This window comes from Cnephaeus nilssonii (assembly GCF_951640355.1).
Source record: "Cnephaeus nilssonii genome assembly, chromosome: 14".
In the NCBI taxonomy this organism is placed as follows: Eukaryota; Metazoa; Chordata; class Mammalia; order Chiroptera; family Vespertilionidae; genus Cnephaeus; species Cnephaeus nilssonii.
Genome location: NC_137085.1, coordinates 46,301,475 through 46,589,832, shown reverse-complemented (window position 1 = coordinate 46,589,832; position 288,358 = coordinate 46,301,475). Strand labels below are relative to the sequence as shown.

At 45.0% G+C, this 288,358-nt stretch overlaps 1 protein-coding gene across 7 annotated transcripts; it reads right to left on the bottom strand.

Annotated features, from left to right (window-relative positions):
* Positions 1-76,521: 76,521 nt before the first annotated feature.
* Positions 76,522-244,326, bottom strand: SMARCA2 (SWI/SNF related BAF chromatin remodeling complex subunit ATPase 2). Of its 7 annotated transcripts, none has more exons than XM_079791124.1 (34): positions 244,174-244,326; positions 228,977-229,239; positions 225,536-225,665; positions 218,847-219,242; positions 212,340-212,595; positions 205,153-205,279; positions 202,840-203,013; positions 201,454-201,627; positions 199,181-199,351; positions 189,506-189,559; positions 186,444-186,574; positions 186,160-186,217; positions 183,986-184,086; positions 182,065-182,212; positions 178,236-178,399; positions 176,618-176,684; positions 175,852-175,962; positions 172,510-172,752; positions 170,725-170,838; positions 163,555-163,662; positions 162,894-162,980; positions 159,052-159,098; positions 156,297-156,463; positions 149,828-149,991; positions 144,049-144,276; positions 141,465-141,542; positions 136,791-137,009; positions 104,636-104,853; positions 96,169-96,222; positions 87,168-87,273; positions 86,598-86,699; positions 83,610-83,742; positions 79,007-79,149; positions 76,525-77,449 (listed from the first exon to the last, which is right to left on the bottom strand). In XM_079791124.1, exons 2-34 carry the CDS (start codon positions 229,199-229,201, stop codon positions 77,414-77,416), a joined length of 4,734 nt encoding a protein of 1,577 aa, XP_079647250.1. In that variant the 5' UTR covers positions 229,202-229,239; positions 244,174-244,326; the 3' UTR covers positions 76,525-77,413. The 7 variants fall into 7 exon arrangements, with proteins under 7 accessions (XP_079647256.1, XP_079647250.1, XP_079647253.1 ...); XM_079791127.1 differs by lacking the exon at positions 244,174-244,326 and adding an exon at positions 243,458-243,702; XM_079791126.1 differs by lacking the exon at positions 244,174-244,326 and adding an exon at positions 242,418-242,688.
* Positions 244,327-288,358: the final 44,032 nt, after the last annotated feature.

Here is a 288,358-nt window from a genome sequence, read left to right as displayed (position 1 = left end):
CTACTAGAAATACACTTATAAGAACCGAAAATGTGACAAGCAATAATGATTATGCTGAAAAGCAAATGAATCAGTCTGTAGTGAGTTTCTTTCTGGGCCAACAGTTCTTTTGAGACCCAATTTCAATGTCAAATAGTTCCTTATGTGCACATGTCAGCAATGACATTTCAGTTCTGGATGGTGGACAGATGGTGGTAATGCAGGTCCGACCCTCTCTGGTTTGGTCCTGGGCAACCTGCAGTGACTCACAGCTGCTGACTGCTAGTATGGCAAGGCGACGTCAGTGTCTTCCATCTCTGGACTGCTTCTCTTCTGTCTTCATGGCTGGAGTAGTCCTGTCGATTCCTCTCTATTGCCAGAATCTACATGGTCTCAGAGTTGTTTTCTGAAAATATACAAATATATTCTCTACCAAAAGTTAATAAAGGAATATTTCCTATAAATTTGACTTGGGATCCTTTTTAATTTTTTGCCCAAATGATTTTCCTCTGGCTTGTTTTGACACCATGTGTGTTTTTCATGGGTGTCTTGCTTTTAGCATTACAATTAATTTTCTAAAGTACAAATTTTCTAGATGTAATTTACTTACAGGATATTCTTCTAATATCCCCCCTTTTTTGGATTTAAATATTAGGAGGCTTTTGAAAAAATTTTAATGTAGTCTTGATAGCTTTTAAATTTTAATTTTTTGCACTTTAATATGACTGCTTTAGGTTCATTACATGCTATGCAATTTTATCATGAAATGAACTACCAATAAAAATTTTAGTTAACACTTTAGGAACTGCTTTTTCTCCAGTACTATTAATTTTTCTAGAATATTCGCTTGTTTCAATAAGCCAATTTAAATTAGGCTGAAAACTTGACTACTATTTTACTGTCAAATTTATTACTCTAACAACAATCTTATTTTACTCTGTAAATATTAGTGGAAAGGATTATTTGCCTTCTTGAGTAGGGGCTGAGCATTCCTGGTGGTAGGCTGAATTTAGATAGCAAAATCCCACTCCTCCACACCATGGGTACAAGACAACTCAAACAATTCTTGTTGCAGTGAGAGGGCAGCTGCTGTTGGCCAAGTCTCTGACTGTTACCCGGGTCCCGATTTGAGCTGGGCATGGGACGTTAAGCAGCCATGGGAGCAGGAGACTTCCTTCAGAAGGGGTGAGGGTTCAGGCCCCTGCAAAGTTAGGGGGGTGAGGGTCTATGCCCCACCTCTATTGATACCCAAGTTCTCTCGTGATGGCCCCTCTGCGACTGTGCCTGTCTTAGGTTGTTCCTTCCCTGAGGAATCTTACCCATCTCTGCCTAACCAGCCATCCTCCGGGGCCAAGCAGGGTGATGTGAGGTTCAGTTCTGTCTCCTTGGTACCCTATGTCCCCATGGCCTCCACACCCAGCACCTGCCTTGGGATCCCCTCGCCTGCTGGCGGGGCCCCAGCACTGATCACATATCTTGAGGAACCCGGGTTTCTTCTCCAGAGAGGGCCCAGCTTGCCCCACTGGGTGAGAGACAGATCCATGGTACCAGTCATCACGAGGCTTCAACCTCGACATGAACAGAAAACTAGGCAACAGCTGTGTGCAATTGGATTGTGAGAAGAGGGTCCCTCTTGGCCAAAATGGCAAGAGGGACCAATATAGAATGCTCAGGTGCCTTCCCAGGAAGCCCTCTACACAATGGAAGGGATTAAATCCTTACATGTCCTTTTTAAATTGCTGCCAGACATTCAAAGAATTTGTTTGTAAGTTTGCTTGGGGTAATTATGTATTATGCTGTTGTAATTCTAAAATATCAAGAGATGTGTTACCTTTGTCTCCAAGCACCATAAAGATGATTTTTTTATTGATCCCCAAGGGTGTGAGGTACTATTATAGGTAATGGGGGTAATCCAAATCTGAGGAGAATTTTAATGACATTGTAGAATAATATCATGTAAGGATATTCTTTGCTCTAGGCCATGGCAATTCCCTTTCAAACTGGCTGTCCATTTCTTTTTGTATTGACAAGGTCTTAGTTACATTTTCTGCACCTCTCCAGGGGGCAGGTAGTGATAGTAGTGACACCCTTTCTTTGGTGTCCACACAAGCCAGAAACCTCTCTTTAATTTTACACACAAAGAGGCAGTGTTTTGATTTTTGTGTCATACAAAAGGGAAGCTGGGTGGAGAACCCTGTGTAATTATACTTTATTGCCCCCCCCCCCATGATCCTCCTGGATGACTAAGGTTTTTGGTATTATTGGTGACTACATTAGTCAGGGGATCAGTCCACGTAAGGGGTCTTACCCATGAAGGGTCAGGAGCATAAGTCCAAAATACTTCCCCATTTTCCCCAGGTAATATTACTGTACATCTGATGATTGCTAGCATGGTTAGAAAGGCGTTCTCAGGCATTCTTGGGTTTCTGGTTACCTCCCAATTTCTTCCCTGAGGTTTGACGTTCTGATTGATGTTTCTCTGTCTCTGGATCTATTTTTTTTCTACCAGTTTATGTTGTTCACTATATTCCACAAATGAGTGAGATCATGTGATATTTATCTTTCTCTGCCTGGCTTATTTCACTAAGCATAATGTTCTCCATCTCCATCCATGTTGTTGCAAATGGTAAGAGCTCCTTCCTTTTAACTGCAGTGTAGTATTCCATTGTGTAGATGTACCACAGTTTTCTAATCCACTCATCAGCTGATGGGCACTTGGGCTGTTTCCAAATCTTAGCTATTGTAAATTGTGCTGCTATGAACATAGCGGTGCATATGTCCTTTCTGATTGGTGTTTCTGGTTTCTTGGGATATATTCCTAGAAGTGGGATATTGGGTCAAATGGGAGTTCCATTTTTAATTTTTTGAGGAAACTCCATACTGTTTTCCACAGTGGCTGCACCAATCCGCGTTCCCACCAGCAGTGCATGAGTGTTCCTTTTTCTCCACATCCTCACCAGCACTTGTAGTTTGTTGATTTGTTGATGATAGCCATTCTGACAGGTATGAGATGGTACCTCAATGTTGTTTTGATTTGCATCTCTTGGATGATTAGTGACTTTGAATATGTTTTCAGATGTCTCTTGGCCTTCTGTATGTCCTCTTTCAAAAAGTATCTATTTAGGTCCTTTGCCCATTTTTTGATTGGCTTGTTTATCTTCCTTTTGTTAAGTTAATGAGTTCCCTGTAAATGTTGGAGATTATACTCTTATCAGAAATAACATTGGCAAATATGTTCTCCCATGCAGTGGGCTTTCTTGTTATTTTGTTGATGATTTCTTTTGCTGTGCAGAAGCTTTTTATTTTGAAATTTTGATAGAGATTGCATTCAATTTGTAGATTGCTTTGGGTAGTGTAGACATTTTAACAATATTATTTCAATCCATGAGCACAGAATATTGTTCCATTTCTTTTCTTCAATATCTTTCATTAATTTCATTAATGAATTGTAATCTTTAGGATACAGGTCTTTCACCCCCTTGGTTGAAGTTATTCCTAGGTATATCTTTTTGATGCATTTATAAATGGGATTCTCTTAAGTTCATTCTGATAATTTCTTATTATTGTATAGAAATTCAACAGATTTTTGGTGTTTGTTTTGTTTTCAAATTATAAGAGAAAATATAGAAAAAGAGATAGAAAAGGTGAGCCAGCTGGGCTGCATGGGCTCAGGCAACCAGCTATAGAGGCCAAAGAAAGGCAGAGAGAATAGGCCTGGGGGAAGGCGTGGGCATGCTCAAAAGAGAGAAAGAGTGCTTCAACAGGATTTTTTGTATATTGATCTTTGTATCCTGCAACTGCACTGAATTTATTACTTTTAACAGATGACAATATATATCATTGTCCTGTTCCTAATCATAGGGGCAACACTTGCAACTTTTTACCATTGGATATGATGGTAGCTGAGGGCTTGGCATACCTACTTTAAGAGTTTTTATGATAAATGGATGTTGAAATTCGCCAAATGCTCTTTCTGCATGTAATGAGATAAGTATGTGGTTTTGATCCTTCATTTTGTTAATGTGGTATATCACTGATTGATTTGTGGATGTTGAACCATCCTGGCACAAGACAAGATGACTACTCTCACCACTTTTATTCAACATGGCAATGGAAGTCCTAGTAAGAGCAATTAGGCAACATAAAGAAATTACCATCCTGGCATCCCTGGAATGAATCCCACTTGATCCTGGTGTATGATCCTATTAATGTATTATTAAATTTGGTTTGTTAATATTTTATTGAGGATTTTTGTATCTTTGTTGGCCTGTAATTTCCTTGTGGCATCTTCTCTGGTTTTGGTATCTGGTTAATGTTGGCCTCATAAAATGAGTTTGGAAGTCTTTCTCTTGAGACAATTTCAAACATAGAGAAAGGTTGCAAATACAGTACAAAGAACTGTTTTTCCTAAACCATTTGAGAATATGTTACTGGCATGATGCCCCATCAACTCTGAATACTTTAGTGTATGTTTTCTACAAACAAGAAATACTAGGTTATCAAAATATAACTATCAATACCAGAAAATAAATGATAGTAATGTATCATCTAATTTTTAGACCCTATTCAAGTTCTGCCAAAAATCCCAGCCATATCCCAATAACATCTAGTTTTTGTTGTTGTTGTTGTTTTTAAATATATTTTCATTGATTTCCGAGAGGCAGGGAAAGGGAGAGAGAGATAGAAACATCAATGATGAGAGAGAAACATTGATCGGCTGCCTCCTGCTCGCCCCTACCGGAGATCAAGCTCGCAACTCGGGCATGTGCCTTTGACTGGAATTGAACCTGGGACCCTTCAGTCCACAGGCTGACATTCTATCCACTGAGCCAAACCAGCTAGGGCAACATCTAGTTTTTTAATCACATGCTGTCCATTAAAAAAATTATACACAAATGTTGATAGGATTATCATAATCTCAAATGTGTATTAACTGATGAATAGGTAAATGAAATATGGTATATCTATACAATGAAATATTATTCAGCCTACAAAAAGAATGAAGTATTAATACATCTTAAAACATGGATGAACCTTGAAAACATTATGCTAAGTGAACTAAGCCAGTCACAAAAGATCATATATTGTATGAGTCTATTTATAGGAAAGCTCCAGAATAGGCAAATTCATAGATCAAAAGATTAGTGTTACCTAGGGATTGTGGTTTTTGGTAGAGGGAATGGAGAGTGACTTTATTGGGTATGTTTCTTTATGGGGTTATGAAAAAAATTGTGTGTGTGTGAATCTAGTTTTTTTTTTTTTTTTTTTTTACCCCTCTTATGCCTCCTCCTTTGATTGTAATGTGTAAAATAAGGTGCAAAACTGCCCTTCTCTGGAGCATTCTCTCAATCTGTTGAGATTTTGCTTCCCAGCAATTGTCATCGGTTTGACCCAAATAAACTCACAAAAATTCTTACAGGTTTGGCCCTAGCTGGTTTGGCTCAATGGATAGAGCATTGGCCTTCAGACTGAAGGGTTCTATGTTCAATTCTGGTCAAGGGTCCCGGGTTTGATCCTGGTCAAGGGCATATGCCCAGGTTGCGGGCTCAATCCTCAGTATGGGGCATGCAGGAGGCAGCCGATCAATGATTCTCTCTCATCCTTGATGTTTCTCTCTCTATCTCCCTCTCCCTTCCTCTCTGAAATCAATAAAAATAGAGGTTAAAAAAAAAAATTCTTACAGGTTTGGATGTTTCCTACATTGACAAAGGGAGGCCGAGTCACTGGATGCTCAGGCTGAGGCCTCAATCCGTGCAGCAGCTGTGGGAGTCTACTGAACCGTGAGCAGCCCAGCACAGCCACACAGAGGTGCTTGGAGTCTGCTCTGCTCTGAGAGGTGAAGCCAGGGCCCCCCCACAGGGATGGGAGGCAGTGGCCACTAGGGCCCAGCCTGCCTCCTCCTGCTTCTGCAGATGCCCCATGAGGTGGGGGAGGGGGTGTTGCTGGAGGGAGAAGGAGGGGAAAGACCCAGGAGGGAGAAGACTGAAGTCATCTTTTGATTGCACTAAGAGACAGCCCTTTCCATAGCTCAGAATTAAGGGTGTTGGATGGTTTCTACCCTTCTCCTTCATCCCTTCTAACCCCGGGCAGGGTGATCTCTCTGGGCTGAACCAAGCTCCAAACCCCTCACACCACTGAGTCACAGAGCCAGGTGGGACCTCACAAAATGATCCTAGCCACTCCCAGCTCGGAAGGAAGCAAGCAGGCCCTAGAAAAAAAATAATCACAATATACATAGAATATTTTTTTCTTCTCTGGCAATCAAAATGTTTCTTTTTTTCCCCCGTTAGGAGTCTAAGTTCTTACTTATTTCCTAAAAATTTCCCAGAATGGGATTCTACCACCCTGCTTGGTCTCCAACCATCCTTTCATCCATCCACCCATCATCTATCTATCCATCCATCCAATCACATTTATGTAGCACCAAATGCATGCCAGTACTACAGGGCAGCTGATTTCAAAGATGGAGAGTTTCAAAGGCTTTGAGAAAGTAACTGGAAGAAAGAGTAGAATGAGTAGGGATTCTCCAGGCAAACATCTTGGGGTCAGCGAAGGTGGAGACTAGGATGACAGGGGAACTGAGCTTGCACACTCCAGGCTAAAGGAAAACACGGACTGCACCGTATTTTAGCAACTCAAACTCTTCTGTACTCAGAGGGAAAAGGACAGGGAAGGTGCTGTCACTGGAAGTGCAGTTCTTGGGGTGCTTCGAGGAAAATAATTTCCTGAGGTCCCCCATGGGAGGATGGGGTTTCATGAAAAGCTTTATTGATGATGTAAAATTAAGGAGGTCCCCCCCCCCCCCCCCCCCCCGCAAGGTCCCTTCTCTGTTCGGCTCGCCAGGGACGAAGTCCAAACTGGTCTTCAGCAGGGCCAGAATTAAGACCACTGCCCCAAATCCCTGCTCCATATTAAAGTCCAGTCCAGCATCCTGTGTGTGGAGTTCCCACTGCCACGGCCATGCGGCTGCTTAAGGCCACTTGGTTATGGAGGTAGAATAGGCAAAGGCACGGGAGAGTTCAGGTTGGGGGGGGGGGGGGGAAAGAGAGAGAACTCGTTGGGGATTTTAACCTTCTAAGATTTTGTGCGAGTGCCGAGGCTCCACCCTCTTAACCAATGACCTTTTCCCCAGGCTGGACTGACAGGCAAGAACCCTCCCTAAATCACCCTGCTTTTCACTGCGCATGTGCTCATCTTCCCTGTGGTTGAAGCCTTTCCCCAAGGATCTGCAGGGAAGGGGCCAGTGGTTTCCTAGAGAATGGGAAGTTATAGCTGCCCGGATGACCATGCTTATAATGTCTGGCCTCCCCTTTGCTCTCTTCTTCTTATCAATATTAATAAACTATCTAATTATGATAATAACAAAGGAAGCAACTCTAAGCTTGGTGATAAGAAAGTGAATTAGAGTGCCTGGAGGACGCTGGATGAGATTTTACAAATCACAGGAGCCTCATTCTCAAGGATTTTTATGGTTGCTAATGAAATACCAATAAAAGCTATGGAGGCAGAAATGCAGTCAAGTGATTCAAGATGGAAACCCAATTCCTGGCAAAGGGAAGCTTGATTACGAGGGTGCTGGTGTTTTTCATGTCCAAACCGTGGGCAGCTAGACAAACCTGACATGCTCAGAGGAGACTCAGCCAGGCTGAAAGTCAGGAACTAGGTTCTCCCAAACCAGGTTGCTGGAACACTCGACCATCCGGGCCAACCTTTGCAATTTTAATGCAAAGATCAGTTCCAGTGACTCCCCCAAAGCTCAATAAAAAGCAATTGCAGACTCTAACTTTCTTTCAAATGCCTTGCCACTTTTATTCCAGACGGGGTCAACATAAAAACCCAGAGATAAATTAAATTGCCTGTCAGAACTTAGGCAGGCTGGGACTGCTGGGAAAATAAAATTAGCCTGCTGTGGACTTCAATGGCTCTAGCCTTGGTGAGAGTCTGAGAGTCCGTGAAATGATTCCTGAAGGGCCCAGGTGGGTACTCGGCAGGTAGCATCCTGCCCTAGTTCCTGGTCAAGTTTGCAAGTGGTTTGCTCATAAAACCTTTGCCGGCACTACTCCAAAAGGGCGTAAACTACTAAGTAAACTATTAACCAGCCACACAACAAAAGCTCATTGAGTAGGGACTGTGGGTCTTCAGGGTTAGAACCCAAGGAAGGAATGGGAAAGAGGGACATGCAGGAACTGGGCTAGAAAGGATTCTAGACCCATCGGCTGTGGGCGGGAGGCATTGTGGTGTGGGGGGTGGGATGATGCCCGGAGTCCCATGGGCTGGGTTTGAATCCACCCTATCACTCACCAACTGGAGGATGTTGGTCCCTGTACTTCAGTTTCCTCTTCTACAAAATGGGGTAAATACTACCTCCTAGATCCGTGGTTGGCAAACTGCGGCTCGCGAGCCGCGGTTTGCCGCTCTGTGGACTAATGAGTTTGCCGACCACTGGGGCTTAATCACAAGGAACAAGAACAGCCTGTAATTATTGGAATCGAGAGTCTAGATGATTGGAAGTTAATATTAAACGAGAAAGAATGAAAAAGAGATACGTTTGAAGTACTTAGCTCAAAAAAATTACCCATTATTACACAGGCACAGAGTGAGACTGCCGGGCACCTTTTTAGAACAGACCGGGGAAACGGGCCTTTGGAGAACAAGGGCCATGCCTCCCCAGCAAATGCCTTTGGGGCTCCTTTAATTCTATAGTGGCTCAATTCTACAAGGGGTGGAACTTGAATTTTTCTGGCCTTTAAGTTATGGAAATCATCCATCCAGAAAGTAAAAATTAAAAAGAAAAAAGAAAAAAAACCCACCTGAAACACAGATGCATTCTATTTGGGATGTAAATTAAACCTTTTAAAAGGCTTTTTAAGAGGTAGCATTTATGGGATAACTGCATTACCAGGACTCCAGGCCAGTCACTCTTTAACCCAAATGTCACCTCGCTGAGGATACAAATGGCATCACATCTGAATTGACACCATAATTACAGTGCCTCTGAATCCCATAGACGCTTGTTAACGTAAGAAACAAGAAACGTTCAAACCTGTAGAGAATTGTTATGAGTTTATTTGAGCCAAACTGACAATTGCCTGGAAGCAAAATCTCAACCCGGGTTTGAGAAAATGCTCCAGAGAATGGCAGTTTTGCAATTATAATCAAAGGAGGAGCATGAATAGACACATACTTCTTTTACATAGGGGGGTATAGGATAGTTAACAGTTAACAATGAACATGATAACAATAACAGGGGCTCTGTGGTCTCCTGTTCTGGTGGGAGATTGTGCCCTTGAGGGGTCTAGAAAAAAAAATGAAATTTCCCTGATATTCCAAAGGAATGTTATCCTAGATGCAAAAAGACAATAGACCGGCTCAGTTAAGGTAAAGATTGACCTTTGTCTAGAAAGATACAGGCTCAGGACAAGACTACCTGCCATGAATTGCTTTTAATTCGAACATTTTAATTACAGACATCTGATGTGGTCACTTTAGGTCTCTGAGTTTGTGAGGCCACCATGCAGGCCTCCCCTGAGCTTGTCAGGTTTAGCATGTGGTTCCTTTTTCATCCTGTCCACACACTCACACAGAGCTCCAGAGCCCCTTGCCCGGTTATTGCTGGCAGGTTCCAGGGGTGGCTCCCGGTGTCTGTCGATAGGGACTGGGAACGAGAACTGGCACACATCCCACTCCCTGTTTCTCTCTCCCGCCCCACCCCGCTTGCCCGGTTTGGGTGTCCAGAAAGGAAGCTCATGGGTGCCCCTGCTATTTCTGCTGCCCATCATGGGATGCCAGCGTCCATATCCCAAGGTTTCTTCTCTATGACCCCAAAGTCTTTAGCTCTTGGGAAGCCAAAGTGGCTGTGATGATATGAGCCAGCCCCCCACCCTGGTCATGAGACCAGTCCTAGCACCTTCTGGCCTTGGCTGGCAAGACTACTGAGGAACTGGGCTGACCAGACAGGAAGTAGAGCCCGGCCATCCCCTGCAAGGTCCTCCTCTCCCTTCTCGGAGGTGCCTGCTCCAAACACTCTTTTCTCTGCCCCACATTCTGAAAAGAGCCCCAGGGCATCAGCAAACAGATTGGAGATGGAGGGAAGCTCCTGGCCAGCAGGGAACACTCGGCGGCTTCACCAGGGTGGTCCTGGGGTGCTGCTACCCCGGCAGCTGAAGTCACTTGCTTGGCCTTAGTGGTTCATCAAAGGAAAATGAGATTTTCATTAACATGTAAAAAAGAAAGAACTCAAATAAAACTCTGCTTTTGTTCCAAGTGTGAATCACAGTTGTTCTTGTTCCTCCCTATAGGACCTGGTTAATGTAATTGAGGCATAAAGATATAAAGGCAATGAAAGACATAAATATACTAAATGGGAAATTCAGAAGATGATTTACTACAGATAAATTAATATTATAAATATTCATTACAAGCTGATACAAGATAGCAAGTTATCATAGTAATAGTTCCTTCAAAGGACTGGTTGGTGAGGGCTATGATGCAATGGTTAAAAAATGTTTGTTACTGGCCTGGCTGGTGTGACTCAGTGGTTGAGCGTTGACCCATGAACCAAGAGGTCCCTGGTTCAATTTCTAGGCAGGGCACATGCCTGGAGGCAGCCAGTCAATGTGTCTCTCTCATCGGTGTTTCTATCTATCTCTTTTCCTTCCTCTCTTTCTAAAATCAATAAAAATATATATTTTTAAAAATGTTGTTACCTAAAGACCATGTTTAACTTGTAAAATTTTCTGCCTGAAAATAAGCTCTTCCACTTCAATAATTCATGACAGAGAATTTGTTTATTCATTCACCACATATTACTGAATTTCTATTGTGTTCCAGGCACTATGTTAGGGCTATCATACATGACTGACTAAGGAACAGCCCTGACATCATGGATTTTCTTTTTATAGTTGGGGAACAGACAAAAACCAAACAAACCAAAAGGAACTATATAAAATAATGTCAGGTAGTGGGGAAAGTTGTGAAGATAAAGTAAGGGATTAGAGGGCATTAGGAAGACTTTAGATAGGGTCAAGACAGTCTCTCTATGGAGGTGACATTTGAATAGATGTATGCCGTGTGGTTATCCACAGAGAAGCTTGGTCCAGACAGGAGGAACAGCAAGTGCAAAGGTCCTGAGGTGCCTGACATGCTTACAAGAGCAGAAAGTGGGGGGTGGAGGAGAGTTTGGAAGGTGATGCTAAAAAGTGGTGTCACATGTGAGATAGGTAGACAGGTTAGGGTGAGGACTTGTATTTTATTCAGTGTCTCTGATTAGAGATATTTCTGACACTAGAATCTAAATATTCTTATCATTTCTATCCTGAAGCACCCAGACACCCTGATGGCCCTTCAGGGCCTATGTACTCATTCCCCCAGCAATGGGGAATGTTGGCAGCTGAAGACTCAGGCCAGTCCTCTCCGGGAATTGCCCATTTAAGGGAGCCGCCTCACCCAAGCTTACACTTCCCCAGGCCAACAGCAGCCAATGACTGGTCAGCGTGGGAGTACGGAGGCTCAGCCCCCCTTGCCTCAATTGGGATAACACCAAGCATCGGACTAGCTTCTGAGCACCCTGGAGGTTGGCTGGGTCCCCTGCTGCAGCAGTACCGCGGTCCAATATCTCTCTTTGTCCCATCTCGGTGTCTCACGCCACACAGGTGTTGACCCTGAGAATATTACCCAATCTCTCCGCGGGGGAACTCAATCCAAGATGATTCTGAACAACAGACTTCCTTATACAAATCTGTAGCTGGAGGTGGAGAAGTAAAAGATGACAACAAATCTCCTCTGACCAGTTGACCTACCGGTGAGTACATGTTTTAATGAGATTCCTGATTATGCTGGCCGCCTTTTGTCCTGGCTCTGTTCTCTAAAGGTAGAGTTCTGATAAGAAAGAGGGAGGAGGTGGAGAGTGTTCTGATGAGTTGGAATCTGGTTTTACTCTAGTTTGGTTATCTTTTGTTCTCAGGAGTCGATCAATTGCTTTATTCAAGGACATGAAAAGCAATGAACATTGTTTAATTAAGTGTGACTAGATGCCCCAGAGTAACTTTTAGATGTTCTTATCAGGTTGGCTCCCCACTTTTGAAAAATCTAAAAGGATTCAAAATAAGGGAAATGCTGCTAAACTTTAAAAATAATTCCTATTATTAATAAATTGTCTTGTGCGTATACCCACTCAGCTGGACTGAATGTTGTAGATAACCTATACGGAGGTGTTTGGACCGAAGTTGTTGTAGATAATCTATACAGGTGTTGGATATTATTACTGTGGTACGAAGTCGCAAGTGGAAAACAGATCATCATTTTCCCCCTGAAACAACTGTTTGACCCACAACGTGCCTGGCTCAGAACAATAATCAAAATGTGCCCAGCCCTCTGCTTTACTGATACTATTCTCCCACAGGCTACTTATTTGGTATCTATGATCCCTTTCTAATGGAATCTTCTTGCGGTTGGGGGTGGCAGTGTAGTCAGCCAAAACCTACATTTCCCAGTGTTTCAGTGCAGGTGCGAAGGAGGGGTGGGGGCGTGGGGAGGTTAGAAGGTGCGGGGACGGGGGGGGGGGGGGGGGGGGGAGGGAACAGCCAGAAGTCATTTGGTGGGGCTTCTGGGAAGCCTCCTGAGGTGGACCCCCTTGTGCCTCCCCCCTTGTCTTCTTTCTTGCTTCCTGGATCTGTGGGTCTCCAACTTGAGGGTGTATCAGGATCACCTGGAGGGCTTGTTAAAACGCCAGTCGCTGGACCCCACCCTCGAAGTTTCTGATGCAGCTGGGCTGGGCTGGGTTCAGGGATTTACGTTTCTAACAGGCTCCCAGGTGACACGGATGCTGCGCCTCTAGAGATCACGGTTTGAGAAACGTTGGCCTGTAGCTGCAGTAGCAATGTCCGGTCTGTGAACTAAAGATGACCTTGAGGATAGAAGCCAAGTCCTGAGGATTGTGATACATAAAGATAGGAGTCTGGATTTCTGACATTACTGTGTGATACCGTGATTTATAGAAAATAATTTGTTCTCCATCTGTGTTTCAAAACCCTTGCAATTTCCTAAGTGGAGAAAGGTTTCCTTTGTTATGTTAATGAGGTGACTTTTGGAAAGCCCCAAGGCCGCCAAAGAGGGGGCTGGTTGCCAAGGAAACGTAATTAGAGGATTGGAACTGTCAGTCCCACCCCTCAAACTCTGGGGAGGGGAGAAGGGCTGGAGGTAGAATCGATAATCAATGGGAGGGGGTTGGAGGCTGGGTGGGAAGGGTGGAGGGATCAAACAAAGAGAAAAAAAAGATGCCGGAGCACAGACAGCTTGGATGGTGATAGCCAGAAGGAAAAGGGGTTCTGGGGGGAGGTAAAAGAGGATAAAGGGGGGATTGATCGTGATGGAAGGAGACTTGACTTTAGGTGGTGAACACACAAAACCATCTACAGATGATGTATTGTAGAACTGTGTACCTGAAACCCTATGTAATTTTATTAACCAATGTCATCCCAACAAATTCAATTAAAAAAAAAAAGTCAATGACCAGTGATTGAATCAATCACACCTATGTAATGATGCCTCCATAAAAACCCAAAAGGATGGGGTTCTGGGAGTGTCTGGGTTGGTGAACACGAGGTACTGGGTCGGGGGGTGCGGGGTGCAGAGAAGCTCCATGCCTTCTTCCCATACCTTACCTCTTGCATCTCTTCCTCTGACTATCGATTTGTATCCTTTACTATTCTTTGTAATAATCCGGGGATCTAGTGAGTGAAATGTTTCTCTAGCAAGTCAATTGAACCCTAGGAAGGGATTGCTGGAACCTCCGGTTGATAGCCAGCAGGCCAGAGGCACAGGTGACAACCTGGACTGAGTGCATCTGAAATGGGGTGGGGGAGGGCAGCCTTGTAGGAGGGACCCCTTGTCCTGTGGATCTGATGCTCCCTCCCAGTAGACAGTGTCAGAATAGAGTTGAATTGTAGGACAGCCAGCCGGTGTCTGAGGATTTGTTGTGGGGGAAACGGGCCCGCTCACATGGTAAAATTGGGTACAGAACCCTTTGAACTTGGAACCATCCTAACCTGCCCAGGTTTGTTTTTCCTGAGAGAAAATAAGACCCTTATGTCAACCTGCTAATTTTTAGGTTTTCTACTGTGTGCTGCTGAACCTACTCATAGTTAATAGAAAGGCCTCAGGCCATATCTAATATTTCTTTCACTTTTTAGAAAATCACATGGTCTCATTGTTTTCCCCCCTCCCAGTGAACAGAAAATTGGAATGTGACTTTAACATCGAACTCTGACAATGAAAGCCTCGAATCCTTACATGAAATTGACCTGTGTGGGTTCAGACTACCTGTGGATCAGTGTGCATCCTGTCATGTTATAAGAGCTGGTGCCCCTGAAGCCTGCGGGCGGAGGTGGCGGTGCAGAGGGCTCCTCGAGCACCAGCTGAGCTGTCCCCGGGATGGGAGGTAGAGGAAGTCCTAGTCCTAGGCTCCTGACATGCCATGGAAGAATTCTCCTCTCCCAGTGGAAGCAGTTGGGATCAACAGAGAGTGATTCTGACTCTTATTCATAAGCAAAAAATTGACAAGGTTATGAGCTCTCTCCCAGTATCGCCCGGTCTATCTGACTAAGAAAGGAAACCCATGCTGTGCTTCAAGTTCCTATGATGAAAGATGTTTTTTTTTTTTTTTTTGGGGGGGGGATAATTATACTCTTTCTCAAGGCTCTTGGTTAAAACTCTGAGAATTTTATATGCTTGCTCTTTGAAATATATTTTTATTAAAGATTGAGGAAAAAGCATGACCAAGAGTCCCAAATATAACAGATGCTTATGATTGGCTGTTGCTATGTGTCCTTAATTTCTGCTCCAGTTGATATAATTAAAAGGGTCAAAGCAGTTATCGTTCACCCACACATTCTCAGTTGCCTGGTAATGCTTGCGGGGGCTTAGGTGCGGGAAGGAGGCAGACCCCGCTTTGTGACTCCACCACCACAGAAGGTGCCCCAGGGCATGTGACTGGGTAATTGACCATCCACCTGTCGGCTGAGAGCTGAAAGTGGTGTGTGCGGTAACCTCGGGCATTGGAAATTCATTTTTGTCTCAGCCTACATTCAGGGAAAGGCTGCCTCTGTGGATAAGAGTATACCCCAGGTACTATTTAAAAACAGAGTATGTAGGAGGAAATTTAAAAATTTCATGAACCCTAATCTTATACACCGAAACCTAAAAACGATGGGCAAATCTCGCTATAACCAAAGCACTTTGCTGATTTCTTTATTTCTTGCCTCTTTCCCCACTTTCAAATGAACCTGCAGAATAGCATTAGTCCTATAACTTTCTAAGCTGCTATAAGCCAGCTGGGGATCTCAGCCACTGAGTCTCCCCCACAGCACACATTTCACTCTGGTTTTCATGCTCTCGCACCAGCCCCCGTGACTCCTTGGGTCTGACCTCCTGCCAGGAGGATGAAGCTTAAGGTGAAAGTGACTCATGAATCCATACAAGATGGTGAGCTGACCACGGGTCAAGGAACATGCAGGCTGTGTGGTTGTCACTAGTTTTAATTCAAGCAGAATTATATCCCTCCTGAATAGAAGGGGCAGCTAGAGCGAGTCACAGGCTGACAATCTTGGGGTTGCTTTGTTCTTGTCCTCGTTGTTGTTCTATCAGGGTAACAGCACTTCCCCCAGCTCACCCCCCCCCCCCCCACGCGCAGACCTCTGATACTTAGGACCCTCTCCTTTTCTTGGCTTTGTACATAAGGTGTGGAGGGTGGATAATGCCCACGGGATGTGTTAGGAGGGGGTCCGTCATGAGTCCCAGGCACAGGCAGGCCAGCACTGCTGTGCAATCTCAGGTGGGACCCGGGATGTTAGCGGAATGAAGTCTTTCATTACAGAGTTCCTGGGCACAGACAGTGGGGGGAACTTGGCGTATTTGTTCTTGCAGAAGTGAAGTGAAGAGAGTAAGGATTCAGCACCAGGTAGCCTCCGAGGCTCCAACAGTTCCCCTTCAGCAGGCCCAGTGAGGGTCCACCCCTCTGCCCACTTTTTAAGGACATCTCCAGTTTCCCCAGACACGTCCTCCTTTGACCAAATCCCTCCTCCTTGTTACCCCATCTTCAAGATCCCTCCTTTTTTCACAGAACATGTTGATGGCCCAATAGATATGGAACCCCAGAGAATCCCTCCTTTTTTCACAGTACGTGTTGTGTTGATGGCCCAATAGATATGGACCCCCAGAGAATGGGAACTAGTGCCCTTACCTTGAAGACCAGGAGGCCTTACATCTTTCTAGGGCCGCACAGAAAAGAAGGAAAAGGAAAGACAAGTCCCTCCCCACGTTAGCATGTGCGGATTCCCTACCCCAGTGGTCGGCAAACTGCGGCTCGCGAGCCACATGCGGCTCTTTGGCCCCTTGAGTGTGGCTCTTCCACAAAATACCACGTGCGGGCGCGCACGTACAGTGCAATTGAAACTTCGTGGCCCAGGCGCAGAAGTCGGTTTTCGGCTCTCAAAAGAAATGTCCATCGTTGTACTGTTGATATTTGGCTCTGTTGACTAATGAGTTTGCCGACCACTGCCCTGCCCTTTTGTTACTTTGGGTGCCCTGAGGACTGAGGACTGCAGACATGGCCCTTTAAGAGAGCCCCGCAGCCCCACTGCACAGTGAGGACTGTAAATATTGAGTAACAAGAGGACAATTAAGTTTCTGGGATGTGCTCAGTGGGTGCTTATTCCTGACGACCGATATCAGCATCTGAAGTCCTGGGTGGAGGAATTAGAATCCACAGTGTTTGGAGGTTATTTTTATTTCAATTTTAACAGCACAGTAGGAGTATATTTTTTTCCCCTTCTGTTTGCTTTGAATTATAGGCAAAAGCTCACAAGTGTGCATCTAGCCAAGGTGCTCACGTTGCAGTCTCCTCGCTGGGGGTGCTCAGGTTCAGGAACTGACAAAGCGGTTCATTCTGGCACCGTTTGACCCTGGCAGCAGATCCATCCTGGCTGGTGAAAGCTGCAGTTGCGAGGGGGCAGGATGAAGGGCCCGGGTCAGGACAAGCTATTTCAAAAGGATGCACAATGCTGCCTGGACAATAACTGCGGCCTCTTTCCGTCAATTAATGTTTTCCCAACGGTCTCCGAGTGCAATGACTCCAGATATTGATGGTTCAATAGAATAAATCAGGAAAAGCTTCCTCCTATTTCTGTTATTATAAGGATCTGACTTTTGAACTAACCACACACATCATTTTTGTTTTATCCCCTCTAGAAAGGGCTTGGACCAAACATCCCTAACGCTCAGCTCTAAATGCCAATTATTTTCAGCTTACTCACCTGCAGAGTTGATTTTCTTTTTCCTGACAGCCTTCATCCCTTGATTAAATCCTAGATCTTCATTTAATACCTTAAGTCAGAACCAGCATCCCTGGAAACAAACCAAATTAATAATGCAATTCATTATCTAGGAGGCTGTTTCTTCCACTGTTTTTGTTTGCTGAAAAAAGAGAATGAAAAATAAGAGTCAGACCAAAACAAAAAATAATAATGATAGTTATTATAACAATAGAAGACTAGAAGAAGTGGGTGAAAGGAAAAAGGGAGGTGACAAATATGGTAAATAGGTTTGAAAACAGATGTGGGTCAAGTGAAAGGCTTTCCAATTCTTTTTGCAATTATAGAGTCTTGTCCGTGATTTCTTCATTAGGTTCTTATCTATATTTATTTTTTTTCTCTTCTCTGTCTTGCACAGTGAGTAATGCATGCACAACTCAGCAGTAGTGTTATTTGATCAGAAATTAGACCGCTTCCCATCATGCAGTGAAAAATTGAAAAAATTTTTGACAAATGTTGGTGGTTTTTGAAATGATAGTAAAACCTAAGAAGTTGTAATATAGACAAGCTTTCGGCATCATGATCATCTTTGTTGTCGTAGCTACCATTATCATTATTGTCATCTATATTGTTGACATTAGCAAACCTGATATACACTGAATTTAATCCCAAAGGCAAGTAAGAGTTTGCATTAGGGTGAAATTATGATCTTGGTTTTGGGTTGTTTTGTTTTTTTCTGGATGCATAGAAAGAACTTTGGCGGCCTTTAGCAAATGAGTTAACTTCCTTGCTTTAAAGATGATTGATTAGCAAACATCAGTAGGCAGCTTTCACAGAGAGGCCAGGGACTTAAAAATTGTGGAGTTCTCAGCACTGAACAGATTATAAAAAAAATTATTTTCCTAATTTGGCCTTGTTAAACGTAGTATTGTTACAAGACAGCCCCCTAAGTCTGAGGTGGGGGAGAGGGCTTGTCCCCTTTGCAGCTCTTGTCAATCTCATAAGAAAGATTTCAGACGAGTGACGGCAGCACTGAAGCAAAGCGGTCACATTTATTAAGAATACACTTGGCATAAAGCACAAGGGGGCAACTCAGCTAGTCTGAGCGTGTGCCCAGTGGAGGTTCAAGGGGTTTTTTACCCTCCCCCCTATAGTTTTCATAGCTCCGCTAGTCTTGGGTAGCAGACTAGGTTTCAAAGTCCCAGTCTATATTATTGTGGCTTATCTTGGAATGTTTGTACATACACCTGGTCTTCTTGTTTGGCAAGTCCTAAGTGGCTGACTTCTTTGTTTAGTGGGTGAGATAAACTCCCCAATTCTCCCCCTTTCTCCTTTTCCTGTATTGGCAGCTATCTTTCCTGCCTAACACCCCGCAAGCAATATCCAAATGTTTTGGGGGTTTTGTTATTTATCCCCCAAACTTTTTCTGTCCTTGGTTTTAGCTGGCACAAATGACATTAATTGGGTCTTTGTTCTCCATCTTCCCAGGCCAGGGTGATTTAAACTATGCATTCTCTGGTTAGAGGGGAGAGGTATAAACCACTTGCTCTCAGTGTCCTTGGTTGGGGAAGATAAGGTCTTGCGATTCACAAGCTGCTGAAAGCTGCCCAAACTGTTTAGCTTTGTTTACTTTTCTTGTCTCAGTTTCTCCACTCCACTTGCCCAGGGATTTTCCTACTTCTTGTATCCTGCCACAGTATGAACTAACCAGTTTTATACTTTCAAATGACTAACTTTATTCTCAGATCTTGATTATATTAGGGAAAGATGAGCAACATGGGGTTTGGTCCTAATTAAAGGCTTGATAAAAATGAGCTGAATCGCTCGGCCAGAGTTGCTCAGTGGTCGAGCATCAACCTATGAACCAGGAGGGCAGGGTTCGATTCCCAGTCAGGGCACATGTTGCAGGCTCAGTCCCAAGTAGGGGGTGTGCAGGAGGCAGATGATCAATGATTCTTTCTCATCATTGATGTTTCTATCTCTCTCTTCCCTCTCCCTTCCTCTCTCAGAAATCAATAAAAATATATTTTTAAAAAAATTAAAAGAGTGACTGAAGCCCAAACTTAGAGAGTCAGAGAGACCTAGATTTTAATTCTAGATCTGCCCCTTGCTAGCTGTGTGACCTTTGGCAAAAGACTTAACTTCTCTGAATATAAATGGCCTCATTTTAAAAATAGGCAAAATAATCCTACTCTCCAGGATTATTTGGGGAATCAAATGAGATCACAATATATGTATCAGACCTAAGATATGCAGACAAAACAGGATATGCAGAATAGTAGTTATTGCCTAACTATATGGCGTGCCTTGCTAATTCCTCAGATGTGACAATGACCTCCGGTTTACAGTACCGCCCAAGATCTGCTGCAAGCCTAAGGGCCCATGTGGAACCTTAAGGGAATTGTGTGCTAAAGAGACCACCTTTTACGTGGGCACAGATGCCCTGCTATGGGCAAGATGGAAACTCCTAAATCTAAGTCTTTAGCTTCAAAATAAATAAATAAAAAGCTTTCTCTTTCAACTAACAGGTAATAACGCTGTGCCCATGCCCCCTTGGCTGCCACTTTCTGAACTCATCATTTATTCTGGTCACTGGCTGCTCCTGTCAGCAGCCATGCCTCTGGTATTTCTCCCCACACGCTCCTCAAGCATTAATGTGTCATGAGGGACAGTCGGGTAGGACCATACACCAGCCCTGGAAAAGAATAAAGCGCGGAAAAGAATTAAATAAAAGGGCCTGAACACTTGGAGGGAAATGTGATAAACCTAGAGCCAGTTTCCTCCGCGGTGTTTTACCGAGAAGGATTTATTGCACAACAATGAGCTTTTATTTATTCTTCTTGCAGTAAGCATTTCTGCATTATTATTCATCCGGCAATTCAGCTGGGTATTCAGAAGTGACAGCTTGCCAATTTTTTTTCACAAACATTTCTGACTTTAACATCTTAATCTGAAGTCATTGCAGTAATTACAAGGGGGTAATGGGTAAAAGGAGGAGGTGGGAAAGATAGCAACGTTTCCAGGATGCTCATACCAGGAGGGATTGTGCTAAATATGTCGCTCTGACAGCTGAGGTGCAACGTTTGAATGTTTGCTCACCGTGTGAAGAGCAGGAACAGGGTTTAGGATGTCAAAGCATTGCCTACTCGGAGGTGTTCTCACGTTTTAGAAAATGATCACACCTGCGCAAGCCAGGCTAGCGCTTCCTCTTGTTATATTATATTCTCTTTGAAGGCAGCAGAGTCGCTGAAGCAATCTCAAGGCCATATTCAATCAATAATCAATATTTATTAGGGGTTTGCTTTGCCTAGTCTACTCTGTAATCCTTTATCCAGCTTTATTTTATTCATAGCACTTGCTATTAATATTGTTGTGTTTCAGTTTATTTATTTGGTTGGGTATCTGTTTACTCAATTAGAATGTAAGTCCCAGGAGAAGAGGAACCTTACTGGTTTTGTTCACTGCTGCATCCCCAGCACCAGGAACAGCTCCTGGCACATAGTAGGGGGATAATACATTTTTATTGGAATAAATGAATGAATAAGGGGATGCTGAAAGCTGAGGCAAATTAAGAATGTAAGATATTTCCTCCAGTCTTGCTTTAAAATGCAGCTGGAAAGCAGAGAATGTGAATGCTCAGAGAGCCTGCAAAGCAAGCAGTGCCTCAGAACTCCGGTGTTTCTTTGACGTGATGACAATGTGCTTCCTGAGCAGAAGGAACCATCCTCTTTATACATTAACCAGGCCCTGGCCCGAGTGGCTCAGCTGGTTGAGCATCGTCCTGTGCACCAAAAGGTTACCGGTTCAATTCTTGGTCAGGGCACATGCCCAGGTTGCGGGAGTCAGTCCCCAGAGTCAGGGTGTGTGCAGGAGGCAACTGATCAATATCTCTGTCTCTCTCTCTCTCTCTCTCTCTCTCTTTCTCTCTCTCTCTCTCTCCCCCCTCCCCCTCTCTCCCTCTCTCCCTCTCCCTCTCCCTTTCCCTCTCCCTTCCTCTCTCTAAAGTCAATAAAAACATATTTCAAAACAAAACATTAACCAGGAAGAATAAACTCTCATCACCTGCTTTCCCAAGTCCTGCCTTGCACACTCTGCCTTGCTCTATTCCTGGCTCCCTTCCTTTTGCTCTCATGACTCCCAAGCCTGCCAATGTTACCAACTAATTTGCCCCCTTCCCATTCCTATTAAACATGTGTAGAGAATGGCTTGGTACAAATGTGTCCCTGAAAGAGATATCTTCAACCATAATTCTCAACTTGTGTTGTAAAAATTAAATAAATCCTGGCTGTTAGAAATTTTATGTTTCTCTAGTCAAATAGGTGGAGGGAATATAGAATTAATCAAAGCCATTCCCATAGGTTATCTCTAAGCCTTCAGTGTAGTGGTGTGCATTTACATATCTGAGAAAGAGCCACAGTACATACTGGGTATTTCCCCAAATTTATTTGACCATGGAACATTCCTCTCTCTCTTTTTTTAAAAATCTTTATTGTTCAGATTATTACAGATGTTCCTCTTTCCCCCCCCCCCCCATAGCTCCCCTCCACCCGGTTCCCACCCCACCCCAGGCCTTCACCACCCCCCCCCACTGTCCTCGTCCATAGGTGTAAGCTCTTTGTCCCATCTCTTCCTGCACCCCCCACCCTTTTTCCCCCCTGCAGAGAATTATTGGTCCGCTCCCTTTCAATACCCCTGATTCTATTACATTCACCAGTTTGTTCTGTTCATCAGATTTTTTATTAATTTGATTTTTAGATTCACTTGTTGATAAATATGTATTTGTTGTTCATAATTTTTATCTTTACCTTTTTCTTCTTCTTCCTCTTCTTAAAGAATACCCTTTAGCATTTCATGTAATTTGGTGGCGATGAACTCCTTTAGCTTTTTCTTATCTGTGAAACTCTTTATCTGACCTTCAATTCTAAATGATTGTTTTGCTGGATAGAGTAATCTTGGTTGTAGGTTCTTGCTATTCATAACTCTGAATATTTCTTGCCACTCCCTTCTGGCCTGCATAGTTTCTGTTGAGATATCGGACAGTTGTATGGGTACTCCCTTATAGGTAATTAACTGTTTTTCTCTTGCTGCTTTTAATATTCTCTCTTTGTCTTTTGCTCTTGGCATTTTAATTACGATGTGTCTTGGTGTGGTCTTCTTTGGATTTCTTTTGTTTGGGGTTCTCTGTGCTTCCTGGACTTTTAAATCTATTTCTTTCTCCAGGTAGGGGAAGTTTTCTGTCATTATTTCTTCAAATAGGTTTTCAATATCTTGCTCTCTCTCTTCTTCTGGCACCCCCACAATTCAGATGTTGGTACTCTTGAAGTTGTCCCAGAGGGTCCTTACACTATCTTCATATTTTTGGATTCTTTTTTCTTTTCCAGTAGGGTGTTTTTTGCTTCCTCGTATTTCAAATCTTTGACTTGATTCTTGGGATCCTCTAGTTTGCTTTTGAATCTCTGTATATATTCTTTATTTCAGTCAATATATGCTTAATTTCTGACTGGTCCTTTTCCACTTTTTTGGCATTCTCACTATGTTCCTCAGAGGTTTCTAGAAGATTCTTAAGTAACCTTATAACTGTGGTTTTGAACTCTATATCCAGTATTTTGCTTTCATCCATTTCTTTCATTTGTGACATGTTTCTTTGTCTCCACATTTTGGCTGCTTCCCTTTGTTTATTTCTATGTATTAGGTAGCTGCTAAGTCTCCTTGAGTTGATAGAGTGGCCTTGTGTCCTATAGGGCCCAGTGGCTCAGCCTCCCCAGTCACCTGAGGTGGACACTCTTGGTACACCCCTTTGTGAGCTGTGTGCACAGTCTTGTTGTAGTTAAGCCTTGATTGCTATTGGTATCACTGGGAGGAATTGACCTCCAGGTCAATTGGCTGTGAGGACCAGCTGTGTCTACACTGGAAGAGCTGCTGTACAGGAGACACCCTTATGGGGCAAGACTTGCTTCAGTGGGGCTTTGGTGCTCACTAAGTCTGCCCCTTGAGTGTGTCTCTTATGGTTGTGAAGAGTTGTAATCCGGTATGGTCTCACACTGACCACTGGGTACACTGGCTCTTGGGTCTCCAGGGAGGTGCAAAGTCAGCCACTGCCTGGGACTGCCCAGCAGGAGCTACAGAAGGATCTGAAGATTCCAGGTTTGGAAGTGCTCAGACAGGCCCAGTTGTATAGCAAGGCAGGTTGCTGCTGCTGCTGCTGTTTGTTTAACAGGTTTTAGGCTGAGAAAGGACAGGCCATCCATATGCAAAAGCCGCTGTGCACAGCTTGGATGGGGTTGTAAATTGGGTGGGGCTGGGGAACATTCCTCTCTTAAACTATATATTAGCTCTTGCTGTTGCTGAAACGTAATTTGGGGAACACTTGTCTACAAGCTTTGCAAGAGAAGTACATGTAGAGGTGGTTAAGTAGCCCTCTGGGGTTTAAGGATGGGCTGGTTGAGCTCTTGCCAGTGTGGCTCAGTAGTAGAGCACCAGCCTGGGGACTGAAGGGTTGCGGGTTTGATTCCTGGCCAAGGGCATGTACCTGGGTTGCAGGTTGAGAAATCAGGAATCCTGTGTCCAGGATTGAGAATTCTTAGGAATCCTGTGCCCAGTCAGGCAGGTGTAGGAGGCAACCGATCAATGTGTCTCACATCAGTGTTTCTCTCTCTCCCTCCCTCTCTCCCTCTTTCCCACTCTCTAAAATCGATGGAAAAATAACCTCAGGTGAGGAATAATAATAATAATGATGATGATGATGCACTGGTTGATCACCACAGTTGATTGAGGATTACCATGATGTGTAAATTCATAGAACCAAGACCATAAGAATCAGAAGAAAGAACCAAGAAGGTTCATGAAGGAGGTGTGATGGAGCTGGGCTTCAAGTGATAAACAGGATTTAGATAGAGGAGGAGAAAAGGATATTTCAAGTGTGGGCAAAAGTTAAAAACAGGGAGGTGCATGACAATGAGGGTTTTTTCCCTTCAAAATTTAATTTATTCTGATCCCTGAAAATTTGGTGGGACTTTAATTAATGGTTCTAATAGCCAATTCTGTTTTTCCAATTAATTCAGTGTGTTAGTTTGCATTCTCTGAAGCAGACACTAAAACAGGATTCAGTGTAGAAGGGTTTTATTAAGGGAAATGCCCCTGTGACAGAAGGTGGGGAGAAGCCAGGGAAAGCTGGGAAATCCATCAGACCGTTATTCAAGTCTGACCCCTAGTGAAGGTGGAAGCGATCCCCTGGTGGGTAGAAACATCCTCAACTGCCGTGAAGTCTAAGGAAGGTTCAGCGATACCATCAGGGGGTTCTTGCATCCAAGTGCATCAGGAAAGTGCTAAGTCTCCCAGGACCGGCTCTGCTCAGGTGTTCCTGCTGCACAGTTACCTGCTTGGAGCAGCCCGGGGAGCATGGCCTTGGTACAAATATGGCACCAAGTTTTGGAGTCAGCTGCTGGCCCCTAGGTCAGTGACGGTCCCTGCTGTTGGAATTCTGTGAGATGCAGTCTCATGACCACCACACTCTAGAAACAGATCAGTATAAAATATGCCCTAACATACATATGAGGAACAAACCGCCTTGAAACCCAAAGTGAGACATCTGAAATGAGGGATAGAAGTAGAACAATATCTGATGCAAATGCATATAGTGTCAGCCTGGTAATAAGAAAAAGAGTCTTGCTACTTCTCATTTTATAAATCTCCAGATAAGAATATTTTAGTTTCTCCAGGGCATAGATTCCGTTATTGTGGGACCTCACGCTTATAAAACAGCCTGGGGAAGACTATTATTAAGAAAAAAGAACATAAACTATAAGCACAAAGTTGCCAGGGCTCCTCCTGGGCCCTTGGAAGAGGCTCCTGCAAGTCAGAGGCCAGCTCCTGCCTCGTTTGCTTCATGATAAATTCACCGCTACCCATCTGCAAAGTGGGCAAGAAACTTGGAGTACGTGGCATGGGCATCTTCAAAATTAACTCACTGCTGATTGATTCATGAAAATGTAAAATGCCTCACAAGCGCTTAATTATCTGACCTGTGTGCTTCTGACTGTGAAGGAACAGCCGATGAGAGATGGGGAGCACGGGCCGCTGGGGTTAATGCACAGACAGCCACTCCGGCGTGCCCTCTGCGCTGAGCTGGCTGAGCTGCTGACTCGGATCCAGGAGGAGGTGCTCTCCAAAGCCCGCTCCAGTCACAGTCCTTGCGGGGATCACAGCGTGGCTTTGATTCTCAATTTTCTGCGTCTCCTTAGGGACACAAAATAAGGAAACCGGGGGAAACATGCAGCACAAAACATAATTGTTCTTCAGCCACACACCACAATGGGATGCAAAGGGCAGTACAATCACGAGGGCTGCACGCCGCACACCTGGGCTGGTGAGTGAAGATCTGGGGATTATTTTCAATAGTTGTATTCTGATAATCCAGAGGTCTCCATCCCTGTGGTTTTCTGGCTTGGTTGCCAGGCTTCTGAATACCCCACTGGGATAGTCTTCCTCACACACCCTGATGCTTGGACACTGCCCACATCACCATGGAGTGAAACTCGACTGCTTGCCATGCAAATCCAAACCTCTCCTCAAGCATAGTCCTCTATCATTTGTTTTTAACATCTTACCTCATTTTATTTCTCATTTTTTATATTGTTCTCTACCTAGATCCATTGCTCCAACCAAACAGGTCCTTGTTTTATGTACTTAATCTTAATACAGGGGAAAAAGTAGGCTAATGGTGTTTCATATGGAAAATAATACAGTAATTAATAATAATACAAGAATAAACTCATAGCTGTAAACCTACTTTGCCCCCACTCTTGTATATTGTTGTTTCCTGCTTATCTCTGCATTCCCATAGCCTCTAGCTCTAAGAGTTTTATTGTTTCATCAGGAGCACCTCTCCCATGGGATAGCATATAGCACCATGGTGATAAATACATGTTTGGGGAAAAAATGAATGAAAACATTTATTTATATGCATATACACTGAGTGGCCAGATGAATGCATAATAATCTGGCCACTCAGTGTACTTCTCTTGAGTACCTCATTTATTTAATATCAAAGATACTATAAATCGTGCACCTGATCAGTTTTCCCCTTTGCACTGGCTGATAGAAAGCTCAGGGCAAATAGGTGGTTGATCTCCAGCAAAAGTCTAGAATACTTTTGGTACCCATTTGAAATACAAATACACTGAGTGGCCAGATTATTATGTGTTCAGAGATCATAATAATCTGGCCACTCAGTGTATACTACCTTTACTTATGATTTCTATGACTTTTAATTATCTCCATTTCTTTAAAATCCAGCTTAAAGTTTCTTTCCCAGAAAAAAAATATTGAAATACTTATTTTTACTCACAAATACACACACACACACACACACACACACACACACACACTCACACTCACACTCACACACTTACATACTCTCTCTCCCCTGATTATTTATGTTGGAAGTATCTATGTACTATTTTACTTTTCTTTTGCTTTTCTACTATGAAGGAGCTTATAGTAGGCTAATGAATCAAGAAAGGCTGTATTTAAAAAATCCATCTGCTTCAAGATATCAGAGAGCAACTGAGAAAATCAGGACTTTAGGGGTTAAGATCCCAGAAAGAAGGGGAGTTCGTTAATGTGACCCCAACATTCTACTCTGTGCTTTTGTCCTCAAGTATATGCCAACTTGGGGGCATACTTTGAGTGCCTGAGAAGCTACACAAAGGGTGACATCTGAGAGATGGAGAGAAGCTGGCTGAGCTTTTGGCAATCTCTAGAACTAGGGAGAAAAGAAATTCAAGTTTGAGCCTGCCAATGCATCTAGGACTTGTGTAGTACAGAACTAGGAAGGAAGGAAGGATAAGCAGAGAAGTAAGCCCAATACTTTGAGGTTTTTCCTCTCAAGGTATTCAGTGATTGGACAAGAGGCTTAAGACCCAAGTTAATACAATCTAAAAATCAAGGTAGAGTTTGTAGCAGTCTCTTAGTCCTGAAAGACAAAAATAGAGTTCAGGAGAGGTAATATTAACACCCCAGGATCTCATCTGAGAACCCTGATTTTCAGGGAAAAATCAGAAGTAGACGGAGGCTCACTTGGTCCCTAATAGGATTGAGGTGAACTGCCCCTCATCTAGCTGCCTGCAGAGGATGGGGTAAATTCTCTCTGGGAGAAGATTACATCATTGTTCATACACAGTGTGTCTAGCAAGATACCAAAACTGGTTACAGAGACCCAAAAAAGGGACAAAGAGATGGAAATGGAAAAGAGAAGCAGATTCACAGGTAAATCAGACAATGGAATTACCTGTCATACATTGGCTTGACCGTGTTTAGGCAAATGTAACAAGATGGAGAATTTTGCCAAGACCTAGAATCTATTTTAAAATTTATTTTAGAGGGAGGAAGAGAGAGAGAGAGAGAGAGAGAGAGAGAGAGAGAGAGAGAGAGAGGCAGGCAGAGGCGTAAGATGCTGGAAAGAAACATCAATTGGTTGCCTCTCCCTGACTGGGGATCGAACCTGCAACGTGGGCACGTGCCCTGACCAGTAATCGAACCTGCCACCTTTTGGTGCACGGGACAGTGCTCAACAGACTGAGTCACACAGGCCAGGGCTGGAATCTATTTTTTAAGTAATTAAATGATAATTCTATGACTGATTTGAAGATATCAATAAGTGGATTTAACAGAGTATTGATCAACTAAAGGTTAGTTAACTGAAAATCAAATCAGCAGAAAATATCAAAGCTAAATCACAGACTGAAAAAGGGACATAGAATAAAGAAAAGAGCACAACACAGAGAGAAAGGTCTAACATTCTTGCAAACTGGAATCCCAGAGGAAGGTGAGGGAGTGGGAAAGAGCAATATTTGAAGAGACAATGTTTGATAGTTTTCTAAAACTTTTGAGAGAGATCAAGTCACAGATTCCAGAAGTTCTGTAAACTAAATACAAGTGGGTCCAATACAAGGAAAACAACACCCAGACGCATCATAATATGACCACCGAACTTTAAGGGCAAAGGGAAATCTTAAAAGCTGTCAGATCAAAAGACACATTACTTTCATAGGAGAGAAAATTAGACAGAAGACTCCCCAAAAGAAGCAATAGAAGCTAAAAGACAAAAGAATGACATCTTTAATGTTTGGAGACAGAGAAATCCTGCCACTCTGGAATTTATAACCAGGAAAAATAGCCTGCCAAAATAAAACTTTCCAGTCAAACAAAAATGAGAATTTCATCCCTTGCAGAGATGTACTTACAAAAGGGAGAAAGGGGGCGGGGCGGGGGGGAGGGGAGGGAGGTTTCTTCAGGGAGAGGAAAGAGCAGCTCAAAAGATAATGACAGAAATGCAGGCTGGGATGAAAATCAATGAGAAGAGAAGAGTTTGTGGATAATTTTACACTAATATAGACTGTACAAAACACAATGATGGTGGTGGGGTTTAAAACATATATGGAATCCAAGTGCAGGCCAACAGCTTTACACATTAACAAGTGCCTTCATTTCCTCTTGTCCACCTCTGTATCATCAGTGCCTGGCCCAGTGGAGGGCATACAATTGGTGCCATACCGGTGCTGGTTGGATGTTAACTCAAAAACCCTCCTTTTACAGCTGAGGGAGATAAAGGAAGACCCGAGGAGTACATTTACTGCCTAGCGCCCAGCTCTTTCTCATAGACCAGCACACTTCCGTTGCTGACTTCAGGGTCTCGCTTTGTGCTCAGCCCACTTCAAGACTGGCGACATCTTAGCCTTCTTTCCAGTCCGCATGTGAGCCTGTGAAAAATAACCTCACATCCATTGCAAGAGCCTGGCCACTCACCCACCTGGGGCCCAACTCTCATCCGAGTCTTGGCGTGTCAATGCTTTTCCATTCTCTCCCCTAAATATCCTTCTCTCAGTGGCCAAGCATGAGAAACTGGAGTAACCTCTGAGGCCTGGGTTTAGGTCGCCGTTGTTTATATTGGCTCGGGCCTCCGTTTCCTCCCACTGTCGAGGCTTTGTTCTGGAAGAGTGCACGGTAGATGGAGGAGAGCAGCGCAGCAGCCCGCTCCAGGAGTGTGTCTGTGGAGCTGTCAGGGTTCATTCCCCAAGCAATTCATCCAAAGGTCTTACGATGACAAACTGCTCTGCCTCCTAGATGATTTTGTTTTTAAAGGGAGAGCCCTGGAGGCTGCAAGGACTTGCTTAAGGGGGAGGGAATGAGATGCAAGCTTCAGCTTTCTCGCCCCTTTCCTCTCCTCGTCGAACAAAAGCAGAAAGAGCTGGCCTGGGATATGGAATACGGGCTTGATTTACAGACCGTACAGTGATTTTGTGATATGTCATATGTTAGCAACCCTTTCAATTTCCCAGACCCTTCACGGTCCAGTTTGAGTCAGTGTGCAGAACAGTCAAGTAGGTGGGCAGACGGAGAAGAAAGAGCTAGGGTTTGCAGTCATGTGGCTTCATCTCAGTCCTTACTATGGAGGCTGGTCATAGACGAATCACCTGGCCTCTCTGAGCCTCAGTTTCTCCATCTGTCCATGGGAAAGATAGTCATCCCTATCTAACCTACTTTATGTGATTTTGGGGGGGAGACCAAATGAAATGACACGTATAAGTGTGCTTTTTAAACAGACGAGTCCTGAAAACAATCCCAATTTTTATTTGCCTGCAGAACACTGCAAATATTGCAGACTGTGACAGCTGATGTATAATGCATGAAAAAAATAATGCTAAGAATGTTTAGAACTGGAAGGATGCTTAGGGACCTTTTGGCCCAGACCATTTATTTTTCAGATGAGAAAACGGAATAAAAGCCAAAGAAGTGAAGTTACTTCCCCAAAGTAATGAAATTAGAAAAAGAAGGAGAAAGAGCACCCTCCAAATCGGTTTTAAGTTCTGCATAGAGTCTCCTGGTGCATGAGTCAGGATTACCCGATCCCAGTGCTTGCGATTTCTTGTTTTTGATGGACACAGTCAGTCCTGAGCTGAGCAAGGAGCTTATTTAGTAGGTGATCAAAGAGAGATGTTATAAGCATCTACCTAACGTTTTCTTCGCAGCATAATATCAAGAATTACAAAATCGCCGAAACCGGTTTGGCTCAGTGGATAGAGCGTCGACCTGCAGACTGAAAGGTCCCAGGTTCGATTCCGGTCAAGGGCATGTACCTTGGTTGCGGGCACATCCCCAGTAGGGGGTGTGCAGGAGGCAGCTGGTCGATGTTTCTCTCTCATCGATGTTTCTAGCTCTCTGTCCCTCTCCTTTCCTCTCTGTAAAAAATCAATAAAATATATTAAAAAAAAAAAAAAGAATTACAAAATCACTAGGAGAGTTCTGTAAAGAATATAGGCAACTTATCTGAAGATGGTTATGTCAATTAAAATTGTCTTCCCGTGAAGGCCCTGACATACCTCTTCAGAATAAAAGGGCGTCCTGAACACCTCTACAGGGCCATGTCCAGGACGTCTGTGCTTCACCGGAGGCTGCTCAGAAGTCAGAGGAAAACATGGGCTCTCAGTGGGTCTTGCATCATCTCAAGAGCATCCGGAGGAGGAAATGAAGGCACCTGTATGTGAGCACGCATCTTTGATGCAGATGTCAGATCTTTGAACCCATGCTACCCATAGTCTCTACAAAGATGATCACTTCTGAGTCCAAAGACAAGTCTTTATAAACTGGGTTGGAGTTTCTCAAAAAGGACAATTTTCAGGGGGCGGGGAGGGGAGGATCTACACAAAGAAGACAGGCCCACTATCCACTGAGTACAAGACACTTAGAAAAAAGTTAGTTGAGCTCTTGATCAAATGACTATTAAAACAACACTCCCTACCCTAGTCTCCTTCAGTGCTTCCAGGCCTTGGGAGTCTTTGAAGAGGAAGTGGCCGTTTGATCTTGAACTTGCTACCACCACCACAGCGTGCATCAAGGCTTTCCAGCACGTCTTTTTTCACCCCTGTGCAAAGGTTAGGAATCAAAGAGCCCCAGCTCTCAGTGGATCCCAGAATGCTGCTGGGTTAACCCAGCCATGTATAGGCACTGGGTCAATGCCATTGTTTGGACTTGGGTGTTCTCAGATCACATTTATCCTTAATCGGTGTTTTCCTCTGAGGTGGTGAGCCCCAGAGCCTGTCCCTGATCTAGGGAGGCATTGATTTCATGTCATCAGGGACTGAATAGAACACCTCTAGTTCAATAGAAACAAGAAACTGCCTGTCCCCAAGGGGCAAAGTCACCAGGCAGGAGGGCCCTCCCTAACATATGGCATGGTCTTTGTTCTGTGCCAGTAAGTTACTGCCTTAAACTGTGCTGTCGTCTCTGATTCATCCCTTTCTTTCCAAGCAGGGTGACTCAGAGTGGGTAAAGGGCTGTGGGAAGCCCTGCTACATTTAACGGATGAAATACAGCCAGTTACTGCCAAGCCAAAGGGGTGAATGCATAGTCCAAGGATGCACTGAATTAGAACACTAAGCAACATGACAAGTGGCCGTGCTGCGGACAGCTGAGAAGGGAAAATAGTGGACTGGCGTAGCTGGCCTCGGCCATCTTCGAGCAAAAGCATCAGAAGCTCTAGGGGACAACAAGGCAGACCCACAAGCACTGACACGACCCAGGAATGCCAGTCAGGGGCACAAAACAGGCCACACACGTGCAGTGTGAGAAGAGCCACAGCAAATGACTGTAGTCATCTATTAAACAAATACTAACTAAATCCTGTCCTGTGTAGGAGGAGCCCTGGGGTAGGACATTAGGTTATACATAAAGGAGTAAGATACTCTTTGCACCCAGCAGGCTGGACCCCAATTAGGTGACAGAGAATGACATAAAACTTCACGTTTATTTTGAGCAATAACTAACAATGTATATATTTAATAAGTATACATACATGTACACACACATACATATGTGTGTCCACACACATACATACGCTATTTTTTTAAAATCTATTTGTTGCCTGCCCCATCTGCATACTGATTGGACCTACTTAAATGCATAAAAACCCTTGACCATAGGATTAAAAACTAAAATTTACTATTTAAAAACACCTTTTAATAAAAAGTATAAATACAACATGCAAATATAATTTGGTTCAGGTAGACAAAAACTCATAAAGAAAAGACAGGAAATTGAAAATATTTTAAAATATATTGAGTTCGAGTAGAAGTTTGTCTTGATTGACTTCATTGGAACTTGCACTCCCTGTTTCTGAATCCAAGGAAGCTGTGACTTCTTGCGGGCGGCCAGGAAAAGTCACTTCACCATTGAGAGGGCTGGACTGTCAGCGGGCACACGCAGGGACAGGGGTGAGGCATGAGCTGGCAGGCGGGCCACCATCCTGTGCAAATTATTTGCTGTCCTGGTTCTTGGGCTCCTGTTAGATGAGTGTAAATGTCTAGCATGTGTTTTCCATTACGGGTAATGTTTTACAAAGAGAATTCCAATAGTGGGGTAAAGAATGACGTAGAGGTAGGGGCAGATTGGGGAACAGTTAGGACGTTACACTGTGCACCTAACACCGCAGAGCAGGCTGGGAATGGAGACCCTGGAGAGGCAGAGTGGTGGAACCTGAGTACTGATGGCATTCTGAGACCGGGCTTCTATTCCAAAGAGAAGAAGAGGGTCTTCATTTCCATGCCCGCTTCTAGTGCTAATAGTCAGTTTAGTATCTAATGCGTGCTGTAGTAACAAACAGCTTCCAAATCTCAGTGGCTTCACAGAGTCCACGATCACCCAAAGACCAGAAGTCTCCATGGAGATGAGTGCATACAAATAGTTACAGGGAAAGAAAACTAGTTCCACTTGGCAGAAGTACTTCAGGCTGCCAAGGTAACAGATATGGAAATGAAGGTGTTTCACAGAAAAGACCAACTAATTTCAATTGCTAAAAACTGCATGGTGAAATAGTGAATTTACAGAAAGAGAGATTTTTTAAAAATCCCATTTACCATAGACCCCCCAAAATTAAGATACCTAGGAATAAACTTAACTAAGGCGGTAAAAGACCTGTACTCGGAAAACTACAGGACACTGAAAAAAGAGATAGAGGAAGACATAAACAGATGGAAGAACATACCGTGTCCATGGGTTGGTAGAATCAACATCATTAAAATGTCCATACTACCCAAAGCAATCAAGAGATTCAGTGTACTCCCCATCAAAATACCAATGGCATGTGCTGGCAGGTCTATAAAGAACTCTCCAAAAATTCATCTGGAATAAAAAGCAAGACCCCGAATAGCCACAGCAATCCTGAGAGAGAAGAACAAAGTTGGAGGGATCACAATACCAGATAACAAGCTATATTACAAAGCCACTGTTTACAAAACTGCCTGGTACTGGCACAAGAACAGACATATAGACCAATGGAACAGAACAGAGAACAGATATCGACCCAAACCACTATGGTCAATTACTATTTGGCAAAGGAGGCATTAATATACAATGGAGTCAAGACAGTCTCTTCAATAAATGGTGTTGGGAAAATAGGACAGATACATGCAAAAAAACGAAACTAGACCACCAACTTACACCATACACAAAAATAAACTCAAAATGGATAAAGGACTTAAACTTAAGATGGGAAACCATAAAAATCTTAGAGGAATCCTCAGGCAGCAAAATCTCAGACATATGCCGAAGCAATATCTTCAACGATATAGCTCCTAAGGCAATGGAAACTAAAGAGAAAATAAACAAATGGGACTACATCAAAATAAAAAACTTTCGCACAGCAAAAGAAACCATCAACAAAACAACAAGAAAGCCCACTGCATGGGAGAACATACTTGCCAATGTTATCACTGATAAGGGTTTAATCTCCAACATTTACAGGGAACTCATACAATTTAACAAAAGGAATATAAAAAAAATAAATAAATAAATAGGCAACGGACTTAAATAGACACTTATTGAAAGAAGACATACAGAAGGCCAAGAGACATATGAAAGCATACTCAAAGTCACTAATCATCCGAGAGATGCAAATCAAAACAGCAATGCAGTACCATCTCACACCTGTCAGAATGGCTATCATCAACAAATCAACAAATGACAAGTGCTGGAGAGGATGCAGAGAAAAAGGAACCCTCCTGCACTGCTGGTGGGAATGCAGACTGGTGCAGCCACTGTGGAGAACAGTATGGAGTTTCCTCAAAAAACTAAAAATGGAACTCCCATTTGACCCAATGATCCCACTTCTAAGAATATATCCCAAGAAAACAGAAACACCAATCAGAAAGAATATATGCACCCCTATGTTCATAGCAGCACAATTTACAATAGCTAAGATTTGGAAACAGCCTAAGTGCCCATCAGTAGATGAGTGGATTAAAAAGCTGTGGTACATCTACACAATGTAAGAAAGAAGGAACTCCTACCATTTACAACAGCATGGATGGAACTGGAGAACATTATGCTAAGTGAAATAAGTCAGTCAGAGAGAGATAAATATCACATAATCTCACTCATTTGTGGAATATAATGAACAACATAAACCAATGAACAAAAACAGATCCAGACACAGAGAAGCATCAATCAGACCATCAAACCTCAAAGGGAAGGTAGGGGAGGGTGAGGGAAAGGGCGAGAGATCAACCAAAGGACTTGTATACATGCATATAAGCATCACCAATGGACACAGACACCAGGGGGGTGAGGGCGTGAGTGAGGCGGTGGGGGGGAGGGTAATGGGGGGGATAAGAACACATGTAATACCTTAATAAAGAAAAAAACTGCATGGTAAGCAAGATGGCGTGTAAGGCAAGGCAGCCCAAAACCTAGTGCTTTGTTTTGTGCAGTGTTTTGCAGACGTGGGAGTCTACAGAGCCCAGGTTTAAGGCTTTTGCGGGTCACCCCTCGTTTTCATCTGTCACCTGGCAAGCCTCCATTGTTGGCCAGGTCACCACACTAGTGTAAAGATAGAATAACCCTGTGACAGAATATCAGAACGGAGTCAATGGATGCATGTAGTGTTTGTCTGAAAGCGGCAGCGGATTGCAGGATAGCTGTAGGTTCGTGCCATTGAAATGGGAAGGAGTCTCAAGTTTGTTTTCTTCCTGTACAGGGTGGGGCAGAGGTAAGTTTATAGCTATGAGTATGCAAAACACAGAGCTTATTCTTGTGTTATTATTTATTAATTATTGCATTTTTTTCATATGAGCAACTGTAAGCCTACTTTTTGCCCCACTCTGTATATATAGATCATCGGCTTATTGTTGCTACTCCTCTATTCTCAAAGAAGAATATAAAATGTGGATATTGAGAGAAGGTTTCAAGTTTACTTAGTCCCGCCTGTCCCATTTTATAGATAGGGAAAAGGTTAAAAACCACAAATGGCTTAAATAAATACCCCAAATTACAGAGCTGACAAAACCAGGACAGTAAAATATCCTGTTCTCTACACCCCTCCTGATCCACCGTAAAATCCTCTCTCCTCTCCTTTCCCTTTTCTCATTAAAATCATCTTGAGAGCCCAACTTATGTGGCTCAGTTGGTTGAGCGTCGGCCAGTAAGTACACCAGGAGATCAGGGTTTGATTCCCAGTCAAGGCACATGCCTGGGTTGCAAGCTCAATCCCCAGAAGGGGGCGTGTAGGAGGCAGCTCATCTATGTTTCTCTCTCATCAATGTTTCTTTCTCTTCCTCTTCCACTTCTCTGAAATCAATAAAAACATATCTTAAAAAATCATCTTGAGCCCTGGCTGGTTTTGTTCAGTGGTAGAGCATTGGCCTACGGACCAAAGGGTCACGGGTTTGATTCCAGGTCAAGGGCCAGTACCTCGGTTGCAGGTTTGATCCCTGACCCCAGTTGGTCGGGGCATGTATGGGAAGTAACCAATTGATCTCTTCTCTTCTCTTCTCTTCTCTTCTCTTCTCTTCTCTTCTCTTCTCTCCTTCTCTCCTTCTCTCCTTCTCTCCTTCTCTCTTCTCCCTTCTCTCTTCTCTCTTCTCTCTTCTCTCTTCTCTCTCTCCCTCTCTCCCTCTCTCCCTCTCTCCCTCTCTCCCTCTCTCCCTCTCTCCCTCCCTCTCTCTCTCTCTCTCCCTCTCTCCCTCCCTCTCTCCCTCCCTCTCTCCCTCCCTCTCTCCCTCCCTCTCTCCCTCCCTCTCTCCCTCTCTCTCTCCCTCTCTCTCTCCCTCCCTCTCTCCCTCTCTCTCTCTCCCTTTCCCTCTCTCCCTTTCCCTCTCTTCCTCTCCCTCTCTCCCTCTCTCCCTCTCTTCCTCTTCTTCTCCCTCTCCCTCTCCTTCTCTCCTCCTCCCTCTTTCCCCTTCACTCTCTCTCTAAAAAAAATCAATGGCAAAAAGTATCCTTGGGTGAGGATTTTTAAAAAATCATGTTGAGAAAAAGAATATGGGTAAAGTAAGTGATATACAAAGTCACTAGTCATGTCGCTGCACAGCTCACATAACAATGGGGCATTATTGGTGGATCTTAGTGTCCATCAACAGACAGGTGCTCCTGGGGGATTGCCTGCAAGTCTAGAAACGGAAGTGGCTGGCTGAAGGCGGAGCGTGCTCAGCCCAGTGCGTCCTCAGAGGAAACAGCTGTGGCAGCACGTGCTTCTTTGTTATTCATGATTGTGCTCTCAAACATGCAAGGAAAGCAGCGCGTGGGTCTGTGAGCCCCTCTATTAGCAGACATGCCGGGGAACCGAGAGGTAAGCGTCAAAAGGAAATCGACGTGGCCACGTGTTGCTTCGGCACACCTTCCTGTTGAGTGTGGTTCTTCCATCTCCCTCCAGAGCAGCTGCCCTCTTCCTGTGGGAGGCGGCATGGAGGCGCACCGACAGAGAAGGAGCTTTGAGGGTTTTTTCTCTCAACATGATGGGGGGTGCGACGATGTGGGGTTAAAAGCAGTCCTAGTTGTGACAAGGGGCTAGTCACGTAGCCTCTCTGACTTTCGGGATTTGGTTTTCAATTCACAGAATGGAGGAATTGAATTCGATGACCCCTACGACCCTTTCTAGCTCAGCTATTACAACTCTCTAAACACAAAGCCACCTGCCTCACATCAGGAGGAAGCTCATAATTTTGCCTCATTAGCAATCCTAACCAGCCCAGAGGAAAGGAGAGAACCGCGCTTGTAGTTGAGGCGTGGGCACCAGAACCGAGAAGTAACATGTGGGCTCTGTCTTCGGGAACGGATGCGGAAATTTGCAACAGAAATGTCGGGAGAGGGCTTGTGCGCTGCGGATTTGTTTGCCCCTCCCCGGTCTGTCCCATCCTTCTCGCCTCTGCCCTCTCCTGGGGGACGAAAGCAGCTGCCCTGGACAAACCATGTCCACAGTCTTTCTGTCTTTGGCTTTAAGTCGTGACCCGTCCTGAGCACCCTCCTCTCCGCCCGAGCTCCCTGCAGGAGCTCGGGCGGAGAGGAGGGTGCTCAGGGTATTTTATTCTCCTGGTTTCATGCCTGAGCACTTGCTCCAGGCTCGTTGTTTCTCCAAAGGTTTAACTGCTCCTCTCACGGTGGCCCCTACAGGACCGGCTCCTTTTCCCAAACACCAGGGTGGGAGAGGCATGTTCCCACCGTGTCTGGGCCAACGCTGATGCATTGGCCCTCGAGGCTCTCCTCCCTTGCACACACCCCCCCCCCCCCCGTTCCTGTGCATCCTCCCCCTCGTACAGCAGTGCCCTTGCACATCAGTCTGGGTGAGCAGTCTCTTCCAGCTGGGACCCCGCCTGGCACAGCATTCGGGGCTGAGTGTGCAGACTGAGCAAAGACGACTCTTCTCTCCTTGGAAGGAGTCGTGTAGCTCTGAGACGCTAGAATGTGAGGGGCGCTCTGGGGGAGGGGGCAGGAGAAGCACCAAAGGTGTGTAAACTGGGACAGTCGGACATGACAGGGGTGCATCTGAGCTGACCAAGATCAAGCTGGCAGCGGCGTGGACAGTGAACGGGGAAGAGGAGAGATTTCAGAGACGGTGGCCGCAGCTGTGTCCCAGGGGTGGCTAGGTGGCTGCAGCGACTGGCTCCTGGGGCACACCCCTTTCCTCGGCTCCCCAGCCTGCGGTGCGGGTGCTGGGTTACCTTGCCCTCCCATGTTCGGCTCCCGACCTCTCCATCACCTCAGCAACCAGTGCCCTGTAGTAAATCCCCCCTTTTATAAATATCTGAAGCGTTTTCTGTTCTTCTGGTTAGACCCAGATGGGTGCAAGCATCTTAATAAGCCAAGTCAATGAGACGGCAAGGAGTGACGGAGTCTAAGGGGAAAGCTTTCGGGCTAAGAGCCGCCGTCTCCCCTGGAGCCAGAAAGCTGCTCCTGTCTTTAGTGAGGGGCGGGACATGGCAGGGTTTTTCCTGGGTTCCAGAGCAGGCTGCCTGGGCTCCAAAGCCCGCCTGCGTGATCCCACCCACGTCTCTCGATCTGTGTGTCTGTGTCCTTGCATGTAGAATGAAGATAATAGTACATCCCTCTCCTACGGGATTGTTGCAAGCATTAGGTGAGCTGATACGATATACGCAAAATGCTTCTAAAAGTTCCTGGCAGATATTAATGCCACATAAATACTAGCTGTTACCCCTTGCCTAGGGCTCTGGGTTGGAGCAGGGAAGGCTGATGACTCCCTGGGCCTCTCAACGCCCAGTCATCCCCGGGGCTGGGCAGCAGAAGTTGGCTGCCATGTCCCGAGGATGGCAGCTTTGGAAGCCGGAAGAAGCCCGTGCTGATTGACAGGGATGCTGGAAGGAGAAATAATTTTCCAGGGGCAAGCAGTGGTTGCCATGGTTTCCAACTGGCAGAGCGCCAAGGTCAGTTCCTTGACGATATTTCACTGCGGGGTGATTCCTCTGCTCCTAATCATTCCTCGGCACCAGGGCAGATGGCTTCGAGCCCGAGCCCTGGTTTCGGGCGGGGCAGCCGGAGAAAGGCGTCTGAAGAGGCAGCAATCAGAAAACACAGCCTTCCAGCTGACCACTGACCAGGACGGCAAACCCAGCTCATTCCCCTGGGGAGCCAGAAGCGGGACGTGTCACTTGGAGAAATTAAATTTTAATACTACAGAGGGGATAAAGCATTTCATTATAAGACTCGGGTCTGCTTTGGTGAAGATCACTGAGGACAACGTTTACTATTTGAAATTTTAGTTCTGCTCCTGAGTGACTCGTTTTCACTTCCCTGGAAATGCAAGTCCCAGGGCGCCAGGGAAATCGCAGTGCACAGAGCTTTGGTAAAAGCCCCCAGCGCAGCTCACCGCCCAACTTAACCCCCGCCTGCCTCCGGGCCTGCGTGTGTTCCAGCCTCAAAATCAATGCTCCATCCTTTGGAACTAAGCTCGCCTGACAGCCCAGCCGCAATATCGATTAAACAGTTTCCTTTATAGAGCAGCTCACGTTGTTTCGGGAAGCCTCTCCCACCAGGCAGGCATTGCTTTCCCAGCCTGTTCTCCAGGGAAGCGGCCCCCCCACAGCCATCCGCATTGGGGGCAGCCTCAGGAGTCAGCCCGAGAGCGGGCACGTTCACTGTGGGCAGGCCGGGGAGCCACGGTACGGACTCCCTAAAAGGTGTAAGTTTCTCCAGTACGAAGGACTCTGCCTAATTGAGTAAAGCACAACAAATAGAAAAATCCTCTACCGATTATTACCAACTCAGAAAGTACCATTACACAGTGACCATCATTCACATGCTTTTGGAAAATGCTTTTAAACGGCATCCTAGAACAGTTAAGTCAATGTCGTCTTCTATTTTTGCAGCATAAAACTCTTCTTTCTCTAGGGAAGCTGAGACCTAGCCATCTATTTAGAACAGGGGTCCTCAAACTTTTTAAACAGGGGGCCAGTTCACTGTCCCTCAGACCGTTGGAGGGCCGGACTATAGTTTAAAAAAAAACTATGAACAAATTCCTATGCACACTGCACATGTCTTATTTTGAAGTAAAAAAAACAAAACGGCAAAAACACCTGCATGTGGCCTGCGGGCCGTAGTTTGAGGATGTCTGATTTAGAAAGTTGGATTAGATCTAAGGAGGGGGTGAGAGAAATTGTGATTAGGATTTGTGACATTTCTTAAATGGCCCCAAATTCTTTTTTTTAAAATATATTTTATTGATTTTTTTTACAGAGAGGAAGAGAGAGGGACAGAGAGTTAGAAACATCAATGAGAGAGAATCATCGATCAGCTGCCTCTTGCACACCCCCTACTGGGGATGTGCCCGCAACCAAGGTACATGCCCTTGACCGGAATCGAACCTGGGACCTTTCAGTCCACAGGCCGACGCTCTATCCACTGAGCCAAACCGGTTTTGGCTCCCCAAATTCTTTGCAGCTGCTCCCATCAAGAGAGGGCATGTGTCTTTCCTATTCTCTTGGATCTGGGCTGGGCTGGAGCGTTGCTTTGGCCAGTAGGATGCAGCGGGAAGGAAGGTGTGAGATAGCCTTGTCTGGACCTCGAGAGGCCTGTAGCCTCTGCTCTCATCCTTCTGGCTGTTGTCTGCATGTGAACACGTCTGAGCAGGTCTGTGGGGGAGGCCCCATGGAGGAGAACGCAGGCACCCTAACCCTAACCTGACGGACAGCCTGCCAACCCCAGGAATGTGAGACAGGCCACCTTAGACCGTCTACTCTGTTGGCCACCAGATGGCTGCAGCTGCACCGTGACCCCACGAACTCCCACCTGAGCCCAGCCCTACAGCTCTACAACCCTAATGGCTGACCTACAGCATCAGGAGCAAAAAAGACGGCTATTGGGTTAAGCCATTAAGTGTGGAGTGGTTTATTACACAGTAACACTAACAGCCACGGGATTCATTTCTGGTTAGTGCTTGATTTATCTGCAAAATCAAGAAAATCACATTCAATTACAGAAAATAACCAGTCAGTGGAGTATTCTTATGGACACGATTAAGAGAATTAAAGAAATATTTAGAAAATGTGAATAATCTGGATTATTCATGTTGAATAATCTCACTTCCCACCCACGCTTACCCTGAGTACACAACTCCATTTCTCAAAAGCAGATATTTTGATAAAAATTATCAGCAAAATGGACAAATTCCTACTTTTTCTGAAACAATATAGTCATAGACTTATTGACCATCCATTATTGGGTGATTTACTGTTGCTCTGACCATAGGTTTACCTGAATTCTTCCCTTCTGTGTTGTAAAGAATTTAGCCTTGCCCACAGAGAGCTCTGGTTTTTGCCCCCAGTTTATGGAAGGTGATCTCAGCCCTTGGGGTGTAGACCTGATGAGGGTGTTTCTGTTTGCTTGAGGGTCTTGGGTCAGCCGAATAGTAACAATTTGACTTAGAGTTCGGGCTTTGAGCCACACCAACAGTGTGACTTAGGGTGAGGGCTTTGGGTCCTGCGGTGTCAAGTGGAATTCCTGAGGGGCTGGCCACTGAGAGCAGCTGGGTGGGCAGTCGCCTGTGCCTAGGGCAGTGGTCGGCAAACTCATTAGTCAACAGAGCCAAATATCAACAGTACAACGATTGAAATTTCTTTTGAGAGCCAAATTTTTTAAACTTAAACTTCTTCTAACGCCACTTCTTCAAAATAGACTCGCCCAGGCCGTGGTATTTTGTGGAAGAGCCACACTCAAGGGGCCAAAGAGCCGCATGTGGCTTGCGAGCCTCAGTTTGCCGACCATGGGCCTAGGTGATGGAGCCCCCAGTAAAGACTGGACACCAAAGCTTGGGTGAGCTTCCCTGGTTGGCTGTACTCGGTGAGAATTGTCACACACCAATGCCAGGGAAATCGCACTTTCCTTCCTCCATGGCAAAAGGACAACTAAAAGCTCTGCATTTGGTACTTTTCCTAGACTCTACCCTATGTGCTTCTTCAAAAGACGAATATTGTAAGACTGATGTCAAAGAGTTCATTGCCTATGTTGTCTTTTAGTTTTATGGTTTCAGGTCTCTAATCCATTTTGAGTTTATTTTTATATATGGTATAAGAAAGTAGTCCTATTTAATTTTTTGCATGTATCTGCCCAGTTTTCCCAACACCATTATTGAAGAGATCATCATTACCCGTTGAATATTCTTGCCTCCTTTGTCATAGATTAATTGACCATGAGTTTATTTCTTGGCTCTCTATTCTGTTCCATCTATTTATGTGTCTTTTTTATGCCAGTACCATGCTCTTTTAAATACTATAGCCTTGCAGTATAGTTTGATAGATCAGGGAGTGTGATTCCGCCAACTTTGTTCTTTTTCCTCAAGATTGCTTTGGTTATTCGAAGTCTTTTGTGCTTCCGTATTCATTTTAGGATTATCGGTTCTAGTTCTGTGAAAAATACCATTGATGTTTGGATAGGGATCACACTGAATCTATAGATTGTATGGCATTTTAACAATGTTTGTTCTTCCTGTCCATGAGCACAATATAGTCTCTAGTTATTTGTCTCTTCTTCAAATTCTTTTTTTAATGTTTTATAGTTTTCTGAATGTAGGTCTTTTACCTTCTGGGTTAAATTTATTCCCAGGTATTTTATTCTTTTTGATGTAATTGTAAATGGCTTGTTTTCTTAATTTCTCATTCTGTTAGTTTTTAATATCCTTAGTTATAGGAATTTTGTTCACCTGGTCTTTAGGTGGTTCTCAATGATGGTTGTTTAATAATTTGTCTTTCTGATGTGATCGTGGGAGGAGGTGACTTCACAGTTTACCTACTTTGCCATTGTGACCAGAAGTCCTTTGTGAGGATATTATTTGTATTTTCCACATTTATAGACGAGGAAGAGAATTGGAAAGTTAAGATCACTTACCCAAGATCACACAGCTAGTTGGGAATAGAAGAGGACTTTCCCTTCTATTATAAAACATTTTTGTTTTATTGAGATATAACTAACATACAACACTGTATCTATTTTAGGTTTATAATATAATGATTTGATGTATGTGTTTACTGAGAAATGATTACCACAGTAAGATTAGTTAACAAACATCACCACACACAGTTATAATTTTTCTTCTTGTAACTAGAACTTTTAAGATCTACTCTCCTAGCAATTTTCAAATGTACAATAGTTAGCTATAGTCATTATGCTGTACATTACATCCAGAATTTATTTATTTTATAACTGAAAGTTTGTATCTTTTGATCACCTTCACCCATTTTGCCCACTTCTTACCCTCTACCTCTGGGTTGTCAATCTGTTGTGTGTGTGTGTGTGTGTGTGTGTGTGTGTGTGTATATATATATATATATATATATATATATATATCCTATATAATAAAGAGGTAATATGCACATTGACCATCACTCCAACACACAAGATGGCCACCCACATGTGGTCAAAGATGGCCGCCCCCATGTGGATACAAGATGGCCACCATAAGATGGCCAGCAGGGGAGGGCAGTTGTGGACGATCAGGCCTGCAGGGGAGAGAATCATTGATTGGCTGCTTCCTGCACACCCCCTACTGGAGATTGAGCCTGCAACCTGGGCATGTGCCCCTGGCTGGAATCAAACCTGGGACCCTTCAGTCCACAGGTTGATGCTCTCTATTCACTGAGCCAAACCAGCTAGGACGCCAATCTGTTTTAAGTATCTATGAGTTTAGGTTTTTTTTTAATATATATATTCCACATATAAGTGAGATCATACAGTATTTTTTTCTGTATAACTTTTTTCACTTAGCCTAGTGCCCGCAAAGCCCATCCATTTGTCACAAATGGCAGGATATCCTTTTTAGGGCTGAATAATATTCCACTGTCTGTATGCACCACAATTTCTTTATCTATTCATCTATCACTGAACACTTGGGTTATTTCCAGGTGTTGGCTATTGTAAATAATGCTCTAATAAACATGGGATTGCAGATATCTTGTCAAGATAGTGATTTTGTTCCCTTCAGATAAATACCCCAAAGTGGAATTGCAGGATCATGTTAGTTCTAGTTTTAATTTTTTGAAGAACCTGCATACTGTTTTCCCAAGTGGCAGTACCAATATATATTTGCACCAACAGTGCACAAGAGTACCTTTTCTCCACATCCTCGCCAACACTTATTTCTTATATTTTTATGATAGTCAATTCTAACAGGCGTGAGATGATATCATTGTGGTTTTCATTTGCATTTCCTGATGATTAGTGATGTTGAGTACCTCTTCATGTACCTATTGGCCATCTGTCTGTCTTCTTTGAAAAAATGTCTATTCAATTTCTTTGCCCATATCAATTGAATTTTTTTCTGTTGAGTTGTATGAGTTCCTTATATAATTTGTATATTAATCCTTTATCAGATATGATTTGCAAGTATTTTTTCCCATTCCATCAGTAGCCTTTTCATTTTGTTGATGGTTTTATTTGCTGTACAGAAAGAAGCTTTTTAGTTTGATGTAGTCCTACTCGTTTATTTTTGCTTTGTTGCCTTTGCTTTTGATGTCAACTTTAAAAAATCATCATCAAGGAACATACCCCCTATGTTTCCTTTCAGAAGTTTTGTGGACTTAGGTCTTCCATTCAAGTCCAGGGCTACACTTTGCTTTCTTAACAATATACTCTGGAAAACACTTGATATCATTGTATGTAATCTGCCTTATTCTTTTGTTACAGCTGCATAAAACTCCATTATATGTGTCTAACCATAATTTATGCAACCAATCTGTGTTTGGAGATTTAGGTAGTTTCCAATAATGCTGCAGGAGTAAACCCCTGCATCGGAATGTCCACATTTACAGAAGCCTAAAGTTTGAGAGAGAAGGCTTTATCCAACAGGGGCACCGGCCACCAGCGGTGTCTGTGCGTGGTGCTGCCATAAGCTCAGCAGTCATCTCCTCAGGGACCCAGCGGTTGGGAATCTCCCAAAGAGCATCAGGGGGTCCTTCCCCCAGGACAGGGATGCCTGTGAATCTTGGGATCTCCCTGCTGCCCAGGCTGAATTACTGTCAAGAAGGAACAATTTCCTTGAGCTGTGGAGACTTAGCAGGTGTCTATGAAGTCTCACATTCATCCAGCAAATACCAGTGTCTTCACAGAGAGCACATGCTGATCAGTGAGGCCTGTGTCCACAGTGAGCAGGCTCACAGTGAGGCCGTTTTCAGGTACACTCTGCGCCCAGCCCAGCCCAGCCGGCCTCTGGCTTCACATTCTTTGCTGTGCTTTACTGTCCCCCATGGTTTGGGCTTTGCCTGACCCTTGCAGGCCTCACCTCTATCCAGTACAGACATGTTGGCTAGTGTTTCCCTTCTAAGTCCTTCCCTTCTCCTCCCCTCTCAGCTTCTCTCTCCTCTCAGCTTCCCGCCCCCCCCCCCCTCTCTTTCTCTGTCACACACACACACACACACACACCCTGTGAAAAGGATGACTCTTTCCTTAAACCGTGGGGGGCTCCCAAGGCAAAAGGGTTGGAGTCTCCTGGCTCAGCGGTTTAAGGGGAGGTTCCAGAGGCTTCCCCCAAGGACCACAAGGACTTGGGGCGTTCAGTCCTCAGGGAGCCCACCCAGCTTTGTGCCTCTGCCCCACTCCCCGCACCTCAAGGCTCCAGTGCCACCTCCTCTGTGGCTGTCCATCTGTCTGTCCTGCTGCAGCACTGCCTCCAGGACCTGGGAGGGGTGCTGGCGGCTGGAAGGAGTCAGTCAGACTACAAAGGGAGTGACAGCCACGAGGGAGAAAGGAAAGCTCCAGCACGGGTTCCTCAAAGGGTTAACCGCCAGGCTACACAAAGGATGGGTGAGGGGGAGGCGAACAGAAACACGGCCCCAGAGAGGGGGGAAGAACAACACCTCCCACCCTTTCTTTTTGCATCAGGGGGCGCATTTACACTTCAGAGTAAACCCAGTACAAATGAGAGTAGCTGGGAGCGTGCCCCTCCTCGGGCAGCTGATGAAAAACCCTCCCCACGCCTTTGACGCGGGTGCACATGGGAGGGTGTTTCCAATGTGCCTCGGTGGTGAGTTCCGCTGGGGAACCCCAGCCGAGCAGCAGCGCAGCCTGGGCGAGAAGGAAAACCGTGCCTGACACTAGCAGGGCCCGGAATAGGCCGGGAGCGGCACCGAGGAAAACCCGGAGCAGATTTTAGGAAGCAAAGCGCGCCGCTCAGCTCTGCACCGGATCCCCTTTACAGGAGCCCCTCGCCGGCCTTGGGCTCCCAGAGGTCCATCCTTTGAGGGCACCGTCCCCGAGGGCGAGGGCTCGCGGTGGGAACCTGGGAGGGGCCGAACATGCTGTTGGGAATAATTTAGGAGGGGAAATATTCTTCCTGCTTGCTAGTGTGAAATCACTTATTTATGGCTTCTATTCAGGCCCCGGTTTGCAGATAATCCCCCTTTCTAAGCAGCCGAACTCATGAATGTTGATCTTGCAAATCAAGCTGACACTAGCAGCTTTTGTCCACTGGGGCATACATCAAGGCCTGCTTTCTCCCGGCGTTTCCCTCTCATCGGAATTCAAGTCCCAGCCTCCCGGGTTCCTGAAAGGCGCGCTCCGCCCCAGAGCGACCTGAGGTCTCCCACAACAATCGAGGGGCTTGTCTGCCAAGCTCTCCTGCTCCGAATGGAGATTCCCGTCAGGGCCCCAAGAGAAGCTCTCAAGAAAAATGGCCCCGGCAGGCGGAGGTCACCCGATGAGGGGCTCCAAAAAGCTTTAGACACTCACTGTGGGGGCTAGGCATTGGTCCTTAAACACAAAATCAAGCCAAGCGGGGACAAAACCCCATTCCCAGAAAGGAAGCAATGACACAGGGGTACTTACCTGGCAGGAGGACCAAAGCCAGACAGACGTATGGATCGGAAATGATGAGGTCAGGCGGGGGAGGGCAGATGTCAGCTGTGTGCACAGAAGCCATCCGTAAGGGAGGCTTGCTCCAAGCAAGGCCCATCGCTGGGTTTCAGAATGGACTCCGTGGTAACTCTGCAGCACGATGCGATAAGATGCTTTTTGGTTAATGCTAATGAGCTAATGATTATAAAGTACTCTAGGCTCCTGAAGACTAGGCACTAACTGCAGGCCAAATAGGTATTTGAGTGTTTCGTAATTAACGTGAGTGCTTAAGAAATAGGAATATAGGCACCACTCTCAGGAATCCAGACTCATGAATAAAGATGTTCATGCTTGGTTTAAATTGTCCTGCGATGCAGTCTCCACACTGGTCTCTGTGGCTGTGGCCCTGCATTCTGCTTCACCAATGGACAGTTCACCTATGTAACTTCTCACCATTGGGTCAAGAGCCTCTCGCGTGTTTATGCAGGGCTGTTAGAAAGGATATGTTAACACATAGGTGTGTGTTGTTGTTTTTGTTTAAATGCATCTTGGTTGCTTGATACAGAACGAGTCACAGGTGGTCAGGATTCCTGCTGGTGTGGTACTATTGTCTGCCTCCCTCCCCTCACCAGCGGCCCCCAATTCACAAGCCTCCCCCAGCAGTCTGTGAACGAGCCGAAGGCCTGTAAATGGCACATGAGTTCCTCAAGTCCCCAGCAAAGAGGAGCACCGATTCTTGGCATTGCCCCTTTCTGGTTACTCGGACTACGTGGAGCTCACTAGAGAGGAAACCGTAAAGGGTGGCTATGGTGGAGTTTTCTGAAGAGGAGGGGTGATCGGTGGCCATTTTGTTGACACAGATTTCTCAGAGAGATGGGTTAGGCTGCGTTAGGGCATTGTCTGTGGGAAGAATCTTATCTTATGCACCGTTCATCATGTTCACGTCAGTTATGCTCTCCAATTCCCTATGTTCTAATCGCTGACCTTAACCTCTGCCGCCCAAAGGTAAATAAGACTCTGCCCTCAAGGAGTTCACAGTGACAGCCCTCCTGCCCTCAAGTCTTACTGCTGGTGTTCACTACTGTGGATTCTTGTCCCCCAAAATAGAGGATATGGGAAGCCATCAGATGGGAATCAGTAAGAAATATTCAGGCCCTGGTGGTGTGGCCCAGTGGTTGGAGTGTCATCCTATACACCGAAAGGTGGCAGGCTTGATTCCCGGTCAGGGCACATACCTAGGTGGCAGGTTTGATCCCCAGTCAGGGTGCATACAAGATGCAACCAGTTGAAGTTTCTCTCACACATCAGTGTTTCTCTCTCTCTCAAATTGATGGATATCCCCTCGGGTGAGGATTAAAAAAATATTCAGGCACTCTGAGTATTGTACATAATAGAGGGATTGCAGTTTATTTTTAATATTTTTTTATTTTTCAATTCCAGTTGATATTCAATATTAGTTTCAGGTATACAACACAGTGATTAGACATTTGTATAACTTGTGAAGTGATCACCCTGATAAATCTAGTCCCTATCTGGCACCATACATAGTTATTACAATATCATTGACTATATTCCCTGTGCTGCACTGTACATCCTCGTGACTATTTTTACAACAGCCAATTTGTAATTCTTGATCCCTCCTCTTTTTTTACCCAGCCCCCTCCTCCCACTTAAAAACCAGGAGTTTGTTCTCTGTCTCTATTAGTTTGTTTCTGTTTTGTTTGTTAATTTATTTTGTTTTGCAGATTCCACATATAAGTGGAAAACATATGGTTTTTTTGTCTTATTTATTTCACTTAGCATAATACCCTCTAGAGCCATCCATGCTCTTGCAAATGGCAAGATTTCATCCTTTTTTTTATGGCCGAGTAATATTCCATTATGTATAGGGTATCCCCCCCAAATTGTATACACATACATTTTTTGATAGCTCAATTGATGTTTATTTATTTTCAGATTTAACCTATTGGAATTAATAATTATTCAAAGTGTGTATACATTTTGGGGGGACACCCTGTAGTATATGTGTTACCAAAGAGCCGTCCGAGTCAGAGGGGGCTCTCCCTTCCTCGGCTCTTGTCATGCTCTTGAGAAAGAATTCAGATGAGTGACAGAAAGCAGCACTGAGGCAAAGCAAGTGAATGTATTAAGGAAGCAAAGCAAGCAACTGTATTAAGAATACATGGCATAAAGACAAGTGGGAAACTCCGCTAGTCTGAGCACCCCATCTGGTGGGGGTTTAAGTTTATACCCCCCCCCCATAGTATTCCAAGTTCCCCTCACAGATATTTTGGGCAACAGACTAGATTTCAAGGTCCCCCTTTTACATTTTGTAGTTTTTCCCAGAATTTATGAGAACGATTTTATCTTGGTACGTCCCCAAACTACTGACTTCTTTGTTCAGTGGGTGAGACACATTCCCCTTTTCTTCCTCTTCCCTTCCCCCTGCCCATGCAGCTATCTGCCTACCTAACATAGGTACTACAGCTCTTTTATCCACTCGCCACTTGATGAACATTAGGTTGCTTCCATATATTAGCTATAGGGTGAGGCACAAGTAGGTTTACAGTTGTTTGCATGGAAAATAATACAGTAATAAAATAATAATACAAGAATAAACTGTATTTCACATACAACCCTAAGCCTCCTTTTGGCCCTCCCTGTATGTAACCACAGAGCAGCCGCATCGCCTCAGCTTGGTCACAGCTGGACTCTCCATTTGTCCAGTGACACCATGTTGGCCATTGCTGGGTTCTTTATTAGAAGGTAAGCCCATTGAGGGCAGGCACCTCTGGGCTCCTTAGAGGGCCCCGGAGTCCCTAGATCTCGGCCTCACATGCTGCTGGCGGAAAGAAATGCCCAGGGAGGGGTAGTGTAGTGAGGCGGAGGGCTCAGCAGACCCCGTGTCTAATTAATGCCAGTGTCATTCGTTAAGAACTGGATTCTCTTCAGCCCTCTGCTGAAATGTCCAGTTCCCAAGTTCCCCCTGGGTGGCCCCAAGCGAATCCCGCCATAATCCAGAGGAGCTGCGCTGGCCTTTGAGTTCTAACGTCCAGGTGTTTCTTCACTCTCCTGACCTTACCCCTTTCTTCTCTCAGAAGCTCTGTGGCAGTGGCCATAGGACTCCTGTTTAGTGACACACGGAAATTATATGAGAGTTCACTAGGCCGGATCTGCTGTCAGAACACACTGAGCTCAAGAGAACTGAAGATTTCCCAGCTGCCCGGGACAACCTGCCTCCCCCATCCAGTTCCCAGCAGCCCGAGTCCACTCAGTGCCCAGCCCCAGCTCAGCACTTAGTCTTTACTGGGCATCTGGGACCTGCGAGAAGAAAGCCAGAGGCAGGGAAGGCGAGGCAGCTGAAGGAGGGGCTTAATTAAGAGCCACACAAGTAACTCAGCCCCGGGGGAAATGGGGTTGGCTGGGGGAGGCTCTCTTGGGCAAGGACTCCTAAGAGACATGCCTGCTGCCTTAAAGACACTGTCCACTCTTTGCAACACATGTGTGTCCTCCACTCAAAAAGGCAGTCAGTGCATTTCAGAAACTGTAAGTGGCAGGACCCATACTCTTCAGGCCATCTGTGGTGGAGCTTTTCAAACTCCACGCTAATGGAGAGGTGACCCAGGCCAGCTGGCTGGAGCTGGAGCCCTGAGACGGGGGAGAGGCGGGGAGTCACAGCCTTGCTGCTGGCAGTCAGACCGCTGTTTGTTTTTTAATGATGAGCACTTAAACACAAGCAGCCTGTGTTCTACCCTCAAGGCCGCCTGCAAGCCCAGCTCTCCTTAATGGGTGAGACGGCCAGGCCCACGGAGCGGGGAACAAGAAGCTTATGTTGATATTGCCACTGTTGTTTTGGTTTCATCTACTTTATGTTTTCGAGCAAGTTCAGCAAATCACACACAAGCTTGGGAAGGTGCGCTGACAGGGCAGTGTCACTGAGCTCAACGACTCTTCGAATTAGAGTAACGGGCCCTAGTATCCTCCACACATTTCCTAATTCAGAGATCCCAGTTGCATTAGATGCTATTCTAAAAAGGGCAGCCACTTCTGGTTTAATCATCGCTATCATATTTTTATAACTTAGATAAAGCGGGTAGAATCCTTACTGCCCTTAAGGTTGGCTATTGACCTAGAACACCCTAGTAATTTTTTCAGGGAGAGAAATACCCTGGTGATGTTGCAGGTACTTACAACAGGTACCAGCCGTATAGGGTAGCTGCTGCCTCAGCCCGTGGGAGGCACTGTCACTGTCCCCCTACTCTCATGCATAGTGCACAGTGTCACCTGCTCCCACTCACTCCCTTCCGCATTCTCAGAACTGCTCTTCACCCTCTCCCCACACCGAGAGCGAGGGCATTCACACCAGAGCAGAGTCTGGAACGATAGCGCCTCCGCTTTGGAATGTTCATCTCCTCTGGTCAAAATGAATTGTTGCCAAAATATAACGTTGGTCCTCAAATCTGAACATACTGGAAACTGCGCAGCTAACCCTGACGCAGCGCTTACCCTGACCTTCCTGGTGCGGGCTCACAAAGACTCGCCTAGGGCATCTCCAGACACTGCTGTGTGTTGGGGTATAGAGCCTTTGGGGGCGAGCTTAGCTCCAGAGCAGTTTCCCAGCCTGACTCTGTCAGCTGGACCCCAGGTAGTCCAGGGACCTACCTAAACGGCACTCAGGGGACAGACACTGTTAACTAAGTGTTTCATGATGGCAGACTTGTTGATGGTGTGATTCCTCATTCTGGCTTGAGAATTATGTGGAATTGACTAAACATGATGACAATTCAGTGCTAAAAGCCAAAACACGGACTCGGATGGGAATCTTTCAATCCTTCCTACTGTGGAGGTAGTTATAATGGCTCTAATTTTTAACCAACATGGCCAAGGTGATAGTTCTGGTCTGGATTCCCCTGTTAAGTGGAAGAATGGTTGACTGATAATTACTGTGGAATTCCCTTAAACACACTCTAGAAAGGAAGCAATAGTCCTAGGCTTTTCTGCTGATCATCTATGTCCAATATTATATAAAACTAGAGGGCTGGTACATGAAAATTCATGCACTGGAGGGGGCATCCCTCAGCCTGACCTGCCCCCTCTCACAGTCTGGGAGCCCTCAGGGGCAGGAGGCAACTTGGCGATCAGGGGAAGGCGACGCCCCCATCACACCTCTGCTGCTGCCACTGCCAGCAGTGCAAGCCTCGGCTGGCCCTGGTTACCTGAGCCTTGGGCGGCCCTGGGCAGATGGGCAGCCACCATCCAAGGCTTGCCTGTGCCTCGCACAGGCCCTGGGGGGCTGAGGGGCTGAGGGGACTGGGGGACTCCAGAGGCAGGCGTGTGGAGCAGCCAGACCTGTGTGGGGGTGGGCCCGGCCGTGCTGCATGCCTGCCACCCTGGTGGCGCTGAGGGGACTGGGCGCTGCCATCTTGTGGCTGTGGATGCTGCCATCTTTGAAGGCGTGGCAATCAATTAGCATATTCCCTTCTTATTCCCTTCTTACCATCATCTTTGTGAGGGCATGATGGTCAATTAGCATATTCACTCTTTATTAGATAGGATACAAAAGTACTTCCAAATGCCAAAATGTCCTTACTTTGAAATAAAAATCTTCAGTACTATTTCTTCCCTGGTCAGTAAAAGGTCTGGACTCAAGAAAGCCATTCTCTCACCTTTCTTGTAAATCTGTGAGGACACCTTTACTGACCACCACGTGCCAGGTACTGTGCTCAGCCTTTGGCAGATACCATCTCACAGTCCTGGAAGGAGCTTTTTGAGGGACCTATCAGGTTGGCTGGCATCCTATAAGCACTCACTATACACCTGACGCTGTTTAAGCACTTGTCGCACATTAACTCATTTATTCTTCCAGCCTCTTACAAGAGTTACATAAGTAGTAAGCAGCAGAGAGGAGGTTCGAACCCTGGCAATCTCACACAGAGACTGTCCATGTAACCACAGCACCGTACTATCTCCGAGGTGCCAGCACAGGCAAACAGAACTGGCAGGAGGTAAGACAAATGATCAACCTCCTTTACCTCTCCTCTCCAGTTTAGTAAACTAAATATATTCTGGTTAAAATCCTCACCAGTAACATAGAGCTTAAATAAGTGATCTCCACCGTTTCTTCTGGTTCTATTTTAAATGATAGGATATAGATTTATTACTATTTTTTTACTGCCTCCAAAGCAGTGGGATCCCCCACAATATCTATGTAAGAGGGTTTCAGAATTGGCAGCCTGGTTGGAAGATGAAATTAGGAAACTTGAAACGCTATTTCCATGGCCAGCATGCTGTATTTATTTGGGTTGTATGCTTATTCAGAGTAGATTTCAGCGGCTAGAGGCCAATAGAAATCCTAACTCCCTCTCCCAGAAGCTACCCCGTGGTGTCTCCAGATATGAAGCATTGTTTCAAGGATGTGGGAAGGGAAGAAACTCCTATTAGAGGAAAACCTACTTTGGATTTGTTCTGATATTGAGGGATTTTGCTCTTTCTAAGTTTTGGAGGTCATCTCATCCTCCAGACAAGCCCAGCAGAGGCTGACAGTGAATCTGTACATGACAAAGGAAGTGGCTGTGCTGTAGCCCTGGATCTAAATCATTTAGCTTAAAGGCCTTTTCCACTCATAATTAGATTTTTGAACTTCATTTAATCAGCAAGTATTTCCTTTGTTCGGAATGTCTAGCCTCTCTCTTATGAAGGTCATACTGCCTTTGCCTCGCTAAGTCTTGGGAGAGAAAATAGAATTTTCTGGAAGAAGCAATCACTTAATAACCAACTGATTGACTATTGCTCTGGATTTGATTCACAAAGCCGAGCACCTTCTACATGAACTGCAGAGGGTGTGAGAACGCAAAGCACATGCGGTTTTCAAGTCTGGCTGTCTAAGCAAGATGGAGATGGTCTAGTAGGCAGCAGGGTTCTTCAACTCTGCTTTGTTGGGGTTAATGTTCATAAATGGCGGGACATGCAAAGACAGCAGTCACTAAACGCTTAATTTTTCTTTTTCTTTTTTCATTCCCATTCTTTATTTTATTTTATTGTTTAAAGTATTACAAATAGTACTACATATGTCTCCTAAACGCTTAATTTTTCTTGGGCAAATTGTTTTAGTACCTGCAGATATCATCATCTTCAGTATATCCTAGTGGCTCAAAAGAACACTGGTTATAACCTCAGTCCCTCATAGACTTTCCAGTTCTTCTTGCTGGCATGTCCCTAGTACCTGTGGTATTAGGACTCCTTGACCTAATCTCCGAAACTGTGAACTTTTCCAGGTAAATGATGGGAAAGAGGAGAACTGAGCAGGGGAATGGCAAATATCACTGAGGTCAATAAGGTTTGCAGGCTTTAGTGAGGAACATTGGCTCAGGAGTCACGACACCTGCTGTCATAGGGTCTTTGGAACACAGGAGAGTTACTCTCCCAGGTTTCTGTAAAACAGGAATTCAATTGGCCCTGTGTCCTATGGAGAGGTTGGAAGGATGAGTTACAACATACTGAGCTCCCTGAGATATTAATTTTCTCTTCAGAGACCTGTAGGAAAACTAAATCTTCATCTACAGCTACATCGCCTACTTGGGTTTGGTTTGTGTGCTTGCAAGTAACAGAGTCTCCCCAGAAAGTTCCAAAGGATTTTCCATTGAAAGGATTGGCCAAAAAGGGAGCTCAAATCTCCCTGGTAACCAAGAAGAGAGACCCTTCTCTGGCAGTCCCCTAAAGCTGTGACTGGCAACAATCTATTCTAGATCCACATCATTTTATCCTAAGGTCTTGGTGACTTAAGGAGTTACAGATCTTCACAGTAGCATTCTCATAAAAATGTAACTCAGCTACCTCTTCTTTTCTTTTCTTTTTTTAAAAAAAATATTTTATTGACTTTTTACAGGGAGGAAGAGAGAGGGATAGAGAGTTAGAAACATCGATGAGAGAGAAACATCGATGAGAGAGAAACATCAATCAGCCACCTCCTGCACACCCCCCACTGGGGATGTGCCCGCAACCAAGGTACATGCCCTTGACCAGAACCGAACCTGGGACCTTTCAGTCCGCAGGCCGACGCTCTATCCACTGAGCCAAACCAGTTTCGGCCCTCTTATTTTCTTACTGTGATCTCTCAATTCTTCTCTTGCTTCCATTATGCTTATGCTTTTTTTTATCTTCCTCTATCTCCATTAGAGCTTCCATTTATTAATGTTTCCAATTCCTTAAAACATTGGCTTCTTTAAAACACTAGCTTGTTCCTGATCCCCACTCTCTCTCTCATTACCTTTCAGCTTCTGTTCTTATCTGGTTCTTCCATATTTTTCCATTTAAATTCATGAAAGAGAAAAATTTTAACTGGGCTACCTGGTTCCTGTATGGGCAGAACTTTTAGGTCCAGGCTACCTAATACGCCATTGCCTACCTTGCACATCCAGTACCTTGATCTTGGATCAACTGCTGACGTCAGGTTCAAACAAATTCATTCCTGTAGGCGCCTGGGGTGGAGAGCTTGCTGGCTTCATCTGAAACAGAATCTGCTTTCTAAACATACCCTGTACCTAGAGCTTTAACGTGACCTTACCTTGGCAACCAGAGGCATCGATGTAGAGGAGATTGCAGAGCAGGGTGTCTGTTCCTGTGTCGGGCAGAAGGGACACATCTAGAGAACGCAGGGAGTTTCCTAAAAGCCTGGACCCTCCAGGCCACCCAATATGTGCCAGTTGCTGAGAATGAAAGAATAACAAGATTAAATCCTGTTCTAATAGAGTGAGCCATACTTCAGGAGTAAGAGGAGGAGGATGAGAAATTGAAGGTTGTGATTATTCTTTTCCAGAAGTTTGGTGACAACGAGAAAGGCAGCTCAGGGTGATTGCAGTGCTGGGGGAGTCCTTTGAGTGTGTATGTGAGGATAAAGGATGCCTGAGCATGTTAGTGGGTGACAGAACCACATTGGGGATGAGGGAAACCAATGGTGTTCTTCCAGGGGCTTCTCCCCATGAGAGTGGCTCATGGTTGATGCACTTACACGTTGATTTATTGGTGCACCCCACACTCTTTAATGTACTAGATTCTGGAATAAAATACTGTCGTTCCTCTGAACTACTTCCAGGTGTGCTTCTGCCTCATGTTCACCTTCACTCAAAGCCAGGTCTTTCCAACTTCATCAATTCCTTTGTTTGGAAAAGGGATCAGAGGAACTGCTTTTGCCAGGTGGTGCTTGCCTTGGGCAAAGCCCACAAGAGCCTGGTGATTTGGCGCCCCCAAGAGGTACCTACTCAGCCCCACTCTTGCTCAGTGATGGATAAGGGGCCCGGGGCTGAGAATGAAGTGGCAGTTACTCTACCCAGCCTAAATGACAGGCGTTAGCATGCGTCCTGGACTTTTCTCATAATCAGGGGCTCTCCTTGGTGTCACTAACATTGTGAGGTTCAGTGTCCTAAGACCTGAGTTAAAACCCAGTTCCACTCTGCCCTTGTCTTGTGAGATTGGGTGTCTCCAGTTTCCTTATCTGTAACACGGGGCCCAAAATATCTGAATCAAATGCTTCTGTTAAAATTAAATTAGTCAGTGACTAAAGATGGGTTTCTAAATGGCCCACAGAACTCATAAAGACCCATGTTCTCAGTTCCCAAAGCCTGGAGGGTCCCTGGAGGCCTCAGGAAGCAAGGAGAGTCCCAGGGAGTCGTTCCTCATCCTGAGAACAGGAGCAGCCCCAGACACACTGGGATGGCTCAGAAAAGGGGGGTGGGGAGACTTTCACGTTGCCTGGTGCCACGCAGCCTGAATATGAAATCTGGGATCCCTACGGTCTGTTGACCCCCAATATAAGCTGCTTTGCTAGGCTGGTCTCCAGACAGCAGGCTTAGTTCCCAGGGATCTCCATCCAGCCTGATTCAATCAGATAAGGATGTAAGGCTCTTATTGTTTTGCTTTTTTCTTAGTCTTTAATCATCAAGTGGGAGTCAAAAACACGCTGCCTTGGCAAGAAACCTCAGGCTTTGTAATCAGTCCGTCCCTGAAAATCAAGTCATGGTGTTTCAAAAGACCATTTTGTAAAGAAAGCGGTTTTTAAAAGAAAATGCCCAAACTTGCTGGCATTTTCACAAGGATATTATTGATCATCCATGTCAAACCGCCTGAGGAATTGTTTGCCTACCTTCTGCTATTACTATTTGCAGTGGATGGCTGGGGCGAGACTGACTAGTACAATGAAGAAACCCACAATAAAGACTTTAAAAAGAAAAAAGAAAACCAACAGCGCTTCAGAAATTTTCAGCCTCCCTTGTAGGAATTAAACTATTACTGGGACATAGGATCATCTGTGCAGAGGTGAGCTGTCTGCTCTTGGGCATAAGTACCTTCCATCTTAAATATTATAGAATACTAGAGGCCCAGTGCATGATTGAATCATGCACGTGTAGGGTCCCCTACACGCTTTCGCTTTTCGTGGTGGAGCTGGGTGCCTGTCCGCTGGTGCACCAGGCCTTTCAGAGCAGACAGACACCCAGCTCCCCCACTTTTGATGGTCCGTGGCCGCTGAGGGGGCCTGCCGCGGACACCTGGCTACCCTGCCGTTGAGAGGCGCAGCTGGGTGTCCGCCGCAGGCCCCCTCAGCGGCCGCGGATCTGGCCGTTGAGAGGCACAGGGGGCGGGAGTCCCACCCCCTGCACCTCTCAACAGCAGGGTAGCCTCCCTCAGTGGCAGCGGATCCGTGCCTCTCAATGGCCAGATAGGCCACCCCGAGTCCTGCCCCCCAGACTCCCGCCGCCCAATCGTGGGCATAGCAGAGTGATGGTAATTTACATGTTACTCTATTATTAGATAGGATTAGAGCAAAAAGGAACCCTAGAATTGTTATCAGTCCAACCCCCGCCTTTGACAGATATGGAAAGGTAGGCCCAGACTGGTGGAGTGATTTGCCTAGGGCCGGCCAGAAAGTCAAAGTGTTCAGACTTGAACCTATGTCTCCTGATTCCCAAGCAGGAAGCCCTTTCCATTACTTTTGTCTTACTAGCTTTAGGATAAAAGAGGAAGGAGACCCCAGCCAGGGGCATCCAGGCAGAGGGGCTGGATGGGGGCTGAGCCAGCGGCGGCGGAAGGAAGCCCGGGGAAGTCCAGCAGAGGCCCCTGTCTTCGCCCAGGATTGAGCTCTCGGAGGTGTGGGCCGTCTTAGGAGAGAGGATGGAGACGGCGCTTTAGGACTCACTTCTAAGAGGCGTTAGGCACATTTCTGATCAGTTACACTCTATAAAAGAGAAGTGAGTGGGGGCAGGGAACCTGTTTGTCTCGTTCAGTCCCGTGGCCCCAGCACCTGGATGGTCATTCATTTACTCACCACCTTCACGAGGGGCTGGGGCGAAGATGAGGAGCAGGTGCTACCACTGGTGTATTCCTTATGGAGGGAAGAGTGTAGTACAGAGACAGGAAATGAAATTGCCACGCAAAGAAATGAAGAATTACGATGTGATAATAAAACAAAACTACACATTTCCACATACACATCATTTATGTGTATGTACATGTATCCAAAAAAAAATGGAGTGGGGGGATAAGAGGATGCACGCCAAGACCATTGTGGGAAGGGGTCTAGGGCCTCACGCTTTAAGTAGGAATTTTTAAAAACAAAAATTCACTCATGTGTTAGAATTGAAAATAGTGGTCCTTTCCCTTAGGGGCAGGTGCAGTGACTGGAAAGGGGGCTTCTGGGACACTGGGAATGATCTCTTGACCTTGAACACAACATGGGTATGAGAAAGCATGAAGCTGAATTTTCAAGTATGGCTTTCTGCTGGTGTTAGGTTTGTCCAAACTATATTCATGTATGATTTTGATATGAATAAAACATTTTAAAGTGTCACCCTGTGAAATGCTACAAGAAGGTGGACATGCCTTGAGTCGGCAGGAAGGCCTCATCTCGTCAGGGAGGGCAGCTTTCTGAGGATGTGTTTGGAGGGGAGGTCTCAAGGTGAGCAGGAGGTTCTGCATGAGAGGGAGGAAACCATTGCAAACAGAGGGAGCAGTATATGCAAATGCCGTGTGAAATGGAAGCCCTGTGGGTTGACAGAAATGCAGACAATAGGAGGGAGAATAATGAGAAGAGACTGGAGAAATGGTGGGCCAGATCACGCGTAATTCTGTTATCTGTGGTAAGAATTCTGATGTTGGTCTTAAGAACTGTGGTTAGCCACTGAAGTGCTTTCAGGAGGAGCCATGATCAGGCTTGTATTTCAAAACCATCTTCTCTGGCTTCTCTCTGGAGGATGGGTTAGAGGGGCAAGTGTGGATGGGAGAGAGCTGTTAAGAGGCTAATGTGTACAGCCACATCTCATTTTATCGCACTTGATTGCACTTCACAATGGTTGTGTCTTCCACAAAATGAAGGCAAGACCCTCCACCAGCAAAAAGATATGAAGTCCCCTACCCAACACCTCCCCCCTTTTCTTGTGATGCTTGCTTTATTGTGATCTGGAACTGAACCCACAATATGTCAGGTATACCTGTAGTAGACCAAGGTGTTGGTGGATGAGGAAGTGAAGCAAATTCAAGTAAAGTGACTCAAGAGGTAATTGATAGTAATTAGGACTTATGATGGAGCATAAATGAGAGGTAAGGGAGACAGCTCTCCAGGATCATTCCTAGTGACATGACGGTGCTGGCATAGAGCGGGCAGGCAATTAGTGTGGACCACCGTTGCCGAAACTAGCAGGTGCTCCTGGCCTCCTTTGCTGCAATCCCTCCCACGTGATGCTTGGAGCTGGGAAGGTAGCTCTTCAATGTATTCATCAGCTCATCGGCTCATCACTTCACAAACACCTCCTTTGGGAAATCTGACATTGCTTTCACTCTGGAATGTTACAAACAGGGTTTTCAGCCAGCTGGTGTGGCTCAGTTGGTTGAACATTGTCTATGCACCAGGAGGTTGCCAGTTCGATTCCCAGTCAGGGCACATGCCCAGGTTGCAGGCTTGATCCCCCGTGGGGGGGTGTGCAGGAGGCAGCCAATCGATGTTTCTCTCTCATCATTGATGTTTCTCTCTCTCCCTCTCCCTTCCTTTCTCTGAAATTAATAAAAACATAGTTTTAAAAAAATAGGGATTTCCACAAAGACTAAGCATATTAAATTGGAATACCAAGCTGCAAATGAGACCATACCCCTGAATTGTATCTCTTTTCAGTTGGGCACTCTTAGCTCCCACTTTTACAACAAATTAGAAACCAAACAGGCTGTGGCTCATGGGATTCTCAGAATAAGAAAGAGGAGCCTGGTGAGAATTTGTCCAGGATCCCACTCAGAGAGCTCGGTGTCCTGCGGAGCTGGTCTGGGGGAAGGACCGGAGTGGGGCCCCAGCCTGCAGCAGTGTGCAGCAGGGGAGTGGATGAGAAGAGTGGGCGGTATAAACTAGATGTCCCCAACTTCTGCAGCCCTGGGAGCTCACATTTCCTCTCCTGAAATGCCCAAATGGCATGAGTCTGAGGCTTTATCCCATTTGACCTCTAGAATTCCAGTCCTCCCATCTCAGATTTTTTACCCAGAGTATTCCTGGAACTTTCTGATAATGCATCCAAATGCCATATATCTGTCCTGGTTGCCTGTCGCCTAAGCCCGTGACCTCTCGGGACCACTGCTGCAAGCTGAAGAGCTGCTGTCCATATAGAGGGGACGGGACTCGCACCCCTGCCCGAGGGCGAGCAGTGCGCAGATGCTCTGCCGTGTGCATGTCCTTTTCCCAAGCCGGGATGCAGGCTCGTTTCTGAATTCCCCAGAGCACAGAATAGAGTGGGCTGTAATGTCTATCCCAGATCAAAGCAAGAACCAGAAGCAACCTCATCTCAATAGTTGAGTAGTCAATGGTAAACTTTCAGCACTAGGGCCTTCTATATCTTGAGCATCACTATAATATATGGTGTCTGACTTCCAATCCAGAATGACGTAAAGGCTTGAACTGATGACATAAAGCTCAGCATAACAAGACTGGAAGGTTCAATAGAGTCTAGTTAGTACCATAGAGAGAGGAAGCGACACATCTAAGATTTCCCCTATGACTAGAGACAGAGTTTGTTCCAGCCCCTAAATTTCTACCCCACTGCACTATGAGGTCCTTTTCAATCATCAGATTTGTGAGGATTAGAAATAAGTGAATTAAAATCGTTTAACATAACCATAATTGGTTTTAAAAGATGTTATAGAAGAGGTATTATTAGCATTGTTTATTTTTGCTACAACTGAAATCCCCTAGGTCGGAAAGCTAGATGTTATTTATTCATCCAGTCGGTCAACAAACACATCATTGGTCCTTCAGTTCCAAACACTGGGCCACACCCTGGTAGTTCCCAGCCTTCCCCCTGGATGGTATAGGATTTTGTCATCATCTTATAGCTTATAAAATCTATCCCTTGATACAATGGTTGGGTTAACATCCTTCTAAAATAATACACAGCAGTGTGAAGCGAGGACTCGCATTCTAAGAGCAGGAGAAATGTAGAGGTAGGACCATAAATTATCTGTTTGAGCCTTGCCCTTTTGAGTCAGTTCCATTTTTCAGTACAGGAAAACAAACTTTTTCTCATTGACTTTGATCCCGCTCGCTATTTTTTAATAGCAAACATTAAAAGATTTTGTATCATGTGTCTAGTCATTTCTGCCTGGTTTTGCGACGCCGTTAATTTTTAGTGTGGAAGATGGATGGCCTGAGCAGCTCTCCTAATTCATGACACGGCACTGCCACTTGCCTATACATAATTAATAAAAGGAGACTGTGAGTGAAGGAAACTGTCAGGCCCATTAGATTGAGGTCTAATTTCAGTTCCCTTCCTGTAACTTTATTGAAATTTTTATAATGTAGAATCAACTTTTAGTAATTCAATAAAATGACTCGAATTCAGACCGTGGGGGCTTGAGAGAGGGGAGGTCAGTTAGAATGAATGGAAGTGAAGATTTATTTCCTTAAACTGTAAATTCTGTTACCAAAGGCTGTTCTAATGGAACTTGTTCTATTAAGAGACCGCTGGGTTGCAACAAAGAGGGACTCACTCAAGCTTAAGGGACGTGGCTGAGATGCTCCTGGTGCCCTTCTCACCGTCCCCAGCGCTCACCACCCTTACATGCCATGGATCTTTACTGCAAGGCCACCTGAGTGCTACCCCTGGCTGCAGGGACAGGAGGCCCCCGCTGGACAGGGTAGAGTTGCGGGAAATGAACCATCTCTGCAGAGGAGCCTCAAGCAATGGCGGGAGGAGTCGGTGGAGAAGTACCTCAGCTGCTCATCATTCTGGTGGGACAATTCAGGCATTTCTACGTAGTCTCCTAGAGTCCCAAGTGGGATTGCACCCCAGTGACCCACAGCTTTAACCATCTCAACACACATTGCCTTGGCTTTCTTCCCTTCCTTGGTTCAATTCTCCACGCCCCTGCCAGTGCTTCTTGGGGGTCACCTCCCAAACTACTTGCACTCACATCTTTGCCTTGGTCTACTTGTGGGAGAGCCCAGCCTAAGACGGCAGTGAAAGCAGTGAAAATCAGTAAGAGATGACCTTATTGAACACACAGGGCTAGTAAGCAAGGACAGCCAGGTCGATAACGAAATCAATCCATCCATACAAAGCCTGCACTCCATGTCTGTGGAGAAAGAAACTAAAATTCTTACACAGTGATTGGTCTATAGTATTTTAATGGCAAACATTGCAATCTTTTCTAATAGTCTTTTAAAAATGTGCTCACACACGTCCTCAAGGCCTGCCTTCCCCACTCAAGCAGTTACATATGTTCTCTCCTCTGCCTGAGACTAGGGACTTGTCCCTGCTGACCACAAAAGGATCTGCTCCCTGCTTTCTTTGGGCAAGGCAATGCACATCATTAGCCAAGTGTTATTTTAAAAATTATGAGTGTGGCCGAAACCGGTTTGGCTCCGTGGATAGAGCGTCGGCCTGCGGACTGAAAGGTCCCACGTTCGATTCCAGTCAAGGGCATGTACCTTGGTTGCGGGCACATCCCCGGTGGGGGTTGTGCAGGAGGCAGCTGATCGATGTTTCTCTGTCATCGATGTTTCTAACTCTCTATCCCTCTCTCTTCCTCTCTGTGAAAAATCAATAAAATATATTTTTTAAAAAAAATTATGAGTGTGAGGTCTTTATTTCCTCAACCCGGTCACGTAGGAACTGAAACTATGAAGTTAAGAATTCTTGGGCCTCTCCAGAGTCAGCTTGATCTTGTCCCCGAACCTCTGTGGGCGTCTGCTATTTCCTCCAACTTTAAATTCTCCGCTTTATCATTTTTTATTAGTTCTGCCATTGACCCAACGCCAACAACACCTAAATGTGGTCTCTGTGTCTTTACTTCAAATTCCCACAAAAAAGGAAAATCTGATTGGCTGCTAAGCCTGTGTGAAGATTCAATTGGAGGGATGGCCGCTCAGGCTTTCCGCTCCACTGGGGATTTTGGGTAAAAAGGAGGCTCCAGATAAGGAGGGATGGGCTGGCAAGGCAACTTTTTATTACAGCAACTGCAATTTTTTTTTAAATATATTTTATTGATTTTTTACAGAGAGGAAGGGAGAGGGATAGAGAGCTAGAAACATCGATGAGAGAGAAACATCGACCAGCTGCCTCCTGCACACCCCCTACTGGGGATGTGCCTGCAACCAAGGTACATGCCCCTGACCGGAATCGAACCTGGGACCTTTCAGTCCACAGACCGACGCTCTATCCACTGAGCCAAACCGGTTTCGGCTGCAATATTTTTTAAAATATATTTTTATTGATTTCAGAGAGGAAGGGAGAGGGAAAGAGAGAAACATCAGTGATGAGAAAGAATCATTGATTGGCTGCCTCCTGCATGCCCCACACTGAGGATCTAGCCCACAACCCAGGCATATGTCCTGACCATGAATCGAACTGGGACCTCCTGGTTCATAGTTCAACACTCAACCACTGAGCCACACCAGCTGGGCAGCAACTGCAACATTAATATTGACTATTAATAACCAGAATATCTGTCGTTAAGATTAAATGATGCCTCTAGAGTGCTTGCAGCTGCCTGAAGGTTGTTTTCTTAAACAAAAATCCTCCCCCTTCAATTTCTTCCCTGGTAAATGTCGGCTGTTCTGAACTGAGCCAAAAATAATGGTGAGTTAGTGATATTTTACTTCATTTATCATGTTGGCTATAATAATTTCTACAGGTTTCTCGGTATAATAATTTCCACAGGTTAGCATAGCCATATGTTCTATTTGTTTTCATTCCCTACTTGTGTTGACATGTCTTACACAATAATCTGTTCATATTAGGAGCTAAATAACTTTTTTTCTGACTGAAAATACACAGGGTAATATGTGATTCACTGAATTGTGGTTTCTCTTGAGGCTCAATTGTGGAAACAAACATCTGGGGGAAAGAAGAGATATCGATAGCTGTAGGCCAATTAATTAATTGTATTGTTAAGGATTTGTATCACTCCAAAATACTCATTCCCTGGGATAGATTTTAATTTGTCTCCAAAGTTGATAATAAATGAGCTTAGGTGTGTTTGTGTTTCTGTTGATTCCACTCTGAATAATAATGTCTTAGATCTACATTATATTCACTTAGTAGAGAATAGTTAGAAGGCAGCCGAGCAGAGGGATTAAAAACGGGGCAGGGCCCTGGCACCACACTGTCCTCCTGAATCCTGGCTCTGCCACTTACTGGTGACCTTGGACAAGGTGTTTGACCCTCCAGGCCCGCTGTCCTCACATGTAAAAGAGAAATCATCATAGCCTCTGCTTGTATACTCATTTTGAGGATTATTTCTAGTGGACCTGTGTTTAGTATATACTAGGCCACAATAAAGTTAGCAAGTATTATCATTTAGTAAAAAGTGGATGAAAAGCTTTAAAAATAATACATCACAACAGAGGTTGTCTTTTCCCTATGCTTGCATTTTGTTAAGGAAGATTATTCTTGAACCTTGTAGTGAAAATGGAAACCATTATCAGTAAGGTTTGCCACTGGACGGACGGATTGGGGATGAGAAAGACAAAACTAACACTCATTGGGTGGCATGTGCATGCCCGGCCCTCTACCTGCATTAGTTCATTTCCTCACAGTTCACTGGGATTCAACCCAGATCCACGTGGCTCCAAATCTCGCCGTTCCACTCTTCCTTCCAAGTAAAATAAGGTCCTTGCCCATCTTTATCCAGTGAACTAAGTAGAAAGCAGGACACAGTTTCAATCTACTTCCGCCGCTCACTAGTTCTATGACCTTGGGTGACTCCTCAGATCCTCTGTCTCCTCCTGTTTTCCACTTTCTCTCTCTTTGTGGGCAAACTCACCTGAGATCAGCTACAAAGAACTCCAGCCTTTCAGTGTCCTGGTTCTGTTTCTCCAAATCCCCAGACCATGTTTGCTGCTAGGGCTCTTTCCTCTTGGCTACGGCTGCTTTAACTGCCAAACCCAGGGTGAGGCAGCTAAACCAGTGCCTGAACTTGGATGAGCAGGGAGCCAACATCCTGGGTGTCCCCTAAGCTGTATATATCCTCTTGCCTTTGACTTGTTTTCATTCCATGGATCAGAGAGAAGACTATTTTTACTGTGGCTCCCATGGAAAGACAGAGAAATATCAGTGCCACTTGAGGCATCTCACTGTTTGGGAATCTTTCCTGTGTTCTCAAATTTCAGTGAAGCAACTGACTTAGAATAACAAATCAATCTGAGATTTCTTATGTTCACAGTCTTGCTTCTTGGATAGTAACTTTGATGTGTCTGGGAGTGACTCCATCTTTGTCCATCAGTGTCACTGAACACCGCCTAGTATATAGCCAGGCTGAGTGAAAGATGCCTGGCCCGAGTTACCTAGGGGCTTTCCAGTGGATTTCACCACCTTCTTCCTCCTGGGCTATTTAATTTCATTTGTTTGAGCATTGCTTCAAAGCAAGTATCTTCACTAGTGACAAACAGGTGTCAAGTAAACAAGGAAGTATGCAAATTATGGTCTCGCTCCTTAGCAAAGGTATTTCTTAAAATTGATTGAATGCCATTTCTAAGGATTTAAGAAATATATCAGTATGTTCTTCCTTCCTCTCCCCCTTACCTGATCAGGACTAATGAGATGCTGTTTATTTAATGGGACGCATTCCCTCTTTCCATTGCCTCTGTGAACCGAGTCCTGCAGTCTTCCTTTTTTAATTATCTGACGCCAAAGACCATTTCAATGGTCTTCCTAAGACCTTCTGAAGTTATTATTTCACTTCTGAATGTAAGAGTTCCTCTCCCCCTCCAGACACATAATCTCTAATCATCTTCTTCACAAGAAGCTGACACTTCATTTGTCTCCTAAGCAATGACATGACTGCCTCTGTGCATAATGAAGTATTGCAAAGCCTGAATTTATTGTGAAGCACATGGCAAAACTAATTGCATTTAACCACAAAAGTCTAATCAGCATAAAAATTGAGAATATAGACACTCCTCGAGTGCTAGTGTCAGAAAGGACTTTAGAGATCATTTATTATCAGCTCAGCTTACAGATGAGAACACTCGGGTCCAGAAATATTAAGAAACTTCTGAAGGTCAGATACTAGCTTTGGGCAAAGCCAGGCCTAAAATTCTGCTTCCCAGGGACTTCAAACCTTTTTCTATTAAATTAAGCTACTTTTTCATGTATTATGCATTTTTAAAAAGAGATTGAAAATATATTTCAGAATGTACATGAGAAGAAATGTGCTTTGTTGAAGGACGTAGATCTCCTGAATCTTATTGAGAGATGAGGTCAGATGCTGCCCCTGCCACGTCAGGCTCCCAGAAGTCACCGGGGGCTGGAAGAACTTCTTCCCCCTGAATGCTCACACGCCATCCTTTTCTTTAAAAAGTGTTTTTTATTGATTTCAGAGAGGAAGGGAGATGGAGAGGGAGAGATAGAAACATCAATGATGAGAGAGAATCATTGACTGGCTACCTCCTGCATGCCCCACACTGGGGATTGAACCTGCAATGCGGGCATGTGCCCTTGACCGGAATCGAACCCAGGACCCTTCAGTCTGTAGGCCAACACTCTATCCACTGAGCTAAAAGAGCTAGGGTTCACATGCCATTCTTTACTTGTCACATGACACTGGCCTCTTCCAATCTCATGTTACAGTTACTTGTGTCCATGACTTATCCTTTCTACCGATGATGAAGTCCTTCAGAACATAATTTCTACCTTTTATTTTTTTATTTTTAAATATGCTTTTATTGATTTCAGAGAGGAAAAGAGAGGGTAAGAGAGATAGAAACATCAATGATGAGAGAGAATCATTGATCGGCTGCCTCCTGCACGCCCCCTACTGGGGATAGAGCCTACAACCTAGACATGTGCTCTTAGCCGGAATTGAACCTGGACCCTTAAGTCTGCAGGTTGATGCTGTATCCACTGAGCCAAACCGGCGAGGGCTACCTTTTATATTTTTGTCATTTCTTAAGTGCCCAGTGCATTGGCCAGTGTGAATATAGAATCTCTGTCTCCTCTCTTGTAAACTTTTAGTGCCAAGTTCCAAGAATCTCTAAAAAAATATTAACTCTCTTAATCAGAGGAAAGCATTTTCTGTTCGTCTTAAGCCAGGAAAACAATGGTCGAGTATAGACGATATGCAGGATATGCGGTAAATAGAACAGGAGTCTGTGGGTTGATAATACAATAGTATTGCACTTATTTCATCATTTCTGGCTTTCAGTAAATTGAGCAGGGTGAAATGAAGCTCAAGCTAGTGGATTATTTTAAATAATTCTTTTTGCAGTTTTGAAAGAAATTTAATTAAAATTTACCATTTGCCTTTTTGTTCTTGTTGCCTCTGGAATTCAGAATAAAGCTAAGATCCCATTTCAGCCTCTAGGGGCAAGTCAGAGTTGGGTGATGTTATTTTAAAGATCTCGCTTAGCTGTTTTATGTCTTCATTCATTCATTCATTCATTCATTCATTCATTCATTGAATATTGAACATCAGCTAGGTGCCAGTCTGTTCCTGGGCTAGACACTAGGATACAGTGTTGAATAAGAAAGGTGGTGGTCCCTTCCCTCGGGAAATCCACAGAATGATGGGAAAGACAGGCAAGCCAGTGGGAATTTACAGTGACGTATGGTAGTGTTGATGGGGGACGCACAGGCTTCTGTGAAAACACGCAGAAGAGGCACCTGTACTCAGTCATAGGGAGAGGAGAGCAGGCTGTCTAGAGCGGGTGGCATCTCAGCCGAGGCCTGAGGGTAAATGGGAGTAAGCCAGGTTGGTGTGGTGGTGCTGGTCACAACGGTCCCGACAGAGAGAACCCCATGTACCAGGTCACAGAGGCAAGAGAGAGGGCGGTGTATTTAGCTTATGGGGAATCTAAAAGGTCTAGGTTTGGGGATGCCAACTCAGTTACAGCCGGGCCCTTGGGATTGTAAGAGTGAAGTGGGCCTTCATGACCTTAAGAGAGGGCACTTAAATTTGGCTCCTGCTGCTTATTGCCAGGCAGAAATATAGCCCTATATAATCATATTTGTACATTTTTTTAACAGAAGCTTGGAGCCCATAGTTTTATGGGAAATCCACCTCTTTTCAAATGTTGGTAATACCATAAATTATTTTAAAACACTACGTGGTTCTGCCAGCTGGATCCAACCTGTGGCTCCCAGTTTATAACCTCTGATCTAGAACAGTGGTTCTCAAAGTGTGGTCCAGAGACCAGTGTCAGTATCACTGTTGAATTTTTCAGAAATGGAAAATTCTTGGGCCCATCCCAGACATAATGAACCAAAACTCTGGGGGTGATGCCCTGGCCGGGTGGTCCAGTTGGTTGGAGTGCTGTCTGTGCACCAAAAAGGTTGCAGGTTTGATTCCTGGTCAGAGCACGTACCTAGGTTGCCAGTTCGTTCCCGTCAGGGCACAGGGCACGTATGGAAGGCAACCAATCGATGTTCCCTCTCCCATCGATGTTTATCTTTCCATTCCTCTTCTAAAACATCAATAAAAACATATCCCCGGGTGAGGATTAAAAAAAAAATAACAACTCTGGGGACTGAATACAGTGTGGTAGACAGGAAGGATGCACCTGCCTCTCAGTGCCCTCCAGGTGATGTAATGCAGCTGAAGTTTGAGAGCCATAGGTTTAGAGCTGCAACGTCCACTCTGATGGACATATGTGGCCAATGAGCACTTGAAACGTGGCGAGTCCACTTTGAAATGTGCTCCACATGTACAAAAGTTAGTGTTTTCCCAAGACTTTGTATAAGAAGGGAAAAATAGCCCTAGCCGGTTTGGCTCAGTGGATAGAGCATCGGCCCACAGACCGAAGGGTCCCAGGTTTGATTCTGGTCAAGGGCACTTCGGTTGCAAGTTCCCCAGCCTTGGTCAGGGCATGTGCAGGAGGCAACCAAGTCCATGTATTTCTCGCACATTGACGTTTCTCTCTCTCCCCCTCTCCCTCCTACTCTCTCTAAAAATCAATGGGAAAATATCCTCAGGTGAGGATTAACCAAAAAATAAAGAAAAAAATCTCAATTTTTATGTTGATTACATGTTAAAATAACATTTTGGAATATATTGGGTTAAATAAAATAAATCACTAAAAGTAACTTCACCTATTTCTTGTCACATTTTAAAATGTGGCTACTAGAAAATTTAGAAGTAGACAGGTGTCCTGTTTCCACTGCTCAGTGCTAGTCCCGAGTACAGTCTGTGAGGTCTGTGAGGCGGGGCGTGCGGGTTAGTGAGGCCGAAGCAGTTGAGCAGAGATGAGCCTCACTGAACAGCCCTATAAAGATGTATACTTCAGCCCCAAGGCCAACAGGAAACCTGGACATGAGCTAAGCTCATGAGAAGCGTGATGAACCCTTCTGGAGTGTGGCTCGTGCTGAGGAGGGAGGCTAAACTTACAGAAACCAGAGTAATCCAGCGGGGACGATGCTGGACTGGCATTGACAGTGTGTGTGTGTTCTGTGCTGGCTGAACATGATATAATTTTCCTCCCCCGTTCTAAGCTCCTCTAGCTGGGCTAATAATCAAATGTAAGAGACAGATTAACAAATGTTAATGCCCGAAGTCTGTTACCTGAGTGTACACTCAGGGGTCCATAGAACGTGACCCAAAAAGTCATTGGGCAGTTGAGGCGATGTGCGGTTCTGGACAGAGAAGGTAGTGGGGAGGTCTGGGATTTCGAAGGGGAAATAGGCCGTTCACAGGTAGCCTCCGACAAATTCCTGCGAGGCAGCCCATAAACAACGGACAGAAGGGAGAAGCCAGCAGTTTTTTGAGATTTTTGCGGTGGATCCTTCCTGTCTACCATACTTTATTCAAATGAGGCGAAGGTGAAAATTGTGGAGTAATTTGCAGGTTTTTCCTCTCTCTCTTCAGGCAGGAAAGGAGAGGGTCACAGTTCTGAGTCTTCTTCTTTTTTTTTAAAATATATTTTATTGATTTTTTACAGAGAGGAAGGGAGAGGGATAGAGAGCCAGAAACATCGATGAGAGAGAAACATCGACAGCTGCCCCCTGCACACCCCCCACCGGGGATGTGCCCGCAACCAATGCACATGCACATGCCCTTGGCTCTATCCACTGAGCCAAACCGGTTTCGGCCTGAGTCTTGTTTCTTAACAACCAGATTAAAATCCTATCTTGAAGGGCACACCTGGGGGTGGCAAGACTTGGTCCCTTTCAGTTCTGTTTAATCTATTTATTCAGTGCATATTACTTGGCTGGGTGGGGGAGGTGTGCTCACCCAATGAAGAACATAATCTTTGTCCCAAAGGAATGCAGTCTAGTATAGAAGAGACACTGAGAGGCGGGTTGGACTTCCAGTTGGAGTACGAGTTAAAGACAAGGACTCTAGAGCTGGAGACTGGATCCTAGTTCCACTCCTTAACTAGCTCAGTGACCCTGGTCAGGTCATCACTTTAAGCTTCTGTTTTCTCACAATAGAGAAAATTATCTGTGAAATAACAGTGCCTTCCTCATGAGGTTGTTGCAGACATTTAAATGAGCCTCGTTCTATATTCTTACCTTTGTATCTATCTATAAAGAGCTTAGAACAGTGCAAATCATAAGCAATATTGCAATTATTATCACTATTCAAGGGGCACTGGTGTGGGCAAGGAGCTAAGGAATCAGCCAGCCTCCACTCTGAACTGAAATACTGGTGTTACGGTCCTGTTTAAAAATCCTGGTATTCCCAAGACTCAGAGCAGGAGAACAGAAGGGATCAAGTCTCTTAAGCCTGGGGCCACTTGATTTCCCTTTCCTCATCTTGTTCCTTTCTTTTCCTCCGGTCTGCGTTCTTCAGCTTTCATGTCTTTACTTCTCTCCAGGAACCCACTGCAGGTTTCTCAGTCTTACCTGAATCGTCACCATCACCCAACAGTCCTCGAATAGCTCCTCTCACAGGTCATAGGTCAGCCTGAAGGAGAGAGGGCGTGACGACTACTTCCAGTCCCCTTTCAGCAGTGAGATGGGCACTCATCTTCCATGACCACTGCATAGGCTTTGGGCAAGTGAAAGAACATTTATTTCTGGTGAGCTGTTTAAAACCTGCACATTCTAAGCACACTCTTCCAGTGGAAGATGGCGCCTAGCTTTCTCATGGCCTACCCGGATCACAATTCGAAGAGTAGTTTGATCTGTCTGATGTTTCCCCCTTCCTTTGGTCTTAAATCTAATTTCACATCTTCCACAAAACTTCAAGGGTGAGCGCATTTGGCTCTCGCCCTTCTAGCATGCGTCATTTTTGGCAAGGATAAATAAACACGGACTGGAAACAACCGGAATATCCCATCCGTGTGGAACTGTTTAGAGAAGTTATGATAACATCATGGAATATATGCAGTGGTTAGAAAGAATGAGGCAGCCCTTTATGTACTCATATGAATGCTCTCGGAGATAAGTGAAAAGATAAGATGCAGAAGAGTGTACATAATTTTGTACATACACTGTGTTAAGGGGAAAATGAATATTATTTTCTTGACTCTAAGACACCATCGATTGTGAATGCATTATTGGTATTCATCATGAAGACAGGAAAATGGTTGCCAATCAAAATTATGGCTTCATAAATTAAAATACATGTTTTTCAAAAATGTAAAGGTATGTTTTAGAATTGATAGAATACGGCGTGTTGATATTTGCTTTTACTTGCATGGTGTATCTATAGTTATTATCACATCTGTTGGGACCACGGGGCCCTGGAGCTGCCCTGCTCAGGGGGCTCTGCAGTGTGTGGGCTGAGGTGGCCACAGAACTTTGGACAGACCTCTGGGAGCCACCGGAGGAGGCCAAGAGTGACGTGTTCATGTGCTGGTATCTGTATCTGGTGTGCGGATTTATACTGGTCTCCTGATCCGGTGTACATGCTCTGCGCTGCTTGCTTTCTGGTTTGGGACTAAACAGATGTGAAACCATGTAGAACCGAGTCTAAGTGTGATTCCCACCCATCCTGGGAACCAAGAAGAGGTGCTGTGGTTAGCAGGCCAGAGTCTGGCACTCGGTGGGTGACGAGATGCCACTGCAGGAGTGTTAAACTGGGTGAGACCATTGGCCACGGGGGCAGAGGGGGGTGGCAGAGTGGACCATGAGGGTTCCTGGTTGTCAGGGAGACGTGAGCAGGTACTCTCCTTGGTCTTTTCCCCAGCACTGAGCGCAGACCTGGCACGGGATGCCCTCAGTGCATTTTATAAAGGAAGGTCATTGAGGAGAGTTCTGGGCTGAAAACTGGGACTGGACTTTGAAAGAGATGGAAACTGCTATTCAACTCTTGTGCAACTCTCCCCATTTAGGCTGTTTATTAAGGATGTGGGTTCTCAAGAAATGATCATAGGGGCTCCGAAGAAATTCTGTAAGGTCACGTGGCCTGATTCAAACGGAGGGAAAGTAAGCTCGGAACCAGACACCTTGACTACATCGTGCCCTCCCTTCCCACGCTGTGAGGACAGAGGAACCCCAGCTGTGAGGACAGAGGAACCCCATCGTGCCTCCCGGTGCTCTCAGCCGGTCCCTTTCTGCAGGGAGTCTTTTTCTATGGGGCCTGCGCTCGTTATTGAAAGCTCAGAAGTGGAGTTCTATCGTTTCTCCACATCAACCAGCCTTAAAAAATGCTGGCGTGAATATGAATTCCCTGGAATTATTTACATGTGAATTATTACTATCAGCTGTCCCTCTGTGGGAGATTTCACTCCAAGTATTCAACATACCAACCTATTCAAAAACGGAAAAATCGTGGTGTTTCTGTTAAACCTTAGCCAACAACAAACTCATAACCTTAATGCAGAAGCAATGTTAAGCTAGTGTCACCTTAAGGGCCAGCTACCAGGCTGAGAGAATTCCTTGGAAGCCCAGAGGTGGAGAAGAACCATGTTGACATTCCCGCCAGCTCAAAGGGCTGGCAAAGACCAGGCCTCAGGGCCGTGCGGTTCCGCCAACTCTGCCTCGTTGGAACGTCCGGAGCAGCCCTCACCGTCTCACCAAGCTGAAGGACAGGGGCGGGGAAGGGTGCTTCGCTTACTCACGAAGCCCTTTCCACATGTGACTACATGCGTTTCTTGTAGACAACATGAGGCTGGGTTTTGTTTTTGGGTCCACTCTGATATCTGTCTTTTAAATGGTGTATTTAAACTATTGATGCTTAAAGTGATTATTGATATAGTTGGATTGATAGCTATCATAATTGCTACTGTTTTCTATTTTTTTTTTTGTCCTTGTTCTTTTGTCTTTCACTTTTCCCCCCCCAGCCTCCTCAGGCTTGAAGTATTTTGTATGATTCCATTTCCCCCCCTCCTCTTAGAATTTCAATTCTACTTTTTAGAAAAATATGTATTTTTATTGAGAGGAAGAAACATCAATGAGGAGAGAGATTCATTGATCAGCTGCCTCCTGCACGCCCACTCCTGGGAATTGAGCTCACAACCCGGCATGTGCTTTTGACAGGAATCAAACCAGGGACCCTTCAGTCCGCAGGATGACACTCTATCTATTGGGCCAAATTAGCTAGCGCTCAATTATATATTTTTTAAAACTGTATCTTTTTTAGTGGCTATCCTTGAGGTAGCAATATATATAGATTTACAATTAATGTAATCATGTAACACTGTACCACCACCACACAGGTAGTTTAAGTACCTTATAACACAGGATTCCCACTTCCCCTTCCCATTCTTTATAATAGAGTTGTCATTCATTTTAAATATCCATAAGCTATAATCGTGGAATAAGTTATTTTTTTAAATGAACTCTTAACCTGTATGATCAATTAATAAGAGTAATATTTTTATTTTTTCCTTCATTTATTTCTTAATATTCTTCCTTTCTTCATGTAGATCCATGTTTTAGAACATATATATAATTTACCTTTTTCTCTAAAGAACTTTTAACATTTCTTGCAGATTTAATCCCTCAATTTTTGTCTGAGAACATACTTCTCTTTTACTTTTGAAGGATCAGAGTACAGAACTCCTGATTTCTTTTTTTCCTCTTAACACTTTAAATTGTCCACTCTTCTTGCTTGCTGGTTTCTGAGACATCGGATGTACTTCTTATCCTTACTCTAATAGGTATTTTTCCTCTCTGGCTTTTCTTCAGTATTTTTTGTGTGTTTGGTTTTCTGCAGTTTGGATAGAATATGCTTACGTGAATATTTTTTGTATTTATCAAGCTTGGTGTTCACAAATATTACCTCGGTGCCTCTTTCTGCTCCTCCCAGTATTCTTATCGTGCCCGTTACACTTTTCGCCGTTGTCCCCCAGTGCCTGGCAGCCCTTTTTCATCTCCTTAGACTTCAGTTTGGGACGTTCCTATCGACATTTATTCAAACTCACCGATTCTAATAAGACTCCCAAAGGCATTCTTCATTTCTGTTAGGGCGTTTTTGATTTCTGTAATTTCCTTGGATTCTTTTGAGTTTCCATCTCTCTGCATTTATTACCCACCTGGTTCTTGCATGTGTCTTTTTTTTTTTTTTTTTTAAGCAGAGTCCCTAGCATATTAATCAGTTGTTTCAAATTCCGTTTGATAATCCTGATGTCTGCCATAGCTGTGCCTGCTCCGTCTCTTCAAATCGCATGGTCTTTTGGTTTGCCTTGTGATTTTTTGTTGCAAGTGGGACAGTGGACCAGGTAAAGAGGACTGCGATGCGTTAGTGCGAGGCTTTATGTTTGGCTGCGTTCCCTGTTTACTGAAGCCTAAGTGTCAGAGGCTCAAGTTTCCTCTGCTGCCCTTGTTTCTGTCCTTTGCCTTTGTTTTCCCAGAGAATTAACAAATGTGACCTGAGATGCATGTTCTTTCCATTGTATCACCTTGTTGCTGTACAGAAGCCTGCTGGTGTGGTGGTGAGGGGAAGGGAGAAGCCGGGTAGGGGGAGATGCTCTATAGCCTATGACTAGGTCTGTCTTGTAGTGAGCCTGTGACCCCGAGCTGTGACCTTGAACAAGTACTCAGCTGTTTTTTTCCCCCTTATGAGAGACGGGAAGGTTAGAGAATACTGGAGATGGGTGTTTATTTCCCTTGTTCAGGTCAGTTAGGCTCTGGGAAAAATTTCCGTTGAGGACAAAAGATACTGGGCATATTTTTAAATGGCTACTTCCCCCCTCCTTTTGCTAAATGTATGAGATTTGTATGAGATTTTTTTTCCCCTTCCTAAGACGCACCCCCTGGAGGTTTTCTCTCAAACTTGTCCACTCCGAGTCTCCAGCAGTTCATGATTGGAGTAGGTTTTCCTGGTCTTCTGCTTAGTGTAGGTCAGTGATGGCGAACCTATGACACGCGTAGCCATTTCTGATGACACGCAGCCGCATGCCGAGGATGAAACATTTGCTGCTCCTGAGGATGAAACATTTGCGACTAGAGTCTTGGAGTTAGTTTTTTCCTCAAAGTGACACACTACCCGAGTTATGCTCAGTTTTTTGGTGAAGTTTGACACACCAAGCTCAAAAGGTTGCCCATCACTGGTGTAGGTTGTGATTCTCTGCGTCCGCCTCTGTATGTCTTCAGTTTGGGGGGGGGGGGGGGCAGCTGGTTTGCCCTATGACCTCAGTGCTTTGATCTAAGAACTGTCGATTTTCAGTTTGTTCAGCTTTCTTCTTGTTGTGTGAATGGGAGAGATGATTTCCAAGCTCCTCCCAGACACTGGCAATCTCAAGCGCTTTTCTCTGGGTGGTAAGATTTCTTTGTCCTTTGCTTGCTGCCCACATTTTCTACAATGCCCATATGCATTTATTTTATTACTAGAGGCCCGATGCACAAAATTCGTGCAAGAGTAGGCCTTCCTTCCCCTGGCTGCCCCGGCTTCTTCCAGAAGGTCTTCTGGTCTCATTAGCATATTAAGCTTTTATTATTATAGATGACAAAAAAACGTGTTCCTAGAAAATAATTTTTTAAATGAATTTAACTGCTATTGACTTGGAGTGAACTAAAGGAAGATTTTCTGGCTAGCACACAATGTAAACCGCTGAGGAAGAGTGGGAGGGGGCGCTTAGTCCATGGCAGCACCCCGCCACTGTGCAAGTTTAAAGTCACCCAAGCAATAGACTCCTCTCCCTTGTGATACACGTGGTTCATTGCAGCAGAATGGCTCTCTCTGCACACCCCCCCCCCCCACACACACACACAAATCACAAATGTCCTGTGGCAGGAGCCTGTCACTCAGGCACCAGGGTTTCAATGCTCTGGAACTCAAAACCAAGAAGCAACATTTGTTGAGCTAAGTTATCTGTTTATTAGGAAAGCACCACCGCCAAATTCTTGGAAATTACTGGAATTTTATTTGCCTCAGGCTTATGACTTGCAACCAAAGACATTGTGCAAAGAAAGCAAAGAGTAAGTACACTTTAGGGAGAAGGAGACGATACACATTGGTAACAAAGGAGATCAGGGTGACAAAAAAAAAGCCATCCAATGCACTATATAGACTGCAATATTCAATAGCATTTTCAACAGAACCTGTTTTTAAATCAAGAGCAAAAAAAAGAAGCAATGTTTACAGTAGACATAAATCTTATACAATTCAAAAAGCAGTTTTATGTTTAGGTCATAGAGCATAAAATGGAAAAATGTCTATGCAGGTGAAGTCTAACTACTGTACATTAATCACCTATTAAAGTTGCTTATATGTACCACAGTGTAAAAAAAAAGAAATACCGAACAAATAAAAATCTTGAAAATTGCCTGATGAAAAATAAAATAACCAGTGACTTTGAATGACTTCTCCTGGTTATCAGTGCTACAAAAAAGACAAAAATCTTCTCATCGGAGCAGGTGATAAAACCAGGCACAATCAAACCATTACCAAATTAGACCCACCCATAGAAATATACTATCCACCCACATATTTTCCATCAAAAGCTTTATTTTGTTTGTTTTAATCTTTGAGGCCCATTTGGTCACAATATGTTACAAATATTTGTGTGCGCGTTTTTTTACACCATGATAGCATATGTTTTGTCTGGCACTATCCTAAAGCTAGTGTATAGGTGGTGGTGATGATATAGAAACAGCCCAGTGCCCATACCACAAATGAACTCACTGGGGAGAAGTGAGAGAGGGGAGGAAGGAATTCAGTTGGAACAAGGTCCGTGTCCATCACTCGTCATCAGTCCCGCTTGCTTCTGACTGTTCCTGAAGTCAAAGGTAAAATGGAATGAAGTTACATACAAGGAAAAGATGACATAACCCATCACAAGGCCACGCAGAAAACAAATGACGTGTCGGAAAGCTAACGCCCACGCCTCTCCGTTCTACGGGAGGATGAGAAGCTGAAAGACTCAAACGACACCCACCCTCCGTGCCAGTCTTTCCCTCTCTCGCTTCAGCCTGAAAGGTTGTGTTTAGCGCCATGTTTTAGAAAAGTCATGGGAGGAAAAAGTGCCGTGCATTTGCTGTCTACTCCCTGGTATCTCTACTGAAGGAAGCACATTGTTTTAAATGTAATGGAAAATGAATGTTCCAGAAAGAGAGCCGTCAGGGTGGACACCTGAGGTCCTCTGCAAAGTGCGTGAGATGGAGGCCACTCCCTGCCCCCTGGTCGCCCATGGAGTCAAGCTATTTGCACCTGAATTCAGCCTCTGCTATCTACTTATGTCACCTGAGCAAAACACATAACCTAAACAGGGATTTATGTGGCATCTACCTCATGGTGCTAACAGAAGCATTAACCCATTGCACGCCTTAAGTGTCTGTAGACCCAAGCAGCAGACCTTCCCCACACACCACGCGCATCTATAAAAAAAAAATGTTTTTCCTAAGTGGCAGCCCTGACCAACTTTAAAATCATCTTTCGTGCCCTAGCTGGTTTGGCTCAGTGGATAGAGCGTCAGCCTGCGGACTCAAGGGCATGTGCCTTGGTTGCGGGCACGTCCCCGGTGGGGTGTGTGCAGGAGGCAGCTGATGGATGTTTCTAACTCTCTATCCCTTTCCCTTACTCTCTGTAAAAAAGCAATTAAATATATATTTTTTAAAAATCATCTTTCCTGAGAATTTTCAGGTGAAAATATTCAAGAACACCTGAATTGTAATATATTTATTTTTATAATATTAATTGCAAATTGATTTTAATTAAATTCGAAATGTGTGCGGGGATGGTTTCCGTTTTGGACGTGTGGTAGTTGACTGTTTAAATATAGTTCCACACAGGCACGTAGGAAGGTACTTATTTTCAGGCTCCATAAATGCTGCCTGAATTTTTAAATTATTAACAATAACACTTCTAGATACTTAAAAATTCACCTGTTTGTGGTTTTTTTTTGGTACAGTGTTTTAAAAAGCAACTCAAACCCAGCACTCTGACATCCTTTTTTCTTATTCTTCCATCTAATCCTTATTCCATCTATACATTGCTACTGTCCAGGCACATGCTGAGGGTCAGGAGATAGAACATTAACTGGCCCTGGAGAAAACTCTATCTGTAAGTAAGCAGTGGGAAGATAAGAAAGGGGGGAAGGAAACTAGATTTAGTGTTTTTCATTTTTGAAGACTATTAAAAAAGCAATAAACAAAGACCCAAATTCCTTGTTCTATAAGCAGGCAGCTCCGTGCACATCCATCAGAAATGAAATCTCACCCAATCTTGACGTTTTCATTTCTAGGTAATAAAGAGAGGAGGTTGGAAAGGACAAGAAAGCCTGAGAGGGAACCCGCAGCGGAGAGGGCTGCGGCCCCGGCCCCAGCTCCACTTACGTTCTCATCCTGCTCTTCGTCGCTGTCGAAGTCGCTCACCACAGGTTTGGCTTTCCCTCGATTTGGCCTTTTCTTGCCTTTTCCCTTGTCCCGACCTTTCTCGTCTTTTTTATTGAGCTTGATTTTCACCTTAACAGACTTTGCTACAGTGGAAACAAAACAGACAGCAATGAGGAGTCACAGGGAACTCATTTGCACAGGAAGATGACAAACCAAAAGTGCAGGAGTGTCCAGATCACTCGTGGTTTATTTCTGGTTTCTGCCGTCCTGTCTGGTTCGCACCCCTTCCACTTGCAAACACACAGGTACCTTACACAGGCCACAGGGTCCTCTCCCTGTCCCGAGGACCTCTTCTACTTGGTGGAGGGGGTGGTGTAGACATAGAACTTTGACATTTAAGAAAGAAAATCCAACTATTTGAATTTCCTTTTGACAGCATAGAAAGGTTCACAATGGAAAGTAAAAACAAAACACTCAAGCAAATGAACATGAAAGCTTCCTTCCCCCATCTCTCTACCTACTGTTCTCGTTCTGGTGATTATTGCCAGAAAAAGAATTACACATCCATCCCTACACATATAGCCACCCCTGTGTGTGTACACACACGCCCTTTATACCCTTATCCCAAAGGGGTTGTTGTATGCTCATATCCACACCATGCTTTCTTCTCACAGCTGTGGGACATTTCTATGTACCAACCTGGAAAAGGTCCACCTTATGTGTACACTATGATTTTTTTAACCTGTCCCCTAGGGATGGGTGCTAAGGTTCCCAGCTTTTTGCCTCTAGAAACGAAGTGCCATAAAGCCCGTGGCTGGCATATCTTGGCAGAATTTGGGGGCGGTCTGGTGCACATATTCCTATGGCAAGCTTCTAACCATGGTCTGCTAAATTAGCCCGCAGGGACGCGGCCCTCATTTCCCCTCTCACAGGGCTATTCGGAGGACAGAAACAAAAACACTTAGAGGTGTTCAACGGGCTATGGCATAAATACAGGTGTGTATCCCCAAGTATAAGAAAAGCTGTTCCACGGCCTTGTTCTGGGACGTTTCCACAGAACACCGCTTTTAGCACTTGATGATGAAGTCACGGAGAATGTGGGTCTCTCACTCAAGCCAGTTTTGCTAGAATATCGTGTTTGGTGGGTCTCAAGAAGAAGACACGGAGGGATAAGTTTAACCAAGGAGGAGAAGGACCTATACACTGAACATAACACACTGCAGAAGGCACTAATAAAAGGGAGGCATAGTTCATGCTTCATGCTCTTTAAATGGAAAGGATTAACAATGTTAAAATGTCCATACTACCCAAAGCAAGCAATCTACAGATTCAGTGCAATCCCTATCAAAATTCCAGTGGCATTTTTTACAGAAATAAAACAAATAATCCTAAAATATTTATGGAAATACAAAAGACCATGAATAGCCAAAGAGCAATCTTAAGAAAGAAGGACAAAGTTGGAGGTACTACGTTCCCTAATTTCAAACTATATGACAAAGTTATTGTAATCAAAACAATGGAACAGAATAGAGAGCCCAGAAATAAACCTTCCATATATGGTCAATTAATTTATGACAAAAGAGGAAAGAATGTACAATGGGGAAAGGACAGTTCTTCAATAAATGGTGTTGGGGAAACTGGACAGCCACATACATAGGAATGAAACTAGATTAATCATAAAACTCCTAGAAGAACACACAGGCAGTAAGTTCTTTGACATCTATCTTGGAGATGACCTTAAGATTTGACATTAAAAGGAAAGGCTGTGAATGCAAAAATAAACAGGTGGGATTACATCAAGCTAAAACTCTTACTGCATAGCAAAGGAAACCTCAACAAAATGAAAAGTTAACCTATGAAATGTGACAACATATTTGTCATTCATATATCCGATAAGGCTATATAAAGAACTCATACAACTCAATAACAAAAAAAACTAATAATCTGATATCACCATCACTAATAATCAGGGAAATACAAATCAAAACCACTGTGACATATTATCTCACACCTGTTAGAATGGCTACCATCAAAATTTCAAGAAATAAGAAGTGCTGGTGAGGATGTGGAGACAGGAAACCTTGTACATGACTGGTGGGAGTGTAAATTGGTGCAGCCACTGGAAAACAGAATGGAGGATCCTCTCAAAATTAAAAATAGGGGTGCATATGATCCAGCAATTCCACTTTTGGGTACTTATCAGAAGAAAGCAAAACACTAACTCAAAGATATATGCACCCCCATCTTCACTGAAACATTATTTATAATATCTATATTTTATTCCTATATCTTGGCTATGTCTATACATATATATATAGATATATCTATCTATATATTATATATAGACAGACATAGATATATCTATATATATAGATCTATATCTATAGATATAGATCTATATATATAGATATATCTATAGATATAGATCTATATCTATAGATATATCTATAGATATAGATCTATATCTATAGATATATCTATATATATAGATCTATATCTATAGATATATCTATAGATATAGATCTATATCTATATATATAACAGAATACTTAGCCATAAAAAAAATGAAATCTTATCATTTGTGACAGCATGGATGGACCTTGAGGGTATTATGCTAAGTGAAGTGAGAGAAAGGCAAATACCATATGATCTCACTTATATGTGAAATATATAACAAGCTCAGAGAACAGATTTTGAGGTTGCAAGGTGGCGAAATAGGTCTTAAGTGTCACGAGGCACAAAGTACCAGTTATAAAATAAGTTATGGGGTTAAGGTGCAGCAGGAGGAGGACAGCTAACAATACTGTCCTGCATATTTGAAAGTTGCTAAGAGGAAGTCTCAAAAGTTCTCATCACAAGGAAAACCAATTTTTGAACTATGTATCATGACGAAAGTTTAGTGATCACTTCACAATCCATAAAGATATCATTACATCGTATACCTGAAACTAATACGATGTCCTAAGTCCATTACACCTCCACAGAAAACCGAAAATGTAAGAAGAGGAGGCACAAGAAAGTGTTGAAGCACAGGAGTCTCACCGGGGGCCCCCAGGAAGGCATGCAGGCTGCCCACACCGAACCTGTGACTGACAGATCTAGGTCATCAGTTGTTTTATTAAGCCACAGAGTTCGTGGGAACTTGTAATAACAGCAACAGCTAGTTAACATACCAAGCCTCGAGAGAGATAGAAGTAGTAAAACTGATTTGGGCTGGGCGGGCAGTTCTTTGAAAACAGATGAGAAATCTGGCTCTACAGAAGGAAATACCTAGCTAAGATAATGTAGGTTTATTCATCAAATGCAGGGATATAAGCACTGGGTGAGAACCATATAAAATGGAAAATGGTTAAATAAATAAAAGACAGTATCACTCGGAAGGCTGATACTGGATATGGGGAGACAGGGGCACTGCCGTCAAGGAAGTGAACTCCAGCTGTGTAGTAATATGTAAGCATCAGATGTTTGCAATGACTTATGGGTAAGAATGTTCAGGACAGCATTCTTTAGAGTAATATATTTTGGTACATTCATTAATGAATGGTAATATAAATTGCTGTAAAAAAAAAAAAAAAACCACAACCACACTGATTGCTGTGGGAAAATGCCCCCAATAAATAGAAAAACCACGCTATAAAACAGTGTGCTCTGCTTTTATGAACAAAACACTTAGGTGTAGAAAAAACTGGAAGGAAACTTCTCAAAACGTTAAATGTAAACTGGGTGATAAAATTATACAAATTTTCCTTTCTTAAAAAATACCTTCCCAAGTTGTCTGTACTAAGTATGTAATTAGGAACAAATCTAATAAAAATTTTAAATCGTATCTGTACTGTTTGACAGAGCAGATCATAAACTACTGGGATTTATTACTTTGAGAGGAAGGGGTAAGAAGAAACTTGAGACTTTTGAAGTCTGATTTAACTTTGGAAGATGAGGGTTATCAACCAGGGTGGGACTCTGTATAGCCGCGAGCGAGCACTTCCCTTGGGTGCAGAATTTAAGCGGGCAACAAAACTGAGTCATCGAGACAAATATTCTCACGCAACGCTGTCAAAACACAAAATTAATGCCCAAAGTACATGATGAACAAAATATTTAAAAAAAACACAGGATCAGTACCTGATCCCTGATGGATGAAATGGACCACATTCCAACCATTTTCTCAAGCGGTGGTTCTGGGTGGTCCTGGGCCAAGCGGCACCAGTGCCCCTGGGAACTCGCTAGAAACACTGACCCTCAGGCCCCAGTGCAGGCTACTGATCTGGGACTCGGGGTGGAGCCCAGCTATCAAAACCACTGTGCTGAGGAACAGGTAGGAGTACTGACCACGATGGTGACAGAAAATGTCTATTACACTGGTTTGCACAACCTCCAGTGAGCATTTGCCACGTGCACGCATTACCTCATTTTCCAGAGGAGAACACTGAGCTTGAGCTGGGTTAAGTCGCTCGCTGTCTGAGGTAGCCCGGCCAGGACATGGCAGAACAAAGCCGGAACGCAGATCGGTCTGTCTCTAACGTCTGATTTTTTAGCGCCTGTGCCAACCCTGATGCAGGTGGCAAAGGGCACAGAAGTAGAGGAACCTGATGCCCGAGCTTACCTTCCGACTCCGACTCCTCTTCATCTTCCTCCTCCTCCTCTTCATTGCTGTCGTCCTCGCTCTCCTCCTCTTTGGCAATTTTCTGCCGTGCGCTCTTAAACACCGACTGTAAGACGATGGAGTCTTCGTAGATCTAAAGGGTCGAAGCGGCATCTGTTAGAAACGACAAGCTGAGGGCCCAAGACTCGCAGTTGCAGCGGGCGCTTCCTCCTCTTGAAGCACGCTGGCTTCGTGTTACAGGGTTTTACTGGGAACATCAGTGCCAGCTTTTATGCCTACAGGCTAATCAAACAGGAAAAAGCCCGAGTCTAAAACTAACACACATGTTCTTATGGAAAAAAGTCCATATGCAGTAGAAATAATTTTAGTGTGTATGTGTCTGTGTGTACAGGTGCGCACCTGGGAGAGAAGGGTGGACTTCTGTAACAAATCCTCTCATCTTTGACAATAAAAGTAGTTTAAAAAACTTTTCTTATTTGAATTGGTCTATCCAATAGTGTGGCAAAGCAACCTTCTTTAAAATGCAATTCCCCTAACAAAATGGAAGCTATTCTTTCTTCCTGAGCTTATCAGTACCAGCCAATGCTATTCCAATCAATACTTTATTTTTCGTGTACCCACATACCTGAGCATAGCCCTGTAGTTGCTGAGAGATATGAAGTTCTGAAATGTTCCTTTTTTTTTTCTCCAAAAAATTTAAAATAGAAGTACCATATATCTAAGCAATCCCACTTATACAGCCAAAAGAATTGGAAGCAAGGACTTGGAGAGAGATTTGTACACCCATGTTCATTACAGCACCGTTACTCACAATAGCCAAGTGGTACAAATAAACCAAATGTCCACTAAGAATAGATAAAATGAGGTATATACACATAATGGGATATTATTCAGCTTTAAAAAGGAAGAAAATCCTGCCACATGCTACAACATAGATGAACCCTAGGACATTACAGTAAGTAAAATAATAAGCCAATTACAAATAGACAAATACTCAATGATTCCACCTATGAGGTATCTTAAAATAGTCAGTCATAGAAATAAAGTAGAACGGTGGTTTCGGGGGGAGGGGGAAGTGGGGAGTTGTTTAATGGGGACAAGAGAGTTTCTGTTTTATGAGAGTGAGGAAGATCTGTTGCATGACAATGAGAATATACTGAACACTACTGACCTACATACTTAAAAATGGTTAAAATGATAAAACTAAGCCAAAAATAAAGGAAAAAATGACCGCTGCTCTCTAGGGCTGTATTCCTTTACTGTAAAGATGAGCCACACACCCGGCCACTCGTGGTGAGCCCCCAATAATACAGTCCAACAGGACACAGGCCTGGGGGGGTCAGAACTGGGATGAGGCCATGGTAGGACTAGCTAGAGACATCACAGATGAGCTAGATCTTAAAGGCGAGGAGGATTCCATTGGGGGTGAGAAAGGAGTGCAAGCGAGAAAAGCAAGGCGAGAGGAAAAAAAGACGCACCTGGGGTTGAACCTCTGTCAACTTTCGGGTCATGATGCTGGACTGTGTCACACAGCGTGTCATACCTTGTGATGGTGGAAGGGGCACACAGGCTCCCTGCAGTATTTCTTACAACTGCATGCACATCCGGGGAAGCAGGTGTTTTAGGGACTAGTCTGACTAGACCATAAGTTGTTTAGTTAGTTCCTCACTTCATAGGACATGAGGCTGAAGAGCTAGGGTAAGGCACAACTTCAGCAAACAGCCTATGGAGAAGAAATTTATTCGAGAATTCAACCGTACCCAGGGAACCACAGAGCTTGGTGGGCAGTAGACGGACAGGATAAGAGGGTGGTCCCAGAAAGATCAACTCATATGCAGGGGGGGGCTGGAAGGGAAGCCAGTCTCGGGCCATTGCAGGGGTGAGACAGGGAGTGTGGCAGCCAGGGAGGCTGTGGGACTGGAAAGGGACAGGGGACTTGGCACAATGTTGCCACATATTATGAAGGACCCCAAAACCTATCCGGAGACTATAAATGGTCACTCACAAAAAGACTTCCTTGTTGACTCGTGTATTTACCCTCTGTGTCCTGGTTTTCATCTCAGCTGTCTTTGAAAAGTGTCTTGAACACACAAGGTTTGCTTTCAAGACCTGTTTTGGTCCAAACAGTACTCCTGTTTACTGCTACTAACCTAGATGCGTACAGCCTGTTCAAGGCACAGTCTGAGGATTCCCGTGTTCTCCACGTTAGTGACTGGAACTGACATGAAGGTCAAGAAGCCAAACCCAGAAAGTGGCCTAAGGAATTCAGTGGTGGCTCACAGTGCACTGGCTGGCAGACACACTGGTCTTTCTTCATGGGTATGAGGAGCATTAGGCCAGAAAAACACATAGGGAAACGGGGGCTCCCACAAAAGGTGAGTGGAATTGAAGTGGAATTAAAAGTGTGAAAGTGTCCTCCCCCTAGTTATCTTTCATAAATTCACTGTCCCTTCCATATTGTTAAGCTTGCTCACTGTGGATGGGGAAGTAAAGAGAATTGCAATTGGCCTGAAGAAAAGGAAATTCTGGTAAGCAATTTTGGCAATATGTGTGAGTGTGTGAGTGTGTGTGTGTGCACACGCACACATACACATTTTTGGTTTTAAATCATAGTAATTTCAACTCCCGGTGCGAGGTTACAATCAGAAAAAAGGAATCAAATGCACAATCTATAGAAGCCCAGGCTGGACCTCCTGCTGCAAGCATTACATGCAGTGACCGACTTGAATTCCTCCTTTAATGAGGAGCGAAGCCTGTGAGGGAAGTGGGAGCAGGAGCTGGTGCAGCTATGGTACAGAAGAGCTGGCAGGGTCTGAAAATGCCAAAGCCTCAATTGACTTATGCAGGTGGCATGGAATTCAGGCTTTTGCTTTTTCATTTTCCTTCTGCCAGGGGAGTAGCAACGGTGCAAATGTAGAAAATGCCGTGTTTTACTTAAAGGGACACAGGGAGTTTACGGTGAGAGTGTTTCGGGCGTTACACACACACCTGGGACCCCTCCAGGTTGAAGGTCTGAGCGTTGTGGCACAGCAGCATGACGTCTTTCTCCAGGTCGCCCAGGCTCCGGTACTTATGATTACGAATCCTTTCCTGATGGGAATTTGGGATAAAATTGAGGAAAAGAGGAAGGAGAGAAAAATACAACAGTTATTACTTGCTTCACAAAACCCAATTTTCCCTTTGTCTTCTCAGCATTTAGCCCTGCCTGGGGTGCGGGACAGCACAATCCAGGGGTGCGGTCCAGAGAGGCCACCCTCCCAAGCACGTGCCTTCTTACGAGGGGGAAGGAGGAGCAGAGGGTGGGAAACAGAAAGAGCAATGGGTCTGCAGAGTCTGAAACGTCAATAAAATGCAATATAATAAAACGGAGCTCTCAGCAAGATGTTTAAATAACAGACATGCAAAGGCACAAGGACATCCCAGCCCTTCTGGCAACAGGCCCTGGGTGGTTGTCGGTGGCAATCAGACAAGATGCCACCGCCCATGTCCTATCATCATTTCAATGAATTTACTTTTTTTTTTTTTTTAAAAGTTTGTAAAAAAAAAAAAATTATCTACCTTTATTTTTTTGAAATCCACCGGCTTCCTAATTAATTCATAGTATTCTGGTAATTCTTTCCTTGAAGGTAACTGAATGAAGACTTCACTGAGCTGTCGCCCTGAACTGTAGGGTGGGGGAAACAAACAGACACGTAACAGAGCATGCACTCCTGAGGAAAGGTTCTGTTATTTCATTTCAGAAAGCGTCAGGAAAGCACACCGGCATCCCATGCATATAGACGTGGGCCTCCTTATGCCAAGGAAAACCCCCCAACTCTACCGGAGACGAACGCCTCTTCTGCGAACTTCAAAATCACACTGAAGTACCATTAGGTCCCCACTTCTGCCACGCACCCGACACCAGAAGTCCGCTGTGGATTTCCTCCAGAGCAATTCTCTCTTCATTTGGATAGGAAAATTTAAAATGCCCCTTTCAACCAACATTCGTTTTTCAAGTGAATAATAACTGAGTCGATAAAACACAAACACACACACACACACACACACACACACACACACACACCAGACTTTATTTCCATATTCCTTTGTCTTCAAATTCATTTTATATTTAGAAAATAGGTTTGAATATACTCTGGAATGGCAAATGAAATGCTTTTCTGTATGTGTATCTAGGGACGTCTACCTTCTTGGTCCTGTTCCTTTTAGAGTACTTTACACACTTGATTGTTATTTGCCAGAGGAACCCCTTCATCTCGCCTAACTGCACTTTTGTGTGTATGGAGCAATTTGGGCAGAAAAGGACAACCCTATTAGCAAGTGTGGATGCCAATGCTGCTGGAATGAGTGCTGTGCCCTCCCCCAAATGCACGGTAGCTTTATTTGAAAGCAGGTTAGCAACAAATGCTTAGCATTTTGTAATTTTGAGAAAAAGGCTATAAAGTGATATATAAGCTTTTTAGGTCATTTAATATTAGACACAGACATGATTAAGAAAACAAAATATACGTAATTTAGATTCACAAGCCTAATATCTGACGTGGCTTATCTAGATCAGTAACAGCTGGTGGGATATGGTATAGCCATTTTTCACAATAGCCTCGCTTTTCTTGCAATGCCATCTCTCTTTCCTTTGTGAAGCCAGAAATATCAAAAAATAACCGAAAATCAATGCCATGTCAATTTCAGAGGCGATTTTAGCAATGTGCCAGAATGCTAAAAGCAGCAGTAAAGAATGAGTGACAATGTGCTGTTTTAATCCATAGTCCCAGTTGTATAATTAAAAAATAATCATAATGACAGTTATCATAAAAAAGGCATGCGCAGTAACTCAAACGGTTGCCTAGCAACCAGTGGGGGAAAATGCTGAAGTGCAAAGGGGCCTGCATAAATTAACCGAAAATCTTCTGTCAAAGGGATGGGCGAGTTTTTGTTTTACTAGGTCACTGTTTTATTTTTTAATGCATATATGGGCTTCATGAATACTAAAATCAGGAGCAAACAAAGAGGTTGAAGAAGACTATAGTGGAATAGGGAATTGGATTTTTAGATTCTTGTGGTAAGAATATCAAGGTATTCTCTCACACACAGACTCACAGCCACTCCTACGCACCCCCTCCCCACCTTCCTGGGCTGAGAAATGCATTTGTACCTCCACCAGTTACACCGCACAGTATGAGACAATACCCATTTTATTTACTATCGCCGTCAACATACAGCCACAATTTCTGGTCTGTTCTTTTTCTACCATTCTGAGATTTTATATACAGAAACATTTTACCTATTTGAAAAGGAATATTTGAAAGGCGATTTATAGATGCTATAGAATTTTTCTATTTCTATCAGCGACTTCTTTATTATTAGCATTCTCTGTCACCTAGCAACAATACAAAAGTCAGACCTCTTGGCAATCTTGGATTGAACACCTGACCCCCCATGACATCTTCAGTGTCATTTCCTACATTGCCAACAGATGGTGTCATTTTTCTGTTGACACACTAGGAGCACATCTTGGCTTTGTCCACCTGTGATGGCCACCCTCTTCACTTCAGCTGTGCCACCGAGTGGCACCACGGGTGCGAGAAAGCTCTAACAGGGCCAAAATGGCTCAGTGGTCTTGGTCTGATGTCTCGGTCCTCAGTCAGGTCACAGAAATTCTGGACCCTATGAGGAGACAAGTCCAGAGTTACATGTGCTCCTGAGAGGGAACTGAATGTTCTGAGACTTGGGGCCAACAGTGTAAAATGAGACAAATTTATTCTGTTTCACAACATTCCTAGCCCACTTCCTTTTCCCCCTTCCTGAGAACGAGGACACAGGCCAGAGGAGGACCCAGGCTGTCGAAGGAAGTCTTCCTGTGGCTGTCTGGCTTTCTCGGCTCTTCCTCTGTGAACCCGGCTTGCACTGTTAACCTGACTCTCCTGGTCAGGATATAGCCTCTCCCCTGTGTACCCCCAAGTACCATGGCCACACACACACACACCCTACTTTATGACTAATTCCAAGTCTCCAGAACTGACCCATCTCTCACTCCGTGGCTGGAAGGATCTCTATCATTTCCCCCTCTTCAAATACCTCATTATCCATCCAGGATCGAGAAGCCCTTCCCTATAAAAATGAAAGAAATTCTCCCCAGTATTAACTAACTCTCGGTGCCTCACGGCTCAGAACTTAATTCCTCCACGTGTGTTCCTCCGCCTCCTCCACACTGGGTGGGAGCGTTTTCCTTGCAGTCAGACCCTGCCCTGCCCTATCCGAGGCCGTGGGTCTGACGGGCAGCGCAGGAGGAAATGCCAGGCGGTCCCGGAGCACATAACCTACAGGACGCACCGAGTCGCTGTGACCACTCGTTAAGGAATCGCTGCAGTTAACGTATTTTTCCCTCAAGTAAAGGGGGAAAAAAATAAGAAAGAAGTGGAAATGCAGCTGCCTGATAGTTTTGAATTCTTGGCATTTCTTTATCAACTTAAACTGAGCAAAGGCTTTTTCAATATACCTTTTCAAGTGCTTTTTTCCACCCCCCAGTGCTGGAAAGCTATGTATTTTTTTTAAAGTACAGAACAATGGACTAATTGTATAGTGGTTTGCAGAAGGTGCTCCTTTTCAGTTGAAACGCTTACCCTACCCTCAAGGTATTTTCCATTATGTCATTTTACACAATTTGAGGCCTAAGTATAAATTGCTTCCCATCACAAAAGTGATGCCCCCTCCCCTCCTCCAAAAAAGGATTCCACTGATGGCCTGTAATTTCAGATCTACTTTACACAGTGATCTATCACAAAATAAGAAACGTGACCCTGATAAGACATAAGGTGGGGGGGAGGGGGCAAAGCGTAACCTGAAATAAAAATTTAAAGGAACCCACTGCACTTAACAGAATTTCCTGGTGCTGGTGGGCAAGCACTGCTTCTCCCCACAGAGGCCAGGGCCACAGGGCCACAGGGCCACGGTGTCATGCTGTGAGATGCTAAAGCCCGGCATGCCGCTATCTCATGTTGGTTTGAAACTCTGCCTGTATAGCTTACTCTCTCTCTCTCTCTCTCTCTCTCCCCCTCTCTCTCTCTCTGCATGTAAAGCTTTCTCGCTTTCTCTCTCTTCTCTCTGTCTCTCTCGATTTACTCTGCTATGCCTCATCTGGGCACCAATATTTCTCCCATTACCTCCACAAACCCAATGGCAATAGTTTCATGTCTATATTACTGTGATTCTAAAATGACTGCACACCTTACAAACATTACATCTGCATCAACTTTACTTCTGATTATAGTTTAGGTGTAGTTGGAAGAGAGCAGAAGACCAAAATGCTACCTGGGAAACCGACTCTTTTAAAATATTATGGCTTTCCAACAAGCCCAAACCAAGAAAATATAATATTGGGTGAGTTTTTCTGTCTTTTTTTTTTTTTTTTTTTTTTTGCTGCTTTATGGTTTTTCTTTTTATCTGCCCAAGCTAATCTATTGACAAGCATTTCCAATAGCTACTTGTGAAAAAGAGATTTTAACTAAAGTTGAGATAGGTTTTATTTAATGAATGTAAAAACGTGGCTACCTTGCCTAAGAAGATGATGTCATGGTTTAGAAGACCACTTGGAGTTGGAAGAATTTTACAGAAAAGTTATTATAGTCCTAAAGGAATCCAACCCAGGAAATCATGAGGGAACAACTATAAAACTGGGTCAACATTGGAGGCTAGTAGGTGAAAGCAAGCTGCCGCTTTTCGGGGTCAGATTCCTGGGAGATTTCTTTAATACATGTCACTTACACATGCACTCAGATCAGAGCAGCACCCCACTTAACCAGAAAGACCCCCGACATCCTAGCCAGCCCCAAATTAGGTATCACCTGCACCTGCACGCTGTATTCACTGCTGCTCTCTCTCCTCTGAATCTTACTGGGTGCTGACGGATGGCAATTCCTGACAAGCTTGGAAATCTGACCTCCAAGACCCTTGAAACATATATGAGATAAACAGCAAACAGAATGGAGGGGGCAGACTTAGAGCCTTCAATACAATCACACTGGGAAGCATGGTTTTGCTTTTGGTAATCCACTCTCAGCTACAAATGTAGATGCATATATATCTTATGGATAGATATTTTACATGTGTCTATGCACACACATAATTATATACATGTATGTGTATATATAATTTTATATGTATAGAGTCCATAATTATGTATTTTAAAATTATGTGCCTTAAAGAATACTTGTTATGACAACGTTCACTGGAAAAAAAACACCCACATAGGATATCACATTTTAAATGCAGAACAACTTCAACGAGGTTTTTAAAAAGGCATTAACTATATGCCAGAGCATAAATAAACATAAATAATGTAGTCTTATTTAAAAAAAAATAAAGACTTACAACCTATTGTAATTTGGAACCATATTATCATCCATAAATAAAGTAGGTCTCAAACACTTTTTATTGAGTTACCTTCTTTGAAAACATGCTATAAGTCAAAAGTCTAATCTGATTTTTCCCAGAGAAATGCTAAGGGGCATGTGCCCCACCCTTATTTATATCAGCATGAACATCCCATTTCACCAATTAGCACCTTTTCACTCTACCATACAAAGCCAAAAAAAAAAAAAATAGAACAGAATAATTCTATGAAATTTTTAATATATTGCAACGGCCAGAATCTACTATATAGTTTCTATTCAGAATCCTATCATTGAACTTATTACTGCAAATCAGAGGTGCTCAGCAGGACATTGGGTTCATAGAGTATCACCTGTTTGCTTGTCTAGTTAAGCATTTTGAGGAGACATTTGAGAAGTTAGATCATCTATCACTTGACTTTTCAGAAATAGTGACTCAGGACATCTAGATGCTTCTCTTTTTCTCACTTAACATTTCCTAACAGCAGGTACCGGTATAGCATTCTCACTGTCCACCTGTCTAAAGTGACAGCTGAAGGCCTGCTGCGTCCTTGGTCAGCTACTCGGCCAACTTCCGTCACCTCAACTTGTAGATCTGGGCGTCACTCAGAGGACGCCCTCCTTCCAAAAGGTGAGGACCCACCTTCCCTTCCACGGTCTGTTCGGTCCTCTGATCTTACCCTGGGCCTCTCCTTCATCAAGGTAAAAAGATTCTTCCAAGATTTGGGCTGAATTGTGACCCAACCCGAAAGCATAAAGCTTTTGCAGGCAAACAAAATCAAATGCTTCTACTAGTACACCTGAGCCGTAAACCCCAAGGCGTCACTTTGTTGAAGGGGTGGGTCACAGCAGGCTGTGGAGCATTGCTTTTTCCTGTAATGGCCCTTTGAGTAAGTTCTTCAGGAAGACCTATGAGGTGTGATTCTAAAGGAATGAATCCCCCTCGCCCCATGAATATACAAGAACACATGGGGCGGGCAAAAGTAGGTTTACAGTTGTGAGCACACAAAACTATTTATTCTCATATTACTATTTATTGTATTGTTTTCCGTACAAACAGCTGTAGACCTACTTTTGCCCACTCCCGTAGATGCCCCAATAACTGTCATCTTTCAGTGCAATCCATTTTTGAGGAAACACAGAGTTGTGGTGAAGACAGTTTATACGACAGTAAGAAAATGAGTTGTCATTTCCAGCTGGGACTCCTTCCCCTCCCTCCGGGAGAGGCCATTCATGTAAATGACACCACAGTTACTGGGACCCTGCGCTTCTGGGCCAGGCTCATGCCGGAAGCCTGGGGGAGGCCTCTGGCCCCACGGAAAGCAAACAAACCAAGTTGACTTGTGGCCTGCCCACCTGCTGGATGCGGGTATAATTGGCTGAGCAACATAAGTTAAGTGTCAAGTCACCAGGGGTCGAAGAAGTCTATTCCAGGCAAATACCTGAAAAGTGTCATTATTTGTAATGAGGGCAAAACAAAGTGCTAGAATCCAGGTCTCCCTGAGCAGATTCTCTCTGGACTAAATGCAGCTACTGAGCATACAGTCAACACTTCCCAAAGTGTCATCCGTGGAACACAGTAAGCTTAATGGACTGCTAACAGTGTTCCTTGAAAGGGTGTGTGTTTGCGGGGGGGGGGGGGGGGGAGGGGGGTTTCATTGGTCAAATGAGTTTGGGAAACACTGGATTGAACAAAGTTCACCAGGTTACTTTACATTCAGAGCCTCTAACTGCACTGGGAATTTCCCAAGAAGCTACAGGAAAGGTGTACCCACTTGGTCACGTTGCTGTTTCATGGCCATTTCTCTATAATCTAATTGGGGTGTTAAGTGCAAAGTGCCTGGGCCTGAGCTCCAAAGTCACAGCCCCTCTCCCGCATTTAAAGAAATACGGACTGTCTGGTGCCAGCACTGCTAAAAATAAATTTTGTCTAAAAGAGTTTCTTGGCTGGTCCTGAAGGGACAGTCAATACTAACAACATAATCACAACGTCAAGGGCTGTTAATAGCTATGGAGAGAATTTAGATTTCCTGGGATGGAGTATGTGGGGCTGGGTAGCCACACACACACACACACACACACACACACACACACACACACAGGCATGCATATGCCACATTTTCATTTCACCTGCATTTCTGTAAATGACACCACATTCACTTACCACTTATCCAAGTTATCTTCCTCCTCTCACATCTAGTCTGCCCCTAAGTCCTGTCAATCACACCTCTAAGGATTTATTCTCGTCATCTTACCTACTACCACGTCCCATGCTATGTCCCTCTTCCCATGTGCCCGATGGCCCAGGTCTGTGTGGCCCTAAAAGGGTCCTGCTTTCCCATCTTCCACAGCTGCCTGCACACATGGGCCTGAGTACCTTTGCCTCCTCCTCCCTGCCACTGTCTCCTGGGGGAATTCCCCTTCGAAGCTTTCCCTATCCCTGCCCCATTCCTCCCCTCCCACCCCATACATATACATATACATATACATATACATATACATATACATATACATATACATATACATATCTCATACTCTGTATCCATTATTACTTTATAGAGCTCTTTTCATTTCTCTCCCATCCTCAACACTTGCACAGGGATTGAACAGAAAATGCTCAGTACCTTTGAACACACGAAGAAAGGCATTAAAAAATAATTTTAAAAACGTGTTCATCAGAATACAACCTCCCGACGTGCAAACTCAGGCTAATGGGGAAAGGCAGCATATGCGAGAGTCAAGGACGAAAGAGACCCAGAGCCCGAGGAAGCAAACCCCAGCCCCTTGCTATGGCTCTGGAACGCACAGCTCACACACGTCTCCCGTAAAGACGCATTTATTTATCTAGGTCCCAACTACCTGCAGTCACGGCGTCTCCTCAGAAAGCCCAGGCATGACACTGGAGGCTTGCAATACCCTTTAAAGTGGTTATTAATCCACTTGCCATGGTCACATGGCCATGCTGATGGAAGAAGGGAAAGAGAGCTATCTGTCCTTGTTCCCTGGGCTGGGTGTTTAGTACCATTTAGACCTGAAAGCCTCCTTTCTACATTGTGGGGTAGAGGTGTTTACCCATGTTGGTTCATTATTTAAACTGCCCACATAATAAAGTCAAGTATTTATTGTTTCAATCCCAAAATTCAAACCCAAACCGAGTTCTCTGTTCTAGTGGCAAAAACAGAGCACAACTGACGTCTCTCAGTACACACTATGGTGTGTCTGGCTTCCGGGACTGGCCAATATTTACTGAACACAAACAGGGGGGAAAGGGGGAGGGGACAATCTTGCCCAATAGTTTCACCTCCACGCAGATTGTGGGTAGGTACAAGTCACCCCCACGTTTAACCTCCTTCTGCACAGGACAGTGCCACAGCTGCTGATCGGTCTCCATCCTGAAACACAGGATGTTTCCGTTCTTTTTCCTCCTGCCCCTAAATGGGACCCTAACCTAGTGGGGAGGGGGATGCCATAAAAGACATTAATTAGACAAAAGTGGAATAGAGACGTTAAGTATCATATTGGTATTTTCTTAAAGGTACAGGCTGACTGAAAGGGGAAAAGAAATGTTACTTTCAACATCTTCGTAACAACTCCCAACCCTGGTAACATCATGCAAATCCCTCTCAGCCGACACCATCGCGTTCTCACAGGATCTCTAGGAGAAAAGCATTTCTACTTTGCACCCGACAGAAGCAAAGGCACACAAAGGTTACAGCCTGGCTCAGGACACTCGGGACCACAGGCGGCAGGTTGAGTCAGAAGTCACACCCTGAACCCGACCCCGCCAGGGTTTCACTGCAGAATGCCCGCCGCTGCGCACCCACCACGGGAGCCCCAAGCACCACGCTGCTCTCCACGGAGCTTCCAAAGCACAGAGGGAAGAGGCCCGCAGGCTGAGAGGCAGAAGCTGCGCTCGGAGGGAGGGGGGGGGGCCGCAGAAACCCACGGCTGAGGTGCTGGGGACGCCTTGGCCAGACGTGCATTCAGAGAATGGACACCCCACATGGGAACGCTGCACGCGACCCCAGAAGCCACAGCGGGTGTGGGGTGTGCCGGCACATCTGCGCCTCCACCCCGCGCTCCGAGGAGGGGCCCCCGGGAGGCGGCTGGAGAGGCCGGTTTGGCGCAGGGATACCTGTATTTAAGAGACACGGGAATACAAGACAGATCCTGACCTGTTTCCTTCTATTTCCAACTGAGAATTACTGGGCACCTTCTCCACGTTACACCTGTGGTAGAGTAGAAAGAACACTGGCGTCAGAAGACCTGGGTCCCCGTCCCGGCCTGGCTCCTGCCTCCTAGGTTGGGCGACCTGGGGTCATTCATTCATTTCGCTCTCCAAGCCTCAGTCGCCTCACCTACCTGCCTTGCCCACCTCACAGGAAGGTGGGGAAGATCACACGGGGTTATGTTTGGAACCTCATTCTGGAAAAATATATACTTCTCCAGAAACTGGGGGGGGGGGGGGGGGGGGGGGAGGGGGGATTTTCTACCTCCTTTGGGACTTTTCCAGCTTCTCTCAAACACGGAAATGCCTACTACTCGGGTCCCATTTCCCTCCACACCTTCTGTGTGGCCTTTAGGACGCACACTCCACCCACTGTTCCAGAAGCAGTGGGAGACGGGGTGGGGGCAGGGGTGGGGGTGGGGGGTGCGGGGGAGATGGAAGACCATAGGAAAGCAGCTTTAGCTTATCCCAGTCTAGCTCCTCATTGGCAAGACGGGGATAATACTTACCTCAGAACGTTGTCCTGAACACTGAACAGAGGCCGTAGTTGGCTACGGCACCAGCACAGACTAGTAGTGGGAGCCCCAAACAACTGCCAAACCCGGTTTCTGAACCTCACCTAGGGAGTGGGTTCTACTTCCCAGAACTCTATTCCATCCCAACAGCTCACGGAGCCAATGACCCTCAACTGGAAACCACCAGAAAGCAGCATCTGGGGTCCTTTTTCTGGGAGTTCTAGGGAGCCTCTTCCGCTGAGGGTTTGGAAACGGCTGTGCTGGTGTCCCTGTGTGGGGGCTGACAGGTGTGACAAATCTTTTTTAAGTTTTTTTTTTTTCATATATTTTATTGATTTTTTACAGAGAGGGAGGGAGAGGGATAGACAGTTAGAAACATCGATGAGAGAGAAACATGGATCAGCGGCCTCCTGCACACCTCCTAACTGGGGATGTGCCTACAATCAAGGTACATGCCCTTGACCGGAATGAACCTGGGACCTTTCAGTCTGCAGGCCGACGCTCTATCCACTGAGTCAACCTGGTTAGGGCAGGTGTGACAAATCTTGAGGAACCCCCCCCCGCCCCCCCGCCCCATCGAGATCTTACCCTAGGGCCCTTTGGCTTACTCGGCCCAGGCATGGCTTAGCGATCCCTCCTTAGAGCCGCGGCCAGCGCTGCCCTAGGGGAGCGGAGGCATTGCGGAGCGGGCGAAGCCCAGACAGAGAAACACAGGGGCAGTGCAGGCTACGGAGAAGTAGCTGGAATGTCTGAAATAGAAGGGGTGGCATGTAGGAAAACCAAGTTGGAAAGGTCGCCAGGCCAGATGGTGGAAGACGGGTCTTTCCCAGGGTAGAAGTTGGATCATCAGGCAGGCTACTGAAATGTGCAATGGGAAGCTGTTGGAAGTTCCTGAGTAACAGTGTGACACGCTCAGATAAGTATCCAGGAGAAAGGCAGCATGACGGGCAGACTGGAGACGGGGGACGCAGGCAGGACATGCTGTCCCGGGCCAGGCCAGCAATGGGAGGGAGGGGCCTGAGGGAGACTGTGTGCCAGGAGGCAGAGGAGGGGTGCACTGGGGAGATGCGTGTGTGTGTGTGGAGGAAACCTGGTACCTGAGTGCATGTTAGGAGTAAGTTACGGAATGGGAAACGCTTTTATCATTGCACTTGGGGGATATTGAATGGATGACGGTGTTAACCAAGGGGATCCAGAAGCCAAAACAGACTGTGCCGCCTCGGAAAGTGTAAGAGTGAAGGAAGAGAAACCTGCGAATGACTGACAGACCTCTGAGACACCCTACAGACCACAATGCAAATCGTTTGAGGGGAGATGGGCATGGTTCTGCGGTTTGAGAGTAACAGAAGTGACAGCTCACTGGGTATGTGAGGCTCTGAACAAAGGAAATCCCCGCAGAAGAATGTTCAGTGGGGCTGGTAAGGAGTACCTGGGGACATACCTACCCAGGTCAGCAATCTGACTGGCTTGGAGCAAAAAAAAAAAAAAAAAGTACAAACAAAAACCCCAACGCGACAAAAAAGAATATTACATAATGGTATGGATGTGGCTTCAAGAATGTATTTACTACAAGTCTATTTTAAAAAGACAACAGGAACTGGTAGGAACAGTCTATCTCATGAAGCCTCGGGATGAAGATCAACGTGGGAAAGCCTTTCACACAGCAAGCACCTAAATGCACTCCAGGTAAAGCACTTGGGAGAAAAATCTTGGAACAATGCAATGCTTTTTAATAGGAGTCCATCCCTTCTGAAGAATGAGCCGACTACCTGTGAGCCTTCAAAGTAGCAGTAAGCTTTACTTCAAAATGAGAGAAATGCTAACCAATGCCTTTTCAGCATATATAGGAATTAAATGAGTCCATATACATCATTTTCCCCCTAAAAGTGACCATGAACGTGAGATGCCATTGTAGCCTCATATAATGGACTCACATGACCCCCCTTTCCCTGAATTCCCCAGTCTACTGCCTGTTCAGTGACATGGGCTAGGAGGGCCATCCCACCACATGGTGAGCCCACGGAGGCAAGGAAGCACCTCTGGCCCTACTGAGCAGTACAGGGCTGGAAATGGGGGGTGGGGGGAGGGAGAATGCAATAAATGAATGATTTTCTACAACACGAAAAGAGCTAGGTAGGACTCAGAACAAGCTAAGGCTTGCTACCTTCTTAGATAGAATCTGGGCTTACTAAAACGAGGGGCAAGAAGACAGTCCATGTGCAGGAAACAGAGCCGAGCCTGAAGAGCCCTAGGGAGAGAAAAGCCCTGTGGTTGTCACCCCTGCCACTCTACTATGTACCAGGGCTGTGTCCAATCAGCTAGGCCAGGCAGATAGTGCCCGCCTCTCCCACCGCTTCCCTGTGTGCTTTCTCAAAGCTGGTGGACCTGAAGCCCAAACCCTTCGCAACCGCAGGCCCAGGCCTCACGAAACACTCCTGCTACAAGTCTTCAAACAACTGATGGAGGGAGGAGGTGACGATGACCTCATATGCCGATTCCAGATTCTTTGGGAAGGAGAACAATGCTCGGATTTGAAAAGCAAGGCATAATAAAGGTTGAACAAAAGCTACTGATAGGAGAGTGGATAGGAAGCTTATCAAGACCCTTCAAATGCGTTCAAGTGTCCAGTTGCAAACTAATTACATCCCGAGACAGTGTGTAGGTTGCTCCTGCTAATAATGGTTAAGAGACCAGAGGGCAGAAATGGAATCAGAAGAATCGAGATAAGCCAATGTCCCCAGTTCAAAAGGAGAAAAGGAACTGGAGACTGCTCTGCTTGAAGTGTACCCTTGCTAAAAACTTAAGAGGAGAAATTACTCAAGATGCCATCGGGCTATTTAGAGAAGATAAATAATACCATTAAGGACCAGTAGGGGGTCTCTGAGAAAAAGCGATGGCAAGCTAACCTCATTTCCTTCTTTCAGCGGGGATTCTAAGTGGATAGATTGGAGAGGCCATACATGTGCTATGTCTTGGTTTCAGCCCTTCTTGATAACCTTGAGAAAGGAGATAAATGTGGGTGATGTGACAGCATGGTCATGTGGGTTCACAGGTGGCTAATCAACTTTAAGGATTGCTGGTTAATAAATTCGTGTCAACCTGAAGTGATTTTCGGGGGCATGATATAGGGACCTGTCCTTTGCCTTTTAGCAATTTTTCAGCAATAGTCTACAGCAAATCTTCAGATGACCAATGAAACTTAGGAAGACAAGGAAGCAAACTTGATTTTTTTTTTTAAAGGCACAAAAATTCAGAGTTCTATCAGTAGACTAGAATGAGAAAACAAAAAAGTCAGTTAATTGGAACTGCATGGGGATAAGAATATCAGTAGATGCAGGTTTAAAAAAAAAAAAAGAAAGAAAGAAAAGAAAAGAAATACAGCATTCCAGTGAGAAAAGAGCTGTCTGCGTGTTTGGGTAAGGAGGAGTTTTCCAACAAGTCACATGTTCACCGTGAGTTAACTCTGTGTCAAAGTTGCGGGAAGAAGTTAACACCCTCTTGAGTTATGTTAACAGAATCCTGGTGTTCAGAATAAGAAAGCTAACCACCCTGCAATTAGCCCGCAGAACACATGTGAAGTTCCGGGTGCCACGTTTTAAATGGGACACTAAGAAAGCGGAATGTGCCGAAGGCGGGGACCAGGGTGGTGCAAGTGTAGGTACCCCCGGATAGCGGGGTGAGGTGTGTCAGCCTGAAGAAGGATGTCCTGGGGTGAATGTGTTTACAGATGTTTTAAAGGACATTTCTTAGACTATCTGAAGGTCTAAGTAGAACAAACACAAGTAAGGGGACTGAATCCATCTTAATACTGGAAATGGCGGTTGTGTTCAGAGGTGGCCTGTCTCCTAACACTGGAGCTAATGCTGGCATGTCCACACTGAGGCTGGACGACAGATGGGTTGTGGGAAGTTGGACCAGGTAGAGATCAAACCCCTCCCAACATTATGAATCGCTCTAGGAATCTTTCTTTTCTCAGGTCAACACTATAAGCCACGTCTCTAGACTTGGAATAGTTCTATCCGACGCTACTCTTCAGCATCATATTCTACATCTCATCCCGGGGACAAGGTTTATAGGGTACAGATGCAAATCAGGTTGAATTCATTTTCAAAGAAATAATCTTAACGATAAAAAAAGAAAGAAATAGTCTTAGTATAAATATCACATAAACTGAGAATATGGTTTTAAAAGTCTCCTATATAAACAGAAAACAAAGCATGCTTAACAAGTCAGAGCAAAGCCTTCTGATACTAATTGACAAAGAGTTTTCTGTTTGGGAAAATAAACGGTGGGGCGGTGGGAACGGGGAGCAGCAGACCAGCGCTACCTCTAACAGCAACCACTGCAGAAAGCCTTTACAAAGACGAACCACACAATATTGGCTCTTTGGGGTGACATTTTAAAATGCGACCTGGTGCTGAAAACAAAGGCAATCAACAGATGCGTATATCATCCTAGTCCTTTCTTTAAAAGAAGTTACATCTGTCCCAGAATCATGGAAGAATGTGGAGGGGAGGGGGGCGGTGAGAAACTGTCTCACGAGAGATAATTAGTTCTTATATATCAATTAAATATAGATGGCAGGTCTTACCTACTACACTGCTATTCTGCACCCCTAACAGAGCTCTCACATGGACGGGGGTGATGGGAGGCAGGTTAGCACAGGTGGTACTTCCTTCCCAGGCAGGTTGAGTTACTATATTAGTAACTGACTTTAAGGGTGCAAAAATCTGAGCACATGGAGAGGTACATTTCCCAGCAGCGTTTTCTAAATCCAACCAAAAATATGACAACATATCTAATTACAGCCCTCCTAATTTGAGTGCCTCCTACTTGAGCACCAAGTTTGGTAAGAGAAATAAAAAAAAGTATAAATAGAATAAGTGCTTTTTCTAGAGGGTTGCTGACATGAAATGTACATGAAACACGCAGTGGTGGGAAATTTCATGCATATTCCCCAGCATGTACCTAAAATGTGGGAGCTAACAGAATGGACCTTAGAGGGGTACTTTTCAAAGGAAAGGTAAAATAAATAAAGCCAGAGGGTGTGTAGGGGGGAAACTACTCAATGTCTGCATGCTGAAGTATTTAACTATCCTTCCACTACCACACATCTAAAGACTTGCTCAATAGTCAGTCCCACAGAAAGTGTGTTTTCTGGACAGAAAAAGATGGAAAGCCTGTCAGCAAGGACACTGACTTTATTGTGCGCCGAGCCCCATTCACCCCCGTGGTTCGTTATACATAGTCTGAAAGGCTAATTATTACTTATTAAACTGTCCAAAAACCTTGGGTTGTATTCACTCATCAAATCCTCTAACACCTCTAGAGACAGGTGAGTAATTATTCCATTTTGTGGATAAGAAAAGCGAGGCTCCGGAAGGTTAAGTAAATTGCTCACCACCACCTCCCCGCCCCCAACCCCCGGGAAATGCTAGCATTAGGATTCAAACACTCGTAGTTAAATCAGAATGCTTTTATCTTTCTTATTGAGCCACAAAATATTCTTAATTTGTTGTAAATATTATCCTTTTGTATGTGGTGAAAATATATAACATACCTTGTAGACTGTTTTTTTAAAAATCTCTAGTAAGTTCTAAATTTTGATGTAGTCAAATTTGAAAATCATTTTCTTGATTTATCTTACCTTTTACATTTAGGTCTTAAATGCAACTGGCCCTCACTTTTATCTGTTTAGATATGCAACAAGACAGGAGCTGGTGCTCTCAACTGCTGCACTATGCCTAGCTGACTTTTAAGTGACCTGACCTTATGCCTCTCTGGGTGGTTTCTAGGAAGGTGGCCAGCCCACAGCCATGGACATCCCTAAATCACAAACTCCGAAGGCTATGGAGCCAGCAGGTGACATAAAGGAGCAGAGGGGCCAGGTGTGAAAAGCATGATGCTACATGGTAACGGGCACTCCTCCTGGAGGAGTGACAGTGCGTGACGTGACGGGGACGTGACAAACCAGAGCATGACAGCCGGCAGAGGCGGCAGCCACTTCCTTCACCCTGCGCAGCTGCTGCCGGAGGAAAAGTTGGGTAGATTGCTGCCAGGTATTTAGGTTTTTCAAAAAGGGGGGTAGAACAACCACCATCACTTCTCAAGTTTTATTTAAAAAAACAAAAACAAAAAAACTATGTGAAATATGAAATAAAACCATCTGTGGTTCACTGGCTGGTGACCTCTTTCATGCCATGAAGCAGGAGATAGCCATCCCCCTGGAGGATCAGGCCTGGCCTCCCAGGACTTTCTTGGCTGTTCTCAGCGCTACAGCAACCCTACCCTCACGCACAGCAGGTAATGACCCAGATGCCTGTCAAAGACCCAGGCACTCCTGGCCAGAGACACAGACAAAGGGCAAGAAGAGTTAGAAGTATATGCAAGTGATACTCTCTGTTTTTGTTCTTTAAACCCAGGGGCTGATAAAATAAGGCGTCATAGTCCAAGCCAGCTTCCTGGATGCAAACTGTTCCTGCCTTCTGCAAACCTCCCCATAGGGCTGGGGGTAAATAGAAACCTGACAGAGTTACTGACTCCTGGTTTATAAGGAAGTTTGCTGTTCACTGTACTAAAAGAATGGACGTCTGGCCAAATTTTCCTCCCTGAATTGCTGTCATTCCCCTGTGTCAATAAGTAGCTCACCCAGACCCAATATAACGGCTGCCCCCTGTGGCTACTTCAGAATTCTGCAAAAAAAAAAAAAAAAAAGGGGGGAAGACAGTAAAAATAGGAAGCAGGGGACCAACAAGACCTGGTCGGTAAAGAGGGACAAGTTATTCTGACCCTTCACACACACCTCCTCCCACTCACTCACTTGTCACCACTTCTGAAAAATAATAATAATATACAATAAATAATATAATAAAAACTTAATAAAACCCCATGTTTGAAAGTTTCTTGCTTTTGAGACTATTTAATCTTTATAATGACATTCTCTCCCTGGTATAACACATTCACTAAAGTCACAATGAAAAACTAAAATCACAACTTAGTTATTCGTTTTAAACACTTCCAGAAATACAGAGCAACACTAGTTAATGTAAAGATATATACATTGCTAACTAAAAATGATTAATACCATATGCAATTTAGAGAAATAAAATGTTTGTTTTGTTTCCTATCAATTTTTTCCATCGGAATGAGATGTGATCGTCCCATTAAAACTGCATCACGTGATTATCAAGTGGAAACCAAATCAACTAACCAGAATGTAGCCTAACTAGATTATCTACTGTAGCGGGCTGACACCCTCAAACACCTTTGCTTTGGTTTTCAAATAATTGTTCATGGTTTAAAATGGTCTGGGGATAGTATCCAGGACAGATTTCTCAAAATGCACATTCAAAAGTTCCATGAAAAAGAGGCAAACTTTTTCCCATGCTGTCTATATAGCATTAGTGGGGAGAAGAAGATGGCTCAAGCAAGTGCTCAGACAAGACAGTCAAGACAGTCAAGAACGTTGGGAGGAAAGAAGGAGAGGTAACTTCCATGAAGCACCTGTTTGGTTGTAAACAGAGTCTTAACATGAAATATTTACCTTAAATATGCTAGGACTGTTCTTTCTCTAACAACTCAACCCAGAAGTATAATTTCACTCTATGGTTTCAATCCTTCCACATCCCTGATGGTATTTCAGAGACCCATAAGAATAAGAACCCTTCTCCAGTTGAGATTGTTTTCTTAGTTTTGTAATCTAAACTCCTTTTCCAAACAGCCATCAAACATCATACGAGACAGCAGTAATGGCCATTTTGAACATACCTTTGAGTGAGAGCCACAAAACACTAAGTAGAAAGGATGCACCAGCCCCCTGCACACCTTAACGCCTGCTCTGACGTGGCCTCGCATAGGGTCTCGGTGAAGATGACCGAGGGGAAGGGGAGAAACACTCACCTGTCTTTGTAGTTGATCACAGTATCGATGATAGCATTCATCTGCTTTGTCAGTTTGGGGGGGTTTGGTGACAACTTCTCTGCGGGAGGGCGACCCCGTCTCTTCTTAGCTTTTTCCACATCTTCTTTTGCGGGATCTTTATCCACATTTCTTCGTCTTTTTCGTTTCTTAAGCCGTACTTCCTCTTCCATTTCTTCCAAATTGCCGTCTTCAATGGCCTGTTAAAAGGGAACGAAGGAGAAAAATTCAAGACAAGAGGATAACAAATATATACATACACACAAACAGAATTTGAATTAATTAGGATAAAATGAAACAAACTAACCAAAAAATAATAGTTAACAGCAATCAGTGGAGTAGGAAGAAAAAGGGAAGACCACCATATTGAATAAAACACATCTTTAACCCAAGTCTGTTTCATGAGCAAAACATGCTGAAGGCCTGAAACACTAATAGTAAAGAAGGCTATGACAAATGAGAAGATCTGTACATTTAGGTGTTTGAAGGTAACTGAATCCAATTGAAATTTTGGCTCAATAGAAGAAAAAGACCTTAAACTGTCTCATTACTGTAAGGGAGGAAAAGATATAATTTAAAAAAAAAAGGGATGAGTGAAGAAAAAAAATTCCTTAAGAATACATCCCTGCAATCATATAAGCATTGACCATTTCTTTTTTAAGATTTTTACATCAATTTATGCATGATTCACAACATAAATCAAAATTGCATCCAGATTTTTGTTCTAACATAGCCATTCGTAAACAAGGAAACGGAGAAGTACAAAGCCACATTCCTTTGTAAACGCACTTAAATCATCCGATGGAGAACACACACACTCACAAACAACAAACACTTTTTTTCCAATTACCTGCCAACGCTTGCTTTAAACCAGAGCCAGCAGCACTAATGCAGAGAGATAATAAAATAGCTATAAAAACAACCAGGCATAAAAGAAACCTGTTCATAAATGGCTAAAAGATCCATGTGACAGACCCAGAAGTTTAAACTTTTTTTTTCCCTGGTAAATCTCAAAACTTAAGAAAAAAACAGAGGTGGGGGTTGGGGGGGGAACGCAAAAGAAAAAAAACAAAAACCCAAACCACAACAGATAAGAGTATTTAACCACAGAAAGAAAAATATTTTTTAAAACCTTTAAATTATATTTCAAGATTGCCTTCTCACACAAAATAACTGATGTTATTTGTTCCTCCTGCCTCTCAATATTGCCTCCAGTATGCAAATGCTAATCAATCCTTTCTCGTAGCTGAAAGAGCTCTAATCATAAGGCAATTACCTTCATTTCTCCACAGCACCAAACATGGCTAATATTTATGATCATGTGAGTATAACAATCAATATAAAGAGTGATTACAGCTCAGACATAATTTCTTTCACTTGTGTACAATGCCTCCTGAAAAAGAAAGGTTTTGTGACGAAAACCTGGTGCAGAACACACAACAACCTGGCATGTTAAAAAATGCCTGTGGCATTTAAAATATGTTTTCTATGCATCTTCCCATGTGCAAACCCATAGAAGCAACATGCACACAGACAGAGTCCTAAGGGACAGTCCGAGCCTAGGCCTTAATAATCAAAAGACAATTTCTATCACGATCCTACAATGTTCAGATAACCACTATGAAGAAGGCGAGATCTGATGAATTATGAGGAAAAAAAAGAAAAAAAGCTCCACATCATTTCATTAATATTCATTTGCCTAAAAGCAGGACACCCACTATACAGCTAAACACACTGCAGCTAAGCGAAGATTAAGAAAAGGAAATTGCCCCGCACATCTTGGAGGCTGAACATGCTAATAATAAATACAGCATGCAAGGCTGTCAACAGTTAATGGTACTGCTCTCAAGCACCCCGTTGCACACAGAAATACGGAGAACACCGGCTTTGGCTGTGTTACACACCTACACATGCCTGGGATGTAGTTCTACTGAATCTTCAAGACGGCAACGAAAAAGGATATTTACCTTACCACTATCAGCAGGCCGGCTATCGGAAATCACAGTTAGTGGGGATAAAATTAACAAGCCAGCAAAGCAGCGAGCTGCTAGTCTCTTCATCAGCTGATCAGGAAAAAAAAGAGAGCTGGGGAAAGGCTATGTTTTCATATACAAGTAATTTTATTTTACTGAAAATTTAATACTGAAAGGATTGTGGATACTCAAATCTGCTGTTTCATTCTCCCTACTACAAGGCCCAAAGCCTTCCTCCTTCAGCCTGTTTTAATATTGACAACTACTTATCATATTTTTTTTCCTCCTCTTATTATTTCAGGCAGCAGAATTAGAGATTTTTTTTTTTTTTTTTTTAGCTCAGGCGGTTCCTGATTCTTACTTGCATTTTAACAATTAAGCTGATAAGGAAACAAGTTAATATTCAAATTTACTTTCAAAAATTAAAACAAGGTATGCTTCTTTTTGGTATTTGAAACCTCATTTTAGTGTTTTTCATAAAACAAGCTGCATGGTTTTAGAGTAGTCTAAGATGATTTTTTTTTTAATAAAGGAATTTCTTTTTCATTAAATGCATGTCAGTAAAAGCAATGTGCATGTTCTCAAGTATAAATATTTTAATAAAATATGTTATTCTGTTCTTTAAAGAAAACCCTGGACAACTGTGACACTTCACTTTCAGTTTCCTGCTGTAAAATTTTTCATTGTTTTTCTTTTCAGTGGGATAAATGAAGAGGGGGAAGTTGTGAAAGAATATTTCTACTCTCACCCCCCCTTAACTTTGCAAAAAAAAAAAGGGGGGGGAACAAAGCATAAGCTAGTGATAGCTGGACTGTTAAATCTCTAAATCTAAGTAGCTAAAAAGCAAAAAACAAATTAAACTACAAAAAGAACTAGTAAAATAATTTTTATTACAATTGCTAATACATGCAGATTCTTATTAAATTTAGGTTTTGGATTCACATGGAAACACACAAAGTACTGACCATTATTCCCCTTAAAGTAAGGCTTTTATGCAGGAATGCAGACAGCTACAAACATCCTTCCCTCCTCCCCCAAGACCCCAAACACATCCATATGCAGTGCTTGTTGTAGAGGGATTTCTAAGGGTCTTGTTCTAATGGAAATCAATTCTCTAAATATTTCCCGGTGCTTTTAGCACTTAAAGGAGTGGAATAAGATTACTCCTGCATGTAAGTCAAATAATTCTTGGACATTTAAAACTGTTCTTTAATTTAAAAAAAAAATCACTTATTCAACTGGCTCCACTGACTCAACTCAGTGCTAAGGGAAGGGGGGGGGGGCCACAAAAAGAAAACTTGCTACACAATGCTAAAGTACTACCCCCAAAAGATTTCCCTTCCAAACCTTTTACCAGCACAATAATGAAATAAATCACAGAAGCAAACCCCCAGTTTCCGACTGGTGACGTGTTGCGCAAGAGTGCGAGCCCTAATTCAACATACAGACGGCTCCCATGCCGAACTGCCTCTAGATTTAATGAAGTGAATAGGAAGGAAGTCGGGGGGGAAAAAAAGTGTACAAATAAGAAATTAACACTTTCCTGCCCTACGCAAACGGCGAGCTACAACTACAGCGAAGTTTGGTGAGGCGCTTCTTTCCTTAAAGGCGCACTGCACCCTCCTGGCTCCGGATGTCACTAAAAAAACCCTTCTGGTGATTTAAAAAAAAAAAAAAAAAGAAAGCCCCAGCCAAGTTAAAACAGTGAAGCATATTTCAGCCTGCGTTTTTTCCTGAATGAGGCTGGGAATTACTCTTTCCTCCACTGGATGGCAACCTCTTTTCCCTCCCTTCTCTTTCTTTCAAAAAAAAAAATTTTTTTTTTCTTTTTTCTTTTTTTTTTTTTTAAGAATACATTTTCCTGACACAGGCCGGGCAAGAACAAGATACAGACGGGCTCCTTCTTCAGGGAGTTCGTAAGGAAGCGGCGTGCAGGTTCTGATCAAACGCAGGCGAGGAGGTGCGGGAGCAGCTGCGGTGCAGGAGCCGCTCTGCAGCCGGAGAGCACATGGCAGACCCGGGGTCGGCCGCACGTGGGTCCGGCCGGGCCCCGTCACCGGACACACACCACGGCTGTTAGGGAGAGGCGGACGGTCCGGAGAGCCGGCATGATCCCCGTTCTTGTCGGCCCGCGGGGCGCCGAGGCGCCGTGATGCCCGACTTCCCAGCGCACAACCCCGCAGCAGCCCGGCGCAGGACCGTGAGGAGGGGCCCGGGGACGAGCCAACAAAAGCCCGGAGCCGGCCCCGCGCATTGTTTCCCTGCGGCTGCCTTGCCCCCCTCGGCGGCTCCCCAGCCCGCGCGCAGCGTGGCACGGCCCTCTCGGCGGAACAGACCATCTCGGGGAAAACCGACAGGGGCAGCTCGGCAGGCGGCGAGACAAAGCCCGGGAGACGTCTGGGCTGTGAAATGGGGAAGGCGGCAGCACGGTGATGCTCAACTCTGATCTTTACCATCACGTTTCTGCCCACGGACACGTTCTCTTTCTCGCTCTACGAGGGTGGGGGGGGGGGGTCCTCTCCACTCAAACTCTAGGGTTCCAAAGAGCTAGATGCTCCAGGGGGTGGAGGTGGGGTTGGAGTGGAGGGCTGAGCATTCAAGAATGGGGTCATGTCAGTACCAGCACTTCCTGGGGACCACTCACACACGTCTCTAAACTTGATCCCATTATTTGGGGAGCTTAAACTTCACTCAAGCCCCTGGGAGACCCCCAGAAGCCAGTAAGTACAGGTAAATGATCCTCAAAACCACCACAACTGCAGCAACAGCAGCAGAAGGTGGAATTTTGCCCTGGCCGGTGCGCTAAGTGGTTAGAGCATCAGCCCACGCACCGAAGGGACCTAGGTTCGGTTCCAGTCAAGGGCACATACCTGGGTTGCAGGTTCTATTCCCCCAGCCAGCTCGGAGTACGTGTGGAGGCAACCAATTGATGTCTCTCACGTCCACGTTTCTTTCTCTTTCTCCCTCTCCTTCCCTCCCTTCCATCTCTTACAAAATCAATGCGAAAAATATCCTCAGGTGAGGACTGACAAAAACAAAGTGGAATTTTACAGAAAATTTAACATTTCATGTATGAGAAACTTATAATAGGAATATTTAAAAACAGCAACAACAAAAAATTGAACATGGAATTCTTGCTCAAAATGGCACCATTTTAGGCACTTGGTTTCATAAAGACTGCAGCCCTTCGGGTACAGAATTTCAGACTCACGGCTTTGGACAATGATTAAGTTTTGATTATTACCATCCCCCAAAGCAACCTGTTCGAAAAGGATGAACTCAAATTCCCTAAGGTGAAATAAACCAGACACATCAGGGCAAATGTTGTCTGACTGCACTTCTATGAGAAAGGACAACAGTGGTTACCAAGGGTTAAAAGGAGGGGGGGATGCAGTTATTGATTATTGAGGACAGAATTTCAGTTTGGAATGATGAAAAAGTTCTGGAGCGGGCAGTGGTGATGGTGGTACAGCAACGTGCTGAAATGTCCACTTAGAATAGTTAAAATAGTAAGTTTTACGTTATGTGTATTTTACCACAACAATAAAAAAAAAAGTCCCTGGAAATAAATCAAATTCTCTAAATATTATTAGGGGGGAAAAAAAACCAACAACTGCAGGTTCATACATGATCCTACCACCTCAACACAGAACACACAATACTAGTGACATCTTGCTAGCGTTCCTCCCAAACTCAGACCGTACAGTATTTCAACTGGTAGCATGTTCGGTCTTGCCCTGGCCAATGACTAGAAACCTTTTCAAAAATCCCTATTCATTCCAATGTTCCTAAGGAGATAGCCACAATGTAAGAAAGTACTTGTATATAGAACATAACTATCCATAAACGTTTTTAATTGATGTTTTTATTTTTTTTTTAATTGATCTTAGAGACAGAAAGGGAGAGACACACAGCGATGTGAGAGAGAAACATCAACAGGTTGCCTCCTGTGTGTGCCCGGACCAGGGATCAAACCTGAGGATGTGCCCTGACCTGGGAATCGAACCCGCCCCCTTTTGGTGCATGGGACAACATTCCAAACAACCGAGCCGCCCCTGGCCAGGGCTCATAAACTTCATTTTTATAATCTTGTTAATTTGAATAAAAAAATATTTTTAAAAAAGAGGCAAGTCAAGCTGAAGGCTAAACGTTTTGTTAGTATTTTTTTCTTTTTCTCAGCAGTACAATTAAAACTGATGACATTTTAATTCAATAGACTTTCATTTCCTCACTCAATTTGCCAGGCAACTCAGATGCCCACTGCACTCCCAGCTCTCCCGGAGCGGGGGACTGAACTGGAATGTACAATGCTGCCCATGTAGGGGAAGCGAATGGAGTCTCAGTTTAACGGGATGTCTGGTACAGTGAGCTTTTCAGTTTCTTGTTCAACTTTAGATCACTTTCCCCAAAATGGGCCCAGCCTCTCTCTTTCCCCTGTGGCATAAGGAAGCTGCATGGGGACACCCAAGGGGGAAATGGGAAAGGGGAGCCATGGCTCACCCAAATGAGAAGAGGCAAATGAGTACACCATGTCAGGTAAAAGCAGCTTGGGGCTGGGAAGAGGAGAAAGGCATAGGGAGGATAAAAATTATTCCAGCCGCAAGATCGCGAAGAACCCCTAGGGCAGTGGTCGGCAAACTCATTAGTCAACAGAGCCAAATACCAACAGTACAACGATTGAAATTTCTTTCGAGAGCCAAATTTTTTAAACTTAAACTTCTTCTAACGCCACTTCTTCAAAATAGGCTCACCCAGGCCGTGGTATTTTGTGGAAGAGCCACACTCAAGGGGCCAAAGAGCCGCGTGTGGCTCGCGAGCCGCAGTTTGCCGATCACGGCCCTAGGGTATCCTTTGGGCAGCATTAAGTAAATGCTGTATTCAGAGAATGCCTTCCAGATTTAGCAGATAGCGGCCACCCCAAACATCCGACCTGCAGACCCAGTCACATCACAAACAATCTAGTGACACCTTGGTTCTCACACGAGGCCAGCGCTAGGCTCCTGCTCCCTTGGATGGACTCAAGTAAAGAACTGGACAGAATCTGAGAGCCTCAAAGAGGCTTAGGAAACAATGGGGACTTCAAAGAAATGCAGCCCTGTCTTCTTATCCTGAGACCATTTACCCAACTCCTGTCAACTCATAGCACGGACAGAACTCTACCTGCTTGTCTCTTGAGCAGGGCTTCTCAGACAGGCCTGGGCCACCTCGGGACTTCAGGATTCTCAGTACATGAAGACATGCTGGCATGGCTCAGTGGTTGAGGGTTGACCTATGACCCAGGAGGTCACAGTTCAAGTCCCAGTCAGGGCATATGCCAGGGTTGTAGGCTTGGTCCCCAGTGTGGGGCTTGCAGGAGGCAGCCAATTAATGATTCTCTCTCATCATTGATGTTTCTCTTTCTCTCCCTCCGTCTCTGAAATCAATTAAAAAATATATATCTACACACTAGAGGCCTGGTACACGAATTCGTGCATGGGTGGGGTCAAGCCAGCCCGCCCTGATCAGGGCCCATTGGGCCAGGCTGGCCAGGGGGAGGGGAAGCAGGAGGTTGGCCATCCGGCTGGCCCCGCCCCATGGTCGAACTCCTGGTCAAGGGGACAATTTGCATATTAGCCTTTTATTATATAGGATACACACACACACACACACACACACCCCAAAGCCAAAAGAAGGGAACAGACTGTGGTGCAATCTCAATACTTGCAAAGATTAATCTAATGCTATCAAAATAGACAACAGAATGACCATGAGTATAACCTCATTTGGAGATAATACCAAATGGTGAACTGGAGGTCCCTGAGCCAAAAAAAAAAAAAGATTGGTTCTCTTCTGAGCTTCCCTGTCATAGGCCGTCCATGAGGAACTGAGCCCGTGTCCAGGCCGACACGCTAGTAGACAGGTCCCCTGGTCTTGCATTGCACCCCCTGTAGTTGAAAGCATCAAATTCAAATGAGCAGGTGGTTGAGAGCAGGGCGCTTGTTCTGCCCGAGGCAGATGAAAAACAGGCCATTAGTAGCCAAATGACAAAGGAGGAGAATACATAAGTAAAACAACCCCAGAAACAAGGAATATCCTAGTCTGAGTCCACCTCAAGAGGAAAGAAAAAGCCTCAATGTCAATAAATCTTAAGATACATGGCATCGTGAATGCTTCTACCACTCCCACCCTCACCACCAGCAGCAGCTCACCCCCATCACTCACTACGCTCCCAGGCACTCAGTGCTTTCCGTACATTTGCTCCCTTAAAACCCCTAACAACCCTACCAGGTAGGACTATTATTCTCACTTTACAGACATGAAAACTGAGGCACGGGGAGAGGAAACCTCTTACCCCAAATCATACAAGTTGCAGAGCCAGCTGGAGTTGGAACTCCGAAAGTTTGTCTGCATAAACCACACCTTGAACAAGTATGATAATCTGCTTTGAAGCACGTAGAACAACTGAACCATCAGGAATAGGCTAAATTATGCTTGCCAGGGTTAGGGGAATAATGCAAGTGGAAAGATAATATGGCACATCTCAGAAGGCAATCCAGCAACGATACATACACATGTGTGAAGTCTGCTTTGCATGGACGTATGGGACCATAAAAATGACCCTATACATTGAAACCATACAAAGCCATTTTAATAATCAAGGGGAAAATTATTATTGTTCATGACCTTTACAAATTTATATCAAAACATTAAGAACTCTTACTGTCCGTTACACATGTATAGGAAAATGAAAAAACATGGTAAAATATTTATTTGGTATCCTAAAACATTAGAAACACTGAGCATTAAAATGTTTGGTGTGTTGTTTTTTTTTTTTTTTTTGGTAAAAGCTTACCAAGAGTGTTGGGAAAGCACTTGGCTTTTCCTTATTAAATAACATGATATGTAGTGAACATCTTCTCTATGCCTTGGCAAATTGCCAGGCATCAGCTTCCAACATTGTATCCTTTGCCATTTCAATGTAGTGAAATATCTCCGAGTTCCTTTAATTTTAAGTTTTTTTGCTGGTGTTGCTTTCTCTGGAAGATCTTCGTTTTCTTCACAACCATTTCCCATTTATGTCAGTAAGTTTGCCCGCACTCAGTTCTCCTGGCTGCGTTAACGAACGTCTCTCTTTATGGCCACGTTGCCACCCTACAGCTTTCTTCACGTAAGCTCTTTCTAGGACTGTCAGCTGTCTCATCAGCAATAAATACTTGATGATCATCACAACCACCTGCCTTGACTAACCCTTGGCACCTGGGTGCTCATTTCACAGCAGCACCCTCTGCCCAGGCAGCACCACCAGCCTGCCCTCCAGTCACCGAGTCCCGTCCACTCCTTAACCGAGGAAACCAGCCTTTACCGGCAGTCAAGGTTCTTGTCCAGGTTCCTTGTGATTACCAGTGTCTTTCAATGTGGCAACTAAGCTCTGTGGACTACACATTAAATGGCAAATTGATTAGGATTATTATTTTTTTTTATTATGGTCTTCAATCCAAAGCAAGTGCTCAAATGCGACCTAAAGTGGCTTTATGTTTCTAGTGCAATTTAAACTAAAATACATGGAAGCGACTTCGGCTTGCTTTTTCTATTCAGCAGACTTTTAAAACATGGCTTGTATTGTGGTTAAGTGCAGGACCTGTCCTATTTTCACTCTGACGTTGCCCTTTTCAACTTTTCTAATCACATCCAACTTGGCTTCCTTTGCTGTGACTCTTCGTTTCTTTGATGCCCTTTCACCTTTGGTGACCATTCTTGATTACCTGTTTCTGTAGAATGCTGAGGGTGTATCCCTGGGAGACAAGGGGACATCACCACTACATGCTTCACTGTGCATGGACCGAATAACATGCTCAGTGACTAATCACCAGCACACTCTGACAGGAGTGCTGAGACTGATCACTGATCACAATGTGTGTCTGTGACTGGCACAGTGATGTGTGGACTGAAGAGCAGCAGCCAAGTTTGTATCTCATGCAATGACTCACAATGAGGATGTCATGGTGTTAAGGGCTGAATTGTGTCCTACCTCACCCCAAATCCGTAAGTTGAGGTTCTAACCCCCAGTACCTTAGAATAGGACCATTTGGAGGTAGGACTTTTTAAGAATTAAGCTAAAATGAGGTATCAGGGTGGGCCCTACTCCAGGATGACGGGTGTCCTTAGAAGGGGCGATTAGGACACAGCTGCACAGAGTGAGGACCTTGTGAAGACACAGGGAGAAGGCGGCCATCTACAAGCCAAGGTGAGAGGCCTCAGATCAACCACCCCAACACCTTCATCTCAGACTTCTGTCTTCCAGAAATAGGAGAAGATAAATGTGTTGTTTAATCCCAAGTCTGTGGTATTTTGTATGGCAGCCCTAGAAAACTCATATGTAGGGTCACTGGAATTTGGATTGGGGTTCTAATGTGTTTCAGCTGTATCACAGGAATGGAAATCTGCACGTATCGGAATGGTGCAAAGGGAGGCCCGCCTGTACGTATATAAAACACCCCTTTGCACATGTGATGGCAGCCCTTATATCTTTCACGCCATCCTGTAATCTAAGGGACACTGCCCTGCCCACAATGCCTGCTGCCTGGGCAGCCATGTCTCTCTATCAGGCCACTCCTCCCTGTGCTGGGCTCACCTGGCGGGACTGAGAATGGTCCCTGTTCCCAGGGTGGCCTAGCTCCAGGCTTGTGCAGGACCTGGCATGAGGGTCTCTGCATAAACAGAAGTGAGCGTGATTGACTGAGTTAAGTTCACTTCTCTTAGGAATCCGAACTGCAACATTTGTGAAAGAATACAGCCAGTGGTGTGGGAGTTGAAACTGGATGAAGGTCATGAGGCAGCACCTAGACCAGAGATGTTATGACTAGAAACCAGGAATAAACAGAGGACAACTGGAGATATGTAGAGTATCCTGTGAGAAGGAGAAAGAGGGGGGACTTAACTCCGTATACACAGACACACCTGTAATTTGGTTCAGCTATACAGCAATACACGCAGATGCACACACACACACACAGGTAAACACATATATTATTAGTGTCAGTAGAGAGTGTCCGGCTCCAGTTAAAGTTGCGAAGCCAACTTGGAAATGCACAATAACTTCCAATCTGGATTTGCTCAATTTCTATCTGTATGATGCTTCTAAGTATATATAACTCTTAAGTGTGACTATCCTGCTTTGAATAATACCAAGCCAATAAAGCTGAAAATCCAAAACAAAACTTTGAGCCCTGGTTAGCTAAGAGCTATACATATGTTGCAAACACAATCTGCTACACAATAAACTTTACATCGAAGTCTCTAATTTTAAAGCACAAAGAAACAAGAACAGAGGCAGATAAGACCAGGTTTTGCTAAGAAACACACCTAGCACTATATTGGCCTCGCGTGGCTCCCGTAGCTTCTCCGTATTCTAAGCCAGGACTAGCAGTTTTGCTGGGAATCCCCGGCTGAGGTCAACACGGGCAGAGTGGGGTGGCAGAGGAGGGGGCGCCAGGAGGCGGGTCAACAGAAACACGGCCAGCGATTTGCACAGGCGAGACAGACACAGGAGCTGGCTCTCAGTGGCGGTAGTGTCTCCACACAGGAAACATCCCCTAACATGCACCCGCTCAGAATCGTTCTCGGCAAACAGGTCGTGCAGAGGAAAGTTTCGAGGGTGCACAGCCGACAGTTACTAAATTTGAAAGAAGTTCAAAGGCTCCTCCAATTGGCCCCCGCTGAAGACCCTGCCCACGGCATGCATGGACCTTCTGCTCACTCTGCATGACTCACATGCCAACAGTGAGTTGTGTTCCCCAACGTTTCAGTGCTGGTTACACTTGTTATTGGAACTACATTGTTCAATTAAGTATTAACACAAATGAAACGCAACTGTGAAAAGAAATAGGGTTCTCATTTCTACAAGCAGAGAGGACAACGAAAGACTCCATAAAAAGTGAGTTGCTTTAAAACACAACACTAAATTTGCCAAAGGCAATATTATAATCTCTCATAATCTGGGAAGAGTCTGCACTCAGTGTGCTTGTTAGTATCAGGATTCTTTCTTACTCGGTGATGGATGTGTTAACTAGACGGGGGGGAATACTTTCACAGTGTATACCCCATATCCAACCTTCACAATGTACTCTTCAGGTGTCTTACAATTTTATCAGTTATTAGAGGCCCAGTGCACGAAATTCGTGCATGAGTAGGCCTTCTCCCCCCCATCCTCCCACCCCACCCCGCCCCACTGCCAGCTTCCCTCTGGCACCTGGGACCCGGGCTTCCCTCGAAGCCCTGGCTTCTTCAGGAAGGTCGCCTGGTCTAATTAGCATATTATGCTTTTATTATTATAGATACCTCGGTAAAGCTGACATTTAAAAAAAAAAAGGATTTTCACTTTAAAAAACACTAAAACTGGAAATCCTAAAGGATACATAATGGGTGTCACTTATACAAGAAAGACCAGAGTATTCTAGTCAGCAGATTCCCAGAGGCAACATCAGCCTTACGTCAAGAATGTGGCGCCCTACGAGGATGCGGAGAAAAAGGAACCCTCGTGCACTGCTGGTGGGAATGCAGGCTGGTGCAGCCACTGTGAGGAACAGTATGGAGTTTCCTCAAAAAATTAAAAATGGAACTCCCATGTGACCCAGTAATCCCACTTCTAGGAATATAGCCCAAGAAACCAGAAACACCAATCAGGATATATGCACCCCTATGTTCATAGCAGCACAATTTACAATAGCTAACATTTGGAAACAGCCTAAGTGCCCATCAGCAGATGAGTGGATTAAAAACCTGTGGCCCATCTACACAATGGAATACTACGCTGCTGTAAAAAGGAACGAATTCCTACCATTTGCAACAGCATGGATGGACCTGGAGAGCATTATGCTAAGCGAAATAAGCCAGTCGGAGAAAGATAAATATCACATGATCTCACTCATTTGTGGAATATAATGAACAACACAAACTGATGAGCAAAAATAGGTCCAGAGACACAGAAGCATCGAACAGACCGTCCAACCTCAGAGGGAAGGCAGGGGAGGGAGGGGGTAAGAGATCAACCAAAGGACTTGTATGCATGCATATAAGCCTAACCAATGGACACAGTAGGGGAGTGGGAGCGGCCAGGGAGAGGCCAATGGGGGGAAAAGGAGACATACGTAATACTTCAAATAATAAAGAACTCAAATTTAAAAAAAAAGAAAAAAGAATGTGGCGCCTTAGCCAGTTTTGCTCAGTGGATAGAGCATCAGCCCACGGACTAAAGGGTCCCAGGTTCGATTCTGGTCAAGGGCACATACCTTGGTTGCAGGTTCCCCGGCTCTGGTCAGGGTACGTGCATGAGGCCACCAATCAATGTGTCTCTCCCTCTCCCTTCCACCCTCTCTAAAAATCAATGGGGAAAATATCGGGTGAGGATTAACAAAAAACAAACAAGTGTGGCAAAGAGAAAAGCAGTTTTCACCTCTATGTAATACCATTTTTCTCACCTTCACTGATATTCTGATATTTTCGTTGAGCAACCTTCAACTGGTTCTCACTGGTTTAGCTGAGAAAACTTCTGCTGTTCTCTCTTTTTGGAATGGGGCAGGGGGCGCACAGGCAGGCCTGCTTCCTCCCTTGCTGGTCCTTTTTTTGTCACGCAGTCCTTTCTCCCTTTGCAATAAGACTAAATCGCTCCATTCTGAATTTTTTCTCTCTAGTTATGAGCTGCATCCCACTGGTCAGATCTGAAGCACTTCTGTCCGCAGGTTCCTAAGTTATCCTCAGGTCTATCAATCCGCAGTCCCCCTGCCTGGACTCCAGACATCTCCGCCACCTGACCTTACCCTACCTGACTCGGCGCCCTGCCCGCCATGTGAACATCCCGGAGGAGCAGGGGCGCGGATCCGTCGCTCAGCCACAGCAGCCATACTTATACGCCCCCTTTGGGATGCCTCTCACACGGCTCACCTGGAGCGTCTTTCCCACTCCCTTGTGCCTGCGCAGGCTGTACCACGCATTGCTGATCAACGCCCGCTGCCCCACGCAGAATCGTTCTCAGCTGTAACAGGCCCTTTAGTCTTTTTCTTACACTGTGGCTTAGTTTACTCAATTCCCTTCCAGCACCTAGCACAATACTGGGGGAAGAAAAGATAGTATAAATACATTTGAATACAAATCCAACTTTCTGACAGGGTTCCCTGGGAAAACTGTTCTTAGGCGTATACCTGTAATATTATAGGTATATAATAATATATAGGTAATAAATTCAAGTGCACTTGTTGCAGGTATTTCTGTCCATCTTCAATCACAAAATTAGAAACTCTAGCACCAAACTCTGTCTTCCCTACATCACCCTCCAGGGATCATCCCAACGCTGCCCTTCCCTTTGCTGGGAGCCTCTAGACATGTCGGCTGGTGAGCCCACTTCCCGACCACGCGGTCAAATTCCTCAGCACCCAGGACGTGACTATTCTTCAAAACTTGCCCAAAGCTTCTGAATTCTCGTATCTGTGCATCTTCTCTAAAACCTATCTTATGTCCTGTTCCCTCCACTGTTCCTTCCTTAATGTCTCCTTCTATAATGCGACCACGTTGGGTTTCCTTCTCTTTTCTACACTCCCCACGTTTTTCTTGGCCCTTTTTTCAATCGTGTAGGTTGTCAATATGCAGTCAAACAAATGTGGCCAATTGCCTCTTCTGGGTCCACAGCAGACATCACTCCTAAGTGTGACGCCCTGACCGGCCACAGGTGAGGGGCCTGCTTATGACCCGGGGAGGACTGCCTGCCGGAGAATTCCAGAACCACTCTCGTCCGGCAGCGATTTTCAACCCCTTCCATCTCATGGCACACAAACCAAGTCCTACAATTCTGCGGCGCACCCAAAAATATATTTTTTGCCGAGCTGACATAAAACAGGTATAATTTCAAATTCATTCACACTGAATAGCTATTGTTGTATTGGCTGTTGTCATTTTGTTAGGTTAATCCTCACCTGAGGGTATTTTTCCATTGATTATTAGAGAGAGGGGAAGGGAGGGAAAAAGGCACATCGATTGGTTGCCTCCCGCACGCACCCGACCAGGGTCGGGGATCAAGCCTGCAACCCAGCTACATGCCCTTGACCAGAACTGAAGCCGGTACCCTTTAGTCCACAGGCCGACGCTCTATGCACTGAGCCAGACCAGCTAGGGCTGTTGTCATTTTTTTATGACTATCGCAGGGAAAAGAGGTCCGTGCCCCTGACTGAAGAGTCAGGTGCTGCAGGTTTTAAAAATTCTGCGGCACACCGGTTGGAAATCGCTGCCCTACATGAGACATACTTCGTGAAGGCTCTAGCATAGCACCTCCACTCCTGAAGAGGGGGGCCTTGTGGACTTCCTTCTGCCGAGCAGCCCCTAGCTATTGAGAGCAGGTACCTACCAGGAGCCCAAGCCTCCATTCTGGATGTAAAATCCAATTGCCCCTGGCTTCAAATCCGATCCCCACGTACACAGCTTCAAAAATTATCTCCCTACTCTGGACTTCTCTTTGGATTACCAATTGGGATTTCCAATATCCTACCAACTGTCCCAAATCAAAGTCATCACTTTTCTTCCAACAGAACAAATATTTCTCTGCCGGTCTTACCTAAGGACAGCACCATCTCCCACCTCACCCGCACCATCCCAATTATCCAGACTAGAAACCTTTAAAAATCGTCAGTTTCCCTTATTATTCCAGCAGTCCTGTCACCAGTCACCATGTAGTTTACCTCTAAAATACATAAAGGTCGTAAACAATGTTTACTTATAAACATCATCAACAATCTTTTCCCTTCTTTCTCCTTGTCTCAGAAAGGACTCCTCTTTCACAGGGTCAAGTATATAATGCCCCCCCACCCCCACCCCCAGAGTTTGTCCTCACCCTCTTCTAGGGCCCTTTAATGCATCCTTTTTTATAATACAAACTAGAAGCCTGATGCACGAAATTCGTCCAAGAGTAGGCGCCTTCCTTCCCCCGGCTGCCGGCACCCAGGACCTGGGCTTCCCTTGCAGCCACGGCTTTGGCTTCGTCTGGAAGGTCATCTGAAAGGTTGTCCGGTCTAATTAGCATATTACACTTTTATTATTATAGATGTTTTATCCTCTCTACTTAAAAAGAGGGACAAATCATTGTCCCATTTAAAACAATATTCCTGCTTTACATGCTTTCTGGACAGGACAAAACCCATTTTCTTTGTTCACCCACAGCCTCCAGGGTGTGGCTCCACCAGTTTTTTCCCTCCACTCCTGTCTCTATCAACACACAGGTCACAGTGCCATGAGTCACACATTTCCATGCCTCCATGTGGTTCCCTGGCCAGGAATTCCGCTCCTCCTGAGCCCCCTTTCCTATTCAAATAATGCTCATCTTTTAAGAAATGGCTTAGTTGGTTGGAGCGTTGTCCCGTACACAAGAAGGTTTTGGGTTCAATTCCTGGTTAGGGCACATACCTAGGTCGCAGGTTCGATCCCCAGCTGGGGCACGTACAGGAGAAAGTGATGGATGTTTCTCTCTCTTCCCCCCCGCCCCGCCCCCCCGCCTCCCCAGATCTCTCTAAAATCAATGAGAAACATCCTCAGGTGAGAATTAAAAACAAACAAAGAAAGAAATGGCTAAAATGCCCTTCCACAATATCATACTAAATCCCTTCCCCCCACAATATTACAGGCACTTTTATTCAGTGTTTATTTAATTCTGCTTTCTATCGTTTTGTTTCGTCTTAAAATGTGCCTGAATCTCCTATCACTCTGAAATCTCTTTAGGAATTAAAAAAAAAAAAATGGCATTTTAATCAAAATAGCCTCAAAGGCATTAGATGGATGCCTTACTCACCAGTGGGACCCCCAAATCTTGTTGAAATAAAACAAAGCCTTATTGTTGACTCTGCTGCTTCCTCCAAATGGCAGGACTTACCAAGGAAGCACATTCTAAGGCCTGGATTTCTGTTCGGGGGAGGCGGGGGGGGCTACACAATTAGGCAGTGAAATAATGCAAGTCAGATACGTGAGAGGCAAAATGAAGGTTCCTGTTTTCCGTTTGCCCTGTCCAGCCCCCCTTCGTAAACTGCCCTTATTTTAACTGGTCACTGTACAGGCACGCCTCATGTTATTATTGCTCTTTGCTTTATTGAGCTCCACAGGTGGTGTGTTGTGTGCTGTTTTTTGACATAAGACCCTCGACCAGCAAAAAGACTATGGCTTGCTTTGTTGCAGTACTGCCTCTAGCACAGTGGTGGGAACCGAACCCACAGCACCTTGGAGGTATGCATGCCTGGACAACCTGCTCACTTGCTCTAGCTTTGAGAGGTGAATGGCTTGAATAAGATATCCAACCGACAGGCGAAAAGGACCATCTAGCGTGGAGGAGCAATGCAGAGCAACACTCCCTACTTCGCTCCAAGCAAAACAGTGTCTGCAATTCGCTGAACAAGGGAAGCAGGACAGGGACCGGCCCGGCCCTGGCCTCTAGGCCCCTCCGGGATGCAAGGCAAACAAGAAGGGGGAGACACTGACCTGCGCCCCCCAGAGTCCTGCTGTTCAGCGAAAGGAGTTCCACGAGGGCTCACCTATCCCATCTGCCAGGCTGTGGAAGACCTCTGGCAGGAAGTCCTCCCAGTCCATCAAGGGATATACCCATTGCTGATCTGACCTGAGGTCTGAGCTCCTGCACCTTTTCAGGAAGCCGCTGGAATTCACAAGCCAGGAGGAGGTCAGCTTAGGGGGCAAAGGGGCTGGCTGTAAACTAGCCCTGGCCGGTTTGGCTCAGTGGATAGAGCGTTGGCCTGCGGACTGAAGGGTCCCGGGTTCGATTTCAGTCAGGGGCACATGCCGGGGTTGCGGGCTCGATCCAACGTGTAGGAGGCAGACAATCAATAATTCCCTCTCATCATTGATGTTTCTGTCTCTCTCTTCTTTTCCCTTCCTCTCTGAAATCAATGAAAATATATTAAAAAAAAAAAAGAGGGCTGTAAAAAAACTAGGATGTCATTTATTTGTCTTTCACCAACTCCCCTACTGTCCCACAGACTTGCATCCATGTGCATTTTCCAAATATAAAAGGCAGTAAACTCAACATTCATTAAACAAATATTCCCAAATATACCTGCCATGAGCTAACACTGAATTCCAAAACCATGCCCTGTGCGTAGGAGGCCTAGTTCCTCATCTGCAAAGTGGGAGAAATACACGTTCCAAGTCTCTAAGGGGATGAAAACATGGCCCGTGTCTACAGCACCCAGCCCTGCACGGTGTGGCGGGGAGGAACGGGCAGAAAGGGACGGAGAGACAGGGTCTGATGTGTCTCAAAAGTCTTGGACATTCTACGGGAATAAATTTGGATTAGGATTTCAGTCCAGGCTTCTTAATATTTTAAGTCAATTCTTTCTCAATTAAAAACAAACACACACACACACACACACACACACACACACACACACACACACACGAATTCAGTCCTGGGGACGGGAACAGTGTGATGTGAAACAACTTATGGCAGTAAAAAATGCACCAGCTACGTACGTAACACAAGAGAGGTGAAAAGGCACCTTTAAAACAGGGGCAACAACCTGTGGAACATGGAGTGGAGACATAAAAGGCCCGTTCACCAAAAGCAGCGAAAATCGTTAGCTAATCCAGGGCGGGGAGGCATGCCCCCGCATGTCCCTTAATGGCCCCTAAAAACAGTCCTTGGACGCCCAGTAAAACAGGGTGTTCCTAAGATCGAATGAAGGGCATGAAAATACGAACAGGCTGGGGCTTGATGGGCCTCTCGAGTTGGGATTTAGTGAAACTGCTACAGAAGAGCTGAGCCTCATCGGAAGTTAAAAATAATCCTGGATGTAAGGGCACCGAAATAGCCCTGTCGGTGGTGATTTTACTTGGCGCCTTCTCCAACCTGGATGCGTGAAGGTCACCGAGATTACAGGCGATTCTCTTTTCTCCCCCTCGTTCTGGTTCTGTATTTCTTGTTGTGCTTTTATGACAGGGACAATACCTCCACATAAACTTTATTTTCAACTTGGTTAATAAAAAAAATCCTGATGCTTCTGGGGTTTCTGGCACTGATAATAAAAATGCAGAAAGATACAACTAATAAAACAATCCTCAGATTTGTGTAAAGATGAGACAGTGGTTAAGTAACACCCCTCAACTGGGATTATTCATTCCCTTGCAGAACAAATGTGCATGCCCGGGGTTCCCCTGGAATGCGGACGGTGTAGTCTGTTGGACTCCACAGCATCCTTCCCCACACCTTCCAGTTAATCTCTCATGCAATTAGTGTATTGATTTTTTAAGTTAAAGTGAATGCAAACAGGTTCAGTGTTGGTAATTTGAAGGAGACTTAACACGTTTCAATGAACAAGATGGATCCATTTAGCAGCTACTCTGCCAGGTCGGGTACAAGGGATAAAAAAAGTGAGGGGGTGGGTAGTTTCTTCTTGATGACCAAGTCGGAGAAAATTCTTGGTCTTGGCCTGTGCAGAACTGCTGCAGGCCCCAGTTACCTGCGTAGGGAAAGGAGTCCCCTGTGGCAGGCGGGCTCTCCCGTCATGGGCTCCACCACACTGGAGTCCTGTGGGCACACAGGGCGCATCTCAACTCTCCAAATGCTACAGCCAGTTAGTCCTGAAAATTCTGCACACTGGGTCATGGACTGAGTCCTCCAACTGAAAAGCCCCTTGTCAAACCTGCATTTTCGAGAGAAAACCAGCAGAAAAACCCCTCACCCCTGTCCCTCAGGTTCAGAGTTGGAGCCAGACTACAGCAAAACCACAGAGTTCTTTCTAGAGTCACCGAGCAAAATCAAAGAAGGATAGGGCAGGAGAGAAGGGGCTACACTCTCTCCTTTACCTCCGGCCCTCACTTCACGATTCCAGTGTATGAACAAGGAAACTGGCCGGGGAGGTGATGTGACTTATCCCAGGCATCACCTAGCACAGTGGTCGGCAAACTCATTAGTCAACAGAGCCAAATATCAACAGCACAACGATTGAAATTTCTTTTGAGAGCCACATTTTTTAAACTTAAACTTCTTCTAACGCCACTTCTTCAAAATAGACTCGCCCTGGCCGTGGTATTTTGTGGAAGAGCCACACTCAAGGGGCCAAAGAGCCGCGTGTGGCTCGCGAGCCGCAGTTTGCCGACCACGGACCTAGCAGAACAACAACAGGTCTGGAACCAGAGCCCTGACATCCTGATGCCTGAGCCCCGGGTCCTTCCACAAAGTGGAGGAGAACAGAACCACTGAAACCTTGATGCAGGTGAAGTTTTAAGGATATCATTTTAAATAGTCTTTAGAAAATATTCTACAAGGTCCAAGGGAAAGTATTTTTTTTTTTTAAAAAAAAGCACCAAGCATTAGGAATATGCTTTCTACAACAGAGTCAAAACATTACATTTCGGTAGCAATGGAAGAACAAGAACCGAGCCTTCCCTAGAGCAAAGTTTCATGGTGCCATTTGCAATTTTTTTTCATGATTCTGACAATTCGACCTCCTTTAGAAAATAAGAAAGGAAGCCATCTGGAAAATATATGACATTATATTTAAAATCAACATTCCCTACTGAGGACTTTCTTGTACAAAACTAGAAATGAAAACCCAATTAACTTATTACTTTTTTAATCTTTTAATTTCAAGTTAGAGTAGATGTGTTAATCTGGTGGGGTTTTTTTGGTGTGTGGTTTTTTTGTGTGTGTGTGTTTTTTTTGCTGAAAGAAAGGAGGGTTTGAGCTAGAAGACAGCTGTTTTAAAATCTAGGAGAATTTCCAAGGAAGAGCTGGGTTCAAGCAATGATTGTACTTTTAATGCATTTTCAAACAATCTTCTGAAATTAAAACAAACCCTTCCACTGAAAAGCTCAAGAGCACTTATGTCCAAACAGCATGCCTCTAGGATTCTTTAGAACAGGGGTCCTCCAACTTTTTAAACAGGGGGCCAGTTCACTGTCCCTCAGACCTTTGGAGGGCCGGACTATAGTTAAAAAAAAAAAAACTATGAACAAATTCCTATGCACACTGCACATATCTTATTTTGAAGTAAAAGTACAAAACGGCAAAAACACCCGCATGTGGCCCGCGGGCCGTAGTTTGAGGTCGCCTGCTTAGAAAATTCTTACATGAAGACACAGGTCACTGGCATCTTCCAATGGGAAAGAATGCCAACGATAGCCACCTGGACCATATTGGTCAAAAAACGCCATAGGATTCTACTAATTCTGCAACCAAATCTCCTCTCCTCCTGTCTGGCTATACGCTCACTTATTCAGATATTTACTAGTGCTTACTATGCACGAGGTGCTACTCCAGGTGTTGACACATGGCAGTGGACTCGGCCGGTGAGGGCCCTGCCCTGGCTTTCTTGGAGCGTCATGTGAGTGGAAGGAGACATTGAAGAGACTGGCAAAGGTTATGGGACAGGCACTGGCAGGGCCTGGCTGGTTCATCGAGGGTGGGCAGCAGGGATCTCTCTGGAGAGAAACCATTAGGACAAGCAGACAGTCATGGGATGACCTGGAAGGAGCCTTCCTGGAAGTGCAAGGGACCAGAGGGAGAGCGGAGTGTGGCAGCCACCCAGAGGGCAAGGGCTGCAGGTGAGCGTCCAGGGCCAGGCAGCGGCCAGATGGCCCCGGCCTCGCAGGCCATGCTGAAGTCTTTGGATTGAACTTCACTTGCACTGAGGCCGCTGCGGGGCTCATGTGGGGACTGGCGGTAGTGGGCAGAGGGTGAGAGGACTTGGTATTTGCTTTGGAAAGTGCAGTCTGACCGCTCCGGGTTGCCACCTGACCGTTGTGAACAAAGAGAAAAAAGCTCTCTGCCGAAACACCAAGAATCTGCAAATGCCCCGTGCTCCAGCTGGTTGTTTTGGCACTAAATCCTGAATCTTTCTTTTGTCAAAGGTTATGCTGCTCTATTTCCCCTCAGTTGGGGGGCCACGGAGGGTGGGTAGGAAAACCCCAGAAACACAGGTGTGGCCGTGACAGAGGCCTGGGTCTCCCAGCAGCCAGGAGACAAAAGCCACCACCTTCCGGGTCTGGAGGCCAAACTGCGCCCGGGAGGCAGCTGCCTTTCCACCCTCCGGAGTCTGGGTGTAGGGGAGGGGAAATCGTAAGTGATGCCCCCAGAGGCATGACCCTGAAACACTAGCATGAAGTAGGAAACACTATGTTTAAACTGCGGATTTCCTGAACAGTTAAAAGCCCTCCAAGTTAGAGCTTCTCACCATCTATTTTAATCTCTATTAATTCCCATCTGTGTACACTTGGAGACCTGCTCTTGACAAGCTCTTCAGGTTGGCTAAGTGTGCATTATTACCTCTAATAGCATCTCTCAAATGTGGCTCTTAATTGCACTAATCAGGTGGGCCAGCCACGATGGAAAGGAATAAAAACTTGACAATTAACACCGTTTTCCCCAGTCCAAGCACTGTGTGGGGATCAACCCACTGATGTTCAATACATGGGCACTGCTTTTAAACAGTCTCCAGGAATGGACACACTGGTAAGAAAGCGGGGGATGATCATTATTAAAACCATGCTGAAAAGTAAAAGCAAAAGCCGCTTCATGGGGTTCGGGAGGGTCTTCAGACAGGTGGAAGGGACCCTGCAAATCAAAGATCATGCATCTCAATGCAGGAGGGTCAGAGGCCTGTCCAAGATCACACACTGAGCCGGCGGCTGGGCCAGGACCTGCAGGCATGGAAACCAGAGTGGAGAGACTCGGAGCGGAGTGAGCAGTGCAGCTCGGCGGGCTGGAGGTGACAAAGCCTGAGGGCACGTCCCACAACACATTCAGCAAGTGAACGTTCCTTCCTCCCCTGTTCCACTTGTGAGCCAGGGCAGGGGCCTCTTTCTCCTCCTTCCCCTCTGCCCTGGCACTCCGAACCTTGCATTCAAGACACGAAGCAGAAATGCTGCTCTTCATTTCCTGTCCTGTTAGGTTTTTCTCTGGAGTAATTTAATATATCACAGCTAATACGTAATAGTAATTTTTTCCTTAATACCTAATTTTTGGAGGAATCCTTACATGCCAGGTTCCATGTTATACACATTTAAACTTCAGAAAACTCTGGGAAGAACATTCTACGAGGAAGCTAGGCACTTGGGGTCACACTGCTAATGCAAATCACAGCTCTACGATTTGAATTAGCAGTGTGATTTGAACCTTGTTCATCAGATTCCAAGGCTCATGTTAGTAAGCAGTCTCCTAAACTCCCCAGCTAGACAGCCATCACCGTCGCAGCGCTGACCCCCACTCAGGCGGGGAGGGGCACAGGGGCAGCAAAGTCATCCTGGTCTGTCTCCAACGTCCTTAATGATCCTCTCTCCCACCTGCACCCCATGAGTGAGGGCGTATCACAATGAACACCTATGTCAAAACATGTCACACTGTACACCTTAGATATACATACTTTTTATTTGTCAAAAATAATACAAATGTAGTAAAGAGCTTATATGCATACTAGTATACGCATAACCCATGGACACAGACAATAGTGTGGTGAAAGCCTGGGACGGGGGTGGGATGGCAGGTGGGGAGTAGAAGGGGTCAATGGGTGGGGGGGGGGAAAGGGGACATCTGTAATACTTTCAACAATAAAGATAAAATTTTAACCCTTTGCACTCGCTTGCTTTTTTCCCGATTCCTTTATTCTACTCGGGATTTAATTTTTTAAATACCCCAGATTTTACAAAGCGCGGCAGTAGAATAAAAAACTGGAGTTTCTTTTCGTACAAACTTATTTATTTGGATTTTTTTATATTTCAAATTATTGATACATTCAAAGAGTATAAAAAGAGCTGCTACCGATGCTAACCGTATCGAGTCACACTCGACATCCGAGTGCAAAAGGTTAAAAATAAACAAACATATTTAATGACTGATTTCTTCGTGTTGCTTTATTCATTTTATGAAAGTATGGGCCGAAACCGGTTTGGCTCAGTGGATAGAGCGTCGGCCTGCGGACTGAAAGGTCCCAGGTTCAATTCTGGTCAAGGGCATGTACCTTGGTTGCAGGCACATCCCCAGTGGGGGGTGTGCAGGAGGCAGCTGATTGATGTTTCTCTCTCATCGATGTTTCTAACTCTCTATCCCTCTCCCTTCCTCTCTGTGAAAAAGTCAATAAAATATATATTTTTTAAAAAAAGTATGGGACAAAACCAAAATCTTGATTCAAAAAAGCCGACATGTTCCTAAAACCATCTATTTCTCTGCAGTAGTTTGCTCCATGTAAAGATAATGTGCACTTGTTTGGGCTGGTTTAGTATCTATAAGCCGGTTCCAACTTCATTATTTTTAATGACTGAGTTAGATTTCAAAGAATAGAACTTGAGACCAGAAATTCCAGGCATCACAGTTCTAAAAAAATAAATTGAAACAAGTCTTTCTCACTTCTCAACCTTTAATACATATTTCAGTTGGCCCTCTGAGGATTATTTCTTCTATTGAATTTACCCACCTGAATTTTGACAAGAGGTTGTATATTATGATACAATCACTGTGAAAGCAATCTAGCCAATAGATTTAAGAATAAAATGAAAATCGGAGAAAGTTACAAAAATTCATTTGCTACCGTCAAATATTTCCCCAAACAATTCACAATTCTTACTGCCATTAATTAGTTCAGTAAGGCCTTCGGAAGCACTGAGGAATCTGGAATTCTGCAAAACCCAAACCTATTTACTAGGACCTTAGCTCTCCCTTGTGTATAAAAACGGAAATGCAGCTTGCGAGAAATGGTGCCCCAGTAAATCTGATGGATGACCCAGTTTTAAAACTAAAAATGCCACTTAATAAAAACCAAAAAATTAAAAATTAAAAAAATCTTATATAAAAAGCAAGGAAATATCATTTAAAGCAACAAAACAAAGGAAGTATCAAGCTATTGGGTATTATGCACATTATGCTTTAGATAAAGAATTCAAAACAATCTTGCCAGTATAAAATAAAATATTTTAGGACAAATAAATACTTTTTTAATTATGTTTACTTTATATATTTATTCTATATATTTATTCTATTTTATTCCATCTCACGGAATCACTGGTGCTCTCAGCAGCGATTCCAGCTGGGAAAGTCCAGCCCTGGTCTCTGATTTCAGGCAGGATCAGACTGAACCCAGCCCAGACAGGTGGGACATTGTCCTATTTCAAACATTTCTAGAGAGAGAAAAGTCCTCTATATATATTAAGAAAATATTTTGTTATGTCTCACTGTGTATTTCAACAGAATTTCAAATATTCTGTTTACAATCCCAATGTTGTAAACTTTCTTCATGCTATTTCTAGTTCTTTGTGACTAACTCTCATGCACTCCTCAGCCTTTTCCCGTTGGAGTTTGAGCAGGGGCTGGTTGTGATGCAATGCCAATGAAGGCATCTTCTACACTTGCGTGCTGGTGTTCCGTAGCTTTTAAATCCCACTGAGAAGTGCCACTTATTATCCCCCCTACTATAGTAAGTGGTTTAAGCATCTCTGACTTCGTTTTCTCCACTTTGAGCTTTGGGAAAGGGGAACCTCAAGAATCCTTTTAGTGGTCAGTCGACATGACTATGAGGACCCCATTCGGGCACCTAAATCATGGGGCGCTCGTTCTGTTGACAGACTGACTGGTGGAGGAAAAAGAGGGTGGTGCTCTGCACTGCCTCTCCCCGAGGTCCCTATGGAAACGCTCCCGCTTCTAAAACTAGCCCTGTGTACAGCCAGCTTTAAAGATCTGAGGAAGGGAGTCATTTACATGACGTGGCGTGGGGCCCAACTGGACAGGACACTGCAACAACCCAGCGGTGCCCTCCCCCTTCCGCACCAGGCGCTTACACAGAAAGCAGCATCCTCACGCTCACGCGTAAGGACCACACAGACACCAGCAACAAAGAAGGGCTTTCCACATGGCCGTTTCTAGACATCAGATCCGCTGAGAAACAAAAGCATGCTCTCGCAGGAAGCTCGCTCCCTCCATCAGGCTGGCAATTAAATATTATACAGAACACATAATTCAGATTGCATTCCAATTAGCTCCCAGTGCTGGAGGGCACAAATCACTCACGCAGCAATTAAAGAAATTCCGGGATGTCACTAAATGTTTTGAGGAAGGGAAGGATTCTGAAGTTGGCAGAAGGACCAAAGAACAGGAAGAACAGAAAAGCTAGGCATTCCAGGATATGCCCTCACCCCAATTTCACGGAGCCCCTGTTTCAATAATGATTACAATACTGGAAACATCACAGTCATTGTGCGTATGGTTAAAGTTAAACTGAAAAAAACTGGCCCACGAGGCTCATCAGGCACCTGCCAATTTAGGTCCACAAAGCGGATGCTCTCACACACACAGAAACAAAGATCTTTTCCCAAGAAATTATTGTGTGTGCACAAATACATCATACATGATTTAGCAGTCATCACCTGGGTACACCATGGGAAAGCTATAAAATGGAACTGCATAGAATATTTTAAAAACCACAGTAATATTCTCTTTCACAATTTCTACAGCCTATTCCCCGCTCAGGGGTGCTCCTTGGGGGAAGTGGGGGTGGGAAGGATAAAGTTGGTATGTGAAGACAAAAAGACAAACGACACCAGTGACTTCCAGAACCAGATGTGTGAGCAGCCCAGCATCAGCAACCTCTGCATCAGGCTTTGTTGACGGAGAGGAGTTTCCTCAATTCCCAAGGCTCTTCCCAATCAAGAGCTAAGCCTGGCGGACAGGGATCCTCACAACTGCAGGAGGAGCCCGGTGTGTGGGGAGAAGCTGCAGGGCAGGAGGCAGGGCAGTGAGCCTCCCTGCAGAGAAAGGAGTGAAGAGAGGCCGGAGGTCAGGCCTGAGGATGCTGCCACCTGTAGTATAAAAGAATTTGTCTGGCCTTTGTCCTGGGTTCCTGGCAAAGGAGTTTCTTAAACCCTTGGAATTTCCTGAGGGATAGCTGTGCCTCTGTTATGCTAAAGAGGCAACTCAAGGTGGGTCCAGAGGCCAGCTTCCACCTTTACCCAGATGCCATCTTGGGAAGGAAGCTGGGACAGGAGCCCCCAGGGGAAGAGAGAAACAGCCGGTAGCACAATGTTGAACTGACTACCCCAAGAAGATCAAGTTCACTTGAGACTGGCTAAAAAGAAATTGAAGTTTCCTCAATGGAAACAGGAAGTTTAAAACAACCTACAAACCTTTTTCTTCTCTCTCTCTCTCTCTCTCTCTCTCTCTCTCTCTCTCTCTCTCTCTCTCTCTCTCTCTCTCCTAACTGAGCTGTGTTGGAAAGTGTGATCCTTTTCGTTTAAACCAACATTACAAATACAGAAAAAAATGTTAAAATCTTCCAACTAAACAGATTGTCTAAAGGACACTGTGGGAATTTTTAGCATACTATGGTTATAAAATAAAACCTGTTTGTGATGAAACCATAATAAAAATTTAAAAGAAAGTGGCCATGTCATATAACTTACCTTTAACCTAAGTGTTCTGAGGCTACCTAGCCACCAAAATCTTATTCTGCTGGGCTCACAGCCGATTCTGTTGTAATTAACTAGTTACTGATCATAGGAAAGGAGCAAAGGCAAGCCGGAGATAGGCCTGTCATTTAGGCAGCTTCACCAGAAGCTACACCTTCACACGCCCAGGGGCCCAAAAAAGGGGAGACAGACAGACGCATGTCCAGTAAAGTTGGGGTGACATAGGGAAGGTGTTGGTTTGCTGTCAGTCACACTTGAGAACAAAGGTCATTGGCCAGAATGGGCGTGGCCACTGCAAGGATGTGAAATTTGGGATATTTAATCCTCTGAACAAAGGAGTTCTTACTCTTGTGCTCTTGGGACTCTGGGCTCGTGGGGCTCCCTTGCATTCGCCCACAGAGCCCACGGCCATGCGGACCCCACACCCAATGGACTAACGGACTGCAGCTAGCCTGATGCCGAACGGACCGGCTCCAATTCGGAAAGGAAACTCTGGACACTGGCCTGGCTTCTAGCTTTACTGAAACCCCAGCTAAACTTCTGTGATTGGTCTAAGAGAAATGGGACTCTGGGATTTTCCTTGAGATACTGTAAGGACTCCACCCTGTGGACGAAAAGGGGCCGCATGCTAACCTGACTAGCTCAGAGAAGGCCTGCGTGGCAGCCTTGCAAATGTACAGGCCTAAAGGAACCACAAAGGATGGTCTGAAATGAAAACTTTTTAAATTAAAAAAGCAGTTTACAGTGGGTAGTCACGTCCTAGGCTAGTATCTTCCCTGACAAAGATCAACTCTGATCTTAACTGAGCCTGTCGTCTTTTTTTTAATCTGTGAGGACAGGCATTTGGAATGTCAGGGTTAACTTACCCTTTTCTGGTTGTGCCACTGGCTTCCCTCAGGGCACAATCAATGCACCAGGGGGAAGACCACAGATTTCTTCATTGTCACTGTTATCGCGTTAATTGTTGACTGTTAACTATCCTGTACCCACCTATGTATAGGAAGCAAGTGTCTATCATTTTACTTTTTTATCCAATCCCAGAGGCCCTCCCCCCTCCCATTGCTTTCCTCCACCTCCCTAATCTATCACCAATGGATTTCATGTAACCCACTACATCTCCTCCTTTGATTGTGATTTATAAAAAACAAACTGAAAAAACTGCCATTCTCATGAGCATTATCGCAATACGTCGAGATTCTGCTTCCCTGAAAACATCGACAGTTTGGCTCAAATAAACACAACAATTCTTTACAGGTTTGAATGTTTCTTACGTTAACAACCCCCAGCATCACAGTGGGGAAGAGGACCCCCAACTTCATCCTATAACACATCCCAGTCTCCTTTACAGCCAGGGTGGCCGTAGGACTGAGTCCTCGCCAATGGAATGTGAGCAGAAGTGACATGGAACCGTCAGACCCACCCCATGTGAGAACCCCACACCCACCACTCCATGGTGCCTTCCCCACCTCCAGCTCACTGGGATGGGATGTCTAAGCTGGCAGAGGCTCTGTCAGCAGGATCCTTGAATGGCCACATGGAGGACAGCTGTCCCCACCAATCAGGAATGCCTACCGTGGACTTACTTCCATGTGAGAAATAAAAATTCCACTTATTTTTTTGAATAGGCCCATGCATAGGGCATGTTTAGGTTCATCTGTTGCAGCAGTGAACATTATCCTAGGCAACACTCTTACACATCGATCATCAATCAGTGCGATTTCAACTGGGCAATCATCAATGGGCGCTTACTCTTTGCACACGGGAGACCTAAGTTCTAAAAAGATGCAGCTCATCCACCAGTCAGGGAACCAGGCACGTCGGCAACTAACAAGAAAACTAGGACACCGGGTTTGAGCTGTGACAGAAGGACAAGCAAAGACGTATGAGAACACGGCGGAAAGTGGGATACTTGTGGAAGCATCACAGAAGTGCTGGCAAGTGAGCTGGGCCTTGAAGGATGAGCTAAGTTCAGAAGAAAGAGGAGGGTAGAAAGTTCATTCCAGACTAGACATGAGTCTTCAAACATTTTGTCCAGCGGGACGTGATGCTAAAAAGAGAAAAGATATTGTTCTGTTCACTCCAGACACTAGACTCCAGGACAGTGAGGAGCAGCTACAGGGAAAGAGGGCTCCATTCAAAGGGAAGATCTGGAGGGGCTCCGCAGACAAGAAGGGGAGTGTTTCCTGTAGGGACGGCCAGCCTCTTGGCTTGGGCTCCGCAGACACTGTGACTGAAGCACAGGACGGGTAGCTGCTCCATTCAGCTGCCTTCCAGCTCTGGGAGTCTATGTATGTCTGATGCCTCTGCCAAGCAGGCTTTGTATAACATTGCCAGGAAAAAGAGGAATTATTGTAGCCCTGCTACAGCATTTCTTACACGATGGTCCTTGCCAAATTCCCTTTCAAGGCTGTGTTGGCTGGGTTTCGCTCAACGTGCTCAATCTTAAGCCCATCGAGAACAGCTCTTCACATGCAGGCCCGTGAGAGCCCCTTGAATATCACTTTATGATCAGAAAAGCTTATTAATAGGCTGATACTATGCAAGACTGCTACTGGTGAAGAAAACAAATGGCAGTAAGCACCTATTTGGAGTGCTGAGGCCACAGGAGATTCTGCATTGGTTCCTGGTTAACAGCAGGTTACCAGCTCGTACCAAAAATGGACATCCGGTTCGAGAAAGCCTGGATTCCAAAAGAAATTATTACAATAGAACTGTACTAAGGACAGTTTTGACCTTCTTGGGTGACTTGGTATCTCACAATGCACCTTAGGTTGAAAATTATGAACATCAATTTCACAGTGTAGTTTTGTAAAACAAGCTAGTTTTCCATTTTTAGATGTGTGTGTTACCGATAAAAGGAAGTCCACTAGATACACCAGAAAGAGAAAGGCAACCTAACATCACTGGTAAATTAGTAACTTTCCACTTTCCTCTTACAAGGTTATAATTTCATTTCACAAACATTCACTGAGTCTCTACTAGGGGCTAAATACTGTGCTTATCATTCGTGATAGAAACTGAAAGAAAAAAAGAAAAAATGAGATATTCTAAACCTATACATTATCTGAGATTCGTAGTTATTTTTCTTAAGAGCATTTCCCAGTAGTTACTTAAAAAATAAAAAGTTCAGCTACATTCTTACCCAATAAACAAGGTTATTTTCCTTGTAATATCTGTAGATTATACATATATAAAGACTGACTTTAAAATGTCAGCCTAGATTAGTATCTCATCTCCTGTAATAGTACTCCAGGTACTTAATTCATTGCTTAAATACAAGAGAAAGGGAATCGATTTTCCTGAACTCAGAAATGATTATTAAACAAACACAGATCTCTTCACATTATAGAACGAATCTTAGTTATACAGCTGATAACCTCACAAGAGTGAAACAAAAGAAATCCATAAAGCCGTATTCTGGGGCCACCTGAATGTCTGGATACGACCATAAAACAATCACACGAAAGTTACATTTCATAGCCATTGTTCAACCATAAACATGAGCAATGCTTTCTTAGTCTCTTTCTTTCCTGAATACCACGGACTTCAATCTTTTTGAAATTTAGATCACGTCTCTCTCATCATACAACATCCCAAGTAAGTCACATCTCAAGTGGTGCCAAGACCTGCCTGCTGTGGACATCCAATCTCGAAATACTTCCCGTGGCCTTTTTCAACCTACCTTACCTACTTATGACCTGGGTCCTAAAATCGCCGTTCTACAAACCTTGGAAATGGCATTCCCTTTTGATAAAATGAACAACTCACAACAACAGCCTCTATTTTGTTTGGTTTTTACCCAACTGCGTTACTATTTCCAGCGAGCATTTACTGGCCCTGCCTGGAATGCATGTCCCAGACGGCTGTCTGTCTGTCTAGGTACTCAGTCGGCTCCCACCAAGGGGAAGGAGGGCCAAACCTTCCCCGGGAAGATCCACACTGGCCTGGGCACTCGCACACCTGGCTCCTGGGAGCGTTTTTATACTTCCGTGCTCCCCAACGAACCTTCTGAGATTTCATTCCTCAGTCGGAGTAAGAAACCAACATTTTCCAAACCAGGGGCGGAAATCACCCTGAACTAAAGAACAACAAACACTTCTAAGCCTAAGTGACCCGCGTCCCAGGCCCCAGTCTGTGTTTGCGATGGACAGGGCAGATCCAACTTCAAGTGAATGCGCAAATGCAACAGCACTCACGGATCCCGTTATTTCTAGCCAGCTGTGTGATCCTGCATAGTCACTTAACCTCTCTGGGCTTCAACTGCTTTGTCTGTAAAACCAAGCGAATACAAAGGCACCTTCTGGCTCTAAGGAAATAAGCATGCAGTGAGCAGAGGCCTGCCCCTGAACCACCTCTGCGGGCCGTGGAGAAGTAAAACTCCGATTCAAGACCATGAAATGAGGGGGGACCGACCAGTGAAAAAGATCCCCAAGGCCCCCTTTCCACATTTTGATTCTGACTCGGAGAGAGTGAGGCATGACCAGGCACTTGGTCGTAAAACATTAGTGGGTCTCATAGCTCAAATAATCCTGTGCTTCCAGTGGCCAGCTCTGCTCTAGCAAAAAAAAAATAAAAAATAAAATAAAAATTCTTCACTATATTTCACGGAACGAAGAACGATTCCACGGCGACAGCAGAATGACTTTCTCTAGGTTCAGCGGCCATCTCCCCTTTTACTGGCCACTCGGGGCCCTGACGGCGCCCAGCCAGCAGGGGGCGCCCCAGTCGAGGGCAGGTAGTAAGCAAGCCACACCTACCCGCAGCCACTGCTTCTCGGTGAGGGCGTCGCTGTAGTCCACGTCCCGGCGTTGGCGAGACCCCCGGCCAAATATCTTCTCCTCCTCTTCCTCACATGTCAGCCTTTCTACTTCGGCGTCGTCCTTAATGATCCAGGAGGGCAGCTCATCTTCCTCCATGAGGCGAGGCTTGCGCTTTGGGTTCCGGGCGTCCTCCCTCCGCCGGTCCATATCCATGCGCTGAAGACAAGGACAGAAGGTTCATCAATGAGGGCGGGGGCTCCGTACCGCACACACTCGACAGCACCTCGGACCCCCACAAATCGCCTCCTCCCGCGGCGGGGTCCCTCTCAGCTTGTCCTACCTATGGGGACTCTCTTCTGGAGGCTCTAGTCTCTTCCCTTCCTTTGTACCCATTGCTGAGAGTTAAGTAGGCATTTAAAAAAAATAACCTTTACAAATTCCTTTTCTTAGTCTATATGTGTGCAAAGCTTTTCCCCTTAAGTAACAGTGAGAAGATTCAAACTGGGATGTATTTAACAAATATGAGCCCTGGTGATACAATCCATTGCTGCCCTGGCATAAAAGTATCCTTCAAGCATATAAAAAAAAAATCCTAACCTAAAGGGCTCATGCTTTTGATTGAACAACTGGGAAATAAAATCAGCAGCTCAAGTGTCACTAACAGAGTGGCCACCACCCTCGGCTGGACTCGGACCTGGGGGCACATAAATGGTTTGATCTGTCGGTCGGCCATGAGTGTATTAAGTTTTCAGTACGTCATGGGCTCTCTGAGAGGAATGTCCCTCAATTCTTTAGCTTTTAAAAAGTTTAGCTCTTATGAAAATATTACACCACGAGAGACAGACCTCAGATATAATCTCATCTCCACTGGTCAAGTTGTCAGGGAAATGGCTCTCTTTTGTATTCTTTTATAACCTTCAAAAATGCCTATTTTCCCATGCCCTGTGCACTTATAAATAAAGTGCCACAAATATGGTTTTAACCTAATATTAACAATTTGATGGCTAAAGAAAAGCAAACAAAACCTCCAGTGAATGGCAACGTACATTAGTTATATATATATCACTAGCTGATGTGCCATTTCTACAACTGAATAGACCATTAACCATTAAATGATTTACCTTTTCCCTCTTTTTTCCTTTGGTTCAATACAATTTTTCTATAAGAGCTAAAACTGGTAACAGAATGGAAGTGAAATTTCTATTCAAATCCAAATCTGAACTCTAGAATCTATTTAAAAATTAAAGTTCAAAGTCCCTCAGACAATGCTTAAACATATTTGGAAATCATTATGTTCCCAAATGGGTGGGCTTGGAGCACGGCAGAGGCCCACCATGCCGTCGTCATGGGCTATAGTTAGCTGGAGAGGCTGTTCGCAACCCTACCTTCTGATGCTTTACTATCAGAAATGGGATCCACCAAGCCTGTTCTTAGCACACAGAGCATGCCTTGTTAACACTGCAATCTACCGATCAAGGGGCCTCTTGAGGTAATCTTTTAATAGTTATCAGATAGCTGAGAAGAAAAACATTTTTTTTTGGTAATGTGCTACACAATGAGATGACAAAATCTTGTCGCTTCAATTTTTGGTTTGGCTACTACCGTTACCTATACCAAGATCTGTAAAATGACATGCCACACAATTGTCCACAATGGATAAAATAAGTCTTTGCTGATATGAAAGAAAACAAATTACGATTGTTTTTTTTTTCCTTTTAGGAAGGGTTGATGCGATTTTTAATCAGCTTAAAGTTCTGATGACTGTATCTCTTCCCAGCGATTTCTACTTGCAGAATTCCAGTACACAATCTGAAGTTGCTATTCAATTAAGTCTTATTTATTGTTCCGATATTACATGCATATGTTTGTCTTAAATCCTGATAATAAACTTGTGCTAACAGATATTTTTAAAAGTACTTCTTGCCTTTGTAGGGAACATAGCAACTAAACACTTAGTGTTTATATATTAGCAAAATGTTTCAGATATGTACCTTGACCAGTCAAAATATCTTTTTAGGTAAAATTCACAGGCAATCAGTATGAGAGATAACTTTTCCTCACGTCACATTTTTAGAAGAAGAAAAATGTTCAAATGTTTTATTTTAAAGAGACTATCTGCTTAATGTGTTATTTAACTACAGTGCCTATGGTTTTTAAAAGTTTGGGTTCATTTTACAGAGAACTGACTCTTTTATAATAACAGTTTAAATACTGAAATCCAAATCTAGCTCACATTCCATTGTTTCTCACTAAACTTTTTAATCAGAGTAGCTGGCAAGGATTCAAATTTGATTTCCTGCCCCCTGGTGGAGGTGTTCATGAATAGTGAGTTAGAAAGGCAGCCAGCTGATTGTAAGACTGAAAAACACTCAATGGAATATACAGACATTGTATCATAAAGTACACCTGAAACTTATATAATGGTATTAACCAATGTAATCCCAATAAATTCAATGGAAAAACAACAAACAAAAAAACAAACGAACTCAAAAATCTAATCCAAAAATGAGAAATCAACCTTTAAGAAAAGAGGAGAACATTCACAAAATCAAAATACCTACAAAAAAAAGTGTTCCTTAACCACCTTCACCAGTTCCAAGCCTGTTTTTGCACGATAACATAGTCCCAAACGGAAAGCCTTGGCTAGACATTCCAGTCCCCCTTCCCCCCCACTCTCACCCCCCGAAGCTGTCAATTTCTACAAACACCCAGCCCAAAAGTAAGAAAAAAGAAGTACTCTCTGCCCCTTATTTTGGGGGCTAACCTGATTCGTACAATGGCAGGCAGCTTACCCTTTCAGGGTCTCCGGAGCAGGTGAGGCTAGAGCAGGGCTGAATCACTACCCATCAGTGACCAGCCCGGGAAGGAAAGGGCTTCCCACCTCAGGGTTCCCCGTAATCTACATTTCAATAAGTCCCTCCAGGGGAGGAGAGATGTCTATTTCCTGTGAGTATGGCTACTCTACCCAAATAGAGGATACAAGGGTACAATCTGTAAGGGTGGTGACCAACAATACTAGTTTAAGACGTTTAGGTTTAGGAGCATCCCATGTAAACCACGCTTGTTAACGTCTCTTTTTGTGTGTGTGTCAGTTCTCTCCAAAATGGCCCAGCCTGGGTGGGGTGGCTCATGTAGAAGGGGGGGAAATGTGCACATCCCAGGTTAGGAGCTATTCCCACGGCTACCTAAACGTTTCCTGAGAAAGAATGGAATGTCTTTCATCTTGAATCATTACGTGTGGACATAATCATTGTTCCCTAGACAGAAAACACCAGATCTCAAAAATAACCTCAGCCTCCGCACAGCTGGAGTCCCCTGCTCAGACTGTCTTGGGGCAAACACGGCGGAGATTGCAAACCCGGCGGGTCCTATTTGGCCCACAGTCGTGTTTTGTTTGGCCTGCAGTGTTATATAATAATAAAAAACTGAATTTAGCTGCAAACATTTTGAAATCCTGAGATTGCATATTAAAGCCCAGATTTCCAGCGCCTCTTGAAAATCTGGAATGTCTAGCTTCAAGGGGCTTGCAGCTCTGTGCCCTTAGACAAGGCCGCTCCGGTTCACACCACCCGCTGGTCCCTACCCACTTGCTTCGCTTATGCAAGTTACCTGTCTGAGACCCACGGGACTTCTGATTTGGGGGCTCTGCTGCATTCAAAGGCCAGAATCGGACTAAATGTTATAAATTTGGAAGGTGCTGGAGGGAGCCTGGCAACTCTGTATAACCTTTGTATATCGCAACTGACGTCTTCACAAGGCCTGACATGTTGCAAATGCCGCCACTCGTTCCATAAATATTTATCGAGTAACTACCTACCTGATGTCTTGAGCATTGAGGATAAACAGGTAAATAAAATCGCCATAGCAAATGCCTTAGAAGGTAATAAAAGATTACTCCTGAGAGCCTCCCTTCTCCTGGCCAAGGGCCTCGCTCCCCACAGACTGATCTTGTAGCAGGCCACACTCATAAATCAAATTCAGGTGTCAGCAAAATTAGATGAAACATCAAGGTTGAAGCCACGGCCGTTAAATCCTCACATGTCAAGGTTCTTTACATCTATCTATACTTTGTACCAGCAAAATCCAGCCCATTTTGGTCTTTGAATGAAGGCTACACCTGGATGCGCGCGGGGAGGTTCCCATTTGCTCTCAGCAATGAGAGGCACCACCGTGTTTTCCAGCTGCTGTCCTCCCAGCCCCACAGGGAGCGCGTTTGTTTGGATTCGGTAAGGAGACAGTCAGGGGAGAGCTGTAAACCCTGCCCTGGGAGGAGGGCAGGTTTCCGGAAGGATGCTGCCCCCCCACCCCACCCCCCATTAGAAATGACCTGGGGGTGAGGGTCTGTGGTCAGCTTCCAGTCAACTGTTTCTATGGAGATGTGGGCCTGGTATTGCCCGCTCTCGTGTTTTTTTTTTAAGAGAAGCCAGAAATCGGGATTCTTTTTTTTTTATGTTGGCAACAAGTTCAACATTTTAAAAAACACTGCGTGGGCCAAACAAAATATGGCCGGCAGGCTAATCCCAGCCAGCGAGCAGCCTGTGAGCTGAAGGAGAGGCGCGCAGGCTTCAGAAATGCAACTCTGCCAGGCACGCAGGCCCCAGACACCTGGTGTTCATAGAAAAGGGGGCAGAGGGAGGAGGCAGCTGTTTCCAGGATTTTCTATGATATTACCATAAAAAGATCAAATTCTTCTTCCCGTCGAGCGATCATTTGGTTCAGAGTCTCGTCGTCGGGGACTTCATCTTCTTCCTGGGGTTGAGAAACAGAATGATTTCACAGGCTTAGGGAGAGAGGGCGATGACTGGAGTGAGGTACAGATGAGTGAGGAGAATCTGTCCTCCAGGCCACAGGGGTCCCGTTTCTCAGGCCAGAAAGGGAAGAGAAGGGTCACTGGGTGTAGTGCTTGCCATCAGTATTTTCCAAGTTATTCAAACCCTCTTCCCAGAGCAGAATCTATGTAGGGAGGGCTGTAAGAAATACTGGTTCTCTCGGGCGGGAATCTTGATTCCCTTACTTTTAAAACAAATTACTTAACGTCTCCCTGCCTCAATGACCTCATTTGCAAAAGGGGCGTGACATTTACATCAGAGACTTAAATAAGGAAAGCCACAAGAAAAAGTGCCTAACATTAATTCTTTTAACGCTATTAACCTTACCCCCAAATAGAAATGCTCATTTTCAAAGCCTTACAAAAACACGAGTATGTGAAACTTTTGAGACTAGGCACAGAGCAAGGCCATAAAAATCATATATATGCAAATATCCAGCCTTTAAGGCATGTTTAGTCAGTGTATCTCAGTGGGCATTATTATGCTAACGGTGAGATTCGTGAATAGGACAATTGAATAACAAAACCCCCTATAAAACTATACTTACTTGAAATGAAGTAGAAAAGGCAATTTAAGGGCTAACATTTTCATGTTATATTATGTTAAACAAAGGAACATGATCTCTGCAAACTCCCCTGAAACCAGAAGTTCTCGAGCTTTTAGAAATGCTACCCTATGACTGCTACACTTTTAAAACAACCATTTTAAAAGTTGGGCATATCCTATGGAATGTAACCATACAAAATTATTTTTATCACATGCTGAGTGAGCTTGTTAAAAACCGAATGGGGAGTAGCAACAGAGGGGAGAAAGAGGACAACCCAGAATTCTGAACATCCAATTTCTTAAAAAGAGGCATTTTGGTCTAGAAAGAGGATGAGTGTACCAACGGCTAAAACGAGATGACTGTGCGCTCCCAAGATAACATTTTATGCACTGCGTTAAAATGAAAGCAATTCACAGTCAAGTAAAAAAGGGATGTTTTGAAAAATCGTCTATTCTAGTTTATCTTTCGATTGATTACAGTCAATGTGTCCCAATATTCCACTTCATCTGACAAAGACACAGCCGAGCGGGGGCTGGGCTGGGACTCAGTACGGAGAGAGGGTGCATGTAACTTCCGGAGAAGGGTTGTCCTGCTCTGCTCACCCTTCCCCAGAACCACGCTGGCCTTTCACTGCCCATAAATGGGGGCTTGCACACCCCCGTGCCCAGATGAAAAGCTTCCCTTGTCAACTGGCAAGAAGCCTGCCCGCAGTGGCCGGACCCTCCCGGAAAACAAACCCAATGGGAAGTGGGCAATAACTCTTCCTGGGTTCCTTGTGCCCTAGTAATGCACAGCCTGGCAGAGGGCAGCCCACGCGGCCTCACACGCTCAGGACCAGAGCCTTTGACCGCCGTCTCTGTGTCCCCGAACGCCTTCACATCCGACACAGGCCACCCAGAAAATGGTAATGTGTCCGGCATGCTGACAGCCTGGCAGGTGTGTGGAGCCCCTGCAGGCTGCTCACAGAGAAGCGAGAGGCATGGATGGCTACTCCAGGCTCCACCCTGTGCGCCCCTCAGGGCTGGGAGAGATCAACATCTCCCCGCCAAGCTCCAGGCGACCCTGCCTTCTCCCTAAACCAGGTCAGGTCCTATCTTCTTCCCAAGGCTGGGAAGGCTTGTCCTACAAACGACAGGAGTGCTGTGATCTCCCGTCCAGAGACAGAGGGCTCTGCAGGATGGCGGAGGGAAAGGCAGGGAGGGCCCCTCCCAGCGCCAGCGGCCTCTGCACTCTCCTCACCTGCCCTGCGGAAAGCAGCACGGACTGTACAATAGGCATGCTGGCTGCACCGCCCGAGAAACCAGGGAAGCAGGGGGGCGGGGCGGGGGGGGCAGGCCAAGCCTCGAGGTGCCTGTGGCAACTGCTTTTAAGACACTCTTGGAAAACTCGAATATGCTTTCTGCGCTGGGGACGGAAGACAGCAGCTAATTTATTCCTTTTCATTAACGCCGGCCCAGGAAGTTCTTTAAAGAACATAGAGGCCAACATGATCTCACTCATCTAGGGGAAATGATGAACAACATAGACTGATGAACAAGAACAGACCCAGAGACAAGGAGGTATGGATCAGACTGTCAGACCTCAGAGGGAGGGGAGGGGAGGGTGGGGATAAGGGGGGAGAGATCAACCAAGGGACTTGTGTGCATGCATAAGAGCCTAACCAGTGGTTAAGGACAACAGGGGGGTGGGGGCATGCGTGGGGAGGGGTGTGGGATGGGAATGGGGGGATGAGGACAAATATGTGATACCTTAATCAATAAAGAAATTTTTAAAAATAAAGTAAAATAAAATAAAGAACACAGAGGCTACTCCTAATGGTCTCCTTATGGTCTGAGACCAAAGGCCACTGTTTGATTTCATGAAGGTGGCTCTCTAATACCTCATTCTCCTCCTCGTGCTCCAAGATGGCCTGCAGGAACGCCCTCCGCTCGTGGCTTGAAGACTTCTGGTCGAACATGCCCGCCTGGATCACCTTCTGATCCACGTTGAGCTTGTACTTGGCGGCAGCCAGGATCTTTTCCTCCACGCTGTTCACCGTGCAGAGTCTCAGCACCCGCACCTCGTTCTGCTGGCCGATGCGGTGGGCTCGGTCCTGGGCTTGCAGGTCCTGCGGGCAAGAACAGGGCGCCGTGAGGGCCAGGTGCCTTGATGAGCCGAGCAAACTAGTCGCCTACCGGGAGGGAACTGCGGGAGGCTCACTTGACTCCACCTTCACCGATGGAAGATGTTGTTTTCCTTTTTTAAAATATACAAGCTATCTTCTTTGGAACGATTCAAGGCCCTCGTTCCTAGTTGAGGGAACCTAGGTTGAAATTAGCCACGCCAACCTCAGGCTTTGAAACCCAGGTCTCAGGTTGCTTTTATCTGTCCCCAGGTTCACCATCAAAATTAATCCCTAACTAAAAAGTAAACCAAAAACAACAGTAAATCTGATGTTACCTACAACTAACTTTAAGTTGCAGGAATCACCCGTAAGGTGTTAAAGCGTCACTGAGCCCAGCTGGCGTGGCTCAGTGATTGAGTGTTGGCCTATGAACTGGATGGAGGTCACGGTTCGAATCCCGGTCAGGGCACATGCCTGGCTCGATCCCCAGTAGGGGGCGTGCAGGAGGCAGTCGATCAACGATTGTCTCTCATCATTTATATTTCTATCTCTCCCTCTCCCTTCCTCTCTGATATCAATAAAAACATATATATTTTTAAATCACTGAGTTATACATACATAAACATAAATACATACATTATATATACAGTGATTGCTCATGTAGCAAATTCCTGGGATCTAATTCTGTTAAAGACTCAAAATTTAGTTTGGGGAGTGAAAAGGATTCCTAGTAGACTAGTAAACTGGTAGTATTTTTTGATAAACTTTTTGGGGATAGATATTTGGCACTATGTATCAAAAGTGCTAAAATTGGGTATGGCCCCTGACCCAGAAATTTCACTTCTGGAAATCTGTCCTAAGAAAATAATCATGGATGGGGAACAAAGTTGTACAAATAAGGATGGACCTCTCAGCATTATATATTACTAATAGTGTTTTTTTTTTAAAGCAGAATTAAGGAAACATTCAATAATAACAGATTAAATAAAATTGCAGTCTTCGACTATATGCATATACCAACATAGTATCATAAAAACTATATTGTAGAAGATTTAATGACATAAAGCTGTGAGTGAAAACGTATATATGAGACAAGTGAAATGTGAGTGTGTGTACGATGACCTTATATGTGCGTATTTATACCGAGAAAGGGCAGGAAGGGCAAACACCACCAAGCCAATTAACGTTTATATCTCCGGGTAATAAAGTTATAGGTGTTACTAAATGTTCTTCACTTTATTTTCCTGTGGTTTTTTTTTTCTGCTTTCTTTATTAGTCTTCTAATAAGAAAAAGGTTTTGTCCAGCCAGCATGGTTCAGTGGTTCAATATCAACCTATGAACCAGGAGGTCACGGTTCAATTCCCGGTCAGGGCACATGCCAGGTTGAGGCTAGATTCCCAGTGTGGCAGCCGATCAATGATTCTCATCATTGATGTTCTCTCTCTCTCTCTCTCTCTCTCCCTCCCTCCCTCCCTCCCTCCCTTCCTCTCCCTTCCTCTCTGAAATCAATAAAAATATTTTTTAAAAGAAAAGAAAATGGTTTCAATAAAATCTTTAAATAAAATCCTTCATAACACTATGAAGCAGAGTTACCTAGTTTTAAGGCGACACAATAAAAACTTGGTTTATCAGTTTCATTCATTCTGGTCCAGGGGGTGTCCTCTGGAGAAATGCTAATTACTTGTTTCATGGTGCCCCCCATTAGACCCGTATACATTTTTTAAGGCAAAGGTCTGATCCCTGTATCCTGCGTCCCTGGCACTGATTGGGCACAGAGCTGATGCTCCACAGCTGCAAGCCCATCCTCTCAACCAGACGAGTTTCCTGTCCCCCGTGCGGCACAGGGAGGCAGCAGGCCAGGGTCTGCCCAGGAGCTCTGTCTTTGCTGCTGGGACCTGTACAATCAAATGACTAATCAGGCAAAAGGTTTTCCTCAGAATATTTGAGTAATTTAATATAAATATTGGACAGCTGAACCATGAACGCAGCTGGGACTCATCCAAACTCCATTATTTTCCAAAGAGGAGAAAGTGAGGTGGATAATTAAAATCCAGAGGGGGGCGGAAGGGAAATTTCTAAACTTCATTTTCAAGCCTTTAGTTCAATCGTCTCTCTAACACGTCATCGTCAGAGCAGCTAAGCAGGAGCCAAGATGGCAGGTTTTATGTCATCAACCTCGTGACTGTCTCCCAGGACAGGTCAGAAAACACTTCCACCAGGAGCCCAGGAGCCCAGGCCGTCGGGGCCCAGAGCAAACACTGGGCAACTGTTCTCACCAAAAGGCTGGTTGTTTTTTTCCAATTTTACTTCATATTTTCAAGTGTGGAAATCATTCTTTGTTTGCAGGTCCCACAAATACAGGTGGCGGGCCAGACTCGGCCCGTGGGTCACAGTTTTGACCCCTGTCCTAGAAGAAGTGTGGATGCAGGTGGCAGCAGCAGAACGTGGCAGGTGAGGAAGCAGAGGGGGTGGGACAGCTACAGACAGCGTAACAAGGTCTTAGATTGCCGGGCGCTTATTGCAATTAGTTTTGTTTTTCTTCTGTGATGGCGGCAGCGCTAAGTGCCTCACCGTTTCCGGTAGAGTGGTGCTTCTTTGGTGCTTTAAGGCCGTCTATCAGTTTGGAAAGCGGCAAAAATTAGTATTTCTAGGCTGAAGAAGTTTATGCAACGTAAGCCTGTGAGTCCCTGAGCCAGAATGCCGGGGGTGGGGAGGATATTGTGACAAGGAAATAAGTGTTGTAATTATTGAATGGATGATTCAGTATTTCTGAGGTCTTGGTGGTCTGGAATTTCATCACAATGATTTGGGTGTGATTGTATCTGGAGCCAAAAACAGCCCGAGAAGAAGGCCTCCAAGGTGACTTTGCGGTTGACCATTTTGTAGTAACACAGCTTCAGTCCCATGGATTAAAGATAAAAGTACGAACCCAGGTTTCCAATCAACAGTTGGGAGATGAAAAGTCTTGGCAACCCTGGGGGCTTTTATGGCTAATTCCACATCCCTGTTCTAGCTTTGCTTCTAGGGCTTCCAATTAGCAACTTTAAGGCTTCTATCTTTAATCTGTCCACCTAGATCAAATAAATCCCCTATTTCATCAATAGGCCTTGATTTTGATTCACCACCATAAAGAATAATTCCAGCAATTTTTTTTCAACGTATGCAGAAGCCAACAAGGTAAAAAAAAAAAAGTTCCACAACTTTCATTGTGGGAGCTCGGCAACATGTATGCAGGGGGACAGGGTAGAAAGAGCCAAAAGCCAGGATGCAGACCCAAACCCAGGCAGCCATGGGTGTGAACGTGGCTGTGGTGCTGGGCAAGTTAATATTGACGGGTTTCCTTACATCTAAAATATTCTGAGGACTGCGTGAAATAAGTTATGCTAAGTAAGTGCCTCACGGTTTCTGGTAGAGCTGTTGCTTAATTAGTTCTTACTCTTTAAATAAAAGAAATGAGCACTCATTTGTATCACTCTAACATCACTGATTTCCAAAAATAAAATTAGAAAACAACAACAGTTTGCCCAAACTCGTAAACTAGTGATCATAAGTGATAGATAAGAAAAATCCGGTCAGCTAACCTGACCAAACCAGGTAGAAATGAATCCACCTATGGCAAATAGAAATATTTCCAGAAATAGGTGGCCCAATGTGATAAACTTGTGGTAAATTAGACCTCCCAAAATTTGGGGCCCTGTGTTTTGTTGCCTAAGTTTTAATTCATACACAGTTAAAAGTCAACTGCTTGGTGTTTATGTAATTTACTTTGATTCTGGAGTTCCACTTTAGGTACTGGTCATAAAATTGTGTGTGTATGTGTGTGTGTGAGAGAGAGAGAGAGAGAGACAGAGAGAGAGACAGAGAGAGAGGCATATATGTCCCAGCATCCTTTCTCATGGTAAATTAGCATTTCCAGAAAGTGATTTCCTTTGGGTCTTAGAATTAGCACTGTGCCAACGAAAGTGGACAACTGAGATGCCACAGGAATGTTTACCTCAGAAGATAAAATCTAGTGAACTCTCCATTCACCTACAGACCAGTTACTTTTTCTCAATGAAGATTCAGGCGGCAGCAAGAAGGGGAATCTAAGCATCCAACCACACTGAGCACCCGGGAAGAGAGAAAGCACGAATCCTTCCCCTAGACGCCAGCTAGCTCAGCACCTGGGCCACAGCAGCCACTCGGAAAGCGTTTGTGGAACAGATGCTCAATCCACAGGGGAACTGCAGAGCTCGCTCACGAATACGAATTCTACAGATGCTCTGGAATGCAGTGTGGGATGTAAAACTACATTATAATACTTCCTGAAGATCTGGAACCCTCTTCAAGGTCAGAAAGATTTAACAGCAATTCCACTGTAGTCACCTAAAGAGAGTGACAGGTGGGCAGATGCAATGGTCAGGGTTGGTGGCCACCCTGAGGTTTGGAACCACTGGTTTATTCTGTAAATCGGTGCTCGTCAGCTGAGTGAGAAAACCTATGCCAGACTCTCCTGGGAGCGTCTGAATGTATAGAAAAGTCTATCGAGTCTATATGGGTGGAAAGCACCTTCAAAAAATTGGGGAAGCAGGCATGTATGCTTTTGTAAAATCTCCCTCTTCATTCTAATGCACCCTTGAACCCCACCTTCCTGCCCAAAACATCCACCACAAGCCTTTGCCACCCAATTGTCACAGCGACCCAGTAAAACAGTATTAATCTGCATATTTACCATTGAGGAAACCGAGGTGCAGAGAGGAACCCCAGTGAAGCTGATGTAGAATTCGTATTCACATGTGAGAGCTACAGTGTCCCTTTTTACTATTTTGAGTTCACATTTGTTCCAACAGGAATCAAGCCTGACGAACAGCATCCACCCAATTATCTTACAGGCAGGTGCACAACTCCCAGCATAATTTACTAACCCAGGGCCACAAGGGACCCATTCGATTACTTATTCATCACCAAAGGGTAACGCTAAACCTACCGGCTAAAAGAATTTCATAGCTGATGCTCCACAGAATATTTTTTGATGATGATTTTAAGCAAAACACAGACTATAAACTTAATTACCATATATATGCATTGTTTGACCTACACTTCCTGAAATCCCTTTTTCTTGACTGTGAGGAAGCACATAGTGACAGTCACCATCTCACAGGGCTGTGAGAACCGGGTGGAGCATGCGTACGAAGAGGCCCGCACAGAGTACGGCCAGTCCTGAACGCGAGCTGCTCCGGGTGTTGTTTTTACTTTGGAACGCTTTTGATTTATCCTGCACCGAGTGTCGTTCGCTCAGTGGCAATCCCAGGAAGTGAGGTTAACATGAAGCAGAAACTAAGTGCTTCTACCCCAAACTTGAGCTCTATCAAAGAGGTATGAATAAGACATCTCGATACGCTCCAAGGGAGATGAGAAAACAGCCGTAATAACGTGCTGGGCTGTTTTCCCTCCGCAAACACGGCCCACTGTGCAGAACTCTGCTCTGCCCCATCAGCGTGAGTGATGGAACGGCTGGTCGTTTAGCTCCTCTCCAGGGGGGAGGCTGGGCAGCTACGTCAGGGACATGCAGACCTGATGAGGATTCCAGTCGCTGTCAAAGATGACCACGGTGTCGGCGGCCTGGAGGTTTAAGCCCAGGCCTCCCGCTCTCGTGCTCAGCAAGAAAATGAAATACTGGGACCCGGGTTCGTTGAATTTCTTCAGCAAAGCAGCACGATCTTCAGACTTGGTGGTGCCTGAGGGGATAAGAAAAATAAATTTGCCAATTAACTCCTGTCTGAACGTGGCACAGAGCTGGACAAAAAGGCCTGCTTCCCTGAGAAATGGACTGACTCCTCTCAGCCTTGGTGAGGTAATCCCCGAGGTGTTTGTATGTTTGAAAGGAACTTTGAAAATTTTGCAAGTAAGAAAGAAAAAAAAAATAGTAGAGCGATAGAAAGAGACTTTTCTCACATTAAGAAGGAACACTTTGTCTATTACCCATAGTTCCAATATGCTAAAAGAGTTGAAACATTTTGGACGGGGCACCTCTGCAACTTTACAGACTATACAATATTCTTATGCTAACCTAAAACTCAACGAAAACACTTTCTGGATATGTTTCTGTGCTTACCACCACCAAGTATATTTTATCACACGCGCGCGTGCATACACACACACACACACACACACGATTATTATGATGGCTTAAAGCAACTTTGCCCATAGGCATTAGTGTGAGGTCTTGTTTTTGCCAAGAGAATGGAAACAAAAGGAAAATCGATTGCTACTACACTGTTACCATTTGGACTGCTACTGAGCGCTATCTGGCTGGTAAACACATAAAATATGGAGGGAATATTTTTATCCTTGTAGCAAGGCTTGAAGTCACAATAATTAAAAGGGGGGGAAGGAATTTCTCAGTCTGTTTCTCATGTGGAGATTCTGCTCGGTTGAGTTCAAAGGACGCCAAACTCAACCCAACAGAGCAGCACGTGACACGCCTGGCGATCGATGGCTCACCCCGTGGTGTCTGAGAAGATTCCAAAATAGTGAGTAAGCGGGGCGTCCCAACCACAGGCTAAAGGTGCTCACTTTTCGGATGCCGAGGCACCGTGTTGGTGTCCCGAAACAGCCCCTCCATCACATGCCGGGGGTTTGTGAAGTATTTGCCTGCACTGCACTGTGGAAGGGAAAGAAATCTACATATTCTACCTGAACACATTTCAGCAGAAAAGTGGAGCTGCAGAGTTTTGAAAAAAGGCCCGAGGCTGTTGGGAAATATATACGCACGTTACATGATAGTCCCTAACTGCCGTCTATACAAACATTATTTCTGCATGGTGTTCTTTTCTTAAGGATGAAAATATACTAGCAATTTATTTCAGAGGATTAAAACAGCTCAGTGACTACGGTTAATGGAATCAAGTTACTATGAGGGTCACGTTGCCAAACATGGGGGGATCTGTTTTCCATATTAATAAAAATAATAAGTACCCCCCTGAGGAGGGAAAAGGAATCGACTCCTTGCATACAGCAGATGTGGCTTGGGGGGGCTCTCGTTTACTGAAGCCACATTCTTTAGGGCTCATTTTACTTTTCTAAATTAGATTTCAAGTTTAGCGACCTGGTCAAATTCTGCAACAACGAACTGTGAAGAATTTAGAATTTGGGGGAGAATCACGCAATGTGCTTTGTTGAACGAGGTTTCGAACACGTGGGGCTCGTTTCTCTTTTATTTTCAGAACGGGCTTTCTGAGGTCACGGGGAGCTGCTTGCTCACGGTGCTCATGGAAGACCTGTTCCGCCATGAAACCTTTTCGCCACCATCATCTTTCCAGCGACAATAATTTTTGAAAAATTACTCACATGAAGTAACGGCTCACACATTTTTCCTCTGCGTTAAGTAAATAAACAGCCACAGCAACTAAAAAAGATGCTTCTGAAATGAGGAAAAGAGTTCCCAGAGAGAACTGTTTTCTGATAGCGGAGTACAAAAACTGTGCATCTATGTACTCAGGGGAGAAATTCAGTTTTGATCCACTAAAAAAATAATCAGTTAATGATCACGTGCATTAAGATTCATTAGTAGAGCCCTGCCTAAGTTGGTTGGATCATGGTCCTGTACACCAAAAAGCTGAGGGTTCTATCCCTGGTCAGAGTCTGTGTGTCGGAGGTAACCAATCGATGTTTCTCTCTCACATCAATGTTTCTCTCTCTCTCTTTCTCCCTTCCTCTTTCTCTAAAATCAATAAAAACATATCCTCTGGTGAGGATTTAAAAAAAAAACACACGACTAATTAGTGGGTATGCTTACTTGGGATGAAATAACCCTAAATGCAAAAATAAAGCACTGAAAAACAAAAGGAATACCAAAATTATGGGATAAAGGAGTTTTCAGGCCCCATGACAAAATACCTCAAACAAACAGACAGACCACATATCTGATATATATATTTAAACTATATGAATAGCTGGGAACTTGACAAGTTATAAAGCCAGGGGAAAATACGATTAAATCACTTTTCATGCGAAGCTATGGCATTTTTTATGACAATGTTCAGAATTTGCTGCATTACCATATCCATTAGTCAAAGGTTCCCCAAGTCAAGATCTTTGCTGATCATCAGCAATCTTTGGGATATTGCTCGGGGAGATTCAAACTACCTTGTCAGGATTTATCCACAGGCACATAAATGCTCCTTGTAGGTGGCACAGGATTTAATGTGCACCCGGCCCAGGCTCTTCTCGACTTTGATGTAGCACATCACCAAGAATACAATTAATGGCAAGGGCAATTGTGTTGAGAACTGCAGGATTTGCCGGGAGGAACGTACCCAGGCTTTCATGATTACTAATTTTAACTGAGTGCCAAGTGCTTTGGGAAATTTCTGCCTTCTAGGATGTAACTTCGCCACTTGCTTTCACTCAAAAATCATTTCCAGTGAAAACAAAGACTATAATGGAATAGTAGCTAAAATCTATTCATGCAACCACAATCTTTGCAGAAAAATCTGCTTAGCTGTCATCAAGTGGGGTTTTTTTTCTTTTCTTTCCTGAGGTCCAAAATCAGAGACATCAACTCTGGCAATGAAAATCTGACGTCTCTGGACAATTGGGTGAAGAGGGTGGTAGGTGGAAATGGTGCACTAATTTATTCCTGTGTACATGAGTGTCTGCCCGCCATGCTCTCCACCCCCACACACATGGCTGCCGTTTCCTGAGGGAGGGAATCTGTCTGGCATTCTCAATCCATCTCTAATGATGGCGCTTGCTTACTTGTCTCCTCCAACCGAATGGTAAGGGGTTTGGCAGCAGGAACAGTGAGTGGCTCATTCATCTTGTCTCTCTGGTGACTGGTTATTTTCAATCAATCAATCCATTAAACTTTTTTGATTCAGTTCAAAATCATCCTTCACATGCTGTCGGGAGGGCAGCAGGCTACATTTTCCGAAGTGGCTATATCTCACTGGATCTGTTAAAGCAGCTAATTTGGAGTCAGAACCTGGTTTCACCATTAACCCATCTCTCTAAAACCTTTGCGTTCTCATCCGTTAAATGGGGACCAGATTAATACCTCAGTAAACGGGACAACAGTAGCTGGTTGGCTGAGAAAATTACATAAATAGTGCACTCCAAGTGCGTGGCCTGCCATCCCACATGGAGGAGGCATTCCATACACGTTAGCTCTGTTGATAATAGTAACAATAAAGACAGCAACCAACAGACTATTAAAGACACTCTCTGAGACTGGGGAGAAAACAGATCTGTTTCAAGGAAATCATTTCTGGTCAATTTCACAGACTTCAACATTCCAGGGTTGCTATCCTCAGGGAGCTGAGATTCAAAACGGAAAGCCACAGACTAGTAAACAAGTCATCTAGGACACCTGTGAGGGGAAGAGAGAGGGGAAAGAGGGCGGGGCTGCCCCTCCCCTGAGCACAGGATGAAGGTTTGTGTTTAGATGAAGAGCTGCAAAGGAGAGCTGACCTCTCCCACGGAGAGGAGGGAGGGATCAGGGCAGAGGACAAGACCATGCAGGAGTGTTGCCAAAAGAGACAGACTGTGGAGGATGTAACTGTGTCCTGAATTCAAAATTAACATTTACTTAACCATTCATCTGTTGTTAGTGACATTGGAGGAGAGAGATAAAAAGATTTTTAAAAATCAAGTCTATCAGAGGTATAATTCATTTTTTAAAAATATCCTAAGAGGGAGAACATAAAGAGAATTCATTCAAAACTCAAAGTATGGCCCGGCTGGCGTGGCTCAGTGGTTGAGCACTGACGTATGAACCAGGTTCAATTATGAGGTTATGGTTCTATTCCCGGTCAAGGCACATGCCTGGGTTGCGGGCTCGATCCTCACTATGGGACGTTCAGGAGGCGGCCGATCAATGATTCTCTCTCATCATTGATGTTTCTATCTCTCTCTCCCCCTCCCTTCCTCTCTGTAATAAATAAAAATATATTTAAAATGAATAAATAAAATAAAAACTCAAGTATGGCAAGTCTGAGGTTTGGTATATATATCCAGCTATGTCTAATTCATGACAAAGGGAGGATAAAAATAAAACCTTTCAATGAAACATAAACTAAGTTAACATTTAACAATAACTTGTGTATTGCACTAGATGAAATTTGGTATTAGTAATACTGTATTCTTCTGTAGGGGGCAAGACCCAACACCATCCTGGCTGTAAATTAGCTATTCCCACTTACCATTCTTTGAAAGTCTTATTATCCTCTGCTATAGTATAAAAAGTATGTTTCATCTCTAGAGTACTAGGGCTGATGTAGAAATCATATATCCCTAAATTCATATTTTCTCCCATTCATATTTTCTTACTAATTTTTTAGGACATGGTCTTTAAATTTCTCTCTTAATATCAGGGAAATATTTTACACTAGAGGCCCGATGCACAAAATTCGTGCAAGCGTAGGCTATCGTGACCCCGGCTGCCTCAAAGCCCCACAGCCCCGCCCCCTGCCCACTGCTTGTTCTGGAAGATCTTTCTGGAAGGTCGTTCTGCTGCCCGGTCTAATTAGCATATTAGCTCTTTATTATATAGGATAGTTTGCAGAATCCAGGAAACAATGGAAACCTATCTCTCAATGTAACATATAGATATATTCTGCTTAGAAAAAGAGAGAAGCTTTAATGGTAATCCTACATAATAAAAGGATAATATGCAAAGTAACCATCACTCCGCTACGCCCACAATTGGGCCGGCAGGAGGCGTGGGGGGCGGAACCTGGGGTGGCCGGGGTGGCCAATTGCGCCAGCGGGAGGTGCGGGGGGTGCGAGTCCCCGCCCCCCCGCGCCTCCCGCTGAAGCGATCAGTCGCCGTGCCGCTGAGTGGGGACCAAATGGGGCTGGCGGGATGCTGAACTTGCATCGCCAGTGGGGCCGGCGGGACGCTGAGCTCGCGTTGCCAGCGGCGGCGCGAGCTTAGCGTCTGCGCCATGGCTGTGCTGCGGCCCAGAAGGGGCCTCTGGGGCAGCGAGCCCACGTCCCCGCCCCGGCCGGCCGTGTGGCGGGAGTGAACGGGCCTGTGGGGCCCGGAGCTCAGCATCCGCGTGGCAGGGGAGGAACCAGAAAAATGGATCTTTCCAGTTCCTGATGCTGACAGCCCTATGGGTGCCGGGGTCCTCCACCTGCAGCCCCCAGTCACAGCCCATCAGCCCCACTCGCAGACTGGAAGCCCCCTGCCAGCAGTCCAGCCGGGACCAGTGTGGTGCTGTGGTGGTGGGTGTCAGCGGGCATGCTACAGACATCAAATCACTGCCACTGAGGCCACCCCCCCCACACACACTCGCAAGTAGTATGGTCCAAGGGGGCGACTCCTAAGGCAAGGCTCCCATGGCAGCTGATGCTCACCATGCCAGATGAGGAAGCCAGACCTGAAAGCCCAAGCCCCAGGGTGCCAGAACTGCAGGGTGTCGTGGGCCAGGGCCCTGAGGAGGCCCCAGGACAAGCATCTTCCCAGAGGCTGTGCAGAAGGAGGGGAGGAACCTCTGGCTAGAGGCCGGGGTGAGGGATGCTGGCATCTTTGCAGGCCAAGACAGGGCTGAGGGATATCCCCCCCACCCCGCACCCCCGTGCACGAATTTCGTGCACCGGGCCTCTAGTGAAATATAATCTTAAATGAACTATTTCAGTGTTACTGAACAAAGTAGACAGCCTTTATCCCCTTAAAACATGCCATAACACAAAAAGCTAACAGCTAATCAAAATATTCCATATGGTGCAAAGGAAATAGATAATCCTAAGAGCAAGGAGAGTTTTTAAATTTTATTTCAGTTTAGTTTTAACGGTGGAACTTATAAATTACTCTAGCTCATTTGTATTGGCTTGCATGTGGGATAAACAGCTGTGCAAGGGATTGCAGCTTATTTTAAGCTTGAGGGTATAAAAATTGATATCTAGAAAAGCTGCACCCACCCTGTTAGTTAATTCTTCAAGTTTCACCCCTTCTTTTCCGAGGAGATTGGATCTAAGTGCCCATTATTCCTGTACTCTCAGTAGCAGGGCTTCCCAGCCTAGTTCCTCACATACTCACCGTCAAGGCGCAGGTAAAGGAAGTTCCGAAAAGCAAAGTAATCCTCCATGATGGTCATGAGAGACGTCATCTGGCAGAAAAGCAGCACGCGGTGGTTAGTCGCTCTCAATTTTGGCAGAATACGATCAAGTAGCTCAAACTTTCCTGAGGCCCGATACAGCTCAGCCCTGAACCCAAAAATGCAAAACAAGAAGACAGTATTACTGCTGTCTTCTTGCAGGATCCAGTATAACTCTGCTTCTCATAGAATTCCCTGTGCATCGTAAACAATAAATAACTGGTGGAATGAATGAGTGAATATCCACTCCAAAGCAGTGAGAGTATATAATGGAAAAATAAAAGTATTTACAGAACTCATAAAGAGTGCACTACATATGCGACACGCACATACATATATATGTTTTATTTCCTAAAGCCTTACTTTTTAAGCATATAAAATGGGTAATTTAGGGCACATTAAGAGTCATTCAAATACTTACTGAGCATCTACTATGTGCCAAGCACAATGCTAGGCATGTGTACAGTGATAAGCAAACAGAATCCCTGCCTTCAAAGTGGGTAATCACAGAGTGTGATACGTACTAAAAAGGTAGCAAGTGGCTATGAGAGAACTTACAGCAACACATTACACCTTCTTTAGATGAGAGCAGGGTTGGGCAAATGTCAGCCCTGGCGTGCTGCTGTTTCTATAAAGTAAAGTTTTATTGGGACACAGCCACGCTCACTGTTTTGTCTATGGCTCCTTTCATGCTACGCGGGCAAGCTGAGTAGGTGTGACAGAGACTTTTTGGCCCGCAAAGGTGAAGATATCTGAGATCTGGCCCTCCAGGAAAAAACTGCCAGCTAACAGGTTTCCCATGTCAGGGGTTGTGACCTCACTAAAAAAATGACAGTTTAATTAAAACCTAAAAGAATGAGCCAAAGGCAGCCCATGAAGAAGGAAAGTTTGGGAGAGGAGAGGACAAGATACCAGGGAGTGGAAAGAATGTGTGCAAAGGCCCCGAGGAGTAAAAAGGAGCCTGGTGAGACTGAGGAACTGAAAAGAAAAGGGTGTGCGCAGCTTAAACCTAAGAGAGCAGAGATCCCTGGGAGATGGGAGCAGAGAGGCAGAGGGTGGGGCGGGCCAGACCCTGCAGCGCTCTGCTCACCACACTGCACTGCACGGGTTAGTTTTAAGGGCAATGGAAAGCCATTGATGGGCTTTAAACAGGGGAGTGACAAGATCTGACATATATATATTTTTTCTTTCCTTATTAAGGTATTACATATGTGTTTTTCCCCCCATTACCCCCTCCATATTTTTTATTTTTTAAACTTAAATGTATTGGGATGACATTGGTTAGTAGGATCACATAGGTTTCAAGTGTACATTTCTATGATATATGATCTGCGTATTGCAATGTATGTCCACCACCCAAATTCAAATCATCTTTCTTTACCATGTATTTTGGTGGTATATCTTTTTATAAGATCACCATGTACACCGTGCTGGAATGCATTGGGAAGGGGGCTAGAGTCCTGGCTTGGTCATGGTTGAGTCCCTATCAGGGCACATGCCCAGGTTGGGGGCTCTATCCCCAGTAGGGGGCGTGCAGGAGGCAGCCTATCAATGATTCTCTTTCATCACCAATGTTGCTATCTCTCCCTCGCTCTTCCTCTCTGAAATCAATAAAAAATATATATATTTTTTAAATGGTAATGTGTACTGCCAGCAGATGGAGAAGAGTGTCAATAAGCTAAAGTAGGGCCGTTTTCATCCACAATCACCCACTTTTCCCTTTTATCAACAAGGGTGTGTTGTTATTAAAATTTTATTGTAGGATTGGTATTGTTGGAAAACTCTCCAGGGCACTTGCAGTCTAGGACAGTGAAATCTACCATTCGGTAGCCGATTTTACGACACAATATATGTTGTGTCTAAGAGACACCTTTTCAACTGTAGGTCTTTTCTAGTGTCCCTCCCCTGCTCTGAGAACTGACCTCCAAATACCTGCTGTGACCATGATTTTAATATGCAACCCTGGCCAGCCTGATGGCCACAGTACAGTGGGGAAGCAGTGACCACAGAACCCAGGGAGAGGGAGGCCGTGGGGAGGCAGGGGAGCCTGGGAGCACTGCTCCTGGGTGGGTTCCAACGCCTGGTGACACGGTCTGCCCTTGGGACCCAAGAGTAAGTCCTGTGTCCTAATAATACCTTTTCCCTGGTGCCACGCAAGCAAAACAGAGACTTTCTGTTAAGCATGTTCCTTCTTGTTGTTGCAAGGCATGATTCTCTTCAATGTCCACTGCTTATGAAAAATGCTTCCTAAACAGACCGTATTTCTAACAAATTACTGTAAAGTCATACATATTTATAGCAGATGAGACATTTCTACTCCTGCGAGTTAATATTAAATATCCACTCGAAATTTAATATGATGAATCCTCTCGAAGCCTAAGCTACACTATTGGTTATAAATAACAACCCTTTGAAGCTTCGACAACATTTTTAGAACTAGGATACCATTAAATCTATTAAATGAGATCTATGTCCTTTGAATAGCCACTTACTCAAGGCATGTGGTAATTCATGCCACTAAAGTACAAGAGATGCCGATACATTTTGGTTCACAACTCCTGTAGGCTCCCCCGAGGGGAGAGGGCTGAGGAGGCTGGTGTGTGTATTTGTTTGACGAAAAACACTAGAGAGAGAAAAGGTGAGGTAGGACCAACAAACTATTTTTTAGAAGAAAAAAAAAAAAGTTTTAAGATTTACCCATTGATGACCCCATTTGAGTAGCCCAGGTGTTCAGCAAAGGATTCCTTTAAAAGAGAGAGAAAAAGAAAATGAATAAAGAAAACCCATCAGGCATGTAATTGTTAACTTAATGATTACTCTTTTAGTGAGGTCATCCTATCTGTTTCTACAGTACAGTTAAACAAAATAATAAGTAAGAAATATTTGTTATAAGATGAACCTGAAACTCAATGTCTTTGAAATCAGACTTTTGTTCTGCCGGGAATGTATATCCTGTGAGTTTCTGCAAGTCTCTAGACTCTCCTGCTGAGATGACAGGGTTAGTTCATTCATCCAACATCGATTAAACATCTCCTGGCCCCGGGCTGAGCTGGGACGTTCTGGGGATCCAGGAACAACTGAAATATCTACCCCCTAGGAGCGTAGAGTCGAGACTAGAGGAAGAGCTTCATATAAGCAAATCAGGTCTAAAATGTGCACATAAATACACTGTGGAAATACTTAACAGTAAAAGTAATGGTGATCATACACTCCATTTTAAATCTTAGTTTAGTGAAGTCCTAACATCCCTCGGGCACTGCACTTTTCTCTATTACGGATAAGGCCCTCAATGTGCCGCGCTCCCTTGGGGGTCCAGCTTTCACTTTAAAATGCTGGACTTAATCACACACCTCCCTCCTCCCGCCTGTGGGAGAAGTACCTGGCTGCTCTCCATGTGATTTTCCACTCCCACTGAAGGAAAGGGAGACCATCTGGGGGAAGGAGAGGATGTCGCACCTTCCCATTAGCCACCAGCTGTCTCCTTTTTCTGCTTCCCTTCCTTCCACGGTCCCTCTGCTCGCAAAGGGACCACCAGTTCTTTCCCTCTGGGCTCTCCCCTCAAACGTGCCCGTCACTTACGGAAGGCCCAGCCCCCAGAACGCAGACCTGCGTGGACAACAGCCAAAAGCCCCCCCTCTGAGGTCAAGAACCACCCCTTCTCTCTCCTCAGGCAGCCGGAGCCATTCCTGACTAGATTTTTAGGTTCTAACCCTCTCTCTCAGCAGGGCAGTAAAAACCGGAGATATGTGTCAGTCGATGGTGATCAGATTAGGAATCAGCATCATTAAAAAACCCTCTCACAACCTGTGTTCATTTCTCTGGTTTGAAGCCCCAGGGAAGCAGGGAGCCCAGTGAGCGGCCGGGCTGCTGCTGTGACAGTGGGGACAAAGGCTGTGTGGCCAACAAGGCAAAGGCCAGGGCAACAGGCACACCCATCTCTGATCCATAACCAGTAACACGTTAGCCAGTCACGGTGGCTCCCGTTTCTAGGAATATATGCCCCTGAACGTTTTTTAGGTTAAAAAACTGCAAATCAGCCTGGTCGGTGCAGCTCAGAGGTTGAGCCTTGATCCATGAACCAAGAGTTCACCGGTTCAATTCCCAGTCAAGGGCACATGTCCAGGGTTGCTGGCTCAATCTCCAGTGAGGGGTGTGCAGAAGGCAGCCGATCCATGCTTCCTTCTCATTGATGTTTCTATCTCTCTATCTCTCTCTCTAAAATCAGTAAAATAAAATATTTTAAAAAAACAACTAAAAAATACCTGCAAATCAAAGTCTGTTTTCCTACTGACTGCCATTTGAAATGTAAATATGCGTGGAACGGAGGGCACGCATGCTATGTAACCATCGCTCCTTTTACCATGGCCCTCTCCCTCCCCCCTCCCCAGGTGCCCAGACAGAAGCCGGAGGAGAGACGTGCCATCTCCCTTCCTGACAGGCCGAGCATGTTATAAAGGTTAGCTTTGTATGAAGCCAAAATGAGGTACGGCTGGCACTTAATTCTCACAATCTGAGTCCTCAAACCCCTCTATGTAGCAGAGTAAATATCTTCAAATTGTTTTTAGAAGTGAGATGGTGGGTGACAGGTTAACCCGATAGAACCCCATCATAGACATGTTTTTGGCTCTTCCCAGCCCAACATACAGCCCCACCAATGAGTCACTGATACTTCACATCTGTTTAACATGTTACCAGTTTACAAGATGCTTCCTATGTGACTTGTTTTAAAGTTCGTCCTCTTGTCAGCCCTGGAATTCATGACCATTGATGACAAGTCAAGTACACTAGAGCTTGGAGAGGCCGAGTGACTTATACCAGGTCGGTTCATGTGAATGAATAAAGCTCCTAAATGTAGAGTTTCACCCCAGCAGGAGCAATCTGAGTTATAAAGTAGCCTGGGGTATGGACTCATTGCACACTGAATTCTCCTCCCACTATATGTCTAATGGTTTAAATAGTTGTGCTTGTTGGTGGATTTTTTTAAAAAATATATGTTTTTATTGATTTCAGAGAGAGGAAGGGAGAGGGAGAGAGAGAAAATCAATGATGAAAGAGAATCACTGATCGGCTGCCTCCTGCACACCCCCTTCTGGGGATTGAGCCCACAACCTGGGCACGTGCCCTGACCAGGAATTGAATCGCCATCTCCTGGTTCATGGTTCGACACTCAATCACAAAGCCACACTGACAGGTGGTGGATTTTTTTATTTTTAGTGTTGTTGCTGTTGTCGTTTTACCTAGATCTAGGGCTTTTTAGTTTATAGATAACTCTGCCCTTTGGACTTGAAGGCAAACAGCAGTATCAACAGGCTTTCTAATTCCCCACCAGAGTTGGGACAGGGCTCCAGTACAGGGAGAGGGCGTGCAATAAATACTCTGACAAGCACAGCTACCAAAAGTAAGGGAGAAAAAACGAATTGCCAAAGTCATGAATACTCAACCTCATTTTTATACTGTGCCTGTTCACTCTTTTCCTCAGATCCTTCCATGTTTATATTTTAATAAACTGGTGGGGACACCGAGCCCGCAGGGCCTTGCCCCAGGCCCCTGCTCACATGCGGTGGAAAGCGGGCACTATGCTGGCGAAGTACTGCCCCGGGACACCGGCATCAGCAGCAACACTGAAGGATGGAGACCACAATGTGGCTCCTTCCTGCCTGCTCAAGTCCATTGCTCCCACTGGGGTGAAACTCTGTCCATTTAGGAAACGTATTCACATGGAGTGAATAGGGCAGAAAATGTCCTCAGCCCTAAGAATAGCTTCGTCAAGACCAGGGCAGCGGTGTAAAAGCCTGAATCTACATCGTCTCGATGGAGACCAGGAAGGAAGAATACAAATCTAAGTAACCAACCAAGGTCAGCGTCTCTTACAGAGAAAATATTTCAAGAACATTTTTCTCTTCAACAGGTATAAATACATTATTTTAATGTTTTTCACAGCATCCTCCTGAGGAAACGGGATGTATTGATCATTATCCTCCATTTCAGAGCGCCTCGCGTAACAAGGCAATTCACAGTCCTTACCCAAACCCACATAATGAGCCATAGCTTACAACATTTTCTCACTACTTTAGACTCGTGGCTATAAAATTCCAGATGCTCAAGTGCTTGGTGCCAAAAAGCATCCATGACCAGAAAATTCACATTTGTTAATTCTTTCCGTTAAGCTACCAGACGGGCAGAATTGTCGTTTCAATGTCCATGCATGTTTTAACCCTGTTGTATTTTACTAATAAAAATTTTTAAAGTAATATTAGTAGGAAGAGCACAAGCAGGATCAGGATCAAAACAGAGAACACAGCCTGGCAGGCCTGGCTCAGTGACTGAGCGTCGACGTCCACCTATGAACCAGGCGGTCACGGTTCAATGCCGGTCAGGGCACATGCCCGGGTTCTGGGTTCGATCCCCTGTGTGGGGCATGCAGGAGGTAGCCAATCCATGATTCTCTCTCATCATTGATGTTTCTGCCTCTCTCTCCCTCTCTGAAATCAATAAAAATATATTTAAAAAACAAAACAAAACAGAGAACATAGACTTACCTCAATGTGCTGAAACATATACGGGTGATTGCAGATTTTTCGCAGCTGCATGATAGTGTTCATGAGTGTCTTAGCACCACCTTTCCCCTAAGAACAAGTGGAGAGAGTCGAAATAGAACAAGTGATTAAGCGATCGGATGATTCTAATTGTTAAAAAGAGAGCTTCTATAGCAAAGGCAAAGGGCTGTCGGTCTTCTCGGTAACCTACACCTCATGTGGTCCAAAGCTCCTGCGCAAATAGGGCAGTTTCTGGGTTCGATATAACACCTTTCCTGTGACTAACATCTCCAGGAAGGAATTATGTCAAGTCGATGGGTTTGTGACATGACTGTCTCTTCCCTAGGACTCTGGGAAGACAGAGGACCAAGAAATGAAACTTCTAAAATGCCACCCCACTTTTAGGCGGAATATGTCTTCTGCCGAATTGACGTGAGCACAGCTAACTATTTCAGAGACAGGACCCTACTCCTTTCTTCCTGCCCCAATGTAGTTTACACTTCAGAGGGTAAGAGATGTCCTTTGGCAGCTACAACAGCTACAAAGGAGACCCAGTAACATGCTTTAACCAATCAGCGTGAGCAGGATGCTTCCCGCGGGCATCTGGCGTCCCGGTCACAAGGAGACGCGTGCACCCTGCGTTGCCTCCCCCTCCGCCACGCACCTTCTTATCTTTCTCAGAACCATCTGTGAGGAGGATCCCTTTGGCTTGCATGTGGCGATACAGGATCTTCTGCAGAGCTGACATGTCGCACTTGATCACATATTCAACCTGGGGGAAAAAGAGCAGTAAGTGGTTGAGAGCAGGAGAGAGAAGGTGCTGTTCTAAAGAGACTGTTGAGCCTGGCCAGCACGGTTCAGTGGTTGAGCGTCGACCTATGAACCAGGAGCTCACGGTTCGATTCCCGGTCAGGGCATATACCTGGGTTGCAGGCTCCATCCCCAATGTGGGGTGTGCAGGAGGCAGCTGACCAATGATGCTCTCTCACCATTGATGTTTCTCTCTCTCTCCCTCTCCCTTCCTCTCTGAAATCAATAACAACATATTTTTAATTAAAAAAAGAAGAGAGAGAGAGAGATAGCTGAGACACGGCTGCTGGTGGCATTCCAGGAGCCTGAAGGCACCTGCTCCCCACTTGGATTCCTGGGACGGGGCGGGGGGTTTGGAACAGACCACGGTCATCGTCGCTAAAGGCATGGTATGGTGCAGGGACCTTGCAAAGGTTATATGGAATTGTGGCTAGGGCTATGCTTTCAGGAATTTTCATGACTTGCTCCATATTTGAGAGAATGGCTTGCAAACTGTTCAAATTCAAAGATATTGAATATAGAGCATATTTTTAGTATTTCTTCTGCTTCCCCACTATCCCCCCTTTTTACAGGAACAGAACAGGTTTAGGAAAAACAGTGACTGGCCAATATCCTATGATTTCCTTTGGGAAACATTTGGCTACTCCCAACACAAGTCCTAAAATGAGACTGATAACAGTCCTAGGTTGACTATCCTATACCTGCTTTGGAGAGAGGAGAGGCCACTCCCCAGTGAGGACAGCAGGTGGAGAAGACCTAATCCACAGCTGGGTTCAACGTTACGACCACCTAAAGAAGGCAAGGCCCCCGTGCTTCCATCTGAAACACTGCAGAAAGCCCATGAGAAGCGGCGAAAGGGAACTCAGCACACACCTGCAACACCTTCTAGCACGCTCCTAACGCCTAACATCCGCTTGACTCTCTCCTATTATTGTTTCGCTTTATTAAAAAAAATCCCCAGAATACAAACGTGCGGTTTTCATCATAAACAACAGATTAATGCCTAGAAATCTGCAGAATGTGATTAAAAGTAAATCAGCAAGCTGCCTAATGTTTAATAAACTGGTTAAAAACCATCAGGCTATTTTCAGCTCGGAGGGCCAGAGCGGGGAGGTCACAGATGAAGAGAAGTTGAATATTCATTCCATTGTTGCTTCAGAGGGAACCTGTCAGGCTCGATGGAACCACTATTAATAGCCTTTTGCCACTCATTTTGATGCACAGAATCAAAGTAGGGAAAGGCTGGCTCTCAGCAGAGAAGTTAAGAAAGGCAAGTGACCTACCACCCACTTGTTTTAGTTTTTAATGACCTTCTTGGCCCGGCTGGGACAAAAACGTCTCCAAGTTTAATAAATAAGGATGCAGGTAATATAGGTTTTGTTGTTACAAGCCTGATCGTGTCATATTTTTGAAGTACTTCCACTTCTTCGGGAGCTATTAGCTCTCAATGAAATCTGATCATGGTGAAGAAAAATGTTAACTTCAGAGGAGTATCAAGGTAAAAATGACATCAGGGTTAATATTATTGAGCTCTGTGGGGACCAGGCCCCATGCACACGTGCATTTATCTGCCTTCTTTCATTTCACCACACAAGAGCTTTAAGAGACTTACATTCAGTGTCCACATTTTATCTTATTTTTTTAAAATATATTTTTATTGATTTCAGAGAGGAAGGGAGAGGGAGATAGAACATCAATGATGAGAGAGAATAACTGATTGGCTGCCTCCTGCACGCCCCACACTGGGGATCGAGCCTGCAATCTGGGCATGTGCCCTGACTGGGAATCGAACCATGACCTCCTGGTTCATAGGTGGACACTCAACCACTGAGCCATGCCAGCCAGCTGGGCCAGTGTCCACCTTTTATGGATAAGGAACAGACTGAGTCAAAGTGATACAGCTCATTAACGGTGCAGTTAGGACTGGAAACAGTCCACTCTATTAAACTCTTATGTTAAAGGTGACCAAGCAAAGGTTCCGGCTTCCGAGTTCTGTCCTGACATTCGCTTTCACCGGGACCTCACTGCTGGAAGGGACGGCCGAGGCTTGTGCTTAAGGCATTAGGGCTCACAGGTACAGAACCCTCAACCCCTCCCCGCGGTGAGCTGCTGCCAGGTGCTGCAGGTGAGCGGCTTAGGGACAGGAGGCGTGATGATACCATGCAGACAGGGACATCACACTGGGGGTCATGTCAACAGAGAGGGGAGCCCATCCTGAGGACTCTGACCTTCCGACCTTCTTCCTTTGTGTCCTTAGAGGATACCAGAAACTGGTTTGATAAATATGGTCAATATCATCGTCATAAGCTTTGCAACTATTATTTTACCTATAGTTGTTATAGAATAGTAAGAAGCTAGGAAAATTCCAGGCAAGTGAAATAGAGAGACTGAGACAGTTAAACAGCAGTTTGTGTCCACCTGGTAAATGCTATCTTCCCTAAGCCAAGGACACTTAAGGTGGGGATGGGTGGGTGGGTAGGAAGAGATTAACCGCAGAATTTATATGCATAACCCATAGACACAGACAATAGTGTGGTGAAGGCGTGGGGCAGGGGTCAATGGGCAAACAAAGGGGACATCTGTAATACTTTCAACAATAAAGATTAAAAAAAAAAGAGTAAATGATTTGCACTTCTCCCCAATCAGAGGGTAAATATCTTAAACCACCCTACTCAGGGAGACAGATAACAGAATCCAATTAAATGCCATTTGCCAACCACTCCCTAGGACAGTCAAATTAAGAGAATAAACCTCATTTTGGTATATCAGCATCAAGCTGATGAATATTCTATTGATCCACCTCGAAGACCTCCCCTAAAACACCCAGCCTATGAATCCCCATTCTTCCCCGAGTGTGAGGGATGGATTTTACACTAGCAGGTAGGTAGGTGGTGGTTGGGGGGGAGGGGCTGCTTAAGCCTGTGAAAAGATGCCTACCATTAGTGGATGGTCTATTCCCCTGCTCATGAGGTAGTTCATTAGACTCATAAAATTATTAAATAGCCATTGATTTAAACTAATTTTTATTAAATATTCATTCAAACTAAACTCTGTATGAAGTAGAACTGCGTTTATCATACTGTGGTCCCCAGATGCCTGCTTTAGTTTCATCTGAGGAAATACATTCCTGAGGTCACTCTAGCTACACTAAACAGAATTACCGTGACAGGATGACATTTTATATTTTTAAGAGTTTTTCTATCACAAAACTCAATAATAAGAAAAGAAACAATCCAATAAAATTAAAAAAACAAGCAAAAGACTTGAGCACCATTTCATCAAAGAAGACATACAGGGGCTGATTAGGCCCAGGAAAAGATGCCTACCATCACTGGATGTTAGAGAAATGCAAATTAAAATTACACACCTATTGAAATGGCTAAAAACATTTAAAAAACTGACACTTCCCAGTGAGTACTGATGAGAAAGTGAAGGAAATGGAATGCTCACACATTGCTGGTGGGACTACAAAGTGGTTCAGACAGTTTGGGACACTGTGTGGAATTTTACAAAGTTACGTGTACATTAACCATATGACTGAGCAACCCCACTCCTAATGATCTGCTCAAGTGAAATGAAAACCTATGTTTACACAAATACCTGTACACCATGTTTATAGCAGATTTATCCATCATCAAGCATGGTGCATCCACATAACAGAATACTACTCAACAATAAAAATGACCCAACTGTGGGTACTTGCAACAACTTGGATGCCTCTCAAACACACGATGCTGAGTGAAAGAAACCAGATGCAGAAGGTCTGATGACACATACTGTCTGAGTCCACTCATACGACATTCTGGAAAAGGCAAAGCTGTGGGGCGAACACATTAGTGGTTGCATGAGACTAAGAGTGAAGAGAGGCTCTAGCTAAAATGTGGTGGCACTAAGGAATTTGGGGGGGGGGGGGCGGGGAGGGAGACTGGGAAATAGAATTGCTCTGTATTGTGATTGTAGGTGTGGGAAATATAACTATGCAGTTTTCAAAACTTCCAGAACTATGTGCCCAAAAGAGTAAATTTTATTATATGTAAATTAAAAAACACTTCCTTAATTGATTCCTGTTCACGAAAACATTTGAGAATTATTGCTATGGAAGTATTTATAGTTAGCCTTATCCTGCCATAGCCATAATTCCTTCCTGATTCTTTCCACAGGCTGAGAAAGACATACACGTTGTTTGTGGCTATGGGCAGGAGATGGTAGAAGAAAACTTATCCACAAGGATAATGCTTAAATGACCAATTTTTCCCTGATAAAACAAGTCCTCACGAAACAGAAAAAGCAGAGAATAACCACTGGCCACAAGACATCAATAAGGCCACATAGCCACACACAGTGATTAGTCCCCCAACTTGCCTTGAAAGGACTATGGGGACAGCGATGTGGGAGGGCCGCAGGAAGTGCAAGAAGGAGAGAACAGTGAGGACTGGAACTCTCCATTAATAAAAGAAATAGCAACACGAGTAGCTGTCCCTAGTTGAGTGCTGCCCACGTGCCAGGCACAGTAGTAGAAGTAGTACATCCATCTTAGTCCTCTCAACAGTTCTATGAAGCAGGTATCATTTATTTTATAGTTCACTGATGAGAACCTTGAGACCCATCTCTTACAGTGTGACTTGCCCAAGTTCACACAGTAAGAGATGGAGAATGTGGTGGGGACCCTTGTCCACTCTGATGGCAGAACCCATGCTTTCCACACCGCCAAGTTACCTCCAGGAAAAGGTAGCTTATCCATAGACAATCTATCACATACAGGGTATTTAACATACCTCAGAGATCATGCTCCGGCTATTAAAGAGCATACATGGATTTTATATAGGAGACATACTCTTGAAAATCTAATGTTAATTTTTTTTTAAAGTTTATTCATACTCAAGAAGCACTCTTGTGGAAAGAATGGTAAAATAAATAGTAAAGAATCCCTTTGTGGTATAAATGATCACCCCACCATCCTTAGGCTGCAAAAGTTTGGATTTTATATAATGGATTTTCTTAAGACAGGGCATAGTTTTAACTTGTAATGCACTTTTAAAAAATCTATGTCTATTTAGCCAGTCCTGTAAGTAAATAAGTCAGCAAGATTAAGAAGTTTTATGGAATGAATGAATAAAGGACTTTAGTTAGTCACCTTTTATTTTACAGCTCTTCTAAAGAAACAAAAGGAAGCATGGGACAAATTAAAATCCTTAACATTCCACCACTATAACTTGCAGGATCTCAGTAACAGTATGTTGGGAGGTAGCTCCAGGCAGCCACATGGCCATTGTATCCATTCCCCAGTTTATCTCTTCAGTAGCTAAGCTCCATATTAAACAGAAAAGGGGTTACCCAAAGATGCTGAGACCACAGAAGTCAAGTAAATATCGATATAGCATTTAATGCCCACAATGCATTTACTAGCACAATAAAACACTTAAATATTTGGGCTACTGCTGGAGTAAGCCTGGTATAAAAACCATGTTTAATTCTAATTTTTTTCAATTGATAAGAATAGAGAACAAAATTCTCTCTCAGCAAACCGATCAACTTCATATGCTATTTGCCAGCTCCCACTTAAAAATGAACAGGATGAAACAATCTGTCCAAAAAATAGAGTCATTACACAGAAAACACAATGATGCAAAATAACACATTTCAGACTTGGCTCACCTAAAGAGAAAGCTCAGATCAAAATATCTCATGCTACAAATACTAGTATACAATGCCAAACAATCTTTCTTTAAGAGAATAAAATTTAGAACTCAAATGTGTGTGGTTCCAAACTATGATCAGAAACATATTAAACTAATACCCAAATCCAACCAAAAAGTGCAGAGCTAAGGGCTCAAAGAATATTCTAAAGCACTGAAAACTCAGTGTCCACGAAGTAATCTGAAAAATACTTGCTCAAAATGTTCCCAGGAACTTCATATTTGCGGTGTGGGACAGAAACTGTGCCCAAGAAGAATGAGATGATGGTTCTATAATTTATAGGAATTCTATTTTTTACCTATTAGAATGGTGACATCACAAGCATCAAATCCATAGATATAAAAGTCTAAGCGGCCCTTAGGACAGAACAACTGCAATGACCAGAATGACTGGTTGACCAGTTGCTATGATGCGCACTGACCACCAGGGGGCAGACGCTCAAAGCAGGAGCTGCCCCCTGGTGGTCAGTGCACTCCCACAGGGGGAGCGCCACTCAGCTAGAAGCTGGGCTCATGGCTGGCGAGTGCAGTTGTGGCGGGAGCCTCTTCCGACTCTGTGGCAGCACTACCAAGCGACGGCAGCAGGCACAGTGGGCCGGGATGAGTGCAAGTGGCATGGCACCCGGCCCCGGTTCTGGCTCCTCCCTGGCCGCCTGCTGCTTGGCACACTGCTACATCCCTCAGGCGGGGGGGGGGGGGGGGGGGTGTCTGACTGCCGGTTTAGGACCAATCCCCGTGGTGATTGGGCCTAAACTGGCAGTCGGACATCCCCAGAGGGGTCCTGGATTGCGAGAGGGCACAGGCCAGGCTGAGGGACACCCGCCCAGTGCACAAATTTCGTGCACCGGGCTTCTAGTATTAAATAAATTTCCAGCAAACATGGCCAATGTTTACTAGGCCCTCTGATGATGATAAAAGTTCCAAACTGAAATCCTTATTTGGTTTACAAACAGAACACTTTTATGGCATCTGTAAGAAGAAACTCAAATGAGGTTAGTTAACTTTAAAAAAAATCTAAAATTAAAATGCAATGTTAATTTAATCAGTGTATGCTAAGTGGCTGTAAGTTAAAGGGTAATGACTTTGGTAAAGCTCAATGAATTTGGTAATTTTATAAAATCTGCCCAAAGCTTTTGGACACCGGGCTGAAAATGCCGAAATTTGCCTTCTCTCTCTACACGAAACCCCTTAGCTTCTATTGAATAAATTAGCACTTCAAGAGATTTCCAAAAGACAAACTTGCTGTTTCAGAAACACAATTCCAGGTGCAGGTATGTCAACCATATCGGCAGGGGAAGAAACCATAACTTGTGCATTGTGCAACATACCTTTTCTGGAAGCTGGGATTCCACTTCCTTCTTCAGTCTCCTCAGTAAAAATGGTCGCAAGACCTTATGTAGACGCCGGATGATCAATATAGTTTCTTCTTCATTCAAGTCCACCTACACGAGGAGAACCGTAGATGACTTTGATTTTTTTAAAAGGCTGTTTCATGTACTAACACTTTATGTTACATTTATTATTCATTTCAATATATGCTTGAACGTTTATATGTGTTAAGGCCAGGTTTATACCTGGTCACATACACCTCAGAATCCTCTTCCCACCTGCCTACCAGTTGGAAATAATATAGCCTATAAATGGGTGTTTGTCTTAAGGATGGGTTTGTGGGAAAGGGCTCAGAATTTTATGGAACATAACTGGCAATAAAGACTGACTGAAGGCCTGGCCAGTTGGAGCATCATCCTATACACCAAAAGGTCATGGGTTCAATTCCTGATCAGGTCACATACCCAGTTATGGGTTCAATCCCTGGTTGGGGTGCATATAGGAGGCAAGTGATCGATGTTTCTCTCTCACATTGATGTTTCTCTCTTTCTCTTCCCCTTACTCTCTCTCTAAAATCAATGAAAACATGTCATTGGGTGAAGATTAAAAAACAACCCACATTGGGGGCGGGGGAGGGAGAAAGACTGACATAAAACACGAGTAGCCCTGACTGGGTAGCTCAGTTGGTTAGAACGTTCTCCCAATATACCAAGGGTGTGGACTTGATCTCCAGTCAGGGCACATACAAGGATCAACCAATGAGTGCATAAATAAGTAGAACAACAAATCCATGTTTCTCTCTTCCCCCCTTCTCTCTCTCTCAAATCAATTTTAAAAAATAGATTAGAATAGGCTTGTACAGGAAAATGAAAACAAGAGTAGACCAATTTATGTTGGCTGGTTTCTAAGCCACGCTACCTTGCTCTTCCTTTCTTCTGCCCTGATCTTGTTGGAGTTCCAGTCACATTTATAAAACCCTCTGCTTTCTCGTTCACCCTCCTCTATCACCTCTAGGGGGCAGAGCTGATTGACTCTACTTTATACAAATGGGCGAGTCAGACAAAAAGAAAATGTACCACACAACTAAAGGGCTGAAGAGTTCCAACCTAAGTTTCCCTAAAGCATTCTTTCTGGCTCTGCATTCCTATGGTTAAGAAATCACTAACCAAAAGGACACGTGCCCATTTCTTTCCTTACAATGGCTCGGGCCTTCCTTTCATCAAGGAGCTCCAAGAGAAGACAGATGGCGGAAGAAATGGAGTTGAGAAATTTGGAAATGGCTACTCCAGATTTGAGGAGTATTTATGTAGACACAAAACTGAGGCTCCCACTAAACTCTGAAAAAATGTGTACAGAAAATTAGTGTACACACACTCTTGATGAGGAGACAGTTTAAAGGGAAGCCCACGTTTATAACAAGGACATACATGCTTTAAGGTTTTGTTCAGCTGGTGAGCTGACCTGGTTGAACCGAGGCAGTAACTATCCCTCCACGGGTCCCCCCTGTGGCCCACAGCAGTACCGCATCCCACCGTCAGGAATGCCCTCTGGCGGCCTGGCTGGAGTCAGGACACCCACACTTCACTAGACCGCTTTCTTCAGAGGGGAGACACCCGGGAATGAGAACACGTGCGCCCACCGGTTAGCTTTGGAATGTAGGCGACGTGGTAAACCACCCTGTGGGTTTCCTGTCGCTCTAATGTTCTCAGCTCTAGGTCCTTTCATTTCATTGTCAAGCAGTGGGAAAACAAAAACAAAATCAAAACAACGAGCTAGACCAGTACCCTTTCTCCAGTCATGGCAAACGGAGCATTAAACCACTGCTCGAAGGTGCTGCAGCTCTTGAAAATGGTGGGGAGCAGGAAGTTGAGGAGCGCCCAGAGCTCCGGGAGCTTGTTCTGCAGTGGGGTCCCGGTCAGCAGGATCCTCCTGGGGGCCACGTAGTGTGTGTTCAGGACCTGCGTCAGCTTGCAGTGGTGGTTCTTCATCCGGTGGCCCTCGTCCACGATCATGTACTTCCACCGGATCTGTAACGTCAGGCGGGCCAGCGTGTGGTGAGCGAGGGAAAAGACAACTATTTCCAACAGGCAAGAGGTGAAATGGAGCCCTCGCTGGTTTGGCTCAGTGGATAGAGCGTCAGCTCGGGGACTGCAGGGTCCTGGGTTCGATTCCGGTGAAGGGCATGTACCTCTGTTACAGGCTCAATCCCCGGCCCGGCACATGCAGTAGGCAACCAATCGATGTGTCTCTCGCATCGATGTTTCTCTCTCTGTCTCTCCCCCTCGCTTCCACTCTCTCTTAAAAAAAAAAAAATTGATGGAAAACTATCCTTGGGTGAAGATTAACAACAAAAAAGAGGTGAAGTGGAAAACCAAAGGACCCATATCTGGTGAAACATATGTCTCCTGAGGATAAAAGAATCTCAGTCTATAGCCCATACCTGATAGATGAGATAATACATCATGTAATAACGGGAAGCTAAAGCAACAGTGTTCCTTAGAGGCCATGTAGTTCCAAGCCACCCTTTAACAAAGAAGGAAGCCTGGCCCAGAATGCACTGGGTAAGCCAGGGGTAGCTCCTGTGTCTCCCCATCCTGTACCCCAACCTGCTAATGCTGTACCCTGACGGCTGTCCCGGACCTAATGGTCATGCTCCCTCCACACCCAGCAGGTACAGAACACAGCTCTCCACGGGAGGCAGCAGTTAATGACCGATTCTTCCAGCATTACCTGTAGCTGAGAGACGCTGGCTTCTGCCTTCTTTTCTACTAAGTGGGCTGACCACACTACCTTTAGGGCTTGGATCCGTGTTCTTATTTTAACTTCAATCAGTTGCTAACATTTAAAAGTTGGTATATTTCACATTAAAATCTGGACATCTAGCTTTTTCTTAAAAAATAAAATAAAAGGGAAGATCTGGCAACCTGGACTCTCACACATACTAGTATTCCCTACCTGCCAAGCACTTATCCACCAGGTCTAGGGTCCCGGCTTTACGATATGGAAAATGAAAGGATATTCTCACTGGCGGAGAGGACAATGCTAAAATATCATCCCTCTACGTACGCCAAACCTTCAGAATGAAACATAACATACTCCCCCCACATGACTATCACTTCAGAAGTAAAGAATGGCCATCTGATGCAATCCTCCTTCCTAAGTCTACGAAAGCCCCTTTCCTCTCTCGTATTTTACACTTGAGCCCTCTTCAAGGTCACCGTTCTCCATTTCTTAAAGTGAGAACGATGAGGAATGTTCCACTAAGCCTATCCATTCCCTACAGAGCAGGGGTGAGGGCCAAGGAAAGCATCTGGCGCTCAGCTGTGCCTGGATCCTGCCGCAACGCTCCTGGAGAGGGGGGGGGGGGAGAGGGCAGAGCACTCCCCGCAGCCCTCGCCTTCCTCGTCAGAAGCACCAGGGAAATCAGGGGAAAAGCTAGAAAAGCATCAGTCAGGCCGGGATGTTCAGGCAAAGGAAACTGCCAGAGATTCTGTGTATTTTTCTGCCTCTGCCGGCTCTAAGAAAAGTGTTTAGGAAGAATCAAAGTTGCATTGCAGACTGTCCCAAACGTACCAATAGCGTGAAAAGAGGCCAGCAGATAACATGTATTTAAATGAATATTCTACATCTGCTTTCCTGCCCAACTTGGCTTATGAAATAGTAAACAAGGAAGCAGAGGCCTTCGATTTTGCTATTGGGCTACTCCTAATTAGGTCTTCCAATTGGAAAAAAAAATTGCTGCCCCGTTCTGTATCTCCATTGCCCCAGTAACAAATAAAAGCGATACATCTCGTTAACAGGCGCCTCCAATGAATTTTGAAATGCCTATGCAGAAAAATTTGTTTTCAAGGATCGCAAATGTATAAACACATTCCCATCGTAATACTGAAAACACATCATTTCTGACACTACCAAATTCGTCTCCGAAGACGAGGAGTCGGAACAAGCACGGTTACCAGTGCCATCTCATGATTAAACCACCCCCGGGAACACATTTCCGTTATGTGACTTCCTGGGATGCCATGAAGGGAACGCTCAGTTCCCAGAGCAAAGGGTTAGTGCAGAGACAGAACACACCCCAGGAATGGGGATTCTGTTCGATGTGGGCTATAACTTGGTTTCAGATTATAGTGCTTTCAGAACACCACGGGGCAAAAGAAATTACTAAAAAAAAAATTAAGTCTTCATATTTGCTCCATGAAAGAAACTACTTCCATCATTCTGCATGAACTTATTAGGAGGCAAGATGATATTAATGGGAAAAATTATATTTTATGGCTAAAGGACAACTTAGGACATATAAATTAGGAGGCATGTAGGTTTCGGGTAGAAAACCACTCTTTCCCAGCTCCAAATAGTCACAGAAACAGCCCAGAGTAATTCAAACAACAGTAGCCCATATTTTTTTAGGAAAAAAACTAAAACAGGGACAGCAGGAAAGCCACAGCTGGGAGAAATGTTCACAGGGAGAAGGCCACGTGGAGAGGTGCTACTCATCTTCGGAGAGACAAAGGCCCAAGAGGACTGAAGCTGCGCTACTGACAATGACCAGGGCCGTGGTCGGCAAACTGCGGCTCGCGAGCCACATGCTGCTTTTTGGCCCCTTGAGTGTGGCTCTTCCACAGAATACCACGGCCTTGAGCGAGTCTATTTTGAAGAAGTGGCGTTAGAAGAAGTTGAAGTTTAAAAAATTTGGCTCTCAAAAGAAATTTCAATCGTTGTACTGTTGATATTTGGCTCTGTGGACTAATGAGTTTGCCGACCACTGACCCAGGGCAACAGAAACAAGGATTCCTTCCACACGAGCTGCTGGAGGGAAGAGTTGCAGAAGGAACCCAGGCAAACTTTTAAAGAGATGTAAACTGGTTATCTATGAGAGGATAAGTAAGAGCCCCAGGACAGATGGTGTGTGTGCACGCGCGCGCGCGCACACATACACACACACACACAAATAGTATGCATACAATTAAAACCCATCACCAAAATATATCTGACTCTAAAAAAAGAAAGAGAGAAATGCCATTTAAAAATCAAATTATACTAGTGAGTATAATCTGGGGAATACTTTACACTCCAGTGCAATGGTGGTCCACGATTTAGCGATAGAAGAATTTCTTTAAACATACCTTTGCAAGAATGTGCTTGTCTTTGATAATGTACTCGTAAGTTGTCAAGAGGACGTTGAATTTGCCACTCCGAAGCTGGGGGACAAGGGAGCGGCGCATGGCAGGGGTGCCCTGAAAAGAGAGGGAGAAAAACACACACACACATTACCCAGTGGAAGCACATGTGTGCTATTCCTCCCTGTTCAGACCTTAATGGAGCCCAGGCCCGTGACTAACGAGTGCACATACGTGCGTTATTATACACAGATGCATTATCCACCAAGAAAGTGCTCGGCGAAATCGCCCAGGTCTGGACACTTTTCAGTCTCTTAGAGAGAGGCTTTCGCACGGAGAACGGCGGGGAGAGAGAGAAAGGGAAATTGCAGTGACCGCGAGGCAGCAGAGAACCCGCTGCTCTGACGAAAGGCCCCTTTTCTCCGGAGCCCATAGCCGGTGGCCTGAGCACCCAGGTAATTGCTGAACTTTCCGCAGGCACGGGGAGCCCGTCGGCAGCACGGGGGATGCGCGGTATTTGTCATTTGTATTACTCTCATCAGAAACCTCGCAAGATGATAATTAACAATTTTCTTCTGCATTTCACTATCTGAAAGTAATTATGGTTTATTACAGTAATCTTCTTGGGATGATTAACTCTCACTGTTTAGTACATGATGTACATGACAAAACTTTACAGCCAACTACAGTGCACAGATGTGCATATGGAGTAAAGAAAATGGGGTCTATTTTTTGCTTTTGCACATTTATATATAAACACAGCATTCCAAACCTTGTAAGAAATTTTCACCACAGAAGGAGCCCATTTGTCAAATTCATATGTCCAGTTAGACAGAGTCCTGTAGAACAAAAAATAAATAGAAGAGAGAAAAAAAAGACATTTGTATAAAAATCGGTGGTTAAAAAGATGTTCTTATTTATTTTCAGGCTTCACCTTGAATATCTTGACTACATATTTTTTTAAAGGTGTGAAAATAAGAGAAAAGTTAGAAGTAAGCTGCCACAAAGCATGACAAGTATGTTGTGGGCACATAAAAAAAAATCCCATAAGAAAAAAAATTAAAGAATGCATAATTATAGAGGGGGGGGGGGAAAAACACCCTAAATTTTAATATGGCATTGAAAAATAGCAACTGCCAAAGGGATTTGGTGAGTCTTTAGAAACAGCCACACACGTACAGAGAAAAGTTGAGTCAGGAAAAAAGAAATTACAAAAGCACATGAACATATTAAATACATCTGTCAAGAGGAAGCAGGGGAAGAAATAGTGAATTGCCCCCGCCCCTGTTTTTCATCCCTGAAAGCCTGACCATAACATACAAGTCAGAACATGAAAAATATAGATAAAAAGCAAAACACATATTCAAAATATAGGTAAAATGCAAAGAATATCTAAATACGATGGATTCAGATCATCCAGATTAAAAAGGTCTGCAAATAGTCCTCCTTTAAACAAATATGGGAGAAACTATTAAACATAGAATCTTTATTTTTTTTCTCAAGGTCCAGGTTTGTATTCGCACGGAGACCTCAGATCTCAGGGATTAAAAATGCGACCAGCCGAAGCCGGTGTGGCTCAGTGGATAGAGCGTTGGCCTGCGGACTCAAGGGTCCCGGGTTCGATTCTGGTCAAGGGCATGTACCTTGGTTGTGGGCACATCCCCAGTAGGAGGCGTGCAGGAGGCAGCTGATCGATGCTTCTCTCTCATCGATGTTTCTAACTCTCTATCCCTCTCCCTTCCTTTCTGTAAAAAATCAATAAAATATATTTAAATAATAAATAAAAATAAATAAAAATGCGACCAGGCACGCACAGCCAGAGACACTCCCCTGGGGGCCAGGGGACTGCGATCAGGTCTCCCTTCTCTCAGGAGTGTCCCCTGAAGACCTGCAAAGAGCCACTGGGGCGCGAGGCCTGGGAGGGAAATGGCACGCAGCAAAGACCTGTCCTTGCCAAGAGGCAAAATCCCTGAGAATGAATTGCGCATACTGAGGGCAGGATAAGGTAACATTCTGTTACAAATTTGATTTAGAGTCTGCTTTGAAGGATACACTAAAGAAAGACTTCAGAATACACAGTCTTTTGAATATATGTAACCTTTTGGAAATGGAACCAGAAAAAAAAAAATCAAAGAAATTAAAAAAAAAAAAAAAAAAGGAACCCTCCCTCCCCCTTGGTGAGCCGCTGAAGGAATAAGGCGCACTGTACAGTGAGGAGGCTGGGAGTGGGCCGGGGGTGGGAAATAAAAACCTAAGTCCAGATGCCATGCTCCTGGGCACCCCACCACAGGCTATACTTTTCTGCTTTCAGTGCAAAAGAAGGGCACGCTCCTAACAGGGCACGCTGCAGCACACACACAGATAACTGCAGAACAAAGGCCGGTACTCACGAGAGGGGCACGATGATGAGATAGGGGCCGTTGAGTCTTTTGTGCTCCATCAGGTAAGTGATGAGTGCAATGGTCTGTATGGTCTTTCCCAGCCCCATTTCGTCAGCTAAGATTCCGTTCAAATTGTTATTATACAGGGAGACCATCCATTCCAGGCCCTGGAGCTGAAATGAAGAGTAATTGCTTCAATTATCCAAGATCTGCACAGGTAATTAATACTAATACAACTCAAGTGAGGCTGTGACTTCTTCACTCCGCAGTGCTATACGTGGGATCTCCCACAGCAGGCCAGTGAGGGAAGCGCCAGCACAAAAGGAATTTAAGACCCGAGCCCGTAACCGTCCCCGCGGCTGGGCAGGTGCCGAGTGTTAATCAGATTTAGACACGACGGGCTGGAGCAGACGGGCAGGCTTTTAAGCAGCTTTGCTGCTCATCCCTGCTTAGCATTTCACAGTGCAGGACATTCTAGAATTATTATAAATGCAGGCAACCCAAAGCAAAAGCCATCCCAACCACTCCAGGAACAAAAAGTCAACGCGAGGATTAAGGACAGGCAAACCAGAGGGCAGGTTTGGCTCGCAGGTCACAGATCATTAGAAATAGCCTCCTTGGCAAAGGAGTCCCTCCCTCCGGGGTGGGCTGCCCTTGGTGAGGAAGCCAGGTGACCAGGGAGCCAGGGGCGGCTGCTGGGCCGCGGGGGGCGTTTCCCGGTGGGGGCACACCTCCGGGGCAGGGCAGCAGATGGAAACTGCTATGTGGCACTCCCCAAGGGCAGCCTACCGAAGCTGACTGCCTACGGACACACTCCGCGTATCCATAAAGCACAAAAGCTCTGCCCCGAGGTGCAGCTTTGCAAGTACAAGAAAGGTTGGTGAAAATCCAAAATTGTTACCCCTGCCTCTCCCAATACCAATCCCCTTTCCCCCTCATACTATCAATGCTGGATTTATTTTTTTTTAAAAATATATTTTTATTGATTTCAGAGAGGAAGCGAGAGGGGGAGAGAGAGAGAAACATCAATGATCCGAAAGAATCATTGATTGGCTGCCTCCTGCAGGCCCCACACTGGGGATTGAGCCTGCAACCCCGGCAGGGCATGTACCCTGACTGGGAATAGAACTGTGACCTCCTGGTTCATAGGTTGATACTCAACCACTGAGTCACAATGGCCAGGCTGGATTTAAAAGGTAGGATCAATGATAGATAGATAGATAGATAGATAGATAGATAGATAGATAGATATAGATATCCGTATCTATATATATCGATATCTGTATTTATATTAGCTAAAAGCAATTTAGCTTGCTCACTGAGTCATGCTTAGGAAAATGTTCATTTTAATATGTTTTATGTAAGAAAGAAGTAACTTATTTTAAAATGTATTACATGATTATTCTGTGCAAGGAGCTATGGCAGATGGACCCCGAGGTGTGTCAGATGTACACCTCCTTTCAGAAGCTTTCAAAGGGGAGACAATAAGCCACTCGCCTATGCACACGCACCAAGACACGGCTGGGGTGCCGATGCCACCCCTCCGGGACTGCGTGGGCCAGGCTGTTTCCCAGGGAGAGCCCTGCGCGGGCCTGAACACTTTCAGAGGCCACCTGGGGTCTCTGTGCCACGCAAGACTCCACGCCATCCCAAGGGGTTTCGAAGAACAGCAACACCAAGAAATAGAAGGGGAATGGAAAGAGCCTTTGAGCAAGGGGGCAGAGAGAGAGAGGGGACGTGAGGAAAGGACTGGGAGCCACAGCCGCGGGTGCGGAGGACCTGCGCGCCTGCAACGTGACGCCAAGACCTCCAGACTCCTAGGAAAGCCAACGAAAGAAAGGCCAGGAACATTTGGACACTGGGAGGTGGTGGGTTCCTTTTTTAAATGGAAATTGGCAAAGGGGCTGAATTTTGCATCTGTGTTAATCCCAGATAAAACAGAAGCAGAAACTGGCAGCAGAAGGGACTAGAAATTCACTAAAATTGTGGGGAATGAACTGTACTTTTCTGGACCGTGAGGCTGGCGGGGCCGGGGACTGAACCACAGCTTTCCAGGAAGCAGCGGGAAGGCCTCAGCGATGTGAGGTTACGTAACGATGCATGATGCAGAGACGTGTCCAGGAGCGAGAAGAGAGAAAGCTCACTTGGGGACAGAGTGGTCCTGGGAGGCTCGGAGCTACGACATGAACTGGTCTGAGAGAAAGGGAAAGGATCATCAGGCAGAAAAAACTTCAAGAGACAAAGAACCCAGGGGGCGGGGCAAGGCGTCCTGGGACCTCCAGCCGCCCAGTGCAGGGAGGAGGGCACACGGTTCCAGACGGAAGCAGGGAGTGGGTTTGAAAGAACAGTGATGGACGAGTGCTGAGAAAGGTACCAGGTGGCAGCAGAAATCAATGGGCCGCTAACTTACTTATGAATAATCCAAAGAACACATCTCCCAGACACAGACATGTTCAAGTTTATCAGAACATACTATGAATTCATATCTACGTCGGGCAGACCAAGTAAGCTGAGATGCACTTGGAACCTTCCTTCACGGGGAAAACGTGACCTCACTGCAGACGGAAGGAGCAGTGCTTGTCAACGTGTGCTCCCGGGCGGGGCTCCTGGTGCCCCCGGCCTTCCCAGGAGCCACAGGCCCAGCGATGTCACAGTAACTTCAGGGCACTGTTTACCTTCTATGTTGCGATACAAAAGCAACAGTGGGTGGGAACTGCGGGCCCTGGAGCAGGGACTAAGGCAGCGCTGTGGAGTCACTGTAGCTTTGCCCCAGGCCCCGGCAGCAGATGCAGGGCCACGTTGTAAGTGGGTAGAGGACCCCGAGTCCAAAAAGTGTGAGAACTGTTGGCCTAAAGCGTGTGGTTTCTAATAGGTGCTATATGAAAATAAGGCTGGGGAGTCAGAAACCTGAGCACTAGAAAGTTAGTTATTTTATTGCATAATACTGATGTGCAGTTATGGATTACACATTGCTATTCGTAGAGTCATGGACGTGCTGACGTGCAGCATGGATTATCAGGAGGGGGTCCTGTCAGGGTGCCCAGGTGGCTGGATGGCTCAGGAAGGTCCTGGGTTATGCCTATTATCAATAATAAGGACTCCTAGTATCACTCTCATTAGTACCCAAGTTTGAAACAGTAAATTATATGGTAATCCGCGTTACAGCTGGTCGTATCTCTCATATTTATTTGACCACGGGACCAATTTTTCTTTTTCTTTTTGAGGTACAGCTCATGGGACGAATGTCCCAAGGAACACACTTTGGGAAACACAGTAAAGTGGGAGGAGAGAGAAGACAGCGGCTGACCTCGTTCCACACAGGTCACATGCAATGTGTTATATTTACAGCCTAGTTTTCACCAAAGCCCGGAGGCTCGCCGCTTTATTGAGACTTGAAAAGATACAAGTGTCAGTGGAGTAGACAGCGACGGCCGGGTGGCTGGACCCACAGCACTGGACCACGGCCACCGGTGCCATTCCTGAAGAAACACTTCGTTTGCTGCCCAGTTAGGTTCCTGTTCCCGACACGCATCCGATGTGGCTGCGTTTCCCATTCTGTAGCGATCCATGATGAAACGGTTCCAGATGGCAAGCCAATTCATCCCCAAACCCCAGGAGAGAAAGCAGATATGCCCTGGCAGAGATGGTAAGATGGAAGCGCTCTCCGAGCAGGATTACAGGCGGAATGGAGAGACTGTCAGGACTGTAAGCAGCGGGACCTGGAATGCCTTCTCCTCATCAACCCGCTTAAGCCACTGACACGTGCACGAGACGCACTCCAGCGCAAACGGGGTAGGAGCCGGTGACCTGCCAAGGAGACGCGAACCCCAGCGGTTACCTGGTAGTGCTTCAGGGTCCCGTTGATGAGGAGGGCAGACTGCTTCTCCACCCTCTCGGAGATGGCGTGGGCCACTGTGTAGTAGGACTGGGAGCCTCTGGCACTGCACTGCATGCTGTACTCATCATCCACGTCCTGCTTGGCTGTCCTGGGGCAGAGACAGTGGAGGATCACGCACAGACATCCGGGTGCATGTGTTTTTATTTCGATCCATTCAAAAAGATGAACGGAAAGCCTAAAATAGCTGCCGTAAGTACGGTTTATTTATCACCTACTACTTAATTGCCTGGCAATTAAAATACATTATCTGTAATTCTCACAAAAACAAAGCGAGGCAGACTTATTCGTTTCATCCCCGTTTTATGCACGTGAAGAACTTCAGGCTCAGAGAGGTGAGTGAATTTGCCTGTCACATAAAATTAGTGGAGTCAGGATCTGAATGCAGGCCGGCGTGACCCCCAGTGACCAATAGGAACATGAACCGCACCTGCAGATGAACGCTTTGCCTGTAAAGCTGTCTTAGGCTCTTGGGATGTAAAGATACACTGAGTGGCCAGATTATTATGATCTCTGAACGCATAATAATCTGGCCACTCAGTATATATCCTATATAATAAAAGGCTAATATGCAAATTGTCCTCTCGACCAGGAGTTCGACCAGCAGGCAGGCCGGCCAACCGCCCATGTCCCCTCCCCCTAGCCAGGCTGGCCAGACCCCACCCATGCACAAATTCATGCACCGGGCCTCTCACACACACACACACACACACACACACACACACACACACACACTGAGTGGCCAAATTATTATGCATTCAGAGATCATAATAATCTGGCCACTCAGTGTCAATCCTATGCCCAGAACACAGTCCATGGCTTGGAGGGCAGGTGAGAGAAGGCCGAAGTCAACTTAAGAGACAGGAAAGACGAAGGTCGTCTTCCCTTTTCTATGCCAGGTTAGGGAGCTCGTATTTTATTCTACAGGCAATGAGGGGGGCAGACTGATAAAACAGGTTCCTCAGAGAAGCATCCATCAGACCATCAAACCTCAGAGGGAAGGCAGGGGAGGGCGGGGGTAAGGGGGAGAGATCAACCAAAGGACTTGTATGCATGCATATAAGCCTCACCAATGGACACAGACACCAGGGGGGTGAGGGCATGAGTGAGGAGGTGGGGGGGGGGCAATGAGGGGATAAGGACACATATGTAATACCTTAATCAATACAGAAAAAAATCGGAAAAAAAAAGAGAAAAAATAAATAAATAAAGTGGAGCCTACAGCTCTGCAATAAAAGGAGGAAAGATTAAAATGTTCATTTTTTTCCTTTTAAATGTCACCACTTTATAATGTTCTATTTTGCCGACTGTTTCATTACAATTTCCTTTTAATATTAGAGCCACGCAAAGAGCTGTGTAGACCACGGGTGTGGGGGACGACCAGGGTGCTGGGCACGCAGAGGGGGGAGGAGCACAGGGTTCCGAGGAGAGGGGTGTTTCCTGGCGGGATCTGGTGGCTGACTGGCTTGGCAACAAGGACAGAGGGAATGCTGTCTCTTGCTTGGGTTTCTGGGTGAGTGCTGATGCCATGAGGGAGGCAGGAAGGGCGGACAAGCAGCCAGCTGGAGGGGCCAGTGTGGTCAGCTCAGTCTGGGGCAGAGTGCGGGTGACAGGTGTGGAGCCCAGGAGTGAGCCGGAGCTGGGGGCGGGGATTCGGGAGGGAGAAGAGGTCAGAGCGGGGAGACCTGGAGCCCTGGCGCCCCGTGGCTGGAGCCCAGTGGTGACTTCTGACAGCAGTGATTCAAGCCGAATGTGGGCACGAAGTCGGCCTCCTGCCTCCAAATTTTCCAAAAGAAAATTCCTAAAGCCTAATTTAGGTCATGACACGCATCTGCCAGGAAGGACACTCGTGAGAGAGACTCACTCAATGATCTGCTTAGCGTCCTTCTCGGAGACTTCTTCACTGTTTGGATCCAGAAGTATTTTCTCTTCCGTTTCCTGCCGACTGGACTCTTCCTCCTCATCCTGGGAAGAAACAAAGATTCCATCCTGACAAGTGAATCTCTATGGTTGGCATTTTCCAAAAAGAGACTACAGAGTGCTCAACTTCACAAATGAAGTAAATAAAATGAAAGGAAGAAGAAGATCTAACACCTCCCTCTACCGGGCAATACACCCCATTCCATTGCTGTTGAAATCATTCAGTGAGAGAAGGAAGGCGACCCTCAGAGGAGCCCCTAGCACCTCTGCTCCTAAGAACAAAACCGTAAAAATCATCCAGAGAGAGGGACAGGTTTCACTGCATGGTTACCTAAGAGTCCTGTACCCACGTCTCACTAACTTAGCCACATTCTACATCCGTCTCTCCGCGGCCCGGCTCTAGACATGTTCGCCCTGTCCTGCTCCTCAGACTGTCCTCTCAGATAGGCCAGCGGGCTTTGATGGCCCCGGGCGTTTGCAGTTCGGGCTGGGGCTGGTAATCACATGGCTTTCTGTGGTACTTCACACCGCGCATTTCTGAATATTTTGATGGAAAACTGTCCATAACTCGCCAAAGGATTCATCCTCGCCCCACCTTGCCATGGTGCACTATGTTCCGCTGTGCTGTTTGAAAGCTTCACTAAATATTCACTGTGCCCACCACTAACCACTGGTGTGGGAGACGAACTCTTTCCCGATAATCCAATAGAATTTCCTTTAAAAGTGGATTTAAAGAGAACGATGCTTTTCCATAATTCTCAAGTAAAAAAAAAAAAAAGACACAATATTAGTTCTGAAAATCAGACCTATGACGACGGATGATTGAGAACAGGGGGTAAGCAGGAATCAGCACCACTCCTCATTTTCCAGGCGAGAAGTGAAGTGCTGAGAGGGGACAGGACTTGCCACGAGTGGGTGGCAGGCCCCAGATGGCGAGTTCACTCTATTCCTGGCTATCGGGGCTGCCTGCAGCTGGCAGTCTGGGCTGGTGTGCGTGGGCTAAAGGGTCCACTTTATCTCGTCTCTGTCCCTCCCTGGCTCTCTGAATGAGAAGGCTCTTCCAACGGATCATTTATGGGCCCAGGTATCCAAGCCAACAAGAAACATTTTTAAGACTGATTTTATAAGCTTCAAATATACCAGAGAAAGAATAGCCTACAAAAAAAAAAAATAGCATGGCTCTAAAATACTTGCTTTTTAATAGCATGCTTTTGTAAAAATATATAACTTTTATTTTTCCTCTTTGCAAAGTGTCCACAGTAGGTTAATTTAGAAAACCTAGGTCCACACAATAGAAGGAAATAACGAATGTCTTAAAACCCCAGTGAGCTCTTCGGGAAGGCAGCTTTGCCCAGTCTGTGGCATCTGTGCCGTGGCCACTCCGAACCAGGATTCCTCGACACGGGCAAAAATCACATTCAGGGACCACACATTAACAACAGAGATGAAGGAGATAGGAGTATTTTTAAAATCTATTTGTAATTATTAAGCATTTCATAATCAATCTAAAAATTCCTTTCTTATTTTATAATCCTATGAAAAGCATACAAGATTCCTATTTTAGGTTCTGGATATACTGAGTATTCCTTCCAAGAGACTGAAAAATGTGCTTCTCTTTTTGGTAACAAGTATATCCAAGGACTTCAAACAAGAATCACTTTAAAGGGAAATCAAGGGGATCAATACAGTCATTAAATCAAGCCCAAGTTGCCCTTTTCGTCTAAGTTCCCAGACTTTCCATTTCAAATAGATGCTAAGGCCCGAAGAACTTCAGAAATGTTGAGGCAGCGAACCCTCAGAGTGAACCACTTGGAGGCATGGAAGTGACTTTCCCAAAGTGATCTATCTTCAGTTCTCCCCAAAAGACGGTTCTGCCCCTTCTGATTTAATGACGGCTTCTCTTTCTTGGTTCCAAATGAATTTAGAATTCACCAAGTCTCCCCATTGGTCAGGAGCCCCCAAGAGGTCACTGCACGGCGAGGCGTGCCCCCTCAAAGCTTTGGCAAGCCCTCAGCCCCAGTCATTACCCAAGGCCAACGCTGAAAGCAGGAATACAGAAGGACACGGGTGCTTCCCTCAGAAACTTTCAAACCAATGAACTCAGACGCACATACGTACCTCCTCCTCATAATCAGAATCACTCTCTTCGCTGTCGGACCTGGGGGCAACTTCGTAACTACAGGGAAAGAGGGGTGGGGAAGGAGACAGGGCTTAGTTCTGTGAATTATAAGACAAAATATGCATGCATGACTTAACTAGCATGTTCAGTGTACACGTGACAAACGCAGGTACCACCTTTAACCACTTCAGCACAGGTTGTGTTGCTTTAGGTCCAAGGTGTTACAAGGACCACAAAAATTGAAAGAGCCAAAGAACGCCAATAATTCCGCTTTAACGCTCACCCAGGATTCATTTCCAACCAGGCGTCCAGCTGACTTGCTTTGGGTGCTTCTGGTCCAAACAGGACCTTGCCGGTTTCTGTGTGAGTTACTTTGACAGGAAGGTCACTCATCTGACTGCTCTCGTCTATCGGCTAGAAAGGAGAGAAAAAAACAAAAACACGTCACCACTTGGTGTTCTCCCAGTTCTGCGTGGGGCATCTCTCAGCCTTCTGGCTGCCAGCATCTGAAACCTTGTTTTGTGATTGGAAATGTCACCAGCACAAGACCTCAGCTCCCCCAAATGGATGCACTCACCATGGCTCTGAATTGGGAGCTAGAAGTTCAAGGTAGTAGGGCCCAACAGGCACACTGGCGGGAGGGCAGACCCCAGAGGCGGCAGAACCAGGACGGCGGTCCTGGCTGAGCCAAGCTCCTGCCTGCTCCCGTGTCGGCCACGTCCTCACTGACCATTGAATGTATAATACCAGGTGTAGCGTCCAGCCCGGCTCTCCAGGCTTCCTGGAGATCTGATGAATTACCCAATATCCTGTTAATAACATTCCCTTGTTACTCAAATCAGGCAGAGCTGATTTTTGTCATTTGCAACGGAGAACCTCAACCCCCAAAGAATAACACCCCCCCCCCCCTCAGATAACGACTATGGCAAACTTATGGTTTCAGAGAGAATGGGAAAAGAAAAAAGTATGTAACTTGTTATCATCTCATTACTGGCCGGTTTGGCTTAGCAGAACCAGTGTCCTTGATCCAAAACCAAACCACCAGGTAACCAGACCAACCACTGGTACCTGGGCGTGTGATAAAGCCGGAAGCTCCGCTCATCTGAAATCTGCAGAATAGACCAAGACTGAGCGGAAGTTCATTATCAGACTCTCAATGAAAAATGGCTTGCTCCAAAAATTAAGCGAATAAGTGTTATTGCAGAGGCTGTGCTTAACCTCCTTCAGAGAATCCACTGTTGTATGAGGCCTGAGGATGGAGTGGTCCTCCCCGAGGGACTGTTACGGATGGGAGGGGATTGTGCTTCCCGGACAGGCCCCAGGCAAGGTGTCTGTTTGGAAACGCCTGACCTGTGGGTCTTTCCAGTTATCGATCTCCGTAAGAGTTACAAAGCCCAAGGTTTAGACTACTCATTCATTCCAAACATTTTCTTATAAATTACTCTTATTTGGAGTTAAATAAAAATGACAGGAAAAATAGTATACTCTAGGTTACTGTCTAAATCTAATAGAAAATGAACCTCCCCTCTTTTCCCTCAAAGTGCTGTCAGAATAAGACACAATACATCAGCAATTATCCACAAACATAACCTTTGAGAAAAGGAAAGGCTCGCCCTAGACTATCACTGTTTCTCTTCCTTTATGTGTGCTAAGGCCGTGGTCGTGAGCACCATTACTTCATATGCCAAGATGCCACTTCTTCCTCATTAACGTAAAAGATCACCGGTATGCTCGCACGATCAAAAAGGAAATCTACCATTTACTATCATCTCCCATGGAAAAATCGTACTCTGGGATCTTAGACTGTTACAACACAACTTATCCCATTGCTTCTGATGTCATGCCCCAAAGAAAACTGGGGTTCCCCGCAGGCTGGAATGACATCTTTGGCAGAAGCACTGAATGAGTGGCACGTTAGTGTAACAGGAAACTTATTTCAAAACAACCCGAGCAAGATGTCCACTTCGCCAACTGCAGCAGAAAGAGCACGCATGTGCTGAGATTGAAAGAAGAAGAAAAAAAGGTGTATGTCACAGGCCCTAGATCAGTAGGTAATTTCCCCAAGAGGTAGTAAGAGATAAAGTGCCCTCACTGTAACATGTTAAATCTCTCCCCAGTGCTTGTTAATCACAGACGGATGTGAGGCCAGCTTAGGTCAGGCTGGGCTTTTACAAATGAGAGTGTTTCTAAGTGCTCTAATATATAGTATTCTTCCCCCTTAACAGCCCACGGAGAGTTTCTCACACATCAGACATTTATCCCGTCCTTTCTTTCCTAGTGATGGATTACCGTGGGTAAGCAACATTTACTGTTCAAGGGGTTTCTGCATAGACGGGTGGTTTCAACCTTTCTACTGCATCCAGGCTGTTCACATTCACAATACAGCTCACGTGCAGTGATTCTAGAACAGGAAGAGGCAACCCTCCACCCACCCCAGACCTCCGAGCAGGTTTATCCGAATCTGCGAGAGGAGGAGGCGGCTTGAAGCAAGCTCCCTCCGCACCCTGCTCCGGGAGTATGCCTCCTCGTGTGAATCACTGGCAGGGAACTTGGAGTTTTCAGAGGGGAAAAAAAATCCAATAAATGAATAACTGTATTCTCATGATTCAGGAGACTATTGGAAATACTAGAAAAGATTTAGGAATATGCTGATGAACTGACAAATAGAAGCTACATTGTAAGCCTACAGAAGATGTCAAAAAAGTTAGTTAACAAGCCCAGCCGGCGTGGCTCAGTGGTTGAGCATCGACCTATGAACCAGGAGGTCATGGTTTGATTTCCGGTCAGGACACATGCCCGGCTTGCAGGCTCGATCCCCAGTGTGGGGCCTGCAGGAGGCAGCCGATAATGATTCACTTTCATCATGGATGCTTCTATCTCTCTATCCCTCCCTGAAATCAATAAAAAATATACTTTTTAAAAAATAAGTTAACCAAATATGTAAATTGTTTGGCTTATGAAGTTTTATAATTTCAAATTAGTAATGAACTAAGGAAACTGGGTCACAGTTTATGCTTCTGTATCATTTACTGGGCAAATGTAATTATAGAATCACTTAAGATTTTACACATTCTGTGTATTCCAAAACATATGCTTATAGGTGCACAGAAAATTCTCAAAGGGTACACAAGGAACTTAACATCAGTTGATGGGTAGTCTGAGAAGGAAGTAGATTACTTTTCAGTGTTTCCCTTTTATACTGTGTTAATAGACTACTCTTCTTTACTTAAAGATGAATAGCTGAATAAAAACAAAATTAGTATACACAGACAGTGATATGTATGGTAAGGCATGGCAGGGACCCACTGAGTAGAACACAGTAGAAATGGATGCAAAGTCCCTTACCTCTCCATCTGGTCCCAGGGCAGACTCTCCTCCCTCTGCATTCTCTTCGGCCTTCTGTAAAACGACAATGTGTCACATGTTATGGGGCAGCCCAGAGGATGGGGACAGGAAGGGCTTCACGGTAACTCTGGGGTGTGTAACAGCACTGCATTACTACTCACCCTCACCGAGCGAAACTTAATATTCGTGCCTTTTACTTTTAATTTATCTTTATTGCTCAAAGTATGACAGATGTCCCCTTTGTGGTGTGTGTGTGTGTGTGTGTGTGTGTGTGTGTGTGTGTGTGTTTTCCCATTGATCCCCTCCACCCTATACCCACAGCACCCAAGCCTTCACCACACTACTATCTGTGTCCATGGGGTGATGCCTTTTATTTTTACTTGTTTTCACTGTCTAAGACAAAGTGTGTATTTTATTAGCAACTTGCAGAGTGTTCTTGAAAGCCAGGTGTGATTCAAGGCCAGCACACTAGAGATTTGTGGATTCTGTCTTCTAGGATCCAAAGAGCTTAAGGCATTGGCAGTGCTGAGAGCGAGAGTGAAAAAGGGAGCGAGAAAGGGAGAGGCCAGAGGCTGCAATGTTCTCGGGTCTGGCACTGGGAAGACACATCCTGATGCAGACAGCAAAACTTTCCTATTTCTTTAGCGGGTTTTCTGAAAATGTCCATTGAGAATAAACTCTGAACCACTCTTGAGTCATAAAAATACAAAATGATATAAAATTCTGTGAGTTCTCCAAATGTTTTTCATTCTACATAATGGGCTTTCATAATAGAAAGTATTTACACAGTGGGTATAGGGGAAAATTCGAAGCAGGTACTGTGATCTCATGAAAAATTCTGTCATCCACCGTTTCTTAAATATTCCAATATCTTAGTCCATTAACCTCTAAGAGCCTCAGAGACAGCCTACATGGAAAGCTAAGATAATGCCACATTTTGTACATTCCCAAGAGAGTCTCATCTGTAATATACACAAACTAGTCTAAAATGTCTTCCATACGTAACGACTTCTTTAACAAGTGAAATCCTGCACATCACCTTTATAGAATACTTATTTTAAAGTTATTGCTGGAAAGCTATACTACTTCAGGGTAGTATAATGAGAAGGAAAAAAAAAACTTCGGTCATTTGCTTTATCAAGACATTTAAGAAAATAAGCTTTCCTCCCCTGGACCCTGTAGTTAATTAAAAATATATATTGATACAGAATCAATATTAACTACATTTTGTTTACTTATATAATACATATTTGCTTTCCATGTAAGTAACTCAATTGTCTCTTGACAAAACAGCTTTTATAGAAAATGTTTAATGTCCAAAATTCAGCCTTTTGGCCATACTGAAGAAATGCAGTTTCCATAAATGTTTGAAAATTCTGAAGTTCTCTTATAACTTTCTTGGATGTAGGTGCGTATGCTAAAGCACAAGGCACCAAAGACAGAAAACAAAACGCTGCCCTTTGGTTATGATTTCCCAAGAATTTAAGTTTCTATTCACGCCACCCCAAAGGGAAAATGTTTACAAGCTCAAATGAAATGATCAGTATCGAAAAGCACCAGGCCCTGTGTCTAGGCTGGGAGTACAGAGAGAACAATAGCAGAAAAGACTCAGAACAGAAACCATCCCTACCACCAACCCTTGGAGCTTTCACTTCTGCAGTTCTCGGGCACAGTATTCAGGCAACTGTTTTAATTAGTGGGAGAAAGTCAATTAATCCCACCATTCTTTCCATACAAATCAGAAATGAGCTACCAATTTGACCAACAAAGGAAATCAAATGAGATAATGAATAAGCCAATTTCCAATAGCTAGCTAGTGGAACTGGATCACCATTTCAATGAATAGCACCTTAAAAAGCTTGAAGGACCATAAATAATAAAATCAAAACTACTCCAAAGGATACTTTTCTATGAATATGCTGGAGACCAGTAAGGGTGTTATCTCAAAAGTGCTTCATAATCAGACCCTTCCATTACTTAAAATCCTCTAAATTGACTTCAAAACTAATTCCACTAGGTATCAAATTTGAGAAGCAATGTAATACTACATGTAAGAAACTTGGTTCTGGAATTAGACGACCTGCACTTGAATCCCAGCTGTGTCACTTAGTGCAAGAGCCTTTCACTGTGTGACCTTGAGCAAACCTTGCTTGTCTTGGTCCCCATCTCCTCCCTCCCTTTTTTAAATTATGGGCAGTAACAGTCCCTGTTACCACATATGGCTTCTGCAGGACTGGATCACTATTTCAATACATACAATTCAATGTCACATATAACACATACTGTGAGCATTAATCTCTAAATGTATGAGATTCAACGGTAGTCAGAGGGCTATTCTCATATGTCTACCTAAGACTGCTACAGCACTGTCTGAAAACTGCTTCATAAGATTACAGGATTAGGGGTTTCGGTCTGCTTTGTTCACTTATGTATGCCCACACCTACCAGAGTACCTGTATTTAAAGGGCACTGAATAAATATTTGGTGAATGAATGAATGAATGCAAGCAAGCAACAAGAACAATGCATATGATCAGTGAGCTATTATTATCACTGTAATTAGGTGCCAATATATTTGCAAGTCAAAAGGGTTAAGAACACAGACACAATTCCTCATTGAACTGGCGCTCTATGAGACTTCTCTTTGCATGCCCTGTATTTTCACCCAATTCTGCTACGTTGTTATATGAGTGGAAGCCAGGTGGCAGTCTACTCTATGGCAAGAGATGTCAAGTTCTCCCATCATGCTTTGGATTCTTTCAGTATGAAGGTTTCTGGTTGGTGTGCTTTCATAAATCCATGTTCTCACATCAAACTGGTATTTTATTCCCTCTACCCCTCAAGAAAAACACACACAACACTTCCCGTTTTTGGGTTCAAGGTGAACTCCAAACAGACTGTGCTATCGTTTGAGCTAACTTTGGACAGTCTCTAAGCACCCGGTGAAATGGCTGCTAGTGCCTGAGGGATTTTCACATACAGTAATTTGGATCATGTGACTGCAAACACATTCTATCAGTATCACTGACCTGAGCTTACTTCCACGGATTAAAAACAAAACACTGGCGTTCACCCATTAATTAGGACTAAGGGAACTTTGCACTACCTTCTTCCTACCTGCGAAAAATTTGGAACTAATTATGCTCATGGAGGTAGAAAGAAGTGTAATTAACCTAGTCCTGAGAGGGGATATAAGACAAATTACTCTTAACTAGAAGACAATTTGGGTTCCTAATTCCAAAGGCCAATGTCAATTCATTCCTTCCATCTAGAAATGTTCAGGAACAAAGCTATGTGCATGGCTACCCATCTTCCTTGCAGAAGCTACATAAAATAATCAGCGATGGGGCCAAGGAGGGAAAGAAATTCCTCCTTTAAACATGAAAATCCTGTTTAAGTTGAACTTAAGAATATAGACTGCAATGGGGCACTTCATTTAGATTACCACAACACAGGCCACAAACAGCCTCATTTTGGAAACAAACAGCTTTATACCAAATAATTTACAAACTATATCACAAAGTGAATTTCTTTTAGCCCCAGAAGGTGTTGTTATAATATGCTGAAACAACATTCAAATGTGCTGGCCTCTTAAAGACTCGTTCTGTTTCAGTGGAAACCTAAGCTTTCAGAAATTCACAGGGTTATTTTTATTATTGTCCCTTAAGTGGACCACTGAGCATTCAGATAGGGGATCAGGCAATAATAAAATACCCAAGAATATCAAATTAGCAGGCAATTGCACATTGCTTTGGTTGTACCTTGCAGAGAAAACCAATTCTAACATTTTGACTCAAATAACTGGTCGATCCAGTTAAGCAGGACTTGGATCCAAACTTCTGCTTTCACCCATTCCGACACTGAACTAATCAAATCTAATCACCGTGGCACTGTGCTCACCTATCTTTACAACAGTCGCTGCACTCAATGCCCAGAATTACCTAAGATCCTCTCTTTTACCTACAAAAATGTCCTTGTAGGGAAAAGCTGCAATAAACTATGTCATCTTTGGGGAAAAATATAAGACATAAAAGAATTGAGAAGAACTGCAGAGTAACCTGAATTTAAGACAAATGTCGAAACAACATTACTAGTTTGGATTTGATGCTCTTCCTACCAAACATTACACCAAGAGGCTTTACTGATTTTTGGATATCTAAAGAAGAAAAAAAACGCATTTCCTATCACTACACTGAGCCTGGCCGGTATGGCTCAGTGATTGAGCATTGACCTATGAACCAAGAGATCCCGGTTCAATTACCGGTCAGGGGACCTGCCAGGGTTTCAGGCTCAACCACCAGTCAGGGGCCATACAAGAGGCAGCCGATCAATGATTCTCTCTCACCACTGATGTTTCTATCTCTAGCTCTCCCTCACCCTTCCTCTCTGAAATTGATTATATAATATATATAGCTGGAAAGGTTCCCCCTCCAAAACATCCCAGTCCTGATTTTACTTATAATTGTGGTTGATGAAAGAGAGAGAGAAAAAAAAGAAGTTTCGGAAAGAAAGGGAAACACCACAACAAGAAAGATCTGGCCCAGAGTTCTGTCCCCCAGGGATTCTCTGAGGTGTTCCCGTTAGTGTTGTGGGCTTCAGGAAATGTCACAAATAAGTAACAGGGGCATAGTTCTGCTAGTATACACCCCATTGAAAGATTTTAAAAAAATATTTTTATTGATTTCAGAGAGGAAGGGAATGGGAGAGAGATAGAAACATCAATGATGAGAGAGAATCATTGATCGGCTGCCTCCTGCACGCTCACCCAGAATCAAGCCCGCAACCGGGGCATGGGCCCTGACAGGGAATCGAACTGCGACTCCTGGTTCACGGTTGGCACTCAACCACGGAGCCACGCCTGCAGGGCCCATTGAAAGATTTGAAAGACGGAATTAAATATTTATTTCCAGCCTGAAGGCCACAACTCGGGAAGCTGAATCCATAAAATGCCTAGACTTCTAAGCAGGAGGTTCGGGGTCACAGGTTCCTAACCACAGCTTCAGGAAAAATACACCCTAAAACCTTGCAAGAAATGCCTTATTGTCACCAAAAACCACTCTAAATCAGAGGCCATATAATTACAAATTCTCTTTGTAGGAGCTGGGGAGGGATAAGCAGAATCCACCCAAATTAATAAATCCTCCTTTCTCACTGTAGGCCTCATTAGTGTAAGAACCTGTCATTATCCTAAAAGGCAATATTTGATTTATCCTCGACTAGGAAAAAAAAAATGGTGGCTATTTATTTACTCAACATCACAGAGAATATACAGTAAGGGGGAAAAGAATTTCTTTTCAAAACCATACAACCACATTTCAATAACCATGATCCTGCATTTACACCACAAAATGGCTTGATAAAATAACTAAGATTTACTGAGTACTTACGATGTGTCAGGAAACACAGAAAATGCTTTAGAGAGACTTTCCCATTCACTCCTAACCAATCACCTTCTGATAGATCAAGAGACTGAAGTACTAGATAATAGATCTTTTCATGAAATACCCAGTAAGGAATAAGAGCAAATTAGTCTGATATGTTTTCTTATGCAGCTATGGATTTAAAAGATTGTGTGCTAACGTGATTTGGAGAGTGGTCCAATTTTCTAATTTAACCTGTTCAATCCTATATTTGTATAAACCCCTGTGGCTTCATCTAGCCCCCTCCCCGCCTTTATCCTGTAGTCAGTCACTCAGCAGATGTTAGAGAACAGGCGTGGCAAAGGTCAGAGGCCTCAAGGTCCCGCTAAGTGCACATAACAGTGCCTTCATCCCGCCCCCCTGCAGAGATATTTCAATGCTTTAACAATTATTATTCCTCCTCTAACTCTTAAGCAGATATATACAGTCTACTTATTTTTCTTCCAGTTCAAGGGCATTAATGGAAGACCAGGCTGAGAAGAAGTTTCAGAATGATTTATAAATATGTACTTCATAGAAATGGCTCTAGTGGCGAGAAGAGGAAATTAAACAAGGTCATGGCAGGTTAAAGGAACCCCACTCTATTATTCACTAACAACAAGTAAACACAATGTACTCCTAATGGGGAAAAACAAAGGTCTTTTCTGTTACACTGGGGCTATTTAAAAAAAATTATACACTGAGTTTAACACAAAGTAAAAAGTAACCCTTTTACCATCTATATAATAAAAACCCAGTGGTCGTAACGCCATAATGACCCAAGACTGGTCACCAGAAGGTGCATTGATGGGTCCCGCGGCGCCGGCGGGACTTGATGCTGGATCCCGCGGCGCCAGCAGGACTTGACGCCGGGTCCCGCAGCACGCCAGGTCTGGGTCTCGTGCGATTTCACGCGCTGGGCCTCTAGTTACATTATAAGGTCAATCATACTCAACTCTAATAGCATAGCTCTTGGGGTTACCTTAGGTGTCTTACAAATGCTGCTACCAGCTCGATGCTATTAGTTCACTGGGTAAGAAAGGGTTTTCTCCAAACCAAGATTTATTGATGCCTTTCCTAATTAAAAAAATGCAGTGAGGTTCAGCATGTCAGTCCTATGGGAAAATGCCGAAAGGGAAAGCACAGAATTTTTAAGCTTCCATATGCAGTTTCCTTTCAGACAGAGAAACTGCAAGTAACTCTCCATCGTTGTTGACTCTAATGGAGGAAAGAACCACAGACAATACACAGTGTCAAACTACCAGCTTCTGAAAGCACCCGCTTTCTCTGCACTAGCAGAGGTGCATCTGGAATTGGGTAACTCACTCTGAACTCAGTCTCAAAGCCCCATGAAAGACAGAGCTTTCTCCCATTTCTGCCAGCAAGATGGCCCAGGAAGGTTATCCTTAGTCCTGCTGAGAGCAGAGAGGGCCCAAATGCTAGGCATCCTGATAGCACAGCAGGGAAGAGGTAAAGGGCTATTCATCAAGTGATAAGTCTGCATCTTCGGCCATGTGAGATCATCAATGGGAGGTGCCCGGAGATAGCACAAGGCAGGCTGCAGGTGCTTGGCTATTATTATTCGTTTGCCAGGAAGTCAGGAAATTATTGACTGGCATTATTCCTTCACATCATTCATCTCAGATTATAATTATATATTTAGATGCATATTTGATTAATGTCTGTCTGTCTGTCTCTTTCTCTCTCTCTGATTAAATTGAGAGGGCAAGAGTGCTTTCCTCACCATTACATTCTCCCTCTCCCAGCATCCAACGCACTGCATCTCCACCACAGTAAGTGTTCAGGTAATAGTCATTGAGCAAATGCAGAAAGTAGAATAAGTGCCATTATCAAACTGGAAGGCAAGAGTATGGAGGTAGAGAGCCAAACTAGAGATCATCAGAGTTGTGAAATGAAAACTATGACAGGTTCGTGCTCTGTAGAGATTAACACAAAAATAAAGCCACGATCATTATCACTCAACTATGTATCTTTCTACGATGATATAACGATCTACCGCCATGGCAGGAATCTATTAATTTTAAGCCAGAATCGGGCCATTAGCTTTTAATCACAAAGAAATGTGGAATACAAACGTTAATATTAAAAATGCTAACAGTGACCTTTCTGTGACAACCTCTGCAAAATCCATGTCTAAATTCAGAAAAACTGCAGCTGCCATTTCATGGGGTCCGCTTATGGAATCCGACATAATAAAAGGCTAATATGCAAATAGACCGAATGGTGGAACAACAGAACAATGGTCATGATGACGGGTGCTGACCACCAGGGGGCGTGAGCAGAACATGGCATGTGTTGGCAGCAGGCGGCAGAATGTGGAACATGGAGGGCGTTGGCTGTGGCGGGATGGTGGAGCAGGTGAGCGGGGGTGCGAGACCAAGGCGGGGCGCCGGTCACTGTCATCGGGGTGAGGCTCTGGTGGTTACTGAAAATTCTTTTCTCCTGCAGTCCCGCTTGGGACTCGCACCTGCTAATGGCACTGGCCCCGCTCGCACACTGGTGCCGGCCCTGATTGCTCAGCGCCATCAGCGGGTGCAAGCGGCGGCTGCTGGGCCCGATTGCCACTCAGGGCTTCTCCACCTCCCCCTGCTCCTCAGGCATGATCGGGCCGGCAGCCACCTCTTGCACCTTCTGCCGGTGCTGGAGCTACTGCTCACACCCACTGCCGGCACTGGCCCTGCTGGCACCGAGAGCCGGTGCCAGAGACGCTGCTTGCACCCGCTGACAGCGCCTGGCGCTGGTCCCAATCACTCGGCGCCGTCAGTGGGTGTGAATGGTGGCTGCCAGCTCTGGTCACCCCTCAGGGCTTCTCCACCTCCCCCTGCTCCTGAGGGGCAATTGGGGCGGCAGCCGCGGCTTGCACCTACTGACAGCGCCAGCCCCAATCGCTCTGCGCCCATCAGCGGATATGAGCGGGGCCAGCGGGGCCAGCGCTGTCAGCGTGTGGGAGCAGCGGCGGTGGGAGTGGGGCTGCCGGTAGACAGGGGACCAGGGACTGCGGCGGGAGGGGCCGGGCAGGGACATGGAGGATGGGTCGAGACCCACCACAGCCTCGCGGCCCATAGTTCCTTTCAAGGTGCACGAATTAGTGCACTGGGCCCCTAGTGTTACAGAATTGTATCTGTTTGCCTGTGTGCTTCACAAACTCTCAAAGTGTCTCTGTAAGTTAAATATTGGGAGCTAGAATTCTGCAACGTCTATAATGCTACCTTGACAAGAAAATGAGGTATTCCTCACCACGGAAACGTCTAAACCCAAGCCCTGAGACACCCCTGGTGCATCTTCACAAGAAGGGAAGCTATCTTCTACTACAGGGATCAGGAGCAAGCAGGCGCCTTCTCAGTCATGCATTGCTCCTCCTTCATTATGAAACAGGTATGAGAATTCAGGAGCCATGAAATTAATTATTTTTGGAAAAATATTTTGCTCAATTATTCAGTGCAGAGAATAAACAATTAAATGCTACCCATCCTCAATCTTCCCAATTCTGAGGAAGACATCCTGTTTGTACCCGGGCCAGTTAGAATTTACCATGGAAACAGAACATCAACCAAGAACTGTTCGCAGACTACTTAAGCCTCAAAGAAGAGCCATACTCACCGGCCTACACTAGCATGTTGCCCTTGAGCTGAGGTATAATATCTGTAGAGCAGAAATTCTGTATCTTAGTTTTCACTTCTCATGACAATTAGGACATAATTTAACCTAAGGGTATTGTTTTCCATCATCACCTGAAACCCTGACCTGCCCACTTCCCTGAGTGGGACATAGGATTGCTGATATAAATGAACAATTCTGGCATTGCTGTCTGTCCAAATAAACAGGCTGAAATTTGTTTCCAAAGTATCCCAAAGCTATCTCTCACGTCTTTCTATGGTTTCTTTCAGTCTGTACACTGCAATTTCTTCCAACTTTTCACTTTCGTTTCTTAACTGAGCACACTGCCACCCTACATCACATTGAAGAAAACAGTTAATTGTGCCTGTGTTTTATCTCTTCTTACGGACCATGTGTATTTAGTTTTTAAATACTGTATGAAACAATGGGAATATGAACCACACTGTGACAGCTGAATACATCCTATCCGTTACACCCTCATCTCCAATGTCTGGTATGCCTAATCAACTCTTTCACACCATACCCATTTACACGAGCAATTTTTGCAACCCAGTAATCTAAACCTTATATTAGTGTGGTAAGTGTATATGTTAAAGAGCAATACATGCCTTAAACTGGTCCCTCCACTGGGTACTCACCTTCCTCCTCCTCCTCCTCTTCTTCTTCTCCTTGGCCGCCTGGGCTTGCTTGTGCTCCCAAACCAGGCTGGTCAGGTTGGCCACATACTCATCGGTCTGTTGTAGAAGGTAAGCCAAGCGCCTGTCTTTCTTTTGATCAATCAGTTTCCTGTAGCCCTCTTCGTCTTCAGCCTGTTAAGGAAAGAAGCGAGACCAGAGCCTAATGCAAGTTTGCAGGTGCCTTTTCCCTCCTCCCTGACAGTCGGAACTCCGGTGGTGAGTGCAGCAAAGCGAATGCTCCAGCCTGCGAGGGTTCCCGCGCACAGTCTGGGACCGGGCACACAGGGGACAGCGAGGCCTACATCCCGGGAGACCGGGGTTCACGGCCAAGTCAGGACACGTGGCCACAGCTTTTATGTGTGTGATGGAGCACGCTGCCTCAGCTCTTGGTTCTTCCGTGTTTCTTTAACTGCACAAAAAAAATGTTAAAATCGGACAGTTCACCATCTGAAGTTTATTCTTAACTTTGTATTTTGGAAATTATCAAATACGATCAAAAGTGGAGAGACTAAGTATTTCCAAAGGCAAAAGAAATCAAATGGGCACGGAACAAATAACTTCTTATACTTAAAAAGCATTGCAAACATTGTGGTTGATAGGGGAGGTCAAATTTGGGGGTTTTTTGTCATAACTGGCACTGTCCTCTGGGCCTTGGTGACTGGGGATAAGTCAGCTACTACCTGACGTCTGATACGTGTGCCCAACAATAACACAGATGCAGTCATTGCCACCTCCACCTCCCATTCAGCAACATTATGAGGTTACATGGGATAAAAGCTCTGATGTACTCTGAGCCATTTCAGGAGAAATCTTTTTTTTTTTTTTTTTATGTCCCAATAAAAGGAAACCTCAAAAATATTTTCCTCTTGTGACGCAGGATAGAAGGAACAGGCCGCAAACTCCTCAGGAGGCGGCTGAGTTACAGAAGGGCCCAGCGCCTGCCTTCGGGGGGTCGCTCCCGCCTGTGCCCGCGAGACAGCAGTGTCACCCCTCAGTCTAGCTGCTGCCGGCCCCGTGGATGAGCACGAACCTCAAATGCCATTAGAGCTCTAATTGCTTTTCGTTATGGTTGATCTCACTTGAAGAAAGAGTGATAGAAAACTTCAGTTTCTCTGTTATCTGTATATTCCATCATTTAATTGCAAAAATTAATGATTTGCAAATGCCTCATCATTAGTGTCAAACCAATCTGTTACTGAAGTGCTAATATAGCTTCACTTGGGTTCCATCGGACAAATTGGACTGCTGACGGCTCAGATTGCTCTAAAACAGTCTCCCTAGCTAGTTAGACATACCCTGGGCAGTCTTCTTCTTCCCCCGAAAAGGAGAGGAAGGCAGGAGAAGGTGGTAAGATTTAGTAGCACCCATTTTATAATGGGGTGCTTACGCTCTGGGACCCCCAAGATTAATGAAAACAAAATGCAAACCTTAACATCAGCGAGGGAGAAAGACACTGTCACCTGGGATTTCCCCAGGACACAGTATGGGCTGAGGCTCATGGCTTTCTCTTCCTGCAGGACTCAGGAACTGTGACCCGACAGAACCTGCAGCTCTCCAGCACTCACGCTAGGTCACACACACTTGTGTAAACTCCACAGTGTTCTATGAGGTCCAATTACCAAAAATAAAAATAAAATAAAATGCAGGCCAATAAAACCAATCAATCTCTTCTGTGATATATATCCACTGAAAAATAACAGCACAAAAATAATAACCCCTGACTAACCTTTGGCAATACCCCCGCTATAAACAAAAAGCAACATTTCAAAATTAACGTCACAATCACTTTTTACATGGCGAGAGAAAATTTTCTGCCATTAAAAAAAAAAAAAAAAAAGACATCAGGTTCCAAGACACAACGTAATGAGATATTCATTCAAAACGTGTGCCCTTAGTCTCAAAGAGGCAATATTTTTAAAAGAACGGCCATTTCCAGCCTTCCAGATCTGGTTATCAAAACTCCCAGGAGACACAGTACCTTCCTTTATTGTGAGACGCTAAATCTGAGCAGCAATGCCATCATCCTAGGACATGGGAATCCTATACTGACCAGCTGTAACCCGAGATGTGTGACGTGCATTGTCCAGGAAAGAGGATGTTTGAACTCCATCCGCATGAAGTTAAGGGAACACAGTCACATATTTGGTGAGCAGCTTTTCCTTTCTCCTTCTACTGTGGCCTAGGTAACGTTCCCAGGACAGGACGCGAGGGGGGCGTTTTCCCGGGTTCCTTACCATCAGTCTGCGCATTCTCTCCTTCTCGATCCGCTCGGTCTCTTTCTTCTGCTCCCTTTCGGTGTTGGCGTGCCACGTTGCCACTGCTTTGGAAAGCTTCTGGATCTTCCCGGCCACGGAACGGTGGTACTCCTTAAAATCTTTCGCATGTTGCAAAATACTGTTCAGGTATTCCTGAAGGATCCCAAGGGGAGCAGAAAAGAATACTTAAAATCCATTTCCCAAGGCCCCCGAGGTTTCGGCCCGGTCCAGGAAAACGCGCAGTGTGCATTTCACAACAACCAAGACCAGAAACCTGGGCCTGTTCTGGGACAGGTGCCCTGGTGTGCGTCTCCGCAGCTGAGTGCGGGCGGCGGGGCTGGCGGGAAAGATGACCTCTCAGAGTTTATTTTTGTGCCAGCCTGTGGAAGAGCCGTCTCTGAAGCTATGAGGGTGTGACCACATGAAAATGGAAAGATAAAAAAAATGGAGAGAATAAAAAGAAAAAGGAGAGGAACCTGAAAAATGGAAATGATAAAATTAAAAGCCAATCATTCTCACATAAACCTGAGGGACATGGGTATTTCCAGTGAGAATGATGTTATAGAAGTAACCTTTCCTCTGCTCCAAATATCTTAGAGTCCCGGCCGAGCAGCTCGGCCTGATACTCCAAAGGTTGCAGGTTTGATCCCCGGTCAGAGTACACGCAAGAAGCCACCAGTGAATGCATCAATAAGTGGAACAAATCAATGTTTCTCTCTCTCCCTAAAAAAAGCAGTAACAAAATTTAACTCTCTTAGAATTGTGACTCAAGATTTCATAGGAAGCTAAAACTCCGTAAGTAATTGGTATATATTTTTTAAATAATGGGGGAGGGGAGGGTACCCTTATGTACACTAAATCCAACATTTTTTAAAAACGAAACTAGGATAGGCACTAAACTGAGCACCAAAAGACAAACATAAATTATAGATAGGCTTATGACATGAAATCAAATCCTACATCAAAATATTTCCAAACCCCTAGGAAGGGATGTTCTTAATTATCTGCCCCATAAAACCTCCAACTGGGCCCGTCACAGAGCCCTGGACACCACATCTGTATGTGTTACAACAATAACTTTTTGCTTTCTTCTTTCCAAGTCCCCCAGGATTTTGCTGTGGGAATCCCACCCACCCAGCCCGCAGCTTTCCGGGGGTGAGGAAGGTGACACCTGGTTGGGACGAAGCGAGCCCAAGTCGCCTGGCGTGGCCTACGTGTCCCCGACTACACAATGGGGGCTAAGCAAGCTCCCGGGAGCTCTCCTGCCCTGTGATGCCCGCTCCGCCCACCGCGGCGCGTCTCCTGCCAGGTACTGCGTCGGGCGTGTGTGCAAACGCGAGGACAGGCCAGGCCAGGCCGGGGTACCTGGTGCTTCTGCCGGCGCTTCCTCTCCTGCTCGATCTTCTGCTGCTTCTCCAGCTTCTCCGTCATGCGGGCTTCCCTCAGGGTCTGGCGCTTGCTCCGCTTGTACGCCTTGGAGTTGAGAGCCGTCTCCAGGGTCGTGTCCCGCCGCATGCAGGCCACCACCTCCTGCCTCAGCTGCAGGAGGACAGCGGTTAGAGGCTCCCCAGGCGGTGGCCAGACCCCTGACCCTCTCCTTCTCTCCATTCCCCTCAGTGGGGCAGAAGGGGGATTCTACAGGTTTCTCAATCGCAGTTGGCCTTTTGAGTAAATAAAGGGACTAAGTCATACCAAATTTATGTGGCATTTTCAAAGATGGTATGGCTTTTCTTTACAAATAATTCAGGAAAAAAAAGCAATTATAGCATTTCAACAGTAAAAAAAAAAGTAGATATTTTAAATAAATTTATTCATCCTATTTAATTATTCCAATGATACTAATTAGTTAATAAGATTTAAAAATTTTTAACTTTGTTTAAAATGCCATACTAAGGGGCTCCTCATTTTTAAAAAGATTAACTTTAATGATGCTCTGCAAAATGAACAGAAGGATTACTTCCTGTTCATGGACAATGGCAGCAGATACTCAAACAGTGTTAATGCATAGTCTCATATAAAAGACAAGAGATACTAGTTTGGGCTTCTTCCCACTTCTAACAATGATATTCTTTGAAAGATATTCAAAGTTTAAACTATATCATGAACTTTTTTGAGATGATCATAAATATAGTAACATCCATCTTGTATGTTATGTGGTGATAGAGGGTGGAAATTGAAAATATACATCAAAATAATAATTCAATTGGATCTGAAATCAGCATGAATTACAGCTCATTTCATTGGGAAACTTCTTAGATAATAGAATTTTTCAATAATATCAAGCAAAAATCAGAGACTAATAAGAGTCTAGCATAGTGAAGCTAATTTGAATATAATGTTAATCCTAAAAATATACTTTGGTAAATTTTTTAAACAAATGTTATCAAACACTTTATCAATGCATTTTATGAAGTCACCTATAAGAAGGAAGAAAATGGAACTCAAGAGACGTTTTCTTTCTTTCCTTCTTTTTTTTTAAATTTAAGTTCTAATCTACTCTCACAAGCCTATGACCAAGCAGCACCCAGCCACACTGATGCCCCTTGGTGATATTATAACCAACTAGAGGCCTGATGCATGAAAATTCGTGCACGAGTAGGCCTTCCTTCCTTCCCCCGGCTGCCGGCACTGGCTTCCCTCTGGCACCCGGGACCGGGGCTGGCTTCCTTCCAGCCCTGGCTTTGTCAGGAAGAACATCCAGAATGACGTCCGGTCTATTAGCATATTACCTTTTTATTATTATAGATAAGGCAAATGTACTCCCAAGGTCATATGACAATCTCAAGTGAGGTGGCCTTGTGATTTTAATCACATCCTCCAACAGACCAAGTCATGCAATTCACTCTCATTCATTAATAATTCATTTTGCATGCCCCAGGACCTTAACCAAGCAAACCCATCAACTGACGACGGCCAAGTGCCCCTTATCCCGTTTGGCTAAATGAGGCAGCCTGCAGACTGGGAGACCTGCAGACAGGGTCCTTAAGACAAAACTCATCCAAGTGAAAATTAGCTCTATGTCATTCCTTTAGTGCCCTACTGATTTAGCAATTCTAAAGCAGATCATTCTGCTAGCGTTTATTAATCAGTGACTACTGTGAACCATAGCAGGAACAATAGATAATAACTCACTGGTTACTCAATACAGAGGTCTGACAGGATCAAATGCACCAAACTTGTGTTGTGACGAACCATCAAGTTACAAGACACAGGTTTATGTATTTCTATAAATGCTGGACTATTAATTTAGGAGAGTGGCTATTGTCTTTGTTAAAATATTGTCTTTGTTAAAATGGCTAGGATTATACATTTGTGCTTACAAAGAAGCTCTGATCTACCACTTGACTGTTTTTCTTGGGAGTCATAAAGGCAAACGTGAGCTATCTCATTTGTTCTCAAGATTTCGTCCATGGGAACAAACTGCCATAACTCTGACTTTGCAAACCATCATGCAGGTGGAAAAAAATGTATCTGATACACAGGCGAGAAAAAACAACAACAGGATAATAAGCAGTTCGTCTTCAGTACTTTTAGCTCTCGGCTGCTGGTCTAAAAGATACACGATGTTACTAAGTTTCTATCTTTATAGCAATATTGAACAGACTTAAGGAAACACGCCGATCTCCAACAATTACATTCATTTCCTCCGCCTCAGATTTGCTGGGGGAAAGGTACTACCTGACGTTGGAAATTGAGTAACCGAAGTGCTTTCAGTTCCACGGTTGCTTTGGTTCGTAAATCTGGTGGCAAAGAGCCAGGCAGGTTTTCCAGTTCTTGTATCCTGTGAGCTATGCGAGCCTGAAGTCTAAGGGAGATAGTAAAACAGGGGCGGGAGAGATGGAAATATACATTACAGTTCAGCCTTAAATGACAAACAATAACATTAGGTTCAAGTTCATGGCAAAACCTATCCCAGATACTCATGGCTGATTTCTGACACCCAACCAGATTTGCTGACGTTAAACAGAGAAAAGCCACCCTTGTATTAATGCAGACAGGTGCTAGACGTTGCTGAACACTGTGGTCTTGTACATAACCTTTCTCTAACTCCTAGGAAAGGAGGCTCATGGTACATGTAGGAGGAACATCAAGTGCCACTGCTCGCTCTGAGCAGAGAGAGAAAATGAGAGGCAGGAAAAGTCTGACTTGCTCCAAGAAGCCCAGCCAGCCATTGGCCGGCAGGCAGGCCGAAACAAGTCTCCTTTCCAACTTCTGGTTCTGTCCTACGGCGACGGGGCCGTGTGCCTGCCTTGCCAAGATGCTGATGACGACGGCCTTTAAAGCTGAGTGAACAAGAGCCCTTGTGGATGCTGAGGCCACAGAAACCGGCCAGCCCAAAACATTCAGAGAGCCCTGCCAACCACAGCCACTTCCTCTGTGAGCAGTGCTTGCTGGGGGACAGAAAAGGCAGATGAGGCGTTTGTCAAAATCAGGTTTGGGGCAGCAGCAACCAGCAAAGTAAACAGTATTTAAAAACTGAGGGTTTCTAGAAAAGGACTGGTGGGGATCCTCACGTTAGACACTATCAAAAATGTAACTGCAGGTAATGCCTCTCAGGGGGAAATAGGAGACATCCCACTTGCTTCATTCGTTCGGGATACCAGGACTGTTCCTCAGAGAAACTCCTGGTTCTAGAGTTCACCTGGATTCTTTTCTTGCAAATAGTTATATGCCATTTAAATCTATTTTTAGAACTATCTTCGCCCAAATTTGGGGCAAAACTGTCTTGGAAGAGACTTCAAAAGAAAGAACAGTAATAAAAAAGGCAGTAAGACAAACTAAGTTAACATGAACTGCACTGAGTTAAGTACATTTGATGCACAATTTTATTTAATTCTCTCTCTCTCTCTCTCTCTCTCTCTCTCTCTTTCTCTCTCTCTCTCTCTCTCTCTCTCTCTCTCTCTCTCTCTCACACACACACACACACACACACACACACACACACACACACCCCTCAAAGTATAATGGTGCTGTTACTGATGGGAAAACAGAAGCCTGGCGATATTAAGAAACATGTTGACTTCAGAGCTGATAAAGGAGGTCTCTAGACTGAACCTACTTTGCCTGACATTAAAACCACTACAGGATAATTAAAATAGACTTTCTAACTGAGAACTTTCCTGGATCTCAACTATAAATGTTGATCATTTAAGATTCTGTTAAAAATTAGTATTATGGTTTCATCAATCTTTACAATGATGGATATATATATATATATATATATATATATATATATATATGTAAATATGAAAAAGTAAAACCTGTGACTTAGATGTGCAAAATATCTTAAGATTTCATATGGCCCAAATATCAAAATGATTGTTTAAAAAAAACCCAAAAACAACTTTGTTATTTGCTTTGGTAGAGAAGTAAAATGTCCTCTTTTTCAAAATTTTAAAAATTATAATAAAGAAAATGTGTTGTTTTTCATTGATTTCACTGAAAATAATATTATAACAGATTCCTACTTTATTGGTACATACATGTTATTAATTCTGATTTCCTGAGTGATTTATCATCACAATGCATTATAATAGTATTATCATGTTATTATTTCAATGATGCCTACCAACACAAACAATAACACAGTAAATAGTTTAACCATGCAGCAGACTAAAAATGTGTTTATTCAAACAATATTAAACTTTTACTTTTTCTGGTCAAATTGTTCAAACTCTCCTAACTTTCTCTTTATTCCTTTTAGTATTGATACTCATGAGATTACTATCAGTTTTCAAAAATTTTCACTAGCTGAAACAAACAGCTACTTCATTTATCCAGATCAATTTCTTAAATAGCCACATAGCCCCAAATCTCCAAATACTGCAACAGATGACACACCTTACCATTTGAGATATTAAGAGAAAAACCTCTTGTGGATTTTTTCAAATATATAATTTAAAGGAAATAACTAGACTGAAACAGTTTCCCTTTTGTAGAATAAGGCCATAGTAAAAGAAAAAAATAAATATTATAAAGGGGTGAGATGAGGGCCAACGATAGGGGTCTTCTGCTTCCTCGGTTCTAGAGTCATTTCAGGCCTTTTTCATTTGAAAATCCCAGAACCCAAACCATCCCTTGGAGTTCTGGTTTACTCTCTTCGGCAAAGTGGGTCAGGGGCTAAATTAAAGGAATAGCTGCGTTTCCCTTAATCTTCTGAAGAACTAAATAAATAATCTTAGGGCAGCTGGACGGACAGTGTAGAGATTAAATCACACTGATGTGGGCGGGTGGGAGCTGGAGAGTGGAGGGGGGAAAAGGGAGGTGGGGACAGGGGGTGGATGCAGCCTTGGGTGACTGGGGCACCGGAGTGGGGGAGGAGCTGGGGGTGGGGCGCGGGGAGGAGGACACTTCTTCCTGAAATGACTGCTCCTTTCCAAAGGACCTAGTCACTTGTCAGTGAATCTCAGATTCCCCAGCACAAAAGAATCTCTTTTTCATGAAAGGGAGGCAAGAAGTACAGAGTACAAACGTGCAAAGTGTAGGAGAAGGGGAGGGTGAAATGATATGCATTCAATTCAGCACGTGGGGGGTGGGGGTGGGGACAAAGGTACAGGAGGGGCTCCTGTAACACAGAAAATGCTATCTTTGGGTGGTGGCGGTTGCTAATGGAAATCTTCATTTTAAATAATGCTTCTCTCCAGACAATTTCATCGTCCTATCAATGGGATTCAGCAGGTTGCCCGATAAAGAGATTCAGGATTCTCAACTTGTCGAAACAACAACAGCTGTAATACTGCAAGACTGCAGGAGACTCATTTAGTGTCCTCACGAGCTCAGAAAATTGAAGCAGAATTAGGTCACTCAAGTTTTTCATACAGATTGGACAGTAAATCAGGAAGGGTGACTGTTCTGGCAAGAAAAAGAGTTCCATTAAAGGCAACAGATATTTGTTCAGGTCCAGAGGAGAAGTTTATGATTCCTGCAGGAGAGTTATTTGAACAGAAAATGACACTGGTACATTTTGCTCCTTCAAGGAGCTGAGTGACACTTTTAAAAAGAGGGCGAGGGAGGGAGACGGACTTTTTGTAACTCTGCTGATAAAGTGGCCCTTGGCAATTTTTGAGAAGGAATTTTCAGGGTTGTAATGGATACCAGGGAGGACAAAAAAATACACACAACACCCCCCCCCACACACACACACAAAAAAACACAGGCTATGTTTGCTTCCCGAAGCAAAATTCTGCCTTGATAACCAGAGGGCTGACAGAACACAGAAATGCTCTTCCTGCGAATCTGAAATCCATCTCCCACGCAAACATTTGTGGAATTAGTTTACATGCTAACGTGACAATGCCTGGAGCCCTTTTGCCCAAACATCTAAGTCTCAATGGAAGAAGTGAAGTTAGGTATGTCGGCGGGGCAAAGAAAGGGCACCAAAAAGGCAAGACAGGCACTGGGAACAGCTCTCCGACACTTACCACAGAGAAAAGCAATAACGTTCCTTTCCAAGAGAAAGGATCCAATTCAAACGGGCAAACTGTTTCAACTGGAGACTTTGTACAAATCCGAGGCAAACTATTCCTAGGCACACACTTATGTATGCTGTTACTAAATAAAAAAGGCCAATTTGTCAACATCCTGGCTGTATGATGAACAAGGAAAAGCAGCCAAGGGACTTAAAGTTAAAAAAAAATTAAGATTCTGACAATTTCCTTTCAATTTTATAGACAAGGTAAGTGATATTATAATGGTCCAAGAAATGAACATCGGTTAAAGAACTTTTGACAGATGACTCTGCTCAAACTAAAGTTTTTAAAATTGTAAAAGAGATTTTTTTGTTTGTTAATCCTCACCCAGATATTTTCCCCCACTGATTTTTAGAGAGAGTGGAAGGGAGGTGGGGGGGGGGGGATAAGAGAAACATCAATGTGAGTGAGACATATTGATTGGTTGCCTCCCACATGGGCCCTGACCAGGGTCAGGGATCAAGCCTGCAACCGAGGTCCTGCAACCGAGGTCCTGCAACCGAGGTACGTGCCCTTGACTGGAACCGAACCCAGGACCCCTCAGTCTGAGAACTGATGCTCTAACCACTGAGCAACCGGCTAGGGCTACAATGGGTTTTTTTCAGACCTTGCTCAAATCCTTGATCAGAAGGTAAAGGTACACTGGGCCCTTCCAGTTACCAATGCTGCAGGCTAAGCAGGCCACTCTCTACGAGGGGCAAGTGGAAACGCCTCCGAGCCGTCTTTACAAGTGCCCAAGGGTCTTAATCTACCCCTTTTAAGAGAAAAATTTTACTAATCTCGGCAGGTGAACAATTTATCTTCGGATCAGCAGAAGCCAGCCATTGTTCTATAAAGAAGCTAGAAGATGCCCCTGCAATGCAGCCGGTGCAAACCTGTGCTTCTCAGGATGGCCATGGGAAACTCAGTCCAAAGGACCCTCCAGCTGTTTGGACCCAGGATTCCCGGATCAATCATTTCAAAAGCCACGCAGCTTTACAAATGAGGAGACATTTATCAAGCCACAATACTATGAAAAATAGCCATTCCACCACATTCTACAAGGCGTACAGTTCAAGAGATACTGGCAGATACATTATTATTTTTATTTCTATAGGAGTGAAGGACAAAAGCTTTTCTTATATTGGAACAGGCGAAATAGTACTACTTAATGCTGTATACCTATTAAGACCACTTCCAAAAAAGGTGTTAAAAGGAGCTCAGCAAAAGAAAGATCTGTAATTAAAATCCTGGTGAAAATGAAAGAAAAACTAGGAGCCAGTAAAATACACACACACACACACACACACACACACACACACACACACACACACAACACAGGTTGAAGAAACACATACAGATGCAATTCTAGATACAGAGAGTATCCTGACGTTATAAAGGTAATTCACATGATTTAACAAAGATACTGGTAGCTTTGTGCCTTCAGGGTAGGGAAAAAATGTTCACTCTTAGGAAGTCAGAATTTTAGAGTAAATGATACTCTCTATCCCATTTACTGTCTTTTAAAAATTGCTTTTGATACTTTATAGCAACATAAAGAAAGGATTGCATATAAATAGTTTTTCTGTCCAAGAAATGTTTGCTAATATTTGACTTTATAATACACAGCAATTATTCACCCAACAAAACCAGCCTATGAACATTGAAGTAGCTATAGATGATGAGCGTCTAGCTCTCCAGGGATACATGAAATGCTGGAAACAGCAACATAAAAGCTCTTAATTGAGGATTAGCAATAGTAATGAGGCTACAGTTACACTCGTCATAAAAAAAAAAAAAACTGCACACATTTAACGGCAAGTTACTGTGGTTTCTTTCAGGATAACTCTCACAGCTGATAGCTTAGTATTTTAATCCAGTAATAAATAAGTCATGCGTTTTTCAGTAAAGTTTAAGGTGATGTTTGAAAAGGGAGCCTATTACATTGTTACTAACATTCTCTGTAATTTTTAAACTCTAATTTTCTTTTCAATTAAATAATTTTGGGGAAATAATAGTAATAGCTAATATGTATTAAACGTCTTTGTGTCATTTTATCTCCTCCCACAAGAAATACTCTAATATCCTCTTTTAACAAATGAGGAAATTAAGTCGCAGAAAAGAGATGGAACCGGACCACGGCAACACAGCTAGTAAAGTGACGAGCATGATGCCTGTCAAACTCCAGAAACCATGACCTGAGCTTTGCTTTCATTTGACTCAGTACTTACTGGTCTCCCTTTTGGTTAACATTAACCATGTACAGGAGGGGTCAGCTAACTATGGCCTGTGGGCCAATCCTGCCCACAGCCTGCTTTTGTAAATAAAGTTTTATTGGAACACAGTCAGCCCATTATCATCTGGGCTGCTTTCTCACTCAAGGGCGGAGATGAGTAGTTGTCAAAGAGATCATATGGCCCTGCAAAGTGTAAAATGTTTACTCCCTGGACATTTACAGAGAAGGTTTGCCAACTCCTGATTTAGACAAATGTGCCAAAGCAGGTGAAAAATAAGTTTCTGGAGGAAGCGTTTAAAGGAGCCCATACGAAGACACTTACATAGGGCTTACTCCTAACGTTGGACCAAGGCATAGACCAGTGGTTCTCAACCTTTCTAATGCCGCGACCCTTTAATACAGTTCCTCATGTGGTGGTGACCCCCAACCATAAAATTATTTTCATTGCTACTTCATAACTGTAATTTTGCTACTGTTATGAATCGTAATGTAAATATCTGTGTTTTCCGATGGCCTTAGGCGACCCTGCTAGCGGTTCTCAACCTGTGGGAACCGCTGCTGTAGAGCCTAAGACTGTATTAAAGGGTCGCGGCATTAGAAAGGTTGAGAACCACTGGCATAGACGAAGTACTCGCTTCAGCAGCACATATACTAAAAAGGCAGAGACCAAAATCATGCATGAATTTAAACAAAAACTATATTATACCTACCAAAGTGTACTATAGTATCATGAAGGTCAGGCCACCACAAAACACTCAACATCTGACCAACCTTGCAGTCCCCATTCAAGGACAAGCTGGCAAACTAGATCAGGCGCCCCATCATCTGTGTGAGACAACCGCTTATGCTCACATCCCCAGCGCCTAACACAGTGCCTGACCCGTCATAGGGGTTGATAAAAGCTTCCTGATTAAATGAGGGAAAATCACAGTCCTGCCAACCCAGAGCCACCGGAGAGCCCCCACCACAACCACCTCCCCACCCCCACTTTGCTGAAATCACTCTCATCGCATGAGTTTTGGCCTCTGCAATCTTCCTCGAGCCTTTCCCTTGCCCCACGGAGAGGAACAACTGAGCCGTGGGAGACTGCATCCACCCGCCAGGCTGGGTGATATTTGCAAGAACAGAGCGTCACGCCTCCCGGGACCGGGACTGGACCTGGACGGGACGGGGTGCATTACCTGTATTCCCGCTCCTGCAGAATCTCCACGGGGTCCAGGCCTTGCGGCTTCTGAATGGGGCTGATGCGGCTCTGCTTCTGCTGCAGCTGCAGGATGGGCGAGGGCTGCCCGGGCGCGGGCTGCGGCACCGAGGGCCCGGGCACTGCGGCCGCGGGCGGCTGCGCTGCTGCGGGGGGCGCGGGCGAGGGCCGGCCGCTGGGCGCGGGCACTGGCAGCTTCTGCGGGGTGCTCGGGCCGCCCAAATCCGGCCCGGGGCCTGTGGGACAAGAGCGATGTGAGCAGCTCGGGCGGGTCACTGACCTGCGGCCGTACCAGGCCTGCCCGCTGTCCCCCTGGAGCCCAGGGATGGTGACCAGGAAATATCGCAAGGGAAGGAAAAAGGAGGGAAGAAAAATGAAAAAAGGAGGGAGGTGTGGAGAGGAAAGGCGGGGCCAGAGAAAGAAGAACCTGGGGCAAAGGAAAACGGCATTCACTAATGAGCAGTCGTGGAAATGGCCCCCAAATGACTCCTCAATAGCAAACTGACTAAAGAGTGGGCGGCCAGATTGTGATGTAGGTCTACATCAAAAGTGGATTTTTAAAAAGAACTACAGGTGCATTCAGAGTTCAGAAAAGTAAGGGAATAACCTAAGTCAGTTAGGGTATTAAAAAGTAAGCTAATGACATAACCCAAGTCAGATGCAATCTGGGTGTGATCCTAAAATCACACTCTGCAAACTGCAGGCAGCTCTGCAGGCGGCCTCAGCCCGCTCCGGGCGGGCCCTGCTGTTGGAGCCAGGCCTGACAAACGCAGCCAGCCGGGAGCCTGCGGTCCGCTGGTGTGAACTCAGGAGGGGCAGGCATTTCCCCCTCATGACCTATAAAGCATAGTTCACATCAAATCAGTGCATCTCAGAACTTCCATTTCTTACTACCTGCTAGGGATATTTCTAAAAAACATGCAGTGCAGAGGAAAAAAACGGCTCGTTCCACCTAATAAAAACTAGCAAATATGAAGATTAGTAGTACAGGGAACATGCTTTGCACGTTATCGGAATAAAGGGATATGCGTTCGTCAAGCTTACTGAACTGTACTTAATACGTTAATTTAAAGCAACTGTCCACATTGAGCCTAAGAGGTTGGGATGGTTAAGTATGGGCCCAACATAGGAAGATTCCATCTCTCCTCCTAAGTGGACTTTTACTTCCTTCAAAATTATAAATATGATCAGAGATGCCACCAGATGACTTAGTGAATTAGAGAAAAGAAAATCTCAGTAAGGAGAAGTTAAAACCTCCCACAGGCATTCTTTCAAGAATTATCTATATCTTTTCCAAGAAAAATTAAAATGATTCAATGGTAACAAAAATAATAGTCTATATACTTCAGAATGACTTAATAATTAACCATACAAAGACATACAGTATGAAAAATTAAACACTTTTATTCAATTTCCAGCACATACCTTTTAGAAATGGGCTTACATGACAATGCACAGGTAGCCATAAGCAAACATTCTGACAGGAGGAATGTGAAGAATTAGAGCAAACTGCTTAGGAAACTGCAGTGTGTGTGTGTGTGTGTGTGTGTGTGTGTGTGTGGTGTTACTACTGTTCCTTTTTCCCCCTTCTTCTGAAGTTAGGTACAACTTTCCAAAAGATACAGAGCTAGATAAAACTCCTTGAGGTAATCTGTAGCCCTGGTTCTAGTGTTGATGAAGAATTCTTGAGGGAAAAATATTGATTCTTATTGTAGGCATTTTAGGTGTACTATCATAAATAAGAGATTCTTTTCAACTAAGTACTTTCTGGTGTTGTTTTTTTTTCTGAATGAGAGGTCTTTTGCATAGTTGCATAGCTTTTCATAATATTTTATACTTAGAGTTTCTTTCATCCATATATAAGAAACCAACTTCTAAGCATTACACCTCAGGGTTGTTAAGCATTGGAATGAGTTACAGAGGGACATTTCAGGATAGTTTTTTCCCTAGAGGTCTTTAAAAACAGGGTAGATTTCTCACTTGGGGTGCTTTAGGTGATCCAGCCAGAAGAGAGGAGCTATAGATTTCTAACACTTACTTTAATCTTCTGTAATTCTACAAATCTCCTTAATAAGCTCAGGAAACTGGCAGAATTGAATATATCTGAAGGCTTGGTATAGCATACTAAATAATGAAAACCCCCCACCACCTTTAATAAAAAAAGAACATGTGGGTCTTACTGAGAAGATAATATCATAATAATTACCTTAAATTCAGCTCTCAAATTGTTTTTCCTCTTTCCAAAGTTTAAATAATTCATCAACAAAAAGCCCTCACAGTGTAATAGTGTTACAAGTTTCAATTATTCTGGGCATTTTTTCTTTAGCATCATGGTCTGCAAATACCTATATAGAAGCCTATGATGACTCCTTGATGTATATATTCAAGTCACTATTTTTAAAAACCACATTCCTCTCCCCCCCCTTAGCTCCCCTAAAAAAGGCACCCAGAGCATGTGTGATATCCCTGGTTCCAAATCTAGTCATTTCTAGCCTCTGACTCCCAACTAAAGCTGACACACGCATGGTTGGCCTTTGACCGATAAATATAAAGACATTCTTATCTGGTTGACTGGTCCTTAAAATTGAGAAGCAGAGAGAGAGAGATCCAAACATGGATTTACATATCCAAATCTCCAACTTAAAAAGTACTACAAATTACCGTGAATTAAACAGGGACACTTAAAGCACCCTGGACCAAAACAACGGTAAGCTTCCCCTCAGCTCTATCGCCTGCTGGCTGTGTGAGCCTGCGCAACTGACTTAATTAACCCCTTGTGCCTCAGTTTCCTCATCTGCAGAATGGCGGTAATAACAGTACCCACCTCAGAGGGTAGCAGTGAGGATTCAAGGAGACAATGCAACTCTGCTCCACCCTCAGCTTTTGTCATTTTTGCTGCCACCAAGGACACATAGAGAAAGAAGTCTAATTTAATTACTCAGCTCTGCACAGACTGCATGGCAAAGAAAGGATGTGGGGAAATTTGGTATGGTCTTAGCTGGCAACTTTGGAAATGCTCCTTCCTCTACAGCAAACTTCAGAATGTTCCTACGGTTTAATACAACTCAGCACAAATACGCAGAGAAGCCGGCTTGCCACGTGCTTCCTGGGAACCTGCAATCAGACTCACGTACAAGCAAACTCCTTTCCTAACTAAACACACACGTTTATTTACTGCGTGGGTGTTTTCTACTCCCTCCAACCGATTCTAGAAAAACTTCTATTTACAGAGGCAGCTTGCCACCAGCAGACCTGCCCAGGATGGCACCACCTATCCCTTAGGTTTCCTGCCCGTCCCTCGGGCGGCTTAGAGTGGAGCTGCCCGGCTGGATCTGCCATTGACAGAAATCATCTCCACAGCACACACTGGTGGTCTGCTAACTGATAAGACCTCTCCCTGGTATCTGCAAATGGAAGACAAATTACATTCTTTAGCTTATCTCCGACTCCCTCTACAATGTAAACAGTTTAGGTTTAATTGTCAGAGGTACAAAATGCATCTGCTTTCCCTTCAGTCCTCACCTTAGAAGTCAAGGTAGAGGGATGCTCTGACTCTCCTGAGGGGCATCCCAGTGCAGCTAAGGGGAAGGGGGGGTCTTTACGGGATGCACCCCATGCCTGAGTTTAAGAAACAGGGAAACAAACTCATTCAAACACCTCAGCCTCACAAGGACAGAATGTCTATGCATTTGGAGTTCCCAATTTGCCTTCTGGCTCACAAAGGTATTTAGGCAAATAACAATTCTGTGCATTAAGGAAGGACTGAAGTGGTTTCCACAGGTTAAAAAAATAAATGGCCCGGCCAGCGTGGCGGAGTGGTTGAGGGTTGACCTATGAACCAGGAAGTCACAGTTCAATTCCAGTCAGGTCACATGCCCTGGTTTCAGGCTCGATCCCCAGCAGGGGGTGTGCAGGAGGCAGCCAATCAATGATTCATCATTGATGTTTCTATCTCTCTCTCCCTCTCCCTTCCTCTCTGAAATCAATAAAAATCTATTAAAAAGAAAAAAGAAATGTAATAAAGCATACTTAAATTGAACATACCAAGAAACTTTAGATGACTAATAATGTGGAAGTGGAAGGGGACTGAAAAAACTCAGCAATACAACTTTTACTTTCTACCATAAAGTCCTTTCTGCACCCCCCCCACCAACCCAAACTTTTTTCAGTTCCCATTTTTAATTTTAATTTTTCTTTAGTATCTAAAAAGAAAAATGAATCAGAATGAAAAGAAAAATGATGGGTTAGATTTGAGAGCAGCCCATAACAGGACTGAAGAGTTACTTGCTCGGTGAGCAATTCCTCCAGTCAAACTGTAATTCTCTGGTGTTAGCTCTGATGATGTCAATTTTGGTGATTTATAACCTGGGAGCAGGTTTGAGGCAGACCACCCCGGCCAAAAAGATTCTCTTCAGACATGAACAGCACCAGAAAATGGGACAAAAGGAAAATGAAATCACAGCTACCTCCAGATAAGTGGATATACTTAAACTTATTTCTTCTGAAATATTTGTAGAGGTATTTATAAGCAGTTATACTTTATTTAAAAAGGGGGGGGGGTGGGGCAGGCTGGCACCGCCCAATGGACCAAGAGGTCCCGGGTTCAACTCCCAGGCAGGGCACATGCCCAGGTTGCAGGCTCGATCCCCAGTGGGGGATATGCAGGAGAGAGCCGATCAATATGTCTCTCTCATCGATGTTTCTATTTCTCTCCCTCTCCCTTCCTCTCTGAAATCAACAAAAATATTTTTTTAAAAAGAGGGAGAGGAAGATAAACAGTAACAATTAATAAAAGGTAATATTAACTTAAAAAAAAAATTCTCCATTTATTTTGACTTGTCCTAGATGCCAATCCAAAACAAAGTCTTTGTCAGGGAAGGTTATCTCCCTGTGAAACCTGAGATTTGGGGAAAAGTTCAGCAATGCTGTCAGAGGCGACGTCCTTCCCGGGGCAGGAATGGGCCTGCTCTATTTGAGGAGGTATCTACTTTCCTCCTCCATCCATGTCCTCCTTGCCCACTCTGGCATAAAACACTATCTGCCCAAATATTTCCATTTCTAGGGAAGCCTGACTCCTGGAAATCCAAAAGACATGGGCAGTGAGTAATAAAGAAAATTCCCCCAGATGACAGGGGCCTGGTGAGGGGAGATGTAGGCACTGAGCTGGGTTAAAAAAATGAAGCCCTCTCTTCTGGAAATGATCCAGAAAACGCACGGGATCGTGTTTATTAGGACAGGAAGTATTTGTTATATTCAAGTATCCAGACAACTGGAACTTCACCCATAACCTTCCCAGAGAAAACAACATTCATGAAAGGGCATCCTATAGCCCCCGGTAGCTCTGAATTCTACCAGCGGGATGAAGCCAGACCACCAGAAGGCCATACAAGGACTATCTCATCTCAACACGTGACATATGTCATCGTCTCGACTTCGATTCCAGGATACGTAAGAACTAGGCCATGTGGATTCCGTTACTCCATTTATGATGAACAAATGTCATCGATACCTCTGTCATGCAGCACCACTTACAGTCGTAACATCATTTAAAAAGACAATGCCAGCCCTGGTCAGGTGGCCCAGGTGATTGGAGCATTGTTCGTACACCAAAAGGTTGTTGTGGGTTCGATTCCCGGTCAGGGCATATACCAAGGTTCGATTCTTGGTCTGGGCACGTATGGGAAGCAACCGATCAATGTTTCTCTCTCTATCTCCCTTTCTAAAATCAATAAAAATATATCCTCAGGTGAGGATTAAAATAACAATAATAATAATAAATTCCACCTAGGAAATCCACTTTTTACTCTCAAGCTACAAATGGGCCTGTGTCCTCTGTGAACTGGTGAGCAACTTCCTTCCGAATGGTGAGAATTAGGTGCCTGACCCCGTCTCCTTTCCTGCCCGGACACCGTCATCTTGGATGCTCAGATGCGGCAACCATGAGAACTCCTGTGGCCCCTACATGCTTGACCTGGACCTTCACTTCCCTTTGTGTCTGACTTCCTATTTGACAACGATTTCACTGCAGGTATGTGTCTTGGAAGCCTCCCCAAATGCTTTTCACAACAAAAAGGGATAGAAAGAAATCAATCAAAGGGCATAAGATGGCTCGAGGAGAGCGGTGTCAAGGAGTACATTTTTAGGGATGGAATGACCTGGGTGCAGAGTTCTTTACCTGGGGCTGGTGGATGGGCTTCCGCAAAGCCTGCACCTCTTGAGAGAGAAGGCAAAATCCTGGGAGATGGTGCCCTGTGCCTAGGTCTACAGCTTGCACCAGAGTCCCCAGTGGTTGAGAAGCTCAAACAGCAGAAAAGACCAGGAATCTGGGCCAACTGAGTAAAGCAAGGCAAGGGAACCGGCCGGCCCGGTACAGCGAAAGGCTAGGACAGCCCTGGGCTTCTACCAGCCCAGTGCTTCTGTGCCACCAGCAGTCTTTCTCCTCCGAGCTGGACCATCACATGATTCACGTGGCTGCGTATTAACCTACCAGATGGTCTGTTGAAGTTAACAAGGGCCTGCTGCTGCGGCTGCTGCGGCTGCTGGGGCGGTGGCTGCTGCGGCGGCGGCGGCGGCTGCTGCTGCTGCTGCTGCATGCCAGGCAGCGTCCTTTTCCCCTGGACGGCGAGCTGCAGCGTTTCGGGGAGGTGCTGGCCCCGGGCCAGCATTTTGTAAGCTAAAATCTGAGCCCGCAGCTGATGCAGCTGGACAGGACTGAAGGGCGAGGGACCTCTGCTGGGCTGGTTCATCGCCTGCGGGTCGCCAGGGATGAGGGGCCCCGGCTGGTTGGGTGGCATCTGGGGTGGGGTCGGGCCGCCTCCCGACGACATAGGGCTGGAGATATGCTCTGCAGCTCCCAAGGGAGATGGGTGCGGTGACATGTAGCCTAGGAGAAAACACAAACGGACATCACAGGCTGCCCCTGATGGCCCTGGAAGAGAGGCATTCCTGAATATTTTGGTAGTTTTCTACAACAGCACTGTCCGATAGCAATTTACAATGTACCTAATTTAATCATCACATTACTATATAACAAGATTTATATATATATATATATATATATATATATATATATATCTCAAATATATATAATTTAAATTTTTCTAGCAGTTACATTAAAAAGTAAAAGAAGCAGATAAAACCAATGTGAATAATACATTTCATTTAAATCACCGTACCCAAGATAGTATCATTTCAAAATGTAAAAATTGGTAAAGAGACCTATGCATCCTTTTGTTCACACATCTCGATTCAGAACAGCCACATTTCAAGTGGTCAGGAGCCACCACGTGTCCTCGAAGGCAAACTGTTAGTGGCTGCTGTCCACCTACAGGAAGGCACCTGGGGGTAAGTCTTACACATTAAAAGGAGCTCCAACCTCGAAACAAAACCCGAAGGTCCCTGCTGTATCCCAACGTGAAATGAAGCGTCTCTTATGGAGGTAAATATTACTTGGTTTATTATGCACATTAGGTACAGTTTGCAATTATCGAGGGTCTCCAAGGCTGCGGGAGTGCATATGGCATTGTGCGTGTTGTCTTCGTTGAGTTCTCCCTGGAAACAGCCTGATGGAAGGACGGAGCGCAGGTGATTCCCAGGGAAGGGGCGAGGACGACACTGGCAGGGGATGGAAAGGTGAGCTAAGGAGGGAAGGCAGCCAGTGAGGGCTGTGCTGCCGAGCCAGCTGCTGCAGCGGGTGCCTGAAGATTAATCTCATGCAGAAGCTCCGGGATATAAAGTAAATAACTGGCCTCCACGTCACCCCCGGGAGGAGTAAGGAGCTGGGTGTTTACACTCTAAGGATCGCCTGTCAGTGCTCATGTCACTGGGTTCTTTCTAGGGTCTAAGATTAACTGTTGGATAAAAATACTATTAACTTTGTTTTTTAAAGACTTAGAAGTTTCAAAAATCTCCTAAAGACCACAATACATAAAAATGAGAGTGTATAGTTTGGGTTATAAGAGATCTAAATGGGGTAGTTTAAGAATACTTTTCTTGAGGAAGAAAAGGCAAGATGAACAAAAATTGCAAGGAACTTGTTTCAGGAGTTGAACTGTATAGCTCAGCCAAGGAATTCCTAGATAAACCTATGACTGCGTGTTGCTGGAGGGAGATCCCAGATGAAGGAGAGAACAAAGTGGCCGACTGCAATCTGAGAGGTTGCCCTGACTTCAAACCAAGTGCTAATTAATGAAGTCAAAGGTGTCCTCAGATACAATATAAAAGACCAGATGAAAGGTCTTTGCCCTTTCATAAATGGACTTGTGCCATAATTACCATAAAGGTCGGCACCTCGGTGTTTATTTGGGCATGCGCTGTGTGTTTGAACCTTTGTTGAGTTTGAGCTGAGACAGCTTTGTGCACCTATGTGGGATCGGAGCGACCTGAGTCGGTGACTGCCACAGGCTGGGGACTCACCGTGATCACCCTTCACCAGACGACAGAAAGTAAAGGACACAGTTACTTTCATCTCAGATTGCCATTTGGAAAGGGAAACAAATTTAGCTTGATCCCCTAAGACAAGAGGAGGGTTTGTTCGATCAACTGGTGACCAGTAGCACTCCTTTCAGAGAAATCCTGTCCTGAAGAGAAATGAAGACCTGCCCCCATGCCCCAAATCCCTACTCCATAGGGAGCACAAAACCACACAGCCATCAGGGTTCTAGTTGGTCATGCTAAGTTAGCCAAGAAAATGCCCCTGAAATCAGCCTGCAAAGCTAACAGAAATTTAATCCCAATAACATACACCTAACTTCATCATTAACATTCTTCCTTTTTTAACGAGGCTTAGCTCTCTAATTGTAATGCTGGTGCAAAGCTTTTGTTCATTATAAAAGCACCTTCCTGACACCTTTTGGCCAACCCTGCACCTATCACAGGGAGAAAAACTTCCTACCAAAGCTAATGACACTCACAGTAGAAGGTGTTAAAATGGGTCATACTATATGTCTCTCCTATTTCCTAAGGTTATCAATTACAGCTTACCTATTGTCAGAGGATGCCTAACATAATGAACCAAAGCACAATGAACTATATAACATTGTTTATCAAATCTCGTGTACACTGTGAACTGTGGGCAACGTTATGAACGTGACACAGTTACATGATGCACAATAATTAATTTTACTTCAAACTGGTTAAAAAAGAAACAGAAGGTGGAATAAAAATCACTTTCCATAATTAATCAATAAACACAATTTTACCTCAAATTTAGTAAGAAACTGAAGGTAGAAAAAATCGCTTCCTAGAATTTATAGGGGATGTCAATAGAATCATTCTATCACAGAATGATATTAAAGACTAGAGGCCCAGTGCACGAATTCGTGCCCAGTAGGGTCCCTCGGGCTGGCCTGCGGGATTGGGCCAAAACCGGCTCTCCAACATCTCCCGAGGGATTCCAGATTGTGAGAGGATGCAGGCCAGGCCAAGGGACCCCACCAGTGCATGATCGGGGCTGGGGGGCAAGCGGGAGGTTGGCCAGCTAGGGAGGGTCTGCAGGAGGACTCCATGGCATGTCCAGCCCGTCTCGCTCAGTCCTGATTAGCCAGACCCCAGCAGCAAGCTAACCTACCAGTCAGAGCATCTGTCCCCTGGTGGTCAGTGTGTGTCATAGCGACTGGTCGGCTGGTCAACTGCCTGCCTCCTGGTGGTCAGTGCACATCATAGCAAGCAACTGAGTGGCCTTAGCATATCATTAGCATATTACGCTTTGATTGGTTGAACTGATGACTGGACGACCGGACACTTAGCATATTAGGCTTTTATTATATAGGATGTGACAGTGATTCAGATATAGAGGATTTTTTGTTCTAAATGACTAGCATTCAATAAAACTTTAGAAAAAACAGAATCTAAAAGATGAAACAACAAAGTATTTTGGCAATTATCTTTAGTTGAGGAAACAGAGTGAGGAAATTGCCCAAGAGTGAATATTTGTCTGGAGGATGACAATGTTGATACAGAATCTGCTCTTTTTGAAATCTGGTTTGATATGCTCATTCAAAAGCAATCAAATGTGGCAGTTTTCTTTTCCTCGTCCTCAAGAGCCATTATCTCCCCAGTTTCACCTTGCCTCGGAGAGACACAATCATCTTTCTCCTTTTAATAATCTTGAACTTATAAGTGCCAATTTTATATGAATTTTCATTTCACACACACACACACACACATGCAAACACAAAATATTATATACTTGCCTCTGAAGACTTTTTTTTTTACACAATGGACTAAAAATAAACAATGTTATCATTGGGACCATAAGGTACACAATTCAGTATTTATTGAAGGAAATGGTTTTGCTTCTCAACCAATCGCTTAAAATAACCTAATAGGTTGCTAGGTAGTTAAAGCTGGCAGGTTTCTGATCAATACCACACCTCTCTGTACCTGTGTGCTTATAAATGGCTTTCTACAATAGGGTTTTTAAAGATACGTGTTATTATAGAGTCTAAAGTCTTTTAAAATCATTATATTAAATAAGACTGCATTATACCAATACTACTTTGTCAAAAATACATGTTTAAATAACTCATTCCCCAGCCTACAACGCACTTTTGCTATTTTAGAGAAAATTATGACATGCTAATTCTGATTCCACTTAATGCAGACCCCTGCATTTCAAAGTAATTATAATTTACTGAAATTATAAAAAGATTAAGAGTTATTTAAAATTGTTGATTTTTGAGTGCATAGGTTCACTTCTCTACCTAATTGAGGAAAATTGACTATGTATGTATCCAGTTATGTGCTACATACACAATGGTGCCAAGTGTTGGAGAGTCCAAGAAAAATCATCATTCTTAAGTTGATGAAAGGAGCCAAGCAATGAGAGAAATCTGAGGACACATAAAAGTAAAAACACCCCATTATAATTCAGGCATTCTGGAGTTTTCCCATGGCCCACAGTTAGAGGCACCCCAAAGCCAGAACAGATACAGCAAGCACATGGCTTTGACAATCACTGAATACAACTCATCTGCACTTCCCACGTGTTAAAAATTAGAGCTACATTAGCTCTGTGAACGCACCTGGCTTCCCTGAATTTTAATTCATTCTTAACACCGAATGGGTCAGATTTTTTCTTCCTGGGCTGCAAAATGTCCCAAGAGTCTTTCAGGATGCTTTTCTGATATGGTCAAGATTTTGTGAGTCATCTGCAACAGTTATACCCACCTGTCATCAAAATTCAGATCAGAGTCTGGGATATTCACAACCCTGTTTGCATATTAGTGAAGTCGCACTCCTATGCCACCATGACTTGCATACACACACACACACACACACACACACACACACACACACACACACACATATATATACACACACACATATACACACACACATATACACACACACACACACATATATATATACACACACATATATTTAAAACTGACTACATTTTTCTAAATCCTTACACTTGAAAATCTTCTCTGAGGTGATTGGATGCCTAATCACTGATGGAGAAAAAAGCTCATATATATTAAATTACATAGGAGTATACAAAAGAATGCATAAACCATAAACTTTCAATTAGAATATCAACATACTGGGGTTAATTAGTGCTAGAGTAACCCATGCCCCTTGCATGTTTAAATGACCATACCATAATTCTGAAAACAAGTTACATTATATTCAGAAGACTTAGAGGTATCTTTATATGCCTTCAACAGTGAGGGGCAAAGGCACCAAGGAGAAGAGAAATATTCCATATATTGATTTGGCCATTGTTGTGGGTTGAATTGTGCCTTCTACAAAGGTAAGTTTGAAACCCTAACCCCTAGTCCCTGTGAATGTAACCTTATTTGGGAATAGGATCCTTGCAGATGTAATCAAATTAAGATGAGGTTGCCCGGCCAGCATGGCTCAGTGGTTGAGCATCGATCTATGAACCAGGAGATAACAGTTCGATTCCCAGTCAGGGCACATGGCTGGGTTGTGGGCTCTGATACCCAGTAAGGGGCTGTGTGGGAGGCAGCTGATTGATGATTCTCTCTCATCATTGATGCTTCTATCTCTTTCTAACCTCTCCCTTCCTCTCTGAAATCAAGAAAAAAAGAAAAAAAAAATTTTTTTTTAAAGATGAGGTCATAGTGCATTAGGGTAGGTCCGAATCCGCTGACTGGTATCTTTATAAGAGGAAGGAATTCTGGAAGCAGACACAGACACACAGGAACAATGTCACGTGGAGATCGAGACAGAGACAGGAGGGACAGACCAGCAAGCCAAAGAATTCCAAGGATGTTGACAATCGCCAGAGGCTGGGATGAGGCAACCAATTCTTCCCTACAGCCTCAGAGAGCACGGCCCTGCGGGCACCTGGATTTCAGACTTCCGGCCTCCAACTGTGCACGAAGGGTTTTCCGTGGTTTGAAGCCACCCCGTTTGTGGCAATTTGTTACGAAGGCCCAGGAGACTAATACAGCCACCCACCAGCACTGACAGGTAATCCCGCTGCCCGGAAAAGGCACCTCTCAGACAACGTATGGACGTGCAGTTTGAGGGACTCAGGTGGCTCATGTGCCTTCACATCTACTGTTGTGGGGAGGCAGACCCGGCTCCTCCTTCCGGCCCTGTCCCTCACAGGTGGTGGAAACGTGGGAAAACAGAGTGAATTCTCTTTTACCCCATCTATAAAACCGGGATACTATCATTCACCTTACTACATCACGATAAAGATTCTGGGTAAGGTACACGGGGCACTGGGCTAGCACGAGGGGAAGCTAGTAACATTACTAGGACTTTGTGAGAGTGACCACATGAATAATCAAGTTGTGTTGGTGGGGACTGGGGGAGATTTCTTTTTCTTTTTTCTTTTTTAAAAAATATATTTTATTAATTTTTTACAGAGAGGAAGGGAGAGGGACAGAGAGCTAGAAACATCGATGAGAGAGAAACATGGACCAGCTGCCTCCTGCACGCCCCCTACTGGGGATGTGCCCGCAACCAATGCACATGCCCCTGGCCGGAATCGAACCTGGGACCCTTCAGTCCGCAGACCGACGCTCTATCCACTGAGCCAAACCGGTTTCGGCATGGGGGTGATTTCTATAGAGAAAAGAAACCTGCTGGATTCAGTCTTCCTCTGACATGTTCTTTGGAAGTGAGAGTTAAAATGACCAATATGAAAGACGAAAGACTATGGTTTGAAGCCAAAATCAGGCGTGTAGCGTTACAGACCTTGGCTGTGTTGATCCATCGGACTCTGGGGCGGGCCCATCCCTGGGTGAGGGGGTCGCATGCCGGTGCCCTTCATGGACCCGCAGTGGATGTCTTCGACAATGCCCTTGTCGTGCATGCCATCCATGGGCTGGAACAGGGAAGCGCTGCTGTTAGATGCCGCCTTCACACAGAATGTCTCTATGTGGAGTTTTAAGTCCCCTCTCTAAGGTCCTCCAAACTGTGGCACAATCACCTATCACCATACCATAGTCATATATTTTTACACCTACATTACACATATTATTATAATATAGTACATATATTTTAGAGGTGGGGACAAAAAAAATTAAAAAGACTACATCAATAGGATCATCAAAACTGCCTGTAAGTCAAAAGTTAAGACTATACACAGTTGAATTTTTCCTGTAACGACAAAACCTGAAAGTAAAAATAAAATCCTGCTCACAAGGTATACAAATATAAGCTGTTCTTCCATACCTTCTTAAGGAAGTCCTGAAACCTGCCCTGTGTTGAAGTTAGTCCCAGGTCTGAAGGAAGACTATTTGAAATGTCTGTGAGGATCGATTTATTGGGTAATTTTTTTTGTCATCGGAGCGGAAGGGACTATGGAAAGTTTAAAAGCTGAAACCAGAAAATTCCATGGCAGTTGGGAGAAGAGAAGCAGACCGGGTAGAGCAGAGAAGGGGGTGACCACTGAAAGGGAAGGGCAGTGAAAGAGATAAAGCTGTGCCACAGAGGGGGCCAGACTGAAAAAGGTGAAAGGCACGGTGTGGGGGAATATTAAGAACGCAGGGTCTGGGGACAGGACGCGAGGCCTAGTACATAACAGACACACAACAAATAGCTACCGAGCGGACCTTAATCCAATCCAGCATTGGGCATCGGAGCATGTGTTTGGGAAAGGAAAAGCCGATTCCTCTGCAAACTGCAACAGCAATTTTCAAAAACAGCCTGAAAGGAATATTTCCAGGAGTTTATAGAAACCAAATAACTTCAAGCAAGAAAGCATGAATGTTTGCAGTTTTGGAGAAAGGAAAGTTAATTTCTGCAGAGTCAAAAGCATGCACTTGAAAAGAGGAAAAATGTACCATAAAGAGGATGTTCAGAAGAAAAATCGGAAGGGTTTGGTATAAAGAGCGTCTCTGAGTGTGTTAAGTAGTAATAATAGGGAGGAAATCAAAGCAACACAGCAGATGCATTTAGGCCACTTGTTTATTTATTTCCAGTCATGTTGCAAAGCAAAAAGCTGACGCTCAGAGGGAGAAGGGGGAGAAAGACGAGGCATACAGCTGTCCCTAAAAAAGAGTCTAAGAAAGCGAAGGCATCTGGTCAGCAGGTGTGAACTTAGGCACTAAACACGTCCTCACGCAGGGAATTATCTGAGGGGCTGGGGTTCAGGAAAACCAGATTGGCAAAAAAATGCACACCTTGCAGAATGAGAGCAAAACCAAACCAAACCAAACAAAAAAGACTTTAGATGGGGGTAGAGAATATGAGGACATGTGAACAGAAGGGGTCGGAAGAGATAATTATTAATAAAAACAATCCAGTGCAAAAATAAGTGACGCTTTTTTATACAGCTAACTTTTAAAATATATATATTTTTATTGATTTCAGAGAAGTAGGAAGAGGGAGAGAGAGATAGAAACATCCATGATGAGAGAGAATCATGGATCGGCTGCCTCCTGCAAGTCCCCCACTGGGGATCGAGCCCACGACCCAGGCATGTGCCCTTGACCGGAATTGAACCTGGGACCTTTCAGTTCACAGGCCGACGCTCTATCCACTGAGCCAAACCAGCTAGGGCCAGCTAACTTTTAAATGCTTAAATAATCATAGAGATTAGCTAAATATGTCCTTCACATTTTATCTTTCATTTTGGAGGTGAGACATCCTTAACCCATTCTGAAATTATTTAACCCACCTGGACTAAGGTTTTACAAGTGACAGATCAGATCTATAATACAGCTCCCAAATTAATTTAATATGAGCAGAAGACAATTTAATGACTTCAGTATGTCTATATGTTCAATATGTCTGCTAAAAATATGATATAAAAAAGTTTTATTTTTTCAGCTACCTGACAAGCTAAAAATGTGTTTTGTTTTTCTTTTTCTAAAAATAAAAGGAGAGAGAGAGAACTTGGGAACATTATAGGGATGTTCACAATATATTTTTAAATGCAAAGAAGAAAGTTGCAGAGTAATTAAGTAGGAATATGATTCTATTACGGTGAAAGAAAAATTATTTAAAAAAAAATCACACCTGTGTATGATTTTTACTGAGCATGGAGAAAAAGTAAGGTGTGAAAAGCTGTCAACTAAGGTAGAGCCAGGATTAACCATTTCCTTTATTTATCTCAGTATGGTTTCATTTTTCAAAACAAGCAATATAGTAACTGTTCTGATTTGAAAATCATCCAATTACAAAATTTGTAAAAAAAAAAAAAAAAAAAAGTGGGTCTTTTCTTTTGGTCTCCAATGCCTTAGCTTAAAATTGACTTACAGTCCCACACAATTAGAGGAAAGACTTGCTCTCTTTTGCAGTAATCTTTCAGTTTTAAACCAGTATCTTCCATGTTTTGTGTATTTAACATTAACAGGCATCCCACCACCCTACCCCCCTATGACGTCATCCACAGGGGATGCAAAACCTCTGCTTGTCTCATCAGGCACGGCCTTCAGGTAACATGCAGTGGCCTCATGGAGTTTCTTTGGCTTTTGCTAACTTTCAAAGCAAACTGTCTCAGAGGCTCTTGTTTACTTGCTTCAAAGGCTGCTCTCTCTTCTTTGCGTGTCCTGTGAAGGCCTAATGCCCAAACTGTACCAGTATGACCATCCCCACAGCAACAATCCAAGGCTCACAAGCAGAGGATCATTGTAACAGTCCAGAGCTGGACTGGCCCCGAGCTCTGCCAAGGCAGGCCCCTCTCCCAGGATGAAGCCCCTGAGAGAGACGGCCAGGTGCACGCGAGGGCCTCCCCAGAAACTACCTATGATCTTTAGGAAGGGACTCATTTTCCTTCTACTCTTTGGGGTCTCATTTTTAAAATAAATACCAACATTTTAAAGAAATAGTAATTCTCAATATGTTCATTTGTGGCTGATAAACGTTACTTAACACATATAGTCAGACTTATTCACTTATACACTTATTCACCAAGCCAAAATAGCTGCAACCCATACATCAGAGAATTTAACTAGCAGAACTGCATACTCTATCTTGTCTTTTTAAAAAGCCACGATCTGATCTTCCTGACTGGTGCAACATCTGTACCAATAAACGAGCCTCAGAAGGTATGTTTTTAATAATGTTCAGGGTAAGACAAAGACCTTGCTTCTCTCGTAAAAACAGCAGAAACAGGGGGGCAGGGGTTATCAGGGATATTAGCCGTCCAGGACCCAGAAGATGAGACTGAACAGGAGAACCACCGCTTACCTTGTGCATCTGATGCATGCCTTCCTGTGGGAAGTCGGTGGACCCCATCGTAGGCATAGGGTGTGAGACACTTGGAGGTCCAGGACTTGGCCCCATCATACTGTGGACGGAACCTGGGGATGGCCCAGGTCCCGGACTAGGTCCGAGAATCGGTCCAGGAGAGGGTCCGGGCCCTGGCGAAGGCCCTGGGTGGGGCATCGCACCAGGGTCTGTGGGTGTGGACATCGACTTCTCCTGTGTCTCTGCCAATCAGCACAATGAGCCTGAGTTGAAAAGAAGGGAAAAAAAGGAATGTTTTCAACATGATGTTAAGATCAGAATAAAACAGTTGTTAGTATTTGACGGTGCCATTTTTATAACAAACATCAAACAGAACTGCCCTGCCTGATCCAGATGTTTGAGTGTGATATATATCCATCTGCCCTAGTCTTTATGAAGACCACTTGTTTAAAAGAAAAAAAATACTCTAAATGATTCCCCAGAAAGACATAAATCATCCAAGATACAAAAAGTACTCACTGGAGAAACTCAAATTTAGCACATAAGCAGAATTCTGAACAAGTTTGAAATTTATTACTGAAGCCAACAGATGCTCTCCATTACTTACTGGCTGGGGCACCTAACAAGTCATTAACCTCCCAAAGCCATTAAAATATAACCCCTTAACACATATCCAACCGACATCCATTTTCATAAGTAAATGGACATTCAAAACTTCATAGAAAATCCTAGGTAGTTAAAATCCCAGATAGCGAAAAAGTACAATTCCATAAATTGAAAATGAAAGAGAATCCCCAATCATAGGAAAAGCAGAGGTTATGGGAATCAGACAAATATGGGTTCACATATCCATGTGATATAATTATTAGCTGAGAGTGAAATGCAACAATCCATGTAAAAACACAGTCCCTTGCCTGGCACAATAAGCAGCCATATATTATTATTATTATTATTGTTATTATAAAATTGGTATTCAGATTATATATATTTCAGGTGTTCAACATTATAGATGTTTGGATACACTGCATAGTGTTCACCACTGTAAATCTAGTTACCATCCATCACCATACAATTGACCCCCTTTATCCATATCACACTCCTCTCAACACCTTTCCAATCTGTTCTGTGATTTTGTTTTGTTTGTTCATGGCTTTTTTAAAAGACTCCACATATAAGTGAAATCATACGGTATTTGTCTTCTCTGTCTGACTCGTTTCACTTAGCATAATACTGCCCTCAAGATTTCCTTCCTTTTAACGGCTGAGTAATTTCCATCTTCTTTTTTTAAAAATATATTTTATTGATTTTTTTATAGAGAGGAAGGGAGAGGGATAGAGAGGTAGAAACATCGATGAGAGAGAAACATCAATCAGCCGCCTCCTGCACACTTCCTACTGGGGATGTGCCCGCAACCAAGGTACATGCCCTTGACTGGAATCGAACCTGGGACCTTTCAGTCTGCAGGCTGATGCTCTATCCACTGAGCCAAGCCGGTTAGGGCAATTTCCATCTTCTTTATCCATTCATCTATCAGTGGGCACTTAAGCTATTTCCATGTTTTAGCTATTGTAAATAATACTGCAAGGAACATAAAGATGCCTATATCTTTTCAAATTAGTGTTTTCTTCTCCTTTGACCACTCTTTTTTAGCATTATTTCCCCCACCACCTCTACAAAACCAGAGGTGATCAGAAGGATCAGTTTAAGATGTGGTCCTCCTGCCAGCCGATTGAAGACAAGGTGGACAGCTGAGAATTCGTCCCAGGCCTCTCTGTGGTCCAATATTCCCAAAGAAGTCATCCATGATGACTGGATTGGGGCCCACCACAGATGAGGTATGTCAATTCTGGGTCTATTTCAGCAAAGTAATATTCCATCACCCACGCTCTAAAACTTCTTGGCATCCCCACTGAGGAGCTCCCTCATGGGGTGGGTACAACTGCATCTTGGACATGAGCCAAAAACGAGTAAATAGTGGTTTTCCAAATTCTGATGGAGATCAGTGATCCCTGAAAGATAGCTGAATGCCACTACTGATCGTAATTATTACACAGTATGCTATCTGGGGGCACACACCTGTACACACAAAAACTTTCTGCTGTTAACCTCACAAAATACAGAATGAGACACTATAAGAGATTTACTTGCTCACTGCTTAGTGGCAGGGATAGAATTAGACCACAAAGGCCCAGTCACCTATAACAAGGCCCTCTCCACAGTGAAAGTATAGGTTTTAAAAAAAAAAAAAACCCACATTAGTTCCATTCTTAGCTACCTACTATCACCTCTCGCAGAATCTCTAGACTATGAAGGCCATGAAGACAGGTTTGACTCTTTTTCACTCCTGTATCCCTAGTACCTCTGACCAGCCTGCAGTAAGTGCTCAAAAAAAACCTGAATGAACTGAAACAACAATTTCAAGGGCAAATTATTAACAGAGTCAATTATTGTATATATAAAAATTATAGAGCAATCAGTGTCTGAGGTGTGTTCACAGGGACCAGTTTGTAAAGTATGACTGTCTAGTCATTATACTATGCACCTGAAACTAACAGAAAATAATACTGAATGTAATCTGTAATTGAAAAAAGAAATCTTAAAAGCATAGGCAATAACTCAGGGTAGAAGTCAGACATAGACAAATACCATATGATTTCACTTATACGTAGAATCTAAAAAAACAAGACAAAAACACATAAACAAAACAAAAGAGCAACAGACTCACAGACAGAACAAACTGATGGCTGCCAGAGTGGAAGGGGTGAGGAATGAGTGAAAAATGCGAAGGGGAATAAGAAGTACAAACTTCCAGTTATTAGACAAATAAGCCACGGGGATGTAGTGTACAACACAGGGAATATAGTAAAAATATTTTTAAAAGGCTAGTATGCAAATCGACCAAACAGCTGAACGACCGGTAACTATGACGCACACTGACCACCAGGGGCAGACGTTCAACGCAGGAGCTGCCCCCTGGTGGTCCATGCGCTCCCACGGGGAGGGGGAGCGGGGGGAGGAGTGCCACTCAGCCAGAAGCAGGGCTCATGGCTGGCGAGTGCAGCCGTGGTGGCGGGAGCCTCTCCCACCTGTGACAGCACTAAGGATGTCCAACTGCTGGCTTAGGCCCGCTCCCGTACATCCCCAAAGGGTTCCCGGACTGCGGGAGGTCACAGGCCGGGTGCACCGGGCCTCTAGTATCATAATAACATTGCATGATGACAGTTAATAGACTTATTGTGGTGATCACATTGCAAGGCATATAAATACCGAATCATCATGTTGCACACCAGAAACTAAAACAATTGTATATGCCAACTATACTTTAGTAAAAATTAAAAAAAAAAAAAGAATTTAGGGCATTCTGATGAGTTAGAGCTAAAACGGGAAGCGATGATAGGCTGCTTTGGAGTGAATACAAGCAGGGGATCACTCAAACTCTTTTGCTGATAGAAGACGCGACCAAAAACGTAGTTCAAGCGGTTTCTAAAACAGGGAAGCCTCGCGGGTGAATTATAGCCTTGAATTCTCTAGGGAGCCAAACGTTATTATTTATTCTTTGTGATTAACAAAGCAGTCGGAAGTAACATTTTTTGGCAGCCCACCCCTTCACACACACACACACACACACACACACACACACACACACACGTTCAGTCAGCATTTTAAATTTAGGAAGCCGACGTCAATTCGGGGGCACTACAAGTTATGTTCTTTTATGTATGTCAGCAAACTAACACATCCCTTTATTTTTTTGTGAATAAGAGGAAATTGCTTACTTCCAGTAATAATTTACCTTGAAATAGGCTTCAATAGCTACGACAATAATATACCACAAACCTGAACAATGACCATACAAGTACTTTGCCTGGTAGTCCTACTTTTCATGTTTTAATATACATTCCCTATAATACTCCCTTCTACAAATATGATCATCTTCATCTGGGAATCTCATAGAATGCTGTGATTACCTACACACAGCCCCATAACTATGCTCCTCATTTTTTGTTAAAGGAAACTACTAAAAACTTAAAAGTGAAAAACACACGAGAAGGAACATGGAAAAGTATGGACATAAAAGTGGGATAGTAATACTATGCAGTTAACTTTTTACTAAGAAGACATTCAGATGCATAAACTTAACGAATGTGTCCATTACATAGCATGACTCACACATGAGAAACTAGCTCAGAGAAATAGCACAGTCTAGTAAAATGCCCCCCCGTGCCACAGGGCTCATGATTGGCAGGAATCTAGACTATCGCGCACCTTGAAAGCGGTCCTCTCTGGCTTCCGACTGGGAGTCCAGAGACCCGAGTCTTCCCTCTCAGGGCCACTACTAACTCTAGGGCCCTGAGCAAAGTGCTCTTCCCTCAGGGCTCTAGGCCTCCGCTGGGCTTGGGACAGGAGTATCCCCAGGCTCCCTCCGTCTGTCTGTCCAACCACGGGGAGCATCTCGCGACCTCCCTGCACGTGAGGCGCTCCCGGGAGGCTCTGTGGCCGGATCTGGGCTGTCCCAGGATGGGCGCCCTGCTGCCACCACCGGTGCACCGCTCACAGATGCGGCGCAGTCCTGGCCTCCTCATTTCTGGTGGCAACTTGACAGCTCAGCTCAGGTGCCTGATGAAACCTCCCCACAGTGTAAAGCACGGGGGGTGGGTAATAAATGAGAACAGGAACCAGCCTCTGGCAGCCGGGCATGTCGTTACTAAGTGACTACGATTAAGGTTTAAAGCCCAGGATTGGCCAACTGGGCTTCTCCCTCATGGGCCCTGCAGGTATCCCTAGGAATCCATCCCCCTTCCTTTCTGCAGCAATGAAATGCTGCAGACCGGGTGGTGAGGGAGGACAGCTCAGATAACCTTGATAGGGTAGTGGTTGATCTGTCCACAAGATAACACCCAAAACTCATTTTTATTTTGTGTTGGGGGAGGGAGTGTTACATTGTCACAGAAAAGAACAACGGGTTCCACAATTACGTGGCCAATATAATGAAGAAAGTGTGTGTGTGTGTGTGTGTGTGTGTGTGTGTGGAGGGTGGGGGATGGAGCCGAGCTAAGGCACAGTGGCCTCCCCATACAAGCAATGCTAGTCCTCTAACCTCCCCGTACGCTTCTCTACCTCAGACCAGCACTCCCCGAGAGCCAGGCCGCTGCATTCTTGGCCAAGAATTTTTCAGCAGTGCACCATGTCTTTTCTCCTCCTGATGTTCCTGCCTTTACAACTGGTGAGTGTGTGTTTTTAAAAATAAAGGTTCGGAGCTTCCCACAACTCCAACCACCACAGACATCTTCCCTCAGCCCCAGTCTCCTTCCTCTCCCCTCGCTGAAAGCCACAGCGCACCCACCTGCATATTAAAAGAAGCTCAACTTCATGGGATTTTAAGGGTCACCAGTCCAACCATCACAACCATGAGCAAGCATATACCTTCCTGTCTTACTGCAATCCGCAGAAATACCAAAGACCCCCACACTTGTAGTATATATTTAAACACACCCATACGTGCTTCCTAGTAATTTTAGTGACTTACATTGAGAAGACATTTTTGTCACATCCCCATTGAAATGATGAAGGTAGGAAGGGACCACCTGGTTTGATCAAAGTCACATCTGTAACTTTCGACTCCCAGGCAATGCTGAGCCACTACACCCATCAGGCCAGGCCACCCACCCGTGTGTGGAGAGCATGCAGCAATGATAGGAGTGGGAAGCACAGGACGGAGAAACAAAGATGGAAACAACGGGAGAGAGATTTTGCAACATCAATGATGAGAGAATCACTGATTGGCTGCCTCCTGCACGCCCCCTACTGGGGATCGAGCCTGCAACCCGGACATGTGCCCTGATTGGAATTGAACTGTGACCTCCTGGTTCATAGGTGGATGCTCAACCAATGAGCCACACCAGTTGGGCATGGCTGTGATAACATATTAACTTATGAAGGGGCAGAGAAGTAAAGAGAAGCCCTAGAGAGAATATGAGGTGGAGACAATGTCATGAACTAAAGAGGTCAGTGACATTTAATCAAACATCCTGGGGGCCCAATTTGACTCATCAATGTCCACTGTACTGACTCTCCATGGGCACAAGGCATGTGCAAAATGACCAGAGGGCTTCCTTACCCCAAGCGCTGCAAGTCTGATAGGGAAAGAGCACAAATCCATAAACAGCGGGGAGAGAGGGAGGAGGAGAAATGGAACCTCCTGCAAGACAAGAAGGGGCATAGCTCAAGTGTCCAACACAGCCCAGGGCCGGAGAGATGACGTGCAGCTTGGAAAGGGAGTTAGGGAAGGCTGCACGGAGAAGGTGGCATGTCAGCTAGGCCTTGACATAAAAAGAAACATACAAACGCTTCCTAGAAATTCTGTTTTCTAGTCGCAGAGAGAGCTTGAGGAAATGCCACCATCATGACTCGGCAACACATCCTCCAGAACCCTTTCCACCGAAGGTCATAAGAAAGACGGGAAATCTTAGCTCTCCAGCAGATGTTTATCACTGCAGGATCTACAGAAAGACTGGGGTGCAGGCTAAAGGTGGAAACTAGGCCCAGTTCACATCCCTAAGAATAATTCAGTCTTTTAAAGTTTCCTGGCTGTTCTGTAGGACAGTAAGGCTCAGGAGATAGTAAAGATAAGTTAAAAAAAAAGAAGAGTTATTTTGCTGACTCAGAGTGTCTCTCCCGACCTGAAGGGCCTCTTGCTTCTATGTAGCTTTCTCTGGAAATGAACTGATAATTCCCCACAAGAAGTAGCCACAGCTCTAGAACTGGGAGGCTGCGCCGCTAAGCTTAATGGGGGAGCGGAGCTGGGTCAGGAGAGCAGCAATGAAGATAAAGAAAAATCTACCAGAAGTTTCTCTTTTAGAGGCCCAGGCTGTTGGGCTAGGGCAGTGGTCGGCAAACTCATTAGTCAACAGAGCCAAATATCAACAATACAACGATTAAAATTTCTTTTGAGAGCCAAATTTTCAAACTTAAACTATATAGGTAGGTACATTGTTATTAACTTAATTAGGGTACTCCTAAGCTGGCCTTTGCTAAAAACTCAAGGGGCCAAAGAGCCGCATGTGGCTCGCGAGCCGCGGTTTGCCGACCAAAGCCCTGTGCTTCTTGGTCTCAGTCGTGCAACTTTAAACAGCGCACAGCGTGGTCTGTGCCACGGATAAAAACCGCGCTGGGCTGCAAGTTGACATTACACACTGCTGGACCCAAACTGTAGCAAAGCACGGAACACGTTTTCCTTGTGGTTACTCCTGTCAGTGTCCCATGCAAAGTGGAATACGTTTCAAAGGAGTGGTTGGGTTGGAAGTTTGTTGGGCTTCTGTGAACGCGTCATCGTTGAGTCACGGAAACACGTTAAGAGGAGAGCTGCTACCTTCCCTTTAAATAAACTGCCTTGGGACCACCCTTCCGAGTGAGACCTGGCAGAGGCGCGGAGGCAGCTCTGTGCCAGACGGAGGATGGCAAACTCTGCAGTGGCCACCGAGTGTCCCACGCTTCCCAGGCACAGCCTCACAGGGACCTGGCTCTTAGCACCATCACCCAGGAGACACCTTCTACCTGTGCTGCAACTCGATGACCTCCTCGTGAGGACAGCCAATGGAAAAAATCTTGTAAAAAGGGTGTTCACCAGAAATCCCAAAGTACTAGAAAACCCCTCAACCAAAGAGCAGCTCTGCAGAGCACCCCTCCAAGCTGGGAATCACTTCCAGGGGTGGTTATAAACGTCACCATGGGTAACTGCTGTGTCTAAAAGTCATTTGAACCCAAACTGCTAGGCAATGAGTCAAAACCGAACCAAACCAAACAAGCCAATGACGGCTAGTTTGAAAGCGCGACACCTGCAGTGTACTGTGCTGTGTGTGTGTGTGTGTGTGTGTGTGTGTGTGTGTTTCCATGTGACGGTCCTTCCTACGTCCCGTTAGTCCCCTTGCAAGGCAAGCTCATTTGGGATGCTGATAAGCATCAGTGACAGTCACCTTCTTCTCTGTCTGCTGAGATAATGTTTATACATTAAACACGTATAAGAGTCTGAAATACATACTTTAAAACTCTTCTGGTGGACATGGCACACTGTGGCACCAAAACTCCAATATCACATTCTGTTATGCGACAGGCGAGCTTTGATACGCCACGACGTTTGTAGTAGGGACAAAATTTCAAGAAGGAATCCTTCTTGAAATTAAAATGAATAATGGTCACTTATCACATTTGTATGCCATTAAGAAAATCACCGTGTAGTTCATTTGACCTCTTTGAGGTTCAAGTTCTTCATCTGCAAATAAGCATAATAATAGCGGCTACAGCCTCACCTTTGATACGAATCAAATGAAATATTACACATGATGACACCTGCTGAGCTATCATGTGAAAATGCACATTATCCCAAGGATCCTTCTAAAGGCCTCAATTCCCATCCTGGCCTTGAATCGACAATCTGTCCGGTTCATCTAAAATATTTTTTGTTCATGAATAGCCTTGCTCAAAACTTCTGAGGGACAAGCCTCCAATAGGCATTGGGTAAAATATTCACACATGAGCCTGGGAGTCAGGTCTTTCTACCATCTCCAACTTTATCCTTTGAAAATTCTCCCCACCTGGACCCTCTTGTCCTGGGCAACCAGGTCAAAAGTGGTACACTGGTCTTCTCACAGAATCTTTAGGCTCAGTCCCTGTGCTCTCAGGACTTTCTTGTGATCTCAGGTGATCACAGTCCGTCACCCCCACCTCTGCCCACCTGCAGCAGCAACCCTATGCCATCGAGAAGACCTTATCAATCCCATGGGCCCGAGAGCGCTCACCCTGATCTCTCCCCGTATCACATTGCCCGTGCAGTTTACTATTTGCTATTCATGTTTACACGTTCCGGTACATTCTTTAAAACACATAAGTTCTCAACTGTAGGTCATTTATTTTTTACAGAATTATGAATTTTGCTTACTAACATTTTAGGAAGGACATGTAGGAATACAGCACAACAGCAAGCTACAAGAATGTTGCAAATATTTTCAAAGCCATTGAGTGCCTTGTTCGAAAGCACAGTGGGGATGTGGGAGTGGGCTATTACCCTCATGGACATTCCATTTCCAAGTTTGATGACTTACAAAAACCACCATATCCTGACGCTTTTTGGTCAGAGAATTCTGAATTCCGTTTAAAAAAAGAAGCCCTAGTTAGGTAGCTCAGTTGGTTAGTTCATTGTCCTGATAGGCCAAGGATGTGGGTTCCATCCCTGGTCAGGGCACATACAAGAAGCAACCAATGAATGCGTAAGTAAGTGAAACAACAAATCAATGTCTGTCTGTCTGTCTCTCTCTCTCTCCTTCCCTTCCTCTCTCATCAGTAAATAAAACCATTTATTTTAAAAAAGGAGAGGGGTGGGCTATAATTATATTTAATGGTTTTTAACTTTTAAATTTATTTCAACTTCTGTGCATTCCATTAATCAATTTACAAAGAGGCCAGCCCAAATTTAAATTAGTTCAGTTTCTGGAAAGTTTCTAAAACATTAGTACTTGACTAGAGATAGATGATATATTGTTATAAGACTAAGGCTTAAGTTGATGCTTATATACCTAAAACTACAATAGGATATTGTTACAGTTTAAATGATTTTAAAACATAGAGGCATATAGCCTGTTTATAACTGTCTAAATGTTCTGAAAGTCTTATATCTATAACAAAACATCATAATTCATGGTAGGCTTTAGTTATATAATAATGTATTCTAAAGCCAGAAGTTTGGAAGGGGACTACTTATGTCAACATTTCAAAAACCCTGTTTTCTATATCTAAAACATCATTCCAAGTGAGTGAATTAATGAGTAATGAACTCATAATTAAAATTAAATATTGTTTATATGCAACATTCAAAAGACCCAACTATTTAGCTCCTGACTTTTGTCAGCTCTATTATGTTTTGCTAAATTATAATTATTCAAGTACCTTTGACTGTATCTTCAAGACTGGTATTACTTAAAGGCTCTAATATATCCTGAATACTTAATACCTACAAGGAAAAGTGCTACATTAATGAGAGAAAAAATAAAGTCATAATAAATAGTAATAACGTTGTAAAGTTTTCCAAACCCATATTGCAAGATCCCATTTAACTTGGAATAGATATCTTAGGAAGATAAATATGTTACCTTTCACAATGGCTCTGACAGAACTAAGTTTTAGACTCCTGTGTTTCCTATAAATATAGTCACAATTTCTTTTGTAGAAAACACAGACCTTTTTAAAAGACTCTACCAAATAACTTACCACCATATTTCTGTATTTTCTATTCCCAACTACTAATGAAATGATCCATGAGTTTACTAACTGGCTAGAGATGAAATTTCCATAATACAAACTCTTGCAAAGACGACAGAAAATTCGGTATCCTCAATTGGTCAAAAACAATCTACAGAACACACTTAAGGAATAGAAGTAAATTAGAAGATAATTCTTTTACATTAAAAAAAAAAGTGACAAGAAAAAATTCAGAAGTAGGTTCCAAATATGGCTTTTACATTATAGAAATTTTCTCATTTCTTCATCAGAAGTACTGGAGAAATGTGACTCATTTACTGAGAGCTTTCTAAGTCCACTCATGGTAAGCAACTGTCTATGACTTTCCTTAAAATGATCTCGACCGGAAACAGTGAGAATCAAAACTTCTGGTGGTTAAATCAGGCCCTACCAACACACCTTCAATAAGCTAGTGCCGGCAAACACCCCTTAGCCTTATGTCTGTGGTAATTCAGTTGTTCTCATGGCAGCACGTCAAGATGTCATAAGTAGCGATTTATTATTTCTCTGGAGTATCAAAAAGCTGCTGACCTAAGAGAGTTTGACAAACAAAGGCCTTGTTTACAAAGGAAGACTTCTAAAGGGAAAAAGGGGCAGGCACCACTTTTATAATTTATGAAAGTTTTCTCTTTTATGCTCTTGCTTGAATACATAATAAGCCTTTAAAAATGAAATGTCAAAATATTACAGCAATATAAGAGGCATCCCAATTATCTCCTGGAGAAGAATGGGATGTGCTTTCAGACTGGCCAGTAAAATGACTTACTTTAAACTTAATTAAAGGGAGAAAGTTTTAAATAATTATTTGCCGAAGTCTTACCTTCTAGTTATACTGTCAGAAATATTTTAAACAGGATTCAAGTATTAACAATATAATACAAGCTGAGGTACTTTTGTGTGTGTGTGTCAAATTCCAAGCCTCCTGTGTTGGTCAAAGCACTTTTCAAGAAACTTGACGAGAAATGCTCAAAAAGCCACTTTAAAATGGAACAAAAGAAAAGATCTAAGGCGGCTTTGAACACACACTTGCAGGGAATATTTTCTGTGAAACACCACAGTGCAGCTAGCCCAGAAGCTGGCATGTAACTGATGTAACTCAGCAGAGAAAGGCTGCATTGAAGGAAGCACTCGCTCACCTCTGCCAATTCTTCAAGGGTCCTGGTAATGCAAACTCCTAATTTATTCTACAATATTCTTCACCAACACAACGTCTCTCTTTAATGCCTTCCAACAAGAGAGAGGGGCCTCAGTCTAGAAGGTGTGTTTTTTCTTTAGCCCATGCCAATAAATATTATTTGCACCTAATAAGTATCTCCAAATCCCTTCTTTCCAGCAGCTAACATTTGAGTTGTCAGCAAGCTTTAAAAAAGAAAAGGAAAAAAAATCCAGAATAAAAAGGGCTATTAGATTCCTAAAAGTGTGTCTCAATTTGCATAACAATGCACCACCCTGAATTCAAACCTGACACACCTCTTAACACTTTGCCACTGTGCTAAGCAGTAGGCTGGAAGCCTACCAAGTCCAAGTGTGGGCAAACAAGCCTTGGGTAGTGGTCCCCCAAATAAATGGTGGAAAATATTACCCAAAACATCTGAATGTGTCTCTGTAAGAAAACACACACACATACAACACTGGGCATGGTTTTTATTTTAGTACAACGCTCAGTGGTTTCTGAGTTGTACTGGTTGGGCAGGAATTTTCTCCACATGCAAGCAACAGTCTTTCTGCTCATACAAGCATTCTGTTCCTACAGGCATGGCATAACCAGATGTAAATAAGTAAGTCCTTTGAAATGGAAGTTTAAAATTTAACCCTGCTATTGGTAACACACAGACGTGAAAAGTAACCACTCAATACAGTAGACAAACGTGTATCCTTAATGTCTTCCTTGTGCTCTACCAGTACACATACTTGGGGCTACAGCCTGCACCTAATGACAACGGTGACACGAACCAGGGTCGCTTTGATTTTCCAAAAGCACCGACCTCCATCAGGTCAGGCAGGGAGGAACACAGGCGACAACCTCGCAAAACTCTCCCAAAAGTTACATAAACAAAGGAGGGGAGAAGCCCAAATGGGTTCTGCACCCCTGTGCTACTAAAATTACATAACAACCGGTGCAGAAGCGAAAGAAGGAATGGATTCTGCACAGCACCCCCCCACTTCCCTCGACCCCCGAGCCTGTCTCCTTCTTTTTAAAAATCCAAACGCCTGGCGAGATCAAGCGGACAACTCTGAATATTTATTTTACTGCTGGAGTAAAAATCCTGCCAGAGTTGGGAGGCACGTTTAGGCCCGAAGTTTGAATGTGCAACACACAGGGAGCAGCGACTCCACTCTCGGGACCCGCAGGAGAAAGAACTGACAAGCGACAGCAGCCAGGAAGGCCTTCTCCTTCCCCCTCGCGATGCCTCCCGCTGGAAAGTTTCCACGCCATCGATCGAAGGGCAAGAAGCCCATTCGCCCCCCGCCCGCCTGACTTTGCAGGAACCGCGAGCCGGGAACCCGGAGGGAGCGGGCGGGGAAAGTACTGGAAAGATCCGCACCCAGCGGGTGGCGGCGACGCAGGCTCCTTACCTGGGGTGCGCGGAACAACAAGAGGCGCTGGGCTCGCCGAGCCTGCGGCGGCGGCGCGGTCGGCGGCCGGGAGCCGGGGTCCGCCCGAGCCCTAGGCCCGCGCCGGAGCCCGCGGCCCAGCCCCGGCCGCCGCTTCCTTGCTCGCGCGCGTCATGTCACGGCGATCAAACATGTCCGTGTGCGCTTCGCTGCTGTGACTTCCTGATTCTCTGCCGCTCGCGCGCGCACACTCACACTCACTCACAGCCACACGCACCCGCCGCCCCGACCTGCCCCCGCCACCGACCTCGCCTGCCGTCCCCGGCCTCCGGGGGAGGGCGCGAGCAGGGGCATCTGCCCGCGCCGCCGCTCCCGACGCACTGGCCCCGGCGCGCACCACACGCTCACACTCACGCGCAAACACACTCGCGTCGGCCCCGAGGGTTCGGAGACGCGAGCCACGGGAGCTCGCCACCCCCCTCCACCCCCACCCCACCCTACTTAGCTGCCCTGACAAACTTTTTTTCCCTGCCTGATCCGCGTCCAACTTCCCTCCACCCCCACCCCCCAGCAGTCCGGCCAGCCCCGCGCTCACCAAAATATCAGCCGCAAACTGCAACCCGGATAAAAATACTAATGCAACCCAGGCGGCGGGGGCGAGCGCGCAGCGCTGGCAGGAGGCGATTTCCCCGCGTGTACCGGAAACCGGCCCGAGTGCCCACAGCAGGGCGCGGGTGTCTCCCGGAGCCCGCACTACTGCGCCCGGCCCGCGCGGTGCAACTGAGCCCAGACTGCAAGGCCCGGTGCGGGGCGCCCGAAGCGCTGGACTCGGAGTGCGCCCCGCAGCCGGAGGGTGGCTAGGGGCTGGCGCGCCGGACCGGTTATTTGGGGAAGTGCATCGCGACACCTTTGCAGAAGGCATGGCCATGTTTTGCAACGCAAACGGGAGGAGGGAAGCAGAAGGGGTTAACCAGGTTGGGATGGGTATAGAGCCACTGAAAAGCAGAGACCCAGAAAGATGGGTGCGTGTTATCGTTGGGATTAAAGCTCCCACTGGGTCTCCCCGCCTCCCGTCCTCATCACCCCCCCGCCCCCCCCCCCTGCTTTTCTCCCCGCTGAAGCCCTTCCCCTTCTCCAGCGAAGGCCACCATCGCTGCCCGGGTGTGCGCGGGTCCTGCTTGTGACAGTAAGGCAGAGGAGGATTATCCGGATCATGGCCTCCCGGCCACAAGCCACAGTGTCTCTCCCTGGCCCCAGAGCGCCCCTAGCACCCGGACAGTGGCGGGCGACCTACGCCCGAGATTCCCGCGGCTCAAGCTGCAGGAAGACTCAAAGCAAAAGAAGACAAGCCCGGGGAGGGAGAGAGCGGGGTAAGTGAGCCCCGCGGGCACCTCTGACCTCCTTCGCTGCCTCCTCCCTCCTTCCCAGCTGTGCGGCCCGGGCCAGACACCCCGAACTTCCACGCCCGAGCCCGCGCAGTCGCCAGGTATCAGGAGCAGAAACGCCCGCAGAGCCTCGGGCACAGCGCCCTGGCAACCCCTTTCCCTAAAGGCCTGACTGGTCAGCATTCCCACCCCCGCCCGAGGCCCGAGGAAACGCGCAAAGTGGAGGTGACACCTCCGACCCGGCACGCACCGGCCCCGCGGCGGCGGCAGCCGCCTCCTCGGCGCGCCAGCCCGGGCTCCTCCGGCCGCTCGCTCGGGTCCCTGCAGCCTTTCAAACTCGTCTCCGGGAAGCGGGTGGCAGCCGCTGCGGTTGGCGCCTCGCCGCCAGTCCAGGCTCCGTGCCTGCCTCTCCCGCGGCACTTCCAACTCTTCCGGGGAGGACTGCTCGGCGCGAACGGTCTCTTTTCCATTCTCCTCCCCAATCTGCCAGCCCCCTCCCGCGGACCCCCGCCCCCCCCGGCTTTTAAGGGAACGGGGAAGGGGTGTTGCCACCTTGCCAAGTGTGTGCATTGCACCTTGACTTGGCAGCGCATCGCTGCCTGCCTACTCAGGGTCAAGGCTGTGGCTTGTTGGGATTCCCCCTCCCTGAAGTAGTAATTATCACTGTTATGATTAGAACAGCAAGGTTCGGTTGAAACTTTCCCGTTTCTTCCACCGTCGCCCGGGTTCTGTCGTTAGAGCATTCCACCTGAGGCCCGCGGGGAGGAGGCGGGCTTTTTTTTGTTGTTGTTGTGGCGGTTGGCCCGCCTGTTTGTTTTGATCTCCTCGCATGCACAATAAATGATAATTAGGATAATAATGAATAATCCCCGGCGCCGGCGGCGCGGGGCCGGAGGGGTCGGTGAGGCGGCGGCAGCGGAGGCCGCGGGGAGGGGAGAGGAGAAAGGAGTTGTAAGTGATATTTACCTTGCTGGCGAGGAGCGTGCTGGCTGGAGCTCTTCCCTCTCTGAGTCACCCAGAGTACAGAGACGGAGGCAGAGAGGACTAGATTATGAATATGACTTCATTGATGACAGCCATCCCCTCCTCTTCCTAAACTCGGGCTCCGCCCCGAGTCCCACCCTCGCCGCCTCCTTGGGCGCCGGAAGACGCGCCGCAGTTGGCCCCGCGCGCCGCTCCTCCCTGCCCGCCCCGGCGCGGGTTGGCGGGGAGCGCCTGTCACTCCACCCGGCTCAGCGACTCCGGGAGCTCGGGGGGAGGGGGGGGGGCGGTGTGCAAGAATGTGGCCGGAGACAGCTCTACTGTGTGCGTGGATCCGTGTGTGTCTGCGGGGCGCCGCTCTCCGCCGGGTGGGTGCCTGGAGCGGAGGAGCAGCGCAGGACGCAGGAAGCCCCGAGCCTCGGCGGAGCTGGGCGCCCGCTCGCTCTCCCCCTCCGGGCAGTCCCCTTCCCGGGGCGCTGCCGGGCACCCCGCGGGGCTGGGGGAGCGGCGGACGGCTGCCGTAGTAATAGCGTGTAGTAGTTTGAGGTTCGGTGGAGAAGGTGCTGGAATTGAACGGTGCCTCCGCCGGCCAGAGCGAGCCTGCAGAGGGAAAGGGAGGGGACCGGGGAAGGGCTCCGAGTGGCACCAAAGCTGTTCGTGGTGCGGTGCTGACCGTGAAAAAAACAGCAAAAAAGCAGGCATTGTCTTGCGGGCTGAAACTTTTCATCGCTCCCTCTCCCGCCAATCCCCCCGCCCCCCCCCCCCCCCAAGGCTGTAATTATAAATCTGCCCCCTTTCTCTTCCGTAAAAAGGGAGGCAGGCACAAAGAACATTCCTGCCAAATGTGCCTCTTTTCTAAAGGGCTTCGAGCTTCCTAAGGACTGCAAGCTTCCAAATGCCAATGGGGGAAAAACGCCTTAAAAATAAAGAAACCCGCCCCAACCCTTCTGTTTACTTTGTGGACCAGACACCGCACTTGGACGTTCCCCCACCTGTCATCTCCGGTAAAATAGATACAAACATTGGGAAAAACAACCCCTTGGGGGCGGGGCGGGCGGGTTGGGAGGAGTTGAAGCGTGGAATCTGCTTTTGATTTAAGGAGGGGAATGAATCTCTTTTTCTCTACAGACCGGAGGATCTTCTCTCCCACCCCACGTTTAAGACCAATTAAAGCTACAAACAGTAAACTGCTGGCACTTTGCGGTTTTGAGACCTCTTGATCCAGTTTTACTAGCAATGCAGTACTTTGGCGGGAGGAATAGGTCAGTGTTTGCTGAGACAATTTTTATTTTTAGTTTTATGAAGTGTGAAAGAATGTTGGGTTTTAAATCACGGGCCTATTATTTTAGACTCAGATTGATGTAGGTGCTTGACTCTTAAAATTAAAACTGCTCCTATACAATAGTGTTATGAAAGTATGATTTATCCTTTATTTTGTAATGGAATGGCTTAAATTAGTCATCCAAAGTGCACTGTGACTACTTGGTTGAGGATTTTTCTCCCTGGAGTAAAATCCTATTTTAAGACCGCTTCACTGTTGCAAATTGACTCTTCTTGAGCAATCTGGTCTGAAATGCAGTTCTAGGATGCTGAAAACTATGCGCCGGATCCCTCGAAGATGCCAGGCGATGGAAAGAACACCAAATGCTGCTTGTGGTCATACAGGGGCCAGAATTGTTCACCTTGCTGGTCCACTGCTGGCCGGAGTTGATCTGCAAGGGACCATTTTCAGGCGGCAAGGGGTATCAATGATCATCCACCCTGTCCTTTTCTAGGGTCTTGGCTATTGGCTTGTCAACTTTATCTTCATAATTTTCTGTCCATCCCAAAGTGAACCTCAAGACAATAAAAGATAACACATCTGAGAGAAACAGAATATGGTGTGCCCTGAAGAAGGTTTTGTAAGAACTTTTTCTGCCGGAGGATATGCCGGTGTAACTGCTAACGGGAAAAACACAGCCGGGAATCTTAAACAAAATAGCAATGTAGTTCAAGTATGACTTCTAACTCCCTAATAAATTGCAACCGGAAATATAGCCAGATAGCCTAGTTGTCTATAAAAGGGCTTTAACCTAACGGCAAGACTTATTACATTAGGTAATATTAGGTTTTAATGGGGGGGGGGGGGGCTAATTGGTTTCCCTGACATGCCAAACTCACATGCCATTTTTCAGAAATTGATGACTTTACCATATTTTCTTGAAAATAAGGGTCCTTTATCCCTTTAAGACTCTACCTCCACTTGCCACGCCAAATTTCAAAGGAACAATCTTAGTAAGACACTGGAGGAAGAGATTAGCCATTTCTTCTGGCATTTTGTCAGAGGGAAATGGCTATATATATATATATATATATATATATATATATATTCTTTGTTACATATATATATATATATATATATATATATATATATATATATATTCTTCAGCTCATATAAAATGTTGATGCTGTATCTGGAGGGATGGGTATCCATGTATTGTATGCACAACTGTGGGGACTGAAAAATAAAATCTGTCATTGGGAGCAGAGATTAAGTATAGATATTCCATCTCCTACTCCCTACACAATGGTCTAAGAAAGCACCACCTTCTCCCTTCAGGTCTTTTCCTCTGAAGAATTTTCTTGTTGGTAGCTTGCAATGCATCAAGTATGAATTTTATAAAATAAGATTTATGCTCAGGAGAAATGAAAAGGCAGCACCATTCACTCGGTACAAAAAGAAGATTGTAGAACATATAGCATGAGCTTCCCATCTGAGGTACAGCAAAATGTAAGAATTGATGTTAAGGAGAAAAATGATGGGGTTCTGTTGTTTTGCAGAAAATCACATGAAAGCAAATATAGTTGGAGGCTAAAAGGACTCTGGGAGGCTGCAGAGGATGTTATATTCACATGAAGCTTTGCCTTTAGGACTTTGATGAGTCATAATGTGTTCTCTGAACTTGCTTTTTCTCTCTCTAGTTTAGTACCAAGGGATAGAAGTCACCTTTTCATGTTTGTATGGCCACATTCACTGGTTATGTAAGCCTGCCATGGTTGATGTTCTATATAGAGTAGATTTGGGGGTTGGAAATTGATATGTAGTTACAACACCCTCATAAAGAAAATGACCATGCACAAAGTTAGGCAGCTTCTAGTCCCACCAGGTAAACTGTTGATGCCTATGGAAATGTTGTCCTGCTTCAAACAGGAGCAGGTAAGGCCATAAGAAATGAGTTTTTTATCTGCAGTAATGGAAACTAGACTTTGACAAAGTGAATCAGCTGACATTTAATTTAGTGAAAGCCCATGACCGGGTAGGTCAGTTGGTTAGAGTGTCATCCCAATATCTGAAGGTTGTGGGTTCGATCCCAGGAAGGGAATATACAAAAATCAACCAATGAATATATAAATAAGTGGAACAACAAATCGATGTTTCTCTACCCCCCTTCCTCTCTCTCTAAAATAAATAAATAAACAATTTTAAATATTCTTATTCATCTCTTATTATAGCCTTTGTTTTAAAGTGTTTTTTCTTTTGATTGTTATAAGTATTGCTATCCCAGCTTTTTTTTTTCCATTTCCATTTTCATGAAATATTATTTTTCATCCCTTTCCTTTCAGTCTTTGTGTGTATTTTGTTTGAGGTAGGTCTCTTTTAGATAGCATTTATATGGTGTTATTTTCTTATCCATTTAGCTACCATACATCTTTTGATTGGAGTGTTAATCCTTTACATTTAAAGTAATTATTAATAGTTACATATGTATTGCCATTTTATTCTTATGTTCCTCTGTGTTTTTTTATTCCTTTCTTCTTTTTAAAAAAATCCCTTTTATATTTCTTGTAATACTGGTTGGGTGGTAATGAACTATTTTTTCTTTATTTTATTTTTAAATATATTTTTATCGATTTCAGAGAGGAAGGGAAGGGAGAGGGAGAGAGAGATAGAAACATCAATGATGAAACAGAATCATTGATTGGCTGTCTCCTGCACACCCCTTACTGGGGACTGAACCCACAACCTGGGCATGTGCCCTGACTGGGAATCGAACACATGACCTCCTGGTTCATAGGTTGATGCTCAACCACTGAGCCATGCCAGTCAGGCTCACTTTCCATTTTAAATGATAGCCTCGCTGGGTAGCGTAGTCTTGGTTGTTGGTTCTTGCTTTTCATCACTTTGAATATTTCATCCTGATCCCCTCTGGCCTGAAATGTTTCTGTTGAGAAATCAGCTGACAGTATTATGGGAGCCCCTGTGTAACTAGGTGTCTTTCTCTTGCTGCTCTTATGTTTCTCTTTTTGTCTTTAACTTTGCCATCCTAATTAAGCTGTGTCTTAGTGTGGGCCTTTTGATTTCAACTTGATTAGGACTCTCTGTGCTTCCTGGACTTGTGTGTCTTTTTCCTTCACCAGGTTAGGAAAGTTTCCCCCATTATTTCTTCAAATAGGTTCTCGATCCCTTGCTCTCTCTTTCTTCTCCCTCTGGTATCCCTATGATGTTATGATTGATGTTGTAGCAGAAGTCTCTTACACTTTCCTCATTGTTTTAAATTCTTTTTTCTTTGTGTTGTTCTGCTTGGGTGTTCTTTGTTAACTTGTCCTTTAAATTGCTTCATCTAACCTGCTGTGATTTCTTCTAGTGTATTCTTCATTTCAGACTGGTTATTTTTTTTGTTGGTTTCTCTGTCCTTTTTTATACTTACTACCTCCTTGTCTAAGTTCTCAATGAATTTATCCAGTCTTCTTTGAGCATCCTCAGAATAATTTTTTAAAACTCTATTTGTATATTGCATATATTGGTATATTGCATGCTTCCATTTCATTTAGTTCTTTTTCTGGGAATTTATCCTGTTCTTTCATTTAGGGCATTTTTCTTTGTCTTTTCATTTTGGCTGCCTCTCCGTATTTGTTTCTGTGTGTTACGTAGATTTGCTATGTCCCCAGTCTTGGTAGGTTGGGCTTATGTAGTAGTTTCCTGTGGGGCTCAGTGGTGCAGTCTCCTTGATCACCTGAGCTAGATGTTCCAGGAATTTCCCTTGTGTGGGTTATTTTAGCCCTTCAATTGCAGTTGAGTCTTGATGGCTGTTGGCCCAACCATGGTGGAATTGACCCTTGGGCTGGCTGACTATGAGGACTGACTCCAACTACAACGTATGGCTTGCTGTGTGGGGGCTAACCACAAAAGCAGAATTTGCCCCAGCAGGATCTGGTGCCTGCCAAGATGACCCTTTGGATGTGCCACTTGTGAAACCAATGGAGTCATGCTCAGTTGTGGTCTGAAGCCCACCACCAGGTGTGTTGGTTCTGGGGCCTTTGGGACTCCGGTGGCAGGTCAATGTCAGATTCTGCCTGTGACTGGGCCTGGGCTACCTGTTTGAAGGTATAAAGGGATCCGCAGTTAGTGGCTGCCTCTGCTAGGCCTGGGTGCACATGGAAGGGGCCAGACTGCGTATCAAGGCCAGCTTCCATCAGTACGGAGCCCAGGGACAGGTCAGCAAAAGGCTCCGGGCACCAGGAGGTCAGCCTCCATGCCATCTGCCTGTTAGGCTCAGTCACTGGAGAGCCTCTGGCAGTGTGTGAGTTGTGTGCAGAGGTTCTCAGTGAGTCACAAGGTGGGGGCCAGTGGTATTGACCAGTGGTGTTCACGGATTCAAACCAGGCAGCAGTGCTTGGTCGGAGGCCCTCAACAACAGTCTCCGGTCACCAAGGCCAGCCGCCACCTGTCTGGACCTGTGAATCTTTTTACTGGGACGGGGTCTCAGGGAGTCGTCAGAGTGAGGCCAGCAGCGTTCATCAGACTAGGACAGATTAAGATTTGGCCATGTGGAGGGAGGGCTCTGCACAGAAATAAAGGTGCCAGCTGTGCAAGGGAAGACTGGCCCTCACTCCAGAGAGAGCCACAAAACCCAGTTTCTCTCTGTCTGTCTCTGCCACCCACCGAGTCTGCCCACATCTCCCCTAGAGCCTTCCAAGAAAGTCTCCACTTTAGGCCCAGACCAGCCTAGTCTCCCACAGGGTGCAGGCTTGGCAGGGCAGGGCCACAGGGAGTTGGTAGGATAGGGCTGGTGCATTCCCTCAGGCCAGTGGTCGGCAAACTGCGGCTCGCGAGCCATGTGCGGCTCTTTGGCCCCTGGAGTGTGGCTCTTCCACAAAATACCACGGCCTGGGCGAGTCTATTTTGAAGAAGTGGCGTTAGAAGAAGTTTAAGTTTAAAAAATGTGGCTCTCAAAAGAAATTTCAATCGTTGTACTGTTGATATTCGGCTCTGTTGACTAATGAGTTTGTCGACCACTGCCCTAGGCTGATGCCATATGGAGGGGAATTCTTGACTCAGGAAAGATGGCATCTGTGGGTGGTGCAGGAGATGAATTCAGCACAGGGACCTTAGCAGCTGTCCTTCCAGCCCCTCTCCCGGTATCACTCTAGTCTGCTCTAAGCTTTCGTGTCTCTGCCGGAGACCTGGAAGAGTACCAGCAGATGAGATTCTGTGGGCACCTGATTTTCTACCAGACCCACCCCCTACCTCCATCTCTTACCTGGCGGATGAAATTCCCACTGAATTTCACAGGGATGTTATGTGGGAACCTCTTTCTGGGTCTGGTGCTCCAGGCTAGGAATCCCCGTGTGGCCGAGACACCTTGCTCTTCAGGGGGAATTGTTGCACCTGAGATATTCCTGCAGATTCTGTAATGCCACACGCGGGTCAGCTCTTTATATGTCGCCATACTTCCTACCACTCTGGATATGACTTTGTCTGTAATACTTAATTATAAGACTTTTTTTCCAGCTAGCCCTCAATTGGTTATTCAGGTAGATTGTTCTATAATTTAGTTGTCCTTTGTATTTGGTCCTGGGAGGAGTGAGTGTACCTTCCACCTACTCCCCTGCCATCTTGAATCCCCTCCATCTGTCTATCTTCTGTGGTGAGGTGTCTGTTCAGACCTTACACCCATTTTTAAATTGGGTTCTTTGTTTTCTTATTGTTGAGGATTAAGAGGTTTGTGTGTGTGTTTTTTAATATATATTTGGGTACCAGTTCTTTTTCAGATCTGTATTTTGAAAACACTTTCTCCTAGACCGTGGCTTATGTTAAAATTGGTTAGAAGACTTACATCCACAAAAATGTCCTCTCTGCTCTCTCCTGTTCCCCCTACAATCAGGGGCTTCTCTCTCTGCTTCCAGGAGCAGCCTGGTGAGTCCCTTTCTCTGTCCGGGTGGGAAGGTCATTTCTGGGCAGCGAAGAAATGTTGCTGACTGTGGCCTCACCTGGCAGCCTCAGACCAAGGAGACTATGACCTGACTTTGAATGAGATGATGGCTCTCCCCCTCATTGCCACTGAGCAGAGCCCAGCTCACAGATGCTGGATGTGCTGGGTGTGTGGGCTGGGCTGTCACAGGACTGGGGCAGAGGTCACCGCTGGAGGACCTCTGTGGTTTGGGCGCTGTGACCTGCCCCAAAGCCTCAAGCCTGATGCTCTGACCACTGGCACTTTCTGTGAGGTTCCTTCTGCTCACACAAGCTGAAGTGGGTCCTGCTGTAGCAACTGAGAACTTCCCCCAGATAGAGCACGTTCATGGCGGGTGGTCTCTGTGACTGGCTGAGCCTCCCTAGATCTGCTTTCCCTCCACTCTTGGAGGGAGAGGCGGGAGCAGGCCAGGATGTGCAGGCCCAAACCTCCAGTGCCCTGGACGGCTGCTCAGCTCAGTTGAGTTGGAGGGAGATCAGGATGGAGCTGGTGTGGGCTAGGGGCTGGGTAGGGGAGAGGAGAGTTGGGACTTAGGGTAAGGCAGAGGCAGGATGGATGGGACCTTCCAACTGGGCGTGTCACTCTCAGGTACCCTCATCTCCTCCACTCCCAGTCCCTCCTCCTTTCTTCTCCCTCCCTAAGATCTCAGCACTAGGTCTCAGCATCCATGCTTTCCCAAACAAGGTTCAAAGTGGACAAGGTGGCTCAGTTGGTTGGGGAAGGACTGGGAGTCGTATCCAGAGTGGTAGGAAGTATGGCGACATATAAAGAGCTGGCCCATGTGTGGCATTACAGAATCTGCAGGAATATCTCAGATTGCATGCACCGAACAGTTGCTGGTTTGATTTCTGGTCAGGGCACATGCCCAGGTTACAGGCTCGATCTCTGGCAGGGGGCATGCAGGAGGCAACCGATTGCTGTTTCACTCTCACATCAATGTTTCTCTCTCTCTCTCTCTCTCTCTCTCTCTCTCTCTCTCTCTCTCTCTCTCCCTCTCTCTCCATCCCTCTCCCTCTCCCTCTCTCTAAAAACCAATAAAATATATTTTTGAAAGTGTTAAGTTGACCTAGGTAGTGGGGAACCTACCCCAACATCTTAAAATCGTGAATCTCCACTTCTAGAGACCTGTCGTAAATAAATAAAGATTTATGGATGCAGGTGTTCCCTTCAGCAGGATGATGGGAGTGAAGAATCAGAAATGGCTCATGGTCCACAGCGGGGGCTTCGGAAATTATGATGTGGGGACACAGACAATGCCCAGGAGGAGGAGGACTGACGGGCACTGTCCATCCCTAGGGAAATGAGGTTCCAGAAGGGCACATGACCAGAATCCTCCCAGACCAACACCTGTAAGTGCACACACACATGCACATGTGAACGCACACAGACACCCACACATGTATGAATGAGCATGGGAACACAGGTACACACATGTGCACATTCGGACATTGTGCACACACAGGGAAAGGACTGGAACGCACTTACTAAAAGGCTTCTTCTTTTTGTTTTTTACATCTGATCTCTAATCCATGTGGGATTTCCCTTTCAAATAACAAAATTGCTATTTCAGATAAAAACAAACAAAAATATGTGAGCAGGCACAAAAAGGCACTAAGATTCCATGTGTAGGGAACGTCCAGAACAGGTAACAGAGCAGAGACAGAGAGCAGGCCAGGGGTTTCCAGGGGCCGGAGGAGTGAGGAGTGAGGACTGTTGGTGCAGGGTTTCCTTCTGGGGGATGGAACATCCTGCAACTAGACGGTAGTGATGCTTGCCCAGCATCGTGAATGTCCTTCAGGCTCAGGAATGACACCATTTAAAATAAAAACTATAATTTTATTTATTTATGAAGTTCAATCACTCCAGGGAGAAACAAAGCATAAAAGAAGAAAGAAGAATAGAGAGAGAAAAAAAGACCCTAAAATACCCAAAATAATAAAATTTAAAAAATAAACAGTTGAATAACCCCATGAAGAAAGGAAAATCATAAAGAGGAAGGAAAATAGAAGGAAAAGGTCAACGAGGGGAGGTAGCACCAGTTTTTCTGAGGGGAGACGGCCAGCAGCCTCAGCCTGCGGCTCTGGAGCTGGCGCTGCTGGGGTTTCAGGAGGCAGCTCCTCCTCTGAGGCAGGACCCTGGGCAGGTTCCAGGGAGGGCTCCTCATCCAGGGGTGGTGGGGCCTCAGTCATGTCTGCAGGTGCCTCCCAGGCCGGCCCCGGCTCCACAGCTGCCACCGCAGAGGCTGATGGAGGTGGCAGGACCTCTGGAGGTGCCCACGCCTCCAGCTCTTCATCAAACTCCTCGTCAGACGCCTCTGTCTGGACTTCAGGTGTTTCTGCAGGAGCCTCCTCTGCCTCCTGGGCCGGTGCTGGGTTGTGAGAGGAGAAAAGATCACCCACATGCCTGCATTTCCTTGTGCCCCCTTCACCCCCCTCCGCCCCCCAGGATAGAACACAGGCTAGAGCCTTCCAGAGAAGCCACAGCCCAGGACCCACCACAGGACGTCCTCCTCGCTGACAGTCCAGCAGGTGGGTGGTCTGAGGCCGGGCTTTGCCCCTTGCCAGGCTCTGGGGGTGCTCCCTGTGTGCCTGGCATTGAGCCCTCCCCATAAGCTCACATGCACCTCCCCCCATTCTATTCCCACCTTCTCACCCTTGGCCTCTGCCCCCTGGGGCTGCAGGTACTCTGGCCAGGAGTGATTCCCGTGGGCATTTGGCCGCATGTAGGCACATGCTGGGAACCTCCTGGGAAGCTTGGGCGACTTCAGAAAGGAGCTAAAAACTGGATCCAGGATGGAGCTTAAAAATCTGTTCTGCCTTTGATTCCAGGTTGGAGGCCTGCAGAACCTGGTCGGCTTCTGGGCAGGAGTCCATCTCCGTCCACTCGAGGGCCCTGGTTCTCCAGAACCACAGCTGGCAAAATGCACTTTGGGCCTGCACTGGCCCTCGGAACTATGACCCAGCTGCCCCTCAGTGAAGATGGAAGGGCCGGGGTCTTCATCGACCAGCTGCTGCTCCTTTATGACCCGAATTGAGCTCTGTAATGACAGTGACCGGCAACCGGTCCAGAGACCTCAAACCCTGCCAGGCCCTAGTCGCTGCTGCTTCTGCCCCCTGGACCTTCTGTACCCGGATCAGGCTCAGCCCTGTGTCTGCACAGACCTCCTCCCAAGGGAAATGAGAGTCACCTCCAGGGCTCGGGATAGACCTCGGGCAGCGGGGGCCACCCACACTCCACGTCCACCCAGCCAGCCTTGACCAGGGGTGTGAACATGACTGGTCCACCAGGCTTCTGACCCCTCCTCAGCTTGTTCCTGCTCAGGCCCTTTCTATGTGAACCCCCCTTACACACACACACACACACACACACACACGGAGGGGACATCGGGCTGCTCAGGTGGGGTCAGAGTGGTGGCCTGTCCCGCACACAACCACCCTGGGCCTCCCTGTGTTACCTCTGGCTCCAACCATTTCAAGGGCGACACGGGTCTGCGCTGAGGATCGAAATAGCGTGGGCCACTGCGGAACCCACTCTTATGGCTGCCTCTCTTGAGGCCTTGGTCTCGGTACAGGGGGAGACAACACGAAAACATGGTTTCCTCTCCAACGTCTCTATCCGAGTGAGATGGGAAGGGGCAGTTATAGAATGTAGCTGCCTGTTTACCGGGTTCCCTCGGGCTCCATCATCAGGAAGTGAGGTCACTGCTCATGTGAGGAGATGCTCGGGGTAGGGGACCCAGGGGTGACCTCACTTCCTGACGATGGTGCCCAACGGAACCCGGTAACCAGGCAGCTACATTCTATAACTGCCCCTTCCCATCTCACTCGGATAGAGACGTTGGAGAGGACACCATGTTTTCGTGTTGTCTCCCCGTGTCCCCAGGCCGAGGCCTCAAGGGAGGCAGCGATGAGAGTAGGTTCCGCATTGGCCGTCGCTGGTTCAGGACTCAGCGCAGACCCGTGTCGCCCTTGACACGGTTGGAGCCAGAGGTAACACAGGGAGGCCCAGGGTGGTTGTGTGCGGGCCAGGCCACCACTCTGACCCACCTGAGCAGCCCGATGTCCCCTCCGTGTGTGTGTGTGTGTGTGTGTGTGTGTGTTGAGGGGTGGTGGTGAAAGGGGGTTTAAGTGGGGAAGGCCTGCCCAGAACAGGAACAGGTTGGGTTGGGGGGTCAGGACCAGTCATGTTCACACCCCAGGTCAAGGCTGGCTGGGTGGACGTGGAGTGTGGGTGGCGCCCTCTGCCCGAGGTCTATCTCGAGCCTTGGAGGTGACTCTCATTTCCCCTGGGAGGAGGTCTGTGCAGACACAGGGCTGGGCCTGATCCGGGAGCAGAAGGTCCAGGGGGCAGAAGCAGCAGCGACTAGGGCCTGGCAGGGTTTGAGGTCTCTGGACCGGTTGCCGGTCACTGTCATTGCAGAGCTCAACTCAGGTCATAAAGGAGCAGCAGCTGGTCGATGAAGACCCTGGCCCTGCCTTCTTCACTGAGGGGCCCCTGGAACATAGTTCCGAGGGCCAGCGCAGGCCCAAAGTGCATTTTGCCAGCTGTGGTTCTGGAGAACCAGGGCCCTCGAGTGGACGGAGATGGACTCCTGCCCAGAAGCCGACCAGGTTCTGCAGGCCTCCAACCTGGAATCAAAGGAAGAACAGATTTTTAAGCTCCATCCTGAATCCAGTTTTTAGCTCCTTTCTGAAGTCGCCCAAGCTTCCCAGGAGGTTCCCAGCATGTGCCTACATGCGGCCAAATGCCCACGGGAATCACTCCTGGCCAGAGTACCTGCAGCCCCAGGGGGCAGAGGCCAAAGGTAAGAAGGTGGGAATAGATTGGGGGGGGGGAGGTGCATGTGAGCTTATGGGGAGGGCTCAGTGCCAGGCACACAGGGAGCACCCCCAGAGCCTGGCCAGGGGCAAAGCCCGGCCTCAGACCACCCACCTGCTGGACTGTCAGCGAGGAGGACGTCCTGTGGTGGTCCTGGGCTGTGGCTTCTCTGGAAGGCTCTGGCCTGTGTTCTATCCTGGGGGGCGGAGGGGGGTGAAGGGGGCACAAGGAAATGCAGGCATGTGGGTGATCTTTTCTCCTCTCACAACCCAGCACCGGCCCAGGAGGCAGAGGAGGCTCCTGCAGAAACACCTGAAGTCCAGACAGAGGAGTCTGACGAGGAGTCGGATGAAGAGCTGGAGGCGTGGGCACCTCCAGAGCTCCTGCCACCTCCATCAGCCTCTGCGGTGGCAGCTGTGGAGCCGGGGCCGGCCTGGGAGGCACCTGCAGACATGACTGAGGCCCCACCACCCCTGGATGAGGAGCCCTCCCTGGAACCTGCCCTGGGTCTCCCTGTGTCCCCAGGCCGAGGCCTCAAGGGAGGCAGCGATGGGAGTAGGTTCCGCATTGGCCGCCACTGGTTCAGGACTCAGCGCAGACCCGTGTCGCCCTTGACACGGTTGGAGCCAGAGGTAACACAGGGAGGCCCTGGGTGGTTGTGAGCCGGCGAGGCCACCACTCTGACCCACCTGAGCAGCCCAATGTCCCGTGTGTGTGTGTGTGTGTGTGTGTGTGTGTGTGTGTGTGTTTCAGGGGGTTCACATAGAAAGGGCCTGAGCAGGAACAGGCTGAGGAGGGGTCAGAAGCCTGGTGGACCAGTCATGTTCGCACCCCAGGTCAAGGCTGGCTGGGTGGACGTGGAGTGTGGGTGGCCCCCGCTGCCCGAGGTCTATCCGGAGCCCTGGAGGTGACTCTCACTTCCCCTGGGAGGAGGTCTGTGCAGAACCAGGGCTGGGCCTGATCCGGGAGCAGAAGGTCCAGGGGGCAGAAGCAGCAGTGTCTAGGGCCTGGCAGGGCTTAAGGCCTCTGAATCGGCTGCTGGTCACTGTCATTGCAGAGCTCAGCCCAGGTCACAGAGGAACATCAGCGGGTTGATGAAGACCGCGACCCCTCCTTCACCACTGAGGGGCAGGTGGGCCTACCTACCGAGGGCCAGAGCAGGCCCGAAGTGCATATGGCCAGCTCGGGGACTGGGAAGCCATGGCCCTTTAGTGCCCGGAGATGGAGTCCTCCCCAGAAGGCCATCAGGTTCCGCAGACCTCCATCCTGGAAGCTGCTCAATCAGCAAAGGCGGATTGCACTTCACAACTCCTTCCTGGAGTCGCCCAGGTTCCGCAAGAGGTTCCCAATGTGTGATGCCTACCTGAAGCACCAGGCCCATGTGAATCACACCGGGCCAGAGGACCTGCAGCCCCAGGAGGCAGAGCCCAAGGGTGAGGAGGTGGGGGAGGTGGGGGTGATATGAGGGGGGGAGGTGCATGTGAGCTTGTGGGGAGGGCTCAGTGCCAGACACACAGGGAGCACCCCCAGAGGCTGGCCAGGGGCAAAGCCCGTCCCAGACCACCCACCTGCTGGATTGCAGGTGGGGAGTACATCCAGTGGTTGGTCCTAGGCTGTGGCTTCTCTGGAAGGCTCTGGATTCTGTTATGTCCTAAGGGGATAGGATGGGCACAAGGAAATGCAGGCATGTGGGTGATCTTTTCTCCTCTCACAACCCAGCACCGGCCCAGGAGGCAGAGGAGGCTCCTGCAGAAACACCTGAAGTCCAGACAGAGGCGTCTGACGAGGAGTCGGATGAAGAGCTGGAGGCGTGGGCACCTCCAGAGCTCCTGCCACCTCCATCAGTGTCTCCGGTGGCAGCTGTGGAGCTGGGGCCGGCCTGGGAGGCACCTGCAGACATGACTGAGGCCCCACCACCCCTGGATGAGGAGCCCTCCCTGGAACCTGCCCTGGGTCTCCCCGTGTCCCCAGGCCAAAGTCTCAAGAGAGGCAGCGATGGGAGTAGGTTCCGCATTGGCCGCCACTGGTTCAGGACTCAGCGCAGACCCGTGTCGCCCTTGACACGGTTGGAGCCAGAGGTAACACAGGGAGGCCCTGGGTGGTTGTGTGCAGGCCAGGCCACCACTCTGACCCACCTGAGCAGCCCGATGTCCCCTCCGTGTGTGTGTGTGTGTGTGTGTGTGTGTGTGTGTGTGTGTAAGGGGGGTTCACATAGAAAGGTCCTGAGCAGGAACAGGCTGAGGAGGGGTCAGAAGCCTGGTGGACCAGTCATGTTCACACCCCAGGTCAAGGCTGGCTGGGTGGACGTGGAGTGTGGGTGGCCCCCGCTGCCGAGGTCTATCCCGAGCCCTGGAGGTGACTCTCATTTCCCCTGGGAGGAGGTCTGTGCAGACACAGGGCTGGGCCTGATCCGGGAGCAGAAGGTCCAGGGGGCAGAAGCAGCAGCGACTAGGGCCTGGCAGGGTTTGAGGTCTCTGGACCGGTTGCCGGTCACTGTCATTACAGAGCTCAATTCGGGTCATAAAGGAGCAGCAGCTGGTCGATGAAGACCCCGGCCCTTCCATCTTCACTGAGGGGCAGCTGGGTCATAGTTCCGAGGGCCAGTGCAGGCCCAAAGTGCATTTTGCCAGCTGTGGTTCTGGAGAACCAGGGCCCTCGAGTGGACGGAGATGGACTCCTGCCCAGAAGCCGACCAGGTTCTGCAGGCCTCCAACCTGGAATCAAAGGCAGAACAGAGTTTTAAGCTCCATCCTGGATCCAGTTTTTAGCTCCCTTCTGAAGTCTCCCAAGCTTCCCAGGAAGTTCCCCGCATGTGCCTACATGCGGCCAAATGCCCACGGGAATCACTCCTGGCCAGAGTACCTGGAGCCCGACGAGCCAGAGCCCAAGGGTGAGAAGGTGGGAATAGAACGGGGGGGGGGGGAGGTGCATGTGAGCTTGTGGGGAGGGCTCAGTGCCAGGCACACAGGGAGCACCCCCAGAGCCGGGCCAGGGGCAAAGCCCGGCCTCAGACCACCCACCTGCTGGACTGTCAGCGAGGAGGACGTCCTGTGGTGGGTCCTGGGCTGTGGCTTCTCGGGAAGGCTCTGGCCTGTGTTCTATCCTGGGGGGCGGAGGGCGGTGAAGGGGGCACAAGGAAATGCAGGCATGTGGGTGATCTTTTCTCCTCTCACAACCCAGCACCGGCCCAGGAGGCAGAGGAGGCTCCTGCAGAAACACCTGAAGTCCAGACAGAGGCGTCTGACGAGGAGTCAGATGAAGAGCTGGAGGCGCAGGCACCTCCAGAGGTCCTGCCACCTCCATCAGCGTCTCCGGTGGCAGCTGTGGAGCCGGGGCCGGCCTGGGAGGCACCTGCAGACATGACTGAGGCCCCACCACCCCTGAATGAGGAGCCCTCCCTGGAACCTGCCCTGGGTCTCCCCGTGTCCCCAGGCCGAGGCCTCAAGAGAGGCAGCGATGGGAGTAGGTTCCGCATTGGCCGCCACTGGTTCAGGACTCAGCGCAGACCCGTGTCGCCCTTGACACGGTTGGAGCCAGAGGTAACACAGGGAGGCCCAGGGTGGTTGTGTGCGGGCCAGGCCACCACTCTGACCCACCTGAGCAGCCCGATGTCCCCTCCGTGTGTGTGTGTGTGTGTGTGTGTGTGTGTGTGTGTGTGTGTAAGGGGGGTTCACATAGAAAGGGCCTAAGCAGGAACAGGCTGAGGAGGGGTCAGAGCCTGGTGGACCAGTCATGTTCACACCCCGGGTCAAGGCTGGCTGGGTGGACGTGGAGTGTGGGTGGCCCCCGCTGCCGAGGTCTATCCCGAGCCCTGGAGGTGACTCTCATTTCCCCTGGGAGGAGGTCTGTGCAGACACAGGGCTGGGCCTGATCCGGGAGCAGAAGGTCCAGGGGGCAGAAGCAGCAGCGACTAGGGCCTGGCAGGGTTTGAGGTCTCTGGACCGGTTGCCGGTCACTGTCATTACAGAGCTCAACTCGGGTCATAAAGGAGCAGCAGCTGGTCGATGAAGACCCCGGCCCTTCCAACTTCACTGAGGGGCCCCTGGGTCATAGTTCCGAGGGCCAGTGCAGGCCCAAAGTGCATTTTGCCAGCTGTGGTTCTGGAGAACCAGGGCCCTCGAGTGGACGGAGATGGACTCCTGCCCAGAAGCCGACCAGGTTCTGCAGGCCTCCAACCTGGAATCAAAGGCAGAACAGGGTTTTAAGCTCAATCCTGGATCCAGATTCCAGGCCCCGCCTGGAGTCGCCCAGGGTCCCCCGGAAGTTCCCCGCATGTGCCTACATGCGGCCAAATGCCCACGGGAATCACTCCTGGCCAGAGTCCCTGGAGCCCGAGGAGGCAGAGCCCAAGGGTGAGAAGGTGGGAATAGATTGGGGGGGAGGTGCATGTGAGCTTATGGGAGGGCTCAGTGCCAGGCACACAGGGAGCACCCCCAGAGCCGGGCCAGGGGCAAAGCCCGGCCTCAGACCACCCACCTGCTGGACTGTTAGCGAGGAGGACGTACTGTGGTGGGTCCTGGGCTGTGGCTTCTCTGGAAGCCTCTGGCCTGTGTTCTATCCTGGGGTCGGAGGGCGGTGAACGGGGCACAAGGAAATACAGGCATGTGGGTGATCTTTTCTCCTCTCACAACCCAGCACCGGCCCAGGAGGCAGAGGAGGCTCCTGCAGAAACACCTGAAGTCCAGACAGAGAAGTCTGACGAGGAGTTGGATGAAGAGCTGGAGGCGCGGGCACCTCCAGAGGTCCTGCCACTTCCATCAGCCTCTCCGGTGGCAGCTGTGGAGCCGGGGCCGGCCTGGGAGGCACCTGCAGACATGACTGAGGCCCCACCACCCCTGGATGAGGAGCCCTCCCTGGAACCTGCCCTGGGTCTCCCCGTGTCCCCAGGCCAAGGTCTCAAGAGAGGCAGCGATGGGAGTAGGTTCCGCATTGGCCGCCACTGGTTCAGGACTCAGCGCAGACCCCTGTCGCCCTTGACACGGTTGGAGCCAGAGGTAACACAGGGAGGCCCAGGGTGGTTTTGTGCAGGCCAGGCCACCACTCTGACCCACCTGAGCAGCCCGATGTCCCCTCCGAGTGTGTGTGTGTGTGTGTGTGTGTGTGTGTGTGTGTGTGTAAGGGGGGTTCACATAGAAAGGGCCTGAGCAGGAACAGGCTGAGGAGGGGTCAGAAGCCTGGTGTACCAGTCATGTTCACAACCCAGGTCAAGGCTGGCTGGGTGGATGTGGAGTGTGGGTGGCCCCCTCTGCCCGAGGTCTATCCCGAGCCCTGGAGGTGACTCTCATTTTCCCTGGGAGGAGGTCTGTGCAGACACAGGGCTGGGCCTGATCCGGGAGCAGAAGGTCCAGGGGGCAGAAGCAGCAGCGACTAGGGCCTGGCAGGGTTTGAGGTCTCTGGACCGGTTGCCGGTCACTGTCATTACAGAGCTCAATTCGGGTCATAAAGGAGCAGCAGCTGGTCGATGAAGACCCCGGCCCTTCCATCTTCACTGAGGGGCAGCTGGGTCATAGTTCCGAGGGCCAGTGCAGGCCCAAAGTGCATTTTGCCAGCTGTGGTTCTGGAGAACCAGGGCCCTCGAGTGGACGGAGATGGACTCCTGCCCAGAAGCCGACCAGGTTCTGCAGGCCTCCAACCTGGAATCAAAGGCAGAACAGGGTTTTAAGCTCAATCCTGGATCCAGATTCCAGCCCCCGCCTGGAGTCGCCCAGGGTCCCCCGGAAGTTCCCCGCATGTGCCTACATGCGGCCAAATGCCCACGGGAATCACTCCTGGCCAGAGTCCCTGGAGCCCGAGGAGGCAGAGCCCAAGGGTGAGAAGGTGGGAATAGATTGGGGGGGAGGTGCATGTGAGCTTATGGGGAGGGCTCAGTGCCAGGCACACAGGGAGCACCCCCAGAGCCTGGCCAGGGGCAAAGCCCGGCCTCAGACCACCCACCTGCTGGACTGTCAGCGAGGAGGACGTCCTGTGGTGGGTCCTGGGCTGTGGCTTCTCTGGAAGGCTCTGGCCTGTGTTCTATCCTGGGGGCGGAGGGCGGTGAACGGGGCACAAGGAAATACAGGCATGTTGGTGATCTTTTCTCCTCTCACAACCCAGCACCGGCCCAGGAGGCAGAGGAGGCTCCTGCAGAAACACCTGAAGTCCAGACAGAGGCGTCTGACGAGGAGTCGGATGAACAGCTGGAGGCGCGGGCAACTCCAGAGGTCCTGCCACCTCCATCAGCCTCTCCGGTGGCAGCTGTGGAGCCGGGGCCGGCCTGGGAGGCACCTGCAGACATGACTGAGGCCCCACCACCCCTGGATGAGGAGCCCTCCCTGGAACCTGCCCAGGGTCCTGCCTCAGAGGAGGAGCTGCCTCCTGAAACCCCAGCAGCGCCAGCTCCAGAGCCGTTGGCTGAGACTGCTCGCCGTCTCCCCTCAGAAAAACTGGTGCTACCTCCCCTCGTTGACCTTTTCCTTCTATTTTCCTTCCTCTTTATGATTTTCCTTTCTTCATGGGGTTATTCAACTGTTTATTTTTTAAATTTTATTATTTGGTATATTTTAGGGTCTTTTTTTCTCTCTCTATTCTTCTTTCTTCTATTATGCTTTGTTTCTCCCTGGAGTGATTCAACTTCATAAATAAATAAAATTATAGTTTGTATATTAAATGGTGTCATTCCTGAGTCTGAAGGACACTCACGATGCTGGGCAAGCATCACCACCTTCTAGTTGCAGGATGTTCCATCCCCCAGAAGGAAACCCTGCACCAACAGTCCTCACTCCTCACTCCTCCTGCCCATGGAGACCCCTGGCCTGCTCTCTGTCTCTGCTCTGTTACCTGTTCTGGATGTTCCCTACACATGGAATCTTAGTGCCTTTTTGTGCCTGCTCACATATTTTTGTTTGTTTTTATCTGAAATAGCAATTTTGTTATTTGAAAGGGAAATCCCACATGGATTAGAGATCAGATGTAAAAAAAAAGAAGAAGCCTTTTTAGTAAGTGCGTGCTTAATCTCCGGGTAGAGGCTCTGTCCTCAGTGTGACCACAGGGCCAGAAGCCAATCAGGCAGAGGCATTCTCTTCCTGTGCCCCACAAACAGGAAAAATGCAGAAATCTGGGAAGAGAAACCTCAAGCTGCAAAGCATTCCTCACAACCCAAGGCCAGAAAGGTGTAACCTCCCTGTGGTGCAGAGAACTCTGGACAGGTGTGTTCTAAAGGGACAAAGGGCAGACACATGCACTTCCAATGAGGCAGTGCACACGCCTCTCCATGTCAGAGAGGCCCCACCTCCCTGATGCGGACACACCCACTCTGGACACTGGGGAGAGGACACTGTCGCCATCAGACTCACAGGCTTCTGGTCTGGTGGCCACCACCCTGGGGACAAAGTGAGGCAGCAGAGCCCCGCAGGTCCCCTGGGGAGGAGGGGAGAGGCCACCCTCTGGGGGAACAGTGTGCAGCACCTGCCAAAGCTCCACAGGGCACACCTGCACCTGGCAGTGCTCCCCATAGGGCTTACCGCACAGAAATTCTGTTTAAAAAATACGTTTTTACTGATTTTTAGAGAGGAAGGGAGATGAATAGAGAAAAATAAACAGCGTTGAAAGAGAAATATCAACTTCAATAGGCTGTCTCCTGCATGCCCCTGCTAATGATCAAGCCCGCAACCCCGGCCTGTACCCTGACCAGTAATGCAACTGGTGCCCTCGTTGGTGTGTGTCCCATAGAAATTCTTGCAAGGATGTATTTTTGGGACTACCCATGAAAGCACTGATAGAATTGCCCAGAAATGGAATCAATGCTAATGTACATGGAAAGAAATGGGATCTACCAATCCTGGTCCTCATGGACAAGGAAAGCTGAGCAGCTGCTAAAGTGGGGGTAGGGGTCTGTATGTGCCCACAGATAAAGGCCTCAGGGATTCTCTCATGTGAGACACATGGACCAATTGAGTCGAGGATCCCACCTGTTAGACCCAATATATGTGTTTTTAATAGGCAGGCATGCATATGTAAGAAAGACTTGATACTGTATGTAGAGAATACTAAAATTCTATTAAAAACCTATAAGTACTGATAATTGAATTTAGTAAACTAGCAGGCTCCAAAATATCCAGAAATCAGTTGCATATTTTGTACTCCAACTAGGGGCCCGTTGCACGAAATTCGTGCACTTGGGGTGGAGGTTCCCTCAGTCCAACCTGCCCCCTCTCACATACTGGGAGCCCTCAGGACATGTCCCACGGGGAGCGGGCCTAAGCCGCAGTCTGGCCTCCCTTTGTGGGAGGCAACCGGGCTGATCAGGGGAAGGCACCAGCCCCATCACCCCACTGCTGCAGCCACTGCCAGTCACCACAGCCACCAAGGTGTTTCATCAACACGGACTCCAGTCCCTTCACCAAGAAAAAATGACAACTTTCTTTAGGCATTTTCAAGATGTGTCTTTCATAGGATATGCATTTCTTTCTTTCTTTATTTATTTTTTATCCTCACCTGAGAATATGTTTCCATTGACTTTTAGAGAATGTGTAAGAGAAAGGGAAAGACAGAGAGAAACATCAAAGTGAGAGGAACACTTTGATTGGTTGCCTCCCGCATGAGCCCTGATATGGGCCCTGGCCAGGGAGGAGCCTGCAACCTAGGTACATGCCCTTGATCAGAATCAAACTTAGACCCTGCTGTCAGCAGGCTGAGGCATTATCCACTGAGTCAAACTGGCTAGGGCAGGATATGACATCTCTTAGCCCTCCAGCAGCAGACCTTGATTTTTTTTCTCCAGAACTGTGGTGGAAAAACCCTAGATAACTTTTTTGGATTCTTATTACCCAAGTTACTAAGAATATTACCAGTGGCATACAGGAAGCTTAGCCAATGAGCGGTCAGAAAAGGTGTTTCTTCTATAGTTCACACCAATGGAGGGCTGGGCCCTGCCCAGGCCTAAAGCCTCTGGCCTGGCCGAAGCTTTAGGCCTGGGCAGGGGCCCTCCAACTCCCTCTGATTGCCACTCCGCCCCTGCCCAGGCCTGCCCAGGCTTTCAGCCTTGGGCAGGGGACCCCAGCTCCCTGCGATCGCAGCCTCTGCCCCTTGGGTAGGAGACCCCCAGCTCCCTGTGATCGATTGCAGGCTCCGCTCCTGAGGTTTTCGGCCTTGGGCAGGAGTGGACCCCCAGCTCCCTGTGATTGATCGCAGAAGACCCACAGCTCCCTGTGATCGATCACAGGAGCGGACCCCCAGCTCCCTGTGATGGATGGCAGGCTCCGCTCCTGAGGCTTTCAGCCTTGGGCAGGAGCGGACCCCCAGCTCCCTGCGATCCATCGCAGGCTCCGCTCCTGCCCCCTCGTTCTGATTGCAGGCTTGGCCCTGTCCAGGAGCCCCCTGGCTCAGGCCCTTCCCGGCCTTACCTCACAGTGACCTGGGTGCCAAGATGTTCCTGGGACACAGGTGCTGGGTGCCTATGTATGCAAATTAACCACCATCTTTTTTTGGGGGGTTAATTTGCATACTCATTCTGATTGGCTATGGGCATAGCAAAGGCATGGTCAATTTACATGTTTGCCTATTATTAGGTAAAATAACAAACTATCAGGAAGGAAAACTAAGAAATTATGCCATTCACAACTGCATAGAAAAAGTAATAAAGTACTCAGGAATAAATTTAACCAAGGATGTAAAAGATCTGTATTCAGAAAATTATAAGACACTGGAGAAAGAAACTGAAGAAGATACAAATAAGTGGAGGCATATACCATGTTCATGGATAAGAAGAATTAACATCGTTAAAATGTCCATACTACCCACAGCAATCTATAGATGCAATGCTATTCCTAACAAGATACCAATGGCGTATTTTACAGAATGAGAACAAATATAATTTCTAGAGGTCAAAATTTTAGAAAAAGTTTATCTGGGTGGTTCTGACTCATAGTATTTAAAGAAATTGTACTCAAGATGTCAACCAGAGATATAGTCAATGGAAGGCACAATTAGGGTTAACAATCTTTTATGGTTGTTGAAAGAACTCAGTTCATTGACTCATGGATCTCACTAGGGGGCTGTTTGAGTGTTCTTATACACAAACTAGCAGCTAGATTCTCCTCGAGTGAGTGGTCCAAAAAAGATCAAGGACATTCCAAAAATTTATATGGAACCACAAAGAACCATGAATCTTGAGAAAGAAAGCCAAGTTGGAGGAAACACGCTACCTGCTATCAAACTATATTACAATGCCATTGTAATCAAACTATACTACAATGCCATTGTAATCACTGGCATAAAAACAGACATATAGTACAATGGAACAGAATAGAATGCCCAGAAATAAACCCATGCCCTTATGATGAATTAATATTTGACAAAAGAGGCAAGAACATAGACTGGGATAAAGACAGTCTGTTCAATAAATGGTGTTGGGTAAATTAGATATGTGAAAAAAAGAAAAAAAAAAACAAACCCCCTTCTTATACCATACACAAAAATAAACTTAAAATGGATTAAAGACTTAAATGTAACACTCTAAACCATAAAACCCTAGAGGAAAACATAGGGAATAAAATCCCGAACATTTTAATATTTTTTTTCTGATATACCTACCTCCTTGGGAAAGTGGAATACAGAAAAAATAAACAAATAGGGCTATATCAAACTAAAAAGTTTTCACAGCAAAGGAAACAATCAACAAAATGAAAAGACAACCCACTGAATGGGAGAACATATTTGCCAATGATACCTATGATAAGGGGTTAATGTCAAAATTTTACAAAGAACTTACATAACTCTCCCAGCCAGCATGGCTCTGTGGTTGAGCATTGACCTGTGAATCAGGAAGTCAAGGTGTGATTCTCTGTCAGGGAACATGCCTGAGTTGCAGGCTCGATTCCCAGTGTGGGGTGTGCAGGAGGCAGCTAATCAATGATTTTCTCTCATCATTGATGTTTTTATCTCTCTATCCCTCTCCCTTCCTCTCTGAAATCAATAAAAAATTTTATTTTTTAAAAAAAGAACCTATACAACTCAACACCAAGAAAAACACAAACAATCCAATTAAAAAATGGGCTAAATAAATACTCCTCCAAAGAGAACATACAGATGGCCAATAGACATATAAAAGATGTTCAATGTCACTAATCAGAATAATGCAAATTAAAATCACCAAAAGCTAGCACCTCATACATGTCAGAATGGCTATCATCAATAAATCAATAAACAACAATTGTTGGTGAGGATGTGGAGAAAAGGGAACCCTCATACACTATTGATGGGAATGTAGATTGGTGCAGCCACTGTGGAAAACAATATAGTTTCCTCAAAAATTAAAAATGGAACTGCCTTATCACCTAGTGATTTCACTATGGGAATATAACTGAAGAAACCTGAAATACTCATTTGAAAGAATATAAGCACCCCTATGTTCATTGCAACATTATTTACAATAGCCAAGATTTGGAAGCAGCCCCAGTGCTCATCAGTAGATGAGTAGATAAAAAAGCTGTTTTACGTTTATAGAATGGAATACTACTCAGCCATAAAAAAGAATGAAATCTTACCTTTTGCAACAGCATGGCTGAACCTGTAGAGTATTATGCTAAGTGAAATCGGAGTCAGAGTAAGACAAATACCATATGATTTTACTTAGATATGGAATCTAATGAACAAAATAAACAAAGAAAATAGAAACACTTATAGATAGAGAAAACAAACTGATAGCTCTCAGAGGTGTGGGGTTTGGTGAAATAGATAAAGGATTAAGGCAAAAAAACCCTCATAGACACAAACAATAGTATGGTGATTATAAGAGGGAAAGGGAGTTGGGGGAGGTAGAAGAGAGTAAAGGGGGAATAAATGATGATAGAAGAAGACTTGCCTTTGGGTGGTGGACACACAATACATATACAGATGATATATTGTAGAACTGTACACTTAAAACATATATTATTATTTTTTGTTAATCCTCACCTAAGGATATTTTTCCATTGATTTCTTTAAAAGATAGTAGATGGGAGGGGGAGAGACAGAGAGAGAACCATCAATGTGAGAGAGTTACATCAATTGGTTGCCTCCCGCACATGCCCTGACTGGCACCGGGGATCAAGCCTGCAACTGAATTACATGCCCTTGACCAGGAATCAAACCCTCAACCTTTCAGTGTATGTGCCGATGCTCTAATCAGTGAGCCAAACCTGCCAGGGCAAAACCTGAATAATTTTATTAACTAGAGGCCTGGTGCATGAAATTCGTGCACCTGGGGTGGGGGGTGGGGGGAGAGGCGGGCCACTGTGTCCCTCAGCCCAGCCTACACCCTCTCCAATCCAGGACCCCTTGGGGGATGTTTGACTGCCGGTTTAGGCCCGATCCCAGGTCTAAACCAGCAGTCGACATCCCTCTCGCAATCTGGGACCATTGGCTCTTAACCGCTCGCCTGCCTGCCTGCCTGCCTGATTGCCTCTAACCACTCTGCCTGCCGGCCTGATGCCCCTAACTGCCCTCCCCTGTCAGCCTGATCGCCCCTAACCACCTCTACCTAGGCCCCCGCCACTGTGGCTTTGTTCGGAAGGACATCTGGAAGATGTCTGGTCTAATTAGCATATTACCTTTTTATTAGTATAGATGTCAACTCAATAAATTCAACAAAAATTTAAAAAATAAAATTCCTAGAAAATAAATAAATTTTCTATAATTTTTATCTCATTCTTTTATAACTTCTATGTTGTGTGGTTTTTATTTTATTATTTTATTTTTTTATTGATGTCAGAGAGGAAGGAGAGGATAGAGAGATAGAAACATCAATAATGAGAATCACTGATCAGCTGCTTCCTACACACTCTCCACTGGGGATTAAGCCTGAAACCCAGGCATGTGCCTTTGACCAGAACCAAACTCAGAACCTTTCAGTCCTCAGGCCAATGCTCTATCCACTGAACCAAACTGGCTAGGCTATGTTGTGTGGTTTTACAACATACATTTTTATTGATTTTAGAGAGAGAGGAAGGAAGAGGGAGACAGAGAGAGAAACATCAACGCAAGAGTGAAAACATTGATCTACTGCCTCCTGTACAAGCCCACCAGAGAGCAAACCTGCAACCTGGACACGTGCCCTGAACCAGTGACCTTTCAGTGCACAGGACTACACTCAACCAACTGAGCCACACTGGCCAGGAATTGTGTATATTTTATATTACTATTAATACTGAATACATGTATTATGAATAAATATACATAAATCATGGTCTATCTATGTTTCCCTCTTTAAAATGCAAAGGAATGTCATCAAGCAACTTGGAGGTGACTAAATGGTGAAATCAGAATTTTTAACTTAGCTTGATAAAACTCCAGACTCAGAGTGATCTCTGTTGTTCATTTAAAAACTGCTCAATAATTTGTCAACAATACAATGGGTTATCCACCCATTATGGGGCAGGTGAGGGTGGAATACAAATGGCTTTTGGAGCATTTGAGAATCCCTTAACACTGTTAGAAATTCTGTGATCATATTAATTTGCACTTTCTGCACAGATAGTCCATACATCTCATCAGATTTCCAAGGGGTCTTTTTCCAACAGGCTAAAAATTACTGATATAGAGGTATGAGAGCATTAATGATGCAAGGTATTTTTCTGATAAGAAATTAATCTTTTATGTGACCTTTATAAAACAATCTGTATATTTTATATGTCCAAACATGTATACCATTAAAAAAAAAACCCGATAGAACTCAATATATGTCTAGATAGTTTAAGTGTATTCTAACTGTCCAAAGGAAGGCTTCATTTGTCTCTGGAGATAGGCTGTCTGAGGATAATTTCCTTCTGAAGGATTTTCTCAATAGTACTCTATTATATGTATGTTGTCTAGACAAGAAAGAATTTTATAAATGTCATTAACATGTCTTTGAGGCTTTGACACATCTTTGGGCAGTGGTACTTTAGGAATAAGAACTTGAATTCAGTGTCTAAACTTTTTTTCGTCAGAAATTGCTCAAATATTTTAACTTTTGTTTGGCAGGCCATTGTACTGTGTTTCTCTGAATGATGATATGCTTCTGTACCCATGTGACACCTTATCATCTCCAAGCCCCACAACCAAATGCCACAGTAGCAGAATACACTGTATCTCTCTCTCACGCTGTTTTATCGGGTTTTATTGCAGCCTTTCACTTTTAGACCACCGTCAGCTGTTATTGGACTTATCTTTTCAGTTACTATTTCAGTCTTTTATTTGTGGGAGACCCTTTCCCAGTTCTCCTTGCACGCCATCACTCACCAGATTCTTACTTCAAGTTCCGCACACAAAAGCACAATCTGCTATTCTTATTTCACTCATTTTTACATGCTCATGGTTTTATGCAAATTCAAGAATAGACAAGAAGCCAGAAACATGTACAACCAGAAATAATACTACAATTACATTAGATGACCCTTGAAAGAAACTGAGATAAATAATCTGCTTTTGGCGGAGGAAGGAGAGTCAGTGTCTCCACAGGTAAGGATACAATACATTCCACAACAATATGGCTTTACTTTAGGTTTCATCACAGAGAGTGATGGAGAGATACAACAAGAATAAGGAGTTTGGGAAAGGGTTGCAAACGTCTGCATTCTGCATGGGGCAAGGTTTAGTGCTGGGCAGGAAGCTTTTATCTCCCCTTCAGATAAACGCAGCTGAACAGTCACTGACTTCAGTGAGTGCTGGAATTGTGCATATTAAATTGTTTATCTTAACAGAGACATTGTGATCCTGTTGGAATTTTACTTTTATGAAGACTATTTGGTGCCTTTTGGTAACAGACTTTCTTTAAATATGGAGGGAGGGGTGTTTAGGGATTTGCTGACAAGGTAAAAGATCATAACATATAACATTTTTTTGTTTGTGTGTTTGTTTAATACTTAAGACTTAGAGTTGGGGGGAATGTCTGAATCTTAAAGAGCTTGACACTTCACACTACCTATATTTTGAACTACTTTAAAAATATGCCCACCTATCAGGGGCATTTGTCTTTATATGACACCTCAGTTTTATGGTGTGATTTATTTACTGACTTTAATGACTGCATTGCAACCACCATTACTTGATATTCTGCAGGTCCTATAGCCTGTATCAATGTTTATTGTTTTCCTAAGAACTTAAGACCAGAATGGTAAGCTATTATTTCTAATGCTAACATAATAAATGACTATTTATCAAGGGAAGGACATAATTAAATAGTGAAAACAAGCCGGGCCACCATGGCTCAGTGGTTGAGCATCGACTTATGAACCAGGAGGTCACAGTTTAATTCCCTGCCAGGGCATATGCCCAGGTTGTGGACTCAATCCCTAGTGTGGGTTGTGCAGGAGGCAGCCGATCAATGATTTTCCCTTACCACTGATATTTCTCTCTCTCTCTCTCCCTCTCCCTTCCTCTCTGAAATCAATAAACATATGTTTTTAAAAAATAGTGAAAGCAAAATATAATAATCTAGATTAGTGACTATTCTTTTAAATAGCCTTCAAATGCTAATATTACTGGTTTGAGCTGTCACAGACTATATATCTTCCTTGGAATGGCAATATTATAACTTTTTACAAGTCACTGGTTTAAAAATGCACACCAATCTCATAACCTCTGTCTCCATGCACATAACTACATGTAATTGGCTTGAACACATGGTTGAATGGACTGCCTGTGGCCACCCATGAAGGTTAGAATCTTGGTCTCCTCACTCTCAGTCAGTACACCGACTACTACACTGTTTCCCTTAACATAAAATAAAAAAGTCTCCAAGCTCATGTTCTTTAGCTCAGTAATAGCCATCAATGCCCAAGAAATGGGACCAGCACCATTCATTACATGCTATCAAACTTATTTTCATAGACTTTGTGGCTTTCAAACTATTCTAACAACTACTCTCAGAACAAAATGTATTTTATATCATGACCCAATATAGACACACTTAGGTACATAGTGAACTGTATCAGTCAGGGTCCAACCAGGAAAACAGAAGGAATTTAATCTAGGGAATTGGTTACACAGGTGATAGAAGAGCTGAGAATATGGAACTGAGAGTAACAACAGTAAGAAGTCACTATTACCCCTAAACCGGAGGAACCAAGGGATGAGGCAGGGATTAGCAGAGCCCAGAGGCCAGGCTCTCCTAGTGAATCTGGAGCCATGATGGTTCTCAGCGTTAAAGCCAAGGTGGAGAAACAGCTGTTGCTAGAGATGAAGCTATAAGCAGGAAGAGAAGGGGGAAATACCCTGTCTTCTCCTTCCCTCCTGTCCTTCAGTTGTCCTGTCTCTGGCCAGTGCCTCGCAGGGGCTGACTGCAGCTGACACAGGAGCCCGGGAATTACAGCCCACGAAGGTCATTCCCACTTAGGTTTGAGCAGAAGAGGGAGGAGAGGATCTGAAGGACAACAAGCACAGTAACTAAAACAAAGTTTCCTAAAACAGTACTTACTCTTACTAAGAGCAATGCCCTCTATTCTATTTCTCTTTTTATGTTGCATCCCCCGCCCCGTGACTCATAATTCACCATGAGTTGAAAAACACTCTTTGGGCCAATAGGAGATGCACTTTGAGGAGTTTATGGATTATATAAATTTTAGTAAAATAAAAATTTCCATCTGGTTCCATACTTGGGCCATCTTTTTAATAATGGATATAATAATATATTAGTAATATATAAATATATAGAAAATTGCATATGCAATAGTTTTAGACTTTTAGAAATCTAGTAAAATAGACATACTGCCCCAATTCAAATTAGTAATGAGAAAATTTTAGTTCATGATCATATTTTTGCATATCAGGCCACATATTATGCTAACAGTAAATCTATAAAATTTCCCACCTTGGTGAGACTTTAGACTATGAAATTTTGCTAGTAATACTTCTAGGGCCCAAGGTTTTAGTAGACTCATGATGGATTTGTTGGTTACTAGTCACCTAAAAGTATATAGTACGTGGCCTATGCTAATTAATGTATTCAGGGTATTTTTGAAAACTGGGTAAAACCTTTTAGATACTGTCTCTCCTCCTAATATTCTATTAACATAAACATTGAAAGCAAAGATCAGTTAGGCCACTTATAACCTAAACACCTTTTTTTTTTTTTTTGTAGGATTGAACAATCCTAATAAATAAAAAGCCAGGGGCCATCACGATTGAAACAACCAGATGGACGACCAAACACAGGCTGTGTGGGGTGACAAGGCTGGCAGGGGATTAGTGAGGGAGGACCGAATGACCGAACAGCGGGCTGTGTGGGGCGACCAGACTGCCAGGGGGGCAGTTGTGGGTGACCAGGCCGGTGGCGGGGGGGGGGGGGGGGGGTGAGGGGGTGGGTAGTAAGGGGTGACCAGGCCAGCGGGAGGGCAGTTAGGGGTGATCACGCAGGCAGGCAGGTGAGCAGTTAGGAGCTAGTGGTCCTGGATTGTGAGAGGGATGTCTGACTGCCAGTTTTGGGCCTAAACCAGCAGTCAGATTAGAGAGGGTGCAGGCTGGGCTGAGGGGAATTTTGTGCACCAGGCCTCTAGTGTATATATAACATTAAACTTGTAATCAATGTTCTACTAAATGATCACAACTTTCACTCTCTCCTGAATAACATCCACCATGCCCCAATCCAGGAAAAAATTCCCCCTGTAGTGATAGATGCATTAGCAGACTTAAACAGCATTGCCATATATATGATATCTTTTTTTTTCCCATATATATGATATCTTATACAAATGCTGCTAATAATGAAATAGGAAAGCTCTTGGAGCAGTCAAGTAAAACTGAGAGGCATTGCCATCAAAATTTGTACATTTAGACAATTTATACAGTATTGGGAAACATAGAAAGTAAATATGAGGAAATACCACTGCAGGACTCAGTAACACTAGGAAGTGTGTTGGCCATCATCAAGGGAAAATTTAGGTGTATAACCTCCCTCCAATGTGAGCTCTTCTTCAGATGGGTTCTTCCCTGGACAAGTCATGTGAATCCTTTAACCTTGTGAATCCTTTAAACTTCACTGATAAAATGGGGAAATTTGTGCCAAATAATTTCTGATTACTTCCATCTTAAATGCTCTGTCTCAGTTTCCTCATTTATAAAATGGTGGCACCCAACACAAGGTACTGCTATGAGAATTATGAAAGACAAAAGATATATGTATCATGGTGCCAATACAGAGGAAATATTCAAAAAATAAAGCTACTATTATTTTTTTCAGCTCCATCAGTCCAAGAAATTGCAAACATTGGCTTTTATCAGTCTTCATTTTTTTTTTGTTTTAACTCTCAGAAGTCAACTACTTTATAAAGTTCTAACTTGCATTGGTCTCTTTGTCTTAACAAGCCTTAACACTCCTCCTTCTTCTCAGGCAAATGATGCTCAATCCCTTCTATGGACGTCATTTCCTCCTCCTCTTCTGCACCTTTTTGGGCAGATCCTCAAGGCTCAAGTCTTCTTGCTCAGCCCTTGCTCAGTCACTTTCATGGCTTACAAAACAGGGTATTAAATCTTCACTACTTTCCCAAAATTTAATATCATAACTCTAGCTGCCCCAAAGCCATCCATATTTTAATTTTTTTCTTTTGTCTTGATATATCTAAAGCATAATTTGCTATTGTGTATAAATTAGTGAAAAAAATCATATATTCCATTGAAATGGAATATTATTCAGCAATAAAAAAGAATGAAATCTTGCCATTTGTGACAGCATGGATGGACCTAGAGGGTATTATGCTGAGTGAAATAAGTCATACAGATAAAGACAAATGCCATATAATTTCACTCATATGTGGATCTAAAAAACACACACCAAAACAAATGAATAAACAAGACAGAATAGAAACAGACCTATAATTATAGAGCTGATGGTTGTCAAAGGGAATGGGGAGATGGGAATAAAAAAAAACAAAACTATCCATAACTCTACCAGCCTAACCCAAAACTAATAATTTAGTTGTAGTTCTTAGTCTTTCCTATTGCATATGTTTTATGCCATTGTAATAACAGTTTACAATTCTAATTGTATCTTGCTCACAATTCTAATTATTCCATAGTGATTTTCCATGTTGAAAAAGCTTTCATAATAGATTATTGTTTTACTGTTATCTCTGTTTCTAGTAACTCTCTCCTCCAGTTCATTCTACACACCTGGCTAACTTTAATCTTATCCACAGCATGGCTTTACGCATCTCTCATGTGCTGAAGAACCTTGGGTGATTCCTTATTGTTCAAAAAATGAAGCCCAGGCACCTTGGTTAAGGTCAAATGCCCCACCCAAGCAGTAGCCTATCCTTTCCAGCCAAGATGTATGACTTATGATCCCATAATCAAAAATGATAATAGCCCCAGCACCTTCCTTCAAGCCATTCTGTCTACCTATAATGCTCACTTTCCCTTTGAATCTTTTTCTTTTTCATTTGTTTCCACTGACAATTTATTTTTCTTTAATTCAGTTTAATTTTATTTTTTTCCATCATCTTTTATTCCTCTGTGCCCTCTACCACCTCCACCCATCATCACAATCACCACACTGTTGTCCCTTTGACTCTTTGGCTCAGAATCTTTTTCCTTCCCTCAGAGAAGCTTCCCTAGCTGCCCCACTCATCATGGTTACTCTCTTTTCTCTGTTGAACATTTTCTACTTGTTGCCTGAACCACTTGTTGGCCAAGTTCTAAGCTGATATCTTGTACCTCTCTGTGTCCTCATGGCTCAGCACAAAGAACATGCTCAATAAACATTTATTAATGATGATTATAATGCCCACTGTCAGCACAGCTGTTCTGCTTTCTACAATAATGAGGAAAGCAATATGGGAGCACTAGGGAGGAAATTCACTCCAGTCCTCCTTAAATACTGCCAAAAGTCCTAAGAGATTTACATACACTCTATTCCAGGCGTCCTCAAACTACGGCCCATGGGCCACATGCGGGTGTTTTTGCCGTTTTTTTACTTCAAAATAAGATATGTGCAGTATGCATAGGAATTTGTTCATAGTTTTTTTTAAAACTATAGTCCGGCCCTCCAATGGTCTGAGGGACAGTGAACTGGCCCCCTGTTTAAAAAGTTTGAGGACCCCTGCTCTATTCCAACAGCAAAGACATAATCAAAGTTTGGAAAAAAGGAAGGAAGGAAGGAAAGAAGGAAGAAAGAAAGGAAGTAAGGAAGGAAAGAAGGAAGAAAGAAAGGAAGGAAGGAAAGAAGGAAGAAAGTAAGGAAGAGAGGAAGGAAGGAAATGATCAAGGATTATTTTGCATTTTCACCTAATCTGTTTTATTTATGATATAGCAGAGATAAATGGGAAACATCCTATATAATAAATGCGTAATATGCAAATCAACTGAACAGTGGAATGACCAGTTGGCGTGGGGGCGGGGCCGGTAAGCAGGCGGTGCCAGGCCAGCTAAGATGCGTGCCAGCGGACAGAGGGAGGGAACGGCGATGGGGGAGTGGGGGCGGTGACCAGCAGCAGCGGAGGGGCGATGCGGGGGGGGGGGGGGGGTGGCGGCACCGTCCCCTGATTGGCCCATCCAGTTACGCAATAGGACATCCCCTGAGGACTCCTGGACTGTGAGAGGGTGCAGGCCGGGCTGAGGGACCCCCACCCCCAGTGCACGAATTTTCATGCACCAGGCCTCTAGTCTCTATTATAAAATGCCTTGAGACTCATAGTTCAAACAGTGGGTAATAGAACAGTTTAAATAAGAACCTTAGGATTTGTAAGTCAAATCAGTGTACTTTAGTCATATCATAAAGAGTATGGTTAAAAGCTTGGGCTCTCAAGTGGTACTGCCTAGCATACAGTTTTAACCCTACCAACTATTGGCTGTGCGATCATGAAAGTTTTACCTAACTTTCCTGAGTTCCAGTTTCCCCAACCTGTGAAAGAAGGACAGCAGCAGTGATATTCTAGAAAATATTTAACAACTGGCTCTCCTTTTCAAAGCCCTGATTTGTATCATATGTCGGTATCCCATAGTGGCTCATTTCAAGCTAACAACAGGCTCATAAAATGCATGCCAATTTGATAATGGATTCTGACAGGGTACCTTCCTTGTAGGGTTGTTGTGAAGATTAAATAAGTTAACACATGCTAAACACTTAGAACTGGCCCTGGAACATCATATAATTAGTTTGATGAATATTAGCTATTTTTTAATACCATTTTAGTTTGTCTTCTACAATGGAGGATAGAAATAGCAAGTACTATTGAAAAAAGTAGTTGCCTTGATTTTAATTCATTGCAACCTCTCCCTAATGACATGTTTTATGTTCATTACCACCAAACAGCCTCATCAACTTTTTAAAAAATTTCCTTTCCTTTTCCTTAATTCATCTTTTTTGGGAGCATTCTAAGAATCAGAGGACTGGTTAAAAGCCACATACCAGGAAATAAAAGAGGTTATAAAAAGTAAGGATAAACCCAACTGAAAAATTTTCCCTGGATACTCATCTTAAGAAAGGCTTAAGTACTTAAACAAGTAGATATGAAAGTTTATTTGGATGCAATAACTTACTGCCTGTTAATGGAGAGGAATATGAGTTGTATTCCATCAAAATAATTTTATTCCCTGATGTTCTTCCTCACACAAAATAAATAAGAATTTATATTTTAAAATACCCCAAAATATATGACTCTGAACAGTATGACTTTCTTTTTTTTTTTACTTCTGTGGGTATTTCTATGACTTCCATTTATAAAATCTTCTGGGTATTTCATCAGAACTAACACCCGGGCAATAAATATTTGCTACATATAGAAAACAGATCGGCTTCAAACTATAAACCGAAAGACGACCAGCCAACAGCTCTGTTTATCAGCTGGGACTCCCAGACCCCAGCATTTTTCTCTAGGATGTCTTATTTTTGCTCAGCTGTTTTGTTACTCTCTCCTTTATAACTTCTGAATCCCTCATTTGCTTCTCCCACGCATAGAATGGTTTTTAATTTTACTTTTGCAAATTTTATTCCCTTCTAAGTAGTTTTCTCCATTGTTCCTTTCCTCCTGCTGCTATTCATTTGTTATTTCTCTCCCGAATGCTCTGCCTAAAGTCAGCTTCAACTGAGGAAATCTTTATGATGAAGAGCCTCCTTTCGCTGTTGGAGGAACGTAGGAGACAGTGAAACACTGAGGCTACAATCCATGTGAGTGCCCACTTGAACGGTTCCTATTTTGAGAAAACGGAAGTCTCTTCTAATATTTTGCCTACCATTTCTCTGCCTCCCCCAGCACGTGGCAACCACCCTTCTACTTTCCCTCTCTCTAGATATGATTATCCTAGGTACCTCACATAGGAGGAATCATAGAGCATTTGCCATTTGGGGAATGGCTTATTTCACTTAGCATAATGACCTTAAACTTCATTCATGCATTTAACAGGATTTCCTCCCTTTTCAAAGCTGAATAATATTCCATTGCATGTAGCTACTACATTTTGTATATTTGTTTATCTATTGATGGACATTTGGGTGGCTTCCACTTTTTGGCTATAATAATTACACTAGGAACATGGATGTGCAAATATCTGCTCCAGCCCCTATTTTCAATTCTTTTGGTGATGCACCCATAAATGGAATTGCTGGAACATATGGTAATTCTATTTTTTTAATTTTTTGAGGAACCACCATGCTGTTTTCATTAACCATATGTTTTCTTTTGTGTACCATTTTATGTTGCTACCAACAGTGCACAGGAGTTACAATTTCTCCACATCCTAGCCTGTTCTTGTTATTTTTTTGGGTTTTCATTATTTTTAATTGCTGATCTTCATTAAAAGCATGTATGTTATTAAACAAAAGCTATGAATATTGAATTTCTGTCATACACCATCTTGATCCCATGTTCATAGTTTTCAAAATCCGTTAAATTATGGTTTTGCCATTGCTCTCATTTTTGTGCTGAGATAAAGGGCTGGGTTTCCAAGATGAGACCAGAGACTGCAGAGCCTACTTAAATTCTGTGACATGCTTGTTAAAAGGTCTCTCTCTCCACTTTTTAACAATGAAGCCATCTTACAAGGAGCTTCTAGGTTTGGAAAGCATCTCTATAGTCAATAAGCCACTTCTCCCTGAACTATAGTTCTTTGCCTCTAATAGATGTCCAATAATATTTGGAATAGTAGAATTTTAAATCTCAAAAGAATCACGTAGAAAGAAAACATAGGGGTGCATGTTTAGGACCTTGGATTTGGTAATGTTTTCTTAGATATGCACCAAAATACAAGCAACTGAAGAAAGAAAAAGATAAATTGAACTTAATCAAACTTAAAAACTTTTTACTTTAAAGGACACTATCAAGAAAGTGAAAAGACAGCCCTCAGAATAGGAGAAATTATTTGCATATTGTATGTCTGATAGGGTCAAGTATTCAGAATATATAAAGAACTCTTACAACTCAACAACAAAAGGACAAATAACCAAATCAAAAAATGGTCAAAGGAGGAGAGAACCAAGATGGCAGCATTGGTAAACGCCTGTACTTGCCGCCTCCCGCAACCACATCAAAATTACAACTAAAATACAGAACAACCATCATCCAGAACCACCAGAAAGCTGTCTGAGTGGAAGTACTACAACGAGAGAAGTAAAGAAGAAAGCACACTGAGACTGGTAGGAGGTGTGGAGGCGCAGAATGGGCAGGTCTGGCATCCGGGTGTGCCGCTTTTTTAATCAGGAGGGAGATCACTTCTGCGGAGGCTGCCCAGAGGAGTGAGGTGTCAGCCCCACACCAGCCCCCCCAGCCCAGGGTTCCAGAGCTGGGGAAAGAAGTCCCTATGGGCCGTAAGACCTAAGGACAGTAAAAACCAGTGCAGATTGGGGCTGCGTGACACACAGGCTGCTGGAGACCCAGCTGCTCCTCTTAAAAGGCCAGCGCCACGAACTGAATTTACAAGCTCCCACTTCCTCTGAGCTCCAGTGCCTGGTGAGGCTCTGGGGGACCCAGACACATACGGGGAGAAACTGGACTGTCTGGCATTAGGGTAGGAACTCAGGGGCGGCTTTCTTCCAGATGGAGGTGTTTGCTGCAGTCATTGTTCCCATGCTGGGACTTGCCCGGTGCAGGGCTGATAGGCAGCCATTTTTGTTTGCTCTGCCCTGGTGATTCCCTGAGACCCTGCCCCACCCAATTTCCAACCCCACCCAAGCTGTGCACAGTGGCTTTTGCATATGAATGGGTTGTCCTTTCTCAGGCTAAAACTCTGTCAAACAAGCTGCAGCTAGGTCAGGGAGTCCCAAAACTATCAATAAAAGGCCAAAGGCCAGGCACCAGTATCAGCCTGCCTTGCTTCACAGCTGGGCCTTCTCTGGGAACTTCCAAATTCGATACAAAGAGGAGGAATCTGCAGCTCTCTCTGTAGCTCCTGCTGGATGGCTCCAGGCAGTGGCTGACTTTGCACCTCCCTGGAGACCCAAGAGCCAGTGTACCCAGTGGTCAGTGTGAGACCATACCAGATTACAACTCTTTACATCCATAAGCAACACACTCAAGGGGCAGACTCAGTGAGCACCAAAACCCCACTGAAGCAAGTCCGGCCCCATAAGGGTGTCTCCTGCACAGCAGCTCCCCCACTGTAGTTGCAGCTGGTCCCCATAGACAGTTGACCTGGAGATCAATTCCTCCCAGTGACACCAACAGCAATCAAGGCTCAACTACAATAAAACTGTGCACACAGCCCACAAAGGAGTGCACCAAGAGTGTCCACCTCAGGTAATTGGGGAGGCTGAGCCACTGGGCCCTATAGGACACCTACTATATAAGGCCACTCTATCAACTCAAGGAGACTTAGCAGCTACCCAATACATAGAAACAAACACAGGGAAGCAGCCAAAATGCAGAGACAAGGAAAAATGTCACAAAGGAAAGAAATGGAAGAAAGCAAACTATTGGATATAGAGTTCAAAACCACAGTTATAAGGTTACTCAAGAATCTTCTAGAAACTTCCAAGTAAGTTAATGAGAATTTCAAGGATCTTAGTAAGAATGCCAAAAAAATGGAAAAGGACCAGTAAGAAATCAAGCATACACGAACTGAAATAAAGAATAATATACAGGGATTCAACAGTAGACTAGAGGATCCTGAGAATCAAATCAATGAGTTGAAATATGAGGAAGCAAAAAACACCCAACCAGAAGAACAAAACAAAAAAAGAATCCAAAAGTATGAAGATAGTGTAAGGAGCCTCTGAGACAACTTCAAGCATACCAACATCCAAATTATGGGGATGCCAGAAGAAGAGAGAGAGCGAGATACTGAAAGCCTATTTGAAGAAATGATAGAAAACTTCCTCCACATGGTGAAAGAAATAGACTTACAAGTCCAGGAACCACAGAGAACCCCAAACAAGAAAAATCCAAAGAGGACCACACCAAGACACATCATAATTAAAATGCCAAGGGCAAAAGACAAAGAGAGAATCTTAAAAGCAGCAAGAGAAAAACTGTTAGTTACCTACAAGGGAGTGCCCATATGACTGTCAGCTGATTTCTCAACAGAAACTATTCAGGCCAGAAGGGAGTGGCAAGAAATATTCAAAATGATGAATAACAAGAACCTACAACTAAGATTACTCTACCCAGCAAAGCTATAATTTAGAATGGAAGATCATATAAAGAGCTTCACAGACAAGAAGAAGCTAAAGGAGTTCATCACCATCAAACTGGTATTATATGAAATGCTAAAGGGTATTCTTTAAGAAGAGGAAGAATAAAAAGGTAAAGATAAAAAATATGAACAACAAAGTGACAACAAATACATATCTATCAACAATTGAATCTAAAAATCAAATGAATAAAAATCTGGTGAACAGAATAAACTGGTAAATGGAATAGAATTAGCAGCATGGAAAAGGAACAGACTGACGATTCTTAGGGGGAAGGGGTGTGTGTCTGTGGGGTTGCGGGAAGAGATTAGACAATGATCTTATATGCACGTATGCATTACCTATGGACACAGACAATAGGGTGGTGAGGGCCTGGGGTGGGGTGGGAACTGGGTGAAGGAAGCTATGGGGGGAAAAAAGATGGACATCTATAATAATCTCAACAATAAAGATAAATAAATAAATAAATAAATAGCCAAAGAAACGAATAGACATTTCCCCAGAGAAGATAAAGAAACTGCAACAAGCAAAGGAAAAGATGCTCAATATCATTAGACATTAGGGAAATGCAAATCAATGAGATACCACTTTATACTCACTAGGATGGCAATAATAATAATAATTTTATAAAAACACAGAAAATAACAAGTGTTGGTGAGGATGTGGAGAAATAATTGGAACCCTCAGACATTGCTGGTGTGATTGTAAATGGTGTATCTTCTGTGGAAAACAGTTTGGTAGTTCCTCAATCAACTAAATATACAGTTATTATATGACCTGGCAATTCCATTCCAAAGTATATATCCAAATAAATTAAAAGCAGGTATTCAAACAAAAACTTGTACATGAAAGTTCATAACAACACTATTCATGATAGTCAAAAGATGGAAACAACCCAAATGTCTATGAGCAGAAGATTGGATAAACAAAATGTGATATATTAGTATCTATAAAATAGAATATTATTCACTCATAAAAATGAAGTGCATATCTATGCATCACATGGATAAACCTTGAAAACATTAGGCTAAGTAAAAGAAGCCAAGCACAAAGAGCTACATATTGTATTATGCTATTTATATGAAATGTCCCCTATAGGAAAATCTATAGAGACAGAAAACAGATGAATGGTTGCCAGGGGCTGGAGAGAGGGCGAGTGGGTCTGACAGTTAATAGGTATGGGGTTTCCTTTGGGGTAATGAAAATATTCTGAAGTTTGATAATGATGATGATTGCACAACACTGTGAATATAATAAATACCACTGAGTTATATGCTTTAAGGTAGTACGTTCTTTGTTATATCAATTTTACCTCAATTAAAAAAAACACACGGTGAATGCATTGTTCACTATCTATGGGATAGTAATAGTGGATGTAGGGTTGTAGTCTTTCTGGACTCTGAGTTTCTCAAGGGACTGACAAGTAAAATAATACCAGAATGAAGGTATGTGCTCTAACATATACAAAGCTGCTTGGGGGCCAACACCACCTGGGATGATAATGGTAGAGCTTTCCAACAGTCTTAGTAGAGGATTGATTAATTCATTAACATTTTTTTGAGTGCCCCTTTTATATCTGACATTATGCTGGGTTAGCAATTCAATGAAAGACAAAAACAGATGCTATCCATCTCTCATGAAACTTGCTTTTAGGGCAGAGACAGACATTAATTACAACCACCTGCAGACTAAGGTAGGTGCTATAAAGAAAGGAACACTTATGTGAGAGTGCAGAATAAAGAGGTCAGGGGAGACTTCCTTTCTGAGAATAATTATTGAACTGAGCTCTGTGGACTGGATAGGAGAGGTGAGAAAGTTGTTTAAGAAGAGGGACCAGCATGTGTAAAACCTATAGCAGGAGGAAACATGACATTCAAGGTCATGAAAAAGGTCATTGTGGTTGATACCTGCTGAATAAGGGGGAGATGTGAGGCTGGAGAGTCAAGCGGGGTATGTTAGGGTCTCCTATATATAGGTCCTGGTAAAGACCATATTCTTTATCCTATGGGTATGGTAACTGGGTCGAGAGAAGGTAGGAGATGGTTACCTTGGTCCTGACAGTCAAGAACAGATTGGAGAGGGGGACGAGTGAATGTGGAGACTAATTAGGAACCTATTGCAGTTACCCAGGGATAACTTCCGAGGTAGAGATAAAGATGCAGTGAAACAGAGTTAGACCTATAGAATAAGATGGAGTTAGGCAGGAAAAGAAGACGGCTGAGGCAGACTGACCCCTGCACAAAGGCATAAAGGTATTAAAACATGAAGAAAAAGCTGGGGAGGCATACCAGAGTAGATCACTATGCAGAATTGATAGAAAGGAGTAGAGGCAGGAGCCAGGGGAAATGGAGAAGTCTACAGAAATCAGATCACCATGGCATTCATTGGCAAGTATAGATCTTATCTTGTTGGACATGGAAAACTGAAGCATTTAAGTTGAGAAATGTGACTGCCAGATTCATGTTTTACAAATATCATTACGGGAGACTAGAGAATGAATTTAAGGGAAATAAAGGTAAGGTACTCGTGAAGATAAACAAGGAAACTGATGAGGAGGTTGTTACTACTGCTCGACATGAGAACTGTATGAGTGCCTGTACCCCACGGTGTCATAATAATGGGGAAATGGGTTGGATGTAAGGCTATTTCTGAGATAGGATCAATTGATAATCATAATGGTCATAATTTGCTAAGCCCATAGCCCATCATCTCTCATACATTCTCATGGATTCTTGCCAGTTTAGGGCAGTGGCACAAAACAAAAGATGCCATTGGAACAGTTTTTGACAGTATTTTGTTTTCAGATTTCCTCCCATTTTGATGTGATATGGTCAACCATCTAAACTACAAGTTCGAGAAGGTGAGGGATCACATTTTACACTGTATTTCATGTCCCACCCCTATTGCTATACTTGCTTCAAAAAAAGAGTTTAATAAATACTTGAATAAATGAGTACATAAATTTAAAAGGCCAATTACCCAGTTCATCTGCTACACTACTAACATCAGGGAAAATATAAACATATTAAACACTTATGGAATCTGAAGTCCTTCCTGGTAAACTTACTGATATTTCAACTACCTTTTAAGACAAAATGCTGTCCTTATACTGCTTGTGTTGCATAAGAATCTGTCCCATTTATCATCAAGGTTGTATTGGTCTTGATTGGAATTCTACTGTCAAACCTGTTGTATGTGCATAGTGGGGTAGGCTAGTATGTGATTTACATGAGTCTGAATGAAACTATCTCAGGCTCAAAATACCTATGAAGAAAATATCTCATCAACAGCCAAGTAATATGAATGCAAAATTTTCCCTGAACTTGTACAAATTGTGTTAACTCCATCTCCAGAGTTCCTCAAAACAATGAAAGATTTCCTCGTTTTCTCCCAAAGGACCTGGCTTGACTGAAATAAATTCTATTAATCAGATCTCCTATATTGAAGGACATAAGCAGATCCCATTGGAAAAACTGGTTCTGAGAACTCTTGCTCAGAAAACTTTCCTCTCAGAAAACTTTAGTGAAGACATAATACCCAATAATCGAAGCTCAAAATATTTGGGATGTGAAGAAAGCAATTAAACTGGTAATTCAGAGCTTAGGACTTACATTACTAGTGTTTAAGGCTTAATAAAGGCTTTAGCAAAGAACAATTAGATAAAGTCTCAGAAAAAAATCAGAGAAAAGAAAAAAGTTTGATATGTGAATACTAAATTGTGCATGTGTGTGTATGTATGTGTGTAATATTATTAGCATGATTAGACTTCTAATTATGACACAAAAATATAGGTTAATCACAAGAAATATTTTAGAATTAATTTGTGTAATCTAAGAGCAAAATGATAATCTTTTTGCTTATTGAATTTATTGGAGTTACACTGGTCAATAAAATTATACTATGTTTCAAGTGTACAATTCTATAATACATCATCTGCACATTGTATTATGTGCTCACCATCCAAAGTCTAGTCTTCTGTCACCATTTACCCTCTTCACCTTGTCCCCACTTCCCTTTCCTTCTGGTAATCGCCATACTGTTGTTTATGTCCATGATTGTTGTTTTTTTACTTAATTTCTTCACCTATTTCACCCAGCCCCCCCAAGTCCCCCTCCCTTCTGACAGCTGTCAGTCTGTTCTCTGTATCTATGGGTCTGTTTCTATTTTGTTTCTTTATTTTGTTCATTAGATCCCACGTATAAGTGAAATCTAGTAGATCATTTCATTCCATGACCTAAGGCTACTTTGAAGTTACCGCCTTTCCTGTTGATTTAGTAGAAGTAGAAAGAAGTGGGAGAAGATGGTGGGAGAAACTGGCAAGAAAGGAGTAAGAAGGAAAAATAAGGCTCAGAGACTATATGGAAATGTATGGAATATTGTGGGGCTAGAACTCTCCATCTGTCTCTCCAATCTACTTTTTATTCTTCTGTGCCTGGCTTTGTGTCCCAAAGGAGGTGGAAAGTTGTTCCTGAACTGCATTAGTAAGGTCCTTTGTCTTTTGTCTTCCAGTTTTCTTCTGTCTAGCAGCTGAAACTCTGACCGATCAGAAGGGGGCAGGGGGAGGTGGAGGGGGGATGAGGCGGGGGGCAGGGAGGCGGGGGGGGGGGGATGAGGTCAGGGTGCCCATTCCCCTGTTGAACTTCCAATTGGCTGAATATCTCCACCTCAGGCCACAGTTCTTCTCTGGGAGGGGGGTCATTTTCTATGGCTAGTTTCCTAGGTTCTGATACCTGCTCCTTTCTCTCCCTCTCTCAGATCCACAGGTACTAGTAGCTCTCCACTATTGTCTGCCTTGGGATCTTTCACCATACTCTGGGGCAGTGGTCGGCAAACTCATTAGTCAGCAGAGCCAAATATCAACAGTACAACGATTGACATTTCTTTTGAGAGCCACATTTTTTAAACTTAAACTTTTGCTAACGCCACTTCTTCAAAATAGACTCGCCCAGGCCGTGGTATTTTGTGGAAGAGCCACACTCAAGGGGCCAAAGAGCCGCATGTGGCTCAAGAGCCGCAGTTTGCCGACCACGGCTCTGGGGACTTCCCTGAAACTTGCCTATATCTTTTAAGTGTCCCCCCATTAATATGCCTCAAGTTCCATTTGTTTTTTTAATCTTTTTAAACTTTGCAATTACAGTTGACATATAATATTATATTAGTTTCAGGTGTACACTCCAAGGATTAGATATTATATAACTTACTAAGGGGTCATTCGATTATCACACCCATCTGACATCATACATAGTTATTAGAATATTATTACTATATTCCCTATGCTGTACTTTACATCTCCATGAATATTGTGTAACTACCAATCTTCTTCTCAATCCCTTCACCTTGTTCACTCCCTCCCATCTGGCAACCATCAAAATGTTCTCCTTCGATTCTAAATGATAGCTTTGTTGGGTAGAGTAAACTTGATTGTAGGTCCTTGCTTTTCATCACTTTGAATATTTCTTGCCACTCCCTTCTGGCCTGCAAAGTTTCTGTTGAGAAATCAGCTGACAGTCTTATGGCAGCTCCCTTTAAGTAACTAACTACTTTTCTCATGCTGCTTTTAAGAGTCTCTCTTTGTCTTTAACTTTTGGCATTTTAATTATGATGTGTCTTAGTGTGGGCCTCTCGGGTTCCTCTTGTTTGGGACTCTCTTCCTAGACTTGTATGTCTATTTCCTTCACCAGGTAGAAAGTTTTCTGTCCTTATTTTTTCAAACAGGCTTTCAACTTCTGGACCTCTCATCTCCTTCTGGCACCCCTCCACAAGTGATACACTCCAGGGGCGAACTGGAAGAGTACCAAAGCCCCACTAAAACAAGTCCCCATGATGTGAATGTTGGTACGCTTGAAGTTGTCCCAGAGGCTCCCTACACTATCTTCATTTTGGGGGGATTCTTATTCTTTTTTCTGTTATGTTTTTTGCTTCCTTATATTCCAAATCACTGATTTGATTCTCGGCTTCATCTACTCTGTGGTTGATTCCCTATAAATTATTCTTCATTTCAGTTAGTGTAGCCTCCATTTTTGACTGGTTCTTTTTTTATGGTTTCTCTGCCCTTTTTCATGCTGAAGTTGAAGTTCTCACTAAGTTCCTTGAGTATCATTATAACCATTGTTTTAAACTTGGTATCTGATAATTTGCTTGCCTCCATTTCATTTAGTTCTTTTTCTGGAAAATTTTCCTGTTCTTTCATTTGGGACCTGTTTCTTTGTCTTCATGTTTGGGTTGCTTCCCTATGTTTGTTTCTATGTATTAGATAGAACTGCTACATCATTTGGACTTGGCAGAGTGGTCTTGTGTAGTAGGTGTCTTATAGGGCCTAGTGGTGCAGCCTCCCCAGTCACCCAAGCTGGGCACTGCAGGTACACTCCTGTGTGGGCTGTGGGTACTATCCTATTGTAGTTGTGTCTTTAGTGCTATTGACATCATTGGGAGGGATTGACCACCCCCCCCCCCCCCCCCGGATAATTGGCTGTGAGGACCAGCTGTGACTATAGTAGAGGAGCTGCTGTGCAGGAGCAAATACTTTGGAGCAGGACTTGCTTTAGTGGGGCTTTGGTACTCTTCCAGT

Bases quoted from the DNA above. Each gene is read 5' to 3' on its own strand.
- SMARCA2 (XM_079791124.1), bottom strand. From the start codon at position 229,201: ATGTCCACACCCACAGACCCTGGTGCGATGCCCCACCCAGGGCCTTCG. The intron at 104,854-136,790 runs GTAGGTGTGGCT...CCCTTTTAACAG, and splicing joins CCGAGAAGCAGTGGCTGCGG to GCCATTGAAGACGGCAATTT. The intron at 77,450-79,006 runs GTAAGTGGAGCT...CTTTGACTTCAG, and splicing joins ACGAAGAGCAGGATGAGAAC to GAACAGTCAGAAGCAAGCGG.